Source organism: Schistosoma haematobium, chromosome 3 (assembly GCF_000699445.3).
Source record: "Schistosoma haematobium chromosome 3, whole genome shotgun sequence".
NCBI lineage: Eukaryota > Metazoa > Platyhelminthes > Trematoda > Strigeidida > Schistosomatidae > Schistosoma > Schistosoma haematobium.
The window spans coordinates 12,192,186-12,453,411 of NC_067198.1; the positions used below are offsets into that span (position 1 = coordinate 12,192,186).

The 261,226-nt window shown below is 32.8% G+C and overlaps 2 protein-coding genes across 3 annotated transcripts; one reads left to right on the plus strand and one right to left on the minus strand.

Annotated features, from left to right (window-relative positions):
- Positions 1–34,105: 34,105 nt before the first annotated feature.
- Positions 34,106–211,096, minus strand: PLEKHG7_1. 2 transcript variants are annotated; one of them, XM_051213018.1, is made up of 19 exons: positions 210,404–211,096; positions 162,597–163,024; positions 133,559–133,599; positions 96,912–97,157; positions 93,120–93,184; positions 87,624–87,772; positions 83,432–83,466; positions 81,051–81,143; positions 72,128–72,271; positions 69,837–69,932; positions 69,162–69,263; positions 66,555–66,671; positions 62,956–63,130; positions 60,357–60,566; positions 57,918–58,000; positions 49,970–50,096; positions 44,698–44,795; positions 40,937–41,943; positions 35,278–36,084 (listed from the first exon to the last, which is right to left on the minus strand). In XM_051213018.1, the coding sequence occupies exons 1-19, from the start codon at positions 210,808–210,810 to the stop codon at positions 36,024–36,026; spliced, it is 3,684 nt and encodes a 1,227-aa protein (XP_051068953.1). In that variant the 5' UTR covers positions 210,811–211,096; the 3' UTR covers positions 35,278–36,023. The 2 variants fall into 2 exon arrangements, with proteins under 2 accessions (XP_051068952.1, XP_051068953.1); XM_051213017.1 differs by lacking the exons at positions 133,559–133,599; positions 162,597–163,024; positions 210,404–211,096 and adding an exon at positions 120,584–122,056 and having other exon boundaries at positions 34,106–36,084.
- On the plus strand, positions 60,743–68,359 carry MS3_00005010 (uncharacterized protein; the record flags this gene model as incomplete). Its single annotated transcript, XM_035733339.1, has 6 exons — positions 60,743–60,747; positions 61,875–61,921; positions 63,958–64,285; positions 64,742–64,857; positions 65,094–65,252; positions 68,256–68,359. 6 exons carry the CDS (start codon positions 60,743–60,745, stop codon positions 68,357–68,359), a joined length of 759 nt encoding a protein of 252 aa, XP_035587264.1.
- Positions 211,097–261,226: the final 50,130 nt, after the last annotated feature.

The window sequence follows — 261,226 nt, forward strand, 5'->3', positions numbered from 1 at the left end:
AAACCATTTTAACTCTGCCCTGGGAGTTAGAAGGTCTTCATTTAGAAGAATTATGACGCTTCATGGTGAAAGCCGAGTTCCTTCGGAAGCCACGAGGCCGATGCCCCTTCTAACAACCAGAGCAAAAAATTTTATAGGTACATGGAACGTTCGAACAATGTGGGAAACCGGGAAGACCAGTCAAATAGCAATGGAAATGAGGAGATACAATTTAGCAGTACTGGGAATCAGCGAAACCCACTGGACCCAAGCTGGACAGAAAAGGCTAGCTACGGGAGAGATGCTGCTATACTCCGGTCACGAAGAGGACAATGCTCCACACACTCAGGGAGTCGCTTTTATGCTGTCCAAAGTAGCACGAAATGCACTTGTAGGATGGGAGTCTCACGGATCCAGAATCATCAAAGCATCATTCAAAACAAAGAAGGAGGGGATCTTAATGAATATTATCCAATGTTATGCACCCACCAATGATAGTAACGACGACACTAAAGATCAATTCTACGAGCGGCTGCAGTCAATCATAGAGAAATGCTCAAGAAAGGACCTCACCATTCTGATGGGAGATCTAAATGCCAAGGTCGGAATAGACAACACTGGATATGAAGATATTATGGGACGACATGGACTGGGAGAAAGAAACGAAAATGGAGAAAGATTTGCAAATCTATGTGCATTCAAAAAATTGGTCATAGGAGGCACAATATTTCCACACAAGCGTATACACAAGGCTACATGGATCTCACCGGACCACACCACAGAGAACCAAATAGATCATATTTGCATCAACAAAAAATTCCGAAGGACAATGGAAGATGTGAGAACCAGGAGAGGTGCTGACGTAGCTTCAGATCACCACCTAGTTATAGCCAATTTAAAACTGAAGCTAAAAAAGAACTGGACAAGTGGACAAACAGCAATACAAATGTTCAATACAGCCTTCCTTCGAGATACTGACAAACTCAATGAATTCAAGATAGCTCTCAACAACGGGTTCCAAGCCTTACAAGATCTACTGAAAGAAGAAGAAACTAGTATGGAGGACAACTGGAAAGGCATCAAGGAAGCATTAACTTCAACGTGTCAAGAGGTTCTCGGTGTAAAGAAATACCATCATAAGGAATGGATCTCTACAGAAACACTGGACAAGATCAAAGAAAGGAAGAACAAGAAGGCAGCAATAAACAACAGCCGAACACGAGCAGAGAAAGTCCAAGCACAAGCTGAATACATAGAAGCAAACAAACAAGTGAAGAAGAGCATTAGAGCCGACAAGAAGAAATACGTGGAAGAACTAGCGACGACGGCAGAAAAAGCTGCTAGAGAAGGAAATATGAAACAGCTTCACAATACAACGAAGAAACTAGCAGGGAAATACAGTAAACCAGAGAGGCCGGTCAAAGACAAAGAAGGCAAGCCAATCACCGAAATTCAACAACAGCGTAACAGATGGGTAGAATACTTCGAGGAACTCCTGAATAGGCCGGCTCCAATGAATCCACCGGACATCGAAGCAGCACACATAGATCTTCCTATAGATGTCAATCCACCAACTACGGAGGAAATTAGAATGGCCGTCAGACAAATCAAGAACGGGAAAGCAGCAGGATCCGACAACATACCAGCTGAAGCACTGAAATCAGACGTCGAAGCAACCACAAGCATGCTTTATCTTCTATTCGAAAAGATTTGGGAGGAGGAACAAGTGCCGATGGACTGGAAAGAAGGACACCTCATCAAGATTCCAAAGAAAGGAGACCTGAGCAATTGTGAAAACTACAGAGGAATCACACTATGTTGGTACCAGGAAAAGTCATTAACAGAGTTTTGCTAAACCGGATGAAAGATTCAGTAGACGCCCAACTTCGAGATCAACAATCTGGATTCCGTAAGGATCGATCGTGCACAGACCAAATTGCGACACTACGGATCATCGTCGAACAATCAAGTGGGCGGAACTCGTCACTGTACATCAACTTGATTGATTATGAAAGGGCATTTGACAGTGTAGATAGGAGGACATTATAGAAACTTCTTCGACACTACGGAGTTCCTGAGAAGATTGTCAATATTATCCGGAACTCATACGACGGACTACAGTGTAAAGTAGTGCATGGAGGACAGCTGACAGATGCATTCCAAGTAAGGACCGGAGTCAGACAAGGCTGTTTACTCTCTCCCTTCCTCTTTCATCTGGTGGTCGACTGGATTATGAAGACTTCGACATCCGAGGGAAAACACGGAATACAATGTACAGCTCAGAACCAATTAGACGATTTGCACTTCGCAGATGACCTAGCCCTCCTATCACGTACACACGAACAGATGCAGATGAAGACAGCCAGTGTAGCAGCAGGCTCTGCATCAGTTGGCCTCAGCATACACAAAGGGAAAACCAAGGTCCTCAAATTCAAAGCGGAGAACAGCAATCCAATCACCCTTGATGGCGAAACTCTGGAAGATGTAGAGTCCTTCACATACCTGGGAAGCATCATCGATGAACAAGGAGGATCCGATGCAGACGTAAAGGCGAGGATCGGCAAAGCAAGGGTCGCATTCCTACAATTGAAGAACATATGGAACTCAAAACAACTTTCAACCAATATCAAAGTGAGAATCTTCAATACGAACGTCAAGGCAGTTCTACTGTATGGAGCTGAAACTTGGAGAACTACAACAACCACAATCAAGAAAGTACAAGTATTTATAAATAACTGTCTACGCAAGATACTCAACATCCATTGGCCGGATAGCATCAGCAACAGCTTTTTGTGGAAGAGAACAAACCAGCTTCCAGCTGAAGAAGAAATTAGGAAAAGACGATGGAAATGGATAGGACATACATTACGGAAATCATCAAACTGCATCACGAGACAAGCCCTAACTTGGAATCCTGAAGGGAAGCAGAAAAGTGGAAGGCCAAAGAACACTACGTCGAGAATCGGAAGCAGACACGAAAAGCATGATTAGCAACTGAAAAGGATTGACTAGGACAGAATTAGATGGAGGGTGCTGGTGGGCAGGCTATGCTCCTCTACGAGGGATAACAGGCGTAATTAAGTAAGTACATATATATACATTTATTCCTTATTCTATAGTGTTCACGATTAACTAGTTAATTTCATAAAACACTTCCTGCTTAACAATATTTCAGAGATAATCCTTTTTTCTAAACTGGAAAAACATTTTCATGTTATCATTTATTGAAGTGTTTACAATATCAAACATCAAGTTTAATGATGTACATGTACATACATAGATGGATTGATTTTTTTAGAAGTAGATTCTTATGTCACGATAAGATAAGTTTGCATTGAATTTCCGAAAATTTTCACATAGAAAAATAACTTAATATAATTTGATTTTAACAGTTGAGATCGTGAGTCAATTAAAGCTAGACCATCATGGAAAACCTGCAAGCAAAAGATGGCCGTTTCGCCCTAGTATGGGACTCCTTGGCAGTGCAAATCCACGACACCGCCCTTGCGAGATTCTGATCCAGGAACTATCAGTCTCGCGCGTGAACGCTTAACCTCTAGACCACTGATTTGACTAGAATCCAACGGTCTTAATGTCTAACTTCAACTAATCCATGAAATTGAAAGACACATTCAACATTGTCATCAGTGAGTTACTATCTCACATCAAACCCGGTTGACCTCCACTGGTAACGGCTTTTCACTAGAACTCCAAGAAGTACCTCTCGGAGACTGTCACCAGTGATCATATGATGATTATTATCGGAGAGAATTTTGTGGATATTATAGTAATTTTAATTTTTGACTAAGTTAAATTGTTTGATATTTAGAAGAGTTTTGTGCTTTTGTTAAAAATAGTTTTACATCAAGTTACTATAAACAAATGGAAATGTAAAACACAATGATAAACTATATTGTAGTCTGATTATTATATAATAAAATTGTCAGTTAAGGCATAATAATAACAAAAAACACAGAAGGGAGAAACATTAAACGGAAGTATATTAACGGAAAAGCATGAAAAACATAATTTAAACTTGAAATCAGTTTAAAACATTTGACATGCCCACTTCGAATTAATTGAAGGAACTGATCTAGTCAAAATCAATATTTTTCTCTTCTTAAGATAATGCCTATGATGTGATTATGTTTTTAAATGAATTGCCATGCTATATATTCATCATTTTGATGATTAATATCAGAAGGGTTTTTGTGAATATTAATGTAATTTTAATAGTTGAGATCATGAGTCAATTGAAGCTAGACCACCATAGAAAACCTAGAGTCACTGGACGACCGTTTCGTCCATCACACACTGTTGAGGAGCCCCACAATAGGACGAAACGGTCATCCAGTGATTCCAGGTTTTCTATGGTGGTCTAGCTTCAATTGACTCATGATCTCAACTATTAAAATGTTCATGTATGTTTTTTTTAGACCTAACAATAAATCCTTTACTATTGTTACCACATTTTTGAACAATTAATATGTTATGAATAATCTGTCGATCCTGTTAAATCTTCTATCAAAACTGGAAAGGTTAAGGTAAGTGATCAAAATTAATTTATGATTTTGTTACATAACTCTTATGATTAAATATAAGTGAAATATAAGACAGCAAGTAACATACTCAAATTTTCGTTTTTATTAGCAATACTATATTACTGCAGTATATCATGAATAATAGTGATTACCAGGTCATCAGAAAATCATCATCAGTGAAAAAAGTTTAATATTGGGGTTTTATTAAGGTAATAGTCATTGTTAAAGTCTATCTAGCGTTAACATAATTCGTTTACTCTTTGAATTTGTTCATAATATTAAGATAACTAGTAGTAGTAGTAGTAGTAGTAGTAGTAGTAGTAGTAGTAGTAGTAGTAGTAGTAGTAGTAGTAGTAGTAGTAGTAGTAGTAGTAGTAGTAGTAGTAGTAGTAGTAGTAGTAGTAGTAGTAGTAGTAGTAGTAGTAGTAGTAGTAGTAGTAGTAGTAGTAGTAGTAGTAGTAGTAGTAGTAGTAGTAGTAGTAGTAGTAGTAGTAGTAGTAGTAGTAGTAGTAGTAGTAGTAGTAGTAGTAGTAGTAGTAGTAGTAGTAGTAGTAGTAGTAGTAGTAGTAGTAGTAGTAGTAGTAGTAGTAGTAGTAGTAGTAGTAGTAGTAGTAGTAGTAGTAGTAGTAGTAGTAGTAGTAGTAGTAGTAGTAGTAGTAGTAGTAGTAGTAGTAGTAGTAGTAGTAGTAGTAGTAGTAGTAGTAGTAGTAGTAGTAGTAGTAGTAGTAGTAGTAGTAGTAGTAGTAGTAGTAGTAGTAGTAGTAGTAGTAGTAGTAGTAGTAGTAGTAGTAGTAGTAGTAGTAGTAGTAGTAGTAGTAGTAGTAGTAGTAGTAGTAGTAGTAGTAGTAGTAGTAGTAGTAGTAGTAGTAGTAGTAGTAGTAGTAGTAGTAGTAGTAGTAGTAGTAGTAGTAGTAGTAGTAGTAGTAGTAGTAGTAGTAGTAGTAGTAGTAGTAGTAGTAGTAGTAGTAGTAGTAGTAGTAGTAGTAGTAGTAGTAGTAGTAGTAGTAGTAGTAGTAGTAGTAGTAGTAGTAGTAGTAGTAGTAGTAGTAGTAGTAGTAGTAGTAGTAGTAGTAGTAGTAGTAGTAGTAGTAGTAGTAGTAGTAGTAGTAGTAGTAGTAGTAGTAGTAGTAGTAGTAGTAGTAGTAGTAGTAGTAGTAGTAGTAGTAGTAGTAGTAGTAGTAGTAGTAGTAGTAGTAGTAGTAGTAGTAGTAGTAGTAGTAGTAGTAGTAGTAGTAGTAGTAGTAGTAGTAGTAGTAGTAGTAGTAGTAGTAGTAGTAGTAGTAGTAGTAGTAGTAGTAGTAGTAGTAGTAGTAGTAGTAGTAGTAGTAGTAGTAGTAGTAGTAGTAGTAGTAGTAGTAGTAGTAGTAGTAGTAGTAGTAGTAGTAGTAGTAGTAGTAGTAGTAGTAGTAGTAGTAGTAGTAGTAGTAGTAGTAGTAGTAGTAGTAGTAGTAGTAGTAGTAGTAGTAGTAGTAGTAGTAGTAGTAGTAGTAGTAGTAGTAGTAGTAGTAGTAGTAGTAGTAGTAGTAGTAGTAGTGTTAGAGACAATATCGAATTTGAGACATAAAATTATGAAGTTTTTAGTTGATAAGTATGTGATTTCTTATTTTAATGAAAGATGTTCAGTCTTTATTTTTAAAGATATATTCCAATGATGTTTGAAATTTGATTTAAGTATGCATTACAAAATATATATATTCAAGTTAGTACCCAGTAAACACATTAGACCATTTGGTTGTACAGAATTGTATTTCTTCTAGTCTTGTCTTCTCTAATATAGAATTCTCAATAGGTTTAGACCATTCGAAATTATTCATTATCATTTTGATTGTTATTATACAGCAGAAAATTTGTAGTTTTCTAGTCAAAATAGATTGTATCAATCGTGTCGGGTGTGAGAAAGGTATCTACCCCTCCCCCCAAAAAATTGAAGAAGGTTACTCAATATCGTAGATTGGTTGAAGCAAGTCTTAAATACCGTTGGATACCGGCTTAGTAGTCTAGAAACTATGTGTTCACAAACAAGAACGAAGGTGCTCATTGTTCAAAATTTCAATACTAAAATAAGACAGCTGTCTATTGTTTACAGGTTTCCAATGATTGTCTATCTTAAATTAATTCATAATTCCAATGAAATCCAATAACCTTTACAACCCATAGTGACAAAAAGAATAACTTTATTCGATTATTTTGATACTTTCTATGTTATTTAGAAAAAAAAGCAGTATTCAACAAGAGTACTCATTATTAATTTGGCTATCACGCAAATGGTAAAACTAAAGTTCTTAATGGATTGTTTCTCACTTTCTTTTTCAAAACATATTAGAATTCACTCAAGTATCAAAAGGGTCCAAGTATACTAGCAGATTTGATGAATTGTTCTCCTAGATAAAGTCGACAGATTTCTGTGAGGTAGCCAATTATAAACTTCAAAAAGAATGAATTGACTAATCAACTGATAACAGAGTGACAATGAACACTTTAATCATTCGATATTGACAATTCAATATTGTCAACTGGTTTAATAATTGGAAAAATGCTTGTACGTAAAATATGTATGAACAGGCTTTTTTAAACATTAAATTCACTTTGTATTGTTTACTTGAATCTTTCATTTGATGTTTAGGACTACAATTGATCTTATGTGCTCTTATTGATATATGTGCATCCTGTGTGGATTGCTTAGATATTGCCTTAAGTCACAAGTATTATAAGCATAGATGGATAGTGGCTAACAGTAGAATCTAGGACATGCGTTTCGTCCTATTTGAAACTCTTTAGCTCGCTGAACCTGTATCTCAGGATCGGTGTTCACTTCTGAACTCGAACGCAGTACCGTTCACTTTAAATACCCATATCTCATTGGTAAGTAATGACTATGAAGTTATCTGTTAGTTGTATGAACAAATAATACGTAACAACATCATAATTTAAAAAAACAAACATTTTAGCATTTTATATTTGTCATTTTCTTTGCATATTATCAACATTCATATGATTCTTCAACTATATTTGACATGGATAAGTCACTTAATGTCTACTTGTTATGGATGCAGAATAATGTGCCAATCATTATCATGTTAAGTCTAATGATGTCCTTGGACGTTAAATGGACATTTCCTATTGGCCGTTATTTATTTCACTCGTTAAATATTGTACAGATGTTGTTTTCTATTTTTATGGTACGATGTGGTCTGTTTGGTTAGTATATAAACAGAGCATGTTTGAAATATAACGATTCATAACTCAGAGGCTGTGACTTGCGTCCTAGGCTCAACTGGCTGGGCTAGACAGGGAAGCGGGACTAATCGGGACTCTGGGTCGTCCTTGCGTGTTTTCCGTGTCACTGAGTCGATCGATATAAACGCTGCTTATCAAAACCGTGAAATCCACCCGTTACAACACTACTTTATGATCTTTACTTTTGAAAATAAACCTGATGAATCGTGGAAAACTTCTTTACCAACAAGTGAATCTTTATTTTTTTGAAAGGAAATATAATTTTTTTTCTTTTTTAAAAGTAGTTGATGGCAACATATGGAAATTGGTGTCTATATCGAATCAATGATCTTTTTTATTTTATTTATTTACTCTAAAATTTCTTTTTCATTCATTTTCATTTAATGCATAGTTAGTATACATTGAATCTAAGCTTTTATCCGAGTAATTGTTTGATGCATTTTAATCGTCTTTATTGTTTTATGAAGAGATTTAATAAAGGAAAAGATTGAAGTTTAATTTAAGTGGATTAATATGTAAATATATGTATATCTACCGAGAATAGTGTCTATTTACTTGATAATTTCTTGGATATAATCCTTGATCTTTTTTATAAGGTAAAATGATGAAATAAGATTATGTCATTGAAATGAACATTTTCGATATCGTAGATGAGCACTGCTAAGATGTGTTATACTAGGATGAAACGGTTGTCCAGTGCTTTCAGGTTTTTAATGGTGATCTAACATCAATTAGTTCATGATCTCAGTCAAAAAGTTTGATAACTTGATGAAATCTCATTATGAGATGTATCTAGTTGATGGTTAATGAACAACTAGCTATTGTATAAAACGATATTCCAAAACACTTACTTACTTGCTTACTTACCCCTGTTACTCCTCGTGAAGGAGCATGGGCCGCTCACCGGCATTCGCCATCCAACCCTGTCCTGGGCAATCCTGTTCAGCTCCTTCCAGTTGTTATTCATCCTTTTCATATCTGCTGCTATTTCCCGACGTAGTGTTCTTTAGCCTTCCTCTTTTCCGCCTCCCTTCAGGATTCCAAGTTAGGGCTTGCCTCGTGATGCAGTTTGATGATTTCCGTAATGTATGTCCTATCCATTTCCATCGTCTTTTCCTAATTTCTTCTTCAGCTGGAAGCTGGTTTGTTCTCTTCCACAAAAAGCTGTTGCTGATGCTATCCGGCCAATGGATGTTGAGTATCTTGCGTAGACAGTTATTTATAAATACTTGTACTTTCTTGATTGTGGTTGTTGTAGTTCTCCAAGTTTCAGCTCCGTACAGTAGAACTGCCTTGACGTTCGTATTGAAGATTTTCACTTTGATATTGGTTGAAAGTTGTTTTGAGTTCCATATGTTCTTCAATTGTAGGAATGCGACCCTTGCTTTGCCGATCCTCGCCTTTACGTCTGCATCGGATCCTCCTTGTTCATCGATGATGCTTCCCAGGTATGTGAAGGACTCTACATCTTCCAGAGTTTCGCCATCAAGGGTGATTGGATTGCTGTTCTCCGCTTTGAATTTGAGGACCTTGGTTTTCCCTTTGTGTATGCTGAGGCCAACTGATGCAGAGCCTGCTGCTACACTGGCTGTCTTTGAAGTGAACAAGAACACGGGTGGTGACAATCGAACGTACTCAATAAAACCGCTACAGACTATCTCAATAAAATCTGAATACCATATAGTAAATTGTCAATTTGCAAAATATCAATGCATCATATCAAAGTGGACTGTTTCTGTTGCAAACACCAATCCATTGTCTCCCATTCCATTGTTCATGCGTTTTCTTACAAATTCCATTGTGTTCGCGCTCTTCCTTTCTTGATCTTCCCCATTTTCTGCAGCCAGACATCTTGTTCTTTTAACTCACGTTATATACTACTCATATCAATATAAGTAGCTCACACCACATCTTTATCTGCATTTGTTTGTGTGTGTGCGATAGGAGGGCTAGGTCATCTGCGAAGTCTAAATCGTCTAGTTGGTTCTGAGCTGTACACTGTATTCCGTGTTTTCCCTCAGATGTCGAGGTCTTCATAATCCAGTCGATCACCAGAAGATAGAGGAAGGGATAGAGTAGACAGCCTTGTCGAAGATGTTTCCATAATGTCCTCCTATCTACACTGTCAAATGCCTTTTCATAATCAATGAAGTTGATGTAAAGTGACGAGTTCCACTCAACTGATTGTTCGACGATGATCCGTAGTGTTGCAATTTGGTCTGTGCAGATCCTTACGGAATCCAGCTTGTTGATCTCGAAGTTGGGCGTCTACTGAATCTTTCATCCGGTTCAGCAAAACTCTGTTAATGACTTTTACTGGTACTGACAGTAGTATGATTCCTCTGTAGTTTTCACAATTGTTCAGGTCTCCTTTCTTTGGAATCTTGATGAGGTGTCCTTCTTTCCAGTCCATCGGCACTTGTTCCTCCTCCCAAATCTTTTTAAATAGAAGGTAGAGCATGTTTGTAGTTACTTCGATGTCTGACTTCAGTGCTTCAGCTGGTATATTGTCGGGCCCTGTTGCTTTCTCTCTCTTGATTTGTCTGATGGCCATTCTGATTTCTTCCGTCGTTGGTGGATTGACATCCAAAACAACTGTAGTTGTATGTATTATCCTTTTTTTTCTGGTTGGCGTTTTTTAGCAAATTAGTTTTCTACATGATGGGGTCGCTAACACTGTGTCCAACCCTTCTCCGGGCTTGGGACCGTCATTAGCTCAAAAGGGGCTCTAGGCGGAGTTATCAACTATTTGATTCTGACTAAATAAATCACAAGGATACTGTTGAGAATAAGATTCACATAGCCTGAGTTTAATTCAGTTTAATCTCATTGATGCTTAATGTTATGTTGTTGAGGTGAGATAATTTTCAAGTATTCGCTAGTTTTCAATGATACATCAGTTTTGTGTCATCCCTTGATGTAAACATTTTTCATATTTTAAGTTATGAAGTCAACTAATCCCACTTATTTTGATAAATTATTCCATTATTAAAAAAATTAGAAAATATTTGAACGTTGATTTATGTAAATAGCGCTTGAAATGACAAACTTCATTAGAAATTATTCACTCTTGATAATTATGGTTCGTGGTTGTTTCAACCTATCAAATCTTAATAACCGACGGATTCATGAGATCATACAAAGATGGTCATTCTCTGAAGTTGCTCAAATAAAAAGTCTAGTACATTTAGAAAGACATATATTGTATATTTATACTATATAAGTATAGTTTCACATATAACTTCGCTTTTATTAGATATCCATAATCTTCAAGAAAAATAGGTTTCAAGCAAAGATAGATAGTGGATAGCAGTGGAATCCAGGATGCGCGTTTCTTCCTATTTGGGACTCATCAGTTGAATGCACCTAAATCTCAGGATTGATGTTCACTCTGAGACTGGGACTGTTGAGGAGTCTCATGCTAGGACAAAACGATCATCCAGTCCTTCCCGGTTTTCCATGATGGTCTAGCTTAAATTGACTCATAAATTTAACTAATAAATTACTATAATCTCCTCAACCCTCCTCTGATTATAATTCGGTTTAGTTGAGTAATATTCATATAATCCATATAAGTTTTTCATGGTAGTTATGATTTTTTTAAAAATGAATTCATTGAAGTCCATATTTACTTATACCTGCCCTAAGAACTATCAAATAAATTGTATTCAGTAATCAGTTTTATTTTTGCTCTGATGAAACATAAAATGATCAATTGAGTAGAAAACACTTATAAAAAAAACTGAATTTTTGATTGAGATCATGAACCGATTGATGTTAGATGACCTTTGGAAATCTGGAAGAACTGGACGGCCGTTTCGTCCTATTGTGTGACTCCTCGGCAGTGCGCATCCACGATCCTGCTCTCGGAATTCGGACCCAGTGCCTTCAGTCTTGTGCGCGAACGCTAAACCTACTAGACCACTGATTTGGCATCCAATGGTGATAATATCTAACATCAACCAATCCACGATCGTGAATGAGCACTGCTGAGGTGTTCCAGAATAGGACGAAACGGCCGTCCAGTGCTTCCAGATTTCCAAAGGTGGTCTGACATCAATCGATTCATGATCTCAATCAAAAACGTAATAATCTCCACAACCCCAATACTCGTAAATTGATTTTTATTTGATAACTATTCCGTCTAACCATGTTTTCAGTGTTTCCTTTTTTCTTTCTTTTTTTGTTTTGTTTTGAAAAATGCGCTTTTCGAAATCAGTTAAACAAAATGAGCTTGTTATTAATATTATCAAATGAAATCAGAGAAAAACATAACAAAAAGGAAATAGAGCAGAAATCAACTAAGGTAATATGCATGAATAATGACATACAAATAGGTTTCATATAAATATTGTTAACATTCATTCTACTAAGCAATTTACTCATTTCATTGTTCTTTTGTTTTGTATTTTCTTTTTCAAAGGAATAATTTTGATGTAATGCCATATCTCATGAGAATTATTTAGTTTTATTTTTAGATTATAAGGATAGTTAAAATGATTGATTATTAAGTAATATGTTAATTATCTGATCTTTAATACTGATTAAATTTGTTGATTATTATTATCTTATGATAGAAGTTAGTTAATATTATGTGTATTCTGTCCTGGGCCTTCCTTACTAGTATTATCCAATTGTTGTTAATTCTTCTCATGTCTGTCTCCATTTCTCGGAGTAATGTGTTCTTTGGTATTCCTCTTCTCCTTCAGCCTTCAGGATTCCATGTAGTGACTTGCCTCGTGACACAGTTGAGTGCTTTCCTCAATATGTGTTCCATTCACTTCCAGCACTTCTTCCTGACTTCTTCCTCCAGTGGAATCTGCTTTGTTCTCTCCTACAATAGGTTGTTACTGATAGTGTCTGACCAACGAATTTGAAGTGTTTTGTGTAGACAGCTGTTTATAAACACTTGTATCTTCTGGATGATGGCTTTCGTAGTTCTCCAGATTTCCGCCCCATACAGTAAAACTGTCTTGATATTTGTATTGAAAATTGTGACTTTGGTGTTGGTTGACAGTTGCTTTGAGTTCCAGTTGTTGTTCAGTTGTAGATATGCTTCTCTTGCTTTGCCGATTCTCGCCTTCACATATGCATCAAATCCACTGTGTGCATCAATGATACTGCCGAGATATGTAGAGGTTTTTACATGTTACTATATAATATGAGTTATATTACTGCATAATTGTCTCTAAGGTTCTTGTCATTCAAAAAATAAAGTTTTTCTTGTTCATTATATAGTTGGTGTGGATTTCAATCTGTTATCATGAATCAAAGCAGCGATGTTTAATTTCGATTAGAATTCATTGTTTCATTTATAGATTTATTGGTAAAATTATTCTAAAATGTTTAGAATAATTATGAACACTTCAGGAAAACATACTTCTGCTAGCTAATGAAGTGGAAAACGGTGATGTACGTCAAAATTGTCTTGAGAATGGAAAATGGGATCATCTCGATTGTCTGAAAGTATCGCATGTACTACTGAATAGTCCCGAAATTGGACGAAACTCTTAGTTTTCTAACTGACATCAGTTTCCAACAAAATAACTATATATACATATATATTAGCTAGTCTCAATTTATTAGGATTACTTTACACTACATTTAAAACTGTTTTAATTGTGTTATTACTCCTAATTTGTTTTCAGACGTGACGACAAACTATCTATTTGCAAGTTATTACTTCACCAAATTCATTCATTGATAAATAATGTTTATTTAATCATAATTGTGTTATTTATGGACAGTGATAACATACTGTCGAAAGTATTTGGGATTTTAGAATTTATTGGTGTTTCTTTTATGTTTCTACGTCACTTATTTGAAATTTATTCCGACGATAAAATCATTTGTAACATTTGAGTTCTCAAGTCGATTTAAACTAAATCATCATTGAAATCGTGGAAGCGTTCGAGCATGAGACCGAAGGTCCTGGGTTCGAGTTTCAAGTGAGTTTATTTATTTAGTTAAACACATCAACATTGGTACAAAGATGAATCGAGTACATATGCTCCACACATGTCACTTGACTTGTGTGTGGGCTGTGATACTGCTCCGGTGCCCAGACCGAAGGTCTGATCTACAAGGCAGTAAAGCAACGTCAGAAGATGCAGTCCCACGATAGCCGGTGACCAACGATCGGTTCATACACCAATTGTTCCTTCTGGATGCTGTAGCCCATGTGCACCATTGGTTTGGAATGAGGGTTTTCCAACTCTCCTATATGGAATCTTCGTATCCGCCAACTCAGTTAAATTGCCGGACATTCGCGTTTTGTCCTTTCTATTTCGTAAACAACTCCCATGGTGCTGGAAGGTGGTGAGTAGGACTTCCCTGACAGTGTTGTATGCACGTGGCGACGTGAGGGTATTTGGAGACGGAGAGCTGACTCTCTTCACTTTTGACCGTACCAGGGCATTTGAGGAGTTCTATACTTATAGATGAACTAATTACTATTCGACACAAATGGTAAGAACTACAACACACAAAAAGAAACGGTTACCATCATTTTACACTAGTTTCTTTGAATAAACAAACCATAACTCAACTATAAAAAATTTATTTATGAATCATTTTAGTCAATACGATTTTTGAACTAATTCGAATAGTATTTATATTTACATGGAACAAACTTTCTAATTTACATTAATGTGATGATATTGTTTAACCGGAAAAAATGGAACAAAAAATCATTCATTAATTGAAGTTTCCATTATAAAAAACAACAAAACAAATAAATTCAGTGGTAGAAAGTGAAGTCAATTTTCGATTGATTTACTCCGGGAATTGGAGGCAGACATGAAAAGAATGAGGAGCAACTTGAAAGGACTTGATAGCAGTATCCAGCACAGATCTGGGTGGAGAATGCTGGTAGGTGGCTGATATGATGGAAAGAAAAGTCAATGTTCGATTGATTTACTCATTATGAGTTTTGTTCAAGATTACTTCCGTTTTGATTCAATGTAATGATTACTCAATGTAGTATTTGTTTTATTGTCTCGTATGATATCTTATTCTGCATAACATATGATATTCGTGTATTCAATTGATATGAACTATGTGGTTTGTCATAACTCTATATATGTGATTACATTCTAATTATTAATCAAAATGGGTGTACAACCAATGTATGAATGAGTGTATTTTCTACTAGAGTTGTTGTCGTCGTTGTGTTTTGAGGTTAATAAATCATCACATATGCCAGTCTTTGTGTTCTTACTTTTGCGTCGTGGGAATCGCAGAGGTCCCTCGTTCCGAGTATAAGTGATAAGCGTTTTCGACATAACAATGAGCGATGACCAGATACAAAAAGTAGCATTAAAACAGCCAAGACAATAAGCATTCAAAACGACAAATTATAACACTTAAACACCAAATTTTTCTCTGATCTCGTTTATCACGACAAATTTGTATAGAAGTTAAAGAAATTCTCACATCTATGAAACATTAACTATATACTATCTTTGTAAACGAATAGGAAGTATAATTAATGATTTACTAGTTAACTTTATTTCTAATAAGATTCAATAACAATATGATAAATAGTGAATAAGGATTAGTGTAAAACTAATTAAAATCACTAGAATTTAATACAAATGATTTATTGATTTCAGTAAGTGGTTTTGTGGAGATTATAGAAATTTCAGTAGTTGAAATCATAAGTCAATTGAAACTAGACCACCATAGAATACCTGGAAGCACTGCAGTGGTTGAAGTTAGAAATTAAAACCGTTGGATGCCGTCTCATTGGTTTAGCGGTTAAACGTTCGCGCGTGAGACTGATAGGTCCTGAGTCAGAATCTCTCAAGGGCGGGATCATTGGTGCGCACTGCTGAGGAGTCCCATACTGGGACGAAATGGCCGTCCAGTGAATCCAGGTTTTCCATGATGGTCTAGCTCATGATTTCAACTGTTGAAATTTCAGTAAGTATTATTCTATTAGTAGAGAACGAATTTGCTATGAAGCAATTAATAAGTATCTGATTAATCAAAAGATTAAATGAAGTTATAACTAATCAATGTAACCAAATTAAGAGAATTTCAGAATATATATACATAAACTAATTGGAGCATACTCCATTGGTAAATTAACCAAAAAAAAACATTAGTATATAACTCGGTTATTCAGGATTACATTGTTAAAGGAACTACTAGAGCTGCATATAGTTTTCATTGTATTTAACCGTTACATTTATGACTGATTTGAAATTACAAGTTCTGATGCTTCATGATATGATAGCTTGTTTAAAAATAAACAGTTAGTTAACTAAGTATATGATTTGTCTCATCAAAGTAAAATTTACTTTTTCAAAGTGTTTTGGGAGTATGAAACAGTCAAGAAATTGTATACCCAGTTAGTTTTGTGAGTGGTGATCACTATCTTTTCTTATCTATAAACCGAGCGGCTTATGTTATTCCCAGTCATTGTTGTCATTGTTTAGGAGTAAGTATGACCACAAAAGATTGAATGTACGAGGCTATTGTAAGAGCAGTTTTACTCTGCTCTGCTTGTAGAATGTAAACTCTTTGAGTTAATTATGCTGTTTCGCTCTTTATTTTTAAATAACATTTTCACTGAACAATCGCTTATATTTGTTTTCATCATCCAGTGAGTAATACTAAAGATCATTATTAAGTAAGTAGCAGTAACTTGAAAAGTAAACTTTAGTAGCCTGAACGTGAACCTCATATGCAGTATATTTCTTAATGTTAAATCGTAACAAGCAATTTTGTATCATATTGATAGAAATGAAATGACAGTATATACCGTAAGTGGTAATCTTATATTAAACTGTATATATTAATCAGAACAAGCCTATATTAACATAACAACAGAAAATCTAGATATTACTTGAAGTTGTATTTCCCCACGAATGTCAATTAGGGTATGATTAAAGTCCAGAGACTGCATGTACATCTATTCCATTTGAAAGTGAGGATACATTAGAAGTTGGTAATTACCAAGATATCAGAGTTACCGGTAAATTTCAATATTGTCGTTAAATAGTTCGTTATTTTATATAAACTCGGTTATGGTTGCATATTGTTCTTCTATCATGATTAGTAGAAAAATAGCTTACATGAACTAAGAGCTTACGTAGTTAATCATTAAACGATAGTATTGGTATTTGAAGCCTTCAAAAACCACTCGTACACATACCTTGATTGATTGAATAATTGTTAATCTTGTTCTCAATTTTAACGTGTACAATGAAGCTTCTAAAATCTCAAGGTGACACTTCGAATTATAAGTACTCTTGTTTTCTCTACTTAAACTGAAAATGAAAATAAATATTCCATTTATACTTTTCACCTTTTATCTTTATTTTGTCGTTTTAGAATAGAAAGTTCAAAGGATGATTAGGAAACAGTTTAAAAGTTGGTGTCAAGCATTGGTGACCTTCATGAACATCTGTGCTACTTGTTCAGGTGCGTTTCTCAAAAAGTCTACAACATTTCGTTGTACGAGTTAAAAATAAGCCCAATTAGAGCTATCGTGGTTGCTGGCATTATTCAACGAAAAGAATGTACATTTACCGGACTTCTAACCTCTAACTGACGATCACTCAATATTTATCGTCAGTATCGACCAATAAGTAAAAAACGGAAACTTGTTGAAATACTTTGTGTTGAGAATTCTATATTGTACCAAAAATAGAATATTGAATACAGCCAAAAACCAATTATAATAATAGTTTGTTTATTTTTTATGGTCTTCTCTCATCGTACACTTAATGCACTACATTATTGTTCCTTTGATAGAATATGAGAAACAAATTACATTCTTCATTGATAAAATGTTTATAGTCATTACAAGGCGTTCCCATGTTCTTAATCACTTCTTATTTCAGATCGTAATAACGGATGAGTAATTCAACCGTATGTCCATTACTTATCTTCCAATATTAAATCATACAATCAATTATTCATTATGTTATCTTACCCATTTTAGTGAGGTAGATTCAGGTGATAAATTTAAACTGAAATCGACATTTTATGTTAACTGAAATGCCATTGAATATCATGAAATGCTGGATTGCGGTTTCTTCCTAGTATGAAGCTGTTCGGCATACATTATCCAATGCTATTAGTGAAATTTCTTCTACGAAATCCAATAACTCTATAATTCTATTTAAAGACTGAGTACATGTGTTACTGTCAACTCTCGAATATGAAAGAAATTTATCCTTTAATAGTATATATTGAAATACATGAAGGCAAGCAGTCTCAGTAGGACGAGACACACGTTCTGTATTCTACTGCTAGCCATATTCCATACATTTTTATACTCAATTATGTTATAATCGCTGTATCTAAGCAATCCGCAGAGGGTAGACGTATGACAACCAAGACTGATGAAAATCCAGTCAAACTGTCAACAACGGGATAATTCGATCCACTTCAATTTGAATATTTTGAAATGGTTTTCCAAAGAAATCATTTTAATCTTCAATCAAACTTCTATTCGATCATAGTTAAACATTCATTAGAAAACCGGTGATGTTCTTATTATAATACATGAAATTTATTCATTCCCACAAACTTCCTACACTAATTTATTTAACTCTCGTTTGTTTATTCAGATTTTTTTCAAAATTTGAGGATAGTTTTCATCATGGAGTCACACTTATAATAATAATAATTCAAGCTGCAGATATATCAAGACGATATAATAAAGTAAATAATTCTTCACTGAACAAAATACTTTCATATTAATAAACTTTAGCCCAATATTCTACATTTATAATTCCGCTTAATTCAGTGGATGCACATTGTTGAGGTGTCCCATAATAGGACAAAACAGTTATTCATTACTTCCCGCTTTTCCATAATGGTCTAGCTTCAATTGACTCATAAACTCAACTATTAGAACTACTATAATATCCACACAAAAAAACCCTTTCCTAATATTAATACAATAATTCCCTTCCTTCAATAATTGAATTAAACCTATTGAAATACATTTATAAATAAGCTTATAATTACAATTTAATGACATTTATTATTATACAATAGCCTTATAATAACTATTTCTTCCTTGCATTAAAAACATAACATTCATTTCAATGTGTCATATTCCATTTCATTAATATTGATAATCATTCGTTGTTTATTTGTCCTTATATTATCATTATTATTACTACTACTATTATTACTACCAATACTAGTCTTATTACCATTACTATTATTATTACTATTACCATCATTAATGCTATTACTATTATCATTACTATTACTATTAGTATTATTATCATTATTGCCATTACTATTACGACTACTATTACTATTATTATTGCCAATACTAGTCTTATTACGATTGCTATTATTATTACTATGACCACTATTAGTATTACTATTAGGACTACCATTACTATTATTATTATTATTATTATTATTACTATTACAAATGTCAATATTATTCTAGATATGTTTTAACTATTTATATCTTATCAATATTCAATTAAAATTCATTCACTTAAAAGTACAAAAATGTCCAAAACAGAGAGAGAAAAAACAACAGAAAGAATAATTGACCTCATTTATTCATTTTTTATTATTATTTTTTTGTTGTTGATTATTTATTTTGAAAAAAACGAAAATAAATAGTTCATTTCACCATTATGTTTATTTTCTAAAATTTATTTTCTTTCCTTCCTTTTTTTTTCTTTCTTTTAAAGCGTTCATCATCATCATCATCATCATCATCATCATTGTAAATATCATATTAAATTAGTTTTTTTAGATTTTTTTCACTAAGGAAACAATTTTTTTTTTGATGATTTTGTTCATGATTTGTTTAAATCAGTTAATTGTCTTTCTTAACATAAAATAAAAATACAAATAAAAAAAAAGGAAGGTTAAATGTTTATCAACTGCAATAAATCTAAACCAGTTGTTGTTGTTGTTGCTGCTGTTGTTGTCTTGTCAATTCTTATTAACATTATGCTGTAAAGAGAGAAGAGAAAAATAATAATTGAACTTAGTCAATTAAAATTGGGAATTTATATTTATTTCTTTAGCGGAATAAAATGGACAATGAATGTATATTCAGTTCAGTGGGTAATTTTTAAAAAAAATAATAGGAAATTCTGACAGATTTTGAAAACAGTATTCCTCAAGCATATAATATATTAAAATCAACTTCAAAATATGTATGGTGGTTATTAGTAGCGTTCAGGATTCGTCAGAAGGATGTATCTATATCTCATTCCATTGATAGTCACTATCTATTGTTGCTTATAATGCTTATGACTTCAAGAAATATCGATACAATCTACACAGAGTTTATATATGCCAATAAGAGACTGATCATTTGCAGTCGTAAACATCAATGTGAAGATAAAAACAAACAAAACAAAATTTAATAAATACTTTTTTTATGGAGTTTTGTTCTCTGAGCTGGATGGTTTGGTCGTGAAGTTTTCGTCATTCTTCTGAACAACATTATCAGCACAGACTTCAAGTAGAAGTGAACTGTTCGAATTTCTCCACATGTGGTTCACAGCTAGAAATCGGTTGCTAAATGCAATAAAAAAAACCACGGAAGATTATGAATGTTGCTTAGGTCTAACATGAAAATTATAAACAGTACTTTTCCATAATCATATCAAGAATAGAACACAAAAGCTTTTGGTCGAATAAAATAATATTAATGACCCTACATTATGAATTAGCTAGAATTATAAATGTAGAATATTTGGCTAAAGTTTATTAGTTTAGAAGTATCTTGTTAATTGAGAGAATATTTGCTTTATTACATCTACTTAATATATCTGGAGTTTGAATGCTTGACACTGACTTTCAAACCATTTCCTAGTTTTCGAATGCTTCAAATACCACTAGTGTCGTTTAGTGATTAGCTACGTAAGCTCTTAAGCAAGATTGTGTTTTGAAGAGTATCAGTTAACCAAACAGAATCAACAAACCAGTTGAATTCACTAAAAACATGAATATGCTTATCGAAAGGAATTTCAGAATATAACTTAAACAAATATACATTTTTAAAAATAATTTCTTACAAAGCTTTAGAATTTTAAGTTGAATTCTATAGAGTTTTGTGAAAACTATATAGTTTGCAAAGTATGAATAACCAAATGATCATGTCTTGAACGCCACTGTTAACCCGAAAGTACTGGATCGTTTTTTCTCCTTGTATGGAACTCTTCATCAATACACATATATGACCTCACCATTAAAGATCAAATCCATGAACTTCGGTTTGATTCGCGAAAGCTTAACCTGTTGACAATTAAGCCGGGTGATAGTAATAATTTGTTCATCAATGGCTAGCTTCAATATGGGATTACTGAAGTTCTAATGAGAAAATTTGACCAATGGAGTTCAATCATGTTGAGTATGAAACATTTATCCATCACAGGCAAAAGAAGATACAAACTTAATATTCTGAAATTGATTAGAGTTAAATATATATACATCATTGCATTTCGTGTCACTGGTCTAGTCCTTAAACGTTTACGAATGATACCGAGAATTCTGAGTTTAATCCTCAATGATGAGATCCCTATTGTGCACTTCTGAAGAGTCATATACTTTGGACAAACAGCTATTCATTACTTCTTAGTCTATATTGATAGTCAAGTCAAGATTCTTTCACGAATTAAACACGATGAATATAATTCCATTTAAAAAATCGTCTAACAGTTGATACAGTTTGTTGCATTTCTGTATTTACATGTAAGATAATGAAATTATAACATGATTGGACAATTAATGTGTTAAATAAATTATGAATGAATTGAGACATAGAATAACAATGATGAGAATAAAATAATAAAAATGTATATAAAATGAATGTTCATTCGTGCTCAAAGTAACCAGAGGAAAGAAAAGGAATTTTTTCTAAATCCACTGACAGAGAAAGAAACATACAAAAACACTTTAAGGACTATTAGTTCTGTGATATTTGGTAAACAGTAACATACAAACCCTGAATACTTTACTGTTAATCATTAGATAATGATGAATGCTGAGTTTCGATTGCTTTTTTTTGGGGGGGGAGGGGGGTGTCTTTATTCACTAGTTAATACAATATTAGGTTTTTAATGGATGTATACAATTTTTTGCCTATTCACAATAGACACTTTTCTTTTGTAAAAGCAACTGTTAGCTTGCATAAATATTTCTGATTATGTAACTATGTTTCTACAGACAGATTAATAAATAAGTATATATTCGATTAATCGAAACTAAATTACAGATTTAACTTGGTTCAAACTAATCATCGGTTACAAAGTGAAAGTACACTACTATTGAAATAATTATCTTTTAAATAGTGTTAAAGTTTGAAAACATTTTTCTAAGATATTAGCTTTTTTAACCAATATTTGATTGATTGTATTTCAGAAGGGGTTTTGTAGAGATTTTAGTAATTTCAATAGTTGAGATCATGAGTCATTGAAGCGAGATCATCATGGAAAACATGCAAGCACTGGATGGAAAACTCTTCCTAGTATGGGACTCATCAACAGTGCGCATCCACAATCACATCTCACGAGATTCGAAACTACGAACTATCGGTCTCACTCGCGAACACTTAACCTCTAGACTACTGATCTGACCGACATTCAACGATGTTAATGTCTAACTTTATTTAATCCACGAAATTACGTGAACATCCACCATTGTCATTAGTGAGTTACTATCTCCACTGGTCACTGCTGAGGAGTCCCATAGTAGAACGAGGCGGCCATTCAGTGCTTCCAGGTTTTGCATGGTGGTCTAGCTTCAAATGACTCATGATCTCAACTATTGATTGTATTTCATCAGTATACATCTAGTCATGCCTTTTACAATGATGGTAACATAACAATGATATAACAGTTTACTAAATGGAAATTAATGCTCTATTTGATCAATAAATGAATGATTCAATAGTTTAGAATAAATCACATTATTCTATTCAAGCAAATTTATTTCTAGATTAGTTTTTCAATGTTTAGTTATTCAACTTGAATAAATATTCAATTAATTGAGGAATAAATATCAAATGACCTTAACATTGCTTGATTGCCTTCATTTGGTTAATTGAGATTTCAATGGAAAACTATTTGAAACATTCCTATTAAACTAATCAACTAGAGGAGAACAACAATGTTAAAAGGTAGAAAGAGAGAGAGAGAGAGAGAGAGTGAAAGAGATGTTCTATACTGTTCATTTGAGATGATTAAATTAAAACCTTACACTGATCATGATATTCTCTTCAATAATAGTAATAATAACAATAGTGATGATGATGAAGACGAGGATAATGACCTTAGGGTTATAAGTGGTGTTAATTTTTTTGAATTAAATTTATTTGTCACAATTAAATTGAAACTGGATTCTTGTTCATTGATGCTTATTTATAGTTGAGGTAGAAATGGTGCATGTGAGTTTGTTTGTTTTTTTATTTGTGTGTATGTGTGTGTGTGTGTGGTGAGGAGAGAGATAGATGATAGGGGTTTTCATAAAGTTATTGGTGTTGGTTATTATTATTTTGTTTTAAATTTCTGTCTTAACAATTGTTTGAGATTCAGGTCAATTATCTTCATGCATCCTAATAGATTGTGAACGAAAGAAGCAGAAGTTGAATTCCCGAATAAATCTCATAGCTTATGTAATGAATTTGAGTTTATTTTTATTCTTTGATTGAAAACCATGTGATTACATAACTTTTTGGATACTAGTATATATTACCTATTTCCATATGAAAGCTACCTAGCTAATAGAGTATAATATTATGAATATGAATGAACTTATCGGTTTAAACAGTCCTTATCAAATGACTACCTTCAATATAGAATAATTTAAGCCATATTCGTTAGTGAGAATAGTGATTATATGAAATAAGCTTAATGTTCGTAAGATTTCATAGAAGGTATACAATTACAAATTTAATAATTCATAGATATGTTACCTCAACTTGTTTGCTAACAAATAAATATAAATATGTATCGAAATGATTGTAGTTTATAATATACTGATATTTGCGCATAGAAAGAAACTATGGAATAATTGATTTACTGACATTTCGAAGAATATTCTCGATCATTTGTTATTATATATCATTTTTTCACCATCATCCTATATTACTGAGCTTCTGTATTAATGTCGTTGGAAACGAACAATATTATCTAGCTAAATGTAATCTCTTTATTCGCACTAAAAAAGCAAAACTATTCGAATATAGTTTGTAAGTTTATAGATTTTTGTTTTATCTTGTAACCGCCGATTAGAGGGCAGTGACTTGTCGATCGGACCAATGACGCGCAAAACACGCGCGAGCAGTCTACAGTCCTGATTGGTCCTGCTTTCCGCCTAGCCCAGCCAGTTAAGTCCAGAACATTAATCCGAGCCTCTGCGATATGTATCATTATATTTCAAACATACTGAGTTTATATACCAATCAGACAGACCACAACGTACCATAAAACAGAAAATAACATTTGTACAATATTTGGCCAAATGTGGCTGTGAATGTGGGAGGTAGTGATTAATAGAAAGGGAATAATTCAAGAATGGAAAATCGTATAATAACAGTTCATAGATTAAAATAAAGCTTATGATAAGAGAGATATGAATATGAATAGTTTAGTTAATTAACAAATATACGATAAAAATATACGTATAGTATTGGTCCACAAATAGATCCCCAAAATTACCACTCACTATTCTTATCGAGGCATAACAATTTTAAATCCTGAAATGATTTTAGAACACTATTGAAGACTGGGAAACTGAATAACCGTTTCGTCCTAGTATGAGTTTTCTCAGTAGTCCACATCCAGGAACTAAATTCAGGACCTTCGGTCTCACGTGTTAATGCTTAACCTCTGGATCATTGAGCTAGCATTACTTACTTACTTACTTACTTACTTACGCCTGTTACTCCCAATGGAGCATAGGCCGCTGACCAGCATTCTCCAACCCATTCTGTCCTGGGCCTTCTTTTCTAGTTCCATCCAATTCTTGTTCATTTTTCTCATGTCTATCTCCATTTCTCGGCGTAATGTGTTCTTTGGTCTTCCACTTTTCCTTTGACCTTCAGGATTCCATGTGAGGGCTTGTCTTGTGACGCAGTTGGGTGCCTTCCTCAATGTGTGTCCTATCCACTTCCAGCGCTTCTTCCTGATTTCTTCCTCCGCTGGGATCTGGTTTGTTCCCTCCCACAGTACGTTGTTGCTAATAGTGTCCGGCCAATGGATCCGAAGTATTTTGCGTAGACAATTGTTAATAAACACCTGTATTTTCTGCACGATGGCTTTCGTAGTTCTCCAGGTTTCTGCCCCATACAGTAGAACTGTCTTGACATTTATATTGAAAATCCTGACCTTGGTGTTGGTTGATAGTTGCTTTGAGTTCCAGATGTTCCTCAGTTGTAAATATGCTGCTCTTGCTTTGCCGATCCGCGCCTTCACATCTGCATCAGATCCACCCTATTCATCAATGATGCTGCCCAAATATGTAAAGGTTTTTACATCTTCCAAATCTCCGTCAATTTTGATTGGATTGGTGCATTCTGTGTTGTATCGGAGAATCCTGCTTTTCCCTTTGTGCATATTGAAACCTACTGCTGCTGAGGCTGCTGCCACACTGTTCGTCTTATCCTGCATCTGTTGTTGCGTTTGGGATAGAAGGGCCAGATCGTCTGAGAAGTCTAGATCATCCAACTGCATCTTAGATGTCCATTGTATCCCGCGTTTCCCTTCAGACGTTGACGTCTTCATGATCCAGTCGATCACCAGGAGAAAGAGAAAGGGTGAGAGTAAGCAACCTTGCCTAACGCCGGTCTTCACTTCGAACGACTTTGTCAACTGTCCTCCATGCACAATTTTGCAGTGTAATCCATCATATGAGTTCTGTATGATATTGACTATCTTCTGAGGCACGCCGTAGTGTCGAAGAAGTTTCCATAGTGTTGTTCTGTCCACGCTATCAAATGCCTTTTCGTAGTCAATGAAGTTGATGTAGAGTGATGAATTCCATTCAATTGATTGTTCCACAATGATCTGTAGAGTTACGATTTGGTCTTTACACGATCTATCCTTACGTAATCCTGCCTGTTGGTCACGAAGTTGGGCGTCTACGCAGTCCTTCATCCTGTTTAACAATACCATGTTGAAGACTTTTCCCGGTATTGAGAGAAGAGTGATGCCCCTGTAGTTATCACACTTGCTGAGATTGCCTTTCTTCGGTATTTTGACCAGAAGTCCTTCTTTCCAGTCTGTTGGTACTTGTTCCTCATCCCAAATCTTATTGAAGAGAATGTGGAGTATCCTTGCAGTTGCCGCTACGTCTGCTTTTAGTGCCTCTGCTGGAATGTTGTCCGGTCCTGCTGCTTTGACACTCTTGATTTGTCTGATGGCCATGCTGATTTCTTCAATTGTTGGTGGGCCAACATTGATTGGGAGGTCCGTGGGTGCTGCTTCAATGTTGGGTGGGTTCAGTGGAGCTGGTCGATTCAAGAGTTCTTTGAAGTGTTCTACCCACCTGTTTTGTTGCTCTTCAATGTTGGTGATTACCTTGCCTTCTTTGCTTTTCACTGGTCGTTCTGGTTTGCGGCGATGTCCAGAGAGTTTCTTTGTCGTGTCATACAATTGTCTCATGAGCTAGCATCCAACTGTGTTAATCTCTTCAGTCACTTCATAATATTGCACTATCACCTTCCATTGTGTGCTCTCAGTTATTCAATGTCGATCTAACTAAGATTAGTTTGTGATTTTAAATCTATGAAAAATTTTCCAATTTCTACATAACCTTATGCTGATATTTATAATAATTTGGCTTGTTATAACATATTTCGTTACTATGTGAAACGAGTAGTCATTGCTACTTTTTCGAATACTCAGATCTTTAACTTTATGTTACAAAATTTTAATTATTAGTTACAGAAAACGAATGAAGGCCTCATTAATCTGAGATTGATTTTCAATAGTTGTCTGGATTTTATTAAATATTTGTTGATAATCACCTTGATATTTACTAAAACACTTTCCCTCTTTCTTTCTCTTGCATTCATAAATTACTCAGCAATCAAATAAAGTCTACCTAAAGTCTTGAGGAAATGGATGCTCCTTGTTGATGAGTGTCAAATAGCATAAAACCTAGGTCCACAGTTTCCTGTTGACTACTTCTAATCATTACCTTACATCTCATTATAGTACACGAGATGTCGAGTCACTTAGACTAGTGGTTACTTTGCAACCTGATACATAGAATTCGATCTGTACTAAGGAGGATCAGATACACGGCATTGATTACTACCCAGTGATCAATTATTTAAGAAGACATTCAGCGTTTAAAAAGATAAGTGGTGGGTCCGTGTCCTATCGTGAAGTTCAACACTCGGTATACACACATTTCCAAAAGTTGATAATCTTGACTGATATGTTTGAATATCAGAAGGGGTTTTGTGGATATTACAATAATTTTACTAGTTAAGATTATGAGTCATTTGAAGCTAGACAACCATGGAAAACCTAGAAGCACTGGATGACCGCCACGTCCTAGTATGGGACTCCTCAGCAGTGCGCTTCCACGATCCTACCTCATGAACTTCAAACACAGGACCGATCAGTCTCAATTGACTTATGATATCGACTACTAAAAATATTATAGTATCCATAAAACCCCTTCTGATATTAATTAACATGTGCTCAATAGTGACTGACTTCAGGATATATATCCTGGAGTTCTAGTGAGAAGCAGTGACCAGTAGAGTTCAATCGTGTTTGTTGTGAGATAGTAACTCACACACTGAAGACAATGGTAGATGTATCGCTTGATTTCGTGAATTAGGTAAAGTTAGACATTAACATCGTTGAATGTCGGTCAGATCAGTGGTCTAGAGGTTAATCGTTCGTGGGTGAGACCGATAGTTCGTAGTTTCGAATCTCGTGAGGTGTGATTGTGGATGCGCACTGTTGATGAGTCCCATACTAGGACGAGTTGGCCATCCAGTGCTTGCAGGTTTACCATGATGATCTCGCTTCAATGACTCATGATCTCAACTATTGAAATAAATTCAATGTTTAAGGGAAATTGAGTAGGTAAAATCTGTAATATCATGATAAAAGTATATTTTCATTAGAAACCAGATTGTGTTATTTATTCATTTTTTTAATAACGGTCATACTGTAGTGAACGCGAACTTACGTAGGGAAGACCAATATATTGTTTAATTCAAAATGACATAAAAGTTTAATTAAATATGAAAACCATACGTTAAATATATAAATTGCCCATTTTCTATCATTTGTCCTTTACAAACTTTGTGGTTCTTTCAATTCTGTTGTTATTTTAGTTACTCTTTAATTTTCTTTTTGTTCTCTTCAATTTAATCTTTTGCTACCAGGCATTCCATATTCAATCACGAATACATACTACTTATATATATCGACTCAAGTAACATACATCACAATATTATGGATCTTAAATATTCACAATTGATTGATCACTGGGTGATGACCAATGTCATGTGTGTCAAGTTCTTCTTGGTGTATATCGAATGCTATCGACCAAGTTGCATTTTGGTCACTAGTCTAGGTAAACCAACATTACGTGCACTATGTTGAGATTAGATGGTGCACCACGTCTCTCGAGATTACAGGTACACCTTGTTGACGAGTGCCAAGTACCACTAAACACGGATCCAGGGTTTCCTATTGACTACCTCCAGCCACCATTTAATCTTAAATATTCCTCAATCAGATTATATAATTGAACTATTGCAATATTTAACGCTTAATTAATCATGTTTAAATATTCTATTGCATGATATAATGATTAAAGTTAATTCAAGGTAAAAAAAATACTCAAATGACCCCGAATATCTATTCAATGTCCTTCTTTGTATTCCTACGGGAAACATACTTTCAAAAAACCATCATAATACAGAAAAAAAAAATAAAAGAAAGAGAAAAATTATTTTTAATGGTGTTGTAAAAAACAAGCGACTAATTAAAATTTCGTTTCTTCTTTTCTTTCTTTTTTGTTTTTGTTTTAATGATGATGACCCCGAATTTATTACTGATAAAAACTGTATCCATTGATATAGTTATTAAGAGATGTAATATTTAATTAGAATCAGCTCTGGATACCGGCTCAATGGATTGGAGGTTAAGCGTTAGTGGGTGAGACTGATAGTCCCTGGTTTCGAATCTCGCGGCGTGGGATTGTGGATGCGCACTGTTGATGAGTCCCATATTAGGACGAGTTGGCCATCCACTGCTTGCAGGTTTTCCATGATGGTTTAACTTCAATTGACTCATGATTTCAACTATTGAAATCACTAAAATTTCCACAAAACCCCTTCTGATTTTTTTTTAAAGAACCATACATAATGTTACATGGAACATTTGCATAGAAGTATATTATGTTTATATAAGATTATTATTATAAGAGAATCAGACGTAATGGTACATTTGTTCTTTTGTTTTAAAACGTTAACATTAGGTAAACAATCATCTTATGAATAGAATAAGGAAAAATAAAACATTCAATATACTATCAGAATGGGTTTTGTGGAGATTTTTTAGAAATTTCACAGATTGAAATCATGAGTCAGTTGAAGCTAGACCACCATTGAAAACCTGGAAGCACTGGACGGCCGTTTCGTCCTAGTATGGGACTCCTCAGCAGTGCGCATCCACGATCCCGCACCACGTGGGGCTCGAACCCAGGACCTACTGGCTTCGCGCGCGAGCACTTAACCACTAGACCACTGAGCCGGCATCCAACGGTGTTAATGTCTAACTTCAACCAATCCACGAAGTTGCGCCACCGTACACCATTGTCTTCAGTGAGTTCCTATCTCACAACAGACCTAGTGGTCTAGTGGTTAAGTGCTCGCGCGCGAAGCCAGTAGGTCCTGGGTTCGAGCCCCACGTGGTGCGGGATCGTGGATGCGCACTGCTGAGGAGTCCCATACTAGGACGAAACGGCCGTCCAGTGCTTCCAGGTTTTCAATGGTGGTCTAGCTTCAACTGACTCATGATTTCAATCTGTGAAATTTCTAAAAATCTCCACAAAACCCATTCTGATAATAATCAACTGCTCACTAGTGACTGACTTCAGGAAAAACTCCCGAAGTTCTAGTGAGAAGCCGTTACCAGTGGAGTTCAACCAGGTCTGTTGTGAGATAGGAACTCACTGAAGACAATGGTGTACGGTGGCGCAACTTCGTGGATTGGTTGAAGTTAGACATTAACACCGTTGGATGCCGGCTCAGTGGTCTAGTGGTTAAGTGCTCGCGCGCGAAGCCAGTAGGTCCTGGGTTCGAGCCCCACGTGGTGCGGGATCGTGGATGCGCACTGCTGAGGAGTCCCATACTAGGACGAAACGGCCGTCCAGTGCTTCCAGGTTTTCAATGGTGGTCTAGCTTCAACTGACTCATGATTTCAATCTGTGAAATTTCTAAAAATCTCCACAAAACCCATTCTGATAATAATCAACTGCTCACTAGTGACTGACTTCAGGAAAAACTCCCGAAGTTCTAGTGAGAAGCCGTTACCAGTGGAGTTCAACCAGGTCTGTTGTGAGATAGGAACTCACTGAAGACAATGGTGTACGGTGGCGCAACTTCGTGGATTGGTTGAAGTTAGACATTAACACCGTTGGATGCCGGCTCAGTGGTCTAGTGGTTAAGTGCTCGCGCGCGAAGCCAGTAGGTCCTGGGTTCGAGCCCCACGTGGTGCGGGATCGTGGATGCGCACTGCTGAGGAGTCCCATACTAGGACGAAACGGCCGTCCAGTGCTTCCAGGTTTTCAATGGTGGTCTAGCTTCAACTGACTCATGATTTCAATCTGTGAAATTTCTAAAAATCTCCACAAAACCCATTCTGATAATAATCAACTGCTCACTAGTGACTGACTTCAGGAAAAACTCCCGAAGTTCTAGTGAGAAGCCGTTACCAGTGGAGTTCAACCAGGTCTGTTGTGAGATAGGAACTCACTGAAGACAATGGTGTACGGTGGCGCAACTTCGTGGATTGGTTGAAGTTAGACATTAACACCGTTGGATGCCGGCTCAGTGGTCTAGTGGTTAAGTGCTCGCGCGCGAAGCCAGTAGGTCCTGGGTTCGAGCCCCACGTGGTGCGGGATCGTGGATGCGCACTGCTGAGGAGTCCCATACTAGGACGAAACGGCCGTCCAGTGCTTCCAGGTTTTCAATGGTGGTCTAGCTTCAACTGACTCATGATTTCAATCTGTGAAATTTCTAAAAATCTCCACAAAACCCATTCTGATAATAATCAACTGCTCACTAGTGACTGACTTCAGGAAAAACTCCCGAAGTTCTAGTGAGAAGCCGTTACCAGTGGAGTTCAACCAGGTCTGTTGTGAGATAGGAACTCACTGAAGACAATGGTGTACGGTGGCGCAACTTCGTGGATTGGTTGAAGTTAGACATTAACACCGTTGGATGCCGGCTCAGTGGTCTAGTGGTTAAGTGCTCGCGCGCGAAGCCAGTAGGTCCTGGGTTCGAGCCCCACGTGGTGCGGGATCGTGGATGCGCACTGCTGAGGAGTCCCATACTAGGACGAAACGGCCGTCCAGTGCTTCCAGGTTTTCAATGGTGGTCTAGCTTCAACTGACTCATGATTTCAATCTGTGAAATTTCTAAAAATCTCCACAAAACCCATTCTGATAATAATCAACTGCTCACTAGTGACTGACTTCAGGAAAACTCCCGAAGTTCTAGTGAGAAGCCGTTACCAGTGGAGTTCAACCAGGTCTGTTGTGAGATAGGAACTCACTGAAGACAATGGTGTACGGTGGCGCAACTTCGTGGATTGGTTGAAGTTAGACATTAACACCGTTGGATGCCGGCTCAGTGGTCTAGTGGTTAAGTGCTCGCGCGCGAAGCCAGTAGGTCCTGGGTTCGAGCCCCACGTGGTGCGGGATCGTGGATGCGCACTGCTGAGGAGTCCCATACTAGGACGAAACGGCCGTCCAGTGCTTCCAGGTTTTCAATGGTGGTCTAGCTTCAACTGACTCATGATTTCAATCTGTGAAATTTCTAAAAATCTCCACAAAACCCATTCTGATAATAATCAACTGCTCACTAGTGACTGACTTCAGGAAAAACTCCCGAAGTTCTAGTGAGAAGCCGTTACCAGTGGAGTTCAACCAGGTCTGTTGTGAGATAGGAACTCACTGAAGACAATGGTGTACGGTGGCGCAACTTCGTGGATTGGTTGAAGTTAGACATTAACACCGTTGGATGCCGGCTCAGTGGTCTAGTGGTTAAGTGCTCGCGCGCGAAGCCAGTAGGTCCTGGGTTCGAGCCCCACGTGGTGCGGGATCGTGGATGCGCACTGCTGAGGAGTCCCATACTAGGACGAAACGGCCGTCCAGTGCTTCCAGGTTTTCAATGGTGGTCTAGCTTCAACTGACTCATGATTTCAATCTGTGAAATTTCTAAAAATCTCCACAAAACCCATTCTGATAATAATCAACTGCTCACTAGTGACTGACTTCAGGAAAAACTCCCGAAGTTCTAGTGAGAAGCCGTTACCAGTGGAGTTCAACCAGGTCTGTTGTGAGATAGGAACTCACTGAAGACAATGGTGTACGGTGGCGCAACTTCGTGGATTGGTTGAAGTTAGACATTAACACCGTTGGATGCCGGCTCAGTGGTCTAGTGGTTAAGTGCTCGCGCGCGAAGCCAGTAGGTCCTGGGTTCGAGCCCCACGTGGTGCGGGATCGTGGATGCGCACTGCTGAGGAGTCCCATACTAGGACGAAACGGCCGTCCAGTGCTTCCAGGTTTTCAATGGTGGTCTAGCTTCAACTGACTCATGATTTCAATCTGTGAAATTTCTAAAAATCTCCACAAAACCCATTCTGATAATAATCAACTGCTCACTAGTGACTGACTTCAGGAAAAACTCCCGAAGTTCTAGTGAGAAGCCGTTACCAGTGGAGTTCAACCAGGTCTGTTGTGAGATAGGAACTCACTGAAGACAATGGTGTACGGTGGCGCAACTTCGTGGATTGGTTGAAGTTAGACATTAACACCGTTGGATGCCGGCTCAGTGGTCTAGTGGTTAAGTGCTCGCGCGCGAAGCCAGTAGGTCCTGGGTTCGAGCCCCACGTGGTGCGGGATCGTGGATGCGCACTGCTGAGGAGTCCCATACTAGGACGAAACGGCCGTCCAGTGCTTCCAGGTTTTCAATGGTGGTCTAGCTTCAACTGACTCATGATTTCAATCTGTGAAATTTCTAAAAATCTCCACAAAACCCATTCTGATAATAATCAACTGCTCACTAGTGACTGACTTCAGGAAAAACTCCCGAAGTTCTAGTGAGAAGCCGTTACAAGTGGAGTTCAACCAGGTCTGTTGTGAGATAGGAACTCACTGAAGACAATGGTGTACGGTGGCGCAACTTCGTGGATTGGTTGAAGTTAGACATTAACACCGTTGGATGCCGGCTCAGTGGTCTAGTGGTTAAGTGCTCGCGCGCGAAGCCAGTAGGTCCTGGGTTCGAGCCCCACGTGGTGCGGGATCGTGGATGCGCACTGCTGAGGAGTCCCATACTAGGACGAAACGGCCGTCCAGTGCTTCCAGGTTTTCAATGGTGGTCTAGCTTCAACTGACTCATGATTTCAATCTGTGAAATTTCTAAAAATCTCCACAAAACCCATTCTGATAATAATCAACTGCTCACTAGTGACTGACTTCAGGAAAAACTCCCGAAGTTCTAGTGAGAAGCCGTTACCAGTGGAGTTCAACCAGGTCTGTTGTGAGATAGGAACTCACTGAAGACAATGGTGTACGGTGGCGCAACTTCGTGGATTGGTTGAAGTTAGACATTAACACCGTTGGATGCCGGCTCAGTGGTCTAGTGGTTAAGTGCTCGCGCGCGAAGCCAGTAGGTCCTGGGTTCGAGCCCCACGTGGTGCGGGATCGTGGATGCGCACTGCTGAGGAGTCCCATACTAGGACGAAACGGCCGTCCAGTGCTTCCAGGTTTTCAATGGTGGTCTAGCTTCAACTGACTCATGATTTCAATCTGTGAAATTTCTAAAAATCTCCACAAAACCCATTCTGATAATAATCAACTGCTCACTAGTGACTGACTTCAGGAAAAACTCCCGAAGTTCTAGTGAGAAGCCGTTACCAGTGGAGTTCAACCAGGTCTGTTGTGAGATAGGAACTCACTGAAGACAATGGTGTACGGTGGCGCAACTTCGTGGATTGGTTGAAGTTAGACATTAACACCGTTGGATGCCGGCTCAGTGGTCTAGTGGTTAAGTGCTCGCGCGCGAAGCCAGTAGGTCCTGGGTTCGAGCCCCACGTGGTGCGGGATCGTGGATGCGCACTGCTGAGGAGTCCCATACTAGGACGAAACGGCCGTCCAGTGCTTCCAGGTTTTCAATGGTGGTCTAGCTTCAACTGACTCATGATTTCAATCTGTGAAAATTCAATATACTACTTTTGTTTATTTATAAGGAAGATATGGTATTGTATTGTAAAGAGATGGATTGAAAGAGAATAACAGATGATTATGTAAAAACATATAATTAGTTGAATTAACGATGTGGATAATGATTTGATATTTCTTATTGTACATATTCTTCAGTTTGGATGTAAATATATATTCATTTATGTATGAACATTAAGTATGGGATATGGCAGATTCATTCAACTGATGAGCTGCAAATAAAATAAGAGGCATGTCTTAGATTCTACAGTCACGTACATTATATACATTATATCGCCTGTTACTCCCACCCGATTAAACTCCACTGGTCACTGCTTCTCACTAGAACTCCAGGATATATACCTTGAAGTCAGTCACTAATGAGCATATGTTGATTAGTATCAAAAATAGTTTTGTGGAGATTTTAGTTATTTCAACAGTTAAAATTATAAGTCAATTGAAACTTTTCCATAGTGGTCTAGTTTCAATTGATTCATGATCTCAACTATTAAAATGACTAAACTCTCCACAAAACCCCTACTGATATTGTTAAGACCCGAGTTATACCCAGTAGATTAATTATTGCTTGATATGATGGAAAGAAACGTCAATTTTCGATGGAATTACTCATTATTATGAGTTTTATTGAATATTACATCCATTTTGATTCAACATGAGGATCATTTAGTTGTTTTTCCAGTATGATATTTTCTTTCTTATAATATACGATATTCTTGCATTCACTTGACATGAACTATGCTCAGTAAGTGATTTGTTATAACTGAGTATGTGATCTAATCCTAATTATTAATCAGCATGGGTGTACATTCAATATATAAACCAGTGTATTTTAGACTATATTCGATTCATTGTCGTCATAGTGTTTGGGGCTAATAAATCTTCACTTATACTAGTCTTGTGTCCTTAATTTCACATCGCGGGAATTGCCATGGTCCCTCGTTCCGAATATGAATGACCAGCGCTTTTTTCCGGCATAGCAATCAGCGACGACCAAACACAACAGATACTTACAGTGTTATATGAATTCAATTGAGTGTCAACAAAAGAAGAAAAAAAAGAAAAGAAAAGAAAGAATGAGCATAACTTCATTTCATAAACAGATTTACTTTCAGAAAAATATCCTTAAAAAAAAACACAATTTCAAAATAATAACAAAGAATTTCTTTCTTTCTTGTCTAATATTGTTATATGAGTATGTTTTAATGTATATACCACCATTATGTATGATAATGTATGTATATAACCATAAATGCATCTGTTTGTGATTTCATATCCATATAATGATGACCATAATCATAAGACAGAATTGAATATTACATAATAGATCATTAGAAATGACAAATAATATGATATAACAACAAGTATTATAACAGTTAAATGAACACAGATACACACACACACAAATAAACACTTAAGAGATTGTCATATGTAATCATCCAGTTGTATAGGAACAAGGAATTATGTCATCATCATCATCGTCATCATGTGTATATATATAGATCTGGAGGTAGAAAAATTCAATGATTAAGTTATCAAATTACACTGATCTATTAAACAATTATACATAAATGCATATTCAATTAAGTTTTGTACATAAATTGGTTCATGATTTCAATAATTTATTGAAATGAATTTTCATAATAGATCTTCTTTAAAACTGGATCTTAATGTACAATAATAGAAAAGAAAAGAAAGTATTTATACGTTTCATTGAAATATTCTTCATCCAAATTCAATGTGATATTCCTTGTATATCTTCTTGATAAAGTGTTTAACTTCTGTATTAAAAAAATGCCAACATCAGATTACATAATTGATCATTTGTTAATTTGATTCATCGTTTTTACGATTCACTGGAGGAGATGCTGAATAACCTTTAATAGGTCTGTTAAAAGAAATGATGTAAAAACAAAAATAAAAGAGGAAATATCTTTTTTAGCAATATCCTTTTCCAGTCATTTAGTAAAGAAAGAAAGAAGCAATATGCATTTAATTTTAATAGTTGAGATCATGTGTCAGTGAGAAGCACTGACCAGTGGAGTTCAATCGCCTTTGTTGTGAGATAGTAACATACTGAAAACAATGGAGGATGTGTCGCTTAATTTCGTGGAGTAGTTGAAGTAAGACATTAAGATCATTGGATGCCGGCCGACTCAGTGGTCTAATGGTTAAGCTCTCGCTCACGAGACTGATAGGACCTGGGTTCGGATCCCGCAAGACGAGATCATTTATGCGTACTGTTGAGCAGTCTCACAATAGGATGAAACGGTCGTCCAGTGCTTGCAGGTTTTCCATGATGTTCTAGCTTCAATTGGCTCATGATCTCAATCATTGAAATTACTATAATGTTCACAAGACCCCTTCTAATATGTATTTAGTTAGTTTATTAGATAGTTCGGCGAGACTATAATTTACGGATGAACTAATCAGATATAAGATAACGAGTCAAGAACTTTGGCGCAAAATTCTTCCATGCATTTGGTTAAAGAGTTTTGTTATCGTAGCTGATGTCAGTTCGTGATAAAAACCCTAGATCTAATTTTTAACCTTAACCATCAACTGTAGATGAGAATTCTAACCGCTTTATAACCCTCATTTAGTCCTAATCAGTAGGTCTCCATTCTCAAGGTCACTTTAGCGCCGCTAAAAGGTCGTTCATAAATTAAAGTCGCGCCGTTAGTTCAAACCAGAAAATTTACCAGTTTTATTAAATAATTATTGCATGAAATGTAAGTATTATCTTTTGATATTGTTGTTAATAAGTTATAAGAATTTTGTAAATATATCAAGCATAATTATAAATATTTGTAGAGGTAATTGAGATCACGAGATCTGCTTATTTAATAGATCGTTTTATCCACCACTAGATGCAGGCATGCGCGAGATCATGGATCAATTGGAGTTAGACATTAATGCAGTTGGGTGCCAGCTCACTGGTCTACAGGTTAAGGCATCTACGGGAGGGACCGAAGGTTCGAGTCACTCATGAGTGATCGTGGATGCATACTGCTGAGTAGTCCCATACTAGTACGAAACGTCCGTCCAGTACTACCAGGTTTTCAATGGTGGTGTAGCTTAGATCGACCCGTGAATTCAAAATGAAAATACTACAAACTCCACAAATTCCCATACTGATCATCATTTTTTTACGATTACAATCCATAACTTGAATTTTTGTTATGTTATCAAAAGAGGTCAATGGAAGATTAAATGAAGAGTTGACAACCAGTGATTTGTCATAACTCAAAGAAAGTAACTCGATTAAAAAATTATTTATTAAGAGATTATACTACTGAAAGTTATCTATAAAATTCTTGGATCATTTACATATAAGATCAAGTGATCGATACTCAATGAAAAGTAAACAATAATAATAATAATAATAGTAATAATAATAGACACCAGTACACTATCAGTGGAACGAAATAGTAACAAGTACATGAACAAGATGACACAGAAGTAGTTACTAGTCATGAATGGTGAACAAATGCTCAGTCTCGTAAAGCTTCTGTGTAAGGATTATCAGTGTTACGGTAACTTCGTAGGACATTTTAAACAGTGTGAAAGAGATATGTTTTGGACTTTATATTTCATATGTGTGAAATATATCGTAAAATGTTGCATTCATGAAGATAGTCCTAAGGACGATGACATACTATTATATTTATTTTGAAATTAATTTAGTCACAAGCTTTTCAAAACTCTTCTACGACAGGAGATTAAAACGCTGAAACCTTTACTTTTCATTTTATATTAGAATCCGAGGTGAAGTTACATTGCCACTCTGTATCTTAGATAATGATTAAGCTATATTAATATTTCTCATATTTTCATTCTATTTCATCTCTGAAACAAAATGGTTTGAAAACTGTGATTAAATGAATTCAGGGTGAGATCAAGTTTATCTCATTGAGTAATGAACGATTGGGACACTTTACACAAACATCTACTATCAGCTCCATAGGTGAACACATTCAAAGAGAAGCCGGATCTTTACTATAAAAATTAGTTCACATCAAAGGACTTATTTATCTTTATTATCTTTATTTATTCATCTAGATTATTTGAGGAAAGTCAGTTTTAAAGTGGTAATATTCCTTAGAGGTAGTCTTTCTTATTTAGAAATGACAACAGTACTACTGTTTTCACGTCTTTATCTAGATCCTTTCATGACAGTTAACATTGTCTATTTAAAAAATGTAAGAAACGGTGACTTACTCATAAATTTAAACTTGAATTAACAACAAATTAATATAAATAAAACCAAAACGAACATTGATGCAGAATAGTATGAATTGATTATATTTGGTAGTTACTCATCAGCTGCTTACAACCAAATATATATTAGAAGTTTACATTGAGGTAAGATATAGTTTGGAACAATTGACATAAGTGAATATAAAGAATTGAAGGGCCGGAGCCTTTGACTTAAAGGTCTGATCCACAAGGCAGTGAAGCGACGTCAGGAGATGCAGTCTCGTGGTAGCTGATGACCAGCGATTGGTTCATACACCAATTGTTCCTTTAGGATACTGGAGCCCATGTACACCATTGGTTTGGAATTAGGGTTTTCCAACTCCCCTAGGTGGATCCTCCATATCCACCAACCCAGTTAAATTGCCGGACATTCGCTTTTTGTCCTTTTTATTTTGTAAACAACACACGTGGTACTGGAAGACGGTGAGTAGGATTTACTTGGCAGTGGTTGTATGCACGTGGCAATGTGAGGACATTTCGAGAGGGAGAGCTGATTCTCCTCACTCTCGGTTGTACCAGGGCATTCGGACGCAATTCTTTACATTTACTTATGTCAATTATTTCACACTATATCTTATCTCAATGTAAGATTCTAATATATATTTGGTTGTAAGCAGTTGATGAGAAACCAGCAGGTATAATCAATTCATATTATTCTGCATCAATGTTCGTTCTGGCTTTATTTCAATTCATAAAGGGAACTAATTGCATGAAATTAATAACTATTCATTACTTTCTATATGATCCTATAATCTGATTCATTTAAGAACTATACAGCATATCGTACTAGATTCTTTCTTATTCTACTTTTCTGATTTATCAATGTGTTAATATTTTAACTTTTCAGCATAATAAGGGTAATAATAATGATAATTGATCATTGGAATTTTTCAATTATGAACATTATCAAAATTACGAAATAGCATGGATACTATTAATGGTGTAGGCTGAATACAAGCAACTATAATAAATCATTACACCGATACTGATATGTGAAACCAATATCATACAATCGAATTATTCAATACTAGTCCGTTAACAAATCCTGTTTTAAATACAACTGTTATATCTAGAGCTTAGATTCTTAATATATTGTGTATAACTTGAGCACCAGGATTCTAGAATACTCACAAGTCGTAAATGAGAAGACAGAGAACAATTGAAAGGAATGCTATTCCTAGCAGTGTCAATTATGGTACAAAACTGTCAGGTATTTATAGTTTTTAGTAGAAACGAAATCATTATCATAGCCCTCTAATCCGCATACAGGGGGTTATTGACATTTGTCCAAAAGGGAAGCTACATTTAGGGATTCTGAAATATTCTTTCAAAAAACGATTGGATAGAATATCTTCAGCTGTTTCTGAGCTTCTTAGCGTTGATCAGTGCACCGTCCTCACAACAATATGAAAAATGTGTCTAACCTTTAGTCAGATATACCAATCTCTTGCTATTTGGAAATATTAATCATTTCAGGTAAATCATTTTTAGTACTTAAGCATGGTATTTATATACATATATCTGCTTAGCAACCAATAACGAACCGTTGGTTAAGTTTAATGTTCAACGTTTTACAAACACATGTTAATTGACTGTTATTTTAAAACTGTTATAAGTAGTGTAAACCTTTAACAGTTTAAACATAGAAGTTATTAATTAGTTCCTACTTATTTATGAATAATTGTTTTTGCTCAAAATAATAAGATTATTTTTGTTCTCTTATTTCTACCATTTGGTTTTAGATTTTCTAAATGAAGACTAGGAAATGGACAGGAAACTTATAGGATAAGTTCTATACAGGTTTAACACTTGTCAGTTAGGTTTTAGCATTATTGAGGAAACTTCTACTAGATATCAGGATCAGATAAGATAATGTTACATTATCGCTTTGCGATTAAATGTTGTAATTATCTCTAGTGTACAAGCGATTAATTGAAACATCTCTAGTGGTGAGACGAAATGAAGTATGATTTTATCTCACAGAAAGTATTAGATTTCTCTGGATTATTGATATATCTTCCTGAAATGTGTAAGCTTAATCTCTTGTTTGTTGTCAGTCAGTTTAACGACTTAACATCAAATAGCGAACCTCCTTATTATGTCACATAGTCTAGTGACTATATTACTACTAGATCGACAAAATTCATCCTCATGAAAGTGGATTAAACAATGTGATATTATAAGCAAAGATGGATAGTGGCTAGCAGTGGAATCCAGGACACGCGTTTCGTCCTGTTTGGGACTCGTCATCTGGATGTACCTGCATCTCCGAGTTGATGTTCACTCTGGGACTCGAACTCAGTACCGTTCGCTTTAAACGCCATCGCGTTATCCACTTAGCTACTAAGTTCTGATAGCCACTTACTTGTGCAAAGGGGTGAAGTGAATGTGACATTAGTTACTTGAATAATTTCTAAGTTGCATTCATTCTTTTTAAAAAGAACTGACTTGTTAAATAAGGAGATATATGACATACTAACCTTTTATTAATCAAATTATTTAATTTAGAAGAATCGTCACTAATATTCATGTTTGACAATAATCGATCTGATAAATCATAAGCACTTTCTGCTGTTATATCTAATGGTAAACTTGCACAAGGAGGATGTAATATTGGTGATAATGGTGGAGAAAATTGTACTTGTCTTGTCATTTCATAAGGAAATTCATTATGTTGTGTAACACGATCAAATAATAATAAACTAGGTGGTGAAAATATTGGTGCTACAATTTGTTTCTCTGTTATTGATGTCATTTGTATATTTGTATTTGATGAATTCATTGTTACAGAGGATGAATTAGTTATATCAATAGAATCAGAATATTTATTATTCGATATGTTTAATGTAGCAAAATTTGGATCAAGACTATGCCTATTACGAATGATATAATCTGGATTTTTATTATGCAATGATAAAATATCATTTGATCTTATTTTATTATTATTATTATTGGAAATCGATTCATCCGATGAATAATCAATATTACCAGATAAGGTATTACATGGTTCCGAATTCTTAATATTCACATTACTATCTGGTGTATTAACAATAACAGTATTATTATTTACTGTTGCATCATTTGCTTCAATATTAGTTATCTGTGATGTAACCATGGTATTGATGATTTCATTTGAATGATCATCTTCTTGTGAATGATTATCACCTTGTTCTTGATCTTGTTGTTCTAATTGAATTGTTTTAGATTTAGTTAATTTTTTCAATGATTGTTCTACTATATTCTTTTTATCAATCATATTTGTTTCATAGAAATTAGTTGATTTATCATTTGTATCTTTGATACTTAATGTTAAACTAGTATTTATATAATCATCAGCTATAGATGTTTGATTAGGTAATTTATTTTTAGCATTAATTAATTTACTATGCTTATTTGTATGTTGATCCATATCAATACCGTATAATTTCCGTTTTAATTTCTCTTGAAATGCTTGTTGACTATTACGTAATTTTTCAATCCATCTTTGCTATAAGAATTAAATAATAAGAATAATAGTAAAGTCTAAAAAAGAAAGTATTTGGTTAACGACATCATATAAACTGAAATAGATAGTGTAATGGCTGGTACATATCAATCCCATTTAGGTTATTCTAGACCCTGGACAGATTAATCTCTTCATCTTTTTAAACAATATTACGAACTTGTTGAATATTCGCTTACTAGGCATGACTTTTTTTAATGATCGTATGTTGGATGCCGGCTCAGTGGTCTAGTGGTTAAGTGCTCGCGCGCGAAACCAGTAGGTCCTGGGTAAGATTCTCGCAGGGGGCGAGGTCGTGGATGCGCGCTGCTGAGGAGTCCCATACTAGGACGAAACGGCCGTCCAGTGCTTGGAGGTTTTCCATAGTGGTCTAGTTTCAATTGACTCATGATTTCAACCAGTGAAATTTCTAAAAATCTCCATAAAGCTCATTCTGGTCGTATGTATGTTAATTACCTGCTCTATTCATGATATTTCTGTAATTTAATTTTGTTTGAATATAAATATTAGGTCACGCTTGATTAAAACAAGTTGGCTTATTCGTCTTCTCTATTGCGCATTACTATGTCTTGTTTTGTTTCGTTCTCTTCACTTGGTTTCTTTTAATCTCTAGTTGGATCAATAAGTGTATGAAATATACGTATTCAAAATGTGATCTTCTATTCGACTTACTTTATTCCATTATTCTCTAATATGAATGAAGTTGATAAAAATATACAAGGATTGTCGATATGTATATATATCATGTCACTAAAATGGTCTACAATCGATAATGAAGATGATATGATCGAAAAAGTTATGATTATACTTATACTGAAAACGTTTTGGATTATTCATGTGTCGTTGTTGTTGTTGTTGTTGCTGTGTTAGACTGAGTTATCACACCTAATACTTTAATATTCATTTCTGCTACAAACATACCTCAATGTACATATCTCTTTCATCTTCACATCTTTACAAATTAAATTTACGAATTTACATTAGTTTGGCCGTATATATATTTATTTATCTAGTGTTATGTCCCGATGAGTATAATGAATGGTAACTGTTGGGATCCTTTTATGGACTAATACTATATGTATATTTTATCGTATAGTTTATAAGTAACTAAACTATTCATTTTCCAGTTCCTCTGATTATACGATTTATTTTGACTTATGAACTATTATTATACGATTTACTATTCTTGAGTTCTGCTCAGTCTATTAATAACAGTCTCCCATATTCACAGTCACTTTTGGCTCGATGTTGTACAAATGGTATTTTCTATTTTATGGTGTGATATGGTCTATTTGATTTGTATATAAACGTAGTATGTTTGAAATAGCTGATTTATATCGTAGAGGCTGAGATTGGTGTTCTGGATATAACAGGCAGAGCTAGGCAGGAAGAAGGACCGATAAAGACTCAAGTCTGCTCGTATGAGTTTTATGCGTCATTGGTCCGGTCGATAATTCACTGTTCTCTAATTGACGATATCATTTTAAAAAAAGCTACATAAACAAACTAGAGTTAAATAAATTAGTGTAGGAAGTTTGTGGGAATGAATAAATCTCATGTATTATAATAAGAACATCACCGGTTTTCTAATGAATGTTTAACTATGATCGAATAGAAGTTTGATTGAAGATTAAAATGATTTCTTTGGAAAACCATTTCAAAATATTCAAATTGAAGTGGATCGAATTATCCCGTTGTTGACAGTTTGACTGGATTTTCATCAGTCTTGGTTGTCATACGTCTACCCTCTGCGGATTGCTTAGATACAGCGATTATAACATAATTGAGTATAAAAATGTATGGAATATGGCTAGCAGTAGAATACAGAACGTGTGTCTCGTCCTACTGAGACTGCTTGCCTTCATGTATTTCAATATATACTATTAAAGGATAAATTTCTTTCATATTCGAGAGTTGACAGTAACACATGTACTCAGTCTTTAAATAGAATTATAGAGTTATTGGATTTCGTAGAAGAAATTTCACTAATAGCATTGGATAATGTATGCCGAACAGCTTCATACTAGGAAGAAACCGCAATCCAGCATTTCATGATATTCAATGGCATTTCAGTTAACATAAAATGTCGATTTCAGTTTAAATTTATCACCTGAATCTACCTCACTAAAATGGGTAAGATAACATAATGAATAATTGATTGTATGATTTAATATTGGAAGATAAGTAATGGACATACGGTTGAATTACTCATCCGTTATTACGATCTGAAATAAGAAGTGATTAAGAACATGGGAACGCTTTGTAATGACTTTAAGCATTTTATCAATGAAGAATGTAATTTGTTTCTCATATTCTATCAAAGTAACGATAATGTAGTGCATTAAGTGTACGATGAGAGAAGACCATAAAAAATAAACAAACTAATATTAGTATAATTGGCTTTATTCAATATTCTACTTTTTGTACAATATAGTATTCCCAGCACAAAGTATTTCAACAAGTTTCCTGACAATAAATAGTGGGTGGTCAACAGTTGGATATTTGTAGTTCAGGAATCAACATCTGAATAATGCACATTGTTTTCGCGGAATATTGCCATCAACTTGTTGAAATATCTAGATAACAGGTAAAGGGGGCCCAGATATCCAAACATCCTAATTACACATCATCAGGTTAGCAACTAAGCTTCTGTCTAATTGTTAACAAACAAGACAAATCATTCTGATAAATATTCTTACAGAGAAAAAACATAAGCATTCTATGAAAATGCTTACTTACCTTATCTAATTCATTTGCTGCTTGTAGGGTGTAAACACCTGTAATCTGTTGAAATCGTGTTATCAGAACAAGTACAATAGCATTTCGTAATCCATTAGCTATATATATTACAATGTGTAATGGAAAAAACAAAACAGATTTTTCAATGGATTAAAACTTAATAGTTAATTATATATTATATAGAGGATACTTGTCAACATAAGTTTAATTATCAAGTATGTCATTGCAATGAATATTATACATTAGCATACATAGACAAACTACGGTAGAAAAAGTTCATATGGAATTGAATAGTATAATAATAATAAACACTTGGTGATCGTAATTGGGATTACATAAATTAAGTGTAAAAAAAACGTGTGCTTTGTCGGCATGCTTGTGTAGGCGTCAGTAACAAAATATAACAAACACAGAAATAACCATTTAAATCATCATCATTTTTTTTTAATGGGGAGGAATAAAGTATTGCAATAAAGAGAGTTGGGCTAAAAGTGGAGAAAAAGAAATGTTTGAGTTTAAAACAAACTGAATTGATAATATAAAGTTATGATAGATAAATAGAAAGGAAACAAATTAGTATCTTTCATATTTCCTTTCATATATAATTGATAAAGAATCATCTCAATGTTTTGCAAAAGCTTTACTTATAGATCATGTAAAACTCCAAATGACTGGTGTGTTGGGTAGAAACAGATAGAAACAGGTGTCTACCACAGTACAATGGAAGATGGTCGCGCGATTTCGTGGATTAGTTGAGCTTAGACATTAACACCAATGGATGCCGGGTCAGTGGTTCAGTAGGTTAAGCGTTCGTGCGCGAAACTGAAGGCCCTGGGTTCGAATTCCGATAGCGGGATCGTGGGCGTGCACTGCTGAGGAGTCCCATACTAGGATGAAACGGCCGTCCAGTGCTTCCAGGTTTTCAGTGGTGGTCTAACATCAATCGGTTCATGATCTCAATCAAAAATCTTATTTCTTCATTTGATTGTCAAAAGTGTTTTATAATGCACAGATATTACAATACAATCTTCCAAGATTATTCTAATATTCAATTCATCAATTAAAACAAATATTGGGTAATTTACATTGAGTTCTGCATTTGTCCTACATTTTATGTTTTAAATTTTACATTACTATTATTTCGCAATATGTAGCTGATTAATACATTTATCTAATCTTTCTAATTTAAGCTAACAGACAAACTAATAGAATGGTGGTTAACAGTGAAATCCACGACGCATGTTTTGTCCTATTTGAGACTCGTCAGCTGAATGTACCCGTATCGCAGAGTCGATATTCACTCAGGAACTCAAACCCAGTACCGTTCCTTTCAAATGCCATCTCATCATCCACTTAGCTACTGAGTCTTGATAGCCGCTAGCTTTTGTAATGAGGTTTGTTTGAATCTTAAAACAATACAAAATTAGTTTAAAGTAATAGGCTTTAAACTGAATAGGCAAACACCTAATGATAATTTCATTCAATATCTTTATAAAAACTGTTACACGATGACGTACAGTTCAATTTGAGGGTAAATGTATGTTTATGATTAGACAGATCCATGTTCACTGGATTAGTAGTCTTACATTTATCCTTTGTTGGTGAAGAAGATTTGTAGCTCAGGTGGATGATTTTGATGGAGTTTTGTTCTCTGAGCTAGATGATTTAATCCATAAAAAGTATAATGTATGGTTTAGTAAAATGTTCTTTTTTATAAATTTGTACTTGGCGGTATAATGTTTAGTTATTTTATTATTATTTGAACACATAAATATTGGTACGAGAGGGCACCAAATATATATGCGCCACACAAAACAATGAGAATTCGAAGAGAAGGAAAAAAAGGTGAGTAGCATAAAAGAAGAACAATAACGAACAGACTAGTGTAAGGTAGTGTAATAATAATAATAATGGGGGAGACGGAAAGGTACAATCAGAAGAGATCTTTCAGTTAAGGGAGAAGCAACCACTTTTTATCAAGAAAGTAAAAGAAGGTTACAGCATGATCGCCATTGGCTTCTATTCTGACCCATATCTGATAACGTCTCTAGCCACTGTGTTGCACCATCTCTCGGTTCCCAGCCAGGGAGTCGTGAAGGACCATTTCAATTGAACATAAGTTTTAATATTTAATAGCAAAACAACTTTTAAAATATTAATAAAATCTAAAGCAAGTAACTTGTTATATTTAACTTATCTGTGGATTATTTTAGCGATTATTTATTATAATTATCAAGCTTAACATTATTATCATCAATAATTAGATCAAATATAGATGCTTAACTCAAAAAGAATCAGTATAATGACATGGATCAATTGTACAGTATAAGGGGTTTTTACAGATTATTAGATCTGATCATTAACACCATGAACTATCCTTAGTTAAGTAGTAATAAAAAATCAGGAAGTATTGAACTTATGTGTATCTTTTCAGTATGGAAGTTCTCAATAGTATCCATCTAAAACCTCACTATGTATTGAACTTAATATCCTAAGTTCTTGTTATCAAACAAAAACGAAATATCTGTCCAATATTTTCTGGTTTTTGACGATTGTGTAACTAAAGATATAACCATGAGTTTAACATAGAAATGAGATAAAGAATAGCTTGGGAAAATCAGTTCGAAGATTATTCATTAACTATCCATGTGAGTTTTTTCATCATTTTTAATTGTATATGAAAGTAATAAACTGTTCCCAAATATATGTGAGTAAACAGTGGTGTAAATTGACATCTAATCAACCAATCTTTGAACGTTAGCACTTTATAACAAACCATACCCCAGCCCATGTATCTCTGTTTTATTGATATAACCTTGAAATAAGTTATGAATATTACTGACAAACATTATACTTCCATAAAGTTGTTAAAAGTAAGCACTTCAGTAATAATTCCATTATCAACAACTAACTAAAGAAGGCTATAATTTGATTTGAAATAGTATGGATTATCCTGTTGTTGATATTTTTGACTGAAATTCTATCAATCTTAGGTTGCATATGGGGATCCTGTGCCGATTGTTTCGACATAGTTATTATCAAGTTGATTTAAATTAGATTGATCAAACCGAATTTAAAAGTATTAGTAACCGAACAATGCAAACATTTCAAACTGAATTAAATCTCATACCCACTGTACAAGCGAGTCGTTTGAGTTCGAGTGCCAGAGTGAGAATCAACTCTTTGATTTGGTAGATACATCTAGCTAAGGAATCTTAAATTAGACAAGTAAGAATTAGTGGATTCTAATGCAAAGTACATTCTATCCATTCTATAAATAAGCTGTGGTAAATGTAAAATGGCATGCCGAAAATCCTAAGCCACTGAGGGCTTCCCACATATCGTCACACATATATAGGCGTCTTAAAGAGTTCCTATGATTCATACAATGATAAAAAAAGAATAATGATTAATACAACTTATGTATCTAATACACATAAGTTTTCATCATTTGAACAATATCTAATTAAAGAAACAAGACCCTAGAAATATGTTTTAAATGAATGTTTCTTTAAATGAACTACTCAAAAGTCGTATGGGAAATTGTTATCTGATAGATTCAATTAATGAAGATAACTTTCAATCAGTATAGATTCATACAGTTATTCATTATGCATCCATGTTATCCATTCAACATCTCAACATATGCATTATTAATGTTTTCTTACAACTATTGATTATGTAGTATTTTTTAGACACTCAAGATGGAATCACACACACTTTTAGGTTACTCAATTATAATGGAAAGATATCATACTTACTTAATTATTTTTTTTGGTTAGCGTTTTTTAGCGAGTTAGTTTTCTACGGGATGAGGTCACTAACCGCACGCCCAATCTTTCTCCTTTATCCGGGCTTAGGATCGGCAGTAGCCCAAGATGGGCTCCAGGCGGAAAGATATCATAACTATAAACTAACTTTATTTCATTCTATGGAAAGGTGAATCACGCAATTATCTTTTTATTTAATCTAAGCGTTGGTGACATTTTACTTCTATTCTTCGAAATAACAATAAAATCCATTTCATACAATATAGTTTCAACCATCTTTTCATTTAATCCGTTGTTTATTGATGGTGTGATTTATCAGTATATGGTTGTGAAGATTATTACGTTTTTGATTGAGATCATGAACCGATTGATGTTAGACCACCATTGGAAACCTGAAAGCACCGGACGGTTGTTTCGTCCTATTGTGGAACTCCTCAGCAGTGTGCATCCACGTCCCCGATCACGGGATTCGAACCCGGGGCCTTCAGACTAACGCGTAAACACTTAACCTCTAGATCACTGAGTCGGCATCCAACGGTGTTCATGTCTAACCTGGTTTATATGTGATGTTTTCTAAATCACAATGAAATTCTTATCACATCATAAATGCTTTTTATTTTGATATAATCTTACCATTGTCTATCTATAAATTTATGGACATTTATTATCATATGACCTAAAATAGAACAAAACAACACTTTATCGCTCTTAGGTTTACAAAAGTTCTACATTGCTTATCAGTTTATGATAAACAGGAAACTTTCATTGGTGAGAGATTTTCTAACTGTCATTATCAGGTGATTAGATTAGTAGCGTTTCATATTATCATAAGTTTACAATAATGATATAGGACGTAACGTGAGTTAACACGGCATATTTTATGAAAAGCCGAACATAAAGAGAAGTGAGAGAATGAAATATACAACACAAATTTAATTAAAGAATAAGATGTTTATCTAAAAAGGTAAATTTTAATCATATACCGTGAGGTGATGTGACTTCCTCTTTGTCATATCTTTAGTTTATCTAGATCTGTTTCTTTAATGATAGAAAGAGTTTCATAGGTTACCATAAATTGGGGTACCATATCATAAAAATCTATATTGCTACATGACATTATTTATGATCATGCTAATCGTATTATTGATTAAATATAAATTCCAAGTGTTTTTCTAATTTACAGATACGTTTATAGACTTGGTAATAGACTCTAGCATTAAAGTACAGTAAGATGGTGACCTAGTCACTGGAAACTAGGAAGCGCATCTACCCCTATTCGTATCTCGTTAGCTGAATGTGTCTGTCACATTCCAGAGGTGATGTTCACTCCAGGACTTGAAGTCATTACTATTTTATTTCAAATACCATTGCATGATCCATTAAACTGCTGAGTCTAAATAGCCACTACCTTGTGGACTTAAATAAAAACAACTTATTATACAAATCTGTAGTTTACAAAAAAGGATTAATTTAATTTATAAAAGGAGACAACACTAACTTACCGGTTGCTTCAACAATTCCTAAATCATGAATTGTAAAACGATCAAGCGCTATCACTTGTCTATAAACAACAAATACTCCACCTTCTGTTAGACTACGACCAGTTAAAGGATTCTCTGAAAATGATTTCTAAAATAATACAAAGATCTATTCAATTTATAATTATGTTAAAAACTTCATTGGAATATTTCATCTTATGTTTATTACGGTATTTAATATTAACAAATGTTTAAGTGAATATCAATTTTGGTTTAAATCAACATATACTACTTTATAATCAGTATACTACTTTCATAATGAAAACTTTATATAAATAATAGTATTCTACCAAATGTATATAGCTTTTATTGGCTTAAGATCTGACTCCAGTTAGATCAGACAAATGATTATTATCGAAATATACATTCTGATTATTCTTGTATATGATCATCAATTTAAATCGGGCTGGTGAATGACGGGATTTAATAAATTAAATATGAGAATGTATGTTTCAATACGTATAGTTTGTACACTCATTACTTTGGACAGATAATCAGAGTGAAGAAAAGAGTGCGAAGCAAAATGATGCATAGTGAAGATTGTATGTAAGCTAAATCTATTTGACCAGGCGTTAATCAATATTTATAGCCAGATAAAATAAGTTACAGACATCTGATGAATGGGATAAGAAGTGTACACATATACGCTCATATATAAAGTCAAGGTTGATAAGTGGATAATTACCAAGATCAAAACGTGACTCAAGAAGGATGGATAAATTGACATGTTCAGAAGTGAGAATATGTTATATGGGCTTAACACAATAACCGACACCACAAACTAAGTAAGCTATTGCCTGATAGTGAGTCTATTAACTAAATAACAGTAATGATCTGAACGAGAACATTTTTATTTGTTTATATTTTAACTTAAAACAGTCAAGTATAGTGACAGTATAAGAATGGGCTACTTCTTATTAGGAACCTAGTGAAGGTTATGATACATAGAAATGAAACATGTGCTTTAAGGGGTTTGATGTATAAATGACCTAAATGTAAATGGATGCCAATACAGTGATTACTACGACTAAGTATTCCTAGGTATACCTAAAGGTATTGGGTTCGATCTCTAGAGGGTATGTGACTGCATACTACTGGAGAGTTCTGTGCCATCAGGAAATTGCTGTCCAGTGATTCCTGGTTTTCAATGCTACCTCAGCTGAAATCAATCTTTGACAAATATAGCCTATAAATAAAAACAAAATTAAGTTTGTGTTTTTAGTGCGAAATCATCTCCAACTTTTTATTTTTTTTCTAAAGATGACAATCAAGAACTGTAAGAGAAATTCTTTCGTGAATACTAAATACATATCAGGGTGGAATCTAAATACTAAAACAGAAATGTTAAGTTTAAATAACGTGTTATCCTCTCTAGCTATGATATGTACTTCAGATTTGAACTTTTGATATTTAATCTCAGGCCGATGACATTTACATATGCAGACTACAATGACTAAGCGTAACTTACGAAGCATTATATATTATCAGGATAGATTGTGTCCTATGAGTGGAAAAGTGATAACTTGGAAACTTACAAAACAACAGTTCATAAAGGTTATTGTGAATAGTTCTAAGAATATTTGACATTTTCTCATATTTTATTCAATGTCTTATTAGTTTAATTAAAATAAACAATTCTTAGCATCAAATATAAGATAATACAACAACTTCCTATTTTATCAATAGAAGATAAGTTTAACTAAGATATAAGATGGCGGTTGGAAGTAGTCAACTGGAAACCCTGTTGGTTACCTCTAACCACCATCTTATCTCAATATAGTGCACGCAATATCGAGTCACTTAAACTGGTGGCCATATTGCAACTTGGTCGATAGCGTTCGATCTGAACTAAGAAGGACCTGACATACATGACATTCATCACCTCCGAGTGTTCAATCAAATGTAAATTAACTAAGATACGATATCACTCAGTTATCATAATGAATATTTCTCACCAGTTTTACATTTAATACATTTTCTAAAAAAAAGTAATGTACTCGATGTACAAATTCCATTGTGAGTGACTATTGAATTTTCAAGGGACAGACTTGAAGAGAAAATATGTCTACAACCGTATTAGTTTAACTTAAATTCATGATAGACTGTAAGCGAACTATAAAATGATACGGTTGCAACCGGTTGTTATACAATTTATTCACTTTAAAAGAAAATATAAAATAAAGGAAACTTTATTGAGATATTTATATAGTTAAAAAATAAGAGGCCCACGATTTCTAATGGGTTACCTTTTTAAATCCTACAACATCAGTTGTAAATTATTGAAATAAATAAAATATTGGACTCCTCGGCGGTGCGTACGCACGATCCCGCATTCGGGACTCAAACCTAGGACTGTTGAGTAGACCCATACTAGGACGAAACGGTCGTCCAATGCTTCCAGATTTCCAATGGTAGTCTAGCTTAGTGATAAGTCGTGTAGGTTGAACGCTATAAACGATTCCTAAGCTATTTCGGTAACCCGCAGTCTAGAACTACACAGCGACTTGAACTCCAGAGAGAAGACACAAGAGTGAGAGAAAACACTTTATTCCAAGGTTCATTCTAGTACAGAAAATCAAGGGTATTTATAGATGTTGGCGTCTGTTAAATCAGCATCACATTTCAGCCAATCCGTTAACGTCATATTATGCTACCGACCAATGGTTGCACGCCACGCTGGAATTCTCGAACGTTCCATCATACTCTGATTGGCTAGGCCCTTCGGCTCCTTTTTGGGCCTCTGGAGGCTCCGTTGAAGTTCTCCGGAAGCCGACCCAACACCTCCCCCGAATAAGATTTCTTTCTGGGATCTACTTGTAGTTTGATAACTGGATTGCGACGGCGTCCCATTATTCTTGTCGTCTTCCTTGTCCAAGGCTTCTTTTCAGTGTTCCCGGGCATTTGTGGCATTGGTGCGTCTAAGATTAAATCTAACGGGAAAATCGGCCGGTTACTTCGAGTCTGCACCGTTCTTTTGTCCTTAAGCGTTTGATTTGTGTGACGTATACATGTCCCAAAAGCTCCTCGAACTCTGTACAGTACTCTTCCCAGTTTTTGCATAACTTCGCCCGGCTCCCATCGGTTCTTCCCGATGTAGGATTTGATGTAAACTTTGTCGTCAACACTGAAGTTTCGGATACTTGGACCGTGACTGCGCTGATCCACTAATTTGGATGGCAACATGGCATCGAAGACGGTTCGAATGCGCCTTCCAAACATGGCTTCCGCGGGAGATTTGCCGTCTTGAACATTTGGGTTCGGGGTGGATCTGTATGATGTTAAAAATTTTGTGATCACCTGCCCAGTTGTCCCTTCTCCTCCCCCTTTCAGTAATGCTTGTTTAAAAGTGTCCACAAAGCGCTCTGCTTGTCCGTTTGATTGTGGATGATAGGGTGGAGAACGAAGATGAGTTATTCCGTTTGTTCGACAGAAATGTTTAAACGATTCTGCGGCAAACTGCGAGCCGTTATCTGTCACTAAGGTCTCTGGTACTCCGAAACAACTAAATAGGGTAGACAACTTGTGGATCGTTTCTGACGTTGTACAATTTGGCATGATATATACTTCCGGCCATTTAGTGAATGCATCTACGATAATTAGAAACATTTTCCCTTGGATTGGACCGGCAAAATCTGCGTGAAGTCTTACCCAGGGTCCTGCAGGCGTAGGCCAATGCTGAGGTTCGCATTTCAAAGGATTTTTAGCTGCTTGAATGCATGACGAACAGTTACGACATTTATTCTCGATATCTTTGTCCATTGACGGCCAATAAGCGTAACTACGAGCCAAAGATTTCATTTTATTGATTCCAGGATGACCACTGTGAAACTGCTTGAGAACCTTGTGACGTAATAGCTTCGGAATAACAATTCGATCACCGAACATAATACAGGAGTCAACAACCATTAGTGAGTCCCGTCGACGAAAATATCGCAAAAGTTCTCCGTCAAGGCGATTGTTTGGCCATTTGGTCGAGAGATAGCATTTAACTGTGCTCAGTATCTTATCACTTTCAGTGATCTTCTTGATAGTTTCAAAGGTTACTGGGAGTCCATTAACTGCGTCATCCAACACGCGATGAACTTCTTCCTCGGCTTTTATATTTGCTACAAGGGTCTCCTCTGGGGCATTTGATTGGGAGCCTATTAATCTCGACAATGCGTCAGCTTGCCCGAAAGCGGTAGTAGACTGATACTTGATCTTGAAGTCGTAACCCAGAAGTGTGGTTGCCCATCGTTGGAGTCGGTTAGCTGTATGAACAGGAATTCCTTTCTTCGACCCAAAAACTGCAAGTAGTGGCTTATGGTCTGTTATTAGGGTAAAATGTCGACCATATATCATCTTGTGGAACTTTTTCACTGCAAAGATAATTGATAGGGCTTCTTTCTCGATTTGGCTATAGTTCCTTTCAGTCGTTGTCAAAGATCTGGCAGCGTGTGAGATAGCTTTTTCAGACCCATCAGGAAAAATGTGAGAGATAACTACGCCCACTCCATAGTTAGAAGCATCTGAAGCGACGACTATCGGTAGAGAAGGATCATAATGTGTCTTCCATCTTTATCTATTATGAACCCAAGGTACCGTACTTGCTGCATATAGAAGTCACACTTTTCCGCTCGGAGGCGAAAACCATAATCGGCTATGCGTTCTAGTACCTGGTCCAGTTTCTTCTGCAGGTCCGTTTTATCTACTGCCGTAATTATGATGTCGTCTAAGTAAGCTGCTGCCCCTGGAATACCTTGTAACATGGTGTCCATAATTTGCTGGAAAATAGAGGGCGCTGTCTTCACCCCAAAAGGTAGTCGGTTATACCGGAACAGACCTTTGTGTGTGTTGATCGTTAAGAGATCTTTGCTTTCATCAGATACAGGGATTTGTAGGTATGCGTCTGATAAGTCCAATTTTGCAAAATATCTGCCACCGTTCAGCTTTGCGAAAAGATCTTCTGGTAAAGGTAACGGATACTGGTGAGACTCTAGAGCTTCATTTAATCCCGTAGAGTAGTCTGCACATAGACGAACGCTTCCATTCGACTTCTTGACCACCACTATTGGTGCAGCCCAATTCGAGAAGTTCACAGGCTCGATAACACCCATTTGCTGAAGTCGTTGTAATTCTTGTTCAACTATTGGAAGAGCAGCATAGGGTACAGGTCTTTTAGGTCGAAAAACGGGAGCAGCTCCAGGTTTTAGAGTTAACAGTGCTTTGGCTTTCGTACATTCTCCCAATCCTTCTCTAAACACGTTTTGATGTCTTTGTAGCATGGCGTTTTTCTGATTCCATTCTGGGGTGTTGTCTGTACTTACTCGTCTGCAGATACTGTTGATAGAATCATCTGCTAGTTTAAGTGTTTCTATAAGGTCCAACCCCATTAAGTCTAGTGCTGGCTTCTTAGTAAGATACAATGTTGCATTTGTTGTTACCGTACCTTTAGAAACAGTGCATGGCACTTCTCCAACAATATTCAACTTCCCCCCAGATGCACTGTGTGCCAGCTGTGTTGTTGGGAGAACTGTGGGTATCCCAATGTTCTTCCACGTTTCTGGGCTGATTAAAGTAATATCAGAAGCTGTGTCCAGCTGAAGGCGGGTACGGTGTTTATTAATATTCAAGGTCACATACTTTCTTTGGTGGCAACTTCGTGCTCTGTTATGTGATACCAATATCTTGTTGGTTGGAGCACTATATCTGTATTTCTTTGAGTAAGATTTCAAGGAACGTTGTCTATAGTCTCTTCTCCTGCATAAGTTTTCTTTATGCCCCTTCCGATGACATTTGCTGCAACGATGTTCTTTATATAGGCAAAACCTCTTATAGTGCCAACCTCCACATGCCCAGCATGGAGATGATGGTTTGTCGCTGTTATTTTGAAAATTATGGGTACTGGAACCTTGAGAGACTTTTCTCTTGACTGCATTGACGTTATGGAAACAGTTACCGTTTTCTACCATTGAGGTATCATGCTTTAAGTTTACTAACCTTTGGCACTCAGTAGTCACTTCTTGCAGGGTCATGTTAGGGCAGTGTTCGAGTTTGCTTAGGATTCTGGTTCGGATATCGGCATCTTCGGGTGAACGCAGGCTGCAGATAAATACTAAGCATTTAAACTGATCTTCAGACATGGACGACAATCTAAACCTCTCACATTCTCGGTTCACAGTTCCTGCATGCTTCACCCAATCATCTCCTGGTTCTTTCGTTAACTTTAAGCACTGGTAACGGATATTAAATAGAGATGATTGTTCTCCGAAGATTTGGGATAGGGTTTTGACTGTATCATCAAAACTAAAATCTCGTGGGTTCTTCGGAAGAATGAAGTTGCTATAGCGTTCATGTTCCATAGTCCCAAGTTTTCTAAGAAGTATTCTGACTTTTGAAGCATCATCCAGTTTGCAAAGATCAATATAAAACAAATCTTCATACTTCTTAAACCACGACTCGAAAGTTACACCTGCTACACCATCAAAATTAAATTCATGGATGGCATTAATGACTGAATCAGTATGTGATACTTGAGATTCACTAGAAGCAGGGTTTTTCTCGGACAGGCAGAATTTCTGCATCAGGGTTTCCATGATTCTAATTTGGGACTCTTCAAACCTCTTTTCTTGACGCACCATATAAGCTTCTAATTGCTCCAAGGAAATATTCATTGAAGTTTTCATCCCCGTCGCCACTGATAAGTCGTGTAGGTTGAACGCTATAAACGATTCCTAAGCTATTTCGGTAACCCGCAGTCTAGAACTACACAGCGACTTGAACTCCAGAGAGAAGACACAAGAGTGAGAGAAAACACTTTATTCCAAGGTTCATTCTAGTACAGAAAATCAAGGGTATTTATAGATGTTGGCGTCTGTTAAATCAGCATCACATTTCAGCCAATCCGTTAACGTCATATTATGCTACCGACCAATGGTTGCACGCCACGCTGGAATTCTCGAACGTTCCATCATACTCTGATTGGCTAGGCCCTTCGGCTCCTTTTTGGGCCTCTGGAGGCTCCGTTGAAGTTCTCCGGAAGCCGACCCAACACTTAGATCGGCTGGTAAATTGAAATGTGAAAATGCTACAATCTCCACAAATCTCCATACTGTCAATAAAATATACTTAAAGCTTTAAGTATATCTATACTGAATATTAAAATAACTGCAAATATTTTATAACATTTTACCGATAGCTTATCATCAAAATAATATCCAGTTCTTAACAAAATCATTCACATACTAAGCATTGAATAGTAATTTCTTCCTAAGCAAAAATGAATGATAGTGGCTAGCAGTGGGACTCAAAACGTGCGTTTCATCCTACTTGGGGCTTGTCAGCTAATATATACCTGCAACCCGAAATTAAGGTTCTTCATTGATTCCATTCAAAAGTTTTAAAGTATTTAAACACTCAGTGCAGAATATTACCGTCTATATTCACTAGTTGTTAATTTACTTGTATCTTCCCATTGTTATTTAGGAGTGCAATTAATCAGTCTCATATTAGCATATGTGAATTTAAACTTTACCCCATTTCACAAGCAGGTGGCTATCAGAACGCAGGAGCTAAGTGGACAACGCTATGGCATTTGAAGCGAACGGTACTGTGTTCGAGTCCCAGAGTGAACATCAACTCTGGGATGCAGGCACATCCAGCTGACGAGTCCCAAATAGGATAAAACACACATCCTAGATTCCACTGCTAGCCACTATCCATCTATGCTTATTACTGTCTATGTTTTGATAATAGTTTTTTATTCTATCTCTTATTCTATTCAAGTCATTGAATGTTATTCAATACTTCTACTGGTTTACGTGACAATATACATTATTCTGTCTTTCACATAGTAAATAACTCATATTCATAATCAATTGTATATTCATAAAAATTCATTTTCTATAAATAAAATATTGATTCGATTATTTACCTTTTTCGGTGGCTTTTTGATTCGTGTAACCAGGAGAAAATCATCAAATAAAAAAGCAAATATTTCAATAGTTTTGGTTCCATCTAAAATTAATTAAAATAAATTCAATGTTACTTTCTCATACATTCAAACAAAATGGTGCATTCAAAGTATCGATTAACTACGGTATCATTTAGTTGAGTAGGTTAAACTGGTCAAAAAATTCAACACCATATGAGTGTGGTTGAAAAATCAATAACTCAATACTGTCTAATTGTAATCTTGTTTTCGTCAGTTCATAATTTAAAGTACTTGTAGGTAGAACAAAACTATCTTTGAAACTGTGTTACTAGTATGATGTGTGTTGCTTATATCGACATGAGTATTATATAACGATAGTTAGGAATAGAATGTTTGGAAGCAGAAGGTTAAGAAGATAAAGCAGGAAAGAATGGGAACAGAAAGTAATTGGTATGGAAATGCAGGAACAATGAAGTCTGAAATGATTGACTGATGTTTGCAAAAAGATCAGTCAAGTTTGAGACAATTGATTGACATTTTGTAAATTAAGTATTTACTATATGATTCTCAGATTTTACTAAGCGGTTCTGTAAGTTTGTGTTCAAATGCATTCGATTGTCTCTACATGTGTTTTCGTTCACTACACTAGTATGAAAATATATGTTATGTCCGGGTGAAGGATGAGTGAATAATAATTGCTAGGGTCTGCTTGTGAGTTATCATTATATATATTCTTATTGTATGATGATTAAACAACTATATTACATGCATATTCATATTCCTTTTATTATGAACTTTTATTTGACCTATTGACTATTATTATACGACTTACTATTCTTAAGATATTCTCAATTTATTAGTAACAGTCTCTCACAGTCACGGCCACTTTTTGACTCGATCTTGTTTAACTGTTATTTTCTATTTTATGGTATGATGCGGTCTGATTTGTCTATATACAAACTGCGTATGTCTGAAATATATGATTCGTATAACGGAGGCTGATATTAGTATTCTGGACTAAGCTGGCTGGGTTAGGAGAGAAGTTATTATCTTTGTGGACCACTAAGAACCTAGAGTTGACTCTGGAATGCTCTTACTGGTTTATGCGTCATTGGTCTGGTAAGTCGATTTTCTAATTGGCGATCGTATCATGTAACATATTATCTTCAACCAAAGGATATAACAATATTTCTTAAGTGTAGAGTGTAAATAAAATCGTCTGATACAGTGAAAATGTTGATGGTCTATGAGTAAATTCAACCAGAATGTATTTGTTAAATCTCACCGAATGAATTTTGAAGTAAAACCAAAGTTTCGCCTGGCAATCTGTTCCAAGCTTTTTTAAGGAAATATAATCAAACATCAAAATTATCGAATATAAATAGATGAATGGTTCTCCGGTTTACTGTATACTATATAAGTCATCCAATCAACGTTAACAATGTTTAAAGTAGGTATTTACATTAATATGTAAGAGATGATTGATTGGATGACTTATTCAGTATACAGTAAACCGGAGAACCATTCACCTATTTATATTCGATAATTTTGATGTTTGATTATATTTCCTTGAAAAAGCTTAGAACAGATTGCCAGGCGAAACTTTGGATTTACTTCAAAATTCATTGTTTCACATTAACTCGGCGCCCAAGTACTGTGAAACTATTCGATCAAATTTAGACGAAAGTTCAGAATAGTCAGTGTTTTGAAGAATTCAACTGTCATTTATTCCGAAATAGTTTCTCTGTCCAGTGATCTTCAGCGACTTCATCCTAGTAAATATTTTCTTCAGATTCTATTATTCATGAAATATTCTGTTTTGTCATTGTTTGTGAAAATTAATAAGAAAACACTAACAGTCATTGTATTGGAAAAGAGTAATTCTCTATCATTCTGATTTTGGTATTTGTTTAGTGCATTCCTGTTAATGAAACTACATTAAAACGGTTAAACCAGTAATATTTTAAATTAATGTTGATGAGCGAAATATAAGATTAACAAAGCTTCATTCAATTTCTTCATAACCACTTCCAACTGTCTAACGTCTGAACATAGTGATGTATATGATGTCGAGTCACTTCGACTAGTAGTCGATAGAATTCAATCGTCACTAAATAAGTAGACAGACATAAGATAAGTCATTACTCTGTGATTTGTTTTGTTGCTAAACTGTACGTAAAGCATAGAACGATACCATAAAACGATCTAAATTCATTTGGATGAATCTATTACGTTAATGGTAATTAATTGAATGAGAATATTCGGAATAGCATGACTATGAACTATATATACATAATTCCCCTTATTTCTATTGTACACAATATAACTTGGAAGATGACTTGGTTAAACATTGACCAATAATATTGTATATAATAATAATAATATAACTATTACATAGTATATGATTCGAAATTACCAATATTATATCTTTCAACTTACCATTTAATGTTAAAAAACCTTCATGTAATAATTGTCTTTTAGGATTTGCAATCAATCGTTCACATGGTTGACGTATTAAACTTTGACGTAAAAATTCCGGAATAAATACTCTTGGTTCTAATTCTGAAACTGATGGCCATATAAGTTGAGATTGAATTTCTTGAAGTCGTTCAAAGTTTTTTAACCAACGCATTTTATCTTCCAGTGATTCTGATGTTATTAGTAACACAATAGAAAAAAAGTGTAACACAGATATTTCAATATGTGTTGTAATTCAAAAAAAAAAAACCCGCTGAAACGTGACTCTAATGAGCATGTTCAAGTTTGTTTACTAAAGCATATATCGGATTTCTGATGAAAGTTAAGATTTCATTTGTTCAGTATAAATGAGGTGATTTTTCTCAAAGAAACTTTCTTAAATCTACGGTTCTAAATCCGAAACAAAAACTTTCATATAATCAGTCATAAGGTGAGTGTAGGCAAATGACATAAAAATTCGTAAAGAAATAAACAAATTGCCTTAGGAAAAGTTGGATGATGAATAACAGTAGAATCCAAGACGAGTGTTTCGTCCTGTACGAGATTCATCAGGAGGATGCACTTAGACTGCGGGTTGATGCCTAATCGGGACTCAAACTTATTACCTTTCGTTTCAGGTTGCACAGAATTTGTGTATGCTGAAAGAGAATGGTCAGTCTTAATCCTTTAAATCAATCACAAGAAGATTCAAACGATCCGTATAAATGAATAAAAATATATTATTAATTTACAATTATAAGATGGGAAGATTCGGAAATGAAAGAAATTAGTTTTAGGAAGTACTGAAAATTACATACACCTCAAGACTCATTTCAGACTGCATTACGAGGTAAGCGCTTACTTGGAATCTTGAATGGAAGCGGAAAAGAGGAAAACCAAAAACAAAACACTGCGTCGAGAGTTGTAAACAGATATCAAAAGGATGAATTGGAATTGGAATCACCTGTAAAGAATTGACCGGGACAGAATTAGATGGAGAATACTGGTAGTCGTCCTATGCCCCTCTGCGAGAAGTAACAGGCGTAAGTACGTGACTAAGTCAAGACTCATTTTTTTTTTTTCAATACCTTTGGAGGTATGGTGTTTTTGTTTATTTAGGTTATTTGAAGGAAACATATTCAGTTTAAAGATGATTTTTTCTAACTTTCCATCGTTGCTCAAATCCCAATTGATTTATGATAAACTTAACATAAATTTTAGAGTTCTACATTATCTCTTATCATTTTATCATTGGTAATACACGCAGTATGTTGGAGAAGTAACGTAACTTCCGAAGTATCAGTGATGTCTTGAATTACTATGCTTGATGTATTCAAGTTCTTTCAGTCACAGATATTTTTTTCACTTTGTTTAATTGATACTGAAGATAAATTTAGATCGCTTATCTGAGAAATGGTGCTTTACAGTAATGAATTAAAATTTCCGAAAATATTGATTTTAATCTAAACGGATTAACATAATACATCTTATTATTTTAAGTATCTATGGTGACACGTTAAGAACACGATTCACAGGATTAGATGGTGGTTAGAGGTAGTCGACAGGAAATTCTGTACCTTGGTTTCGCGCTACTTGACACTCGTCAATAAGGTGTACCTGTAATCTCGAGGGAAGTGGTGCACCATTTCATCTCAACATAGTGCACACAATTTTGAGTCACCTAGACTAGTAGCCGCACTGCAACATGGTCGATAGCATTCGATATCCACTAAGAAAGCCTTGACATACATGACATTGATCACCACCCAGTGGTCAATCAATTATGATTCACAAGAATTTAGTTTATTCCTAAATTAACACTTGAATCAAATTTATATACTTTGTTGGAGAAGTAATTCTAAAAAAATCTAAAATAGAAGTGGCATGAAAGTGAAAATATATTGTTAGTATTGTTATTTATTAAAATTTCTTAAAACAGTTTACTACTTATATACTACTTATATATGTTCATCTAATGAAAGTTTATAAATCTGAAGGTATAATAAAATAAATTTGATCAATATGTGATGAAAAGTGTAGCACTCATTGCATCGATTTTTCATGTATGTACTATGTATGATGTTGTAATTAGAAACGATTATTTAAAGCATTACATTAAGCAGCAGCAACAACAACAAGGTAATCAATTTTGGTTAACTTAAATAATATCAGTCGTTTGATTTCACAGTTACATATAAGCTGTAAACAGCGTAAAATTACATGAAGTAATATGATTAGAAAGAAAGTACTTATCCAAAATCTTACACTAAGGACTTGAACCCAGGACCTTAGGTCTTATGAGTGAACAGTCGTTCAGTGCTTCCCTCAATTACATCCATAAAGTGAATTAACAATTCTGGAAGTTTTCGTTTGTTTATATTTTAACCATTAATCTTAACTTTATTAAATAAAGTCTATTAAGCCCTTTTTATTCTTACTATAACATCTGTTTGATTATAGGGTGTTTATAACTGATGATAAGCCATAAACATAGAATGAATTCATTTTATTCTATCTATTTCATATTTTACATTTATCAAGAAGAAAAAAAAAGATATTTCATTCTATAGAATACACTTACTTAATGAGTTTTCCACTTTAGTTAAACATGCTGTTAACATTTCTTGTTCAGCACTACATGCTGTATAACGTCGAATACTACTTAATAATAATGGTATTTTCATATAATGTTGCATTGGTGCTACCAATAAATCTGTTAATTGTAATCTTCGACAACGAGTATCTTGTTCACACCACTAGATTTAACAACAAATTAAAAGAAAAGAAAAGAGTTTAATAGAGGCAATTAAGGTTTTTAAACAATAATTTATATATTCTGAAAATAATAATTACAGAATTCACGCCAGTTTACAAGCATGATCAATTTGACATACGTAGTAACATTAGACGTAGCAAACAAACATGTGATAGAAGAAAGTTTTAAATATACTAGTTCAGTAATTGTTTAGGTAGTACATGTGTTAGAACATTCAATGTATTTTCAGAGGAGCAGTATGCATCGATGCAGCGAACAAATAATGGGAGTGATTTTATCGTACGGATAGATTGCTGTAGGTTACTCCAGAGTCTACAAAACTTACAGGTAAAGTAATTCATATAAAGAGATGAATTAGAATAAGTTTGTTTCACTAGTGACAAAGAATTACGGATGTCATAATGAGATGTTTCTGCATATTGAATCACGTGATTGGATGTAAAGGATAGTTTATTAAGTAGTTTGAAGATAAGATTTAGTTTGAGTCTCCTCTTCCATAAAGGGTCTAGCCCAAGTTTATTACATCTAGAATTATAAGTTAAGGTACAATCAACTGCAAGAATACGAAGTGTAGATCGTCTCTGTTCTGATTCCAGTCATAACTTATCTTTTATGCGCGCACTGCTAACAATAAACGTGCGATATTCTAGATGTGGTGGAATACAAACTTTGTACATTAAAATACATGACACATTGTTGTAAAGGTTTCGAGTTATGTAACCTACAAGGTCTGTTTCAATATCTGTTCTGTAAACGCTAAGTCTTGGGAGTACCTAAGTCCTAAGTTTATTACTGTATGTAACCTAGATAACACTTCACCATTTATGGTAAGATATAAGTTGAGTGATGTATCGCCGAAGCATATCCATCCACATTTAGCTGTTTTAAGCTCCAGTTGCCATGTTAAGCACCACTGTACTACCTTGTTAAGCTCCATGCTGATGCAATTTTGCATATTTTTCAGCTCATGTAGAGAAAATGAATATACTACTTTAAGATCATCTGCATATAGAAGGGGCTTACCCACACGAAAACTTTCACAAATTTCATTGATAAACACTAAAAAGAGAAAAGGGCCTAAGACACTATCTTGTATTACACCACTTCTAACAGGGACAGCGTTAGACAACGAAGAGTTAATTTTAACTATTTGATGTCGATTACTGATAATGGAATCAAACCAAGCTAGCAAAGGATTTTGAACCCCATAAGATGTGAGTTTACCTATAAGAAGTTTGTAGCTAACTATGTCGAAGGCTCTAGAAATGTCCAAATAGTTTGTTCAACTATTCCATATGGTAAAGATATGATGTTGTGTTATTCAACTGATAATAATAGAAAAACTATTGATTAGAATTTAAGTAGTTTTTTGAGTGATGTAATAACCGACACTTATTTTCCATTAAAACAGAAAAAGAATATAGTTTATAAACAAAGATGGATGATGGCTAGTAGTGAAATCCAGGATGAATTAAATGTAGCTTAGTTGTAACGGATATAAAATGTGCTATAAGCAGTTGTTCTACAGTTACAGTAGATGGTTAGATGAATCTTCTCAAAAATCTTTATAATTTTGAATCTTTTGCTTAAGTTTTCAACATTCCAGAAATAGTTTCTGTGAAGTATTATTATTCGTTCATGCAGTTTACGTAGATGAAATTCCCTTTTTTTCAATTTATCGAACATTGCTACTTCACAAAACTCAAAGTAGGTTGCTTGAATCTAATCATTAATATCTATGACTACGATTGGTCAGTCTCTTGGTGACATATGTACATCATGTACGCATTGCTTCGATATTACCATATATTACAAGCATCGTCGGTAGAGATGAATGATGACTAACAATGGAATACATAACACATGTTTTGTCCTATTTAAGACTTGTCAGATAGATGTAATTGCATCCCAGAACTGATGTTCACTTCGGAACTCGAATCAAGTTGATTCATTCTCTCAATTTCTTAAACAACAATGCTATCACGAGAAGGCATTGAGTAAAACTTTCTTGCCAGTGACTGTATACGCGTGGTTATGTGAGAGCATTTCGAGAGGGAGAGCGGACTCGCCCCATCCTCGACCGAAAAAAATACCAAATAAAAGTTTATACTTGAGAAAGAGTGAAATAGATCAAAAATGATTGACAAGAAATGACACTGAAAAGCTGTAAAATAATTTATATGGATTGTATAAATTCTTTTTTTACATACTTTAGATCTCATATATACGCATTAAAGCTTAAACATAAAATCTTTCACAAAAGTTTTTTTAAATATACTTACTTATTTACCCTTGTTACCCCTCATGAAGGAGTATAGGTCACTCATCAAGATTCTCCAGATTTTATACATAATATACATAAAATAACTCAATATACTATCCTATTGAAAAATGTTCACTATTGATGAGTATTGAATTGTTCAGTGCTTCACATACAATTGAGTTTGTTTACACTTAATTCGGTTAAGTAATTTTGTTAACTTATTAACGAACTGAGTCATCCGTACAACAAATTATCTGTATTATCAGAATGGGTTTTGTGGAGATTTTGAGAAATTTCACTGGTTGAAATCATGAATTAATTGAAGCTAGACCATCATGGAAAACCTGGAAGCACTGGACGGCCGTTCCGTCCTAGTATGGGACTCCTCAGCAGTGCGCATTCAAGATCCCGCCCTTTGCGAGATACGAACCCAGGACCTATCAGTCTCGCGCCAGGCACTTAACAAACTAGACCACTGAGCCAGCAGGCATCCAACGGTGTTAATGTCTAACTTCAACTAATCCACGAAGTTGCGCCACCGTGCACCATTGTCTTCTATATCATTGTATCTTTATTGTTGTTGCGAATGTATGAACAAGTATTCTTGAGCATTGCTTACTGCCTACGAATTTATTCACGCTGCTAGCCTTACTACTAACCCCTTAATTGATTCGATAATTCATTCATTTCACTATGTATATATATGCCCACGTTATTCATATTGGCTGCTCTCTCTCTTAATTGTACTCGCTTACTCGTACTTATATTCGCTGACTCACTCGCTCGCTTGCCTGCTTGCCTTTCGGCACAACTCTTTCATGCTTGTTTAACGCACTTGTGATTTTGGATATCTGTGAGTGTGGTCTCATAATAAACGTAATCAACACTTTGTATTCGCCTTTTAATTAAGATACCGTAGAAGCGTTATCCAGTGATAGTTATCAAGACGAACTGTATACGAAGTTTAAGGATTATATCGAATAACGACCACCACACAGTACCCAATTTAATAAATTAACTTTATATAAACAAAACAACTTCATTAAATACCAATTCCTTAACTTTAATCTACTCTTTCATCTCAATAATTCAATCAATCATTATGTTATAATTGAATACATTAAAGAATAATGAGACTAACCTTTTCAAATTCATTAAAATGTTCAAGTTTTCTTAAACTATCTAAATAATTTAAAGCTGAATCATAATTTAAACAATAATTATGATAAATTTCTCCATCTTTTGAATGTTCAGACCACTTAACATATGTGAAATTGGATAGAAGAGAATGAAATCATTAAAAATGAAAGTAAAAAAAAAAGAAAAAAAGAATGTAAACAAATTATGAGTATATAGTTTGTGTTATTTTTGGTTAGTGATTATTAAGTTTTGATTGAGATCATGAATCAACTGATGTTAGACCATCGTTGGAAACCTGAAAGCACTAGACGGTCGTTTTGTTCTATTGTGGGACTCCTTAACAGTGCGCATCCATGATTCCGCTCGTTCGGTTTGAACTCAAGGCCTTGGGTCTTACGCACGGACGCGTATTTAATAATCATTTTCAATTTCATTTATTTATATCCACTTAGTATTGCATGTTTGAGTCTTTCTATTGATGTTTAAAATTGAAATTGATCAGTCACTTATTGATATATTTGTATACCGTACAATACAAAGTGAATTTAAACTTCACTCCATTGTACAAGCTAGTAACTATCAGGACTCAGTAGCTAAGTGGATGACGAGATGGCGTCTAGTGCTTCCAGGTTTCCAACGGTGATCTAACATCAATCGGTTCATGATCTCAAACAAAATAAATCATCTATTGAGATCATAAGCTGAACTAAATTAACCAACCATTGATAATGAAGAAACATTCAATAACTATTTTGTCCTGGCATTGAATTCTTCAGGAATGTGAATTTCAGTTGAGACTAGTATAGTTCAAAAATATTGAGTGTTTAAGGACAGAACGTTTCATTATTTGCTAGTACTCTCATATTAAACTGTAAAAACACACCTTCCGATTTTAGAAAGACGTTCAAACTTTGAGTATAAGTTTCAGCTTTTGATGTGATCTACCCATAGCAAACTGGATAGATTAGTGGAAATAAAATTCTTGTTAAGAAGATTCTTTGAAAGTCAATCCATGCTTACCTAATTAAAAGTTTTATAAAGTATTAGTTGTAACTAGTGTTCTGTATTTTCATCAATGAAACAAAAGACATTTTAAGATTAACATACGAATTATCTTCACTAATTTACTGAGAATTTATATAAACAAACTACTCATTAATCAACGAAATTCTTACAATAAATTTGTATGTATTTTCAATGGTTAAGATCATGAGTCAGTTGAAGCTAGACCACCATGGAAAACTTGAAAGCACTGGACGGTCGTTTCGTCCTATTGTGGGACTCCTCAGCGGTGCGCATCCACAACCTCGCCCCCTTCAAGATTCGAACCCAGGACCTACTGTATGTATTCATTAGAAATTCCCATAATATTACTCACAATTAGTCATAGTTTAAATAATCGATATGTCTCGATGAGAATAATGGATGCTAACTGTTGGGATCCTTTTATGGACAAATATTATATGTATATTTTTTATTGCATAATTGTTAAGTAACTAAACTATTCATATTCCCGTTACTCTGATTATACGCTTTATTTTCACTCATGAACTATTATTATACGATTTACCATTCTTGAGTTCTGCTCAGTCCATTAATGACAGTCTCCCATATTCACAGTCACTTTTGGCTAGATGTTATACAAATGTTATTTTCTATTTAATGGTGTGATGTGGTCTATTTGGTTTGTATATAAACTTAGTATGGTTGAAATACCTGATGTATATTGCAGAGGCTGAGATTGGTGTTCTGGATATAACAGGCAGGGCTAGGCAGGAAGCAGGACTGATAAGGAATCTAAACTGACAATCCCTATTTAAAATAATTAGAATCAGCACAACTGATCTCTAAATAGGGTTACTTGAGTAGGATTACTATTCTTATTCATAGAGGTCTCTAAAAATCACTGTCAATGTTCACAAAAACTGGCTCCGCAACACCTAGTCATAAGAAGTAATATCTATTTAAGTGACTAATAAGACAGACAGCTTAAGTAAACAAGCTAATAAAAATATTAAATAACTTAAATTGTTATTTGCGGTGGAATCTAGAAGAAGCGTATTGTTTTGTTTGGGACTGACCGCCTAGATGTAACTGAATCACAACGTTGATGTTACAGCTAAGATTTCATGGAGGTACCTTTTAATTCAAATATTAAGGTGTTGTTCACCGAGCTACTGGGTTCATATGACTATAAACCTGTTTAGTTAGTTTGATGTTATCTTGAAATAATACTAATCATTACCCATACCGTCACAGCTGATATCTAGTTCAGTTTATGGGCATACTTACAACAACTAAGTAGAGCGGTCATACCAAAGACTGGTTAAAGTCAAGTACTATGATACAAAAATGTATTTCCTTAGAAAGCTCTTTATAAATGCTGGTGATAAAATGCATATATCCAATCTTTACACGAAGCAACATTAGTATTTTAAAAATTCATCCGATCAGTAGTATTTCGGTGAAATCAGATTGAACATGAATCGTAACGAACGTAACCATCACTTTGTCAGCAATTCAATATTTGTCACTGTTTTTACTCCTTCTTACCCGGAAAAATGACATAAATGTATATACTTTTTAAAAACTTCACTTGTAAACATACCCTTTTTAACGGACGAAGTAATACATCAGTACTACCAAATTCATTAGATACTGATTCTTGGCTTAAATTACTGATAAGTTCACGGCAGAATGTATGACTAACCTATTAAAGTAAATGAATAAATGTATAATTAATTTCCATAAAACAACTAAAAGAAGAAGTTTATCTGGAAGATGTGATATATTTGCTCTGTAATCAACCTTATTTAATTTTTGAGTTATTTGCTCCAAAACAATCCAATCCAATGTAATATCAATCTGTTAAGCTAATTAGTCACATTTATAATTGATTGATCATTACCTAGTGAATAGCCAACTGTATATACATCTCAGTCCTACAGGTCAGTTGCGGCTCGGATAACTCAGTGATAACGTCTCTGACTGTAAAGCTGGGTGACATGGGATCGAATCTGTCAGGGAGCATCAGTTCTCTCAAGATTACAGTTACATCTTGCTGACGATTGCCAAGTAGCGCGAAACCAAGGTACAGGGTTTCCTGTTGACAACCTCCAACCACTATCTTAGTCACATTTAATTAGCGCGTAATATTACACTATAGTAATAGTTACATTCAGTAAAAATTCACATGATTGTCTATAAAAAGTCACCTTACACAACTTCAGATATATCTATTATAATATTTAGAAAATTAAGATGAACAAAAAGACAAACTTACGTAACATAAATCATCCAAATTTCCAAATAAATGCATTGGTTCAACAAACATAAGATATCCGTCCACTTGCAGTTTTTTCAATGGTTCCATAAAGCACTGAAGTTATAAAACATTTATAAACAATGGTTATATATATAGTTTGTAGGCCAAAAGTGAAACGAACAACATGAACATACATAAAACTACTTGATAGCATTATTGAATCTTTTCTGGTTTGGTGAAGAACAACATTTGATTGAATTCCTTTAATCAATCGCTTAAAAAGAGTTTTCTGTAATGTTTCATGTGAGTTAGGAACAGAATAAACCAAGTTTACCACAAAAAAGCGAGTTTTCATAATCGTATTACAATTTCTATAACCAAATATCTTAGATGTGTATGACGTTTGAATAATGAAGAACATACACATATTTAAATGAACAATTCAATAAGTAGGAGTAGAAGTTAACTTATTCAGACCAATCGCTGATTCGGACAATTGAAAGACTCGTTCGACGTAAATACCGGTGTTGGGCAAGGTTGCTTACTCTCACCCTTTCTCTTTCTCATGGTGATCGACTGGATCATGAAGACGTCAACATCTGTAGGGAAACATGGGATACAGTGGACAGATAGGATGCAGCTGGACGATCTAGACTTCGTAAATGATCTGGCTGTTCTGTCACACACTCAATAACAAATGCAGGAGAAGACGACTAGTGTAGCAGCAGCCTCAGTAGCAGTAGGTCTCAACATACACATAGAGAAAAGTAGGATTCTCCGATACAACACAGCATGCAACAATCGAATCACACTTGACGGAGAAGATTTGGAAGATGTAAAAACCTTTACACATCTGGGCAGCATCATTGATGAACACGGTGGATCTGATGTATATGTGAAGGCGCGGATCGGCAAAGCGAGAGCGGCATATCTGCAACTGGAGAACATCTGGAACTCAACCAACGCCAAGGTCACAATTTTCAATACAAATGTCAAGACTATTCTACTGTATGGGGCGGAAACCTGGAGAATTATGAAAGTATGATGGTTAGAAGTATTTGAATTATAGTACGAACTAAGAATCCCAGAAATAGCGTAATCGGATCAAGAAGTACTAGATAAGCACAAACGAATGTACTGTATTTAGAATTCGAAATCAGGTATTGAACAAGTACAAAGAAATCATTAGTTCATTCAAACACCACAGAAAGGCATCTTCCCAAAGATACAAGTGTTTATAAACAGCTGTCTATGCAAAATACTTCGGATCCGTTGGCCAGACGCTATCAGCAACAACCTATTGTGAGAGAGAACAAACCAGATTCCAATGGAGGAAGAAATCAGGAAGAAGTGCTGGAAATGGATATGACACACATTGAGGAGTGCACTCAACTGCGTCACAAGGCATGCCCTCACATAGAATCCTGAAGGCCAAAGGAGGAGAGGAAGACCAAAGAACACATTACTCCGAGAAATGTAGATAGACATGAGAAAAATGAACAAACGTTGGACAGAACTGGAAAGGAACGCCCAGGACAAAATGGGTTGGAGAATGCTGGTCGGTGGCCTATACTCCATTGAGAATAACAGGCGTAAGTAAGTAAGTAACCGCCAATTCATCTATATATGTCAAACATGTTTTGATGCTTGTTGATTACTTCAATGCATTATGAGAAGTGATGAACTGTAGCTAACAGTGGAATTCAAGACGCGTGTTTCATCTTAGTTGGGACTTGTCATTTGTATGTACCTGCATCACAGCTAAACTCGACAAATAGGTGGACAATTGATTCGAGTCGTAGAGTAAACATTAATTCTGTTATTCAGGCACATTCATCTGATGAATCCCGAATGGGACGAAACGTGTGTCGTGGATTCCACTGTTATCCATCATCCATTTCTGCCTATAATGTAAGTGGTAATATCGAGGTAATCCGTAAATGATGAACATATGTCAATAAGAAACTGATCATTTGTAGTCCTAAACATCAATGTGAAGATTCAAATAACCACTACAAAAATGAATAAAATACTTTATCGGTTTGCTGAGATAATTTCAATTAGAAGGTAATCATGGTCACACTATGAAATCATTAGTTATAGTCATTACAAAATAATGAAGATTCCGTATTTAAAAAAACGAAAGCAGTTGTTTAGATTCTGTATCGTTATAATTTATAACCCTTGACAGCTTTCCAAACTAAAAAGATGTAGTAAATAATACTGGTTACGAAGGCCTTAAAAGTCACCAATGTAGATAATGATAAAATGAATATTTATTTTTGAATATATAATTAATAATCACTAACATTTTTAAGCACCATAAGATGATCAGTGAAAAATGTTAGTTCACTTTTGAATAATTCCCAAACTGCTTCACATCGACGAACTTCACGATCAGTCATCGTATTTTCCGAATTTCCACTTTTATCTAATTGTGACCAATGAGAATCCTGAATAAAATAGTAGTGAGCATTAAGAAAAGAGAAAAAAAGTACGCTTAAGTAAATATTCAGGAAAAAACACAAATGAAGATATTTTTCTATTTCAATGGCTTTTCATTATGTCACTATTACGTCACTATTTACATAGATTTACATATGAGAATGAAATTAATACTAACCAAATAATGAAAATTTTGTTTACACTGTTACATGCTCCTGAAGATTATAATAAATTAGTGATGCCTTCTCACGGTGAGGGTGTATTTGTACGAAACTGAGAGGACAAAACTGGGTTGGTAGACGCGGAGAGTCTACATAGGGGAATCGGAAAACCCTGATTCCAAACTAGTGGTGCACATGGGCTACAGTATCCTGAAGGAAAAAACAGAGTATGAACCAATCGTTGGGACTGTATTTCCTGGCGTTGCTCCACTTTCCTGTGGATTAGACTATTAGGTCAAAGGCTCTGGTTGTGGTCCCCTAAGAAAACCACTTGCGTCGGTTCTGGCATCCGGGCAGTATCCTAGCCCTCACACAAATCGAATGATTTATGTGACGCATATCTATTTGGTGCCTCCTTGTACCAATGTTTATTTGTTTGAATAAATAAAAAATATATGAGAAAACTGAATAGATTGGGTACAGTGTTTAGAAACATGATTTTGAATGAATACTATTGGAATAGGTTGTTAGATTAAGAAAGTTTAAAGAAAATCAGATGTCCTATACCTTATTGATAGGCAAATGATATCAATTTAATATGAATTCACATACTTAAGTGGTTATATGTAAAATTAATTTGACAACATAGATCATGTAAGTGCATATTAGATTCAGCTTAGTAAATGGAATCATTGTTTTCCGATGAAGTTTATAAATTCGCTACTATTCCATTCTATGTTTTGTAACACCGTATTTAGTAGAACAAACGGAATAAAAGATTGTCTCTACTACAGTATTGCAATTTTCGTCTGTTCATCGATATACAAATGTTATTGGCATTTAACTACTGAATAAGGTTTTGATTATCTGCCTATGAATCCTAACAAAGTGTGTTTTATTAAAAAAAACTCTTTAAACATTATTCTTATTGCAATACATGAGATTTGGCGCAACAAAGTGATCAATTAATTGTAAATACTTGTCATCCCTACATTAAGTCAGTCGTTGTTCGAATAGCTCAATAGTAGAGTTTCAAACTGCGAATCTGGATGATGCAACATCGAGTCCGTCAACGAGTATCAGGCCCCTAGAGATTACAGACATAACCTTCCGATGAGTACCAAATTGTAAGAAACCTAGAATTTCTGTCGACTACCTCCAATAAGCGTTTTACATCTAAATATAATGCTCTCGATGTCAAGTGTCATAGACTAGTGACCAGAATGCCATTTGATCAGTGGAATTCTATTAGCACCAAAAATGACTTGACCTACTCTATATTGGTCATAACCCAATTGTCTTTTTCTATTAATTAGTGTATTTAATCATTTATTTTTTTAATTTCATAAAAATAGTCCATTTTTGCTACCATTAACTAACTAGAATTTGATTTGTATCTTTAATATTATTAAGTTTACTGATCTTCACCATCTTATAACGAGTTTAAATGAAAACAATATAATTCAGTGGTACACAATTTGGGTTACTACACAAAAGAAAACATTATAATAATGTCAACAGAAAGGAAAAGTATAATAGAGGAAGTGATTATAGGGTAGAATGAGTAATTATCTGTATGAATAAAAAAATGTCGGTTAGAGATTTTGAGAAAATCTACTTCGAAATGTTCTAAGCCAAATACTTCCAAACTTCATTTGTATGATCATGGAATATGTTTCAGTAGATACAAACTTATATATTGCCAACTAAATAGCGTACGGGGGAGGCATTTAAAGTTATAGATAAGATGGTTACATTCGTTATTGATCAATGTTCGCATATCAGTTATTTAATATGTAAGGAGGAAAAAATGTTGAGATAGTATAGACACCACTGTAAAGTTATCCACGTCCCAATAAAGATTTGATTTGAAGCCACATGTATAAGTTCGAATATAATGCTTTCATAAATTTACTAATCATATATAAGGTGTACATACTTTTTAATTATCTTCCATTTTCTATACATTTTTTGAATTGAATTATGCAGAAGGTTTAAGGTCCTTTAACACTTGCCCAAGTTTGTAACCATAGTACGGTTGTATCACTTTTTGGAAAGATTCATACTTTTGCTTCAAAGTTAAACAGTTACTCATTGGAAGAATTTCAGTAAAAATCATTCAGGATTTGTAAACTTTTCAAATGAATAACAGTCTATCAACATTATATATGCCTATTATTAAAGCACATTTATTCCAATTGATGTCTTAGCTTCAACCAATCTAAGGTATTTCGCGACAGTCTCCCATTGTTTGAGGTGAATAACTGCCTCACATCCAACACAGATTAGCTATATTGGTCACAGCTTCTAGTTTTTCAATGGTGATCTAACATTGATTAATTCATGATCTCAATCAAAACTCAACAAACTTTATAACCCTATACTGATGATGATATAGCTATTTAGAGAATCCTCAATAAATCTGTCTGTCAACTGAATAAAGATCATTCTAAATCGCAACATATTTCAGTCTGACATATTTATATCTGGTTATCAAAACCCTTGAATGGATCTGTAAAACTCTTTATTTCATAACATTAAAAATCAGTAAGAAACTGTCCTGATGAATTTATTTGATATGTAATAATAATAATATTAATAATAATAATAATAATAGTTAATTATCAGTATAAAGGTTTACCGATACTATTTAATGCTATTGATATTAACAACTGATTCATTTTACACAATGATTGAAAACAAACAGGCATTAAATATCTGTTTCATCTCAATATATTGAACTTCCCAACTGTACACAGTTATAACCTAACTATGGGTCGAACCAAGGACCATCAGCTCACTAATTATCTTTAATTTATTGTAGCTAAACATGTACACCAATCAGTGTCTGCTTAATAGTTTAGAGCTTTAGAATTCACTGAGAAACTGGAGGCTCTAGGTTGATACCCAATAAAGTTAACCATGTTCATTGAGGAAAACAAACAAAGTCCTATACTAGGAAGAAACAACTGTCTAGCGTTCCCAGATTTTCAATGAATTACTAACTCAGGTCATTTCATGATAATAATAATAATAATAATAATAATAATAATAATAATAATTTAACCTAACTAATGAATCTTATTTTAACCAACTTTATTATTGTTCCCATTTAAATATTAACATGACATGATAATATAAGTACAAAATGAATAGGAACATTTTTATTCCAATCTTATTTCATTACATATTCAGGGTATTTTAGTTTATTATTATTTTTTGTTTTTTTTTCTTAAAAAAAAAGAATTTTTATAATGAGAAAATATTTGTTGTTAAATGAAATTATTAAATTAACCTACAACGAAATTAAAGTTGAAAGGAAGGTCATCTGTAAATTGATCTGAACACATACACACACATAGTTACACATACACGCACGCATGCATGCACGCACACAGCCATAGTGATAAGGGAGAGAGAGAGAGAGAGTATAGAATATATCAAAAGGAAATCATATTGAGTATAAGTGAAGGGAGAGAAAGAAAAAAAAAACAATAACTATGTTTTGTTCGTTATATTATTACAAGAGAAAAAAATGAGGTCAATTTATTTATGGGTGGGTGTTGTTTTTTTTTTTAGTTTTTTCATCGATTGCTACGTTTGTACTTTTAATAATTGATATCTACTAGGAGAATATTTTGAAACGACACAAGAATGGAAATATTTTGTTTCTATTTTTTATGAGGTATATACAAAATAATTGAATAAGATAACATTGTCATTATCATGTATTATGTTTTAATATGGTAGGTGAATTATTGTTAGTTTTTGGTGGAGTTTTGTTCTCTGAGCTGGATGGTTTGGTCGTGTATTTCTCTTCATTTTTTCGTGCTGCCAGTGTGCTACAGTGTGTCCTCGCCCTCTTGAACAAAGTGTGTACGCAGTTGATTTTGTGGGCTCTTGGGTTGTTGCTATTGTAGTTGAGGATTTGATCTGTATGGGTCGGTTTCCTATATACTTGAGTTTCCAGTTTTCCTGTGTCGGTTCTAGTGACCAATATATCCAAGAATGATAGTTTGTTGTTTGACTCCTGTTCCATCGTGAACTTGATATCATCGAAAACGTTGTTGATCAGTTTGTAAGTATTTTCCAGCTCATTCTTTTTGATGATGACGAAAGTGTCGTCTACATAGCGAATCCAAATTTTTGGCTTGATCACTGGTAGTATCGCGGCTTCTAGTCTTTGCATCACTGCCTCTGCGATCAGTCCTGATATTGGTGATCCGATTGGTGTCCCTTTTGTTTGTTCGTAGATTTTGTTGTTGAATTGAAAATATGTTGTTAGACATAAATCGATGAGTTCCAGTAGACTTTGAATTTGAAGCTTCGTGTATTTAGTGAGATTTGTGTCGTTCTTGAGCAGCAGGGATATAGTTTCTTTTGCTAATTTTGGTTCAATTGAGGTGAATAGTGCTCTTACGTCGAAGGATATCATTAGTTCTTCGTTGTTGATTTGAATGTCCTTAATTTAGTCCAGGAATTGTGTGGGGGATTTGATGGAGTGGTTGGCTGAATCTACTAAATGTCTCAGTATTCGTGAAATTTCTTTTGACAGGTTGTACGTTGGAGTTCCGGGGAGTGCTACAACTGGGCGTAGTGGAATGTTTGGTTTGTGTATTTTGGGTCTGCCGTAGAATCGAGGGAGTACTGGTCCATTGAATTTCATTCTCCATTGGTCTTGTTTTGTTATTTCTCCTGCTTTGATTAGCTTGTTTAAAGTCCTTGACATCTGGTTGTCTAATTTTTTGACGGGATTCGTATCCATCACGACCAAACATCCAGCTCAGAGAACAAAACTCCACCAAAACCATCCACCTGAGCTACAAATCTTCTCCACCATCTCGATACCAGTTAGTATAGTTGTTCGATTGTTGTTCCATAGAAATATTAAAGAATCTGGTATAAATAATCAAATCACAGGTGTAATATTGAAGGATATAATAAAATTAAATGTTAAGCGTTTGCACGCGAAACCGAAGGTCTTAAGTTTGGATCCCGCGAGCGGGATCATGGATGCGCACTGCTGAGGAGTCCCATACTAGGTTAAAACAGCCATCCAGTGCTTGCAGTTTTTCCATGGTGGTCTAGCTTTGATTGACTCATGAATTCAACTATACTCATGAAGATATTCTGCACACTATGAGCTGAATAATCATTAGGATGATTACAATTATAAACCTGAATGATGTAATAGCAACAACTTGTATCTAACATCATCACATTGTTTGCTGAATTCAACTACGTACTTATTCTTGCTATTTTATGCATGAATTTTTCGATTAACTGTCACAATCTACATATTATAAACTGTTAAGTTCTGTCTATTAATGTCATAATAATCCAATATCAGTTCAATGATTCGAAAAAAAACAAGTAACTTTTGAGTATTACATAAATAATATGAATATGAACTTTTTATAAACGAAAACTAGCATTTTACATATATCAATTCATAACACAAAATTAACTTAATTTATGCATCAGTAGTTTTGTATCTTTTATGAAATGGTGAAAACAATATTATGTCAATCTTAAATCATCAATTCCAAAGATATTGAACACTGGACGGTCGATTCATCTTAGTATGGTCTCGCGTGAGACCGACAGACCACTGGGCCGGAGTTCGCACGAACGACCGAAATTCCTGGGTTCGGACCCCCAGTGTGGTATCGTGGGTGAGTACTGTTAAGGATTCCCATACTAAGACGAAACGGCCGTTCATTGCTTTCAGGTTTTCCATAATGGTCTAGTTTCAATCGACTCATGAATTCAACCATTACTTTACTACAATCTCCATAAAATCCCTTTTTGAAAATATTAAACATTGAAATAAACATTTGTTTTTAGTAACTTCATTATTATGATTTACAGTTATTATATTCTGTTAATAAACGATACAATAAGATATGTTTATGAATTAGGCAATATCGTGTTAAAAACGATGTACTTTTGTATTTATTACTTTAACAATGTGTGTCATTTGTAAAATAGGAAATTAATTTAAATAAGGTCAAAATGATTCGTTGAAAGATATCAAGTTACAATCAAAATGATAATAAAATATATCGTCTGAACAAAATGCATAGTAGGAGAAGTTTATTGATGTAATAGAGGTTATAATAATATCATATAAACATATTATAAATAAGTGAGGTATTGGCATGGTAACTATGATAGGAAATTCATGAATGAATGTATAAGTTAAGAATGGAACAGGTGAGAAGTAAACATAAAGGGGTTTACAAAGTTTATTTTATGTATACAGTGATCCAGCGGTGGACCGAGACAAATATAGAGTTTGAGTTGATCCCGGTGGTTTCAGCTACGTAGAGAATTCGTATTCGTGTTCCTTTAGATAGATTGTTTGGGATTTGATATAAAACAAAGTTTCCTCCATTTTAATACGATGCTTACTATTTACCAAATGAGGACGGATGGCGCTGTTAATAGACTTATTAATACCATTCCCCAACCCTTCTGGTATATACACCCGAGCACTCAAGGATAAAGCCCTTTGAGTACGGCCTATGTAACTAGCTCCAGTGGATTAGTTAAGACTGTATACGCACATGAAGAAGCCCGTCATCATTAACCTATCTTTGATACGTTGTATATGTACTGCGAAGATCGCATGTAACTCAGGGACGCTAAAGGTTCTTCAATAAATCTTTTAATTAAATGTGTTTAGATGTTACCTGCTTTTTCCTTTTTAAAATCAAGTTCAAGATAAAGGGCTTTCTTCCTGACCGCCTGACAGTTTGCCCCATTTTCCTGTCCCGACAAATATTTTTTGACGGAATTATATAGTGTATTCTTTAGTTTATTCGCTTCACCATTTTCAGTATCTTGAGGACACAATAGTCTGTTCTATGACTGAGATACCAAATCAGATTTAGTTTGTGCTGAAGATGTGTAAATCAGTGAAAATAGGTGGAATAACCAATACACTTTCCTAAATAAATTTCCATTAATGAAACGGTCTATCTGTTAGGAAAAGAGGATATCAATGGGAGATATATTTTTATCAAGTCTGTGATGTAAACCATTTCCAATAATGTTGTCAATGAGCGTCTCTACAGTTCTTATTCTAATATACAGTAACGTAAATGTTAGAAAAAAACTGTCTTTCAAGTAGACCATTGAAAACCAAGAATTATTGAATGAGAGTTTCTTTCAAAATAGAAGTATCTTGAAAGTTTACATTTAGGAGGCTTATATTAAGTTAAAGTAAAGCCTTTAGGTCTTCTTTTAACTGTTCTATTATTCAATAACAAATTTAACGATTTTTGATATAACTAAAATAAATGATACTTCAAACGTGAAAAAAGAAACCAGATTTAGAGGATGTGAAAAAGACAATAAAAGATGATGACCTCCAAAAACAAGATAAAGACTTATTAATTATTTTTTTGATTGAGATCACGAATCGATTAACGTTAGACCAGCATTGAAAACCTGGAAGCACTGGACAGCCGTTTCGTCCTATTGTGGAACTCCACAGAAGTGCGCATCCACGATCCCACTGGTGGGATTCGAACACAGAACCTCCTGTCATGCTTGCGAACGCTTGACATCTAGACCACTGAACTGGTCGGCATCCAACAGTGTTAATGTCTAACTTCAACGAATCCACGAGATTACGCGATCATCTGCTATTGTAATGAGGCAGATACCTGTCTCTACCCGACACGGATTAGCTTTACTGGTCACGGCTTCTTAATAGAGCTCCTAGAATTTATGGATTGATTGAAGCTAAACACTAACACCGTTTGATGTCGATTAGCTCAGTGGTCTAAAGGTTAAGCGTTCGCGCGCAAGACATGAGGCTCTGGGTTCGAATCCCGCCAGTGGTATTTTAGATGCGCGCTGTTGAGGAGACCCATAATAGGACGAAACGGCCGTCCAGTACTTCCAGGTTTTCAATGCTGGTCTAACATAAATCAGTTCATGATCTCAATCAAAAACGTAATAATCTCCACAAACCCATATTGATACTCACGAATTAAGTACACCTACTAATATAAAGAATTTATTGTTTTTTGTTTGTGTACTGAGGAGTCTCACAATGGGACGAAACGGCCGTCCGGTGCTTCCAGGTTTTCCATGGTGGTCTAGCTTCAATTGACTCATGATCTCAACTGTTAAAATTATTATTGTATAATTGAAGTGGTATAAATAAATCTGTATTTTACATTGGAATTATGTAAATCAATGTTACATTGAATGAATGTTTCATTGACTTACGACAATAAATTATTGAATATAATTAGTAATGAAGAAGAATTGTGATGATTGAAAAAAACACACAGAATGAATAAATAATCGCTACTTTCATTTAATTTAGCTATTAGTTTGATCATAATACAATCTGATTTGTAAATATGTAATCTACCAAAGATCATGTATACTAGAACAATCATCTTGCAATACCCTCCATGCACTCCCCACGAGGATATTCACTTTAAAGCGTTAAATATTTCATTTAATAATGTAGTATATAAATTATTGTTTCCGGATAACTGGTTGGATAATAATGAGCCATTCTATAACTCATTTATCAGGCTATATAAACTTGAATACATTTATGATATATCAAGTATTCTAAAGAAAAATATTATTCACTTACTCTAAATGATTCTAGATATTGATCATGAAAATATGATGGTTTAAGTGATTGTAATGCCTCGTTTAAATCTTTGGAACGTGTACCTCGTTCAATCTGAAAATTAAAAAAAATAATTTGTTTCCGTTAGAGACCGAAACCTTCTTTTTTTTTGCCTGAAAGTTGTTGAATTCAAACATTTTTTTCAACGAAAACATATTTGTGTCAAAAAGATCATTATAATTAATGTTTGTTTCAGTGTACGAATGGTATTTGATCATTTTGAGATGGTTGAGAAAATGTTTAGCTCAAATGAATGATTTAGATATTTTCTTCTATGAACTGGATGATTTGGTCGTGAAGCTTCCATTGTTCAGAAGAACGAAATCTATAGATGGTCAGATAATTGCGATAGATGTAATCAAGTTCATTGATAGATTCTCTAGAAGGTTGTAAGTAAAATGGACAAAAATCTAACGGGGATTTACCGTTCAACTCACACTTTATTGTGATAATTAATTGCAGCTCAGGTTTGTTAAACATTTGTACCAAGATAGTGAAACTTCATACAGTTTAGATAGTCTAGTATTTGTATATCTAGTATTCTCAACAAGATATTTTATCAGTGAGGAATATTTGTCTTTGTGAATACATCGAGAACAGTTATATTCAGGTAACAATCGACTACTCTGATTACATTTACAATCACATAGTTAATATTTCTACCGTATCATTTAGAAAAATTCTCAGGACAAATATTTGTTGTTGGTTTCTCTAAAGTAATCTAGCTTCCAATATGTATCGTATACAGGTATCTATTTAGAAATATCCATGAAGCAATATGTACATTGGAGTTGTAAATTTCATATCGCGAAAAGTCTACTACAGTTTACATAGACTATCAGCTACTAATATTGTTATAACATATCAATTGAATGCTACTTGTTATAACTGGTCATCGCTGATTGTTATGTCGAAAACGCTTATCACTTATACTCGAAACGAGGGACCTTTGCAGTTCTTACGATGCGAAAGTAAGAACACAAAGACTGGTATAAGTGATGATTTATGAACCCCCAAAACACGACGATGACGACGACGACCACAAAACAGATATAGAAGTCAATGATATAAGGCATCCACATATTTGCATCGGTAGTATTTTTTCGCCTAGATGCGTAGCGGTGTTCATTTGTTATGTAGTACCAATTAAAAGTGTATACTGAGAATAAGTGTCGTAGAGTCACAAGATCAAGACATCGTTCAATTATCTTGTGTATAGATAACCTCCCTTTAACAATTGATCAGTAAAAGTGCAATATCTAGCATTTTTTAAATAGTTTTACGTTTATTTGATAGGTGACTGAAGGATATAAGAGCATGATTTTCAATCTTCTAAAGTTGTCAACATATCATCCATGAACACAACACTGTGGTATATCTCAACTTGACGAATTTAGTGAGTATATAATGCAAAAAGATTTGAAATGAAATCTCTATTGATGATATACCTTAATATCCAAGATTCAGTCACTAAATGAACAGAAAAATGCTAGATATTGTACGCTTATTGAACATTGAAATGTAGATATCCTGCAAGATTACGGACATGTACCCTCTCTTTATAAATTAAAATCAAAATGATTCTTACTTCACCGATATCCAATACATTATCTTCAGTCATTTTGATAATGGATTAATTAAGCTTTATTTGTTACATCAAGTTGAATAAACTAAGGAAGAACTGTTTAAGCTTTGACAAATATTGTACATATTTGCCATGAACGGATGAATATGATAATAATCATTTGATTTAATACTATACAACTAGAACATTAGCCACTTCTCAGCATAAAGATAAATGGTTTAAAATAAATAGAATGGTTTTAGGTTACTAAAGTGTACACGAGATCTTTTGAAACTTTCATTTTCAAGTATTTCTATAATAAATTCATTTTCAGTTCATTATTAATAATAACATTACTCTTTAGTAAGCAAAGATAGATAGTGGTAGGCAATGAACTCCAGGACACGTGTTACGTCCTATTTGGATCTATTTTCATCTCAGTGTCGATGTACACTCTAGGACACGAACCCACTACCGTTCGCTACAAACGTCATCGCTTTATCCACCTAGTTACTGAGTTCTGATAACCAATTGTTTGTACAATGGGGTGAAGTTTAAATTCACTTTGCATTGTTTACATCAATCTTCACATTGATGTTTAGTACTACAATGGATCAGTCTGTTATTAGCATATGTGCATCCTGTGCGTATTCCCTTTAACTACTTACGTTTTTCGACATCATTTTATAAGAACAAAAATGTTTTTTTCGTCATTATTCAAAATCAAATTGAATTATGTGAATAAGGTTGTTTTGTTTTTGTATGTTTGCAAACTTACCAGTTTCATAAAAACATTAGCTCTTCTTTTCAATTCTATGAAGAAACAAACAAACAAATAAGGAAAGATTATATTATTAATGAATGAAAGATAATGAATAGATATTGTATAATAATGAATAACTAATGAAAACCATAAGAATATTACATTGAAGTAACCATTTGTAATGCTTATTAAAGTAAGTCAATTAATTAGGTATAGTATTCAACTAGTTAATCAATGTTATAAGAGAATGTGTTCATCATTGATTAACAGAAGAAAGAAAGAAATGAAGTTAATGAATGATAAACTTGATTCATTCATTATACACTTATAAAACAATTGGTATCATGGATTGAGTTAGAACAGTAAAGCGTAAAAAATCACTTATAAAAGTATATGTATATATAAGATCTATTATATTCAGTATTCACATCAGTATTGTTCTAATAGGAAATGCTGAAATTCAAGTAAAAAGTAGTATACAATAATTAATAATAACAATCAATGACAAGTTGTTATGCAATTGAATAAGCTAAAGTATTTGAATATGATAAATTGAGTTGACACTATCAGCTTTGGAATTTAAAAATTACTCAACTTGTAGTGAACGAGAACGAACAAGTAGGGACATCAAAATTACAAAATGCTCTACTTAAATTTGCTGACCATACAGTAAATACTCCATTTGCAAAAAAACGAATATCAATCAATCAATCGTCTCAGACTTCACTATTCCTTTATTTCCACAGAAATCATTCTTTATTCTCATTCACTTTTCTTTAATTATTTTAATCTTCTACTTTCAAGTATTTTACTTCCAACGGATAATACATACTACTTATATCTGTTGACATCAGTAGTATACACCACAAACTAATTGTAATCAACGCTAAAATTAGTGTTATATATATTGGACTATATGTAATTAAAGAAATAATTAATTTCTAACAAATTGAGGAACAATACAAAATGCAAAAATCATCCTTATGATCATTTTTTTTATTTAGAAAAGAAAAAGAAATAAGAAGCCGGAATTGTTACCATGGTAATAATGATAAAAGATAACAAACAAAAATCATACTGTGAAATGTTCTAACGTCAATCAACTAGCCAAGCAACTTGATATAGGTAATTTAATGAAATAATAGATTATTATTTATTATTTAATGCAAATAAGATTGAATGAATTTCCATTTTATAATTAATGAATGAGTGTTATATATAATAAATCTACATAAGATAATTGTAATTACAATTTTATAATTAAATAATTGGAATATTAGATATAACTATTATATTGAGTATACTATTCAATTTCAAGCTGTGAACAGATATTTATAGATAGTGTCAAAAATTTATGTCAGTCACTTATAACATTGGACCAGGCATATATATGTATCGGTTCAACTTGCCATTACCTCATTAGCACAACAAGATGAACAATGGATTCATAGAAGTAGTTAATTCAATGGTGATAATATATAAAAGAAAGAAAGAATTAGGAAGAAAGTAATTTTGATCTCATAGTTTAAGGGAAGACAAAGAGTGTATATTTAGTAACCCGTGGATCTGACTCCTATTTAGATCGTATAAATGATTGTTATCGCCTTTTCTCGTATATCATCGTCGACTTAAATCACGTTAGTCAATAACGAAACTAAATAAGTCAAATAACGAGAATTAACCTACCTGTGCATACACATATTTTGTATATGAAGCGAATGAAACAGAGCAAAGCAAAACGACACGCACGGAAGATGGCTGAGAAGCCAACACCGTTTTAGTCAACCGTTACTCAATATTTATAGTCAGACAAAATAAAGCTACAGACATGTGATTAGTGGGATAAGAAGGGCACACACATATACGCTCATATAAAAACAGTCTAGATTGATAAGCGAATAAATAACAAGGTCAAAGTATGGCTCAAGTAGAATGAATAGAATGGGATGTCCGAAAACTAGAATAAGGTATATGGGCTTAGCATAATAACTGACACTACATATACACCTATGTCATTGTGATTGAATCTGAGCTATGTCACTCAGACTCTCCAAACATTGGTTAGGATAGTCACGGGGACCTTAACCAAGTTGTATGTATCTACTAATATGACCCAGGCTAGAAGTTAGTGTCTTCAATGTCTGATGACAAGTTTTGGTTTGGCCAATCCTAACTTTCTTCTAGCCGTCTACAACATAGTCATATCATGAAGATATTTATCAAAGCGATGATGATAATACTTAGTTTACTGTCCTTTAGAGATATGAATTTTTAAAAAAAAAGAACAAAGAGATGAATGAAAACATTTAAAGTGTTGATTGAACACTTGATGGATGCCGTTTGTTGAAGTTTCCAGGTAAATTTAGCGAAATGTTATTGTTAATTAAAATATAGATTACAGCGATAATAGTAAGCAAATAGTTTTTTAGATTCAGGTAACAGTTATTCAGTTTCATAAATGTTCATATATTCCTATCGAAAACTCTGATAAGAGAATAATAATATTCAGTTTCATCTATACAAACCAAACTTTTGTTAAACATTAAAAAAATGGGTCAAGCTATTTATCCATATTTTTCGGAGATCAGTAAGCGTATAGGGATCTGGCATTTTAGGACATTTTTCCGTTCATTTATTATGTGGTTCATAGAAGAGTTTAATTTTATATCATGCTCTATTTTTTTTTCAGCCAGCATATTGGGCTGTGCCACGTTAACGAATTCATAATAGACAGATATGGATAACTTTATAGTTGGATTCATGAGTCAATTAAAGCTAGACCAACATTGAAAACCTGGAAGCACTGGACAACCGTTTTGTCCTAGTATGGAACTCAGTATCAACTCAGTAGTCTAGAGGTTAAGCGTCCGCGCACGAGACTGATAGATCCTGGGTTCGAATCTCACGGGGCGGGATCGTGGATGCGCACTATTGATGAGCTCCAAACTAGGATAAAACAGTCATCCAGTGCTTCCAGGTTTTCCATGATGGTCTAGCTTTAACTGACTCATGAATTCAACTATAAAATTACTAAAATCTCCACAAAACCCCTTTCTGATAATAGATATGGATAACGTAAGATAGATTAAGTGAAATCTTAAGTAGAAGTAGTACACCTTTTTTACGTAAAATGAATGAATGACCTTACACAAAACTAGTTTAATCAATTATAATTTCTGATTTATAGTAAATCTTCATTTATCGTTTACTGGTTTCTACTTTGGTCGTGGTATTTACAGTTTTCAGTAGTAAACTTCACTTTTCTGTCGCTATATGAAACATTTTTGTCTTCATATCTACACTAACAATATGATTGATTATGTTTCGTCGATATAAATTTTTTCTAAGTTAAAGTGATTTAAACGATAAGCTTTTAGTTTGTGATTAGGATCTCATTTTACTCAGTTGGTGCAACTCCAATATTGATATTAGATTTTATTTATTTAAACATATAAACATTGGTACATAGAAGCACCAAATATATGTACGCAACATAAATTATTCGATTTGTGTGAGGAGTGGGATACTGCACGGGTGCCTTGATCAAAGCCGTTGGCTTTCTCAAGGAGCCACTCCCTGAGCCTTTGATCTGAAAGTTTAATCCACAAGACAATGAAGGAATGTAAAGAGATGTCATCTCATATGTGCCGGTTACTAACAATGGGTTCATATTCAATTAGTTTCCTCTGGATCTTGGAGCCCATGTGGACTACTGGTTTGGAAACAGGATTTTCCAACTCCCTAGGTGAATCCTTTATATCCATTCGTGAACAACACCCCCACCACAAGAAGGCAGTGAGTAGGACTTCCCTGACAGTGATTGTATGCACGTGATCATATGAAATCATTTCGGCAAGGAAAGCTAACTCTCCCCACTCTCAGTCGAACTAGGGCATTTGGGTGTATCAATATTAGAAATCAAATATGTCAAGGGAAAATGATTGTATTCAATTGTTAATAATCAAATAACAATGCTCATTAAATAAATGAACAGTCTTTTGGATATTTATAATCAAACATATACCTATATACTAGTTAATCAATAATATAAATTATAACTGAGTCTAACAACAACTGTTTCTTTTTAATTTCCTTAATCCAATAGATTGTTGGTTGGTTGTTGGTTTTCTTTTGTCTTCATTAAGTTATAATAAATATTTAAATTATAATAATTAAAATGACTAAATTAATTATAATATAAGTTTACCATAATCTTGATTTGTATTGGTGATTTGATTACGACAACTTAAATCGGATATAGTATTCTGTTTACGTAATATTCTTTTTTGTCGTTCACGAAATGAATTCACTGATGATGTAATTGGTGGACGTTCTTGTCCAGTTTCATTTAAATTCCTAAAAAAATGATGCAATAAATACAGAGGAAAAAATAGATGATACTCTTCTTGAAGTTATAATTTTAAAAAAAGTGAACAAACATTGAAATATCAACTTGAAAATCAAGAAAAAGTGCTTGAAAAATAACTTTGCCTGGAGCCCCTCGGGGGATACTGCCGGTCTCGAGCCCGGATAAAGGAGGAGTGTTGGATATGGGGTTAGCGACCCCATCCTGTATAAAACTAACTCACCAAAAACAAAACGCTAACCAGAAAACGCTTGAAAAATATTCATCGCAGTCAAATTGAATGCTGTTCTTATAATTATCCTACATTGTAAGTTGTCAGGAAAGACTGTCTGAATTCATCACACTGATGTATGTTTATCAATTTACTTTCTCTTTCGATATCAGTTATATACGGAGTATAATTCGGCAAGATAGTCATTATATTGTAGAAAACCATCCAGACAGGTTAAACGAAGGATGAACGAAGGGTGAACAAAATGAATGAAATGAAAGCTAATCCATATACTTCACATAAATTTTCTAAGAAAACTGATATTCAGTTCATTTAGACATATTATAGTGTTTTGTCTTAATAAATAGTATATTAATCCCAATGGCTGAGATCATGAGTCAGTTGAAGCTAAACAACCATGGAAAACCTGGAAGCACTGGATGGCCGTTTCGTCCTATTGTGGGACTCATCAGCAGTGCGCGTCCACGATTCCGCCCCCCTCTGAGATTTGGACCCAGGACTTATCAGTCTATTAATTAAATATGGTATTTAGATATGTCAGTGTCAATTGACTTATTACATTGTGACTTATCCTTAGAAGTTAATGTAACTTATTGCCATTAGGTTGTTGCTGTGTATATGAATGAAAATGAAAGCTACTTCCAAATTAAACAGCTTTACCATTTTTTTTACACTTTATGAAAAATAATACTAGTATTAACCATACTATTTTATCTAATAAGTGAATGTTATGTCAATTTAGTTATTTTTTTAGTTATTTGAGTATGTCTATTGTAAATAATGAATAAGTTTCCTAGTATAATCATCTTTAAGAGTGACATAAATTGTTTCCATTTCTGTATAAATAGCTAAATTAAAAACAAACTACTAAGTAAACTAGAAAGGGGTTTTGTGGATATTATAGTAATTTAATAGTTGAATTCATGAGTCAATTAAACCCAGACCATCATGGAAAACCTGGAAGCACTGGATGGCCATTTCGTCCTATTGTAGGATTCCCCAGTAGTGCGCATTCATGATCCCGCCCAGCGCGATTCGAATCTAGGACTTATCAGTCTCGTGCGCGAACGCTTAACTTCTTGGCCGTTGAACCGGCATCTAACGGTATTAATTTCTAACTTCAACCAATCCACAAAATTGCTCCACAGTCCACCATTGTTTTCAATGAGTTACTATCTCACAACAGACTCGATTGAACTCCACTGATCACGTCTTCTTACTAAACAAATGTCTTGTCGTTTACTTTAGTTGTCTAACGTGATTTGATAGAAAAAACCTCATCTCGATTGAACGCTCACTAAACCACTATTCTGTGATAGTAATCTAAAATTGGCAAAAATGTTGATTTTTGCCATTACATACACAATACCAGGTGCATACACCTATGTTTATTCAGTTTAACGAAGATGATAAATTTTAAGGGAAAAAATATCTGTAAAAGCTTTATCTCTCTGTTTTTTTCTCTTCTACAACATTCAGTAATTATCTAGTTCTAGTGATAATGTTCTTATTTTGTTTTGAATTTGTCGAATGAAAGTACTTTTTTCAGTTTATTTTTTCTTCGCATTCAAATCTTCAGTTCTATAAATAAAACAACTTGGTTATTTAAGATAAATTCAGTCACTCAGCTAAAACGTAGGATCAGGCACATATATGCATAGGTCCAAGTTGCCATACCACATTAGCACAGCAAGTTGAACACCGGATTCGTAAAAGTAGTTAATTCAGAGGTGGTAACATATAAAAGAAAGATTTCATATAAGGATATAGTACAGAAAGAAAGAATTAGTTCGTAGAAAGAAAGATAGAAAGCGATTTTAATCTCAGAGTTCAAGGGAAAAAATAGAGTGTATACATCTATACCATTGTGATTGATTCTGAGCCATGTCACCCACAGTCTCCAAACATTGGTTACGATAGTCACGCGGACCACAACTAAGTAGTCTGCATCTACCAACATGGCTCAGACTAGAAGTTAGTGACTTCAATGACTGATGCCACGTTTTGGTTTGACCGCCCTTAACTTTCTTCCAACCACATCCAACACTAGTCAGCATTGCGCGTCGTGGCAATCGGTGTTCGGGCATAGGTAACACGTGACCCAACTATCTCAGTCGATGAAGATTCACAACCTCATCAACTGATTTACCATCATTCCTTAATACTCCGCGTCTAACCTCTCTGTTACTTACCCGGTGATCCCAGAAGATGCGAGCAATATTTCTAAGGCATCTGTGGTCAAATACTAGTAGCTTACGAGTGTCTTCAACTCTTAATGGCCATGTTTCGCCGCCGTAAAGTGGAACGGAACGAACTGCCGCGCAGCATACTCGTCCCTTAATTGATAGACGGATATCTTGCCTTCGCCATAGGTGACGTAAGTTGGAAAAGCTAGACGAGCTTTTCGAATCCGTGCTGAGATTTCGTCAGACACCGACCCATTAGGGCTGACCAGACTTCCAAGATAAGTGGAGTTGTCAACGCGTTCGACTACTCCACTCCCTATCCTTAGTTCCGGTGTTGACCAGTAAATTAATGACTTACCAATAATTGAAGATGTTACACTTTAACGAATAATCACTAGGTCTCATGTGTACAAACAATTTTTTCATGTACATTATTAAGATTATTGTTAATATGGATTACGGATATTGTAAAATTTAATTAAAATCACGAACTGATCCATGTAGGACAGCCTATGTAAACCTAGAAGTACTGGATGCCTGTTTCAGCTTAGTAAATGGGCATCCACGACTGTATGATGATTACGTTACTATGATTATTAATATTATTATTATTACTTTCATATAAACTATCGATCTGAATCAGTTTTTAAATGTTCCAACTCTATCATACTACTCATCATAAATTTCAAAAGCTTTTATATTCATTCAAATAGTAAATGATCAAGGATTTATCATCAGTCATTTTAATACACATGAACCATTAACTGATGTATTAACATAAACTTGGTATTGTTTTTACTTATTTCTTCCCATTGTTATTTAGGACTGCAATTGATCAGTCTCATGTTGGCACATGTGCATCCTGTGCGGATTGCCTCGATATTGCCTTAATTCACAAGCTTTTTAAGCAAAGATGGATGGTGGCTAGAAGTGGATTCCACATACAATTAATCAATAAAGAAAAGAAAAAAACAACAACTGGAAACTGGAAATGACTGAAACAGATTGATTATAAACACTATATGGACAATATAAGAGCACAATAAATTTACTGAAACATAAACAATCGTGTATAAGGTAGACAATTTACATTTTATCTATTATGTCAAATGTTTGCTTCAAAATCTCCCGTTATTATTATTATACATATGTAAACTAGTACAGGAAATGTATCCATTATATTGTTTTTGTTGTTTAATAGAAACGTTTGTTTTCAATGAAATATATGCATTATTTTCAGAAGGGGTTTTGTGGAGATTTTAGAAATTTCACTGGTTGAAATCATGAGTCAATTGGAGCTAGACCACTATGGAAAACCTAGGGAAACTGGACGGACAACTTGTTCTACTATGAGACTCCTCAACAGTGCACATCCGCGATTCCCAACGCAGGACTCAAACCCAGAACCTTCGATCGCGTGCGCGAATGCTTAATCTGCAGACCTCTGAGCTCACATCCAACGGTAATAATGTTTAACTTGATCAATCCATGATCATGCGCAATCCTTCATCCATTGTCTGAAGTGGATAACTGCCTTCACCCAACATGGATTTGTAGTGTCAGTCATTATTTTAAGCCCATATATCTTATATTCTAGTTTTCGGACATTCCATTTTATTCATTCTACTTGAGTCATATTTTGACCTTGTCAATTATTCACTTATCAGTCTTGACTGTTTTTATATATGAGCGTATATGTGTGTACACTTCATGTCCCATGACTCATCACATGTTTGTAGTTTATTTTTGTCTGACTATAAATACTGAGTAACGCTTGATTAAAATGGAGTTGGCTTCCCAGCCATCTTCCATACGTGTCATTTTGCTTTGCTGTGCTTCATTCACTTCATGTACGAAATATATGTATTCTCAAGTCAATTCTCGTTATTCGACTTATTTAATTCCGTTATTGGATAACGCGATTTAAGTCGACGATTATATACGAGAATCAGCGATAACAATCATTCGTACATCCTAAATTGGAGTCAGATTAATGGGCCACCAAAGATTCAACTCGATTGATTACGGCTTCTCACTAGAACTCCAATAAATCCATCTTGAAGTTAGTCACTAGTGAACATATGAATATTATCAGAATGTGGATTTGTAAAGATTGTATTTCATCGTATATTATTGTTTTCTCTACAATTCCGTGGATCAGTTGAAGTTAGAGATTAACACGATTGGATGCCGGCTCAGTAGTCTAGTGGTTAAGCGTTTGCACGCGAGATTAATAGATTTTTGGTTCGAATCTCACCGGGGGCGGTATCGTGGATGCGCATTTCCGAGGTGTCCCACACTAGGACGAAACGGTCGTTCAGTGCTTCCAGGTTTCCCATGGTTGTCTAGCTTTAATTGACCCATGATTTCAACCAGTGATATATATTATTTGTTAGTAAGATATGTATTGGTGGTCTGATATCTGACTTCAATTGGATCGTATGAATGTTATTGATTACTATTGAAATATATATCCCATCTAGCGTTGTATAATAATTATCGACTTAAATCACGTTAGTGAATAACGGAATTAAATAAGTTAAATATGAGAATGGATGTTTGAATACGTATATTTTGTACACTCATTGATCTGGACAGACAATTAGAGGAATCAAGCGAAGAAAAAAGAATGAAGCGAAATGACTGGCAGTTGAGAATCAAATGAGCTAACTCGATTTAATCAAGCATGAATTGATATTTATAGTCAGATAAAAACAAGCTATAGACACGTGATGAATAAGATAAGAAGTGTACCTACATACGCTTATATAAAAAGTAGTCAAGTTTGATAAGTGAAAAATCAACAAGGTCAAAACGTGACTCAAGAAGGATGGATAAATTAGCCTGTCCATAAGCTAGAATATGTTATATGGGCTTAACATACTAACTAATACTGTATATTCAATTCATTATACTTACTTGTTGACATTTTGTGAAATGGTTGTAGTGTCTTGATTTTCAACTTCTGTTTCACCGATCAAATTCTGTTAAAGAAAATAGAAATGAAGTGAAGTATAGTAAAGAGAAAGAAAATCAGAATCAATTTTTATTTTAGTTAGAACTTATTAGAAATATTCATAAAAATATTAATGAAACGCATGTAGTGGCTTGGCTTCTAGATAATTCCTTAGGTTTCATTTATCAATCACCTTGATAACTGTCATTAAATAAATCCCAACAGTGTTTGAATTTAGAATGCAATACAAAGTGACGATTACAGTTTATTATTGGATAGCACATATAGCAAAGTTACATGCACATCGAGCGACTTAGAATAGAGAGTTTAATGTGCGCAAGCAAGTGAATATAGAGGCGGATTCACAGTCAAATCAAATTGATTTGAACTGACATGAAGTATAGGAAAGAAAATGATTCAAGGAGTGATATTTAAGTAGGATTTAAGGTAAATTGAGGCATATGTATGTAGGCTTTTACATGTGATTGAGAATATACGTTTATAGAAACATAATAATAATAAAAAGAAATAGACAAATTATTACTATTCGAATAACATTATCTGTTAAATAATTAAAGGGTTTAACAAAATTAATTATAAATAAAATGAATTATAAAACAGTTGCTATAGGCACGTTTAAATAATCGTTCAGTATTAAGGATGAATTCTTAATATTAAAACAAAGTATCTGGATATCATTTATAGCTTATCACAATAGTGATAGCTAGGATTATAACTGGTATAACTGTGACTGCAGATTAGACGGCAGCAAATTATCGATCGGATCAATGACACGTAAAACCGTACGAGCAGTCTAGAGTTCGGATTGGTCCTGCTTCCTCTCTAGCCCAGCCAGTTGAGTTCAGAACACAAGTCTCAGCCTCTGAGATATAAATCATTATATTTCAAGCATACTGAGTTTTTATATACCAGTCAAACCGACCACAACGTACCACTAAAATATGAAACAACATTTGTACAAGAATTAGTCAGATGTGGCTGTGAATGAGAGAGGTAGCGATTAACAGACAGGGAATAATTCATGAATGGTAAATCGTATAATAATAATTCATAGGTCAAAATAAAGCTCATAATAAGCAGGGCATGAATATGAACAGTTTAGTTACATAACAATTATACGATAAATATATACTAATAATATTGGTCCACAAATGGATCCCAAAAGTTACCATTCATTATTCTTATCGGGATACAACAATAACCTAGTACATTAATATATATTGATTTATTTAGTTTTTCATTTAGATTATTCCTGAATTTAATTAATACAAGTGTAATTGATTCAATGAATGAACCATCGTAAATTATAATCATATTATGGCGCAACTTCGTGGATTGGTTGAAGTTAGACGTTAACACCGTTGGATGCCGGCTCAGTGGTCTAGTGGTTAAGTGCTCGCGCGCAAAGCCAGTAGGTCCTGGGTTCGAGCCCCGCGTGGTGCGGGATCGTGGATGTGCACTGCTGAGGAGTCCCGTACCAGGACGAAACGGCCGTCCAGTGCTCCCAGGTTTTCAATGGTGGTTTAGCCTCAACTGACTCATGATTTCAATCTGTGAAAATACTATTATGACAATACCATGTGCTCGCTAGTGACTAGTTTCGTGAGAAAATTCTCGGAGTTCTGGTGAGAAGCCGTGACCAGTGGAACTAATCCGTGTCGGGTAGAAACAGGTGTCTACCTCAGTACAGGGGAAGATGGTCACGCAATCTTGTGGATTGGTTGATGTTAGACACTATCACCATTGGATGCCGGCTCAATGGTCCAGTAAATTTATCGTTCACGCGCGAGACTGAAGGCCCTGTGTTTGAATCCCGAGAGCGGGATCGTGGGTGCGCACTGTTTAGGAGTCCCAGATTTTCAATGATGGTCTAACACCAATCGATTCATGATCTCAATGAAACTTATAATTCCGAATCTTTATACAGGTTTATAACGCTCATTTGGTATTGGTTATTAGGGTGGATACACTCAAGGTTAGTCTGGCGTCGCTCATAGTTTGTCGATAAATTACAGTCTCACCATATGTATATATATATATATATATATATATATATATATATAAAGAAGTAAAATTATCATTTAATTGACAATTAGTACAATTTGGTAAGATATATAAAGTAAGTTAGTACATTTCATTAAATGAACTCCTTCACTTATGAATATGATATTAAGAAAAATACAACCTGTGATTTTCTTATTCTATTAACAATAAACGACAATTATTTTAAAGGATAATATTATTTCTCTCTTTTTTTCTAGGTTTTGGTTTTATGTCTTTTTTAATCATTTTCTCTCAATTTTCTAGGTCATTTAAGGTGAAAAAAATGGGAGAGAAGAGAGAGAGAGAGAGAGAGAAAGAAAGAAGAACAGGATACAATATGCATTAAAGAATAAAATGATTTCATTTCGGGTTTACTGATAAAAAGAAAACAATTATATGGGAAAAAAGTACACAACCAAATATCAAAGTATGATTCTTTGTTTTTTTTTCAAGTGTAGAGTAAAGTTTTAAAATGCGTAACAAAACAATTTAACATGTATGAATGATATCGACTAAACTAGATTTATAATTATATATATTTATCAGTATGGGGTTGTGAAGTATATTAAGTTTTTGATTGAGATCAAGAATCGATTGATGTTAGACCACTACTGAAAACCTGGAAGCACTGGATGTTCGTTTCGTCCTAGTATGGGACTCCTCAGTAGCAAGCATTCACGATCCCGCACATGAGGTTCGAACCCAGGTCCTTCGATCCCACGTGAGAACGCTTAAACTATAAACCATTGAACTGGTAGGTATCTAATGGTGTTAATGTCTAACGCCTACCAATCAACGGAATTGTGTGACCATCATCGATTATCTGAGGTGATTAACTACTTCACATCCAACACGGATTGGAATCCACTGGTTATGGTTTCACATTTTCATAACTCAACATTTGAATGGAAGAGTAACTGTTATTTCTAACAAATTAAAATGTAAAATTTAAAATGATTTATATAATTTTATATAACCTGATATAAACAATATAATTCTGCTTATACAAGGAATGATACTTCGAATTTGGCATGTTTAAATCAGGTTGTAGTTTTATATCTAATATACAAGAAATTAAATTAATTCATCACATAATTTAGTACGATGGATCATAATATCTAATTGATATTTTGACGTTATTTATAGTGAACGAGAACACAAGTGGGGGACAATCGAATGTATTTGTGCACAAAACTACAGAATATCTTAGTAAAATCTGTGAACCGTACAGTAAATACTTTATATGCAAGATGTCAATCAATTGTTTCAAACTTCACTGTTCCTTTTTCAAATATCAGACAATCGTCTCAGACTTTATTTTTCTTTTATTTCCACATCATACATCCTCTGTTCTCGTTCTCTTTTCATTGATCTTCTTAACCCTCTGCCTCCAGACATATCACTTTCGACTGATGATACATACTACTTATATCTGTCGACATCAGTAACACATACCACATATTAACTAAATGATTCTACTTATATCAAGTCAACATTACTGTACACAATAATATATCTATCACTTGACACACAGAAATAGATATCATTTTATTACTGAATTCGTAGCATATTTTAATTAAAACTTATGTTTAATTCAATATTTATCAATATCATTCTCATTAATTTACTTCCATCTGTTATTTATATGTTTGAATAGAAATAAAACTATTGTACAGTTTTAGTTAGCTTACTTTTTTATCAATTATAGCTGATCTTCGACCACGTCTACTTGCCAAATCTATTTGTTCATTATCTTGCCCGTCTTGATTATTAATTATAAATTCTGTATTGTTTTCATTTGTTATGTTTTTTGTTGTTGTTGTTGGAGTTGTAGTTATGACTGTTTTAGTAGACAATGATTCTACTTCCCCTGTTCCTGATGATGAAGGTACTGTATCCAATTCTAAACTTTGCCAACTTTCATGTCTTTGTAAATTCTTAACGAAATAACAATAATGATAATAATAATGAAAATAATTTGTAAATACTAATGAATAATCAATTTCCTAGAGTACTTTATTATAAATAAAATGAAGAGGTATTTTTCTACTTTACTTTATGAATTACGTTAAATAGATATGTCTTCATAGCGATGTCATTCTATGACGAACATCATCTTCATACATTATATGACTTTATTTTGTTTTGGTATTTGTTAATATTTTTAACGCACACACACAGATACGTACACAAAATGTTACTAATCAGAGTACTTTTATTCATAATTTTCATACATTTACTTCAAAACACATATCAGGACTTAGTAGCTAACTGGATAACGCCTATGTCGTTTGAAGCGAATAGTAATGATTTCGATTCCCGGAAGGATTGTCAACTTTGAGGCCTAGGTATGTTCAGCAGACGAGTCCCAAATAGGACGAAATGCGGGTCGTGAATTCCACTGCTAACCACTACCACATTGAGTAATATGTATTCAAAATCAAGAACCAAAAAAGACATTGCACTAGTCTAGATTATCATTTTGTTGATATTTTTGGATCACATTTTGATCAGTCTTAATTGGGATAATGTGTATTGTGTACTAATTGTATCGATATAGCCATCATATCACAACGTTCTATCAAATAAGTGGAATGTGGCCAACAATGATTGTTATATTCGAACGAAAAATAAATTACGGGTAACTTCCGAGGACTATTAATGGACTAATATTCTATAAATATTCTTATTGCATAATTATTCAATAATTACATTATGAGCATTTATATTCCTCTTATTATAAGCTTTATTTTGACCTATATTGTATTATTGTACGATTTATGGTTCTTAAGCTATGTTGAGTTTATTGACTTACTGCCTCCCACGTTCACAGCCACTTTTTGGCTTTACTGTGTACACATGTTATTTTCTATTTTATGGTACGCTGTGGTCTGTCTGGTTGATATATGAACCGAGTATGTTTGAAATAAATGATTCGAATCGATTCATATTGCAGAAGCTGGTATTGTGTTCTGGACTGAAGTGGACGGGCTAGGAGTAAATAGGACCAATTAAGACGCTAGACTGCTCATACCGGTCGAACATCATTGTTTTGGCACAGTGTTAAGATTTTATATGTCATATTTTGATTGGTGGATAAATCACGTGATAAAAGCCGGACATAAAATCATGACAATGATGTCTAAGATGCTAGCTTCATTTTATTTATGACTTTAAGTGGAAGTATCTTCATCTTGAAATTGATGTTCAAATCGAAATTCGAACCCCATATTTTCACTTCGAATACTCAATGCATTATCTATTTATTTATTGAGTTAAGATAGTTATTTACGTCTACAATCATTTCATTTAATTTGTAATGGTTTTTTTGCTATTAGGTTATTAATAATTCTGAAATTCATCAATATCACACTTAAACGTAGTGAATAATCCAACATAATAATAGCCAAAATAAACATCCATCAGTAGTGTTACTGGAAGGTTGTTGACCTACATGTTGATTTAAATGCAGATCTAAATGATTAAAGTATGTTGCGGCCTCAGTGGTGTACAACTTATATTGCTCATCATAAGAATTCAAAATTCACATATTGTTTATATTTAGTAATACGTACAGGAATTATTAAGACGACAGAATCTAATACAAAACGACAATCTAATACCTACTGGTTTCAACTGTTATTCAGACAGTGTTGTCCTGTGATAACATATTTATCAATAAAAGTACTATATTTTGTAGTTGTATTTATAATGTTTTGTTAGACTACAAAGTGGTCACAGTCACTACAATTGTAATGGATAACAAGTAATTGCATTTTAAGCTAATTATTTTCAGTTACATTCAAATACACCATGTAAAATGATTCATTTGATAAAAAAAGTATTCTTTTGTATCAATGATATCTATATCAGTTGATTATATAAAATTCTCTTTAATGAAATACAAAGTTTAAATACTACTTATATTTGAATAATTATCAGATCAAATATTGTTTAAAAGAATTGTCGTGATTATAAGCAAAGATGATTAGTGGCTAGCAGTGGAGTCCATGATGTGCGTTTCGTCTTATTTGGGACTTACTTACATCTCGGAGTTGATGTTCACTCTGAGACACGAATTCAGTACTATTCGCTTCAAATGTCATCGCGTTATTTACTTAGTGACTGGGTCCTTATGGCCACTTGTTTGTATAATGGGGTGAAGTCTAAATTCACATGGTATTGTTTACTTGAAACATCGCATAGAAGTTTAGTGCTTCAATTAGTCAATCTTTTATTGACATATCGAAGCAATATTCACAATATCCACATATACCAATAAGAGACTGATCAATTTCAGTCTTAATCATTAATGTAAATATTTAAGTAACCAATATCAAGTGGATTGAGTTATCGTAATTATTACAGCGAAAATAATATACCTACCCATTTTATCATATGACATTAAATAAAATACCTATGGTACATTAAGCTTTCCTGGTATCATTCAATTTGAATAAGAAATTATTAATCTGTAACAATCAATGTCACTTTTCATCAATTTCGACAAAATTTAAAATGTTGACATTTCAAGAAAAAAAAAAGAAGAAAATTAAAAACAAAACGGAACATTTCAATTTTCAATTGTGTTTTGTTGTTTATTTGTGTCATGATACTATTTTTGTTTTGTTTTTGTATCCACTCTATGATATATGAAATATAACCCATTGATTATGAAGTTAGTTATTTTTTTGTTTTGTTTCATTATTTGTTATATAATGAAAGGTCGTGGACTTTTCAAAACACATGAATAGGTAATACAATTATTATTGGCATAATGATCTATTGAAATAAACAACTAGGTCTGTTGTGAGATATCAAATCACTAAAGACAATGGTGTACGGTGGTGTAATTTCGTTGGATGTCGGCCATTTCAGTGGTCTAATGGTTAAGCGCTTGCGCGCGAGACTGATAAATCCTGGGTTCGAATCTCGCGGGGGCGGGCGGGATCGTGGATGCGCACTGCTGAGGAGTCTCATACTTGGACAAAGCGGCCATCCAGTGCTTTCAGATTTTTTATAGTGATCTAGCTTTAATTGACTCATGAGTTCAACTATTGTAAAGACAAATGACTTATTGAAATATCTGTGTGTCAGGAACAAGTAGCTCAGATATACAAATAAACCGCTAGTTCAGGTAAATAAATTAAAATGTGAAAGTTTTTGATTGTTTTGCATCGTAAAATTTCTCAATTAATTATCAGTTTTAACTCCAGAAAGGATAACACATTGTATTACTTACACCTTTGGTATTTAAAAATCATAATTACAAAATGGATTCAAGTTACTTACATGAAAGTGTTTAGTTGAAGACAAAAACCCTGACAACAAGATAAAGAAAGACTCTAAATAGCGCAATCACCAAACATCTATTGGATACACGACATTAGTAACTAGCTAAAATCCAGTTTTCTGAAGGTTGATGAAGTTGTCGCTATCAGGCGTCAAAAACTTGACTTATGTTTTCAAAAGGATATGGTTATTAATCTTTCTTTGCCTTAGTGACAAATATTCCTTCGTTGCATCTTAAACGTTTTTTCTTTAAAATTCTTTCTTGCATTTATTACATCATTGAGTTTTTATTTCAACTATCTTCCAGATTAGTAATTTTGTTTTATTAGCTGAGCTTTACTCATTTTATTCCTATCACTGCTTAATCATTGTGTAATCACTTGTTTCTAACTGTTTAAACTGTTTTCACAATCAATGTTGTAGAATATTCTTTCACATTAGGTATAAATTTACAATAGTCGGTGTATTAATTTCACTTACACCCATGATATACTTTACGAATATGTCTTCAATATAACTTCCAACCAAACCCTCTCATGTAAGCAATTTAAGCCCATTATGTAATTATGATTTTTAAATATCACAGGTTATAAGCAACTGACAGAGAGCCAACGAAATAATATGAATTCATGTCATTCTACTGGAATCTTTGTTCTTGCTCTTTTCATTAATGAATTACTGATAGTTTAATTGATGCTTTGATGAACATAATAAATATTTCTGGATAAGTCATATATTTTTCTATGAAAGAAATATCAGAATTATTTCGATGTTTAGCTACAGATACCAAAATGGAATCGGTTAACCTACAGATTTCATCAGTAAATATAAATAAATTTAATATAATCGACTATTAAGTAGTCTCTTAAGGGAATGAAACAACTATTCAATGTTTCCTAATTTTTAGTAGTTGTTTATTAAACTTTATTATTTATTAATGCATTCTTGTATTAATTGTTTAAATCTTTTCATTGGTGGTTAAGGCTATAATTGCTCAGTCTCATATTGATCTATGTGTATTCTATGCGGATTGACTCAATATTCATCTCTGTTTATTATTTATTGTTGAATAAATTATATTAACTATACAAATTAGTCAAAATTAACTTATATTTGTTTTAATAGTTGAGATCATGAGTCAATTGAAGCTAGACAATCATGTGAAAAACCTAGACTCACTGGACAGTCGTTTCGTCCTACTCTGTGACTCCTCAGAAGTGCGCATCCACGAACCCGCTCGCGAGATTTGAACCCAGAATTTATTAGTCTTGCGCGCGAACGCTTAACCACTAGACCACTCAGCCGGCATCCAATCGTGTTAATCTCTAACTTCAACTGATCCACGGAATTGTAGAGAAAACAATAATATACGACGAAATGCAATCTTTACATATCCCCATTCTGGTAATAATCATGTGCTCACTAGTGACTAACTTCAAGATGGATTTATTGGAGTTCTAGTGAGAAGCCGTAACCAATCGAGATCGATCCATGTTGGGTGAAGGCAGTTATCCACTTCAGACAATGGATGAAGGGTTGCGCATGATCATGGGTCGATTAAAGTTAAACATTATTACCGTTGGATGTGAGCTCAGAGGTCTGCAGATTAAGCATTCGCGCACGCGATCGAAGGTTCTGGGTTTGAGTCCTGCGTTGGGAATCGCGGATGTGCACTGTTGAGGAGTCTCATAGTAGAACAAGTTGTCCGTCCAGTTTCCCTAGGTTTTCCATAGTGGTCTAGTCTCAATTGACTCATGATCTCAACCACTAAAATAACTGTAATATCCATATAACCCCTTCTGATACTAAATTGTTTGATGTATTTTTTATTATAGAATATTTCAAGTAAATTATTTATCATATCCCACTGATAAACAAGATTGAATAACTATTGTTCGGTATTTGTTTATCAAGTATTGTTATAGTAGAAGTTTATAATATTTTAACGGGTGGTAGCTCTTATCACAAGTAATTTCCAAGTAAACACTATGTAGTAAAACATTATAGGGTTTTGTTAAATAAATAAAACATGTAATTGCACTTTGATTGACTGTATATCAGTCATATGATGATTAGATACATCAGAAGTTAATGGATTTTATCCCCATAAAAATGTACGAAAGATTCAGATATGGTAAGAAGTAAAGAAGCGGACAACAAAATTCGCAAGCTAAAGGTGAACACAACTAATCACACGTCAGTAAAGGTCATTAAGGAAATGTTTAATTTTATCACGGTTTTCCTTATACATAAGGACTATCATTTATCAACAAACAAACTAGGTAAACAGAGGACCTTCTAGTTTAAACCCATTAAAGCAAATTAATTCAATGCTTGTGCAAAATAGACAAAAGAGTTATTTTTTGTATCTGATACTTTCATTAATGATATCATTTCGAATAAAAAGGAAAAGAATTATAGCGTGACAAAATTTTGTACTACAGGAGCGTAGTAAGAGTAAAATCGTAATATATATATATATATTTATCAATGTCCAACATTTAGGGACTATAGCTTATTTATTATGGATTGACAAAGCAAGGACAGCATTCTTACAGTTGAACAACATATAAAACTCAAAACAATTGTCAATCAATATCCAAGCCAGAATCTTCAATACCAACATCAAGATAGTTCTATTTTATGGAGCTCAAACATGGAGAACTACTGCAACCATCGTCGAAAAAGTACAAGTATTTATAAACAATTGTCAATGTAAGATTCTAAATGTTCGTTGGTCGGATACCACTAGTAATAGCTTATTGTGGGAGAGAACAAACCAGTTTACATCTGAAGAGGAAATTAGAGAAAGACGTTGGAAGTAGATTAAACATGCATTTAGGCTATCATCAAACTACATCATAAGGCAAGCACTAACTTAGAATGTTGAATCGAAATAGAAAAGACGAAGGACAAAATACACATTACGTTGGGAATTGAAAGCAGACATGTAAAAGATCAATAGTAACTGGAAACAACCGGAAAAGATTACTGAAAACTGAATCGAATAGAGAATCCTGGTGAACGAACTTTGCTTCTTCATGAAGAGTACATCATGAATAAATAAGTAGTTTGTAGTGAACAAGAACACGTATGAGGACAACCAAATGTAGCACAAGAATTCCAGACTATCTCAGTAAAATTTGAAAACCATATAATAGATCGTCAATTTGCAAAATATTAATGCATCATATCAAACTGGACTGTTCCTGTTGCAAACACCAATCCATTGTCTCCCGTTCCATTGTTCATGTATTTTCTTACAAATTCCATTGTGTTCTCGCTCTTTCTTCCTTGATTTTCCCCCTCTTCTGGTACCAGACGTTCTTTTAACTCACGTTATATACTACTTATATAAATAAAAGTAGCACGCACCATAGTATGAATATTGAAAGTTTAAGAATATTATACAAATATATTAACTTTAAGTTATGTTTATAAAATATTTAGCTAAAATGACAGTTTAAATAACAAGAATAATGAATTATACTTGATAAAAACTCATACTATTCTAAATATCCATGTAAGCTATAAACTTCAAATTTACTCTTCTCACTTAAATATATATCAATTTATTCAATTAAATAAGATTTATGTTTTAGTGTTCATCTTAAATTGAGTCCAATCAATCAATATTCTGTTCCATTCAATGTAAATGAGTCCCAAACAAAAAAGCATCTGAAAGATACAGTTCCTTTTTGTGTATGTGTGTGTGTTTGTGTGCGTGCGTGTATTTTTCAGTTGTTTTCCAAGTTGAACAAAATTTTATAGAAAAAATAATAAAACAAACAAAAACTTGATAAAAATTCCATCATTCCTTTTATGTATACTAATAATACTTTGCTTATTTATCTAGGAAAAACAACACCCCCCCACACACACACAATAATAAATGTAATAAAAATAAATAACTTTTTTTAACCCCCATTTAAGTAAATTTAATTCAGTTATTGTCAATTAAAAGTTTAACTCTCAATTATGTTCTTTATACAAAAATAGAAAAAAAAGTTAAAAAAATAAAAAAAAAAAATAAAAAAGACTCATTTTGAAAAAAAACAATATTTAAGTCATTCCATTATTTACATTGATTTAGTTAGTTACAATAATGTTTATTATGATGTTAGTAGACTTGGAACATTTTTTGAATAAGTTTTTAAGCATAAGAATTCGAAGTTATGGATGAATAATTTTCTATGGAAAAAAAAATTGTTTTTCAAGATTTATCTATCCGTTTTTTTCAATAAATAAAGTATTTTTTTAAATTCTTTTTTGTTTAGAAAATAAAAGAAAAAAGTAGACCAAATTTAGTTACCTAAGAAATGAACTATCTATCATTTTATTAGACAGTTGTGATGCTAAATAAATCAAATTAATGCTTAACTGAAAATTCTTCACGACTCAGTGATCTAGTGGTTAGGCGTTAGTGCGCGAGACCGATATGTTTTGGGTTCGAATCTTGCAAGGGGCGGAATCGTGGACGTGCACTATTGAGGAGTCTCACAATAGAACGACACGGTCATCCAGTGCTTCAATTGACTCATGATCTCAATTGTTGAAATATCAACTCACTGAAGACAGTGGTGTACGGTGGCACAACTTCGTGGTTTGGTTGAAGTTAGACATTAACACCATTGGATGCCGGCCAGTTCAACGGTTTAATGGTTAGGCGCTCACGCGCGAGACTGATAGGTCCTGAGTTCCAATCCCGTGGTGGGCAGGATCGTGGATGCGCACTGCTGAGGAGTCCCATACTAAGAGAAACGGCTATCCACTGCGTGCAGATTTTCCATGGTGATCTAGCTCCAATTGACTAATGATTTCAACTATTGAAATGACTGAAATCTCCACAAAACCCCTTCTGATAACAATCATAATTCAAACCATATATATATATATACTGCAACGCAGTTATGGACATATATTTTGAAGGTACTACTCTTTCAAGATGGAATAAATGTTCACTTTCATATTCTATCATATCAATTCCATGTGATATTTGAAAGTGATCTTTAAAATATTAATAAAGAGCTACATAAGTACTCTAAACATTTTAAAACTACATTTAATTATTGTAAATTACATGTTTGTATTTCATTAAAGTAAAACATATCGGGTAACAATTGTAATTTTTGTAATATTTCTCATAAAAAACTGACTTCTAATTCAATTAAACAAAGAATATTACCACGACGCGCAATGCTGACTAGTGTTGGAGGTGGTTGGAAGAAAGTTAGGGGCAGTCAAACCAAAACGTGGCATCAGTGCGTGAAGTCACTAACTTCTAGTCTGACCCATGTCGGTCGACGCAAACTACCTAGTTGGGGTCCGCGTGACTATCGTAACCAATCGTTAGAAACTCTGAGTGACATGGCTCAGAATCGATCACAATGGCATAGGTGTATATACTCTCTGTCTTCCCTTGAACTCTGAGATTAAAATCACTTCATATCTTTCTTTCTACGAACTAATTCTTTCTTCCTGTACTATATTATTATATGCAATCTTTCTCTTATATATATTACCATCATTGACTTAACCACTTCTACGAATATGGTGTTCATCTTACTGTGCTAATGTGGTATGGCAAGTTGGACCGATGCATATATGTGCCTGGTCCTACTTTGTAGCTGACTGACTGACTGATAATCTTTACTTCATTACTTGTGCATATATGTTAATATACATGCATCATATGAAAATATCCTAATCATTTAATATAACAAAACTACTGAACAGTTTACAATCTTTTATCTTGATATATTTCATTAATACAAATATATAATCATTGTTATCCGTTCAAGTGTTTGATGGAATTCCTTGTTATTATTTCTAGGTATTTTTAGAAAAAATGGAATGGATCATAAATGAAACAATAATAACAATAATAATCTCTCGCTACTTTGGAAATTTAATAATTTATCATATTATCGTTCTGAGGTTGTGGAAATTGTTAAGTTTATGATTGAAACCAAAGGACCTGTGTTCGTGCCCTATGTGCTGGATTATAGATGCACGCAAATGAAGAGCCTCGTACTAGAACGAAACGACCTTCCAGTACTTTCAAGTTTTCAATGGTGGACTAACATCAATAAATTCATGATCTCAATCAAGAACTTAATCTCCACAACTCTATACTGATAATTACAATGTGCTCACTAGTAACTAGCTTGTTGAGGGAGTTCTTGGATTTCTAGTGAGAAGCCATGGCCAGTGAAGCCCAATCCGTGTCAGGTAGAGACAGATATCTACCTCAGACAATAAAAGATGGTCACGCAATTTCGTAGATTAGTTGGATTTACACATTAACAACGTTAGATGACGGCTCAGTGGTCTACAGTTCAAACGTCCTGGCTTCGAATCCTGTTTGTGGGATCGTGAATGAGCACTACTGAGGAGCCCCATACTAAAAAATAACCGTCCATTGCTTCCAGGTTTCCAATTGTGGTTTAACATTCATCAATCCATGTTTTCAATCAAAAATTTATCATATTATTAGATGACATGAATTGTTTTTATTACCAATCACTTTATGTGGTGTTATGCACAACTGATCAAAATAATCAATTGTGTACTCTATCAGCTAGGCTTAAACCCAATAGCTTTCATATATTTTCAGTTTGTTTGTCTTATATTTATTAACTGAAGTTTGTCAATTGGAAAGCTATTAGTAATTTGTCACTAATGACAGTTTCTTTTATGAGATGTAAACCATTCAAGATTGTATTTATCTTAAGCCATGACAACAATGATTACAATAAACTTATCAGTTGAAGTTTTGATTAATTCAATAAACCACACGAGTAGAGATGGATGATGTTTAGCAGTGAAATTCAAGCATTCCTCACAAGATGCACATACGCTAATAAGAGATTGATTAATTGCAGTTCTAAACGCCAATGAAATCATTCAAACGATCAGTACAAATGTATTAAACTTTATCATATTGCACAAACTAGTAACTATCTAAACTCATTAGCTAAGTGGATAACGCAATCGTGTTTGAAATGAGCGGTTTAGGTTTCGTTTCCCGAGGCAAAGGTCAAACTCAAGGTCGAGGTACATATAAGTGATGTGTACTATATAGGACGAAACGCGCGTCCTGTATTCCATTACTAACAACCATACAACTCTGTTTGGAATATTTGTGACTTGATACGATCTCGAGGTAATTCTCACAGGATGTACATATGCTAATAAGAGACTGATCAGTTGCAGTCCTTAACGTCAGTTGGAATATTGGAACAACCAATATAAAGTGGATTTTATTTTCAATACTCGCTGCCACATATTAGTGAACAATCTTGTTTTCAGCTAAATACCCTTCAATTTTAAATTCATTATGCAATTATGCTCATAATTTAATGTAAAAATAAATAAATAAAATTAAGTACACCAAAGTGTTTTGCAAATCAATTATCTAAATTACACAGTTAATTATAAATATATAATATCAATATAATTATAGGATACTATAGATCAACTATAATACAATATGTCGATTTAGTTTGAATCAGAGAAAAGAGATGCTAACCAAATGATTGACCAATTTATCGGATAGTATACTAGATATATTTATCTCCATGGAAACGGTGAAGCCGACAAATGGATTCTAAGATGAAAAAATTAGGGGCTTATTTTTTTAATTAGCTATTTGAAATGGACATGCTGAACAGTTATAAAATTACCATTTTTATAATTTTACGAGATCGACATTAGTAGAAGTAATTTTTAATGAGGTATGGAAACTTGGATCGATGAATATAAATGTGCCTGGTCCTATGTTGTAGCTAACTGATTGACTAACCGAATCTTTAGTGATTAAGAGATTTAAAAAGGGGGAGCTCCCTACAAAACATTGAATGTCTTTGATTTCTTGATGGATAGACTCTAAAATGTATCGATAGAAAGAATGGATGTGCACTGCTATGTTCACATAACAAATGATCTTCACTTACTTATTTTATTTATTTTAACACATAGATATTGGCACAAGGAGGCACCAAATAAATATACGCCCCACAGATTTCATTTGATATGTGTGAGGGCTGTGATACTGCCCGGGTGCCCAAACCAAAGCAGGTGGTTTTCTTAGGTGGCCACATCCGGAGCCTTCGACCTGGAGGTCTGATCCACAAGGTAGTGGAGAATCGTAAGGAGATGCAGTCCCATGGTAGCTGTTTGCCAACGATTGGTTCATACGCCATTCGTTCTCTCAGGATCCTGGAGCCCATGTGTACCATTGGTTTGGAATGAGGGTTTTCCAACTCCTCTAGGTGAACCCTCCATATCCACCAACCCGTTTAAAGTGCCGGACATTCTCTTTTCGTCCTCTCAATTTCGTAAACAACACCCCCGCCACGAGAAGGCAGTGAGTAGGACTTCACTGGCAGAGGCTATATATGCGTGTCCATGTGAGAACATTTCGAGAGGGAACGCGAACTCTCCCCACTGTCGGCCGTACCAGGACATTTGGGGGCTAACAACTAATCACTTCATGTTATCCATTTAATAAAATTGTAACAAAATCAAATCTATTATCACATAAAAGTTTTCATAAGATACATAAAAATCTAAAAAGAAAAATTCATAAATTATCTCTTATTCATTACTTTTTCATCCATGCTAATTAACAGAGATTGATTATAGTTAGATTTGGCTTCAATAAATTTAATCGATCCTCGATGAAGTCCATAACATTATAAGTGATTCAACATCTGTCCATCTATTCAATGAACAGTTTAGGGTGCGTTTTTTTTAATATGAAACAAACAATTAGTCATTAAATGAAATCCTTGCAGTCTGCAGTGAAATTGATATAGATTACCAAATTAGATATTATTTACCGATTATTTATTAGTATAATTTAATCTAACACTAACTGTTAACTCCCTACTATTTTCGATGGAGATTATGAATCGATTGATGTTAGACTACCATTGAAGACCTGGATGGTTGTTTCGTTTTATTATGGGACTCCTCAGCAATGTGCACTTACAATCTCGCTTGCGTGATTCGAAACCAGATGTTTTGGTCTCACGCGCAAACATTTAACCTTAGACCACTGAGCCAGAATCCCTACTATTTGTCTAATCATTACATAAACTTAATCAAAACAAATTCAACAAACGGAATCCGACAAGTGTTCAATAAGCGATCTAAATGTGCTTATTCATTTCTTTGTTTGTTTGTTTTTCAAGATTTTAATTAGATCAGTTCATAACGCTAAAAGACAGTAGCCTAGATATCATTATTGCTTTATTAAATAGCTTCATGATATGAATATCATTTAAATGATAAACATGTAAAGAGATCTGTTATTCTCATACATTATTATGCCCAAAATAAAATTGAATATTACATTTAGTAGAAATGTTTGATTTCCCAAGGGTATTATGTAATACGTAATTGTAATTATTTTGTGTGAAACATCTAATTAATTTTAATTTATATATACATAAGTACATGTGAATGATGAAGTAATTCACGTTTGTAAGTTCAATAAAGACACAAACACTGTTTGTTTAAGATAGTTATATCTTGTAGTGATTTCAGCTAATATATTATAGCAGCTCATAAACATTTGAGTTTGTTCACATTTACTTAGGTTAAGCTCTTTTTATTAACAGGTGATCATTCGTATAATAACAACTTATCTATGCACTTGTAACTTTATCTGGTTACGCTTGTATGAACATGTATGCTTGAGCATTGTTTACCGCCAACGCATATATTCATTTTGCTAGCTTTAGTGTTAGTCGCTTAAATCATTCAATGATTCATTCATATATGGACATTTTAATCCTATTCATCAATTCACTCACTCACTCGCTCGCTCGCTCGCTTGTTAGCTCTTTGGGACTCGCATATCATTCTTTCTTCGTGTGCCTATGGTTTTGACAATCTGTGTGTGATGTGATAATAAACGTAATCAATGCTTTGTATTCATCTTCTGATTTTATGCACCGTATACTAAGTTTAAGAATCATATCGAATACCGACCGCCATCATATATATTCACATGCTAAATGGATAAATTTCTAGAATACAAAGCAAAGGATATTGTTTTATATGGTTAACATGAAAAAACAAAACAACAACAAAACAATATGAAATCATTTTGTCGCAAACATTCTATTCAACCGCTTATAACCAAAAATGCAATTGTAGTCGTCAATGGTTATACTATCTTCATGTTGATAAGTGTAAATAACTCCAACAGTTGAGATCATGAATCAACTAATGCTAGATCACCGTGGAAAACATGGAAGCACTGGACGGTCGTTTCTTCCTATTGTGGGACTCCTCAGCAGTGCGCATTCAAGATCCTACCCCCCGCGAGATTCGAACCAAGTACTTATCAGTCTCGCGCGTGAGCGCTTAACCATTACACCAACGGTGTTAATGTCTAACTCCAACTAATCCATGAAATTGAGCGACACATCCACCATTGTCATCAGTGAGCGCCTATCTCACAACTAACCCGGCCGAACTCCACTGGTCACTGCTTCTCACTAGAATTCCAGAGTATACCTCTTGAAGCCAGTCACTAGTGAGCATATGAAGTTTTTTCAAGTAAATATTATTCAAGGAAAGTTTTTATTAAATATAAAAGACTAATTTGAACAGTTTTCGTTTCAGTGAACTTTACATTATGCTTCAGGAACTCATTGAACACCTTCAATGTAATAGGTTGTTCACAACATTTTAATCGTATAAAGATCCTCACCATATTAAAAGACTTAATATGATGAGGATGTTTAAATTATAAAATATAATTTTTTTAATTGGACACAATTATCAATTTATCTGACTTATATTAATGATATTATTAAAATTATTAACAGTACTACAATTCCTACTACTAATACTACTGATATACTATTGATTAACTATTAAGCATCATTTGAGTGTATTTGGTTCTATTAATACTCAATTAAATAGATATAATGTTTAATCAGGTTGTGTTGTATGCTACTGATGTCGACAGATATAATTAGTATGTATCATCAATCGAAAGTGACATGTTTAGCGGTAAAAGGTTAAGATGATCAAAGAAAAGAGAACGAGAACAAAGAATGATTATTGTGAAAATGCGGGAACAATGAGACGATTGACTGATATTTGCAAAAGGAACAGTGAAGTTTGAAACAATTGATTGACATTTTGTAATTGAGGTATTTATTGTATGGTTCTATAATTTTTTGTGTACAAATACATTCGATTATCCCCCATTCGTGTTCTCGTTTACTACAAAATCATATTACTTATTCTATTCATACTTCAAAATCGTCTCATGTTTTCTTAAATGATAATGTTGAATATCTGACTAAATGAATGAATTCTACGTAACACATTCATGATTAGGGAAAAAGTACATTATGATTATTGACAATATAGTTAGCAACTATTTCGTTATTTTCAATAACTTAACAAAAACGCATTTCACTGGTTGAAATCATGAGTCAATTGAAGCTAGATCACAATGGAAAACCTGGAAGCACTGGATGGCCGTTTGGTAATAGTATAGGACTCCTCAGCAGTGTGCATCCACGACCCCGCATCACACGAGATTCGAACTCAGGACCTATCAGTCTCGCGACAGGCGCTCAAACAACTAGACCACCGAAATGGACGGCATCCAACGGTGTTAATGTCTAACTTCAACCAACCAGGTCTCTTGTGAGATATCAACTCACTGAAGACAATGGTGGACGGTGACGCAATATCGTGGATTGGTTGAAGTTAGACATTAACACCATTGGATGCCGGCCAGTTCAGTGGTCTAGTGGTTAAGCGCTCACGCGCAAGACTAATAGATCGTGAGTTCGAATCTCGTGGGGTGCGGGATCGTGGATGCGCACTGCTGGAGAGTCCCATACTTGGACGAAACGGCCATCCACTGCCTGCATATTTTCCATGGTGATCTAGCTCCAATTGACTAATGATTTCAACTATTGAAATGACTAAAATCTCCACAAAACCCTTTCTGATAAAAACTCATTTGTATGAATATACCTTGAAATAATTAAATGTAAAATAAAACATATTTGAAACATTGAATTCAATGAATTCTATTGTAATGCTTAATCTAGTTTAACCAAAATCAATACTAAATTTGAACTGAATTGAACATTTAATTATATAGTGTGTTACAGTGGTGAATTTTAAGAGTTAAGGCTTATAAATAAGATAATTAATAGGATACAAGTCTAAATTCAATGTAACTATCTGAAACTACTCAGTATAATTATATCATTAATTTTTGTCTCATAAATATTGGATGGGTTTTGTGAATATTATAGTAATTTCAATGGTTAAGATCATAAGTCAGTTGAAGAACGGCCGTCCAGCGCTTCCAGGTTTTCCATGGTGGTCTAGCTTCAACTGACTCACGATCATAAATATTGATTGATAGACATTAAAGAGCAAGAATGTATTTATAGAATCTCAGCGAATGAATTTTAAAGTAAATTCAACGTTTCACCTGGCAATCTTGTCCAAGCTTTTTCAAAGAAACTCAGCACCCAAATACTGTGAAACTATTCGATCAAATGTAGACGAACGTTCTTATTTATTGATTGATAGATTGAAATACTGAAATTCAGTCGGTTGGTTCATTACATGTTTAATGATTTTCATGTTATATGTTTGTTAACAGATTTTTTACTATTTCCACAGTTTAATATGAAGAGCGAATATTTCGAATAATTTACTTATTGAAGTATTTTTGAATTGTGCAGTATTTACTTACCCCTGTTACCTCTCGTCGCGGAGCATAAGTCACCCACCAGTATTCACCATCGGACTCTGTCCTGGTCAATCCTTTCCAAATGTTATTCTCTTTTTTATGTTTACTTCCGATTTTCGACATAGTGTGTTCGTTTGCCTTCCTCTTTTGTATTCCCTTCAGGATTGCAAGTTAGTGCTCGCTTCGTGATGCATTCCTCAAAGTATATCCTACTCACTTCCAACGTCTTTCTCTAATTTCCTCTTCAGATGTAAACTGGTTTGTTCTCTCCCACAGAAGGCTGTTGCTGATCGTATCCGGCCGATTGGACATTGAGTATCTTGCATAGACGACTATTTATAAATACTTGTACCATTTTGATGGTGGTTGTAGTAGTTCTCCACATTTGAGATCTGTACAGTGAGTTTGTCTTGACGTTCGTATTGAAGATTGTGACTTTGATATTGGTTGGCAGTTGTTTTGAATTCTATATGTTGTTCAACTTTAGATATACTGCCCTTATTTTCTCAATCCTTTCCTTTACGTCTGCATCAGATCCTCTTTGTTAGTCGATGATAATTTCCAGGTACGTGAAAGATTTCACATTTTCCAAAGCTACTCCATCAAGTGTGATTGTGTTGGTGTCCTTCGTGTTGTGTTTGAGGATCTTGCTTTTTCTATGGTGTATGTTGAGGCCTAATGATGCAGAGGTTTCTTCTACACTGGTTATGTTAACGTGCATTTGCTAGTGTGTTTTGGATAAAAGAGCTAGATCAATTTAGAAATCCAAATCGTCTAGCTGCATCCAAGCTATCCATTGTATTCCTTGTTTCCCCTTTAGATATGCAGGTCTTCATAATCCAGTAAACCATCAGGAGAAGCAACAAATCACCCATCAGAAGCGAGTTATGTTATGTTATTCAACATATTGACAGGTAACCTTATTAACATATTCATTCAGTGAGAATTGTTACTGGAACCTATTCAACAACCTAATTGTCTCTTCAGAAAAACCACTGAATACTTCAATTTCATATATAATTCAAATGCCTTCATTAACATTTATATTATTGATTAATAATACGATATTGATGACACATGTTTACTGAATGCAAATAATTTGGTTGGATACACAGTAACACAGAATTAGCAACAGCAAGACATAAGGATAATTACAATCATATTCTAAACAATTTTATCCCTTATTCAGTATTTATACAAAGAAATTCCATTTTAATTAAGCAAAAATGATATGAACATGTGGCGGAAAATATATTATCTTTTATGTAAATAATATCACATCTGTTCTTCATTATTAATTAGCATTGTACACTTTCATTTTGTATTCATACAGTAGTGAAGGAGAACACAAATGGGGACCAATCGAATGTATTTGAACATAAAATTATAGAACTACTTAGGGAAATCTAAGGATCAAATAGTGAATACTTCATTTGCAAAATGTCAATCAATTGTCTCAAACTTCACTGTTTCTTTTGCAAATATCAAACAATCGTCTCAGAATTCATTGTTCTTTCGTTTCCACATCAACCATTCTCTGTTCTCTTTTCTTTGGTCTTCTTAACCCTTTGCTTCCAGATATTTCACTTTCGACTGATAATACATACTACTTTTATCTGTGGACATCAATAACACACACTACAATACTAAAGGTAAATGTCAAAAAATATTTTAAAGGCAACTTTATATTCAAATTATTGTGTACAAATTTCGGTTTGGTAAAATTTATCCATATATTGTTAGTGGCTTCGCTTCGTTAATCAATCCCTTTGATAACCGTTCTTATATAAATCCTAATGGTGTTTGGTATCAGAAGGCAATAAAAAGCGGCAACTACAGTTTATTTGCGGATAGTACGGATAACAAGCATATCGAGCAAATTTCAAACAGAGAGGCGAATATGTGTATGCGAGTATATACAGAGGCGAATTTATAGTCAAATCGAATAAGGCATAGTTAGACAAGGCAAAGGCTAATAAAAGGATTCAAGTACATATATACGTGCATACAGAGAATCAATCATCGAGTGATGTTTAAACGATTTACATTTAAGCTATAGAGAGACATGTGCGTAGGCTGTCATTTGATCAAGAGTACACGTTTATGCAGATAATATAATGATCATAATAGTACAAAGAAATAGACGAATTGAGCATAATCAAAATTTAACCATAATCAAAATGGATTGTAAGAGAGTTACTATAATATATATACCTCTTTCATTGTTATTCATGTTAAATGATTGAACTAAACAGAGGTAAATCTGGTCATTATAATAATAATTTCATATAATGTCATATTTTCTAATAGCTTGTAAAATTATATTATATTCAGTGAACTGGTAAACAAACTATTTTTATTACTATTATTACTATTATTATTACCATTACCATTATTGTTATTCATTATATGTGAAATTTATATTTGGAATAATCTCAGCGATTGAAATTTAAAATAATTCCAGCATTTCGTCCAGCTAACTTGTCTGGACATCTTCAGGGTAATAAGCAAAATCAAAATCATCAAAGAAATATATAGCTTTTTAATAATCATAACTTAAAAAGCTATATATTTCTTTGATGATTTTGATTTTGCTTATTACCCTGAAGATGTCCAGACAAGTTAGCTGGACGAAATGCTGGAATTATTTTAAATTTCAATCGCTGAGATTATTCCAAATATAAATTTCACACATAATGGCTTCTCTTTACTCGGCGCCTGATTTTTGTCAAACTATTCGTTCTAATCTTGACGAATATTCGTATATATTATTATTATGAGATCAAAATGTCTTTAAAAATCATTATCATCAGATTGTACATTAGAAAAATATATTTAAGAAAGAACATATTTCTGAGTAGCTAAAGTCTAGAATCGAAAAATATCTAAGGTAATGACATAATTTATTTAATGTGATTTAGATAGGTTGTATTAGAAAAAATAACCGACTAAAATACTGATTTCAAATGGCATATTTAAAGTAATGTAGTGTTTATATGTAGATTTGAAGAACCTAACTTTAATCCCATAATTAATCATAGGTGAGCTATACTCATAATAATAACGAATTAGATCGAGAAACCTGTTCAATCCCAGCTAATTTTACTCATGGTTTTTCTAGTTCGTTTCTATGATCTGACCAAAGAACACATATCTTTATATTGTCGGTAGGCATTCATATGACAACAAGCCAATAGCTACTTTTATGAATTACATTACGTGTAACGTTATTTAATCAGCGAAGTAAGAACTAAGCTATAATGATATACATATATGGGACTAATGCGAAACTCCTTAGAAGTGTGCATCTACAAACCCGGTCACGGGATTCGAACCCAGGTTCTATCGGTCTTGCGCGAACGCTTAACTTCTAGAGGAGTCTCATACTAGGACGAAACGGTCTTCCAGTGCTTCCAGGTTTTTCATGGTGATTTAGATTTTATTGACTGAAATTCAACTATTAAAAAGATGGTTTTTGATTCAAATATGAATTTATGTAAATTCAATCATTGATATTTACTGTACTCTAATCAATATCAACTTCAATCTGCTTACATAATAATAACTTATTTTGATTATTTTTCGGCGTATTACAGTATGATTTTTATGAAATATTAATTCACATAAAACTATTACTGACAATCTAATTTTAAAGATTTAAATAGGACCTTGTCTTTTAGAGATAAGAATTTATTAATTCTTTGACAGCTGCCACTGGAACATGTGCTACGTATGGTCAACCACTGCTCATCTAAACGGGTAAGTTTGTCTGATGTAGGAGTACACTGGGAAGAAACTAAGAACGGTCAAATCAAAACATGGAACCAGTCTATAAAGTTATTGAACATTGAACTGAATCATCTGTTAGTAGATGTAGATTATCTGGAGGGGTCTGTGTGATTATCGTAACCAATGGTTGGAGACGTTCAATGACATGGCTCAAAATCGTTTGCAATTAAGCAGGTGTATCCATCCTTTGTCGTCCTTTAAATAATAAGCCATTGAATCTCTCAGAAGATTTATTAAAAGTTTTTATTTAATTAAGTTATATTTTCTGGAATTGCATCTTTGACTCTTAATCTTTGTGATCATCACTGATGTTGTTACTGCCTCTACTGTTCTGGCATTTTACCGGAGAATTTCATCTCTCTGTGCTAATGGAGTATGACAACTTGAACAGATGTACATACGCAACAGGTTCTATGTTGAGATTGATTGACTAGTTTCAATCGTAACCGTAGTAGTTCCATACTGATACGTATTATGATAGGAATTCTAGAACAGAACAACAACTTCAAAATATTCAAAGTGTTTTAAGAAAGGAGTTTTTGTGTTTTACACAGGTCAATTCAATAACACAGATGCGATCAGACAAATCTTCTCCTTATCTAGTCACACGTCAAAATAATAAATAAAATCAGTTGTCAGTATATTTAAATTCACTTGATGTTGTTTGCTTGTATCTGCCCATTGTTGTCTAGGACTGAAATCGATCAGTCTCTTATTATCATCTATGCATGCTGTGAGGATTGCCTCCATATTGCCTTAAGTCACAAGCTTTATAAGCAAAGATGGATAGTGGTTAGCAATGGAATCCATGACGCACGTTACTTCCTATTTGGCACTCGTAGCTAAATGGATAATGCAATGGCGTTTGAAACGAACAGTATTAGGTTTAATTCCCGGTGTGAACATCAACTCTGGGATGCAGGCACACCCAGTTGACGAGTCCCGAATAGGACGAAACGCGCGTTGTAGATTCTACTGCTAGCCACCGTCCATTTTTGCTTATATTGGTATATTTCCTAAGAGTTCATAAGATATTTTACTGTGTTCAAATATATTATTCGCTATAATTTACAATTCGTCTGAATCATTATTTTTTATTTATTATTATTAGCTTTATTCAATATTATATCTTTGGTACAATATAGAATTCTCAGCGCAAAGTATTTCAACAAATTTCCGATTGTTATTTCTTTATCGATGCTGATAATAAATATTGAGTGATCGCTAATTAGATGTTAGCAGTTCAGTAAATTGACATCAAAATAATGTACATTCTTTTCTTTGAATATTGCCATCAACCACAATATCTCTCATTTGACCTTTTATAACTTATACAATGAAAGGATGTACACTTTTTCACAAACGCACCTGAATAGATCATACAATGAATTACCATAATGATCTATCAAAACAAACAAGCAAACAGATAAATTGGTAAAATATTTCGATGGTAGGAACAAGTAGCCCAGATATTTAAGCAATTCGCTTTATTTTTACACATAATTCCATTATTTGGATTTATGTTCATTAAAGTATACAATGAGAAACTCTAACTCATTCATTTATATATAAATACAAATGATCCTCAATTCTTCATTAGGGAAATTGTATTTTTAACTCTAAACATCTACATTTTTTTGTAAGATTCATTCAAATCATTAATCGTTACAAATTTCTTTTGTCTTATTATGAAACGTATTAGAATTCAATAGAACTTACATGGTTACAATGTATTTCTTTAGAGAGGATATAAGATCATAATGACTAATAACTACAAATATGAACAATCTCTATCTGTTATGACTGTTATGATAACATTGGAATAATTGAGTTCATTATGGAAAAACCTGAATGTACTAGACTTTGTAATAACAAAGTTCTTAGTACATTTGTAAGAAAAAAGGTGGTTTAAAATTGTTTGAAAGTGATCTTCCCATCTAATTTGTATACTTTAATAATTCTTAACTATATGTTTAATTATACAGTTCAATCGGATTTCAATGTGGTTATGTGATTATATTAAACAGAAAACTGAGATAAAGAAATTAAAATCTCACAGGTTGAAATCATGAGTCGATTGAAGTTAGACCATAATGGAAGACCTGGAAGCATTGGATGGCCGTTTCGTTCTAGTATGGGACTCCTCAACAGTGCGCATCCACTAGGACGAAACGGCTGTCCAGTGCTTCCAGGTTTTCCATGGTGGTCTAGCTTCAATCGACTCATGATTTCAACCTGTGAAATTTCTAAAACTCTCCACAAAACCCATTCTGAAATTAAAATCTGCCATGTCATACTACTCATTAACATATATATATATATATATATATATATATATATATATATATATATATATATATACTGATGAAAATGATTGAGGAAAAAATCGATAAAAACAATAAAGGAAACTATTAGTTACTTATATAAATTCATAAGTATGTTAAAACAATGTAAACTTCGAAAAAAATTAGTTCTATGTATTATGTACTTATGATGATTTTGTTTATAATAAAAGAATAAAGGAAAAAGATCTATCATCTAGATGAATAGAGTTATGGCTATACTATTAGGCTATTATTGAGCTAATAGTTAGTAATTTCATAAATGACTGCAAAACCATTCATTCATTGTCTGAAATAGATATCTGCCTCTATCCGACACGGATTGAACTCCACTGGTCACAGCTTCTCACTAGAACTCCAAGAAATCATCTTGGAGTCAGTCACTAGTCAGTATATAATGGTTATTATTAGTATGTGGTTGTGAAGATTGTTAAGTTTTTTGATTGAAATTATAAATCAATTTATATTAGTCCACCATTAAAATCTGAAAAGCACTAGACGATCCTGCTCACAGGATTCGAATCTAGGCCCCTCTGTATCAATTAAAAACTTAACAGTCTCCACAACTCCATACTGATAGTAATTTCATAAATGAAAATCACTGTTAAAATTATTTTATATAAAAATTGTAATGTTATATAGTAAATAAAGAACAAGATAACTTTTCAATGAAAATATAATTTACCCATTCATTATTTCAACTTTTACAATAAGATGCTATACAGTTTCTTATATTTTATAATGAAAAAAACAAAAACAATAGGGGTATATTTTCCTTGTTTTCATCATCTACTTACATTTCATATACTATAGAATGATGAATAGATTGTAATCATGGTATTAGTTACGAAAAGATAACTTAAATCATCGATAAAAAAGTGATCAATATTTATAGCTCTTTAGATAATAAACGGAATACACCCATTAAAACATTAAATAAGAAAGATTAGTTCAGTGAAGAGTTCTCTTTTCGGCGAATTCATTTTCAAATCTGTACAATCGCAAACATATATATATACTTATTTTTACAGGATGATAATAATACAGCTTTGAAAATGAATTCGCCGAAAAGAGGTCTCTTCGCTGAACTAATCTTTCTTTAGATAATAATCACTATTATTACGTAATCAGATCAAATATTATATATACATATATATATATAATAATAACTATGGAAATAAAATCAGCTTACAGATGGTTCATCCATTGGTCCAGTATATCCAACATGCATTGTATGCGTACGTTTCAACATACGAAATTTACTACGTACAAATACTGATTTACCTTGTTTCATAGTCATTTAATTAAAAGGAATCATTTAATAGGAAGTTCACATTTATGTATTGTTTTAATGAAAAATAAATATAAATGATGATAATATTTTTTTTAATATATTTTTTTCCTTTAATGATCTATAATGTTTTTCACTTTTGAAAAAAATCCGCTTTATTTTTGTTGTTGAATGGATGCACAATGTAGGGAGAAATATGTTGTCATAGATACAAACACATATATATATATAAATATTATACTGAACACGATCAATATAATCACAGTAACCTAATAAAATTACAATGTTTGTTTTTTGAAAAATAAAATGTAATTTATAATTAAAGATAAATGAATTATCCACACACAGTAACTAAGTGAATATAAAAATATTTAATAATCAAGTGTTAAATAGTTGTTAAATCATAATGATAATGATAATAATAATAATAATAATAATTTTTGTTTTCAAGTCTGTTATCTATTCGTCTGTCTGTATAAACACATGGACGCATACACACACACACATACATACATACATACATGCATAGAAATTGATAGATTGATAGATTTGTGAATCTATGTTAATCATTCGCATAGATACATAAAAGATAAAACAATTCAAGTCATCTATGAAACTTTATATATATTAACCAATCAAATTATTTTTATACAAAATGAACAATTCTCATTATCAGGATGGGTTTTGTGGAGAGTTTTAGAAATTTTCCCAATGAAATTCAATAGAATTTCACCTATGAATTAATCTTTGTAATATAAAATCAAAATGAATATGAAAAATAATTATAAATATCACCGATTAATATCATGAGTCAATTGAAGCTAGACCATCATGGAAAACTTGGAAAATCTCCACAAAACCCTTTCTGATAATAATCATCTGCTCACTAGTGAATGACTTCAAGAGATAGTCCTGGAGTTCTAATGAGAAGCCGTAACCAGTGGAGTTCAACCAGCTCTGTAATGAGATATCAGCTCACTGAAGACAATGGTGTACGGTGGCGCAACTTCGTGGATTGGTTGGAGATAGGCATTAACGCCGTTCGATGACAGCTAGTTCAGCGGTCTAATGATTAAGCGCCTGGCGCGAGACTGATGGATCCTGGTTTCGAATCTCGCGGGGTGCGGGATCGTGGATGCGCACTGCTGAGGAGTCCCACACGGCCGCCCAGTGCTTCTAGATTTTCCATGGTGGTTTAGCTTCAATTGACTCATGATTTCAATTAATGGAATTTCTAAAATCTCCACAAACCCCTTCTGATAATCATAAATATCTTAATATTATATGAAAGAAATACCTTATAAATTTGTGAGTATAATCATATAATATAATACAAAGTGACATAGTTAAGTTCATGAGTCAATGAAAGCTAGACCACCATGAAAATTCTAGATGCCGAATGCTCTGCTATGGTCGAGGGTGGAGAGGGAGAGTTATCTCTTCCTCTCGAAATGCTCAATGCCTTCTCGTGACGAGGGTATATTTTACGACATTGAGAGGATGGAAAGCGAATGTCAGACGCTTTAACCAGGTTGGTGGGTATGAAAAATTGACCTAGGGGAGTTGGAAAACCCTCATTCCAAATCAATGGTGCATATGAGCTTCAGTATCCTGAGGAAACAAATGGCATATGAACCAATCGTTGGTCACCAGCTACCATGGGACTGCATCTCCTAACGTTGTTCCACGGCCTTGTGAATCAGACCTAAGAAAACCACGTGCTTTGGTTTGGGCACCCGGGCAGTATCACAGCCCACACACAAATCAAGTGATTTGTGTGGCATATTTGTAGTCGGTGCCTCTTTGTACCAATATTTATTTCTACAAATGGAATGAAGCACTGGACGGCCGTTTCGTTATAGTATGGGACTCCTCAGCAATGAGCATCCACGATCCCCATGTGGGATTCGAACCCAGGACCTATCGGCCTCGCGTACTAACGCTCACGTTGTAGACCACTGAGCTGGCATCCAATGGTCCTGGGTTCGAATCCGACGGTCAAGAAGTCTCATACTGTGACAAAACCGCCGTCTAGTGCTTCCATGTTTCCCATAGTGATCTAGCTTTAATTGATTCATGAACTCACTGATGAAATGACTAAAGTCTCCACAAACTCCCTTTTGATAACATAGGATGTTTTAAGAAAACAAAATAAGAACAGCCCTTAAAATATCTGTTAAGTTACAATTTTATTCTTAAGTTTGTTAGATTATAAGATAAATTACAAAGATTACGATTACTTTCATTGTTAGATCTTTCATAAAAAAAAACAACAACTAGATATTTATACTTTAAATAGTCTTGATCACTTAGTTTACATCTATCTGGGAATAGGGTTGTCAAATAGATCGAGGATTGTAAAAATCAATCATAGAATAATGAATATAAATAGAATATGGATAATCCTATTTCAATAATTTCCCTTATCTTACATAATAATATGAAACAATACTAAGTCATAAACATCAAATATCCTCATTAATTCAAATATGTTATATCAAATGAATTTCATAAACATCCTGTCTATAATTTTTATTCACAGATTATAGTTCCTTTTAATTCAGGATCTGTTCATAGTCGATTACAAATCTAACAAAATGTGAACAGAATATCACCAAGATATTCACTGGTGACAACATGATATTTTCTAGAAGGAAAGTTTACGTAAATTCTAGAGTATTTCACAACCTCAGCCATTATAAAGGTTATCTATATCAGTAAATTATCCTCAAATTATTATCAGAAAAGCAGAACAGTTGGAACTTATTATTTAACAAAGAAACGATTGGTGGATATTTATTATACTTTATTCCAACGTCAATACATAATATCTCACACTTACTTAATATTTTAAAATGAATAATCATTGAAAACTAATAAAAGTCTTAGTATAAATATCAACAATAGAATCCAAATTTTAGCTAGGTATCGTACCATTTTAGCACTTGTCATCTGGGTGCACCGGACAAGGGACAGAATAATCTGGGGATCATCATTTCCCAAAACATAACACGTAATCCCTGCTTACAAGTATTAAATGACATTAAACCAAGGATTCCTGTTGACTACCTCTATCCACGACTATACATCTCAACGAATTTCACACGAACTTGAAACACCTAAACCAGTGGCCACAATGCGGCTCGATCGATAGAATTCGATCTGCTTTAAAACTGACCTGAAACACACTGTATGGATCATGAATAAATGATCTAAACGCTAGGCAGATGTCAAAAATTCTTCATTTTGTGGAAAATATGTTTCATTGTCCTTCAAATTTTTTGATTGTTCCAATTATCACAGGGAAAAGCATTCAAATTCATATCAGTTACTAATTGCATCAGTTCACTGAGCCTAGATTTAGTAGTTGTTCACATAGGAAAATCAGTGTTCAGCAACGTTCACCAACTTGGATATTCAAAATGGAAATAAGATGGTTTTTATGTCAAACTGTGATTGACTTTAACCATGAGTAGGAAACAACATACATACTTCAACAAGACACTCATTTAAAACCATTTAATGTTTAATAACTGACCGATGGGCGACATAGTAAATTATTCACATGGTAAACAAAATCGGTCATACCAATCGAAACTAGATACAGCAAACAACATTCGACTATTCCACATACAAAGAGGAAGTCTTAACTTATTATCACACGTAGCTATGACAACAACTGTGGAAACTAAAGTTGAGAAAACCATCTCACTAATATATTCATATTTTTATGCATGAGAAAATCTCTGCAATCAAACACATATTTAGAAGCATCAACTAGTAGACGTATCATATCATCAGGGGAATATTCATTTATTATAAATATGTTCATTGGAAGAAGACAACAATTGAATGTCACCAGTGGAGTGTTCACATACATACACCCATACACAGACCACTGAACTAAACAACGAAACTACAAACGTCTTATACTTTGACGTTAACCAGTAGTTGATTGTAAACATAGAAATGAGTAAATTTATCTAATTATATCTAATCACTCGACTGAAAAGATGTCTTCTTACTATGTAAACTTTTCCACTAAGTTTACTGATAAGGAATAACTTCAATGTACATTGATAATAAATATCATAGATATTACTGTTTTCTTCATAAATTCATCTTACTATTTTCAAAAGAATTAAAGAAATATAAACCTCTGAAATGCTTTATTCTTGTCATTGGTGAAGTGTTTTCCTTGAATTCAATGTCAGTTTTTGTTGACAACTCAAAATGTTTCATTACTGTTATCATTTTTGAATTAAGTTTTAGAAAACATGATGACAGTAATGATGATGGTGATAATAATAATAATAATAATAATAATAATAATAATAATGGCAATTATAAACACTTTTTGTGTTCTTCACCCTGTGTTACTGTCCAAACAGACATATTTTGATGAATTCTCGATGTTCCAATAGGATGCTATGACCTCCAGAACTTAGGAATTTTTAATAACAATCATTATAAGTCGTGTATTCTGATAATCAAAGTTAAAACCTCTAATAATTTAATTCCAACTCAATATTCAAATAGAACCTTATCACCAGGATGTCAACACAGTTTTAAGCCTAATGGCTCAAATGTTATTTTATTATTACTACTAAACTCAAGTAGTTTATCGATTTCAAATCAACTCGCGATCTATGCTAATTTCATAGATACACATTCTCTATATTCTTCATTATGTTTATGTTGTTTGTTTGTTTTTGCTTGTTTGTTTTTGTTGTCATACTACAAATAAAGCACAGATTACTTTTAACCGAATTTCCTATATTTAGGTTACTTCCTGTGTTTACTAAAATAAATATCATTATATGAATTAAATGATAATAAATATTTCAATTAAATAAACTACACATTACATTCAATTGATGATGATGATGATGATGATAATAATTTGTAAGTAAAACACTTTAGATGATCAGAAGATATTTTGTTTTGTTTATTTTTATTTTGCGTTTTTTTTCTTTTCCCCACTTCGTTACTTAGATCTGAAGATCATTTTAAGTGAATATAATAAACATAGAACTTTTCAAATGAAATCGTAATGATACAGAAGAGGTTTTGTGGAGATCTTAGAAATGTCACTGATTGAAATCATGAGTCAATTGAGGCTAGACCATCATAGAAAACTTGGAAGTACTGGAAGCACATACTTTTTCTCTTTTTGATTACTTCTTATGCGCTGATAGACATTTAACACATTTATCCTTGTTGTTGTTGCGTGCAACATTAATTTTAAAAGATTGTTTTCATACTGTCCATCTGTTTATTTGTTACTTCTTATCACTTTTACTCATTTTTTTTTAAAACAATTTTTCGGTGGGACTATGAATTATGGAAAAACCAATCAAATTTACGATAACAGGTTATAAATTTTGGCGTGATAATCATTCACCCATTTGGTTAAATAGAGTTTTTGGTATTATAGCTGATGTCAGTTCGTGATGAAAACTCTAAATCTAACCATGTCTGTTGTGAGATAGTAACTCACTGAAGACAACGTTGGATGTGTCACTCAATTTTGTGGATTAGTTGAAGTTAGATATTAACACTGTTGGATGGCGGCTGAGTGGTCTACTGGTTAAGTGCTCGCGCGCGAAACCAGTAGGTCATGAGTTCGAACCTCACAGGGGGCGAGGTCGTGGATGCGCACTGGTGAGGAGTCCTACAATAGGACGGAACGGCCGTCCAGTGCTTCCAGGTTTTCTGTGGTGGCCTGGCTTCAACTGACTCATCATCTTAACCACTTAAATTACTAGATCTAATTCTTAACCCTAATCATCAACTATAAATTATAATCCTTATTCTTTAAACTGATTTAGAACTCGCATTTAAACCTAGTAAGTACGTAGATACTCTCAAAGTCAATTGAGTGTTGCTCAAAGGTCATCCATAAATTACAGTCTCAGCTAATTCTTTAAATGATATTTATTTGATCCATCTAGGAAATATACTTTTGTTTTTCTCTTATTAGTTGCTGAATAATGTTTTAATGTAATCATATAATATAAACAACAAACTGAGCTAGATCCATATATTGTTTTATTCAAGTTTTTTTCCTTATTTCATTCTATCATTCTTTGAATACATTCAATAAAATAGTTCTTTCTCAAAGAGCAATCGACTTTAAAATGGACATATTTATGAAAAGTTTTAAATATTCATAAAAACTAAGAATAGATTTAAATATAACATCAAATGTAGAATTATGTAATTCACCATTATTGTTCTATTTACATATAGTGTGGGCTACTTATACCCACATAAGTAGTATATAACGATGGTAAAGAATAGAATGTATTTCAGTAGAAGATCGAGAAGGAAAGAACGAAAACGAAAGGCATTTGGTATGGAAATGCATAAACAATGAAATCTGAGACTATGGACTGATACAGGTACAGTGAAATTTGAGACAATTGTTTGATGTTATACAAATTAATTATTTACTGTATGGTTCTCAGATTTAAGTGAGATGTACTGTAATTTTGTGCTCATATCACATTCGGTTGTCCTCATCTGTGCTTTCCTTCATTACAACGTATATTTAAGCTTAATTAATAGATTTCAACTTCATAGTGTCAATTATATAATAAAAATGATAGATGGTTTCGTTTGGTAAATAAAATAGATAAAATAGGATACAGGATAAGTAATTAAATAAAATAGATTATGTAACCAATATTCCAGTAATGGACATTAAACTTTATTAATTTAATGGGATGGATAAAAAAAAAAAAATAATAATAATAATAATCAGTAATATGATTATATTCCGTTTAATTAATTTTTCATTAAGCCTTATTGATCAGTTTCTATTAAATCATTTCCATGATGTCACAGTAGTGTATGACGCCAGTATTCATTAATAATATATATATAAATGGGCAACATACCAATGATTTTGAATGTTTAGTCCTACAGACTAAAATGGAATTAGAATGAAATGTATAAAGAAAAATTGATTACAAATTGTCTTTTTATGTACTGTTTATTATGAGTAGTTGTTATAAGGCAAATATTTTTGATAGTTGAGTTCATGAGTCAATTAAAGCTAGACCACCTTGGAAAACATGAAAGCGCTGGGCAGCCGTTTCGTCCTAGTAAGCATCCATGATCCCACCTTCAGGATTCGAACTCAGGACGTTCGATCTTACGCGCGAACGCTTAAACTTTAGACTACTGATATGACCAGCATTCAACCGTGTTCATGTCTAACTTGAACCAATCCACCAAATTGTGCCACTGTCCATCATTGTCTTCAGTGAGTTACTATCTCACAGTAGACCCGGTTGAACTTCACTGGTTACGGCTTCTCACTAGAACTCCAGGAAGTACATCTCAGAGACTGTTACTAGTGAGCACATAATTATGATTATCAGAAAGGGTTTGTAGTAATTTAATTGTTGAGTTGGTGGAGGGTGGTGCGATTTCGTGGATTAGTTGAAGTTAGCTTTAATTGAATCATGAACTCAACTATTAGATTAATACAATCTTCACCCCCTTCTGAAAATATTTCCGATTTGTAATCTAAAATGAGTATTGTTCGGTATGCCATGGTTACATGCATGATATTAATTTTTAAAATAAGTTTAATAAAATGTCATATGATGTAATCATTCACAATATACACAAAAAAAGAAATACTATAATTTCCTAAATGTATGTATATATATATATGTATTGCCCGCCTTTCGCACTACGTTTTGTACTGGTAATCAAAAATTCAATCGAACACCAAACTTTGTTTTTGCCTGCTCTATGATAATTAAATGTTTATGCATAAGAAAACCATGACTCATGGAAATGAAAATGACTATAATGATTTCATTCCATAAATTTAATCTAAACAATCAATCTGGAGACCAACTCAGCTAGTTGAAATTGATGTATGCACTATTAGAGATTAAGTACTCATGTTCAATCTTGAGTGAGTTATAGGGAACTCAAAATAATTAAGTCTTAGTTTACAAGGTAATTAAACAAATAATCCCTACAGTGGTATATTAATAAAAAGTGATGTGTTCAATGCTCTCTTGTATTTAATAGTTTATCAATTCATGATAAGAAACCGTTTTCATATTAGAATAATCTCCGCTAATCACTCAACTACATAAATTCTGAGAAACGATTGCATCATAGTCATTTACAGTTTGTAAGATTAGACATGTATGATTATAGCAGCATCTGTTCAGGGTTATAAACCTCAGGTGAAATTCTATAGAAATTAACAAATTGTTCATCGGTTGTCAATTTAAGAGCATAATTAAAAATATAATCGTGAATTATGTTATATCATCGAATGAACTCCATAAACCTTATAATCTGACTGTAATGGAGTTTAAAAGATTCAACGATAAATGATTAAATGATAACTGTTAGTCAAACAAATAACTTACCAAAACTCTGTGGTCGAAATGGTACATTATTTCTACTGTTTAAAACATTTACCGCTTGGAAATCTTATTATAAAAGCACTAAACAGAATAGAACGACGAATAGACAGAATAACAGACAATCATCTTCGAATAGATACAGAAAACTCAAGTAATAGGAGAATGTTAACATATTGAGTTATACCTTAAAGATAGATGATAAATTTACTTAATTTTGAAGCTACATGTAAATTGTATTATCAACCCTAACAAGCTAAGAAATCTAACATTTAAACAATGAACTCCTATATTCAATTTGAATGATCGAATGATATTACTAGGCGTTCAAATTTGGGAATAGCTCTAAGTCAAATAGATGAATTTGTACCTATTAAGAAAATGAGTCGAAACTAGATCTCTTAACAGCAAAATTATTATATGTTTATCACTAACAAGCTTCTAAATAAAATTTTAGACACTTATTTAAACAATTGAGTGGAAAAAAGGAGTTTTACAGTGTTATTAATTAGTCAGTTATCATGGATAGTTGAAATGTATCATAATGTAACTGATTTGCAATATGTAGTTCAATAGATCCGAATTATGTGTTTCCTATGAAGATTGTTAAGGCGAGATATCCGTCTATCAATAAAAATACGAGTATACTGTCTGGCGGTCCGTTCTGTTTTAATTTACGGCAACGAAACCTGGACATTAAGAGCAGAAGACACTTGTAAGCTATCAGTATTTGACCACAGATGCCTTAGAAATATTGCTGGAGTCTGCTGGGATCACCGGGTAAGTAATAGTGAGGACAAAGGCGGGGTATTTGGGAATGATGGTAAATCAGTTGACGAGGTCGTGAATCTTCATCTACTGAGATGGTTGGGTCACGTGTTACGTATGCCCGAACACCGTTTACCATGACGTACAGTGCTAACCGGTGTTTGAGATGGTTGTCAGAAAGTTAAGAGTGGCCAAACCAAAACGTGACATCAGTTTCTGAAGTCACTAACTTCTAGTCTGAGCCATTTTGGTCGATGCAGACTACCTGGTTGGGGTCCGCGTGACTATCGTAACCAATGGTTAGAAACTGTGGGTGACATGGCTCAGAATCGATCACAATAGCATAGGTGTATACACTCTCTGTCTTCCTTTATACTGTGGTATTAAAATCGCTTTCCATCTTTCTTTCTATGAACTAATTCTTTCTTCTTGTACTATATCCTTATATGCGATCTTTCTCTTATATATCACCACATCTGAATTAACTACATTTATGAATCTGGTGTCCATTTTGTTGTATTAATGAGGTATGGCAATTTGGACCGATGCATATTTGTGCTTGATCCTACGTTGTAGCTGACTGACTGATGAACATTGTTAATAAATCAATCAAATATCTATTCACTTATCAACTTTAAATATCTTTGCATAATTTTATTTAGTTTTTTTTTGTTATCCACTTGTGTATCGTTTAACTGTCAGTTTCTACTGTTGATAAGCTTCAACAAACATTGATCATAAAATACTAGTTCCTTTTCTATTCTTTTCAGTCATTTACAATTAATATAGTTTTAAAACAGTTTATAACCTCCCTATATTTATGCATCATACACCTTAGAATAATAATGTCATATAACCATTACATAAAATCTATTCAATTTCGGAATATCATTATGAAAAACAAACGAACAAACAAACAACAACTTGTTTTTCCCTAGCACTTCAATAGAAGACAGATTTGTTTCTGGATATATATATATATATATTCTAATTATTATGTTACATTCTGACAGAAATTTAGACGACAGCTTTTTGTTGTTTTTTTCAACAACTGATACCGATTCACAAATGATAACACCATGGTGAGCGCATTATTATTATCAATGCAAAGTGGGAGGTATTTAAACGAAGTTAACCCTTTCATTGATTTAATTTATAGCACAAGTTTAATTTATGAAAATAAAAAGCTACTGGTTGATCTTTTAGAATTACATAACAAATGTTAATGTTGTTGAATTGTTATAGACCAGTGGTTTAAAGTTTCAGAATCTATAGTACAAATTAAACGAGTCAGCCTTGATATTCTGTTCAGTGTGGTGAAGTTTCATTAAAGGATGAAATAGTTATTCAATAGTTGTTTCATTAAAGTCAATCTTTATGATGAAATTTAAATCGAATTTTAGTTACCTAGTGAATGATTAAGTGTGAAATGTGATCAGATCACTATAACTGTAGTTAAATGAGTTCACAAAGAGAACTTATCCTATTTTGAATCATACAAATTTCATTTTTCACTAATTTTATTTTTGTATTGTTTGTTGGTATCTTGTCATTGATGTTTAGAACTGTAGTTGATCAGTCACTTATTGAATATCTGGATACTGCCTTAACTCAAAAGTATTATAAGCAGAGATGGATAATTAAATCTAGTTGACAAATTCTAACTAAGACAAAACACGCATCTAGAATTCCATCACTAGTCACCATCTATCTCCGCTTATCATGCTTATTTTTCACTGTTATTTTGTTGACATCTTTTCAGCTTTTCAACTAGATATATTATCTAATCACTATCTGATCATTTCAGTTCTTTTATATCTAGCAAAATAAAGTTGTACTTTAACATAGATACACAACTATAAACCTAATAGAATTATCTTTTTATTTAATTGAATTTATTTATTGTATATACCATAAATGAAAGTAGGCCAATAATGATGGCAACAGATATGAATAAATAATCATTTGTTACATGAGAAAAAAAACAATATTTTTTGTACAACAAAAACGACGGCGACAACAACAACAACAACGACACTTGTAAAGGCTCAGAAGAAATTGTCTTTAAAATGTTACTTTTTTTTCTTTTATATACAGTCTATTCTAAAATTGTATCATGAATTAAGATCTTAAAAAATAAACAAACAAACTTAATGAGATAGACGTAAACGAGGTAAAAAAAAGGAAAAGAATAGTGGTAAACATAAATAAACAATCGACCATTACGTTTGATAGATTCTACAAGGAATATAATCATATTTGGATTGATGTTATAATTTTAATACTTTCAATAATACATGTTCACTTTCGTTTGTTCAATGTTCAATAATGAACACGTTATGAATATATGTTTGTTTAGTTATGGCGTCTATGTGGTTGCGTGTCATTTTCTTGGGTTTATTCACGGATAGAATATAAAATAGACTAAATTATATTAAATCACGCTTCATATAATAATCATAATGGTAATAATAGTACTAAACTAACTGTAGTAAAAATTTTTATTAGGGACAAAGAGAAAAATAAACGAAACATGGAATTAAAAAGAATACTGTATTTAAATGAATATGTCTCAGTGAGAAAGTTTGTACCACGAATTGATATCAACTAGTAGAGACATATTAAAACTATTCAGTACTGTGCATTTACAAGTGAAACAAATAGTTGAATTCATGAGTCAATTAAAGCTAGATTACTATGAAAGCACTGAACAGCTGTTTCGTCCTAGTTTGGGACTTTTCACCAGTGTGCATCCATGATCTCGCCTTGTGAGATTTGAAATAAGGACATATCGGTCTCGCGCTCGTGTGCACTCAGTTTAATTAAATTTTAAGACACAAACTTTATAATTTCAACTTAATGGTATGAAGATAACATAACTATTATGTGACAAGAAAGTTTTATGTTTTGCACCGTTGATTTAAGGCTATGATTGCACATTACTATGAGTAGTCATAATTTTAATGGAATTAACTTCAAGATGGAGGAGAATATTTGTAGCTCAGATGGATGATTTTGATGGAGAGAACGAAACTTCGAAATTAATTTCATTATTTTCACTTATTCTCTAGATGATATTGCTGGGGACGTTAGATCCCCAATACTCATATTTTGTAATTTTATCTTTGTGGAGCTTGTATGCAGATGTATACCTGGGCATTTCTTACCACCCATGCACATAGTCGATTGACGAACTTATCGACTAAATGTTTAAAAACTTCCATGGCAATATCGATTATATGTATTTGTATAAATACGCTTGATTTGTGTGCTTGAGAGACCTGGTATCTTCTGGTTGTCTGTAGAATACACTTTCTATATCTTACCAAGACTTCTGGATCGAGTTAGTTGAGTCGAGGACAACGGATCAGTATAGTCTATCAAGTCTCTGAATCCTTGATTGTTCGTTCCGTTCCGAGTAAGACGAATCAGTAGTAGCATTCAAGTTTAACGAACGTAATAGATATCTATTATACTTGTAGAACTCATAAGTGAATTCTACTTGGTACTGAAACTTCTAATCTGACAACACATGGTAAGAACACAAAAACTGTGGATATGGATTTATTTGAACCTGGAAATAAATCATATTGACTTGTACGATATATTCACAGTTAGATTTGTACAAAACTGAGTTGAGTAATGGGCAATATCAATTCACCAATGAAAACATATGATAATGAAAATATACTTCAATTGGATTGCTTACCTTATCATCATTGGTTAGTTCTGTGTCAAGAATGAAATGATCTAAAACAAAAATTAAATAAATCAACAAAAATAAATTATTATCATAAAGGGGTTTTGTAGAGATTATGGTAAATTTAATAGTTGAATTGATCAGTCGATTAAAGCTAGACCACTGAGGAAAAAGCTGGAAGCACTAGATGACCGTTTTGTCCTAGGATGAGACTCGTCAATAATGCGTATCTATGATCTCACTCACGAGAGTCATTCCCAGAACCTTCGATCTCGCACGCGAACGTTTAACCCCTAAACCAGTGAGTCATCATAATATTTCAAAGAATAAAAGTAATTATTACTTAATAAACATTTTTCTGATAAATTTTATATAAGGGATTACTATGACTAAATAAAATCATTCTTATCATTGTTAAGAATCTTAATGTTTCTCTTTTAGGTTGTCACATTTTAAAGACGATATAATGCTTGAATTACCAATGAAAGTGTGCACTGTGTTAAGTTTATTTAAATAAACACTTTAAGTTAAATAGTGATTTATGAACGCTAATCTAGATTAGTGTACATACTTCCTTACATTTAAACATCTCCCATACTGTTTATCTAAATGACCATGAATTAATGAAACTATGGAGATTTCTATATTCGAAAGTCTATTTACTTAGCTTACCTTCAGTGTTGTACGGACATCACAAATTAGTCATTATAAGATAAAATTAGCATTCGGTACCGATATATATAGTGTCTGTGAAATACTTAATTGATTCAATACTTGTTACTGGAAATCATGAATTAGACTAAGCAAGTAACAACTCTAAAATATCAGATAAGGGTTCATTTAATACCTAAAATAGAACAACATAATGTCCGACTACAGTAGTTTTTCAATGATTTGTATTAGTTAACATTAGCCGATAAACTATTCACTAAATTTACAATAACTGACTATGATTGACAGTCATACTAATGTGGTTACTCTTTAACATGTGATTACTTATTATAAAGGATTGAAGAAAGGAACCACAATTGCATGTCAATCGCACTTAAATCAGTTTAGTCCTCTTTAACTATATCATTATAGACTATCAGAAATATATACGATATAACTATTCAAAATACAAGTTGAAACAAACGGAATCTATTATCCTAAAGGTTTATTAACCGCTTGTTTCGTCAAAATATCAATGAAAAATAAGGTTTATATATATAGGAAATTGATTTTGAAATGTGCTGCCTAAAATTATTTAGTCATAAAAGACAAACACAGTTTGATGATACACTGAATGAAAACCAATTCTATACCTACTGTAGACACATTATACACAACTACTAGAGTGAAGTTTGGTAAACCTAATAAATTAACCCATTCAGTTGTTATAACCGATTATCAAATCATGAATTAACTTTCCGGTCAATCAGCTATCGAAATCAATATTAATTTATTCTTCAAAGTTACTATAGTTTGTAAAATATGTAGCTCGACAATGTACATGTTGAATTGCATTTCACAGTATATTATTACAGTACGGTTGGATAAACATCTTAATCATTGGATATTTGATATTGATTACCCCATATCAATCGAAAGGAAACAGACCTTTTAAAGTAAATAATGCTCTGGGGGTCATTGAGCTTAGATATTAAGTATGGACATCAAAGTTGACGTTTTCCTTAGCATTTATACGCGGTTAAATAAACATAAATTCAAACAGAATACCTATTACTTAATTAATAAAATATTTGGCCATATATTAGTTGATATCTTAAACTGTCTAAGATTATATAAAATACAGTATCAACGAACTGTATTAATGTTTTTTTTTTGAATTTTAGTTTGTCAGAAACACTCAAACATGTTCTTTTCAATAATTATTATCTAACCATAACGTACTAACATAAAACTTTCTTCTATGATCCTATTTATAATCGGTTAATAAGTAACCATGGTATAGTTCTAAAATCTTTAAATAAATAATTATGAAAATTAAATTCACTTGGTATTGTTTAATTGAAACTTCCTTTACGACGTTTAGGACTGCAATCAATCGGTCTCTTATTAACATATATGTATTCTGTGCAGATTGTCTCGATATTGCCTTAAGTCATAAGCGTTATGAACAAAAATCAATGGTGGCTAGCAGTGGAATACAGTCCTAAACATCAATGAGAAGATTCAAACAAACCATACAAAATGAATTTAAACTTCACTGCGTTGCACAAGCAAGTGCCTATCAAGACTCAATATCTATATGGATAACGTAATGGTGTTTGAAGAGAGCGGTACTGCGTTCGGGTCCCAGAATGAACATCAACTCTAAGATATAAGTACATCCGGCTGACAGGTCCAAGATAGGACAAAACATGCATCCTGGTTTCCACTGTTAGCCACTATCCATCTTTATATATAAAAATTGCTGTATATATTATTAGACGATAAATCTCAGAGAGTTAAATTCTAACAAGACCAAAAAACAGAACAAATCAAACTGTTCACTAAATACATTTCATATCTCCATATTCATTATTTTTAAACAAACATCTGGACACTAAATAAATATTCGTAACAGCTTTCAATTACTATAACATTAAAGCAAATCATTTTGCCAAATTTTTTTTTAAAAAAACAACAATAATATAAATGGTACATAAGATTAATTATTTTATATATAGGAATAATCAAACAAATGGTAACTAATAAAAAATCAATTAAATGAAAGATACCATGGCAACAAATTTTCATTCAAATAATAAAAAAATACAAAAAAAAAATGAAACTATCCATCTTATTCCGGTTACATAACTGACGCCAAAATAAGATTTGCTTTATTTGTTCAAATATTACAAATAGTGTGAATTTAAGAATTTCCCTTAATTATACAATTACCTTTATATAAAAAATTAAAAAAATAATTCTATTATTATGTAATCATGGAATGATCATATTGTAATTACCCATTTGTTCCATATTGAAATAAATAGGAATCCAAGAGTAAGTCATGATTGTTTCTTTTTTTCTCTTCTTATCACATTTCTTTTTTTTGTATTTTCTGTTACCAAGACATTTCTATTGTATTATAAGTGAATTTTAACAAAGAAAGTGTAACTAATATAGATACAACGACAACAACTACTACTACTAATAATAATAATATGACGTAACACGTATGTAAATGTGAATAATCAGCTGATTAGAAGTCTGAGAGAGATATTACAATAAAACATTCTAATTTTATAATTAGCAGAGGATAATTATTCTGGTATGTTTCCACTTTGAATGGTAATTGGAATTAAAGTAAAGAATAATAAGTATAACAGTTGTTGAGGTATTATTGGATAGTTAGATTTTAACAGATGATATTCTAGCTCTTCTTATTCTATACAAGTCAAGATAATCAGTGTAGCAGAAACCTCTTCAGCATTAGGCCTCAACATACAGAAAAGAAAAAGCAAGATCCCCAAGTACAACACGAAGAACACTAACCCAATCACACTTGATGGAGAACTCTGGAAGAGATGGAAACTTCTACGTACCTGGACAGCAACATCGATAAATAAGGAACATCCGATGCAGATGTAAAGGCAACGATTAGCAATGCAAGGGCAACAATCCTACAGTTAAGGAATATATAGAACTCAAAACAACTGTCAATCGATATTAAAGTCAGAATCTTCAATAAGAACGTCAAGACAGTTCTACCGTATGGTACTGAAACGTGGAGCACTACCACAACCATCATTACAATGTAGAAGTATTTGTAAACAATTGTCTATGTAAGATATTGAATGTTCGTTGATCGAATACCACCAGCAATAGTGTACCATGTGAGAGAACAAACTAGTTTCCAACGGAAGAGACAATTAGAGAAAGATGTTGGAAGTGGAAAGGATATACTTAGAGGAAATTTTCAAAAAGCATCATGAAGCGAGCGCTGATTGGGAATCCTGAAACGAAACGGAAAAGAGGAAGGCCGAATAACACACTAAGTCGAGATCTGGAAGTAGACACCAAAAGAATGGATAGCAATTAGAAACAATTGTAAAGGACTGATCAGGACAGAGTATTCGATGACGAATACTGGTGGGTGGCCTATTCTCTTCCATGAAGGATAACAAGTGTAAGTAAGTAAGTAAGTTATCAAGTTCAACCATGACACTGATATATATACTTTCATAATTATGAAAATTTATTGTTATGGAATATGAGCTAATTTAGTTAGTAAAAATGACCGAAACGTTATATAAGTTGAAAGTTAAGATAAATATAAAAAGAGCATTTGAGAAATGAATTTGAAAATGTTTATGTAAAAAATAATTACTACATATTTCATGTTCTTGACCATACTGAAATTTAGTTCCAGGCATTTAAGAACTTGACTAAAATTAATGCTCTTAATGTAACTTCACCTGTAGCTCTTCTAGAGTTATAGCTGGTTTTAAACTCGAGTGAATAATCAAGTTTGAGCATGAGGTTAGTAACATTAGTAACGTTAGTAGCTTTAACGTAATCATACTATAAAAACACTGAATTAAACCTTGAAGCCATGAAATCATTCTCATGTTTCAAGCGTGATTGTAATCTGATTTCATTGCATGGAAACATACTAAATATATATGTTTTATTGCCACAAAATGAATTCTACATAAAGTTTAATAACACTGATCAATAATCTAGTTTAAAACTCAATCAAAGTATATATGAAAAATATCCCACGAAATTCATTCTTGAATCATTAGGTCTCAAACCAAACAAAACATCATCATAACATTTTGGCAAAACTTAAACTGTGTAACAGTTTAAATGAAGTAAAATTTTAATTACACATGGTTTTTAAGCGATATGGTTATACACTTGACCTACTTAACTAAAATGATGACACTGCATCATGGAATCAAGACTATATGCTCTGTGGATACGATTGAAGATGAAACAGAGTCATTATACGTAACCCTGAAGGAAAATGGATATCCTGAGAAATTTATAAATAGAAACATAGTTAATAAAAGACGGCATAGAGAATACTCAACTGCAAATAAAAAGCCTCTGTATGTACGCTTACAATTCAGAGGCGATGCACCGAGTGAAATGCTAAGACTTAAGTTAAGCAGATCAATTCAAAGGACGTTTAATGCGGCTAAACTACAACTAATGTTCTCCACACGACCAATAATCACTCCGAGGTTGAAAGATAAATTACCTAGACTAGCCGCCTCCTTCTGTATGTATCAATTCAACTGCTCCTGTGGAGCAAGTTATATTAGCAGATATTCTAGGAATTTGTACATTCGGGCTCGTGAGCACCTCCCCGTGTGGTTAAGCAAAGGTGTTGTCAAAACTGTTAACAGTTCTATCTTAGACATCTAGTTCAAACAGGACATACAACCAACATGGAGCAATCTTTTGCAATAATCTATCGTGTTAACAGCAGTCTACCTAATTCCGTCAGACTGTGAATCCTACAGACGGCTGAAGCAATTGCTATTCGGATCAAAAAGCCAGAGCTTTGCATCCAAAAGAAGTATGTTTAGCCACTCCTTTTACCCTGGCCAGCTTTGGGGTCAACTAGTTAATAATTAATTTTATAATATGCTGATTTAATCTGATTAATGTTCATTTTATGCCCCAAACGTATTATTATTATTATTATTATTATTATTATTACACTTGATAACCTTTTTGAGAACTTTATTCAATGTCCACCCCTAAATCTACTATATCTGACCTAAATCATATTATTCTGTATATTACGTAATTCCTGATTTTTATCCCATTATTCTCTCATCCCAAATTGACCATATTTATTCTGATCATTTCACTCGCAATTTCATTTCGCTTATAAACTGGTTCAAGTTAACACTTTATATTAATCAGTCCCAACATTAACGATCTGATTTGATTTCACATGACAAACAACAATTCTTGATTCACATATTACAATTTCCAAATGATGTACTCTGTCTTAAATCTGACCAATTTTATAGATTATTAATTTGGATTTATAATTGTAGAACCTGATGAGAAATTATTGAAAAGAATATTCCTCATTCATATAATTGTGCTTGATTATAATGGGAATTTTACAGCGATCACATTTTCAATGGTTCATCAAATGGCTATTTTTAAAAGCTATACAATGTACTTAAACAAATGATAAGGATAAACAAAATCAATGTAATGCTTATCAATTAGTAAACATATAGTCTATAAATTATGTTCATATTTAAGCAATATCAAAACATAAAATAAGTAGTATTCATTTCTAATTGATGTGAAATATTTCAATATAGAAACAAGGATATATGGACTTCTATATGTGTTTCAGCGTTATATTACTTGTTTATTAATTATGAATGAAATTCTCTTCATCTCTATGCAATAGACATATGCAATCCATTGACTCGTGGGCACATAATGGGAAACGTTATTGATTAGTTTATGATAACATTAAAAAAAAATAATTAAAAAACAAATTACGTCTATTAGTTGCATCTGCCTACTCAACAAGCATCAAGAACGGATTCATAAATACACATATACAAATGTATATTGAATCTCCTAGGAAATGTTGTTTAATTTTTCATTCTAGTGAATAAGAATAAATAATATTCATAATCAGTAGTATATTTATTTTGTCCGTAAATAATGAATATTCAAAATGTTATTTATGAATTATGAATAATTATAAATTACATATTATACAATGAAATAGAAATTATGTGAAATCTAATATCTGTGACAGTTTAATATATCTAGGATTTGTTTTGATGAAACTCTGATAACATTTATTGAAATGTACTTGATATTGTTTAAATGAATCTTCTCATTGATGTTTGAGACTGTAAATGATCAGTCTGTTATTGGAATATGTGCATCCTGTATGGATTGGATCGATATTGCCTTAATTTACAAGTATAATGAGCAAAGACATAGTGTGGCTAGTAGTGAAATTCAGGATACGAGTTTCATCTCATTCGGCTTTCATCAAGTAAATAATACTGTGTGAATTTAAATTTCACCACATTTCACAATCAAATAGCTGTTAGAAATCAGTAGCTAAGTGATAACGAGATGGCATTTAAAGCAAACAGTGCTTGGTTCTCATCCCAAAGTGAACATCAGCTCAGAAATGCAGATACATCTAGCTGACGATTTCCAAATAGAAAGAAATGAGCATCCTGGTATTCGCTGCTGGACACACTCCATCTTTGCTCATTCATTGAGATGTTTGAAATATAAAGTGTACTTGATGATTACATAAATGTTCTCGGTTTTTGGTATTGAAATTCTCTGTTTTATTTAAAAATTCATCAAAAAAATCCAGAGTGTCTTAATGTAATTTTAATACTCAAGTAAAGATTTATATTATCTTCAAGTGTATTGTGTTATGAAGCGATGTTAGCTAGAAAATGAACACTGCTATGGGACGAGTTACTTCATTAGGAATCGTTATCAGGATCATGAGGTTTACAAGGTGAATGATATTAGTAAGTCTTTGGTGTATGTATTAATGATTTTGTAAGTTATACAGTAGTAATCACAAAAAAAGATGAATTTTTTAAAAAGCAAAGTTTAAATCAAGACTATCAAATCGGGATTTGTCGTAGTGTATTTTTCCGTGAGATTTCTTCACTTTTGGTTTCTGACTGCAATATTATATTTTAGTTCAACTTCAAAAATAATTAGGAATCCCTTGTCCATCTGATAAATCTTCTGACAGAACTCTTGATTCGATTTCCTAAGCTCTTCTAGTCACTCACAGGATGAGCGGACACGTCAACTTGAAATGTGAGGAAAGGCGCAAAATATGGGAAGAACGCTTTACTAAAAGGTTATTTTATGTACAAAAAATTTAGGGTACTCATAGCATTTCAGACGATCTTGGGCTTATGGGAATTTCTGGAACCCTTCTAAATATTGTGCCAGGATAGGTCATCATCCAGTCGGAAGTGTGACATGTGACTCTTCACTTTCTAGATCTTTTTGAGAAGCGTGTATTGAATTCTGATTAGATAAATTATTTCTCAGCGTTTTCAGGGCCCCTTTGGGTTTTTCTCGAAGGTCTTCTTGGGTTTCCCAACACCATCTGCTTTAAATATGGTGAATCCGAATTTCTATTACATCTTCTGGAAGCATTCACTCTCACACTGGAGACAGGTATTTTAAACTGTAAATCTACATGCATTAGGCCTGGACTTAATCCTTGATGTGAGAGTACTCTATAATTAAATTTAGTGTTCACCTTCAAAATATTAAATAAACTATTTTTCACATCCACAGTCGCAATAACATATACAGAAACGCCCACCTTAGCATTTATAACTTTAAATCGAGACTGATAGTTCTTGGGTTCGAATCTTGCGAGGCGGGATCGTGGATGCGCACTGCTGAGGAGTCCCACAATAGGACGAGTTGGTCGTCCAGTGCTTCTAGGTTTTCCATAGTGGTTTAGCTTCAATCGACCTATGATCTCAACTTTTAAAAATAGATATGTCCTATCCTAAATCTTTTTTTTTATGTGAATTATTTTGCAATTGATTTTTTGAAACTGAAACTATTTGCTTCAATATGTCCGTAAATAGAATCATTACTATTGTTTGTTTGGTAAGTCGATGGTTACACCTGTGACTATATTCCATTCCACTAGTGTAATTAAACCGAGAATAAATGATTAATCATTTGTTTTTGCTGAGCATAGTTACTAAATATTTCTTCTTTTAGACATTTTACACTAACACTGTACTTCGTTTATCTAATTAATTTTAGTAATATCTATCTAAATCAGTAGATCATAAAACGACTTAGTATTTGCATAACAGTAAACTGATCAAAGTAATTTTTATTACTGTCTTTCTTTGCTTTCAGATTTCATTCTTTTCCATATTTGCTAGAAACTGAAACTACTCTGTATTGACACTGAAAATGATCTTAGTTCATTTATTAAGAACTAATAGTTTTCCACTGATATCACACCATTGTAAGAATAGTTTTAATGACTTCATGCTATTCACGTGAAAATCCAGTATAATTAGAAGACTGAAAAAGCTGCTCATCAACATTTCTTTCACGTATACAGTGTCTGTTGTACACACTGTATCGCTTCAACCGTATATCAAGTATTCGTTTGTTGTGTTCAAACTTCAGAAGACGATTATTCTTATAATCAGTGTAATGTAATAATTACAACCAATTGGTTACAAACCCAGTACTATTCACTATGAATATCCCTCAAACCTGATAATTCTATTTAACGTAGATGATAATTAACTAAAAAGCCCTTAATGGTATAAATAATAAAGTGTAAGTGACTATGTTTTACATTATAATAAAGCTTTATGAAGTTAAGAACATTCTTTTCACTGTGTTAACTGAAGTAGACTAGGAATTAAATAGTTACAACCATGAATATTAATATTCTTGGTAGATGAAGGAAAAACAAAAAGAGAAAATCAATTTGACTTAATATTACATAACACATATTCTGGCTTTAAATATAATGAACTATGTATAATAACATAGTCATTGAAGTGAACTTACTGCATACAGCTTTTCACACAAGACAATAACTTTCTCAATGTCTTACACTTGACTTAACTACATAATTATAAAAGGTAAAATTAGATTAAAGCTTGAAAAGTGAATTCTAATATGTTGAGAGACAAGAAATTATTAGGTTTATTTGACTTATAGCAAAACAATATGATCAAATGGAAATCATGAATCGATTGATGTTAGATTACCATTGAAAACCTGGAAGCATTGAACCGTGTGAAAGTGAAGGAACAACAGAGTATGAGACAATTGATTGATGGTTTGCAAGGTATTTACTGTATAATTCTTAGATTTTATCAAGATATTCTGTAATGTTGTCAAAGTACATTTGGCTGCTCCCGTTTGTGATCTCGTTCACTAAAGTATATGTATGTCATTATGATATACAATTCATTGTTAAGTTGTCATTATAGCTAAGCTATCGTAAAATAAAAACCTGATCATATTCATATTACCCATTCACCTTTATATTTTTTTCATCTAACTGTCAATTTCCTCTAGTTTCTCTGGGTTGAATGATGACATTTCAATGAACACAGTTGAGAAGTGATCCTGTCAGTCGATCATTTCTACTCAACTCACCTTGATCAGTCATACATTATTGTTTGAAACAAATGGTTGCTTAATTAAATCGTTTGAAGTATATTATTCAAGAGACAATTAATAGAATAAATTGATGCTCAAAACTTCATTTATTTTTGAATTTCTTTTGTTCTAGAATTCTCACTGAAAAGGTTTATGTTTTGAATGAATATCCAAAACATTTATATTTGAGATTATGAGTCAATTGAAGGTAGACCAACATGGAAAACGTGGAAGCACTGGATGACGAACTCGTCTTATTTTGAGACTTATCAGCAGTGCACATCTAAGATCCCGCCCCCGCAAGGTTCGAATCAAGGATCTGTCAGTCTCGCACGCGAACGCTTAACATCCAGACCACCGGGTTGTTCGGCATTCAACGGTGTTAATGTTTAACCTCAACCAATCAAGGAAATCGAGCAACATAACCACCATTATCTTCAGTGAGATACTATCTCACAACACTTTGAAACATCCAATTAACTTTTGAATGTTTCATCAATTTTAGAATATTGTAAATATAACTGGGATCTATAATCATTCATTTATATAATAAAAAACATTTCAAGTCTTATTTTGACCATCGTTTGTATTTCGTAAGCATAAAATTAAAGTCAAATTTTATTAATTCTAGTGATTCATTAGGATTTGGAAGCTACTCAAATACTGTTTATATATTGATCTTGTAATTCATGAATCATTCAAAACGAAAAAAATCTCCCGAGAATGAATAAAATCATTACCAAATCATCAAAACTATAAGGGACGTTGAAAACACTGCTGAAGAGTCCCATACTAGAACGAAACAGTTGTCCAATGCTTCCAGGTTTTTTATGGTGGTTTAGCTTTAATCGACTTATGAAGTCAGCTATTCAAACGGATATTATTTATTATCAATGTGTTGAAACATGATTACTGAAAAAATATTATTCTTAGATGATATAGTAATTTACTTGTTTTGTATATAAGTAAATTTGGACATAATCTAACTTTGGTTTATTTTCCTTTGTATACAGTTATATACTACTGTTTAACTACTGATTATTTAGATCATATTGTGTAATTGAACTAATCTTCTCAAGAATAGTTCATTCCTATTTAACCTAGTAGTATTTATTTCTATAAATACACCTGTGCAATATCCGTAACTAAGTCACCATGGAAACAGAAGATGAATAGAATCTGAAAAATAAATACACTACCGGTGAACTGTTTATTTATCGTTCTAATTAAATGAAAAAATAAGTTTTTTTCTAATAAACATTTCAAAAAAGTCCATTTACTTGATTAGTGAATCAATAAAACAGTTGATACCATATGTTTAAATTATGTCATGTTTTAGCTTGTTGATATTTTCACACTTGATTTCACGAGTCGATTTAAGTTAGATCAACATTGAAAATCTGAAATCACTGTATCCTAGTATGGGACTCCTCAACAGTGAGCATTACAATCGCGCATAAAGGATTCAAATCTGGGACTTTCGGTCTCGATTACGAACACTTAACCTCTTGACCACTAAGCTGGTATTCAATGGAGTTAATGTCCATGATCTTACTCAACTCATCCTTTATTGTATGAGGTGAATAACTATCTCATACTCGACACGGATTGTATTTCGCTGGTCACGGCTTCTCATTAGAACTCTAGAAAATCCACCTTCAAGCTATTCACTAGTGAGTATATGATTGATATCAATATAGGGATATATTAAACATAAAAAGACATCTCAGCTATCAGTATTTTCTGAAGAAATATTTAACTATTCAAACCTCAAAGCAATCACAAAAAAATAACTCAACAATAATAAACAGGTTATAGTGACTTCTACAGCCAAAGTTGGTCTCAAATTCACTTGATGTTGGTTTACTTGTATCTTCCCATTGTTGCTTAGGATTGCAGTCGATCTGTCTCTTAACGGCATATGTGCATCTTGTGCGAATCGCCTCGATATAACCTTAAGTCACAAGCTTTTTAAGCAAAAGTGAATAGTGGCTAGCAGTGGAATCCATGACGTGCGTTTCATCCTACTCGATCTCAGTTCATTTTTTAAATATCATCTAGCTACTATGAAAGATTCTAAATTTTAACTAACTTAATTTGACCCATAAGCAAAATAGAGTCTGCTTGAAAAGAACCAAACTATCAGACTTCAAAATAAAATTACCAAAACTCACTGGCAATGACATTCAAATACATTAACGAATGAAATGACTTAAGAGAGACGATGTTAAATGAGTAAATAATTCATTCTCTCATTTCAAACCTTCCATCAAGAAGCTTTGAACACATAGTGTCATGTATTTGATTCCATTTTATATATCATCTTGACATACATATTACATTCAATTAAATAAATAAATAAAATATCAGATTTTCTTCGTTTTTCTGACTTAAAATGATGATAATGATTTTTTAAAATGTATAACTGCAAGTCCATTGCAGTGCACACCGATGATTTCCCCCCAGACGGAATTCGAACTCAAGACCTCCTGTCTCACGTGCTAACACTTAACCTTCAGATTACTAAGACAGCATCTAACGGTGTTAATGTTTAACTTCTATTTTCATTTTTTTCTATTTTTTTCATAATTGCTTGTTAGTAGCAATTAACTGAACATTGCTTTATTTCCTTACTGATAACTTATACATGATTGAAATAGATTTTTTATGTTTTTGTTTGCTTGTTTTTGTTTAAAAAAGATTGTTAGATGATTGTAGATGGATGAGAAACGAACTGAACTAAACTTATTTTATTGATAAAAATGAAGGTGGATTATTATTTGGAAAAAATGTATTCTAACTTTTATATTATTTAATAGAAAGATTTTTATTGTCATAATAGTATTTTCACAGATTGAAATCATGGGTCAGTTGAAGCTAAACCACCATTAAAAACCTGGAAGCACTAGACGGCCGTTTCGTCCTGGTATGGGACTCCTCAGCAGTGCGCATCCACGATCCCACACCACGCGGGGCTCGAACCCAGGACCTACTGGCTTCGCGTGCGAGCACTTAACGATTAGACCATTGGGCCGGCATCTAACGGTGTTAATGTCTAACTTCAACCAATCCACGAAGTTGCGCCACCATACACCATTGTCTTCAGTGAGCTGATATCTTACAACAGACCTGGTTGTACTCCACTGGTAACGGCTTCCCACTAGAACTCCATGAATTTCTCTTGAAGTCAGTCACTAGTGAGCAGATGATTATTATCAGAAGGGGTTTTCAATGGTGGTCTAGCTTCAACTGACTCATGATTTTAATCTGTGAAAATTTCTAAAAATCTCCACAAACCCCTTCTGATCATAATAGTATTGTTGTGTGAGCTACTTGTATCCATATAAGTAGTATATAACGATAGTCAGGAATAGAATGTTTTTCAGAGGAAAATCAAGAGGGAATGAACGGGAACGGAAAGAAATCGGTATAAAAATGCATAAACAATGAAATCTGAGACGATGGACTGATATTTACAAAAGGAACAGTCAAATTTGCGACAATTGATTGAGATTATGCAAATTAATTATTTACTGTATGGTTCTCAGATTTTTAGTAAGATGTTCTGTAATTTTGTGCTTGAAAACATTCGGTCGTCCCCATTCCTGTTCTTAATCATTACAGCATATTCTTGCGTTTTTCCGTTTAAGTATTTAGACCTGGAATAATTTTGACTTGATCATTTGTTTATTCTCTGAAAAGTAGCTTAGACTAAGTCACGAAACGTCAGAAAATTTAATTTTCCTACTCATTAAAACATTATAAATATATTAATTTATTTATTACAATCCAATACATGCTCAATTTATTCGAAATTATCAATTCAAATCTTGATAATGATACCTAAAAACGAAAGACAGTTATCATGTCAACAAATACAACCATCTACCTGTGTGTGACAATGTCCAAACACACGATTGAAGAGGCAAATCAGTAATTAGCCAATCTTGGTCATGATACCTATGTTATAATAGTAGTTTAAAGAAGCTACAATAATTATGATCATCTCTTAGATGGATTATTTTCATATTTTCAAACAAAACAAACAAATCAACAAAAATCCGAATTATAATTTCATATCAGGCTAGAAATTCTATTGAAAGATAAATCAATAATTTCATTTTTAAAGGATCATTGAATAGATTGTTATGGATAGATTAGTGTAGGTCCATATAACAATGGATAGATATAATTGTTGCTTGGCAATTTTCTGTCTAACTTTGTTTGAATCTGTTACTATGTTAATCTATTCGTTAATTTTGCAGTTGACAACTGCTAATACTCTAAATGATAATTTCAACTTAAAAAAGAACCTGAAATTAAGCCATTTTCTTTTTTTTTCAAATGCATCAATATTCCTCCCACGAAAAATAAGATAAACCTTTTCTCATTTCAACAATCTTCCTTGTTTTCATAACAAATGTATTGTTATTATCAGAAAAGGGTTTTTGTGGACATAATAGTAATTTAATAGTTGAATTCATGAGTCGATTGAAGCAAGACCACCATAAGTAACCTGAATGCACTAGATAGCTGTTTCGCTATAGTATGGAAATCTTTAGCAGTGAGTATCCACGATCTCACCTCACGAGTGTTTAAGCACTAGACCACTGAGCTGGCCGGTATCCAATGATGTTAATATATAACTTAAACCAATCCACGAAGTTGCGCCACCGTCTATCATATGATGATTATAATCAGAGAAGTGTTTTTGTGGATATCATAGTAATTTAATAGTTGAATTCATTAGCCAATTAATGTTAGACTACCATAGAAAACCTGGAAGCACTGTTTTTGCCGTTTATTTAGTAGTTTTCAGTTCTTAATTCTGCACTTCCTAAGTCGACGAATGCTTCTTGTAGTAGTGTCTAATTTCCTAACAGTTTTCCAACTCATAGTTGCTTGAAATGAAACATCTACCTATTATTCTAATAATCAGAAATTGATTTGTGGAAATTATAGTAATTTCAATGGTTGAGATCATGATTTCAAGTTTTCCATAGTGGTCTAGCTTCAATTAACTCGTGAATTCTATTATCAAATTATTATACTAAGTTGTAATTTCAGATTTATCAATGTTCGAATGGAAAACTATGCCTTTCCTATCCATATATATATTAAATTTAATAGAATACTTCATGTTGTATAATTTCTTTGTACTTGAGTCTTGCATTTCCTGTAAATAGATTACGTAACTTTATTTAAACAAAACATATTCTTAATTATGTTAAAGTATATCATATAAGTAATTAAGTAGATGCTAAAATGTTTCTATTCAATAAACGTCTATTTCGGTATTTTAAATTGTGTAATGTTAATATGTTTGTAACTGCGCAAATAGATTGAATAAAGAGTCTGTTTCTAAAGTATACTAGAATGGGAGGGGGAACAATACACTTTATATAAAATTTAATAACGTTGATTGTTTAACAACAGACTTATTATTGAGTGAATATATTTCATTATAACTCCGCCTGGAGTCCCTCTGTGGCTACTACCAGTCTAATGCCCGGCTAAAGGAGGAGGGTTGGGCATGGAGTTAGCAACCCTATCCCGTAGAATACTAACTCGGTAAAAAATGCTAACCGGAAAAATTAATATTTCATTGTATTGATATTAATTTTATTGTTTTAAAATCATACACTATAACTACTATTAGATGTAATAGTAGTATAAATCCACTTAAAGTATATTTTATATTGAATTATAAGGAAACATTTGTGATCAAATGAAAGCTTAATACTAGTTTGATTAATAAATATTGTCTAGTTAAGTGAATTAACATCATATTTACAAAAAAAACTGAAGTTTCTTGAAGATAAATGAAATTCCCGAAGTTCTGCAAAATGTCGATTGTATGGTACCATCGCTTTGGAATGATATAAACGTATCAAATTATTTTAGTGACTGGCTATTAAAAGGGTTAATTACTGAAATTCCACACAATAGTATAAACATAATTAGTGTGTTACGAGACTTGGTTATTCAGTCTCTTATATAATGCTATATGGTAAGTTTGAAATGTCGATTTTTAAAAACAACTGTATTAATTATAAGCAAAGATGGATAGTGGCTAGTAGTCGAATCCCAGAGTGAACATTAACTCTGAGATGAAGATACACCTAACTGATCAGTCCCAAATAAGACGAAACACGAATCATGGATTCCACTGCTAGCCATTATCCATCTTTGCCTATAATGCTTGTGAATTAAGGTAATATCGTGGCAATACGTACATTATTCACATATGTCAATAAGGGACTGATCAAATGCAGTCCTAAACATCAATGGGAAGATTCAAGTAAACAATATCAAGTGAATTTAAATTGTATTAATTGCCTTATCACATCTAAGGTGAATTTAAATAGATTTAATTCTAGCACAAAAACCAAGTATTCACGTTCTTGCTTCTTTGGTTCTTACTAAATCTTTGCACTCATATCTACATTCACTAATGTTTATTGTTAGTGAAGATAGATATGGTTGTAGATGGCTATTATTCAGTCATGTTTGTCCGTCTTGCTCAAATACATTTTTGTTACGAAAACATAAAAAAATGTATGTATATTATCTCAATTAGTAATTTGATAGTAATTATCATTATCATCACTATAACTGTGATGTATGTTACTTATGTCTGTCGACATAAGTAGTATTTAACATCAGTCAGAAGTGGAAACCTTGATATCAGAAGGCTAAAATGATCAATTTGAAGAGAACAGAACCACAAATCGATACGAATTGTGAATAGGAAGAAGCATACAGAATATGAAGGACAAACGATGGAAATTTGAAAAATGAAGTATTCAGTGTATAGTTCTCATATTTTAACAATACATTCTGTAATTTTGTATTGGTTGTCCCCACCTGTGTTCTTGTTTACAACATAATGACCATCACTCAATTTTAACACGTAATTTAATTAATCTATTATCTATTTTCTATGTGTTTTTCTCATTCTTATTTTGTTCATTCATATATCTTCGATCATGTTCCATGTTTCCTATTGCACAATTAAACACGTTCACTGCCTTCGTCTACTGTAATAAACATAATTTTTTCATCATCATTTTCTTTTCACCTTATCATTTAATAGGTCCGCGATGTGCACAATTAAGTCCGTATATTCAGTACAGTAAAACGTATATATTTACAGTTCTATTCAATAAAATGTTATGTTGACTTTGATTTTCTAATTTTAACTTTCAACCGGGTCAGTTGTGAGATAGTAGCTCACTGGTGACAATGGTGGATGTTTCGCTCAATTTCGTGGATTAGTTGATGTTAGACATTAACACCGTTGGATGCCAGTCAGCTCAGCAGTCTAGGTGTTAAGCGCTCGCGTGCGAGACTGATAGTTCCTTGATTCGAATCTTGCGAGGCGGGATCGTCAATGCGCAGTGATGAGGAGTCCCATACTAGGACGAGTTGGTCATTCAGGACTTCCAAGTTTTCCATGATGGTCTAGCTTCAATTGACTCATTATCTCAACTATTGAAACTATATAACACTATATGACTACCTATATTATACCTTACTGGTCGAAGATTGAATCAGCAACCAAATTGTTACGAAATTGAATATTTAAATCAATAAGGCATTTTCTACGGTAACAGTAGTAAACATCGTAAAATAAAGTGAATACATTTTATTTCTTTTGCTGTAAATGTTACATAAACACATTTATATTAATGGTGACCATAATAGTGATAATGTAAGTGTGAGAAAATACAGTTAATTACATGATTAAATTGATAAGGAATTGGATATTTCTTGAATGATATTAAATATAAAGACTACATATAATAGCTATAACTAGGAAATGAGAATTTTACTAAAGTGAACAATAGTGTTGTTATGGTTTGTCGTCACATATTCTACCATGCTAGGACTAAGCCCTATTAATAATAGTTTTATAAAACCTTATCAGTGAATATCATTTGTTAGTTTAATGTGCTTCATAGAAAAGTTTATGTGATAATTATTGTCAACAAAGTTTCGTTGATTAATTTCCAATGAGCTATCAAGTGAATATTCAGAACATCGTCTGTTTACATTCAAAAAGCAGTATTTCATTAAGACTTCTTGGTAATGATATTAAATGAATGCTAATGAAATGAATATACTATTCTTATGGTAAACGCAGCATAAAACTAAGTCATCTATGATTAATTCATTTTTTGCTAGATCTAAGAAATTTATCCTATTTAGTATTTCATGCTCATAAGTAAATTTCAGGTGTTTTTGTAAATATTATAGCAAATTTAATAGTTAAGATCATGAGTCAATGGGAGCTAGACCACCATGGAAAACATGGAAGTACTGGATAGCCGTCTCGTCCTATTTTGTGACTCCTTAGCAGTGTACATCCACGATCCCGCACCCCCGCGAGATCCGAACCCAAGATCTATCGGTTTCGCGCGCAAACGCATAACCTCTAGATCACTGAGCCGGCCGACATCCAATAGTGTGAATGTTTAAATTCAACTTATCATCAGTAAATGTAAAATTCAAGTGAATTGAACTGATCTAAATGATGACTGTTATTATATATTATGAAATTATAATCAGACTTTATTTAATACACTAACTTTTTTTTAACTCATTTTTAAATTGGTATTTTATAGTTAACTCATAAAAATAACAGTAAATATAGACTAATTATAATTGTACATGCTGTTTATCAGTAACATTTTCCTTAAATTTCGTATCACTTTTAATGTGACCACAGGAACACTATTAGTGAGTTGACAAATATCAATACCGTGGTGGGACTTGAATGTTTCAAATAAATTGAGCATTTACTAGAAAGTTAATAATAAATACTCTTTTCTGTTGTATCCGAATCAATAGAAAAATTGTATTTCTAAGGTTTCGTCACTTAATGTAAGCCACTTCTTCAGTGTAACTCAATAATAATAACAATCACCTCTAAATGGTAAGGTGATGTAGACACGTTTTTTCTCTGATAAAGTTATAGTAGGTTTCACTGTACCATGAACTTTCCATCTATTTATAAATTTAAGAGGATAGCCATTTTCCATTGATGTTTTATTTAGCAACTTAACATCATCATCATCATCATCATCATCATCAATGGCGTACAAATACGATCAAGCCTGTTAAATAGGCACCTTATTAAATCCCGTATTTATTGCACGGAGCAATAACTATAATAACTAAAGTATTTGAGCTGTCCACGTTGGTTTTCTAAAAATGGATCATTTGATTGAACCATCTTCTCGTCTACTCAGAATTATATCTACAAAGTGAAGCTAATCGCTCTCCTCTTTGCATGACAGATCGATGTGGTTAAGTTTATTCGATAAATAGTTCATATCCACCTTTCTTTCACAAACAGTTAAGATATCGTCCACATATCTTTTATATGTTTTTGTTATATCCCAATGAATAGAAAAATTATAATTCTAACATTTCGTGACTTAATTTAAGCTGCTTCTTCAGAGTAAATATAAAAATAACTTGGTTTACATTATGTCACGTAATGTTAGAAATACAACGTTTTCTTCTACTCATTAACATTATTCATAAGAACACTACTGTTCAGTTTAGTAAAATTCTCATTTCTTAATTATGGTTATTTAATATCATTTAAAAAATAATTGTTTCCTTATTAATTCAACCATCTAAGTAACTGTGTTTTCTCACACTTACTTTATCATTATTATTATTACTACTATTACTATTATCATTATTAATATTACTATCATTACTATTACTATTATTATTCTTACTACTATTGTGGAAAATGTTTAGCACGTGGAATAATCATTATTGTTCTTCATCCCACAATGTTTGTTCTGCTTGTTTAAGAGAACTAGGTAAATGCAATAAGTCATGTTATTATTATCTTATACATAAACGTAAACATTTTTATTATCTTATTCATTTGAGGAAAAATTCAATGAAATATGACGTAATTCATAAAGATTTTTGATGAATATTTTAATTCCTTGAAAATAAGCCATCGCCAGATAAAACAAGGGGAATCTTCAACACTATTTATATACATATTAGTTAGTATTGAATCATTGAATTCTTTAGTATTGACTAAGCTTTGTAATGTGAACGGAGAAATAAGATTTGATCAACTACGGGAGCTATTTTTTTCGGGACGTTATTCCATTTAATTCAAAGCTTGTAAGATATTAACATTTATTTTTGTTCCTAGTCTATTCTATAGATCACAAGCATTCGTTTGGTGTATGATTCACTGCCATAGCCTTTTTTGTTCCAAAGCTATTGTAATTTAAAAGTATTATTTTGTTTTGGATTGAGATTATGAGCCGATTGATGTTAGACCACCATTGAAAACCTGGAAGCACTGGACGGCCGTTTCATTCTATTGTGGGACTCTTCAGCAGTGCGCATCCACGATCCCGACCCCGCAAGATTCGAACCCAGGGCTTTCATTCGCGCGCGAACGTGAAACCTACTGGATCACTGAGCCGGCATAAATGGTGTTAATGTCTACCCTCAACATCAATCGGTTCATGATCTCAATCAAAAACTTAACAATCTCCACAACCCTTAAACTGGTATTATTTTGTATTCTATTTTCTACGCTAATCTCCAGTTTTGGACATAATTGTATTTTCCTAATTATTGTACATTGTGGTCGGGTTAGTCATCTATTTATTCATGCATCTTTTTATACTGATCTGAAATCGGGAAAACGGGAACCAGATCGGAATTGAGAATAAGTCGAGTAGGGCTCCAGTAGACTTGTCTTCTCTCGCTAGCGTGCTTGCCAGCCAATCAGGTGATAGAATAGTTTTCTTCTCTCTATCCCACTTCGAATACACGCCTACTAGACTCAAAGTTAAGCCAGTCAGCCTGTTGCATCTAGATTAGACAAGTTATCCTCAGCATTAAAAGTGGGTAGACAGATCAAGGACATAACACTTTTTCAACTTGGCTCACAATGCAATACTATCTTCTGACTGAGATCCTAATTAGTTTTTTTCCTGTTGAAGATTTAATTTCTAATGAGATTAAGTACGATTCTATTCGATGTCAAACATATAACTTCTCATAGATGACATTCATCTATCTGATGCCAATTACGAAAAATTTGATCAATTATATATATACATCGCAATATTTTTAGGATAATGAATAGCCAACAAATAATAAATAATGGTTATATAATATAAAAACATATTCGACTTGATACACCTATTACTTTTAATACTTAATGATTGATCCGCTGAACTACTTAGAACTTCATTGCATTAGTTATGTCGAAAGTATTTTCAACCATATAATGTAAAGAAATGTTTGCGAAACGCTTTCAGAGTGCCAATCATTTGTCATTTTAGACATATATATATATATATTTCATGGATTAGTTGAAGTTAAACATTAACACTATTGGATCCCGGCCGGCTCAGTGGTCTAGAGGTTAAGCGTTCACTCACGAAACCGAAGGTTCTGCATGCGAGATCATGGTTGCAACCATCCAGTGCTTCTAAGTTTAAAATGGTGGTCTAACACTGATCTATTCATTGTAAACAATTTAAGTTCGTTTCGAATGAGTTGATCCGATAAATTTTTTATTACAGTATTATAACTTTATGATTATTCTAACGATTTAGATAATAAAATGATTTAGTAATTAAATATAATTGAAGCAACTTTTAAATATTCACTAACATTTGATATGGATAATCCTTTAATCTTTATCCTCTAGCTAATAAAATGATTCTCTAGTGTCTTGAATAATTTAGTTTACTTGGTTTTAACAAACAACTTAATCCACATTTTTCTAGATTATGAATATCAGTAAAGATCCTGAATGGTTCATTTTTGTGGTATTTTAAGATCTGTTGAATTAATCTACCTTCATTGTAGTGTCCATAATAAGATTCGAATCAATTATCTTTGACTTCTAACACGATCTCGATATCTATAGTGTACTGAACGAGAACACAAATGAGGATAATTGAGTATATTTGAATGCAAAATTACTGAACTGTTGGGGACGATAGATCCCCAAAACTCATATTTTGTAATTTTATCTTATCGATTAAATGTTTTAATATTTGAATGGCAGTCAGTTGATGAACTTATTGATTAATGTTTAAAAAATTTTACCATGGCAATATCGATTATATGTATTTGTATAAATACGCTTGATTTGTGTGTCTGATTGACCTGGTATCTGCTGGTTGCTTGTAGAATACACTTCTACGTTTTACCAAGACTTCTTGATCGAGTTAGCTGAGTCGGGGACAACAGACCAGAATAGCCTATCGAGTCTGTGAATCCTTGATTGTTCGTTCCGTTTTGAATAAGCCAAATCAGTAGTAGCATTCAGGCTTAACGAACCTAACATGAACGTCTTAGTAAAATCTGAGAACCATAAAGTAAATATTTCACTTATAATATATGTCAATCAATCGTCTCAAACTTGACTGTTTCTTCTGCAAATGTTAATCAATCGTCTCAGACTTCATTTTTCCTTCATTTCCAAACCAATCATTCTTTGTTCTTGTTCTCTTTACTTTGGTCTTCTTAATCTTCTGCCTCCAGGCATTTCACATTCGACTGGCGATACATATACTACTTATATCTGTCGACATCAGTAGCACACATCAAAACAAGACTATGAAATATATTTAACCAATAACATTTTTAACGGTTCAAATACAAACTCTTTATAAATAACTAAATATGTCAACATTCAATTCACTGAATGATTAAATATTTACTGTATTTACTTTGTAAATTATTTAGGATCATAATACTGTTACACTAATTTTTTTCTGAACAGGTGAGAATGTAGCCTGATTGTATGAATTATTCTTTATACTAGGACGGAACGGCCGTCCTGTACTTCTAGATGTTCTATGGTGGTCCTGTTTCAATTGACTCATGAATTCAACTATTGAAATTATTCTTCAAATAAATTTTATTGAAAAAAAAACAAGATTTGGGGATTTCTACTGAAAATATCAAATCAAACTCAGATCGATACGATTTCACTTCAGTAAATAATGTTTTTCAATCAGTCAGGCAAAGATCAATTATTGTTAGGACTCGAGTTCTACCCAGTAGATTAATTATTGCTTGATATGATGGAAAGAAAAGCCAATTTTCGATTGAATTACTCATTATTATGAGTTTTATTGAATATTACATCCATTTTGATTCAACATGAGGATCATTTGATTGTTTTTCCAGTATGATATTTTCTTTTTTATAATATGCGGTATTCTTGCATTCACTTGACATAAACTATGCTCAGTAAATGATTTGTTATAACTGAGTATGTGATCTAATCCTAATTATTAATCAGCATGGGTGTACATTCAATATATGAACCAGTGTATTTTAGACTATATTCGATTCATTGTCGTCATAGTGTTCGAGGCTAATAAATCTTCACTTATACTAGTCTTTGTATTCTTACTTTCGAATCGTGGGTATTGCCGGGGTTCCTCGTTCCGAGTATAAGTGATCAGCATTTTTTTTCTTTTTTTGCTGCACAACAATTATATCGTGAGATTAGTCAAAGAACAAAAAACGAAGCAAAAACATATTTAAGCAAAAATCTTAAAAACTGAAGTGTAAGATAGTGAGATACTTTTGGTATACTTGTGAACATTATTACTTTCATTCGGAAATTTTGATAATAGTCAATATCTTCACTTTAATAACTGAAATTATACATCTTAGTAACCTCATGATGTTTAAAGATAGAGTCATGTTTAGATTTTATTATAATAGTGGTAACATACATGGAAATGATAGATCGATTTCGTAAATTTTCTAAGTTACATGTAATTTTCTGGGCTGAAGCTTGAAATACATTTATCCTTTAGGTTACTTCTGATTAACACTGATTGATCTTCTTATCAGACATTCTGATTGACTCACTATCTCAGTTTATAGCACTCTTATCAATGTATTTTTCAAAAGAAAATATGCATCCCAAACTGACATCAACTTGAAAAACATTTATTACTAGATTACTATTTTTCGATAAGTAAGCGAACTTAACATACCTGTTCGTTGTAAGCTTAGAAATAAATTCCGCAAGACTATAATTTATGGACGAACCAATCATGTATAAAAAAACAGGTTTCGGATTTTGGCACGAAATCCATTCACAGTTTTGGCATTAAAGCTGATGTCAGTTTGTGATAATCTAATTCTTAACCCTAATCATCAACTGTGAATCATAATCATTATTCTTCAAACTGCTTTATAACACTCATTTGGTCCTAGCTGTTAAGTGGATACTCTCAAGCTCAGTATAACGTCGCTCAAAGGTCGTCCATAAATTATAGTCTCACCATAAATTCTTTGACAGTAGGGTTTGAAGTACTGTTAAACGGGCTAAAGAAGTTAAATGGCTGTTACCAATATAACTGAATGTTGGAGATATTCTATAACCAGTCGATTGGAGTCCTAAACTATAGATTTCGATTGAATGGCTCAATAATAATAATGATATCGCTCTCCGTTAGATTTTATGGCCTATAATTGCTAATGAATCCCGAATTCTAACAATTATATGAATAGTGTTATAGACTTTTAATGGTCGTTTACTTATTATTGCTCATTGACTAACTAGTAATACTTTTGTCCTTCGAATAGTTCACTGATATAAGAAATAGCTGACAGGTAGACAGCATCAACACAGAGTCTAGCAAAAAGATGTATTAGAAGATTAAACCACATATGATTAGCATGAAGAGATGCAAAAATAGCAGGACAAAGTGAACTAACGTAGTAGCAATGATGAAAATAAAGATTGAACCTTGGAGATATGGTTTGAAACGACAGATTGGAAAGGTATACATGATGGAATACGGTAATTCAGGAACACGTGTGAGATAAAGGGTGGATAGTTTTACTCTGTTGTGGACTGTTATGATTCATTCAACCTAAAAGTATTTTAAAAACTATCCTGATAGTCTAATTATTTATTCTATAAATTAAAGTCAACATGATTTTGAAACCGATGGTAAGGCACTTGTTAATGAAGAAAAAATCACATAACTGAATAATTAGATATTAAACGGAGATAAATGGTGACTAGAAGTGAAATCCAGGACACATTCCTCGTCCCATTTACGACTCGTCAGCTATATGTACCTTCATCACAGTGTTGATTTTTGCTCTGGGACTTGGAAACAGTAACTTTCTCTCCAAACACCATCGTGTTGTCCACTTAACTACTGAGCATAGATAACTACCAGCTTGTGCGATGGTTGAATTTTTAATTAGTATATAAATTCTCTGTTCATTATGGAATTATTCACCTCTATGCATTATGCAATGATCAATAGAAAATCTTTAAAAATTCCTGTTCATTCATTTTTGAGCAGGTATTGCTGTGACATTTTATCAGTTGACATAAAATCGATCATAATTTGAAAGTGGTGGAACAATACCCTTGATACAATATGTCTGTTTAAGCAACATCACAGGGTGAAGAATACATAGATGTATGTTATCACCATTATTATTATTATCGTCACCATCATCATTACTGTCATCATGTTTTCTAAAACTTAATTCAAAAATGATAACAGTAACTGATGATAACAATTTGAGTAAGCAACAAAAACTGACATTGAATTCAAGGAAAACACTTCACCAATGACAAGAATGAAGCATTTCAGAGGTTTTTATGTCTTAAATTCTTTTGAAAATAGTAAGATGAATTGATATAGAAGACAGTATTAGCTATGATATTTATTATCAATGTACATTGAAGTTACTCCTTATCGGTAAACTTAATGGAAAAGTTTACATAGTGAGAAGACATCATTTCAGTCGAGTGATTAGATATAATTAGATAAATTTACTCATTTCTATGTTTACAATCAACTACTGGTTAACGTCAAAGTATAAGACGTTTGTAGTTTCGTTGTTTAGTTCAGTGGTCTGTGTATGGGTGTATGTATGTGAACACTCCACTGGTGACATTCAATTGTTGTCTTCTTCCAATGAACATATTTATAATAAATGAATATTCCCCTGATGATATGATACGTCTACTAGTTGATGCTTCTAAATATGTGTTTGATTGCAGAGATTTTCTCATGCATAAAAATATGAATATATTAGTGAGATGGTTTTCTCAACTTTAGTTTCCACAGTTGTTGTCATAGCTACGTGTGATAATAAGTTAAGACTTCCTCTTTGTATGTGGAATAGTCGAATGTTGTTTGCTGTATCTAGTTTCGATTGGTATGACCGATTTTGTTTACCATGTGAATAATTTACTATGTCGCCCATCGGTCAGTTATTAAACATTAAATGGTTTTAAATGAGTGTCTTGTTGAAGTATGTATGTTGTTTCCTACTCATGGTTAAAGTCAATCACAGTTTGACATAAAAACCATCTTATTTCCATTTTGAATATCCAAGTTGGTGAACGTTGCTGAACACTGATTTTCCTATGTGAACAACTACTAAATCTAGGCTCAGTGAACTGATGCAATTAGTAACTGATATGAATTTGAATGCTTTTCCCTGTGATAATTGGAACAATCAAAAAAATCGAAGGACAATGAAACATATTTTCCACAAAATGCAGAATATTTGAAATTTGACTAGCAGTTAGATCAGTTAATTATAATTCGTACTATTTGTGGCTCATTAACAAAATAGACTTACATTGCGTTGTTTAAGCTCTACACTATTTACATAGATTAAAATATTTTGAGACATATCTGATGACAAGTTGGTTACTTGACTGCACATTGTACAGTCAAATTCATTAATCAATCTAAGTTAGACAACCACTGAAATCTTGGAAGCACTGGATAACCGTTTTGTTCTAGTATGGGACTCCTCAGCAGTGCACATCCACGCATGAATTTTATCGGCTGTATAAGTTTTAAAATTACATGGTTTTGAACTAACCTATTTAACTGAAGATTCAGTTCCATTTTTTTGAAGTTGCTGTGAAGTATTTAAGGCTTTTAAGGACGTATTTTTTTCAGTAGTCGTTACGACGCAACATTTGAAATGTCAGGTACAACGTTTCTGCCCTATTGTGAACATTAACAGTGATATAGCTTCATCTAAATGATCATTTCCACACCGGATAAATCAATCATTCTGAAATTCGACACTAACAGCCATCGTCGACTTTAAGCAATATTCATTATCCGATCTTATGCTTAATGGGCCTGAACTCCGAAAGAGATTGATTAAACGATGCTTTGAGTGTTGAAATTATAGTCATTTATAATACAATTTTAGGTTATTTCAGATTATCGCAATCAACCAGTTGTCAAGATTATATATATATATATATATATATATATATATATAATTGGTAAATGAATATTGTTAATCATCATGTGCTCACTAGTGACTGAATTCAAGAGGCATTTCCAGGAGTTCGAGTGATAAACCGTGATCACTATAGTTCAACCAAGTCTTTTGTGAGATTGTAACTCACTGAAGACAATGGTGGCCAGTGGCGCAACTTCGTAGATTGGTTGAAGTTAGACATTAACACCGTTTGATGCCGGCCCACTCGGTGGTTTAGAGTTTAAGCGTTCTCAAGCTAGACCGGAGGTCCTGAGTTCGAGTCCTGGGTGCATGTTCGTGGACGTGTAGCGCTGAGTAGTCCCATACTATAACGAAATGGCTGTCCAGTGCTCCCGAGTTTTCCATGGTGGTCTAGTTTAAATTGACTATTGGTATGTTTTATGCATAAGATGATGGACAGCAGGTTGTCTTCCATAAAATGCATTAATCACTTTGATAAAAAACAATCAAGTATATGTATTTTGAGATGGTACAGAAGATTTATAACTCGGGCAGATGATTTTGATGGAGTTTTGTACTCTGAGCTGGATGGTTTGGTTCAAAACATATACATATGTGTGTAACCGACATTAAATTACAATAAAATTGAAATTAAATAGTCTAAAAATAAATACTGTGAATAATACATTGTAATCAGAATTTTGAAAAAAAAATTGGGTGAGACTATGATTCGTGGACGATCTTTGAGCGATGCTAAGAAGATTTTGAGAAAAACCATGTGCATACTACGGCCAAATAACAGTTATAAACCAGTATGAGGAATTAGGATTAATATTTACAGTTGATAGTTAGAGTTATGAATTAGATTTAGGGTTTTCATCACGAACTGATATAAGCTATAATGCCATAATTTTTATTATCTTAATTAGTTACTAGTTAGTATAATTTTGAATGATCAGTTTGGGTTTGTCAGGATTTTTAAATTTCATTGAAATCATGAATCGATCAATGTTAGACTGTCTTTGAAAATCTGGATGTACTGGAAGGTCGTTTCGTCCTATGATGAGATTCCTCAGGGTAGTTGTCATTACTGTAATCAGTTTATTTTGTCATCGAGAGAAGGCAGAAATGAACATGAAGCCATTCACATAAATTTCACCCATTAACTACAAAACACATTTAATTGTAATGAACGGATAAGAAGCATGGGTTATTCATACTATTTGTCACTCTTTGTTTAGCAAATGAAAATAGCTCATTTTATAAAATGAGTAAACGGTAGGTTACATAATATTATACCCAGATAAATTGAAACATATATACAACAATATACTTATAAAGGGTGTTCAAAGATGTGCTAATTTAATGGTTACATAGTATGACTATCTCATATATGTAATATCATAAAGTACCACTAATGGCTATATACTGTACTAGGGACATATATTCCTCCTAACTACACTAGTTTTTCTGCTAAAAGATATTTTAATAAATTGTTGTCTGAACGTTTATATATCTTCTAGAATTGAACTGGTTCCTCTGAATGCATTTATATGTTTCCTTGGCTTATTTATCGGAACAACATTAATTCATATAAGGTGAATGAAATGAAGCATAATCAATAAATAATTTATCAAATAAAATCACATACTGTCATTTAAATCAGAGTCTAAGATAGATATATCCGGTGATGGTAAAGGTGAATATGGATTGCCTGGCCAAAATCCATTTGTTATTGATATTTTCATCATATTCTCAGATGAATCATTATGAACTGAATCTTTTCTATTAATAGTGCTGTTATTCTCATTGCAATTGGTTTTATGAGTAATTATGTTAACTACTTGTTTATTGTTAGTAGTATCAGTATTATTATTAATTTCATCGGTATTCACTGAGTTCCGTTTACTAGAATCTTCACATATAAAACGTACTTCTTTGAAATCTTTATTACTTTCATATATCGATGATTGAAATCTTGATGAAAATAAAAGTGGACTCTTTGATAAATCATTAGAAGACTCAAAATCATTTGACTTTAAAGTGATTGTGTTCACATTTATGGATGATGAGAATGTTCTACAAAGGAGAATAAATCAAATGAATGAAAAATTCACTTATTATTACTACCAAGTAATACATGAAAAAGTTAGAATTCGCAAGTAAGCAATTAAATATCAAAAGGTATTTAACATTATTGAAGAGCAATATAGTAAACTAAAACATGATCGTTATCAGCTTTTAGTTTTAGCCATTTTCGTTTTAATACCAAGTTACTGAATTCGATGATCTCTGGAAACTTGTCAACGGCATTGTTACACACCGACGGATAATAATTGCTATGTTCCATGACATCACTTAATAAAATAACTCCCATTTCAATTTTCCCACACATTTCCGAAGTCAACAATAAATATAATGTTTGAGAGATGATGGAATATGATTACACTACCTAGAGCAACATTTTAGAATTTTATTTCCTATTCGATTTAAATCTCAACTCTACTCAGGTACATGATCCCAGATCTGAAGACTGTTTTAATAATGAACTGACATTGACTAAAATAATCATAATGAACTGTGCAATAATTACACACAGATTATTACATTAGAAATGAACTAAAACTGATGAAAATAAGTTTCTCTGAGTTCTGAAATGATCGTACTTCTTGCAGAACTCAAAATGTGTTAATGTCTAAATTCAATCAATCCACGAAGTTGCGCCATCGTCCACCATTGTAATCAGTAAGTTACTATCTCATAATAGACCCAGTTGAACTCTACTAGTCACAGCTTCTCACTAGAACTCCAGGAAATACCTTTCGAAGTTAGTCACTATTGAGCATATGACTAAGATCAGAATGGGATATGTAGAGATTATAGTGATTTTAATAGTTAGACATCAACAATTTTGAATGCTAGATGAGTGACCTAGAGGCTAAGCTTTTGCGTGCGAGTCCTGAGGTCCTGGGTTCGAACACCACGAGCGGGGTTGTGGACGCTTATTGCCTATGAAGTTCCATACTAGGACCAAACGGTTGCCCAGTGCTTCCTGTTTTTCAATAAGGTTCTAGCTTATATCGACTGATGAATTTAACTTGTCATTCTCTCTCGACTGGAAAAATGTCTTGGCTCCATGAAAATTAGGTATCACGACTAGATGAACACTGATATCTGTACCAAACCACATATTTGCAACTCACTAAAATAACATCAAAATATAAAATAAACTGTGTCATTAAAGTATCCAGTCAATAATTAAATTTGAATGCATCAAATGAAGTGTATTTTTATCAATGAATTAATAATCTAATGTACTTAATGCACAAAACAAATCATTCAAATCACTTTAAGTAACGTTTTTTTAACTGAAATACCAAGTCCGCATAAGTACCATTGTTAACTGAATGGTATTGAAACATGATATACACTAAAAGAAACAGGAAAATTTAACCATCAAACTTTAAATCTCGTTTACAACAATAATTATCGTATCTGAACAGTAATCTTAATCCAATTGTTACCTACATATGATATGATTCAGTACATAAAGTATAGTTTAAAGATCAAAGTGTTAATTTAACGATTGTAATACAATGTAACATAAATCAGTCGCTGATGAACTTATTTGTTTGGACTAAAGAAGCATCTACAATCTTTAGCTTCAAACATTGTAAATGACAATATGAACAAAGAAAACAGTGTCGAAGGTCAATTATCTTGGTATCACCTTTTCTTCTGATCTCTCTTGGTCTTCTCACGTTTCATTGCTATCGGAGAAGGTTTTCCGTCTGACTTACTACATAAAGAGATTGCATGCTCTTGGGATTACTCGTCATTTACTCTTACAATTTGTCAATTCTTGCATATTACCTATTATTCTTTACTGTTCTCCATTATTCTTTCTCGGAGTTATGAGAAAAGACTTTGCTGTATTGCGGAGAGTGCTGAAGGCAGTTAGCAAGATGTGTAGTGAATCTTTCGAGGTCATAATTAATATGGTTGTGGATAAACATCTAAAGTCATGCAAACTCCTGGCAGCTGTTATTTTATCAGATACTAACCATCCGCTTCACTCTTATCTTTCTCTTTGTATATCTTCTGGTAGAACGAGACGTAATTACATTAAAATCCATGCACGTAAGCAAAAGCATAAAAGTTCTATAATACCTTACCTAGCAAATATACTCTGTGACGAACAGGTTGTTAGAGTTAACCTAGTCAATAACCTGCATTCTTAAAATGTCTCTAATTTGAAAAGTTGTAGTTTTTCAGATATTTTTTAAACCTTTTTTCCCTTTTGTTTGCCTTTGTTTCTGTTTTTTGTGTGTGTAAGAAACTTTTTGAAATACCCTATGCTGAGAGTTCTATATTGTACCAAAATATAATAATAAATAAAGCCATTATATTATTATTATTATTACTAATAATGTTCTGCTTGTAAAATTTCATTCCGAAATTTTCATTGAAATCAATATATTACTAATAAGTAACATAGTGATAAAGTACAAATTATTCTAGAACCTAACATAAATGGGATACTCGTGTAGTTTTGACATTTTCAAAAAAAAATATAAATAAATAAAAACAAGAAAAAGAAAAGCCGATATATATGTCACAAAATCACTTAAAAAATACAATCAAGATAAAACTGAAGAAATGTAATCTCATATCTAATGATGTACAAACTAATATGAAGTTGAAGTTAGAAATTAACACCATTGGATGCCTGCCAACTCAGTGGTCTAGCGGTTAAGTGCTCGCGCGGGAAATCAGTAGGTCCTTGGCTCGAATCTCGCAGGGGTCAACGCCGTGGATGCGCACTGCTGAGGATTCCCACAATGGGACGAAACGGCCATCCAGTGATTGCAGGTTACCATGGTGGTCTAGCTTCAACTGATTCATGATCATAACCATTGAAATTACTGTAATATGTACAAAACATATCTGATATTAAACTAATATGAATGTTTCCCAATAATACTTATTTTTGACATAATACAAACTTGTTAAATATCATCGTATTGATAAAAGAATAAACTAAGCATTTCTTTCCTTATCTTTTTCTTTTGTCTTTATTGTTTCTTTACATAAAACTCAGTATTAATGAATTAAATCAAATCAATTTTTATAGATCAGAAAAATTAAAAGAAAGAAAATGTAAAATATAATTTATATTTAAACCACAATTTATTTCGGTAATTCATTCAATGATATTAAAGTAAAACAATATTTTACTCGGTTAGTAACTGGCAATACTAACAATAGTAATATTAATAACCATAATACTAATAATAATAATAATAATAATAACAATAGTAGGCATAGTCAATGTGAATTACTAGGTGACTTGACATTTAACAAATAAACCACTGTTTATTAGAACAAGAATTATTGATTATTGCACATATTGTGTTACATAAAGAATGTGTAACTTTGTTTTGTTTGTTTCCGCTTTTATTCATCTTAAATTTATTTATTTCTATTTGAAAAAAATATCATTTCCAAAAACAGAAAAACAAACAAACATGTAAACATTTTCTTTTATTGAGTTCTTGTTTACAATTTGATTTCAGTAAAACAAAAAGGTTTACTTGATTATGATAAAAGTATTATATCATATTCTATTTCAATATTTAATTCATTAATTAATGTTCATCTATATATTGATGCTATATGTTACTAAGTTAATGAATAAAGAAATGAGTGTTAGTTCTTTTTGATATTGTTTGCTTGTATCTTTCGATTGTTATTTAAGAATTGCAAATGATCAGTTTCTTGTTGGTATATGTACATTATGTAAGGAATGCATCGATATTGCCTTAATTCATAAACATTGCAAACAAAGATGGATAGTGGCCAGCAATGGAATACAGAACATGTGTTTCGTCTTATTTAGGACTCGTCAGAGTTAATGTTCACTCTGGAACTGAAAAATAGTACCCAATTAAAGTAATATCAAGGCAAAACGCAAAAGTATGCACATATGCCAATAGGAGGTTCATCAATTGAAGTACTATGTATCAATGGGAAGATTCAAGTAAACAATATCAAGTAAATTTAAAATTAGCCCGATTGCATAATCAGGTTGCTATCAGGACGTTTAAAAAGAATGATTTCAAATCTCCATGTAAAAATCAACTCTGAGATGCAGGTATAGCCAACTGATATGTCCTAAATAGGACGAAACGCGCGTCCTAGATATCATCGCTAGCAACTATCTGTCTTTACTTATACGTTAATCTTTCAAACATTTAATATATTACTGCTCAATATACCCAGCACCAATTTCTCATCCAGATCATCAAATCTGAAAAAGGATAGACTTATTTTTCAAGCTTGTTGGGAGTATATTCATAAACAACATTTGTGTTATGTAGTTATGATGAGTGATAAATTCTATTTATAAAGTATATGTGTACATAATTAACAATGTTCCAGTTATCATTATTACTAGTGACTCTCAAAATAAAATGTAAATATGCACTGTGAAAAATAACTAATTGAATTATCTGTCTATCGGTGGTTGATAAATTATAGAAATATTGTGCTCCATCGAATTGTTCACACAAATTGTCACCATCTCATATTAATCTACAGTAGACAAATAGACTGGAGTCAAATTACTCCGAGTTGTTTTATTTTTCAATGTGTCATATATTAATGATAGACATGTTAATGAATCTATAGTAGGCTCTCATATGATGCCTCCTTCTCTACTTCAACAATTTGTCTGAATTAACTGAACACTTGAATTAGTCTACATCATTAATTAAAAGGTGCCGATTAGTTATAAAAATGATTTATTCATTGATGTGTAGCAGCATTTGATGTTTATTTACAATGAACTAAGTAAACCGTTTGTTCACAATAGTTTGTGTTAGACAGATGATCAGTTATGCAAGTCCCAATTGCCTGTTGTTCTTTTGTTATGTTTTCCATCGCATATTGTTAGACTCTTATGTAGATGATTTATATCATGGATTCATGTTTATTATGTATTTATGCCTAATGTTTATTCAAAATATTCTTTTTCTATTTTGTGTATTCTCATTAGTTTAGATTAAATAATATTTATTATGTGTATCTCTATTTTTATAATACGATTGTATCCTATGTGGAGCCTATTTTGTTTTGACAAACTATTGATGGTTATCTTTAATGAAATAGTGAAAAGAATAGCAAAGTTTCACTTTGAAACTAACAATATACGAGACATATAATATTCATCCAACATCAAAACATTCATATGAATAGTCACTGTATTAAGTCCTAATGGTAATCATTATTTTGAAGCGGACGGTTCTGGGTTCGAGTCCCGGAGTGAACATCAACTGTGAGATGCACGTACATCCAGCTAACCAATCCCTAATAGGACGAAGTGTGTGTCCTGAATCCCACTGATAGTCACTATGTATCTTTACATAAAATTATACGACATGAAATCATAATGCAGGCATTTCATCTATAGACCAGATTTTTGATTGTTATAATAGTCTTCTTATCAATTCCCATAAATCCATCGATATATTCTAGTAGATTTCCAAAATGGCGTAATTATCAGAGAATTTATTGAAGAATAATTAACTTACTACTAATTAAAAAAGGTTTTCTTCATAACAATTATAATAGTTGTATTCTTATTTAATGATAATCATGTTATGAAAGCACTGAATTACTAAAAGTCATAAATTAAGTTCTCTATATATCTTTTATATCTTAATAACGAATTATATAAATGATTAACATATTAATGACATTTATCTTTAAATAAAAACTTTCCCGCGAGGCGGGATCGTGGACGCACACTGCTGAGGAGTCCCACAACAGGGCGAAACAGCCATTCAGTGCTTCCTGGTTTTCCATAGTGGTCTAGTGTCAATTGACTCATGATCTCAATGTGGTTATTGAGATTTTAGTTAATAATAAAATATATTTCGAATATATCTGTTACCAATGAACACATAGATAACTAGTATTTGTCTTTAAGAATAACAGGAAAATGTGCTTTGTTTAATGATCTGAAATTACGTTATGAATTAATACATTATACAAGAATTTTTCTTTTTTTATTCACTAATGAATTATCAGAATAAAATACTATTGTGATATGTACTACTTATCTGAACAGATATAAGTAGTATGTTTCATCGATCGAAAGTGAAATACATGATGGCAGAAGATTAAGAAGATCAAAGAAAAGAAAACGAGATCAATGAATGATCACTGTAAAAATGAAGGTACATTGAAGTCTGAGACGACTAATTGACATTTTACAAATGAAATATTTACTGTATGATTATCAGATTTTATTAAGATGTTCAATACTTTTGTGTTCAGAAACATATCAGTGTCCCCCATTTGTGTTTTCGTCTATTAAACTATTAGGCATTAAATGTCTAAAACCAATAAGACAATAAACAAACTCAATATTAACCTTTTCATAAAGATTACTTACAATCATACAAGATCCAAATTGAGTTCATTTTACCTATGATATAAACTATTTAAGCTTCAGCGTCCGACAATGGTGGTCTTTCTTGACTTAAAAGCAGCATTTGACTAGGTAGACCGCGAGATTCTGTGACAGTGTCTGTCATTGAAAGGCGTACCTCAGAAGTACATAAACCTTGTGAAGGCTCTCTACTCGAACACTACTAGTCGAGTCAGACCCTATGGCGAACTGTCATCTACTTTTGCAACCTCAAGTGGTGTCCGTCAAGGCTGACCACTTTCTCCATTTATGTTTAACTTCATCATAGACACATTGATGGAAATAACATTCTCGTGTACTGAATTCTCGGGTATTGATCTCCTTCCAGGAGGTCCACTTATCGACTTAGAATACGCAGATGACATAGTCCTGTTTGGTGAAGACGCTGATAAAATGCAGAGTCTTTTGGTAGCACTGAGCAACAATGCCAGAATGTTTGGAATGCGCTTCTCTCCCTCTAAATGCAAGTTGTTGCTTCAGGACTGGCCTGTGTCAACACCTGAACTAAGGATAGGGAGCGAAGTAGTCGAACGCGTTGACAACTTCACTTATCTTGGAAGTCTGATCACCCATAATGGGTTGGTGTCTGACGAAATCTCAGCACGGACTCGGAAAGCTCGTTTGGCTTTTGCCAACTTAATTCACCTTTGGAGAAGGCGAGATATCCATCTATCAATAAAAGAACGAGTATACTGTGCGGCAGTCTGTTCTGTTTTAATTTACGGCAGCGAAATATGGCCATTAAGAGTAGAAGACACTCGTAAGCTATTAGTATTTGACCACAGATGCCTTAGAAATATTGCTGGAGTCTGCTGGGATCACCGGGTAAGTAATAGTGAGGACAAAGGCAGGGTATCAGGGAATGATGGTAAATCAGTTGATGATGTTGTGAATCTTCATCGACTGAGATAGTTGGGTCACGTGTTACGTGTGCCCGAACACTGATTACCACGACGTGCAATGCTAACCGGTGTTGGGAAAGGTTGAAAGAAAGTTAGGGGTGACCAAACCAAAACGTGACATCAGTGCTCGAAGTCACCAACTTCTAGTCAGAGCCATATTGGGAGATGCAGACTACTTGGTTGGGGTCCGTGTGACTATCGTAACCAATGGTTGGAGACTGTGGGTGACATGGCTGAGAATCGATCACAATGACGTAGGTGTATACATCCTCTGTCTTCCCTCAAACTATGATATTAAAATCGCTTCATATCTTTCTTTCTATAAACTATTTCTTTCTTCCTGTACTATATCCTTATTGCAACCTTTCTTTTATATATTACCACCTCTGAATTAACTACATTTATGAATCTAGTGTTCATCTTGTTGTGCTAATGCGGTATGACAATTTGGACTGATGCATATATGTGCCTGATCCTACATTGTAGCTGACTGACTGACTGACTCACTGATTTAAGCTTCAATAGTGGATCTTCAAATATGTTCTATGAATTTAAATTACAATTGCTACAATTGCTATACTATACCTTGATTTGACTTTTTAACACACTTTAGTTTATATTAACCATACTATGTCTTGATCTATTCATTCTGGAAAGCATACAATGTTTCTTTGTTGCTTAATACTATAAAACAAGTGTAAAGTACAAAACGAATAGAGAAAATTAATTCACTACATTAATCGTTTTAAAGAAGATACATAATACATTAAAGTCTACAGATGTAAAATATAATGTAAATGTTAGGTTAGTAGTACATTTCCTCGTTTTGAATAAATAATATATTTATTATATCCCAATGAGTAAAAAAATTAGATTGTCTGACGTTTCGTGACTTAGTGTAAATCACTTCTTCAGAGAATAAAATAATCAAATCAAAATGAAAATTAATTCAAGTTTAACTAGTAAACCAGAAGAACAAGAATATTATGTTATAATATTCTTGCGTTGTTTCTTTGTACTATTTAAACTTGGTCGTTTGCTTATTCACTGAAGAAGTGGCTTACATTGAGTTACGAAACATCAGAAAATTTAATTTCTCTGCTCATTGGGATATTTCAATTTCTATTGATTTATTTATAACACTCTATCCAATGCTCAATTTATTCGAAGTTATCAATTCAAACTTTGGTAATGATACCTAATTTTTTGTTTTTGTTTTCTTAGTGAATGTCATTGTTATATTATTGAACATAATTTTATTATTGTTGTCATAAATAGTATCTCTTAAAAACAATCATAAATTAGTATAATAGACAATAATAACAACAATCCATTTTAAATTCACTTGGTGTTGTTTTACTTGTATCTTCTCATTGTTATTTAGGACTACAATTGATCAATAACATGTTGGCATCTGTGCATCCTTTGCGGATTGCCTCGATAAAGCTTTAAGTCACAATCCATTTTCTTTGAAGTAATAGATTAGGGATCAAAATAATCTATTTCGGTGTCATATGATCAGATTCTTTAAGGTTAATTGGAATTCTAGTATCCATACAGATAAACAGTCAAATAAATGATCATTGATACGTATGAAATGAATTAAGTTTAAAAAAAGATTAGTAAACAAGTATATTTCGATTGATATCTTTAATAGTATGGTGTTGAATTAAGGATATATACTTTGAATAATAACTTGTTAGAAAAGATTTTATTGACTAGCTGAACGATGCTGTTTATGTTGATACATATAAGTAGTATGTAACACCAGAAAGAAGTGGAATGTTTGTTGAAAAAAAATTTTGAAGATTGAATTGAAAAGAATAGAAAAAGAAAATGAGATGAAAACACAATTGAATGTAAAAGATAACTGAAAGAAAATGTACAAATGATGTATTTGATGTGTGATTTACACATTCTACTACAACCTCATGTGATTGTATATTAAATTGGTTTTTCCCCACCTGAGTTATTGTTCACTACACTATGATAGTTAAGAGTAGCACTAATCATAGAAATAATATTAGTTAAAAAGATAACAACCATAAGAGATTACTGTTAAACTGAATTTTCTATCCAGTGTTCCGTAGCTGAAATGAAACTTAAATAATATTTAAGAGGTAGATAGATTAGTTTACAAGACGTATTACTAGAAATACTACACTGAATTTATTTTTACGCCAACGATGAGCTTTTTCTTCAAAGCTTTCATAATGAAGTTATTGGCGAGACTCTAACTTATGGACGAGCCATTCGGAGACGTTTTAGAGATTTCAAGGTTATGGCGCCAACTTCAGTGCTTAATGCTAACGTACGATCGGTTCACAGGGAATTTTGTACAAAACGTGATAATTGAGCGGCTATAACAAATAAAACGGCGGGACAATGATTTGTGGACGAATCAATCAGCTATAAGATAGTAGATCTCAGATTTCGATGCAAAAGCCTTTCATCCGTTTGGCTAAATGAATTTCTGGCATTATAGCTGATGTCGGTTCGTGATGAAAACCCCATATATAATTCCTAACTAAAGTAAATTACGACAATTATTGCGAACTGGATAATAAAAGCACCAGTAACACTGGCTGCAGACAGGTAGTACAATATATACGGATGTTTGGATAGCGTACAGACTCCTACGTATGCTTGGTTATGTTCATCGTGTCATTATACACAAGTAGCATTTTGTGTACTCAACAACTGGAGTGCACATAAACAATATTGAAGCTATGTGGTCGAGGTTGGAAGAGTTTTTGAGACTTTATCATGGCTCCAGAGGCCGACTATTCTGTAACCGTATGGATGATTTTTTCTACTGTATGCATTACGATTTTAAAACCTCTGAACCTCTTTCTAACCTTGACAAGTTTTTGAACCACGTACAATAAGTGTATCCACTTTATTTCCTTAGTTTTGTGTAAAATATTTTTACTCTATACTCACAAGGTCGCTTAAGATTCGTTCAAAGATCGTCCATAAATTAGAGTCTCTCCAAGTTATCATATGATAAAGTTTCCTACATGATCACTTAATTATATCCTAAAGTGTTTAAGTAGATCACTACTCGAATTGTACATTGGTTTTATTTCATTACATAATGACAAGTCATATTCTTGCATATTTAAAACCCTGTGGACAGGCTCTAACTTATACAAGATCTTAATAAAACGAACTTGACAACTGAACTGTTTGTTCAACAAACACTGATTTCCTGTAGAAAACAAATATCCCATGTTAACTTTCGTGTTAGTATACTAATGGCTGTATTAATGGATATTTATTTGCCATCTAGATGATTAAAAGTGACTGAGACCTAAAACTGTAAAGCTTATCCTACAATTTGATTCATATTGTCAAAGAGCGTGCTTTGAGTTCTGTAAAACAATAAATTGGGAATATAACGTATTCTTATTAAAAAAAATAATAAATAATTAGATCATTTTTGTAAACTCGTTAACCGATTGTGTATACGAATTTCTTAATGTAGGTATAATGAAAAACTGAAGGTGTATAGCAACTCAAGTGCAATTGAGCTTGTTCTCATTTAATTCGGTTAAGCTCTTTTATCAACTTATTTAGCGGACAAAGTCATCCGTACTATAACAACTTATTATACCTTTATTGTTGTTGTGCTTGTATGAAATATTTATGCTCGAACATTGCTTACCGCCTACGCATATATTCATTCTGCTAGCTTTACTGTTAGCTGCTTAATTGATTCGACGATCCATTCATTTCCCTATATATATACATGTACATTTACTTTCTACACTTTCTACCCTCTCGGTTCACCGACTCACTCATTCGCCTCTCTGTCTGAGTTATCTGCTAATAAAACTGTAGTCTTTGCTTCGCTTTGCCTTCTGATTTTAAACACCGTTGAGGATTATATGATAACGGTTTCGAGGGTGATTGGTCAACGAAGCACAGCCACTACAGGTGCAACCAATATACGAGTCTCCATTTTGGACTTCATCAATAACCACATTCTAAATCCATATTAAATCAAAATTCCAGGTCACTTTAGACATCTTTTTATGGAGGCAATATGACTGAATAAATTCAGTTCTAAATGTTTATCATAAGAAAACACAACACACGATTTCAGAATATATATTCAGTAATTATCTGTTCAGTTTACTTTAATAAGGATATAGAACATATTGAAAACATATCAAGAATGTACAATATATTATAAGTAGAGATGGGTGGTGGATATCAATGGAATCTAGGACACGTGTTTCGTCCTGTTTTGGACTCAGCAGCCACCATCTGTATTTATAATGCTTATAACTTAAGGCAATATCAAGGCAATCTACACATAATGCACATATGCCAATAGGAGACTGACTAATTCCAGTCCTATAGGAAGATTCGAACAACCAATTCAACAATGAATTAGGACAATATATTAGTTTCTTTTTAAATGAATTACAATAACACTAAACAAATAAATAAAAATAAAATCTGTTTTTTAAAATTGGTTATATAATGATAAGACTAGCTGGTTAAAACACCATTACGCAAATCATTTTCCCTGTTTCCAAGACAAAAATAACTATCTATCATTAGTTTATAAGATGTATGTCATAGTTAGGGTAGTCTCTAACAAGTAACAATTCGACATAACATATAAATCAAGAAATTATGATCATTCAATTGGTTTATTAAGATTCCCCATTTTCTCCACATTTTTTTAATTTCAAATGTTCCATATGAAACCAAGAAAAAAAAACAATTTCATGAGACTTATTTACTGAATAATTGGATTAAAATGATATCACTCTCAATATAATTCCTAACATTAATATTATGACGTAATAATCATCTTCACAAAGTTTTGAGACCACCATTGAAAACCTAGAAGCTTTGGATGTCCGTTTTGTCCTAGTATGGGAATCTTCAAAAGTTCTTATCCAGAACCCATCACCACCACCACCACCACCAAAGAGAATTGAATCCAAAATCTACGGTCTCGCACGAATCTTTAAGTTTTAGACCACAGAATTGGCATTCAACAATTTTATGTATTTAAGCTATCATGTGCTCACTAATGACTAGTTTTGAGAGGAAATTTTCAAAGTTATAGAGAAAAGCCGTGACCAGTGGTGTTCACCCATGTCTGATGTGAGGCAGTTACCCACCAAAGACAATAGTAGATGGTCGCACAATGTTATGAGTTGACTTAAGTAAGACATTAACACCGATAAATGGCAGTTCAAAGATCTGAAAATTAAGTGTTCGCAAGCAAAACCATGCATTATTGATTTGATCTCCGATTGAAAAGTCATGTTTTCCCATTGCTTAAGAGTCCAATACTACGACAAAATAGGTGTCCATTGCTTTCAAGTTTTATATGATAGTCTAATTTAGATCGGTTAACCATTTCAATAAAACAAAACTAATCAATTATATACAGCAAAATCACTTTATATTTTGGTTTTATTCTGATCAATAATAATTTAGATGTTTTTAATGAAACCATTATTTTTCCACCGTATTATATCTTCATTATCTAGAGGTATTGTTTATAAACACTTTGAAATTTCCGTATTATCTTATCTGACTTTTTCCACTACCATATAGAGATAAATGTCAACTTATGTTGTTTTTCCATCGGTTAAATTATCATTCATTTCGTTGGTGTTTTGTCATCGGTGAAATTACGTAATTCACATATATATATATATATGTCTGAGAAAAACATTCCTAGTTATCTTCACCTACACTTTTAGTAACGTGGAAAAATGTTCTCCTCCTTGACATAGTTAACGATGAAACATTTGAATTTCTTAGTATTCGATAAAAATAACACTTTCCAATTTGTTTTTGTTAATAAAAGTAAAACATTGACTTTTAAAACGAGTCTATGGAAAAGAAAAGAAAAGAAAAAAACATTTTCTTGTGATAATTGTAGTCTTTTAGTAACTATGCATTAAAAATACTTGGATGTTTCACTAGAGAATAAGTAGTATAATGTTTGCTTTTTTCAGTATGATGATTTCATAAATATTTCCATTTACCACATATAAATATCAGACAAGTTTGTTTTGTTTGTCTTGAAGGGGGTAGGGAGCTTATAAATTTGTTTAGAATTTAACGATTGATGGAAGGAAAATCGATAATTTTTTCTGACTTAAAATTCTGTTGGTTAATTTTAATAGTCGATTCCATGAGTCAATTGAAGCTAGATCACTATGGGAAACCTGAGAGAAATTGAACTTTTTAACAGGGCGCACCCACGATCCCACCAACAGGATTCAAACCCAGGACCTGTTGGTCATGCGAGCGAACGCTTAACCTTTAGACCACTGAGCTGATCGGCACCCAACGCTATTAATGTCTATGTTTAACTAATCTACAAGCTTAAGTGTTCACGCACGAGATCGTAGGTGCACACTGCTGAGGAGATCCATACTAGGAAGACATTGTCGTCTAGTGCTTCCATGTTTTCCATGGTGGTCTAGATTTAATTGACTCATGAATTCAACTATTAAAATTACTAGTCTCCACAAAACCCCTTTCTGATGATAATTTGATTAAGTTTAGATAAAAAAACTTAAAATGAAATAAAAATTCTAGTAATTTACGGTTTTCCAAGGATTATTCACTTCGTTGTTGCTTTCGGTAAGACAAACGTGATCTTTTATTAACATTCTTATACTCAGTTGTCATTAAATTCTACATTAACGTTTTATATTCCCACGAAAATCCTTAACTAAAATAACGAGGGAAATTTATCGATGCATTAAAAATAATTAAGACTTTTCAAAGGTGAAAATGTTCTTTATAATTATATCATTTTCTTAAATTGTACACTTTTTTTCCAATCTTAGAATACTTCAAATTCAGTCAATTGTAATATCGTTGATGAATATTTCTGAAGATGTTCATCTTGAAAAAAAAACGTTTGTCTATATTTTCGTGGTTTTAATGATTATTTATTTACCTGTAGTTTGTAAAGTACCTGAAATCTTTAGTTAAAATATTCAAAAACAAGCATCACTAATCGACAAACAACTTTTTTGAAATATACAGTGAAAGTAAGTACCAAATGAAAACAATTAACTTTGATCAGTATAAGTTTGTGAAAATTTTTAATGTTTCATTTGATATCCGGAATAGATCTATGTTAGACCATCATTGAAAACATGGAAGAACTGGACGGCCGTTTCGTTGTAGAATGGAACTTATCAACAGTGCGCTTTCACAAAATCTGCACTGAGGACTCGAACCCAGGATCTTTGACTTTGCTTGTGAACACTTAATCTCTAAACCGCTGAGCTGGCATTTAACAGTGTTAATGTCTAACTTCAATCAATAAACTTTGAATCAGATAGTTTAAATTATAAGTTATAAAGTGACTTTACAAGTGGCTATATTACAATGCTTTCCAATGATTATATGCCAAATATTTTTAAATATCGTTAGGATCTAAACCTAAAGTTCATTTATCTATTCTTTGAATTAGTTTTCGTCAGAAAGTACATTATAATCATTGCTTACAAAAAAAGCTTGTAAATTAAGGCAATATCGAAGCATACTCACAGTATGCACATATGCCAATACGCACTGATCAATTGCAGTCTTAAACCTCAATGGGAAGATACAAGCCAAACAATATCAAGTGAATTTAAATTCACCCCATTGTACAAACAAGTGGCTATCAGGACTCAGTAGCTGAGTGGATAAAGCGATGTCGTTTGAAGCGAATGGTACTGGGTTCGAGTCCTAGAGTGAACATCAATTCTGAGATGCAGGTACATCCAGCTGACGAGTCCCAAATAGGACAAAACGTGCGTCCTGGATTCCACTGCTAGCCACTACCCATCATTGCTTACAAAAAGCTTATGAATTAAGACAATATCGAGGCATACGCACAGTATGCACGTATGTCGATAACAGACTGATCAATTGCAGTCTTAAACCTCAATGGGAAGATATAAGCCAAACAATACCAAGAGAAAGTACATTAACTTATAAATGCAAACTTTCATTTAACATTTCGTCATACTCAAAGAATATTCTTCTAAAATTCATTATTAACTTATAATTTACAAATATAACCACTGAATTATTTATATACCGTCATATAACTTCTGTAATAAAAACACCTAACGAACACATTTGTACAGATCAATAACTTTAACTGTTCTTGAATGTCTTAAGTATTTATTGTTTAGACTATACAAGTCAAGTTCACCCTGAGATCGTTTCAAATCACTGTCTAAAATAGAATTACTTGTTTGTCAATTACGTTTCCTTTATAGTATAATGCACAATTGAGTAGTAACACTGAAATTTTCTAATAAAGTAACATATAACAAACAATCCAAAAAAAGAATATTGAATATGAATAACCCAATGAATCTACTATATATATACACTAATTTACGACCAAACAGTAATAGATATCAAGCTTCTCTAGTACTTAGAGATGATTTCATTCAATTAATAAAGTTGTAAATTAGTCCACTTAACTTATGACGATGTTGTGTATGCTTTGATGAATGTTTTGTTTTTGCTTGGAGTCAATTGGCCAAAAAACATAATCCGTATATTATAACTTGACAGACAGAACTCCACTAGTATTAAAGACTGAACTTCTAGCTGAGAAACTGATTCTTTTTTTTAATATCTCTACTCTACAGTATTCAATCGTATCAAAATAGCTTAATCGTACTATCTCTAATATATTGAATGATTTAGATTTGAATTTCACTATTATCATTAGGTCCTTCATAAATGAAGTAATGATAATTGAACAAAAGCTAATATCTCTTTACAATTAATTTAAAATGATTCCACTATATATTCATTATTAGCACAAAATTATTATTTGATAATGACTTGTTTTTTTTGCATAGAACTAGAAAGGAAGGGTCAGGTAAAAGTGGGTTGGAGAATGCTAGTCGGCGGCCTATGCTCCATTGGGAGTAACAGGCGTAAGTAAGTCATGTGATGGAAAGAAAAGTCAATTTTCGATTGATTTACTCATTATGAGTTTAGTTCAAGATTACTTCCGTTTTGATTCAATGTAATGATTACTCAATGTAGTATTTGTTTTCTTTTTCTCGTATGATATTTTATTCTGTATAATATACGATATTCTTGTATTCCATTGACATGTACTATGCTCAGTAAGTGATTTGTTATAACTCTAGGTATTTTTTATATTTGTGATTTCATCCTAATTAATAATCAAAATCGGTGTACAATCAATATATAAATGAGTGTATTTTCGACTAGAGTTGTTGTCGTCGTTGTGTTTTGGGGTTAATAAATCATCACTTATACCAGTCTTTCTGTTCTTACTTCCGTGTCGTGGGGATTGCAGAGGTCCCTCGTTCCGAATATAAGTGATAAGCGTTTTCGACATAACAATGAGCGACGGCCAGATACAAAAAGTAGCATTAAAAGAGCCAAGACATTAAGCATTCAAAACGACAAGTTATAACAGTAAGTAAGTAATGACTTATTTTAGTCAATATTTCGCCTGTTATATATATGATATGATGGACATTGGGTAATTTTCATAATAATATTGATCAGTTCATCTTTACTGATTACATAACAACAAAATATCTATGTATGTTTCTATGTCATATAATTCAAATAGATAGATAGATACTATTAATAGGGTATAAATTCTTTTTATAGCATAAATATTATTTATAGGTCAAATATGATTATGTCAATGTATACATGGAATATTTATGTAATATCAAATACCTATTCAGAATATACTGATCTAATCAATGGAGTATAATATAAATATCTAGATATAATATGTATCCATCTAAAGTATTCTATACAGATTCTCATTTTCTTTTTGTATAGAAATAATTAAAAAAGAAAACCGAATCGTTTCATGATGTTATATGTTTTCTTTACAAACAGCATGATAACTTGTTCTTTTCTTTCAGTTGGATACTATTATTATTACGATTATTCTTATTATTGTCCTACACACAACTTTCATTTCACCTACTTTGAATCTTTTAGTTTGTTTAGTTTAGTTTTTCAAAGTTAAATATGAATGATAAAATAAATGGAAATAAGAAGATCCAGTGTGTTCTATTGTTTTTTTCTTTATCGAATCAAAAGATTAGTTAAGTGTGATTGTGTTTTCAAGCAAAGATGGATAATGGCTAAAAGTGGAATCCAGAACACACGTTTCGTCCTATTTGGGACTTGTCAGTTGGATGGCATTTGAAGCGAGTGGTACTGGGTTCGAGCCCTAGAGTGAACATCAGTTCTGAGATGCAGGTAAATCAAGCTGACGAGTCCCAAATAGGACAAAACGTGCGTCCTGGATTCTATTGCTAGCCACTATCCATCCATGTTTGCTTATAAAGCTTGTGAATTAAGCCAATATCGAGGCAATATGCACAGTATGCATATATACCAAAAGCAGACTGATCAATTTCAGTCTCAAACCTCAATGGGAAGATTCAAGCAAAACAATACTAAATGATTGATTTTTCGTTATTGATTTTCTTAAGAAAATCTTTACTTTTCTTCCTTTTTTCACTTTTGTTTTTCTATATTTTGTATAAAGCCGGTGAACTATTAATTTGCACATGTAAATGACATAGCCTTTTTTTCTTAAACGGAATTTCAAGTCATTGGAAGATCAATTCCAAATGGTAACTATTTTTACAGATGAAATGATCAAGATATTGTGTATGAAATTAATTTGACTTTTTAAAACAAAGGATAACAATTATAATTAGGTGGACGTTAGTTTAGTGGTTTCTAAGTTAGGCATTTGCTCCTGAGATTAAAGGGTATGAGTTCGATTCTCATGCGTGAAGTCATGGATGAGCACTGTAGGGGAATATTGAAATAGGACGAAACGTACGTCTAGTGATTTCAGTTCTGTAATCATGGTCTAATATTGGTCTGTTTATGATTTTAATGAATATAACAGTTACATTACACAGTATATTTTATATTCATTAGTAGTTTAGTCATTACTTCCTTAAAATGCAAGCTGTATTCAATGAAAGTTAGGTGAGAAGGTAACCAGTAAATTTTCCAAAAAAATAAATACTATCAGTATGGAGTTGTAGAGAGTGTTAACTTTGTGATTGAGATCATGAAGCAATTGATGCTACACAACCATCGAAAACCTGGAAGCACTGGACGTGACCAGTGGAGCTTATCAGTGTCAGGTAGAGACCGGTATCTTCCTTAGTATAATAGAAGACGTCGCGCAGTTTCGTCGATTGGTTGAGGCTAGACATTAACATCGTTGGATACCGGCCAGCTCATTGGTCTAGAGGTTAGGCGTTCTCGCGAGACCGAAGGCTTTGAGTTCGGAGCCCGGACCGTGGATGCACACTGCTGAGGAATCCAAAAGTAGGATGAAACGGTTATCCAGTGCTTTCAAGCTTTCAACGGTAGTCTAACATCAATCAGTTCATGACCTCAATCAAAATGATTGTAAGAATAAAGTTTAATTACTGTATAGTTATGTAAAGATCTATGATCATACAGTTTAGAACCAATAAATGATATATCATAGAGTAATTTCGACAAGACTTTCTCAATCTGAAACCAAGGATTATCAAGCATATGAAATTTAATTCATCCTAGGATAATTATGGTTTTTTTTATCTATTTCAATCGTTTCACTAAAATAAGTATTAACTTAAATGGACCTGCCAATTTTGAAATCATTAATCTTGACTAAATTTACTATGAAAATAGACTATGATTTATGGAATTCCAAATGATATCGGCATAACGTCTATGTATTCACATTGGTTAACATTTGTTCATTGTATATTTATGAAATTCAAATGTATTAAATGTATAATATAAGTTGTTTCTAGTGTTTCTAAGATCATATGAGGCTTAAAGTATAAATTTGAATTGTCCATAGAAATACGTTCATTTATTATCTATTGTTTTTCACTTGGTTACATTCATTTTCTAATGTTCTTTAATCCCAAAAAAAAACAATGTTCCATTAGAAACGCCTACCAAGTGATGTAATGAAATAAAGAAAACAGGAATAACTTGTTTTTATACTGATCATTTTGCATGTTTGCTAAACTAGAACTCTTAGTAACTATTTAGTTAACGTTTAATGTTTCAATATAAACAGCTGTTTATAAATGTTGTCCAAATAGAATACAAATTCACGTGAAGTTCAGTATAAATTAATTGAAAGAAATATTTACAATGTCATGTTAACAGTATTGTAGACTATGTTAGATATCCATGGAAATTATAACGCATCTTAAGTATTCTATGAAAGTGAACTACCATTTATTGTTTATTGATTTTATAGAATTGATTAACATTGATAATTAAAAAAACAGTTTGGTTGATTCATAAAATGACACTTTAAAATCCAACATTATCAACATATTTATTACTTACGCCTGCATAAGCCACCCATCACCACTCTACAACCAACAATGTCCTTGGCGTTTCTCTCAAGTTCTTTCTAGTTGCTATTCATTCTTTCCATGTCTACTTCCAGTTCTCGATGTAATGTGTTCTCCGACATCCTTCTATTCCACTTCACTTCAGAATTACAACTTCGAGCTTGTCTCGTGATGCAGTTTGATGATTTCCGAAATGTATGTATTATCCATTCCGAACGTCCTTTCCTAATTTCCTCATCACATGGAACCTGATTTGTTCTCTCCCACAATAGGTTGTTGCTGATTTTATCCATCCAACAGATATTGAGTGTCTCGTGTAGACAACTATTTATAAATACTTGTACATTTTTGATGATAGTTGTTGTAGTTCTCGAAATTTCAGCTGCGTACAGTAGAACTGTGTTGACGTTCGTATTGAAGATTATGGCTTTGATATTTGTTGACATTTGTTTCTAGTTCCATATGTTCTTCAGTTGTAGAAATGTGGCTCTTGCTTTGTAAATGCTCGCCTTTGTGTTTTCATCAAATCCTTCTTGTTCATCGATGATTCTACCCAGATAAGTGAAACTCTCCATATCTTCCATAGTTTCGCGACTATGTATGATTGGGTTAGTGTTTTGCTTGTTGTATTTCATCATCTTGCTTTTTCCCTTCCGTATGTTGAGGCCTACTAATGCAGAGGCTGATGCTACAATAGTTATCTTCATCTGCATTTGTTCGTGTGTATGGGATAGGAGGGCTAGGTCATCTGTCAAGTCCAAATCGTCTAATTGGTTCTGACCTATCCATTGTGTTCCGTGTCTTCCCTCACATGTCCAGGTCTTCATAATCCAGACGACCACTCCGCCTATAGCTCTTCTAGAGTGACTGAAGGTCACAAGCTCTGATACATGATGAGGATTTGGCATGTGGTTAACAACCACATCTCGTAGAAAATCAACTCGCTAGAAAAATGCTAACCAAAACTGAGGAAAACTGAGTAAAAACCGTATAGTTCGTCAATGCAAACATACTGTAGTCAATGAAGAGACTAGTTATGTCATTGAAGAAGAATGAATTGACAATTTGATTCACTTAATCTATACAATTGTATTTATAATTAATTTTGTTCGTTAAACTAATGGTCTGTAGTAAATTAGAATAATGTTCAATAATTGTCACAAGTTGATGGAAGAAATTCACGTGAAAAGAACTAATAGTGAAGATAATTGTCAACTTGATAGCTATACAGAAAAAACAACAAAATAATCAAAATAAGTATCAATACCAAAAGTTGGACTTGATTGTTTCAAATGAATTGTGTATTAGAAAGAGAATTAATAATAAATATATTTTTGTTATATCCCAACGTTTCGTAACTTAATGTAAACCACCTCTTCAGAGTTAACAAATAACCGATAAGTTTGAATAGTACTGATTAAACTTGCATTGACTTCATTTCGGTTATTTGTTCACTCTGAAGAAGTGGCTTACATTAGATCAAGAAATGTTAGAAATACAATTTTTCTACTCATTGCGATATAACAAAAATATATTTAGAATATAATGAAAGAGGAAGTTTTTGTCCATATTATAGTAAATTTAATAACTGAATTCATGAGTCAATCGAAGCTAGACCACTATGGAAATTCTGGAAGTACTGGACGACCGTTTCGTTCTAGTATGGAACTCCTCAACAGTGCAAATCCACGATCCCGTCTAGCAAGATTCAAACACAAGACCTATCAAAAGTTGTAATAATAGCTAATTAATACATCTGGAAATAATTAAAACGGAGTAGAAAGAAAAATAATAGATTATAAAAGATAGAAATACGAGTGAAAACCATGGAAAAACAAAGGATTGAAGTAACAAAATACACAATATCATATTATCCGGCTGACGAGTTCAAAATAGGAGGAAACACGGGCCCTGGAATCTACTGTTAACCATTATCCCTGTTTCGTGAATAATTATTCATCAAGAAAGCATCATCTCTGATTTTAAATGTGTTCATCATAAGTCATTAGTTTAGAAGCAATATGGGACAGTAGTAGACTGTATCTGAAATGTAATAATACAAACTTTATCTATCACTGAAATGTTTCATTTTATACATAATGTGGGCTTGAAACCTATATGAATAGCTTCATTTCACTGTCACACATCTACCGAGCAATTTAATTCGTATAAGTAAAACTAAATAATAATAAATGAGGAATGAAATAATGTGATGGGATATATATATATGAAGATATCATACTATTTCAAAATATTTAATATACGGAACAAATATCTTTATCGACAAATTAACTGTATTTATGATATATCCCAACGAGAATTACGAATGTTAACTTTTGACAACTATTTATGGACAAATAATACACGTATATTCATATTGTATAACAATTCAGTAACTAGATTATATTTATCTATACTCCTCTTATTAAAAGCTTTATTTTGATCTATAGACTATTACGATACGATTGACTATTCCTAAATTATACCCAGTCCCCCATGATCACAGCCACTTTTGGCTAGATCTTGTACAAATGTTATTTTCTATTTTATGGTACGATGTGGTCTCTTTAGCTTGTATATAAACTCAGTATTGATTGATCACTGGGTGATGATCAATGTCATGTGTGTCAAGTCCTTATTTAGTGTAGATCGAATGCTATCGACCATGTTGCAATTTGGCCACCAGTCTAGGTGACTCGACACCGCCTGCACTATATATTGAGATTAGATGGTAGTTGGAGGTTATCAACAGGAAACCCTGGACCCGGGTTTCGTGCTACTTGGAACTTGTCAACAAGGTATACCTGTAATCTCGAGCGAACTGGTGCTCCCTGGCGGATCCGATCCCGTGTCAACCAGCTTCACAGTCAGAGACATTGCCACTGAGCTATCCGGGCCGCGACCGACCTCCTGTAGGACTGAGATGTAATCACAACCCCGGTTCACGGTTTCCTGTCGACTACCTCCAACCACCATCTAATCTCAATAAACCCAGTATGTTTGAAATACGTGATTTAATATCGCAGAGTCTGAGATTGGTTTTCCGCGCTCAACGGGCAGGATTAAGCAAGAAGAAGGACCGATAAAGACTCAGGTCTGCTCGTACGAGTTTTATGCGTCATTCGTCCGGTCGATAAATAACTGTTCTCTAATTGACGATATCATTACGTTATATATTAATAGGGCATAAGGCCACAACTTATAATAATTTACAACTACACTTATACTTACACTGAAATTTTATAGGAAAAACGAACAGCAGAATACTTAATTCCTAAAATGGCATAACAAATTCAATATGACAACATTTTCAAGTGCCTAAATATTTTTATTTAGATCAATAAATTGTCCACCCAACATTTCAATGGTTACAAACAAGATACTAATGCTATTTTTCCTTTTGATACGAACGAAAAACAGAATAGAAATAAACATGATCAACATACAAAATCATATTGATAATTTGTAACTAGAGAGAAATATGAAATGATATGTTAGAACTTGTTTTTTCCCATTGTTACTTAGGACTACAATTGGTCAGTTTCTTGTTGGTATATATGCATCTTGTGCGAATTGCCTCGATATTGTCTTAAGTCACAAGTTTCTTAAGTAAAGATGGATGGATAGTGGCTAGCAGTGGAATCCATGACGCGTGTTTCATACATCCCAGGGTTGTAAGTACATCCAGTTGACGAGTCCCAAATAGGACGAAACGCATGTCCTGGATCTCACTACTAGCTACTATCCATTTTTGCTTAAAAAGTCATATTTCTGTACTGTTTTATAAAAAGTAACCGGTAGACTAACTTGATTAGTGAAAATTTCATCCGATTAGTGTTTAGTTCTTAAAAATGGTTATTGTTTAAGAGTTTGTTCAATATCAAGAATGGTTTGATAGCTGTTATAATGTAGATCCAAAGGCATCAACAAGTATATACTAAATGATTTTTATACATGAGGCAGAACTAAAAATCCCTGAATGACAAATTTGTTTGGTTAGCAAAACGTATTGATCAATAATAGACTTGTATACTATTGGATACTGACTCAGTGATCTGGAAGTCAAGCGTTTGTACGCAGGATCTTGGATTTAGTCTCCGGTATCAGTCTCGTGGATGCGTACTTGCAAGGGGCCTTGGATAAAAACAAAACAACTGTCCATTGTTTCTGAGTTTTTAATGGTTTATTAGTTCTAGTAATCATTCAAGAAAGTTATAGAATGTAAGCCATTACGGACCATGGTTTACGTCATTTTCATTTAATAGTGCACTATTTACTTGGATTATTCTTTTTATAAATTTTTTCGAAAATAATTTGAGATATTTCGGCTAAGGAAGTGAACACTTTCCATATATTGTCTTCTAGAGATACTATGAAAATGGTAGATTATCTTTCTAACATACCTATTGACTACTTGATATTGCACCTTTGCTTATCTCCAATGATTAAATACAGTAAAATAATTTTTATTTCTAAACCTTATTCAAGAATTCAAGATCCAAATGTGATTCTGACTTGATAATGTTTCTGCGGCTTTACGAAAATGAAACCGTTTTTCAACTGGCTTTATAATTTGGTGGTGTTTTTCTCCACGATTGTAGGTTTCCAACTACCTATTACACAATTCTTAGGTTTTGGTAAACTACGCACAGTGATATTTGTGAACTGATCTAAGAGAAAATAAAGAACCCTCCACCAGAAACGTAGATTTTGACAATAGTTTGTGTTACAACTGATTTGTCAATAAATTCCCGTAGGAAACCATTGTTGTAAGATGTGAATATGTCTCAGCCAACAAAACAAACTAACTAACTAGTTGACTTTACTCTGTCAAAGAACTGTTTCCCTCTAAATATTATGTATGATACCCTAAGTAATTATCGTTAAACTTTACCAATATATATCACTATATTATACTCATGTTTTCCATACGTTTGCCGGATAATCATTTGTGCGTATATAATCAAATTATTAATTACTTTGGGAGCTCTCCAATAAGCAAGAATAGGACTTACTAGAAACATTTTTGTATTTACCCTGTATGATTGTTTAATATAATAAGCAATGAATGAGCTTGCGTCAAACTTATCATAATGTATAAACAGTAAAACAAAACTGAATATGGCAACCTAAACATAGCTCTACCTTAAAGGACCGATTACAGAACGTTGAATTATTTACCAAACATTGTCAAGATTACAGATAATCAACACACGTTGAAATAGGCACATAAGACACTGTTCACATTGTATGAATTATCTCTCTCTAATCTTTTCTGTTAAATGTAAACGATTCTTTCTAGCAACTCTTTATATGTTTTTCAAATTATCTAATGAAGCAGGATAGGGTAGTCAACAAATCAAAGTGAGTCAAAGATGACTGACACGTACAACTGACATAAGTTAAAAAATCATTTCGTTCAGTTTTAACTTTATTTCATACCGATAAGTCCTTAGTTCGAGACCGTAGATGAGCACTGCGGAGGAGTTCCATACTAGGATGAAAAAGACGTCCAGTGCTTCAAGGTTTTCAATGATAATCTAAATTTAATTGGCTCATGAATTCAACAATTAAAATTACTATAATATCCACAAAACCCATCTCTGATTTCTTATTTTGTTTTGTATTTTGTTAATTTAGACCTCATCCAAAAAACTAAAACGCAAATTATATCTATTTTCATATTATGTCACAATGTCCATTATTTAGTTAAATACAAGAAAAATAATCTAACATCATAACCATGTCAATCAATTAATTTAAATAGTCATGAGATCTAGTTATCTTTTTTAAGGAAAAGAAAAATGTATCACTGTACAATGTGACACAGTAAATTAAAGAAGAATGTTCATAAATCATTCAATAAAAGAAAAGCTTTCAACATTTTTCATTTCATGTAAATGTCAACAAATATCAAAGTCACAATCTTCAATACGAACGTCAACACAGTTCTACTGTACGCAGCTGAAATTTCGAGAACTACAACAACTATCATCAAAAATGTACAAGTATTTATAAATAGTTGTCTACACGAGACACTCAATATCTGTTGGATGGATAAAATCAGCAACAACCTATTGTGGGAGAGAACAAATCAGGTTCCATGTGATGAGGAAATTAGGAAAGGACGTTCGGAATGGATAATACATACATTTCGGAAATCATCAAACCGCATCACGAAACAACCCTTAACTTGTAATCCTGAAATGATGCGGAATAGAAGGATATCGAAGTACACATTATGTCGAGAACTGGAAGTAGACATGAAAAGGATGAATAATAAACTGGTATGACTTGGAGAGAAATGCCCAGTACAATGTTGGTTGTAGAGTGGTGATGGGTTGCCTATGCTTCTCCACGTTGGTTACCAGGCCTAAGTAAGTAAGTAAATTACGCAAGTTAACCTATTCTATATTATTTTAGTAAGTAGTTAAATGACCAAAATCTAAGTAATATAATGTACAATACAAAGTCTTTATAATTGATTGATTGCTGGGTAATGAAAAATGTCATGTATTTCAAGTTCTTCTTAATGCTGATCAAATGCCATCGATCAAGTTATAGTTTGACCACTAGCTTAAGTGAGTCAACATCGCGTGCACAATGTTGAGACTCAGGGTAGTGGTTGATGGTGGTCGACAGGGAACATCTTAGTAATGTGAGTCGAATAACTCTAGATCATCAGGTTGGAATGTAAGAATGTACAATTCTCTTCTCTTAATTGTCATAGAACCTTAAAATCAGAATCCTCAGTACAAACGTTAAAATAGTTCTGTTGTACAGAGTTACCAGTAAAAACAGAAAGGTTTCCGTTAAACTGAACTAACTATTTTTAACTGTGAGATATTTATGTTTAATTCATAAAACGTTTGCGCTAATCAAAACCAGGCATTCACGTATATCCGTAAAGTTTAATTACCAGAACTTTAGGCTCAAACTGACTAGTTGAAAAATTATTTTGCAAAAATGAAAAGAGACTCTTTTGACTATAGAAAATATGCGATACAACTAACAGTATAACAATACTTAATTAAAACACATCAATGTACAGAATTATAGAATTAACAAAAATGCCCTTAACAAGTTACTAAATAAGGGAACCAACAGTGATTCAAATAACAATTTTTAATGACCAGGCAACCTATTGCTGGAATCACAGTGACTTTAATAAACTAAACCTACATAGTCAAATTTTATAACCTGCGTGACTAAGATGTTAACTTACTTACTTATTTATATCTATTACCCCTCGTGGAGAAGCACAGGTCTCCCACTAGCATTCTCTATGCAACTCTGTCTTGTGATTTCCTTCCCAGTTGTTTCCAGTTCTTATTAATCCTTTTAATGTCTACTTCCAATTCCCGACATACTGTGTTCTTTGGCCTTCCTCTTTTCTGTTTTCTTTTTAGGATTCCAGGTAAGCTCTTACCTTGTGATGCAGTTTGATGATTTTCGTAATGTATGTTCTATCCTACATAATTTTAGTTTAGTCCTCGCTTTCTTTCTCTTTCTCTCTCCTTCTTTGTATGCATATATGTATATAAGGTGACTATACAACAGATTGTTAAGTGATCCCGTCAATTCCTCCCTTCATGTCAAGTCATATTAATATGATTTTCATGTAACTAGTTTAGTTTTTATTATTAATAATCTTAATGTATCTCAATTAGAAACATGAAGTTATCAGTTATTATTCGTGCAAATATAATTGTATCCATGTACTATTTAAACTTCAGCTCGAAAAATCAATCAATCTGATGAATTTCTCTTCAGAATAAAAAGAAAAAGAAAATGAGTTTTTGTTTTGTTTTTTGAAAGCTAAAAAGAAAAAAATTGTATTTTTGTAATTGCTTTAAGATATTGTTAATGGATATAGAAGCGCTATTTGTTTCTATGTGATTACCAGAGGAAGAAGGAGGAGGGGGAGGAGAAAATAAATAGTCCTAAATGATATTAAGCTATTACTTAATTCATTGAAATATTATGGATCATATTGATATTCAATTGAACATTATGAACAGATAACGAATTATTGACAATTCAGTTGTTTTATAAAATGTTTAATAGTTCATTTTCTAAAATATTATAATTTATGGTTTTCAGTTTGATAAGTATGTGCCAAGTGTTTTGACATATTGAATAGTTATTACCGATATTGATAATATGATATTGTATATTTTATCACTTCAATCCTTTGTTCTTCCATGGTTTTAACTTATCTTTCTATCTTTTATAATCTATTGTTTTTCTTTCTACTCCTTTTTAATTATTTTCAGATCAATTAATCAGCTGTTATTACAACTTTTGATAGGTGTTGGGTGTGAATCTCGCTAGACAGAATAGTGGATGTGCACTGTTGAGGAGTCCCACAATAGGACGAAACAGCCGTCCAGTGCTTCCAGGTTTCCAACGGTGATCTAATACCAATCGGCCCGTGATCTCAATCAAAAAGATTGTAGAATTACTAAAATGTTTAAAGTTTCATAAATTAGAGGCCAAAACCTCTTGCCTGAAGTCTGTGCTGACAATGAAAACATCTTAAATAAAGCATATAATTCATAGAATATAGCAAAACTACAAGTGAAATACAACATTAATTCTATATTCTTTTCCTAATTAATATTACCGTTTACGTTATTAATTAATTTTCTTGAAATATTTTCAGGATAAATGTATCTGAATCAAATATTGATCCGAACCACCTTCGATCCAGTTCCTTTGACTCTGTAAACTATTTTAAACGAAGAGTCTTTTGGAGCGCATCTCGGAACATTATCCGGCTTGGCTCTTGAAAGGGGAACGAAAAACAATCACGAGTTCTATACAGGAGCACTTAATCAACTGTGGACATATCGCTTCAAAAGACTCTTCGTTTAAAATAGTTTACAGAGTCAAAGGAACTGGATCGAAGGGGGTTTGAATCAATATTTTATGCACCGCATAGGCATTGGCAATCCGCAAATTAAAGCTTGAACTTTGCATATCTGAATCAGTTATTATGAAATGTTTACAAACTAGTATCAAGATTGATAAAGTTTTGGATGAAGTAACGGATCATTCGATAGAAAATAGCTTATTGCTCTTTTTGTTTTATTTCATTTAATAACCTCATTTTTGATAGTACAATTGCTCAATGTATAACACATTGTTTGTTTGAAGTGAAACACAGTAATTTCGAGTTTGTTTGTTTTTTTTCATTTGAAAACAAGCACTGTAATATGGGTAGATTCAATACAAAATGAAATGAAACAACTATCTCGAATCTCATTGCTAGCCAATATTGAAGTTTATTAAAATATATGACCTAATAGTAATATTTAACACAATTTCAGTGTGTACTACTGATATCCACAGATGTAAGTAGTATGCATCATCAATTGAAAATAAAATGTTTGGAGGTAGAAGGTTAAGATCTAAGTAAATAAAATGACAATAGAGATGTATTGGTGTGGGAACAAAGAAATAATTCAGTTTGAGACAATTGATAAACATATTGCAAATGGAGTATTTACTGTATAGTTATCAAGATTTCACTAAGTGATTCTATAAGTTGTTGTATTCAAATACATTTGATTGTTCCCATTTATGTTCTCGTTCACTACACAATTCGTTTAAGAAGCACATATTCTGAAAAACTACTGATCAATTCTAATCTTGAAAATCAGGAACAAGAAGATAGAAATCTTTCCACAAGTAAATATCATCCTTGATAATAATAATAATAACAAAATCAAAGCTATTCAACAGAATAATGGGGGGAAAACTAAGCAAAGATCTTAGAAAAAACATTTATTATATGAATTATCTTTTGGTTAAAGATACTAATAAAATCTCAGTATATACCCAAGTGAACAACTGGAATAGTTGATCTCATGAGAATAGAAGAATTTCAATAAACTTGATAGATAATCAAATATGTTGGGTTTTAAAGTTGGCTTTATACAATGTTAATTAAATAAGCTATAAAACATATATATGAATCATAGTAAGATAAATGATACTTTCAATCTATGTAATAAAATGTTTTATTGCTTTACTTATGTAAAAGAGAAAAACAACAATTCAATATATCATAATGAAAAAGTAACCTTATATGAATCTCCACAAAACCCACCTTTTGATGATAATCAGCATATACTCACTAATGACTGGCTTCAACATGTATTCCCTGGAGTTCTAGTGAGAAGCAGTGATCAATGGAGTTCAACCAGGTTTGTTGTGAGATAGTAACTCACTGAAGACAATGACGAACGGTAGCGCAATTTCATGGATTAGTTGAAGTTAGATATTAACATTGTTGGATGCCGGTCAGCTCAGTGGTTTAGAGGTTAAGCGTTCGCGCGCTCAACCGGTAGGTCCTGAGTTCAAATTCTGCTGGCAGGGTCGTGGATACGAAATTCTGAGGAGTCCCACAATAGAACGAATTGGTTGTTCAATGCTTCTAGGTTTTCCATGGTGGTCTAGCATTAATTGACTCATGAATTCAACTATTGAATTGATAAAATCTCCACAAAGCCCCCTTCTGATCATGTGATTTAGTTAATTTTAAGATATTTATTCTTTCAATATCAAGCATTTACATTGCTCTCTTTAAAAAAATTTTGAGTTCGCTTAAATCGGCGAACGGAACGATGACTCAGCAACATTATGACAAGACAGCTAACTATTCCAATGCGTCCCAACCCCTCTGACTAGAGGGATAAGCCAAGGTTTAGATGAGAAAAACTAAATTTCACAAGCAGCCAAAAGCACCAACAATAACAAGCATAACTCAAACCTTTATATGTATAACATAAAAATATCTTTGGGGAACGTCAAAATACGGCATACTGAAAGAGACAACGAACCAGTGACATTTAGGGTCCTTCTAGATCAGAATTACAATCTGAAGGTAGAAATAGGCGCTTGTGATGCGATAACGCGAAATTCAAATTTCAAAGATAAATTACTAAAATAAGACATTTATCAAGTGAGTTCTGGGGATCTAGCATCACCACTATACACTGTTACATCAATAGACTAAATTGACGTATGACGATGAAATGAGAAAGTTGTTTACTTGAACGAATTCAGATGTTTACTTTTGAAATATTTACGAATTGATATTAATGGTAATAATGAAATATAATAGTTAAAAAATTACAATAATAATAATATTTAGGCATAATAAACTATTTGTATGTTAAATAAAGATTAAGGAGAATTTGAACTGCCTCTTACTTCAGGATTTGGATGAAATTCCGAAAAAATCTTCATAATAAAGAACCCATTATGAATCAGTATGGTTCAGTATTGAAAACTGCAATCTAAATAATTCTAAGTGACTTAGCTTAATTTGACAAATAGTTCATATAACTATTTTTCTGTCAGTCAGTAGTCAGTAACAACGTATAACTTCGTACGTACGTACATCAGTTCGAGTTGTCAAACCACATTGGCACAGAGATGCAGTGGTCGATTCAAATCCCGTAGTGGTAGAGGTAATAAGATTATAAGCAGTAATCAGACAGATTAGGGTTTGTAGATGTTATTCAAGGAATATAATACAGTGAAATAAACTTGGGAAGAAAAAAAAGAGACAAGGAGGAATCAGGAGATCAAAATTTGGGAGAACACAAACAGTGGATGCACCTGCGCCATTGCAAACGATTTTGAGACATGTCATTCAGGGTCTCTAATCATCGGTTCCTATCATCTCGCAGTCCCCAACCAGGTAGTCTACACCTATCAAAATGACTCAGTCTACTTGTCAGTGGCTTCATGGACTTGTGCCATGTTTTGGTCCGGCCGCCCCTAGCTTTCTTCCAACCTACTCCTATACTACTGAACATCGCACGTCGAGGCAGTCGGTAGTTGGGCATACGTAACACATGTCCCAGCCATCTCAACTGATGAAGTTTCACTCCGTCGTCAATCGATTTGCCCTCCTAACCTGGTACCCGTTTCCTAACAACTGTGTTACTTACTCGATGGTCCCAGGATATACGAGCAATATTTCGAAAACACCTATGATCAAATACTAGTAACCTACAAATATTTTCTACTCTTACCGGCCATGTTTCACTGCCATAAAGTAGGATGGAACGAACTGCTGCGCAGTAAACCCGTCTTTTGGTTGGTAGACGGATATCTCGCCTACGCCATAAATGATGCAAGTTGGTAAAAGCTAGTCGAGCCTTCTGTACCCGTGCTGAGATTTCGTCACACACCAGACCAAAAGGGATGATGAGACTCCCAATATAAGTGGAGCCGCCGACACACTTAATTACTTCACTCGCTATCATTAGTTCAGGTGTCGATGCAACCCAATCCTGAAGCAACATTTTACATTTCGAAGGGGAGAATCGCATCCCGAACATGCTTGCATTGTTGCTCAGAATGATCAGAAAACTCTGCATTTTGTCAGCGTCTTCACCAAATAGAACTATGTCATCGGCATATTCCAAGTCAACGAGTGAATTTCCTAGCAGAAGTTCAACCCCTGGAAATTTAGGTGAGGAAAGTGTTATCTCCAAAAGTACGTCAATGACAAAGTTGAACAAGAATGGAGAGAGTGGACAGCCCTGACGAACACCACTTGAGGTAATCAATTCTGATGACAGTTCGCCATAAGCTCTCACTCTACCAGTTGTGTTCGAGTAGAGAGCCTTTATAAGGTTAATGTACTTCTTTGGTACTCCTTTCAGTGACAAACACTGCCATAAAACCTCACGATCAACAGAGTCGAATGCTCCCATAAGGTCGAGAAATACTACGATTGTGGGGCGTCTGAACGATTGGGAACTATTTTTTTTGTGAACGACTTTCGAATGGTTTACAAAACGATAGATTGAGAAATAGCTCCTTATGTCATTGTTACTGAAAAGCATTACTTATGCTGTTAGGGAGTCACGTTCACTTTGAATAGACTGTTTATCCTTTGAGGTTTATTTGTTCAAGAACCTTTCAAACTGAATTCTTTCGAATTCTGTCCAATAGTTTTATCAGTAAGTGCTACTACTAGCTTGATAGTTTAATCATAGTTAATAGTTAAAATCTATAGGTAAGCGTCATGTTTTTACACCTTCTTAGTAAATAGAACTTTTAATTGCATAGACTTCTGTACAATTTATTCTATCTATCCGACAACATCCATAGTCATTTAGTTCCTTTCATTTAATTTTAGCAGAAGCAATTGAACGTTGTTCGCCTAATTGTACTTTAGACTATTATAAATTCATGAAACAAGAATACATTTCATCTGTAAAAGTATATTAAAATGTGTCAAAACAAATCACTTTAATGAGTTCACAGTTCAGCAACGAGCTAAACACTCAAAAATGTTTAGTTGTAACTTGGCCTAAAATCGCCAAACGCGACACATGTTTTCTACGACATAATGAAGTCAACTAATCAGCCTTATAACTAATGTGTAGCCACCAATATAATGTTCAAATCGCAACTGCTTATAAGCACAAATTACCAAAAATTATTTGGAATTCACGAACCTACCTAAGTTAGACAATTAATGGACACCAGAAAGAGCAACAAGGCAGCACTACCCTAGTATTAGATTGGTAAAGGGTAGATGATCATGACCTGAAATCCGGGGATTGAATCCAGAACCTTCTATGTGAATAATTGACCTGCAGACCACTGAGCGAAGATTCACTAGTGTTAAGGTTCAAATTCAATCAGTTCACGAAATTGTATAACACTCAGCAGTTGCCTGTGGTGGGTATCTTCCTCACACCCAATATAGTTGAACTCCACTGGTCATGGCTTCTTACTAAACCTCCGGAAATTTTATCTCGAAGCTAGTAGCTAGGGTGCACATGATAATTGTTAATATGAGATTTATATTAATAATCTTTGTCGAATGTTAGAATAAACTGCTGTTGCATAACTTTTTTGCTAGATCGGAATTGTCACATAATTCTGAAACTATCAGTAAAATTACAAGTACATAAATAAGTGTACAATGATTCTTATCTTTTGAAAATACTCCTTAAAATTATATAAACTAAAGAAAATTCAACACAGATATATCAGCTGATAAACCATAGTTATTGATATGATGGACAGTAAGTGCATTCGATTGTTACATCTCATTACTATTGAATATTAATTCATATCAGATGGGTTTTGTTGATATTATAGTGATTTCAATGATTAAGATCATGAGTTAGTTGAAGCTAGACCACCATGGAAAACCTGGAAGCACTGGACAGCCGTTTCGTCCCATCGTGGGACTCCTCAGCAGTGCGCATCCACGACCTTGCCCCCAGCGAAATTCGAACCCAGGACCTACTGGTTTCGCGCGTGGTTAAGTTCGCATTGAAATTATTACATCATACACAAAATCACTATTCTATGTTATATAATCAATGAATTTCTTTCAATTTTCGTTTCATGTTTAATATATTCAACATAAGTAGTATTCCATTCAATTAAAAGTGATTACGAGTTTTGTTAATCAGTTGTTCTATATTTTCTTCATATTCGTTCACAATTATATTTAGGTTTATATTTTAGATTACGTAAGTAACTATCAGCCGGTCAAACTAATTACTATTCAGTTAACTCATGATCTCAACTACTACAATCTCCACAAAACACCCTTCTAATACTAATCAACATATGCTCACTAGTGACTGGCTTCAAGATGTATATCCTGGAGTTCTAGTGAGAAGCAGTGACCAGTGGAGTTCAACGGAGTCCGTTATGAGATAGTAACTCATTGATGATAATGGTGGATATGTCGTTCAATTTCGTGGATTAAGTAAAGTTAGACATTAACACCGTTGGATGCCGGCCACCTCAGTGGTCTAGTGGTTAAGCGCTCGCGCGCAAGACTGATAGAGCATGGGATCGTGGATGCACACTGCTGAGGAGTCTCATACTAGGATGTGTTGCCCATCCAGTGCTTTCAGGTTTTTCATGGTGGTCTAACTTCAATTGCCTCATGATCTCAACTATTGTAATTACTATGATTCAACAGATTAACTGTACATATAAACAACAATAGCAACTACATAAAATTTTTTATTTACGAATTTCATTTATTAACCGCATGAATGTACATTTGTGTTTATTGTATTAAGTGTGTTTCTTCTTTTTGTTTTAAAATTGTACTGATATGATTTAAACAAGTGATAGTTTGACAAGATAATCAATGATTGATTTTCATATATGTCATTAAACTAGATGTATTGAACTTTGTAAAATTAACTAATCCGTTTTTATTGTTTGTTTGTTTTTATTTTGTTTTATGAATACAGTAACAAAAAAAAAATGAAAATCAATATCTCTATGATGTATTACGTTCATTTTATATTTGGTTAAATAGTTGCTAGGTGTGTAATTGTAAAATGTTAAGAAAACATTAGTGATACTAATTTGTAAATGTTGATTCATATTTAATTGTGTGTTGTTCAAATGCCTAGGCTTCTTGTTTTCTGATTGTTGAATTCATTGAGACAATTGAAGCTACACTATTATGGAAAACCTGGAAGTACTGGATGGTCGTTTCGTCCTAGTATGGGATTCCTTAAAAGTGCGTATCCACGATCCCGCCTCGCGAGATTCGAAACCAGGAACTATAAGTCTCGCGCGGGAACGCTTAATCTTTAGGTTTCCCATGGTGGTCTAGCTTTAAGTGACTCATGAATTCAACTATAAAATTACTGAAATCTCCACCTAAACCCCTTCTGATAATAAGCATATTAATAAGTGAACAAATGAGAATCATGGAATATTTTAAAGATGTGAAAAAATCTATAGAACAATCCTCAGTTTATGGGAGGTTTTAATTACGATATACTGAAAACACCATCTTGAGAGTTCAGTTCAAAACATTTAGTGCTATAAATCCTCACATAAAGTACTTTTCTCACCTCTTTTTGTAACTTTATCCTAGAGATGAGTTGGCAATTCAATCTAGATATATGGTGTGTGCTACTTATATTGACATAAGTAGTATATGATGTTAGTCGTGAACAGAAGGTCTGGCAGCAGACAGTCAAGAGAATCGAACAGTAAAGAATGGAAACAGAATGCAATTTGTATGAAAATGCAAGAACAATGAAGTCTGAGTCATTTTGAGACAATTGGTGGATATTTTGCAAATTAAGCATTTACTTTATGATTGCTAGATTTGATTAACAAGTTCTGTAATTTTGTGTTAAATACATACTATTGTCCCCACCCATGTTCTGTTCACTACAGATATACCAGTCGACTTGCTTTAGTGAAGTTAGGTATGTATTTTTGTTGAGGTCAGTTCCCCTCATTTAACAGCAACTAATACTATATCTTGGTAGGGGACATCAAAAGAGACTTAAATTGTCTTTAATGTACCACATAATAAATGAAGTAAACTTAACTTTGGATTACTACCATTTATAACCGAATATGAGATAATAGAAATGCTGGTCAATATAAGTCAGTCAAATAATAAGACTTATATTTCTTTACATTGCTTGTTAATAATGAATGAAATTTGCAATAATTATAACCGGTTTCTACATAAACTTATTAAGTAGGTGTGATTAAGATGAATTCGGTAACATTCATCTGTTTATTTGAATACTAATAAGTGATTCAAATAAGATAACTATCTTTAAATCTTGATCCTTATTTTCAACATATTAGTTGATTATTTGTCAATTTTTTTATTTGATTGTCGACTGACAACAAAATGTCATGAGAACAAACTTTAAACAGATGAGACTTTGACATTCTTCCTTTTTTTCTGAAAGTGTGTAATTTACTTAACACAAATACAATTTGTTTTACATATACTGAAGATCTTCAATATGAGCATCTTGTTGCCATATACATAACAAATCAAATACATTACTTTGGTTCTTATTATCATTGGTGGGTTAGATTCGAAAAATAGACATTCAACAGACAGTTTGGAAACAATTGACGAATAATACTCATATCCTATTTATGTTAATTAATATTAACCTATTTGTTCTCATTCAGTTAATTTCATAAGATATATTTACGATTCTAGTCTATAGGTGTTGAGCATTTTGATAGTTCAATAATGTTCATAATGCTAATGATCGAGTAATGGAAATATAGCTGATAAAGATATCATTACCACAAGATGTTTTACCCAGCTAAAACAAGTTAGATGAAACATTAGAAAAACAAATTTTCTAGTCCAATTGGTGTTGCTTGCCTGTATCTTCCCATTGTTATTTAGGATTGCAATTGACCATACGTGCATCTTTTGTGAATTGCCTCGATATTGCCAACAAAAGACTGATCAAATGCAGGACTTAGTAGTTAAGTGGATAACAAAATGGCGTTCGAAGCAGACAGTACTGGGTTCAAGTCCCGGAGTGGACATCAACTCAGATGCGGGTACATCCAGCTGACAAGTCCTAAATAGGACTTAGCATGCTTCCTGGATTCCACTGCTAGCGACCATCCGTCTTTGCTCATAAATTTTCTAGTCGTTTAGCATACACATAAAAAATCGTATACTGTGTTTTACATATTTGTGTTATCAGATTAACTATTAATTCATGTCCGTTTTGAATAAAAACATGTACATATACACAGTCTTTTTATCATCAAATGAAGTTCCCTGATTATGGGTTACTTCCACTTTTATTTTGTTTAACATTAAAATATCACACAATAACGTCTTATTGAAAAGTGTGAGGTGATTATCAAATACTAGTTATTGAGAGTGTAAACAAACCTAAGTTAGACAACTATTAATTACCAGGAAACATTGAATGACTATTTTATTCACTTTAAATTGAATGTGTCCATTTGTAACTCCATAGACTATCAAATTCCAAATCTTCAGGTTTTGCAGTTACAGCTTAACTTTTAGTCATGACCTTCAGTAATCTCTGTGAATCTTCATACTATTTTACGTAAAACTGATGATAAACACAATCTGATGAGTTTTAATTACATTGAGTTGAATAATGTTAACTGAGAATTATAGACAATTAAAGGAAATAGTACATTATTATCATTCTACCTTGAAATATATGACCTGTATTTACATTTGATGGGATTAAATCGATTAAAAATTACACTTATGTATGTTTATTTGATAAATAGTTACCATAGTTATAAAAAAGATTCATCTAAAATGATAAGATATTTAATCAACTTCCGAAACATTCAATTTGTTTATTCATTTTTTATTTATTCAGAAAACTTGTATGACAATCAACCAATAAACACTTCTTATCGTGACTACTGAAAGTGATATAAGTAGGAGATTTCACTGGTTGAAATCATGAGTCAATAGAAGCTAGACCACCACGGAAAACCTGGAAGCACTGGACGGCCGTTTCGTCCTAGTAAGTAAGCAGTGCGCATCCACGATCCCGCCTCGCGAGATTCGAACCCAAGATCTATGAGTTTCGCGCCAGGCGCTTAACCAACTAAACCACTGAGCCGGCATTCAATTGACTCATGATTTCAACCAGTGAAATTTCTATTAATCTCCACAAAACCCATTCTGATAAAGTAGGGGATTGTTATGAATATGGTATAAATCGGAAACTAGACAAAAATATGAAAGACTAAATAATGATTATGAATTCATAAACTTTAACAATTTCTATAAATGATTATAATATACATTTCCTCTAATATTGAGATCATGAATTAACCTAAACTAGAAATTCATTACGAACTAGAGAAGCATTAGACATTGACTTCATCTTATTAAGGAACACTAACTTAGGGTAGAATAGCTGTTCAATGTTTTTTTATTTTATTTACAACAGTTATCATCTAAAAACGTTTAATGCATAAATTCTGTAAAAACTGAAATTCTTCCCAACCTACCGTATTTATTACTTTCATGCTATATAATTATAATAATACAAATAAATTGAAACTATTTATTGATTCATATTGTGTTTTTTTTACTATAACATTTTAGTGGTTAAGCGCTGGCGAGCAATACTGATAGGTCCTAGTTGCGAATCTCGCACGGGATTGTTGATGAGCACTGCTGAAGAGTCCAATACTGGGACGAAACAGCCATCCAGTGCTTCGAGGATTTCCATAGTGGTCTAACTTCATGAATTCAACTGTTAAATTACTATAATATCCATAAAAAACCTCAAATGTTTGTTGTTTTTGTTGTTAAAAAAATGTTTATTCTTTTTTTGTATAGATATAAAAATTTTAATAAATTTCCTGTTTGATACAGGATATAAGATTTAGTTATTCATTATGTAACGGAATAGTAAAATTTGCTATAGTTAAACATTTCACTTTATTTCTTAAGTGTTATTTTGATATCCCTTTATATATATATATACCTTTCCCATTAGAATAGCAGTTATCAAAAGTAAACTGAAACAAGCCATTTAACTATTTTATTAATATTGATTCTATAAGTAAATTATAATAAATGATATTCCATCGAATGAAAATTTATCAGTGCAAGGTTGCGGAACGATGTGTGCAAGATTGTTTATGCTCACTACTGAATAGTTCTATACTAAGATGAAACTGCTGTTTAGTGCTTCCAAGTTTTTCATTGTCGTTTTTACATTGATCAATTCATGATTTCAATGAAAATAGAAAGTTGATATTACTAACGTTTACTTAGAATAGATGAATTACAGCTAACATTAGAGCTTAAGATGAGCATTTTGGTCTTGGATGTACAAACTTTTTTGTGCCAATATTCACAGTCATACTCATACACTCTACTTTTACTTCAAATACTCAACGCATTATCTACCGAGCTATTCAGTGCAGAGAGATTTGTACCGGATTCCATTGTTAACTACACTCTACCTATATTATAAAAAAAGTCTTGTGATATCAAGAGAACTCACTTAAGGTGAAAATATGCTGATTAGAATTACTCATCATTGAAAGTGTGTTGATTTGATCTATTTTAATAGGAAATAATTTAAAATTAAGCCATTTGGATCAATTAGATTCATCTGTTCAATAAAGATTCATGTCATATTAAATAACAATCAACTATTTTTTTTAATACACTTGGTATTGTTTTACTTGAATCTTCCCATTGATGTTTTAGGACTGAAATTGATCAGTCTCTTATTGGCATATGTGCATACTGTGCGAATGCCTCGATATTGCCTTAATATACAAGCATTATAAGGAAAGATGGATAGTGGCTAGCAGTGGAATCCAGCATACGCGTTTCGTCCTATTTGGGACTCGTCAGCTGGATCTACCTGCATCTCAGAGTTGATGTTCACTCAATCAATTATACTACTCATTAACAAAAGGGAAAGAAATTCTTAAAAAAAAATAATTTAATAAGTATTGGAGGTTATTCTCTTTCATATATTGAACCTTGTACTAAATTGTACAACTCACAATATTAATAATCAATAATGTTCAAAATCATTTAAAATTCTGCCGCTAACTTTAAACCGTTTAGTTACAAACGAAATAATTCAAATTTTTAAATTATCTTCAAGATTGATTACAATAATCATTTGATAGTATCCATGGTTAATTAATTTACTTTAGTGATATTATTTCTGTCTTTGTTTCTTCAATAAAACAAAACAAAACGAAAAAAAGAAACGAAAAGAAACCTCAGTCAAGTAAGTTAGAAACGAATAATGAAAAACAAAAAAAGAGTAAATGAAAGTACCAATTTTATTTGAATTTTGTATCTATTCAATAGTTGACATTTTCTAATGATTCATTTAAATAGAATATAAGAAAGAAATGAATTAAGATTAGTCATTTTCTTTTTAGTCATCCCATTGTTGGTATGAAATAGACTAAAAGATAAAATCTTTAATGAATAGAAGTTCAGTTTAATTCTTGATTTAATCTAATAAAACAAAGGTATTCACCGAATGGGTTTTGTTTTAAATTAGACTACAACAACAACAACTACTACTACTACTAAATCTTATTGTATCTATTTCTTCAAAATGAGTTATTTGGTTATTTTACCTCAGACAATGAATAAATGATTGTGCAGTCATTTATGAATCAATGGAAGCTAGATATTAACACTGTAGAATTCCGACTAGCTCAAGTGTTCATACTCGAGACCAAAGGTTCTGGCTTTGAATCCCGCGTTCATAATTGTGGATACTCACTGCTGAAAAGTCCCATACTAGTATGAAACGATCGTCAAATGTTATCAGGTTTTCAATGGTTGTCTAGCTTACATTGACATATGAATTTATTTATTAAAATTACTATGATCTTCACAAACACACCATTCTGTTCATATATACCAGTAAATAGTAAACATTAATTTACTTTATAAAAAATCATATATGCGTTAAATCAAATACTTAATGCATAAGAAATTGGAAGTAAATAAAATTATAGTTTATGTTCATGTTTCAATGGGTTACATGCTGAATATCCGACAATATTAGTGAATAAGTATGTAATATTAGGTTTACATAAGTGCCAATGAAAAGGATTTAAAACTGGTCATTACCAATGACTGACTAAAAAACATTAAACAGCGGTTTCATATTCATATAAAATCCCCTATTTATTGGAAGCTACAGACTAAGCAAACCTAGTCTATTTACAAGTTACGATAAGTATTTTATCATTAAAAAACTTAGTTGATATTTATTCGTCTAAATTTTTAACTTCTAATTGAAATTATGGTTGGAGATTATTTAATCCTGGTGGTTGTGTTATTGTTTATTTTCCCAATTTGAATAGTGTTCAACAATTATATAATCAGAATGGGTTTTCTGGAGATTTTAGAAAGTTCACCGGTTGAAATCATGAGTCAATTAAAGATAGACCACTATGAAAAACCTGGAAGCATTGCACGGCCGTTTCGCCCTAGTATGGGACTCAGCAGTGTGCATCCACGATCCCGCATCACGCGTAATTCGAACCCAGGACCTGTCAGTCTCACTTCAGGCGCTTAACCAACTAGACTTCTGAACTGGCCGGTATCCAACGGTGTTAATGTCTAACTTCAACCAATCCATGAAATTGCGCCACCGTATACCATTGTCTTCGGTGAGTTCCTATCTCACAACAGACACGGTTGAACTCCACTGGTAACAGCTCACTAGAACACCAGGAGTATCTCTTGACGAGTCCCATGCTAGGACGAAACGGCCGTTCAGTGCTTTCTGGTCTAGCTTCAAATGACTGATAATTTCAACCAGTGACATTATGTAATCATATTAGAATATTAGGACTTCATTTTTAAGACAGCCACTAATGTAATACTTACATGTCTATGAATTAATTTCATCTAAAGGGGATTCCTAGTTTTGAATTAACCTCAACCACTAATCGTTAATGTCCAATTTTTTAACTGTTTATGAAGAAGAAAAATGTATAAATTTATCAAACATTTTACTATCGTTTAATATCAGTATTACGTTTTAGAATGCGAGGGTTATAAAATGGCATTCAGGTAAACTGTAATTCATCCATATTCATAAACAACGTATGCTAGGCAACTATTCTGTAAGATAACAATGAGAACTATGTTCATACACTCACTTGTGATCAACTACATAGTCATGTTCAAGACATTATATTTAACAAGTGTAACTTATAAAGTTAATTGGTTCAAACATTACAGTGAAAGATTATCAGCGAAATAAATGAAGTTTGAAAAAAATGAATAGTGAATATTGTTTACTTAAAAGTGTGCTATCCTGTTCATCATAAGAATCAACATTTTCCCGTGTAGTATCGTGTGAAAGCAAGTCTCGTGTGTACTACTGATGTCCACAGATATAAGTAGCATGTATCATCATTTGGGAGTGAAATGTCTGAAGGCAGAAGGTTAAGAAGATCAAAGTAAAGAGTATGAAAATAGTGATGTATTGGCGTAGGAACAAAGGAGTAATTAAGTTTGAGACAATTGATAAACATATTGCAAATGAAGTAATTACTGTATAGTTATCAAGCTTTTACTGAGAGATTCTATAAGTTGTATTCAAATACATTTGGTTGTCCGTATTTGTGTTCGCGTTCACTACAGTAACTTTTCACTGCTTCATGTAAATAAATGACATTATTTCCAAAAATACAACTAATCAGACAGTTTCTTTATAAACATTTATAGTGAGAAATGAATTTAATTTAAGGTTCATTGATATTATCACAAAAGATAGAAAGTATGTATTCACTAGCAATCAGTGTATAGGTTACCAACTTCATTGAGGACAGTTAGGGGGGGGGGAAATGTACATTTATACTGTTAACTTGTAAGAATGAACAGAATCTAAATTTAAAAACTTGCCATACAATAAAAGTAAGCTCTCAATAACTTACAATTAGATATTCACCATCAAAGAGTTAAGACTATACAAATATGTTTTAACGTACAAATAAATATTCAAAAAGGGGATATAAATTGAAAGTAATAAAATAATATTACTCATAGTTCAAAATGAGTTGATTTTATTGAGTTCACATTATTTCCATGCGAAACCGTTTGATAGTTACACTAAACTAATTCATATCATTACTCAATACATAAATGAAGATGTGCTTCAGTAATATTAATTACTGATAATACCTTTAATTCCTTAATTTTGAGGTGAGTTTAAATTTCATTTATTTAGATCCAAAGAACTTCCGATAACTGAAACAGTTGCTTTTCAAGATTATGGGTATTTCATTATAGTAAATATTTGTTTATCTACACGAGTATAGTAACTTGATATAATTTTCCTCGGTCATATGAACATAGTATGGAACTCATTCAGAACTAGTATACTTTATGCTGATAGAAAATTCATTTCCTGTGAGTTAATAATTGTAAACGTAAATTATTGATGGATAGTGGCTAGCAATGAAAGTCAGGACGGGCTTTTCGTCCAGTTTGGGACTCGTCAGCTTGATGTTCATTCCGGGATTCAGACCTGCTACTGTTCACTCCATTAGGCTATTGAGTCCAGACAGAAAAAAGTTGTGCAACCGGGTGCGGTTTAAATTCATTTTTGTATTGGTTGTTTGAGTATTCTCATTTATGTTTAAGACTGCAATTGATCAAACTTATATCGAGATATTCCGTACAGGATGTACATATGCTAATATAAGACTGACTGGTTACATTCCAAAACATTAACAGGAAGACCCAAACAACCAACACAAAAACGAATTAAACTATTGACCATATAGAATAACGTATGACGTCTACATTTATTCAGTTTACTCTAACTCTGTATATTAGTTATACGTTAATATGTTGGAACGAAACAAGTACATATATTATTCATAATTTAAAATGAATATTAAATTTGTCATAGAACTTTCTTGGGACACAATTAAATACGAAATAATTCAATGTTCAAATTATGATGTGTTCCTATTTTTCAGTCTTCGATTGTAGTTGGACATTAACATCTTTGGATACCAGCTCAGTGGTTTAGTGTTTAAGCGCTCGCGCGCGAGACTAATAGGTCCTGGGTTCGAATCTCGCGGGGGGGGACGGGATGGTAGGTGCGCACTGCTGTGAAGTCCCACAATAGGAAGAGTTGGTCATCCAGTGGTTCCAGGTTTTCCATGATAGTCTAGCTTCAAGTTCAACCATTGAAATTCAAATATTATCATCTCAAACCACACTAAAGTACTTTTCACTTAGATGTTCAATTATTTTCTTAACTTATGAGTATGTTTAAAAGATAATATATGTAATAAAAGAGAATTTGATAGCAGTTACACTTCAAAACTCTTGACCTATTTAACTGAAAGTTCTAGTATGAAAATATGAATGGACATATAAAGGTAAGCGGAGTGTTGATACTTCTAAACGATTTTATTCTAGATCAATGATTAGGTAAACAAAACATTTTACACAATTACAAATTCAAATACTTTTTTTATTTTGACTATTAAGTTAAATCTTTTTGTTAAATTTAATCTAACTAACTATTAATCTGATAAACTGATGAACATAAAGATACATCAGGGAATGGTTACTGTTGAATAACTTCAAAAGGTCATTTATAGATTCATCCATCAATTTTAAACTATTCGCTTTCAAATCACTTTTGATGATAAAATAGTCAGTAATAGCACAATAGGTTTTCAATCATATAAACACTTTCAGTGGATCATATTTCATAATGTCGTTCACATTAATAATAAACACTTCAACTTAGAGATTATATTATCACCAAATATACATTTCGTCATTTATTCATAAAATAGTTTAATATTACACCTGTAAATTTCATAGTATTGACGCAAAATGTAAAACGTCACTATTGTGCAATGTATATAGAGAGTTATGTTCCATATCAGCAATAACAAAATAGATCTGTTCATTTTTCCAAATAAACACTGTCACAATGTTGTCTGGTAACTAATTTCTTTTCTCTTATTGCACCAAAGAAGATTTAAATTTTGTAACTATGCTATTAGAATTTTATAATAATAAACCGTTGATTGATATTATTTTATCTGGATCCATTAGATTTATTCCATGTTCAATTACTTTTTTTGTTGTTTACTTTTTCAACAAGTTTCCGTTTCGTAATTCTTAGTCGATCTTGACGACAAGTATTAACTGATTACCAGTTAGAAGTTAATAGTCCAGTTAATCGATATCTAAATAATGTAATTCTTTTTCATTGCATCTTACCAAGCAACCATGTTATCTCTGATTGAGCCTTTTGTAACTTGTATAACGAAAACTTATACACATTTTTCAGAAATGCACATAAATAGGTTCTACGATCAATAGCCATAATGATGTGTTAAAACAAATAGAAACAGTTGACCTGTTGGGTAGAAACAGTTAGCTCAGATTTTCAAGTAGGCCAACAGTAAAGTATATATTTACAACTATATATATATATATATATATATATATATATATATATATCAATAATTAAGTATAGTGTTGCTTTTGTCTTATTAAATAAATACATTGTTTTGTATTGTTTGTATATAAAGTATATAGCATATACCATTTGTTCTTTTGTTCAAGTGATTATACCATATTCCAACAAAACAGTCATGCATAATGAAATCACTCTGCTGATATATATATACATTTATATATTAAAGCAATTTCTTTTCCTTCTAAATAGGGTATCTCAATTTGATAAACAATAATCATGAAAACAAGTGTAACCACCTGTGCAAATGTTACACTGATTACATATTACTATTCTATTATTTGTTTATTTCTAATCAAAATATAATATAAGCTACTCAATAATTAATAGTAATATGTTGCTAAGTAACACTGATTGATGATGTACATATTTAAATGTCCTAAACATGTAGCCTTTATTATTTTAAAATTATATTAAAATTTATACAATATAATCAAGATTTGAATTGATAACTATTTTTAAAATAAAAATAACTTTAGTCTTTATGTAGAAAGTTCCTAGTAAACTAATGGTGATATATTTATGATAGTTTAATGAGTACATATTTGGAATCATGATGTTTCGTATCTTAGTGTAAACCACTTCTTCAGAGTTTCATAAAGAGAAGTTTGTTTGAGATTAGTTTATGGCAGTCTAATGAAGTAGATAGACTAATTGACATATTCAACACAATATTAGCTAAAATAATCATATGAAACAATGTCATTGAATGAAAAGTCTTCAAAAGTGACAATAATTGATTTATTCAATTCATGAAGTTTGTTTAGTAAACTTCTGAAAATAAAATACTCTATAGATTATTTTAAAATGAATTATTCTTCATTTTAAAACTATGATTGGGATCATGAACCAAACGATGATAAAGCACCGTGGAAAACCAACTCGTTCTAGTATAAGACTCCTCAGCAGTGCACATCCACGATCCCGCTCGCGAGACTCGAACCCAGTGTCATCAGTGTCGCGCGCGAACGCTTAACCTAATTGGCCACTGAGTCGGCATCCAACTGGATTTTGCTAGCGGGATTGTGAATGCACACTGCTGAGGAGTCCCACAATAGGACGAAACAGCCGGTCCAGTGCTGCCATGTGTCCAATGGTGGTCTAACATTAATCGGTTCATGATCTCAATCAAAAACTTAATAATCTCCACAACCCCTATACTGTTAAAACTATGGTTTATCCCCTCATACAATATGCTGTTGTTGATGGTAACCGGCCAACGGTTATTGAGCATCCTACGTAGAAAATTGTTTATAAATACTTCTACATTTTGATGATAGTTGTGGTAGTTCACCAAGTTTCAGTTCCATACAGTAGAACTGTTTTGACATTCGTATTGAAGATTCTGACTTTGATGTTAGTTGACAGTTGTTTTGAGCTCTATATGTTCTTCAGTTGTAAGAATGAGGCTTTGGTTTTGCCAATCCTCATCTTTACGTCTGCATCCGATCCCCCTTGTCCGTCAATGATGCTGTACAGGTACATATGTGTTTCCGCTCCTCCCAGAGTTTTATCATCAAGTGTGATCGTGTTGGTGTTCTCCATGTTATATTTCAGGATCTTGCTTTTTCTCTTGTGTATGTTGGGGTCTGTTGCTACGGAGGCTGTTGATATACTGGTTTTCCTAACTTGCATCGGTTACTGTGTATTAAATGGATCAGCTAAGTCTCCGTGAAGTCAAAATCGTCTAGTTGCATTTAATGTTAGAAAGATATCGCTTAATTGCCATAACTTCAAACAACTTATCAATGAGATTATCTAATATACTGGTAATTACGATCAAGATAATTCAATCATATATATATACACACACAAAAAAAAATGCTCTTACTTACTTTGCTAGACGTTTAGCAGATGAACAATGTTTAATCACTGTATTTCGTTTCTGTAATTTATCAATGTAATCATAATCTTTGTCATTCAATTTCGTTATACTTGACAGAGTTCGTTGTGGTGTATAATTATATGTAGTTACATTAATATTACTACTACTATTATTACAATTACTATTATTATTAATATTACTATCTTCAACAATAGAATTTTGATTGGAGAAACTACAATTATAACTTCTATTATTGAATTGAGTATATGTCATATCGGTAGATTTTGTATTCTTCACAGATTTTAAACGTTGAGCCCATAAAACCCCTGTACGTAGTACATTCCATTTTTTATGTAATAAATGAAATGTAGATGGTTTATGCATAGAATCCGATTCATAATTCGATTGTTTCGACATATTTTGTTGTATGTTTTTTTATTCTGTTCAAAATAAATCAAACCATTAACAAAAAAACCCAAGTAGGATTGTGTATTTAATACAGTTTCCCGGTAATAAATAGTTTAATTTATATCATTAAAATTAGGATTTAATTCCAGATAGATGTATAATATGTTTCCCATAATATTTTTTAAAAAAAAAAATACAACTATAGTTCTATTCAATGATTATTACATGATATGCACAGATATTCATTCAACTGTTCAGAAACAAATACACTATCATTTGGGTGCTACTAAGTATTATGTGTCCGTATACATATATATATATATATATATATATTAATGTGCAAATCAGTTCATATTCTAGACATGCATACAATATATATGTGTGCAGTACTTTTAGCCTGTTATAGTTATTCATTAACTACTATATATATATATATATATATATATATATATATATATATCTGACTGTGAACTAGTTTAATCACTTTCAAAATAGGCAATACAATTTCTTTATGTACCTATCAGGGTTTCTTTTTTAATCTTTCCCGTGTGTAGTCAATGAATATTGTAAAACGTATATACAAACAGCAACAGAAAAAAACACAGAAAGAAAAAAAATCGATGTATTATATCAAAAAAACAAAAAAAATTTTTTTAATTATCTGGTAGATAACTTAAAATAAATTTGTTTATCTCATATTTTACAAAAGGAAAAAACTATTTAGTTGCTAAGGTATTATTAGTTATTCTATAAATTGATTTATGTCATAAACAATATTCCATTATTATTTTTTTGTTTTAATATCAAAACATGCTAAATTAGTCTTCATTATGACACGTGTATAAATATGTCAATCAAAAAAAAACAACAAGAAACCAACACAACACAAAAGTTTTATTGTGTACATGTTTAACAAACACAAATTAGATACATTTATAACTGTCATATAACCTCTTGCTAACTAAAGTTTATACATTGACATAATAAATGACTTGAATTTGTTCAGTCTTTAAGTTAAATTTTCCCTTCAGTTATTCTGATAATTAAATAATAAATAGAAACTAAACTGTTTATGTAACAAAGTATACTATTTTGAATAAGTTCTTAAACAATATCCCAAATAAACCCATATAACATCAAATGGCATAAGTTATAATTCTCTCTTTTATTACAATCCAGTTATTCTTATTGCTTAGTATTCTCGAACACCAATTCACTTGACAAGTCCACCAAATCAGAACACGGTTGAACAGGAAAATAGATCATATTTCAAATAACAAGGTTAGATGGAATAAGAAGCACAATAGGGAAAACGTTAGTATATTTATAGTTTTCACCTGAGATTTCTAGAGTGTTCACTGAGTATTGGCTGACATTGATTGGCTCATTCTTATCCAATCAGCGTGCGCCAACGTAAGAGTGCATTGAGCATGATTTAATCCAATCTATGTCCTGCTAACACATATGAATATGCTAATCATTCATCAAGTCGAGAAATTTATGATCAGTACAATTAAAGTCTCAACATTTATTCATTTAGACAAAAAACGATGTAATACTGTGGTATATGCTACTTATACTAACAGATATGAATAGTAACAGTATAGGATTGTGGAGAAGATTAAGTTTATGATTGAGATCATGAACCGATTGATGTTAGACTACCATTAAAAACCTAGAAGCACTGGATAGCGGTTTCATCTTATTGTGGGACTTCTCAGGAGTGCGCATCCACGATCTCACTCGCCAGATGTATGTAGCAGTAGAATGCTTGTGAGCAGTAGATTGAGAAGATTGAAAATAAGAGAAGAGAGTAGAAAACTGAAAGCAATAACATTATCAACAGGAATGAAAAGACGATCAAGTTTGGAAGATGTGTAAATGATATATTTAATGTATGGTTTTCATATTTTATGAAGACTCTGTGTTTTTACATTAAACAATAAACTGGTCTAGCCAATTTGAGGGTCCGTTCACCACAATCCTTTGCAAATGTTACTTATCAAAGATTGATAAATCCAGAAAAAGATATTCAAGGTGAGACTAGAATTTGTGGAAAACATTTGAGCGACGTTAAAGTGACCTTCATAATGTCCACCTACAAACTAGGACTAAATAGCCGTTATAACGAAGTATGAGGAATTAGAATTATGATTTACAGTTGATGGCTAGGGTTAAGAACTAAATCTAGAGTTTTCACCATGATCTAATATCAGCTAAAAAGCCAAGACGCTATTTATCAAAATGGTAAACCAATTTCGCACCAAAATCCATGACCTGTTATCTTACATCTGATTGATTCGTCCATAAATTGTAATATTCGGGAGAAAAATGAAAATATATGACAGAAGTTAAAATAACAATTCGTAGAGATATTGTACATATTCTGTTAACATAAAAACAAATCAACAAAGTATTTAAAATACTGTCATGTATTCATTTAACATAATAAGTAATACCGTTAAGTGATTGTTATGAGAATCATAGATGTCTCATAGAATAACTAAATAATCATTGTAGTTATCGTCTATCACATGAAACTGTGGAGAACGAGAAAACAAGTGGGGAAAATAGCACTTATATGAACACACAAATTACAGAATTCATTAGTAAAGTATGAGGACCATACAGAACCATACTTCATTTGCAAAATATCAATCAGTTATCTCAGACTTGACTGTCCCTTCTGCAAAATATCAATCAACCGTCTCAGACTTCATTGTTCTTTCTCTTCCAAATCAATCATTGTTTGTTCTTGTTCCCTTTCTTTCGAAATTCTTAATCTTCTGCTGCTAGTCATATCACTTTTGAATAATGATACATACTACTCATATATGCAAACATCAGTAACACACACCATGAAATTATAAAATGAAAATCTTATGATTATCATTCATTTTTAGGTATTAGTTGTTTTTTCTTTAAATTTCCTTATTACTAATGCACTGAATTCATCAAATAACCCAATGAGAAAAATAATGTTCTACCTGTGGAATCCAATGAACTGTATGAAATATAAAATGTTTTGATAATGCAGTGAAGTCAAATGTAACAACAAAAGAATGTCCAGTAAATAATATGGAAATGAATTGTAATTTTCTTGTTTTTAGAATAAAGTACAAAACTGGCTTCAAACATATGAATATTTTGTATAATCTTTATATGTCATGTAAAAATGTTAAATACAGGAACCCTATTCACTCAGATGAATTCAGTAGAAATTCAAACCTTCCTCATTAACTCGTACTGAAGTGAATGAGAACACCAATGAGGATAGGAATAACTTTCTGGTTATCGTTTTTTAGCGAGTTAGTTTTTTATGGAATGGGGTCGCTAACGCCATACCTATCCCTCCTCTTTTATTCGGGCTTGGGACCGACAATAGCCCTAAAGGGGCTCTAAGCGGAGTTATCAATGGGGATAATTGTTATGTCCTTGATCTGTCTACCCACTTTCGGTGCTGGGGATACTTATCTGATCCAGATTAAGACCTTGGCGCCATAGGCTGACCGACCTAGCCTTGAGGCTAGTACGCGTGAGTTCGAAGTGAGGTAGAGAGAAGAAAACTATTCTATCACCTGATTGGTTGACAAGCACGAAAGTGGGAGACAAGACAACTGGAACACTACTTGATCTATTCCCGATATCCTGATTTCTGATTTCCGGATTAGTGTGAAAAGATACATGAATAAATGGATGACTAAGCCGACCACAAAGTACAATAATTAGGAAAAATACAATTATGTCCAGTGTTGGGAATTAGAGTAGAAAATAGGGTGCAAAATATTATGTTTAAATTACAATAGCTTCGGAATAGAAAATGGTATGCCAGTGAGTCATATATCGAACGAAAGCTTATGTTCTGTAGAATAGATTAGGGACAAAATAAATGTTAGTGTTTTACAAGCTTTGCATAAAATGAAATAACGTCTCGAAAAAATAGCTTTCGTAGTTTGTCAGGGCTTCTTGTTTCCCTGTTCACATCAATAACCAAATGTATTTGAACACAAATTACAGAATCTCTTAGTCAAATCTGAGAATCATACAGTAAACACTACATTTCCACAATGTTAATCAATTTTCTCAAGCTTCATTGTTCTTTCGCTTCCACACTAATCACTCACTGTTGTAGTTCTTTTTCCTTTGATCTTCTTAACCTTCTGCCTCCAGACATTTCACTTCAATTGATGATACATACTACTTTTATCTACAAACATCAATAGCACACACTACAATTGTTCATCTGTTCTTAAAATTACTGAATTATCACACATTATAGTATCCGAAACAATAGAATGCCTATTTCTTAATATCACTTAGGTATGCGAGTATTTCATTGACTATAGTTTAATTTATTGTAAACGTTTCATGTACTGAATTAATTACTTCTAATGTCATACTGAGTTGAACAGAATTAATTATTCCTATTTTTTTTTCTAACAGAATTTTATACACAGTTACAATTCCAATCATTTGATGTACATATGTCAAGATAAAAGAAAAGTTAATCAGCTTCTATTTTGATCTGTGATAAAGAGATAAACTGATATTTCCAACTGTTATTTATCATTTATGCATAGAAACTATTTACTTATTTTAAGAAATAATTAACTTAATTAACATAATTGATTGTATTCATCTTGATAATTTTTTTTACACAGAGTGAGTTTTATTAAATATATTTGGTGTGACTATAATTTATGGATGGGAACACTAAAGGGGTGGATTTGCATGCATATAGCATACAATAGCATACAAAAGTTACGAAAACACCATCAGGGCATACGACAGGGTAGGTACCCCGACCAAGTAAATAATAACCACTGGAGCCTAGGGTAATAACCATCAAGCCAGGGTACATGCAGTCCACATTCTCTTCAATTAGATTTGAGATGAGGAACAAGTACCAACAGACTGGAAAGGACTTCTGATCGAAATACCAAAGAAAGCCGATCTCAGCAACTGTGATAACTACAGGGGCATCACTCTTCTCTCAATACCAACAAAAGTCTTCAACAGGGTATTGTTAAACAGGATGAAGGACTGCGTAGACGCCTTCGAGACCAACAGGCAGGATTCCTTAAGGAAAGATCGTGTGTAGACCAAATCGCAACACTGCGGATCATTGTGGAACAATTAATTGGATGGAATTCATCACTCCACATCAACTTCATTGACTACAAAAAAGCATTTAATGGTGTGGACAGAGCAACTCTATGGAAACTTCTTCGACACTACTGCGTGCCTCAGAAGATAGTCAATATCATACAGAATTCCCATGATGGATTAAGCTCCAAAATTGTGCATAGAGGACAGCTGACAGACTCGTTCGAAGTAAAGACCAGTGTCAGGCAAGGTTGCTTACTCTCACCCTTTCTCTTTCTCCTGGTGATCGACAGGATCATGAAGACGTCAACATCTGAAGGGAAGCATGGGATACAGTGGACATCTAGGATGCAGCTGGACGATCTAGACTTCGCAGATTATCTGGTACTACTATCGCATTCGCAACAACAAATGCAGGAGAAAACGACCAGTGTAGCAGCAGTCTCAGCAGCAGTAGGTCTCAACATACACAAAGGGAAAAGTAAGATCCTCCGATACAACACAACACGCAACAATCGAATCACAATTGACGGAGAAGATTTGGAAGATGTAAAAACCTTTACATATTTGGGCAGCATCATTGATAAACATGGTGGGTCCGACGCAGATGTGAAAGCGCGGATCGGTAAAGCAAGAGCAGCATATTTACAACTGAAGAACATTTGGAACTCAAAATAACTATCAACCAACACCAAGGTCAGGATTTTCAATATAAATGTCAAGACAGTTCTACTATATGGGACGGAAACCTGGAGAACTACGAAAGCCATCATCCAGAAAATACAGGTGTTTATTGACAGTTGTCTATGCAAAATACTTCAGATTCGTTGGCCGGACACTATTAGCAACAACGTACTGTGGGAGAGAACAAACCAGATCATAGTGGAGGAAGAAACCAGGAAGAAGTGCTGGAAGTGGATAGAACACACATTGAGGAAAGCCCCCAACTGCGTCACAGGGCAAACCCACACATGGAATCCTGAAGGCCAAAGGAAAAGAGGAAGATCAAAGAACACATTATGCCGAGAAATGGAGATAGATATGAGAAAAATGAACAAGAATTGTATGGAACTAGAAAAGAAGGCCCAGGACAGAGTGGGTTGAAAAATGCTGATCGGCGGCCTATGCTCCATTAGGAGTAACAGGCGTAAGTAATTAAGTAAGTAAGTAATTATTTATGGATGAGATATAAGATAACAATGTCATGGATTTTAAAGGGAAATTCATTCAACTATTTGATTGAATAACGTCTTGATATCTTAGTTGATGTCAGTTTGTGATGAAAAAAACTTTAAATCTAGTTCTTAACCCTAACTATTAAATGTAAATGCTAATCATAATTCATCACATTGGTTTATAACCCTCATTTAGCCGTGGTATGTAAGTGGACATTCTCAAAGTCATTAAGGCATCACTCAAAAGTCATCCATAAATTATAGTCTCATCACATATTTTTCATATATCTGTTTCCAACATGATTTAATTAAAATGAGGGTTTTTTGATCACTTTTGTTTTAAAAACAAAATTGTGGAATTAGGTACATAGGAACGTGAAACTTTAGGAAAATAAAGGATTAAGTCATAAAAAATGTAATTAACTTTCCTCTTCTTTTTTACGTTGATCAGTGTTTTATTACAATTCTGAATGGAGTTGTTATTGCCTCAATGGCTGGTGATATTTCATTACTTTTGACTGTACAATATGACTGTGAAATTATTTCAGATTTCACATTGTTTAAAACAACTAGATAGCCACCTTGAATGCAACTGACTAAAATTATAGTATTTTTAAATAATCTACAATATGCACGAATCAGGTGAATTTCACTGAAATTAGTAACTATTCTAAGTTAGACAACCATTGAAAACCTGATTACACTGGATGGTCTAGTATGGCACTATTCAGCAATGCGTATCCACAACCACGTAGTCAGAGGTTGAACCCAGGAACTTCGGTTTCTTGTGAGAATGTGTAACGTTTTAGCTCCTGGATTCCGCTTCAATGATGATAATACAAATGTTTAAAATAAATAAATGAGGTCATATTTTTTCCTGAAAATCCCTTTATATGTTACTCAAAGAACATTCGTAGAAACGACAGTCAAAACGAAATAATGTTTACACACTAAAATTTAGATTTTTCGAACAAAAGTAAGGAGATTTAAATTTAAGTTAGCACTCAACTGGTTACATTTAGTAATAAAGATACTTGTAGATTATATATTCAGATTTTATCATTTATATCCTTGATTAGTTCGCATTAATTTGATTTTCATTTTCTTTATGAATAAAGGTAGATATTTTTGACTCCATAAAATGTCAAAGGTTTATTCCTCATCTATGTATATGGTAAGACGCGGTAAGACTATAATTTATAGACGACCTTTGAGCGATGCTAGACTAACCTTGAGCGTTATCCACTCAGCTACTAAGTCGATGGCGTTTGAAGTGAATGGTACTGGGTTCGGATCTCAGAGTGAACATCAACTCTGAGATGCAGGTACATCCAGCTGACGAGTTCCAAATAGGACGAAACGCGCGTCCTGGATTCCATTGCTAGCCAATATCCATCATTGCTTACAAATAGCTTTTGAATTAAGGTAATATCGAGGCATACGCACAGTATGCACATATGCCAATAACAGACTGATCAATTGCAGTCTTAAACCTCAGTGGGAAGATACAAGTCAAACAATACCAGGTGAATTAACATGCATGTATTGCACTTTCGAACTGGATGAAATTCAGTAGTATATAACATATTCAGTAATGTTGTGCAAACAAAATTGCATAAAAAAAAGAAGTTTGATTTATTCTAAACAATGAATTATCACTTTATTAAGACTTGTAACATTTACAATTGAATGATCACTGGATAGTTATCAATTTCAAATGTATCATGTAGATAATATTTTATCAGCCAGTCAAGGAGCATCATTTCCGTCAAGATTGTAGGTAAACATTGTTAACGGGGGCCAAATAGCTCGAAATCTAAGTCCAGGGTTTCCAGTCGACTAACTTCAACCATCATCTAATCTCAACACTTGTGTAATATACTCGTGACAACAAAACATCTAACAGTTCCAACATTGAATAGATATCAATTATCTTCACTATACAAACCCATCGTAAATGCTACAAGTGTATTCAAAATATAAAAACAAATAAAATGTTTCTTCCCTATTACAGTTAACTTACAGCATGATATTAATTACCTAAAACGTCAACTAGAAAACTGACGGATTTTCTGATCAGCTAAGGTTTTGTATGACTGTAGCAGGAAAATATAGAAGCTTCTTAGATGGTTGATATCTAGATATGTGAATATACGGTAAGACTTGTTTTCCTGCGTGTGTAGTTACAACTGAAGATTCTGTGAAGCAACCATGCATTATAATCATTATTTGTATACCGTACATTTTGTTAGAATTTTAAAAGTAAAATAATATATTACTACAATGATACTTGTTTGGTATACCATTGCTCGTGGATTTTCACCTGTCTAAATAATTACTGAGACATCAGCTTTACATATCTTTATTTGAAGGACTTTACACTATTCTCAATAACAGTGGATAATCACAATATGATATTGCTAATCTAGTGAAGTCGAAAATGTTAGATACTGAACATTAACTAAGTGACCCAATAATAAATCGTTATTGGCAAGTTCTAAGGCTTCTTAATTCTCCCATTTATGGTGTCTTCGGTTCTAACTAGTGACAAGTTTAACAGGAAACAGTTATCTAGTCAATAAACAATGGTGCTTAATTTAAAAATTTAATTATTTGGGAATATAAATTGATTACAAAAGACAACTATTGATTACTGTTGGTTTCGTTTTCGAGTGGGTTGTCTTTAGAGTTTATATCTCCTTGCTATAACTTCAAAAACATGATTTAAAAGTCGTTCATCACTCTACATTCGATGTCGAACTGATGTAACACAAACGATCTTATTTAAGATTTAGATTTATTATCTATATATGTATATAAATATAAAAATCAATTTCATTTATTGTTTATATTTCCTTCTAGTATAGACGTTTTCAGTGGTCCGCTTTTGAGTTACACTTTGTTGTAGATACAGTGATGTCATCCAGCAACTTAAAATGAAGCTCAGCAATTTACATTCAAGCTTATAACTTACAAGTGGATTATTGGGTAAATCAATAAGTAATCTATCATTTCAGCTTACTTTTATAATGAAAACGACAATTAATTTTGTCTCAAATCTATTAAACATAGTTCTTATTCTAAAACAACTTGATGTCACGCTTAGTAATCCCAATGACTGTCTTGTTAGATAAACAAATAAAATAGTTTGAAGAAATGATAAATCTTTTCTTCTTGGTTAAGTTTTAATGTATACTAAGCTTCATATGTTACAGTTGATTTGGTTTTCGATAGTGATATCAAATTTATCAATAGTTTATAAGAATAATTAGACAAGATACATTAAATCATTGTTCCCTACATAATAATCATATTGATTTTTTTTGTTCTGCTTCCTATTTGACTAATGTTATGCAACAAAACACTGTGACATATGTATTTTATTAGTTTCTTTTGTCCTTAGTTTATTACAATACTGGGAATTCAATAGAATTTGTCAAAAGTACAGTACATCAGAATGAATGAATCGCAGTACATTTTAGAACATTCGATTCTTGGAAATGTATATACGAGAAAAAAGGGAAGATTGATATACTTCCGTTTCTTATATTGTCTATATCATAGAAGTTAGACTGTGAATGGTTATTAGTTGAAATAGATTAATAGTAAAAAAATTGAAACGAAGACTATTATCATTCAATTAAATTAAACAATGACGAATTTTAGTCAATTAAAAAGGGAAATGCCATTTTTAACCATCATACAAATATACATGGTTGGTGTAAAACAATTAACTAACTTCATACAAATAATTCCCTTTATTATCTTAAGGAGAGCAAGAACAAATATTGGTGCAGAATAATATGAATTCATTTTATTTCGTTAGGTTCTTACAACCTAAAATATTTGAAAATCAATGATATTACAGATATTGACATAATTATACATAAGAGGGTGATTAAGGATGAATATATGCATTATGATGTAGCGAAGATTCCGATAGAGTTCAAAAGGGTCATACGATTTTGTTTCGAATAAATAATGTTTTGGAGGGAACATTGAAATAGTGATTAGAACTCATGGAGTTAACAAACATTAGATGTTTTTGATTGAAATCATGAGTCGATTGAAGCTAGACCACCATGGAAAACCTAGATTGGTGGAGGTTAGACAATAACACCATTGGATGCCGGCCAGTTCAGTGGTCTAGTTGGTTAAGCGCCTGGCGCGAGACTGATAGGTCCTGAGTTCGAATGTCGAGGGGAGCGGGATCGTGGATGCGCACTGCTGAGGAGTCCCATAGTAGGACGAAATGGCCGTCCAGTGCTTCCAAGTTTTCCATGGTGGTTTAGCTTCAATTGACTCATGATTTCAATCAAAAACCTAACAATCTCCACAACCCCTAAACTGATAAACATTAGATGGTTGTGTAATTAAGTACCTTAAAATAGATGGTGATAAAGAAAGATATGATTTGAAACCAGTCAGCTATAAATAATATAATTTTAAACTTCAGAAAGAGTTGGAATAATGAATGAGTAATAAATAAAAAAAATTTAAGAATTAAAAAGGTAGGTTTAATGTTACTAGGGCGAAGAAAGATTTATTACTATCTCTTTTTGTATACATAGATCTGGTTTTAGACGTTTGATTGCTAATGCTTCAGCAAATTTCAGAAGGTTGGAGCTTGATTGTTTTTTAATCATTTTAAAGGACTTCAGTGTCCTGTGTCAAAAAGATGTCTTGCGATAGTACTGCTGAATACTTTTAATTTATTTGATCTTAAACTCTTCGGAATATGTTGTTTGAATCGGACGTAGGCTCTTCTTTCTATTCTACCAATGTGGCTGCTTTAGTAGATCCATGTAAATTTGTATACAAATAAATTCATATTATTCTGCACCAATCTTTGTTCTTGCTCTCTTTATTAAGTAACTATTTGTAATTGGTTAAACAAATATCAACTGAATGAAGAAAACTTATTTTAAACAATGAATTTTGATCATAATTAAAGTTTCTTGATGATTCTTATTTCGATGATTTCATTCTTCTCAAGTATTTAGATGACTTAACATTTTGTCACATTTAAACTAAGTAATATGTGATAGTTTAGTTTAGTAGTATTGATTACCACTACCTGAAATGTTTTTAGCATTGTTTTGTTAGATAAACATCAAGATGTTTCTTCTGAAAGATCAAACGTCAGCGTGACAATAATAACAATAATAATAAAAGTAGTAAACGAAATAGTAATATCAACAGAAATAATCAATAGTTGACATCTAAATCGAAAAAAAAAACACTTACCAATAAATAATAATAGGAGTAATGATGTTTTGCATGTTTTCATTAAAAACCTATATTTTTCCCAATGCAGACAAAGTGTTTACGTGGTAAGTTTATTGGCTTAATTTGATATGTAACTAATTTATTATTACTGTCTTATTGTAGCGAACGAGAATACAACTGGGGACAACCAAATGTATTTGAACATAAATTACTGAATCACTTAGTAAAATCTGAGAACCATACAGTAAATACTGTATTTGCAAAATATTTATCAATTGTCTCATGCTCCAATTGTTCATTTGTTCACACACCAATCCTTCTCTATTATCGTTCTATTTTTCTTTGATCTTCTTAACCTTCTGCCTCTAGATATGTCACTTTCGAATGATGATATATCTGTCGACATCAGTAGCACATACCACATAACATATGGAAAACACTGTTTAGTTATAATTTTTATAACATAAGCCAACAATTTAAGGTTGATAATAAATAAATTTCCGTGGTAACTTAATGAGTAGAAAATTGTTTTTATTGACATTTAGTGATTTCATGTAAGTCGCTTCTTTAAAGTAAATATTTAACTGGAATATAAAATTAACACAAGTACACTAAATGCTCAATTTAATTAAAACTGTCAAGTTCGACTTTGCCATTGATACCTACAAATTTACGGTTTGTTTCAAAGTATGTTGATTGATATGTATATGATGTTTTTTGTTTGAATTATAAAACATACTGCCTTGATTAATAATTTCATGATCTTAACCATTGAAATTACCGTAATATTCACAAAACCCATCTGATATTAATCAACATATGCTCACTAGTGACTGGCTTCAAGATATATATCCTGGAGTTCTAGTAAGAATGAATGACCAGTGGAGTTCGACCGGGTCAGTTGTGAAGTAGTGACTCACTGATGACAATGGTGGATGTGTCGCTCAATTTCGTGGATTAGTTGAAGTTAGACATTAACACCGTTGGATGCCGGCCACCTCAGTGGTCTAGTGGTCAAGTGCTCCTACGCGAAGCCAGTAGGTCCTGGGTTCGAATCTCACAGGGGGCGAGGTCGTGGACGCGCACTGCTGAGGAGTCCTACGATAGGACGAAACGACCATCCAGTGTTTCCAGGTTTTCCATGGTGTTCTAGCTCCAAATGACTCATGATCTTAACCACTGAAATTTCAGTTATCACAACAAATACGGTATCATTGAATTATACAAACTTTGTATACAATGATCTATTTATTTAGATTAAGTCAATTTGTAATTGATCAACTTTAAAGTTAATATCTATTTTACTTCGATGTGTTTACATCTTGATAATCACTTTTTATAGTTCTGCAAGAATAATGGTTATTCATCACAAACAAAACATCATTCTAACTTACAGACGTATAAAACTAATTTTTTACGGGGGATGGCGTCGTGTGGTGTGATGGAGGGATTTGAATTGATAATCATTTGATGTTATATATATTCTCTTATTTTAAACGATTAATCTCTAAGTATCTCTGAATTACTCTTATAGTGGATTTGATAGACTAAACATTTATGTAACACCATTCTGTAATACTAATATAAATTATAAGAACAAAAACATGAACATCAAACTGACAGATGATTCTCATTTAAACAATAAAAACACGAAGTTCATCAAAGAGATCTCTTTTCAACGAATTTATTATCAAGCTGTACAATCGTATATATATATGAAAAAAATGTTTGTTGTTGAAGTAATAATTCTGTGAGGAAATGTGAACACAATTAACCAGGATGATGTAATCGAAAGATTATAATACTAGATTACGTAATACGAGTACTAATATTGGTTTTAATGAATATAATAAGATGAATAAAATGTTTTTCATTGTTACAGTAGTTACAGGTCATCGAGATGTAAAAATAAATAAAGTGTTATCATGAGTATTTGTGAATAAAATAATGAGAATATAAGACGTAAGTAAAGAGGAATACAGTAATAATAATAATAATAATTTTTATTAAGGCCAAGGTAACGATAACGATAGGACGTACTTCTTTTGTATGCATAGATGCGGTTTGAGCTCATGGACGATAAGAACGTCGGCTAATTTTTAGGAGTTGGATACGAAGAAATCTAGTTAGATTTAAACGAATCACATTATAGCAACTCATGTGTAATTGAGTTTGTTCGCATTTAATTTGGTTAAATCATTTTAACGGACTGAGTAATTCGTACAACAACTTATCTTTATCATTGTATCTTTATTATAGTTTCGAATGTATGAACATGTATGTTTGAGCATTGACGACGCATATATTCACTCTGTTAGCCTTACTATTAGTCGCTTAATTGATTCGATGGTTCATTCATTTCACTATATATATATATCGCTAGCTTGCCTACTTGCTTTTCGGCACAACTCTTTCATGTTTGTTTAGCGCACCTGTAATTTTGGATATCTGTGTGTGGTCCCATAATAAACGTAATCAACACTTCGTATTCGCCTTATAATTAATATACCGTCGGGGCGTTATCTAGTGACAGTTATCAAGACAAACTGTCTACGAATTTTAAGGTTTATATAGAATACCAACCACCACAACATATACAACCATATAAAATCAAACTGTCGATTCATAGAATGATTATAATCGGTTAGGTGTTCAAGTATGCTTTTCAATTACATAAATAATATGCGAATGTACAAGTATCTGAAGCAATATATATATATTGATATAACTCACATATTTCTATATTTAGGATAATAATCATTTTCCGAATGAAAAAAACTAATAGATCTTGACAGTTATATTGTATAAGCATGTTAAAGTCATTTAAATGACCTGCTAATCCGACCAATTAAATGTTAAAAGAATTTTTAAAAATAACATACTTAAACTTCCAGATTCCTACTTCTTTTCTTCTCTTTTCTTCTCTTTTTTTCTTTTGTCTCTATATAATATTCCAATGAACTTTTCTTATTTATTAATGAATCTATACAGTAATCATATAATAAACTAATAAACATCAATGAAACGCCTATGCAATCTATTTTATAAACCTGAATATTGATGATGTAAATAGATTTCACTAAATAGTTGGCAGATTCTTTTTTCTTCACTTTATTCATTCTGTGGTGTTATGTTACGGTATGATATTGCAATGTATTCACCAAAATGTAAATGTCATTCCATAAACATTGATTATAGTATCATTTATATTAACAATAAAAGGATAGAATGAATTCAATTTGTATTGTTTGCTTGTAATGTAATTGATCAGTCTCTTATTAGTGTATGTACATACTCTGCGTATTACTTCAATATTGAATTAATTCATAAGCATTATAACCAAAAATGGATAGTAGCTAACAGTTTCTTCCTAGTTGGGACTCGTCAGTTGGATGTACTTGCATTTCAGAGTTGATGTTCACTCCGGGACTCGAACCCAACAGTGTCCGCCCCAAAAAGAATGATTATCATTATGACTTAATACAGTGACTAATGTATTAATTTATAATGTAATTTCAGACCATTAAATAAAGTATTGGACTTCCGTTAAAACTGTAATGAAGATTACGCTGACCTAAACTTAAAAAAAGCACATTTCCCAGTTATCTTTAAAGACAAATAATAGTTATCTATATGTTCATTGGTAACAGATTTATTCGAAATATTTTTTATTATTAACTAAAATCTCAATAACCACATTCAAATTGTTGCTATCAGATTCAAAATTAGTCCAAACATATTAAGTTCAACAATTCATCTGTAACTAGGAAAGATGTCGGTAGTGACAGAATTTCAGAAGTAGGTTTTGTGGAGATTTTTAGTAATTTCAATTGTGGAGATCATGAGTCAATTGACACTAAACCACTATGACAAACCTGGAAGCACTGGACGCCCGTTTCATCCTATTGTGGGACTCCTCAGCAGTGTGCGTCCACGATCCCGCCTCGCGGGAAAGTTTATTTAAAGATAAATGTCATTAATATGTTAATCATTTATATAATTCGTTATTAAGATATAAAAGATATATAGAGAACTTAATTTATGACTTTTAGTAATTCAGTGCTTTCATAACATGATTATCATTAAATAAGAATACAACTATTATAATTGTTATGAAGAAAACCTTTTTTAATTAGTAGTAAGTTAATTATTCTTCAATAAATTCTCTGATAATTACGCCATTTTGGAAATCTACTAGAATATATCGATGGATTTATGGGAATTGATAAGAAGACTATTATAACAATAAAAAAACTGGTCTATAGATGAAATGCCTGCATTATGATTTCATGTCGTATAATTTTATGTAAAGATACATAGTGACTATCAGTGGGATACAGGATACACGTTACGTCCTATTTAGTATTGGTTAGCTGGATGTACGTGCATCTCAAAGTTGATGTTCACTCCGGGACTCGAACCCAGAACCGTCCGCTTCAAAATAATGATTACCATTAGGACTTAATACAGTGACTATTCATATGAATGTTTTGATGTTGGATGAATATTATATGTCTCGTATATTGTTAGTTTCAAAGTGAAACTTTGCTATTCTTTTCACTATTTCATTAAAGATAACCATCAACAGTTTATCAAAACAAAATAGGCTCTACATAGGATACAATCGTATTATAAAAATAGAGATACACATAATAAATATTATTTAATCTAAACTAATGAGAATACACAAAATAGAAAAAGAATATTTTGAATAAACATTAGGCATAAGTACATAATAAACATGAATCCATGATATAAATCATCTACATAAGAGTCTAACAATATGCGATGGAAAACATAACAAAAGAACAACAGACAATAGGGACTTGCATAACTGATCATCTGTCTAACACAAAATATTGTGAACAAACAGTTTACTTAGTTCATTGTAAATAAACATCAAATGCTGCTACACACCAATGAATAAATCATTTTTATAACTAATCGGCACCTTTTACTTAATGATGTAGACTAATTCAAGTGTTCAGTTAATTCAGACAAATTGTTGAAGTAGAGAAGGAGGCATCATATGAGAGCCTACTATAGATTCATTAACATGTCTATCAATAATATATGACACATTGAAAAATAAAACAACTCGGAGTAATTTGACTCCAGTCTATTTGTCTACTGTAGATTAATATGAGATGGTGACAATTTCTGTGAACAATTCAATGGAACTCAGTATTTCTATAATTCATCAGTCACCGTTAGATAGATAGTTCAATTAGTTATTTTTCACAGTGTATATTTACATTTTATTTTGAGTCACTAGTAATAATGATAACTGGAACATTGTTAATTATGTACACATATACTTTATAAATAGAGTTTATCACTCATCATAACTACATAACACAAATGTTATTTATGAATATACTCCCAACAAGCTTGAAAAATATATCTATCCTTCTTCAGATTTGATGCTCTGGATGAGAAATTGGTGCTGGGTATATTGATCAGGAATATATTAAATGTTTGAAAGACTACCCTATAAGTAAAGACAGATAGTTGCTAGCGATGAAATCTAGGACGCGCGTTCCTTCCTATTTAGGACTCATCAGTTGGATATGCCTGCATTTCAGAGTTGATCTTCACATTGAGATTTTAATCCATAACCATTCACTTCAAACGCAATTCAACAATGAAATAATTCAATTCATTTCGAATTGAATTAAAACTCCTGGTTGTTGCACAAGTGAGTGTCTATCTGGACTCAGTAGCTAAGTGAACATCTCGTTGGGCATTTGAAAAGAAAGGTACTAGATTAGAATCCAGAAGTGAAAATCAGCTTAGAAATTCAGGCACATCCAGATGGTGAGTCCCAAATTAGACAAAATCCTAGATTCCGATGCTAGTCGCTATCCATGTTTGCTCAAAATTCTTGAGACTTAAGGCAATATTGAGTCAATCCACAAAGGATGCACATATGCCAATAAAAGACTGATCAAATAGAGTCTTAAACATCAATGTGAGGACTCATATCATCAATATCAAGTGAATTTATCCCATAAGCTTCAGAGGATATAACATCTTATCATAATTCAATAATGGTAAATTATTGATTATCTTAACTGAATTCTCTTTTAATATCGATAATGGTCATTTTGAAATCATTTTTATAACATTTAGTCCAGAATATGTATTACATTGAATTAACCCTATAGTTACATTTGTTAGTAAGAGCTAAAAACTCAAAAGAGAATATGGTTTTCTATGGAGTTTTATTCAATACAAATCATATTACGAACGCATTCTATTAAGTTAACTAACAGAAATCATATGTTCGAGTTTTAAGTCAACAATGCATTGTTATAACCACATTTATGATAATCATTGCTACTTGACATAGTTAAAGTCATCATCTGTAAATATTGTTTGTTTTTTATTCCGCATAAAATATAACTACTCAAAATCTCTATTCAACTGACTTTATAAAATAATACTCTTTACTTTTATCATGTTAAGTAGGGTAAGACTATGTAGGGATTGTTTCCATTGAGTGATCTTTTCATTAGTGTTATTTTAAGGTCGTTAAATTGAAATATCAAGATATTTGTGTTATAACTTGCGAACCTGTGTGCCCCTGAATATTGGATAACGCGACGACACCGCCCATCAGAGAGCAGCGAACTATCGATCGGACCAGTGACGCATAAAACACGTGCGAGCCGCCTAGAGTCCTGACTGGTCCTTCTATCCGCCTAGCCCAGCCAGTTGAGTCCAGAATACCAATCTCAGTCTTTGCAATATAAATCATTTATTTCAAACATACTGGGTTTATATACCAATCAAACAGACCACATCGTACCATAAAATAGGAAACAACATTTGTACAAGAATTAGCCAAATGTGGCTGTGAAAGAGAGAGATAGTAATTAATAGACATGCCATAACTCAAGAAAGGTAAATCGTATAATAATAGTCTATGGGTCAAATTAAAGCTTATAATAAGAGCGACAGGAATATAAACAGTTTAGTCACATAACAATTACAATTAGTATTGGTCCATAAATGGATTCCAAAAGTTACCATTCATTATTCTTATCGGGATATAACAATTTTTTATGGATACTACATTTGATATTCACGTGAACAGATATAAAATACATATTATAAATATAAATATATATAATATCCATGATTTAGCATAGCAATGGAACTTCTTTTGTTATCTGAAAGATACTACAGTCTTTGCATATCCCCACACTGATGATAACTTCCAATTATTAAGTTGAACTATCTTCCATTTCTACTAAGTCTAATCACGTGCCGTGACTGTGGTGTAATAATAATTCAATAATCCCGGATAACTGACTTACAAGAAGATAGTTTGCATCACAACAAGTTTTCAGCATTTATCGTCGGGATGATTTGCGCGATACGAAGAGGTGTGGTAGCAGTGTAGTCACATTTATCGATCAATGTTTGCATGTTTCAAGATTTCAGAGAACTCTATCGACTGTTCAGTATTGCAATGCCATCCAAACACTTGAACAAATACAATTATGTTTGTGTTACCAAGATCTAGGTGATTCCGGGTTGCACATCATCTATACTATCTATTTTCGTTTACAAAGTCACTGAATTTCTTCTGCTACCTTCAATAGTTCACTTTCAATTGTATATGGTGATTTTAACTCATATGACTATACCTTTCTTTCACCACTAGGTCACCGAAATGTAATATAATTTCTGACTCGTTTGAATGTCCATTTAGACTTAGTTTTTGTTAATAATGTAAGAACATATGTGACCCGTAAACCTGCTCAATTGTCTAGTAAATCCTAATATCTAAGAAAGTATCTGGCGGTAAGAATTTGAAATTTAGATCCATAGCAATAACGTAACCTGTTCTTAAAACAAAGAAAAAACTATTTCTACCTACGCATCAACCTGAACTAAAAGAGCAAATTGATCCATATTAGTTTGCCTAAAATTGCAGAAGAAGCACCTTAGATAATGCTGTTGTTCTGCATCATAATATAGTGTTCAGCTTGGAAACAAATAAGACACACGTTCGATGTGCATTTCTAGACTGTACTTCTGCCTTAAACTCTATTCCAAGACAACTACTACTTATGAAGTGGTGTACTGAAATGAGTATTATGTAATGTCATCTTATTCGTATTTCATTGAATATACCTTATCCACGGTATACCAACATTTGTTTATGTCCTTCAACATAAGTTGGATTGGCTTAATACAACGTCGACTTACAACCAGTTAAAATTTGTTCGTAGTATTCGAACAAAATATTTATCCTAGGTAGGTACATTAAAGTTTACAGGCCGCTGATAGACCAAACAATTAATTATCAACGCTTTTCTTATTACAGAATTCAGTCTTTATTACTGACCGACACAGATTAACAATCTCGGAACATATCATGGTAGAAGGAGTTTGGCGCAGGTTTACAGACGTCTAAATGAAAGTGTTACTATTCTCTAAAGATCAACGCACTCAAATCAATGAAAAGACTCATAGCTGTTGAAATAGACTGAATATAATGAAGTAGTACTTTTTTGAGTTAACAAGAAAAGTATCTTTATAATAGTTAAATCTATATCCCATCTTTTAGACAATAACTCAAGTACAAAATTTTCTATAATCATTTATGTTTTCAAAAGATTTTATTCTGTTACTTTGTGTTTACAATTGTGTGTTGTTCAAATACCTAGTCTATTTGTGTTCTAGTAGTTGAATTCATAAGTCAACTGAAGCTAGATCACCGTGGAAAACTTGGAAGCACTGCTGAGGAGTCCCATAATAGGACGAGACAACCGTCCAGTGTTTCCAGGTTTTCTATGGTGGTCTAGCTTTAATTGACTCATGATCTCAACTACTGAAATAAAATTAAAGTTTGAGACCTTTTATTTTTTATCTGAAATGTTAATATACATTTCTTATGCAAATGGAGGATGTTTTTTTCTTACTAAAGAAATAAAACTATTTATGGGTAAAATTAAGTAAGATGTTGTGAAGAAACAAATGCTTCTTTCTAAAATAGGGATTTTACTATGAATACATTGGGTATAGAATAGTCAATAGTATAATCTATTCATTGTTTTGTTAATTTAACTTACTATTTGAACAAACGACACTGCTATTAGAATACCAAACATCTAATAATTTATAGTCTGAATTCAGAATTCTATCATAAATGTCAATTCATAAATGGCAAGAAATAAGTTAGTGTCCTACTGAAGAAAATTTTGTTTTAAAACACGAGTGTTCAACTGTTTATTATGTGATGTGCTGTAGGCTACTTAAATAAAAGTATTTAGTGTACTGGCTTTTATATGAAACTGAAGAATTGATATGATGTCACATTATGCAAGTCAATAGAACTCAGAAGAATTGACTTATTGATAAGATAGTTCCAGTCAAAAATAAACCAGAAAACAAATATTATAATCAGACAGGGGTTTTGTGAATATTCTAGTAATTTATTAGTTGAGTATGGGACTTTTCAGCAATGCGCATCCACGATCCTAACTCGTAAGATACGAAGGCAGGACGAAACAGCCATCCAGTGCTTCCAGGTTTTCTATGTTGGTTTAGCTTCAATTGACTCATGATCTCAACTATTATAATTAATATTTGTTGAGACAAAAATGATTGTGTTACTTTCAACACAATTTACATTTAATTTTATTAAACTTCCATTAAAATATAATGAAATCTCTTGCTAACGTAGTTATCAGTTTACTCATACAACTATTTTGTTTATTTTAACACATCAGTATATCAAATAATCGCATAAACTATTCAGGCGCGTTTATGAAAAGTTTACTAACTTTCACTGTACAAATTACAGAGAAATGTACAATCGGAGACATTATGATGGCTGGCAATATGCATTGAAAAGAATGAACATTATTTAGATATCGATTCTTGAACGATTAATGTCCAAATGGAGATCACTCAAGGATTGATTAAGAAATAAGAAAAGGAGAATGCTATGTGGTATCGAAAATATAAAATTGAGTAAATCCATTAATAACAATAATAATAAAAGAATTAAATTATCACACTGAATCGATCAACCAAAGCAAATTTCAGAAGAGACGTTTACCATTATTTTGTTATCAATAAAATGAGCCTACTATAAATTCAGATAAAGTTCTGAAGGTACTCCAACTGTTTCATGTTATCAACTAGTAACAGCTTTACTGACCATATATTATCCTACAATAAGTTATATTCATCATCAACTCTTTACGGAATAATATATTAATACAAATGTTGGCCAAATAGAGTTTATCTATAAACCAGTAATGGTTAAAATACTTAATTTACTTTAATTTTAAGAAAAAATAAACTCTCTCTGCTATTCAACTTAACTAACACAATACCTATTGAGACGTAAAATGACATTTATCATTTATGCTTCATATTTTCCGGTTCGAGTATAAATTACATTGATTATTAACTATTTCAATAAATGAAAATTACTGCTTTCATCTAATCTACATTCTTTTCTTCTTAATTCGTGAACATTTCAACTAGGAACATCTTGTAAAATTAACATAATTTGTATTTCGATAATGCAATGAGAAGACGTAGTTTATCAGAATAATGTGATATATTTGCGCAATACATTTGTATTACTTTTATGTTTCAATTGATACCATGAATGGATGAATGTTAGATCACTAATAAAAACCTGGAAGGACTAGACGAATGTTTCGTTACAGTATGGAACTGTTTAGCAGCGCCCATCCACGATCTTGCACATAGGACTTGAATCCATGAGCTTCGGTCTCACGCATGAACGCTTAACCTCTAGACCACTGAGTCGGTATCCAGCGATGTTAATGTCTAAATTCAACCAATCCACCATAGACACGGTTGAACCCATTGGTCACGGCTTCTCATTAGAACTCCAGGAAATTCATCATGAAGCCAGTCAATAGTAAGTATATGATAATGTTTTGAAATGAATCAAAGTTGCCAAAACCAACTTCAACATACACAAATTTATACATGTATACTATATAAGTGTACATCTAATCAGAACTGGGAAAAAGATAATTCTTTTGTCAAAGATTTTATTTCATAAATAAATTGTCTTCGTTTATAGATATCACTATTGTAAAATGAACTAAGACATTGTATGATCTATACTGAACGTGAACTGTCAATATTTAAGGTTGGAAACATAGTTGAAATTTAAAAGGATGAAAATACTAACCATAACTAAATATCTGCTTGTTGTTCTTGATACATATATTCAGAACTTGTTCATTGGAATAGCTAATTAACAAATGCCTCATTATTTCAATTTTTGAAATTATTGAAATTTCTAAAAAACCACTTCTGATAATAATCATCTGCTTACTAGTGACTGATTTCAAGATTCTTTTCCTGGATTTCTAGTGAGAAGGCGTGACCAGTGGAGTTCAACCAGGTCTTTTGTGAGATATAAGCCCACTGAAGACAGTGGTGGATGGTGGCGTAATTTCGTTGATTAATTGAAGCTGAATGGTTTAGATGTTAAGCGCTCACGCGCGAGGCTGACAGGTCCTGGGTTCGAATCTCGCGGGGGGCGGGATCGTGGATGGGCACCGCTGAAGAGTCCCATACTAGGACGAAACGACCGTCCAATGATTTCAGGTTTTCCATGATGGTCTAACTTTAATCGACTCATGATTTCAATTATTGAAATCATTAAAATCTCCACAAAACTCCTTCTGATAGTTAACAATATGTTCATATTTTACATCTCAATAAAGCTATCTAATCATTTCGTTAATATATTTACATTTTAAGTCCATCCCTTAAAATGGGTTACAAATTTTATCAGTTATTCTCTTACAAATTGTAAAGAAACAAAGAAAGAAAGAAAGAAACAAGTAATTAAAACCAATGATTTATGTATGTTAAATCTCTAGTATACTTATATTACCTTCTATTTAGTAGTATTACTAAGATTCCCATACTATTGTATTAATCCAAATAACACAGTATACATTTTCACCTGTTTATGTTGATTATCTACAAACATGTAAACAATCGTTTGTATTTTTCATCAACACAAAGTTATGTTTTTCTAATTATTCTCATTGTATATGAGATTTAATAATAGTAATAATAATAAAACAGATTATCAATTAGAATCTTTAGTAAAAAGAAAGTTTCAATCAGATATATGTTTTCACTTTTAGAAGTGAACAATTGATTGTAAGCAATAGTATACACGATTTCCACATTAGAAATTTGCTTTTCCGAATTAACTAGTTTTCACTTACAAGGTAAATTGTCATCCATATCTACTAACATTTTATGTGCTGGGATCATTGAAAGAGTAATGCTGACATTTGTCTTTGGATACATTGATTGAGATGGTAGTGAATTTTCATCGACTAAGGATATTGAAACGTGTATTACGTACACTCCAGTCACCGCCTACCTAAATGAACGATGATGGCTGATTAACGAGTAAGCTGGAAGAAAATTAATCTATGAAGTCACTAGTTACTAAACTAAACCATGTAAACAAGTTCAGACTATCTAGTTGGTCTCCGCAAGATTGTCGTGACTAGTGGTAACAAACTTTGTTTGACAAGGCTTAAAACCATTCTCAATGGTCTAAATGCATTCATATTTTATCATCCCTTAGATCTTGTATTTTTTAAATCATCTTGAAAACTTTTCTGTTCTACGAATCGATATTTTCTTTTCAAATCATAACTTCCATATGTAGTCTTTTGTACTATGAATAATATTGTGAACACTTATACTACTATGGTGTGTGCTACATATATCGACATAAGTAGTGCATAACGCTAGTCAGGAGTAGAATGTCTGGCAGAGGAAGGTAGAGAAGATCTAGGAGGAAAGAACGGGAACAGAAAACAAATGGTATGGAAATGCAGGAACAATGAGTTCTGAGACAATTAATGAACATTTCGCATATGAAGTATTTATTGTATTATAATGTTGTTAATATTTATTGTATCGTTCTTAAATCTCACTGAGATATTCTGTAATGTTTTATTAATACACATTCGATTGTTGCCATTTGTGTACTCGTTCATGATACCACTCTAACATATTACTGTTCTGATGTAGTTGGGGAAACTGGAATTGATACATATATATGGTATGTTCAACGTTGTGTATGAATGACTGAATGTTACTATTATTATTACTGAGTTGATTTCAGCAATGAAATGTAAGTGTACCACAATGGGGTGACAACATAGTGTGTTTAAAAAATAAATCTAATAAGCCTAAACCTTTCCGATTTTATACGTTGGTTTATCGTCATACAGCATCATAGAATATTTGCTACCCTGAAAAAAACTCATGAAATCTAGATAATTTTAAGTAGTAATGCTTAGTGCTTTAATCAAATACTTAGCCCCTAACATGATTGTAACGCCATTGACTTCTATCCAGACAATGATATCGATATTCAATCACTACCTGATCAATGTGAATACCATTTCATTCATTTCATTATGAACAACTATGTTGTATTTTTAACCTTCACAAATAAATGAGTCTATAAGCCGAATACATGTAAATTTGTACATGGTTACTATTTTATAATAGTTCAAAGGAACTAGTAATAATTCATTCAGTTTTATTTGTTGTTTGCTGTCATACAAAACGTTTTTTTCTCTTCTTTTCATTATTACAATCAAAATCCACATAATATATATATATGTGTTGATATGGAAGTACACTAAATTTCTTTTAGTTTCAGTAGAAATGACACATACCATGTTTTTGGAAAACAAAACATACCGTCTTCAACACAACTTAACTATTTGATGAAAAAAATAACTATCTTTTCAATATAAACGTGTTACAATTGACTTACATACTGAATATGGAGATATTTATCTAAAGTATCACATTTTCACTGAATAGAAATACCTTGATCATCAGAGAGAGGTTTTTTGGATATTATAGTCATTTCAATAATTGAATTCATAAATTAATTGAAGCTAGACTATCATGGAAAACCTAGAAGTACCGGACGGCCATTTCATCCTAGTATGAGACTCTTGAGCAGTGCTCATTCTCATGATCCTACCTCATGAGATTCGAACCCGAGACCTATCGGTCTTTATAATAGTATAATTTATTATTATTTGTGTTGTCATAAATATAATAAACGCCAAAAATGTATTTCATCTGAATGGAATATCTGTAATTCAAAATTAAATGTTCCATGTTGAGCAACTTGGTGACCTACATGTACATATGGGCTATCTGTTTCTGCCATCTAGATATTTCAATAAGTTATCTTATTTTTTTTGTTTTAATATATCATTATGGCTATTAGTTGCATAACCTATTCGGGTGCGTTTCTGAAAAGTGTGCAACCTTTCGTTGTACAAGTTACTTAAGGCCAAATCAGAGATATTGTGGTTGGTGGAAATATTCAGCGAAAAGAATATCCATTATTTCGATGTCGATTTACTGAACTGTTACCAACCAACTGGCGATCAGTCAATATTTATGATCAGGATCGACTACGAAGTAAGACTTGTTGAAATACATTGTGCTATGAATTATATATTGTACCAAAAACAAAATATTGAATAAAGCTACTAATAATCAATTAATGTTACTATTATCATGATTTTAAAGTTTTCTAAGATTTTCAATGGTTAAGATCATGAGCCAGTTGAAGCTAGACCACCATGGAAAACCTGGAAGCACTGAGCGTTCGTTTCGTCCTATTGTGGGACTCCACAGCAGTGCGCATCCACGACCTCGCCCCACGCGAGATTCGAACCCAGGACCTACTGGTTTCGCGCACGAGCACTTACCCACAAGACCACTGAACTAGCTGGCATTTAACGGTGTTAATGTCTAACTTCAATTAATCCACGGTTGTTCATTATCAACATTTGTATTTAACAACCATTCAGTATTTGCACGATGAATTATAATCCAATTAACATAATCATGGATTTGAGTTCATTTGAGTTTCTTTGACAAAAAGCTGTTTTCATTGAAATGACAGTTTCCTTTTGAATGAGTTTAATCTACATGTGAAAATTTTTATTCTTTTTAACAGGCCTGTAGCGAAGAACCGTTAGAATGAAAAATGAGATTATGAATATATAACTTAATGTCTTCGAATTACTTATTTGGATGTCTGTTCAATTCCTTTCATTGACATTCATCAAAATTTACAGTGTATATATATTTGTCAATACAAGAGGTGATGGAAAAATGACCATTGGTAAACATATACAGATAAATATGAATCACAATTTATTACTACTTAAAAACGTTTTATATGCAGTTCTCTAATATTCTTAGCTTAAATGTTTACTAAACGAGGATTTCGCCTCAACATTGTATATTTCGTGCAGGGAATTTATCAGTCTACTCATGTATTTGACAATGGATAAATCCAGTATTTGGAAAGATTGTTGATAGTGTATTCTAGGTGTTTTGTTTACTTTTACCAATAACACAACATTTTACACTTCATTGTTGAGTCAATTGTGATGATATTTAGAGTTATAGGAATAGTTATATGTAAGTAACATCTCCTTACATCGATTGATGAGTTACAATTTTTCTACAAAGGTTAAAACTTTGACAACGAAAAGTCGGCTAGGAATATACTTAAAAAGGTAACTGCAACTAACTGTCTAGCATAAAATCAGTTATGTGGAAGACAGAATTTAGCTGGTTAATGAAACTCGAATTTTAAATCAATCCCTTTCAATCATACTGTTTTTTTACCTTTTCAACTCAATGAGTACTCCAAAATGTCTCTCTATATATGACATAAATCATATGTTTGGTTAATAATGTCAAGACACATAAGTTCAGTCTGTTGGAAATCAGCTACTGAAAGCTGATTGTTTTAAAACCATTTAAACAATGACTGTAATCAGTGACGTTGGCTAGTAGTCGACAATTAATTTTAGAAGGCTTGTTTTGTTCTGCGATGAAATCTTCAGTTGAATGTACTTACATCAATGTTTTTGATCACACTGAGATTTGAACTCCGACTATTTAGTTGAACATGTTCAACGAGATACTCACTGTGAAAATGGATCCGAATAGCTACTACCTTATGCAATATATATAAATTTCACTTGTGAAAGTTCGTATCTTTCAATCACTAATATTGACTTGTTTTAGTCGTAAAACTAAGATGAAACAACCTAATATTTCACTTTTTTATGTTATCCACTCAAATAATCATTATATTCTGCTAAATTCTCGTTTAGTCTAACCTTTAGTGTAAACAAGAATATTGATAATTTACATCACACACACCACCTATGTCAAATTTATCAGTATTTGGGAATATAAACCTATCAAATAATTTCAGTATCCCATTTTCATTGTATTCAATTTTCAAGAACAAAAAGGAAAAACAAACTGAATATGAATATATAAAACTTTTAGCCTAAATTGAAGAACTTGAAATTACTCAGAAATATTAGCGGTTAATAATCATAATGAAAAGTGTATAGTGACTAGCATTGATATCCAGGACATGGGTTTCATTCTATTCGGGACTCGTCAACTGCACGTGCTTGCATCTCATAGTTGATGTTCACTCCGGAACTCTAAAACGTGCGTTTTGTTAGTTAATAATCATGTTCTATAAATAAATTACAGCATAGTGTTTTCTAATCACTATATAGTTACTAACAATTTTTTGATAAGGTTTACTTTTTCATAATTGAAATAGATATTTGAATTAGGTGCATAATAGTTTCATACATACATACCCTTTCACCTATTATTTTGTTTGATTTTCTACTTAGTAATGACACTGAATTTCGCCTGTGCTTGTGAAAAAACTTTAATTATTATGTACAGGTTTAATCTGAATAATAAAATATGATTTGATCATCATATCTATTGGCTATATTAGAATCGTTCGTATTTGTTGATAAACTGAACTGACTTCTTACTTACGCCTGTTACTCCTCGTGAAGGAGCATAGGCCGTTCACCAGCATTCTCCATCCAACGCTGTCCTGGGCAATCCTTTCTAGCTCCTTCCAGTTGTTATTCATCCTTTTCATATCTGCTTCCGATTACCGACGTAATGTGTTTTTTGGCCTTCCTCTTTTCCACTTGCCTTCAGGAGAGGTCGGAACGGATTCATCTGAAATCAGCTTTTGATGCCAACTGAAGTGTTTAATCCTTCAAATTGATTTAAAGCAAAGTGCTGTATTGGCGTTTAGCATTATAGATTGAATACTGTAATTGTTTCTTTATTTAAACTTATTTTTACATATTGCATAATAAACGAAATTCCATGCTTCTTTCTGATAAAAAACCCAGAAATAACATTAAATTCGCTTGATGTTGTTTGCTTGTATTTTCCTATTGGTGTTTAGGACTGCAATTGATCAGCCTCATGTTGACATATGTGTATCCTGTGCAGATTGCCTCGATATTGCCTTAAGTCAAAAGCTTTGTAAACAATGATGGGTAATGGCTAGCAGTTGAATCCAGGACGCTTATAATGCTTGTATACGACTCACGTGCAAATGGGTTTATTCTCATTTAACTCAGTTAAGCCCTTTTGCTAACTTATTTAGCGGACAAAGCCATCCGCACTATAACAATTTATTGTACCCTTATTATTATTTTGTGCTTGTATGAAATACGCATGCTTGAATATTGCTTACGGCCTACGCATTTATTCACTCTGCTAGTCTCACTACTAACCGCTTATTTGATTCGATTACTCATTAATTTCACATGCTATATATATGTCCATGTTATTCATATGGCTGACTCTGCTTTCTCGCTCGCTTGATTGTATTCGATTACTTACATTCGCTCAGTCGCTCGCTTGCCTGTTTGCCGTTCGACACAACTCTTAATGCTCGTTTAATGCATCTGTAATTTTGGACATCTGTGTGTGTGGTCTCGAAATAAACGTAATCAACGCTTCGTATTCGCCTTCTGAATAATATACCGTTGGGGTTAAATAGGACGGTTATCAAGACGAATTGTATACGAAGTTTAAGGGATATATCGAATACCGACCACCACACTTGTGAATTAAAGTACTATCGATGTAATATGCACAATATGAACATATGTGAATAACAGACTGATCGATTGCGGTCCTAAACATCAGTGTGAAAATGTAGGTAAACAATATCAAGTGAATTTAAACTTCACCCTATTGCAGAAACAAGTAGTTATCACGACTCAGTAGCTAAGTGGATAAAGCGACGGCGTTTATAACAGAAAGTACAGCCTTCGATCTCCAGAGAGAACATTAACTCTGAAATGCAGGTACATTCAGTTGACGAGTACGAAATAGGACGAAACGCATGCCCTAGATTTCACTGCTAGTCGTTATCCATCTTTGTCAGTTTAATTGTTTAACTATCATTATATTAGTGTCATATTTGTTAACCTTATTTTAAAAATGGCTTCACGACGATGACCTATTGAAAAACATCTGTAGTTAAACTCTTGCTGAACAATCATTTAACTTATTACTAGAATAATATCCTTTTATACTTGACATTAAACTATATTGCATTATCATAAACTATTTTTCTATTGACGGTCGAAACTATACATCCTTAGAAACATATTGAAATGTAGTAACAAGTTTGGAAATACTGTGGTGCGTGCTACTTATATTGATATAAGTGTAGTATATGACGCGAGTCAGGAATGTAATGTCTGGCAGCAGAAGATGGGAAAGATCAAGAAAAGAAGAGTGGGAATAGAAAGCAATTAGTATAGAAATGCAAGAACGACGAAGTTCGAGACAATTATTGAACATTTTGCAAATTAGGTATTATAGTATGGTTTTTCTATTTTACCAAGTAACTGTAATTTTGTGCTAAATATAATTCGATTGTTAGATGGTGGTTGGAGGTAGTCGACAGGAGACCCTGGACCCGGGTTTCGTGCTTTTTGGCACTTGTCAGCAAGGTTTACCTGTAATCTTGAGGGAACTGGTGCTCCCTGGCGGACTCGATCCCGTGTCACCCAGCTCGGCAGTCAGAGACGGTACCACTGAGCAAGCCGGGCCGCGACCGACCTCCTGTAGGACTGAGATGTAATCACAACTGTTTGATCACTGGGTGCCAAGTAGCACGAAACCCGGGTCCTGGGTTTCCTGTCGACTACCTCCAATCACCACCTAATCTCAGTATATAGTGCCCGCAGCGGCCACATTGCAACATGATCGATAGCATTCGACCTGCACTATTAAGGACTAGATACGCATGACATTGATCGCCACCCAGTGATCAATCAATTGTGGTAATTCGATTGTTCCCACCCATGTTCTGCTTCACTACAATACTATCAAATACCATAGAGAATACTTTTTTTTTCTTTAAAATTTATTTAAAGGTTACAAATTTTCTTTTCTTTATTTGAAATGATGAAATAAATAAATATAATTAGTTAATGATAAATGATGAATTATTGATTGATTATTTCCCTAATAGTCCACCATACATTCCACCTCGTTTATAATGTTGTGATCTATGACGTTGAATATATCTTGGATACATATTTTCATATGTATTCACTTGTGGTATTTCATCATTCATATAATATTCAGCCATTTGTCCATTTACCAATAGACTATTTGTGATGAATACACAAATGATAATCAATGCAAATGTTGAAATTGAATGTATCCGCATCTTGACAGTTATATATATATATATACTTTTTCCTTCTGTAAAATAAATCAAGGATTAGAGTTATGGAAAAAAAGTAATAAATAGATACATGTTTTAATGTAAACTTGTCTAATTTGTGAGATTCACATATCGATGAGACCATAATGTATGGACGATCTTTGAGTGACTCTTAGACTGACCTTGAAAGTATCCACCTAATAATTAGGATTAAATGTGGGTTATCAACATGTGTGTGTGAAATTAGAATTATAATTTACAATTGATGATTGAGGTTAAGAATTAAATTTAAGGTTTTCATCACGAATTGACATCAGCTATAATGTTAAAACTCTGTTTATCTAAATAGATAATTGAATTTCGCGCTCAAATCCAACATCTGTTATATTATACGTCTATATATTGTCATGAGAAGGTTGACCATAGAGATATATGTTATTTCTTATCAGCTATTTCAATTTCATATCAATAATAGTTGAATAAGATTTTTCTTTTCATCTTGTTTTGCTTTTTAAATTCTGACCAATGATAAATAAACATCACATGTTCTGTAGTTAAATATTATGTAATTGTATATTGAAAAGATAACTCCGCCTGGAGACCCTCCAAGGGCTACTGCCGGTCCCAAGCTCAGATAAAGAAGGAGGGTTGGGCATGGGTTTAGCGACCCCATCCCGTAGAAAACTAACTCGCCTAAAAATCGCTAGCCAGTAATATGGAAATGATCATTAGTCAAATAATTGAAACTAATCATTTGTAACTCTGATTATCAAAAAAGACATAAAATCTTTTGTAATTAATAATCTGAACTATTATTAAAGTGAATTATGAATTTCGGTCCATTTAGTTATGATGTAACCATGGAGATTGAGAAGTAAATTAATAATGAAGAAAAATTAATAGACAAATATGTTTATTGAAAATGTTAGTAAAATATTTATACAGTGAATAAATTACGTAACTTCAAAGAAGCAGACACATATTTTGAACCTATCTCACAACTCTTAATCAATATAGTTAATATTCTATAAGGAAAAAGATCTCTGTATAAGTTTTACATTTGCCTTATGTTACATAATAAAATGAGAATAATATATTTTAATGGTCAAGATAAAAACATAGTTGTAATTAAAACTTTAGCCTTATGTTAAGTTCGCTACTTGAATAAGGCAGAACACAGTTTACGACTACGACACCTGAACGTTGAACCGTCACAAATCAGAAGAAAAGCTGGGGAGGTGTTTATTTGGTAAGAATCAAAATGCACAGAATATCATGGGTTGTAGTTCTCGACCCAACACCTTATAATAATCATCTTAATCAAATTCATAACACACATACACAAATTCACTAGGTGATTAGCCAACAGTTGTTTGATCACAACTTGTGATATCAATGACCACCTGCTTGAAAATCTGGGCTACCTATTCCTGTACTCTAGACATTTCAACACGTACTCTGTTTCCCTGTTTGTTTTAACAAATAATTACGTCAATTATTTGTATAACTTATTCAGGTGAGTTTATGAAAAGTTTACGATCTTTCGTTGTACAAATTACAAAAATATGTACAATCGGAGACATCATGACGGCTGGCAATATGCATTGAAAAGAATAGAGATTATTCAGATATTGATGCCTGAACTGTTAACATCTAACTGACGATCACTCAATTTTATCGTCAGGGTCGATCAAGAAATAAGGAAAAGAAAACTTATTGAAATACTTTGTGCTAAGAATTCTATATTGTACCAAAAATTGAATATTGAATAAAGCTAATAATAATATATATTGGTTATGTATAAACCTTATAGGATGCACAAAATAAACGATTTTCCTTATTCCATAGGCGGTAAACGTTATTGAAATACGCTTAGATTGATTTTTATCGATTCACTGAGTAGATATTTTCATATATCAAGTAAACAAACTATGCTACTAGTTAACAGTGTTGAACAGTTGATTGAATTATAACTATATAATATATTGAAAACTTCACAGTTAAATGTTTTAATACACACAGTAATAGCATAATTTCATCAACTATCAATCAGCTATCTAAACTCTTCTAAGTAAAAAAATTTTTTCCATCAATGTTCAAAACAACAGATCATGAATATTTTACAAGTATGATCATAAATTACCTTGGTTGGTTTAATAATTTCATATATGCATATAAATATTACTGTATATTAGAGTAAATTCTGATGACGATCTAATCGAAAATAATATTGCTCGTTCATATATGTTATTCTAGAGTAAGCACTTATCAACAATTCTCTTCACAGTTACAAATTTACCTCAGTAAATTAATTAACCTATTCTCCTAAATTATAATTACACATTTTTGGCAAAGCAACGGCCGCATTCCTACAATTGAAGAACATATGGAACTCAAAACAACTTTCAACCAATATCAAAGTTACAATCTTCAATACCAACGTCAAGGCAGTCAGTCCTACTGTACGGAGCTGAAACTTGGAGAACTACTACAAATATCATCAAACATGTACAAGTATTTATAAACAGTTGTCTACGCAAGATATTCAACATTCATTGACCGGATACCATCAGCAACAGCCAACTGTGGAAGAGAACAAACCAGCTTCCAGTTGAAGAGGAAATTAGGAAATGACGATGGAAATGGATAGGACATACATTGCGCAAACCGTCAAACTGCATCACGAGGCAAGCGCTAACTTGTTATCCTGAAGGGAAGCGGAAAAGAGGAAGGCCAAAGAACACATTACGTCGGGAAATAGAAGCAGATATGAAAAGGATGACGAACAATTGGAAGGAGCTGAAAAGATTTGCCCAGGACAGCGTTGTATGGCGAATGCTGATGAGCGGCCTATACTCCTACACAAGGAGTAACAGGCGTAAGTAAGTGATTAAGTAAATATTTTGTACACTTGATTACATGGATCATTAAAAAAATTGATTTACAATAGAACAACCGGTTACATTTTGATATCAACGATATACATTAATTGAGTAATTTGAATAGTTACTTAAATTTTTAGTAAAAAAAAGTAAAAACAGTTTATTAATGAATACTGAAATATGAATTTCATAGGAAGTTCTGATACGTGATATCGAAAGTCCTGGGTTCGAATCCGTCGAGGCGAGATCGTAGATATGCACTGTTGAAGAGTACCATACTGAGACACAACAAGCGTTCAATGCTTCCAGATTTTTCATGATGAATCTATCTTTACTCAACTACTAAAATTACTATAATCTCCACGAAAATCCCCCTCTTCTGAGAATACAAATCTTCATAAGTTTTTGATTGAGAGCATGAACTAATTGATGTTTGATCAACATTAAAAACCTGAAAGCACTGGACGGTTGTTTTCAATGGTGATCTAACATCAATCAATTCATGATTTCAATCAAAAATTTAATAAACTCCACAACCCCTATTCATAAGTTATTAATGCAACTAACTATTTCCAATTATCAAAATAAGTAATAAGTCAATGAAAATAAATCGATATCCTATCAATATTTAATCAATCAAATAACACAAATAAAAGAATTTGTTTTGAAAAATAAACAATAATTTCTTCATTCACAAAATGAAATGTCCATGGATACAAACGAATAAAATAAAAATAGTAAGTAATATACTGAGATTATTGTTATTTTGTTGAAAAGGTTAACATTATGAAACACTATTGAAATATTTTTATATTAACCTAAACTATTTCAGATTATTTATGGTTATGATTATCATTAATCATTCTTCTTCTTCTTCTTCATTTTTCTCCCTTTTTAATCCATTTTACCAAGTTTTGTATTTGACCTATTTATGAATTATACGATTAGTGAAATTATTAAATGTTCAAAGGTTGACCTTTCTATCGTTCTACATTTACATGCATATTTGAAGGTGTAAATTAATAAAGATTTGAATGTAGTAAACAAATTTTAACATCAACAACTTCCGGTTATTTATTTACTTACTTACTTACTTACACATATTTCCCCTAATGGAGGGCCATGGGCCGGCCACCATCACTCTCAATCCAACACTGTACTGAGCAATCCTTTTCAGTTCTTTTTAGTTGCTATTCATCCTTTTCATGTCTACTTCCGATTCCCGACGTAATGTGTTATTCAGCCTTCCTCTTTCCCGTTTCCCTTCAGGATAACAAGTTAGCGCTTGCCTTGTGATGCAGTTTGACGACTTTCGTAATTTATGTCCTATCCACTTCCAAGGTATTTTCCTAATTTTCTCTTCAACTGGGAGCTGGTTTGTTCTCTTCCACAGTAGGCTATTGCTGATGGTATCCGGTCAATGAATGTTGAGTATCTTGCGTAGACAACTGTTTATAAATACTTGTATACTTTTGATGATGGTTGTGGTGGTTTCCCAAGTTTCAAGTTCGTAAAGTGAAACTGTTTTGACGTTTGTATTGAAGATTATGACTTTGATGTTCGCTGACAGTTGTTTTGAATTACATATATATTCTACAACTATAGGAATGTGTCCATTGCTTTGCCAATCTATTCATTCCTTCACATTTCATCAGAACCTCCTTGTTTATGGATGATGCTGTACAGGTACAAGAAAGATTCCACATCATCCAGAGCTTCTCCATTAAGTGTGATTGTGTTGGTGATCACCATGTTGTATTTGAAGATCTTGCTTTTACCTTTGTGTATGTTGATGCCTACTGATGCAGAGGCTGGTGCTACATCAGTTGTCTCCATCTGCATATATTCGTATGTATGGAATAGAAGGGCCAGGTCATCTGAGAAGTCCAACTTCCGGTTACTTACTTATAATTGAAAGAATATTTTACTCACTGAAAGAAATTCACTAAAGATGGCCTAAAGTTCAAACACCGTTTTCCCGGTAGACTACTTATCGATAGAATATTGTCAACAGTCATTCCAAAACATGTAAGTACCATTAAATCTTAGTAAGAGAATTAATGTTAGTTAAAAAAATATAACTTAAACTTAAAAAGGCTGTGGTCATCAAGCGTTCTATTTTTCTTTGATTTCTGAATTTTTTTTCCTTGGTTTTTGAATTATCACACCATAACTTGATATCGGTCTTAGTATGTGGAGTTTGGTATACATATGCCAGATTCTCTAATGGTATATTTGATCAATATGTAATAGTTCTGTTTCATTATTATTCTTTCAATGGACAAGTGATAACCAGTTTTTTTAGTAGATCATTAGTTTAAATCAAGTTAATGTATCATCATACCAATGTTGAATATGATCAGACAATTTTTTTAACACGACTCTTCTGCCCTATGAGTAATACCTAGTAGTTCCATTCTGAACCCCTTGATTTTTAACACTTACAATTTCTATAAATGATGATAAACATTCTTATTCACAATGAAACTGACATTCATCAAACATAAATCTAAACTCAATAATATTACCCATCAAACCAATAGAAATATACAACTTTCTATAAGATAATTCTCACTAAGAATACTTCTACTCTGTATCTACTTATTAGACTTTATATAAAACATAGATCAAATTATTTTAATCACTATGATAATAAATCAGTATCATTTAAATAATAAACTTAATCATGTGTCCAACTCACTTACTACAAAGTGTTTACTAAATCAAGTTTAGTTATTAAATAAATTCATTCAAACGAATTCACTCTATTTATCCTAATTCATATCCTATTTCATTATGCTCTTATTGGTTAAAGTTCATCATCCTCATCAATAATAATAATAATAATACTCAAATAATATAGTTCTCAGTGTATATCAGATATATACGGAAAATTTAAAAGATGTACCAATCACAATAGTAGTTCACAAAACAAACTATGGATGTCACTATTATAAATCAAAGTTCATTTATGATATTCAGAATAGATTTATGCAGTTTTTCATAGGTGTATAATTTTTTTGAATAACTGAATTCATGAATCAATTAAAGATAGACCAGTATAGAAAACCTGAAAGCATGAGACTCTTCAGCAATGCGTATGCACGATCTTCCCTCATGGGATTCGAATCCAGAATGTATCGATCTTGTGTGCAAACACTTAACCTCCAGAACACTGAACCTAACTTCGACCAATTTAATTTTTGAATAAAAGTCTCTTTATATACAATTTAAATAGTGTTTACTTACTTACTTACTTACGCCTGTTAACCCCAATGGAGCATAGGCCACCAAACACCACTCTCCAAACCACTCTGTCCTGGACCTGCCTTTCTAGTTCCATACAATTCTTTTCATTTTTCTCATGTCTCTCTCCATTTTCCGGTGTAATGTGTTCTTTGTTCTTCCTATTTTTCTTTAGCCTTGAGGATTTCATGTGAGGGCTTGTCTTGTGACGCTGTTGGGTGCTTCCTAATTGTATATCCTATCCACTTCCAGCGCTTCTTCCTGATTTCTTCCTCCTCTGGGATCTGGTTTTTTCTCTCCCACAGTTGGTTGTTGCTAATAGGGTCTGGCCAACGGATCCGAAGTATTTTGCATAGACAACTGTGTTTACTACTAAAGTTTATAAAGCACTTAACTCATTCAGTTTGTTACTTGTTAGCTAGATGTTATTACATAGCATGTTGTTTTTGTTCTTATTGATTCACAAACTTAATATGAATTATTTCAAAATTCAAGATGATATAGAATTATGATAAGCAATAATTATAAATTATTAGATTGTCGGATAATTTTCTAATGGTTGGTGACTGCTGAAATAATCTCAGTAGTAATATTAACTTGTTAATCGATTATTAACATTACAAATTACAGATCTAATGAGTAAACGTCATTGTATTTTTCACAAGAAATTATCATGAACCATTGGAAATGGATGTACATACTTCAAGTTATAATAAATAAAGAACTTAATGAAACCTATATCCATGTATACATCTTTATTAGAAATGCTTTGTATTGTCTTAAATTAAAATTCACCCCATTGCACAAGCAAGTGGCTGTCAGGACTCAGCAGCTAAGTGGATAACGCGATGGCGTTTGAAACGAACGGTACTGAGCCAGAGTCCCAGAGTGAACATCAACTCTGAGATGCAGGTACATCCAGCTGACGAGTCCCAAACAGGACGAAACGCGCGTCCTGGATTCCAATGCTAGCCACTATCTATCTTTGCTTTATTAGAAATGGTTTAAATTACCCTGTTTGTTAATACTGATGATCAAAATTCCGACCTAGTTTTAATGACTCATTTGCATCATGTTAAAATGACTTTCAAATAACCATTTTGTTATAAGCCTTTTATATAATTCAATGGATAATTGTTCTTAGTTAAATCTATATCATTTCGTTTCATTGAGAACATTCAGCTGAACAGTTTCATGAAGGATGAAGCATGAGACTTTGACTACTTTGATAACAATAATTCATCTGTTTTGATTAAAACTATCTCCATATATTTTAAAACCATTTTTTTCTCTAGATTGTTTACTTCAATCACAGTGTAAACATCTAAGGAAATTAGCATCTAATTTAATTTTCTTTGATTTATTTCCACCGTTTCTTTTTTTTGGGAAATTTTCATTGATAAAGATCTCTTTAGTTAATATGGCAAAATGGTATCAGCTTCCGGTCATTGATTTTCAATAATTAAGTATTTTAGAGATAAACCATTCAATTTACATAATCCTCTTGCAAAACGTTTAATCTACCGACTACAAATAGCTCATTCTTTTAAATCATGAAACTGATCATAACGTTACATTTAGCTTCCTAAACTTTAATACACTTGGATACTAACTACTTAATAACTTAGCAAAAACAAAAAAATCATTGTTACTTTTTATGTTTACATTCAAACAAAACATTTAGTATTTTAAATGATGCAGACGAAAGTTCTACTGATATTTACTATCGTATATGTGCTCTACATGAGGTGATCTGTCAGTTGCATTATGTGATGATCAGTTAAGAACGCTCAGATATTTTGTTATATGTTTAGCAAATTATTAACCCTGAAACCAATGTACAAAAATTCTCCGTATTTAAGTATTTTGAAGTGGATAGACAAACTTTAATTTTTATTTCAAATATATTGTACATAGTAACTCAATGAAGCCAATAGTCGACGGTGGCTCAATTTCGTGGATTGGTTGAAGTTAAACATTAACACTGCTGGATGCCAACTAACTCAGTGGTCTAGAGGCTAAGCATTCGCGCACGAGACCGATAGGTCTTGTTTTCGAATCGTGCTAGTGGGATCGTGGTTGCTCATTGCTCAGGAGTCCCACAATAGGACGAGTTGGCGAGCCAGTAATTCTAGGTTTTTCATGGTGATCTAGCTTCAAATGATTCATGAACTCAACTATTAAAACTATTGCACATTTGTTTAAACAGTTTAAAGTTAAAATGTACATTTGTAGACGTTTTAGACAGAACAATCAGTTTATGTCTGTTGTGGGTATATGATGAAATTTCATGGTCTACATCGTATTCAGCGATTTGTCGGCTTGTTATTCTACATGACAGTATTATACATGTATCCCATTGTCCATTAATAAAGTTTTCATTAAGACATAGAAAACTATTTTGATGAACATGGCTAAACGTGACAACTAAATTATTTATTTGTAATGCAATCTATCATCAAATTACCTATCGCTTTTTCTCTTTTTCGAAATATTCAATAATATGACACAGTCTATGATCTATATTATGTATACTATTTATAAACACCGGTTCACATGTAGTATATACATTAACTGGAAAAAGTAAATGATAAAAGAATTCGTTCAAAGAGTTGTCAGTGTTGTTATTGAAACCTTATATTTGTGGCCTGAAATTTGTTTGAACTTTATACTGTATACATATCATGTTTTGAATGAAATTCATCTAAAGTAATAATTTCTCAGAATAATATCTAATGTTTTTCCAAATTATAAAACCATCTTTTATGCAAATAAATGTTGGCTAGCAATGGAATCCAGGACACGTGTTTTTTCCTATTTGAGACTCGTCAGTTGAATGTACCCGCACCCCATAACTGATGTTCGCTTCGGGACTCAAATCAAGTACCATCGGCTTCAAAAGTCATCACGTTATTTACTTACCTACTGAGTCCTGATGTTTGCTTGTATCTTCCCATGAATAACTTTATTCTTAAAAGAGAGGTAATATTCACCAAGTTGTTTTGTTTACATTATGAAATATAAAACATGAAAATTTGTATTAAAAAAAAAGTAAGCGCTAATAGGTATAAATTAAAAGACAATATTCACAGTTATATATATATGAACTTATGTAGGGAAGAATAATTGACGTTTTTAAGATGAATAATCTCTCATTTTCTTCCATTATTATTAATCAAGTTGATATTGATGAAAGATTGTTTTCAATGTAACAAATAGATTAAATAAATTTATAGTATGTATTCAAACCTCTTTGAAAAACCTTCCACAGACGTAGTTCTAAATGAATGAAGGGACAGTTCCTTTTTTCAAACTTTGAATTACGTAACATATATATATATATATATATATATATATATATATATATATATATATACGTTAGTTTATAACAACGATCAGTTCAATTACAGACTAATTTCCACAGAATCCATAATGTTTGAGTATGTAGTTGTATAGATATCTATTCACTAATAAGTAATATGAACCTAACAGTTTTCAAATAATCATACTACGATTTGTGACAAGATATTAGGTAAATAATTCTGAAGTCCTGAAACTCAAGGTACTGTAGTGAACAAGAATACAATTGAGGACAATTGAATGTATTCGAACATAAAATTACCGAACCCCTCAGTAAAATCTGAGAACCATATTGTAAATACTTCATTTGCAAAATGTCAATCAATCGTCTCAAACTTCATTGTTCTTTCGTTTTCACACCAATCATTCTTTGTTCTCGTTCTCTTTTCTTTGATCTCCTTAACTTTTTGCCACCACACATTTCACTTTCTATTGATGATACATACTACTTATATCTGTAAAAATCAGTAGCACATACCATAGCACAGTAAATCACTGGGCAGAATAGCACAATTGTTACTATAAGTAAATTGGTATAAACAGGAAAAATCTAGACATCTCATAGTTTAGTTCAAAGAACTTAATTTAAATTGCGTTTAGAATGAATAACTTAGCATATTGATAAATATGCGACAGCAGTACATTTTTAATGTTTTTACTATATGGTGATGGTTATCCTTCTATTAATTTTCTACCTTTCATATGCATAAATCAGCCAATGTATAACTTGAAACCTTGAATCCACTACATATGAACTACCTTTCAGAAGAGTTCATCTTACCAGTTTATTCATGAATAGTTTATCTTAAATTGTCAGTTCTAATGATTGACATTACTTACACTTAATGAATAAATTTGAAAGATTCAGTCTGTAAGAATATGATTCAAAGTTGCATTTCTGTTATATGACGAATAACCTTATCATATAAACAAAATGTTTTTTTCTCCTGAATCTACTTCATCTGTAAATAACGTGCAATAATACTGATTCATCAAACTGAAGCATAAATGGGAAATTTGTCACCTTCAACTATTTCTCATATAATAAATTATTTATTAAGAATCATCAGTCTATCAATCATTTTCGGTAAGGTGAGTTAAGTAATTGTTTCCTGCACACTTCAATAAATAAATACTTTACACATTTAGTTTGCAAAATCTTACATATTTCACGAAAGAAAAACAAATCTATATTTAGCAGATCCACATATCTGGTTAACGTTTTTTATAGCGAGTTAGTTTTCTACGTAATGTGGTCGTTAACCCCATACATAACCCTTATCCTTTATCTGGGATTGGGATCGGCAGTAGTCTCAGAATCTAGGTGGAGTAGATAGAACACACATTTAGGAAAGAACCCAACTGTGTAACAAAGCAAGCCATCACTTGGAATCCTAAAGACCAAAAGAAAAGAGGAAGACTAAAGAACACAATACGCCGAGATACGGAGACGAACATAAGAAGAATGAAGAACCATTCGATAGAACTACAAATGAAGGCCCAGAACACAGCTGTTTGGCGGCCTTTGGGGTTAACAGGCGTAAGTAAATAAGTAAGATCCACATATATAAACGAGAAATTTATATCAAACCTACTGTACAATACTATTAAGTAAATACGAATAAAATATTGTATAAGAATAACCTGGTTGCTATTATATTGTTCATTTTAAGTGAAATACAAATTCAAACTATGAAGGTAAAACTTAATATTGGATTGTTATCAATTAGACAATTGCTTACATCTTGAAAGTATTGAATAGCTGTTCTGTTATAGTTTTGAACTTCTCATTAGTATATACTCATAATTTCAAAATAAATCAGTGATCAGTTTAAACTAATGTAAAATCAAAGTTATCACTTAGATTATGTTCATTAATTAACATTATATAGACTGTTATCGAATTACAAACTTTATTTCAGCTTTACTAATAATATTAAGATTTAATAGTTGAATTCGTGAGTCAGTTAGAGCTAGACCATCATGGACGGCCATTAAACGTTGGCGCGCAAGACCAATAGGTCCTGGGTTCGAATACCGCGAGCGGGATCGTGGATGTGCCGTCCATTTATTTCAGGTTTTGCATGGTGGTCTAACTTTGAATGACTTATGAATTCAACTGTTAAATTACTGTAATATCCACATCACTTAATTCTGATATTGTGATTATTTCCGTATTTTTTGAGTACATTGTCATCTACACAAAACGATGTTGCTACTAAGTTTATGTTTGATTCATGTTTCACTTCTATAATTCAAATGTGAACGTAATATTAACACTTTTTCAAGTTGTTCAAACTTTTCCTCTATACCATCATTCACAATCTATATATTTAATAAAACAAATAGTGTTATTCCACTTTGTATTCATCATAAAAGTACAGTTTTTATCCATAACAATGAACTTTACTAGTGATTCTGCTATAAATAATACATTAGAATAAACATCATCCACCATAAACGCCATCACTTTGATGATAGTATTGTGGTGTGTGCTACTTATATTGACATAAGTAGTAGATGGTGTTAGTCGTGAACAGAAAGTCTGACAGCAGAAAGACAAAAGGATCGAACAGTAAAGAATGAAAACAGAATGCAATTTGTATGAAAATGCAAGAACAATGAAGTCTGAGTCATTTTGAGACAATTGGTGGATATTTTGCAGATTAAGCATTTACTATATGACTGTTAGATTTTATTATCAAGTCCTGTAATTTTGTGTTAAATACATTCGATTGTCCCCACCCATTTTCTGTTCACTACAGTATTATTACTCTTCGTTAGTGTACATACTCGAACATACAAGGAATGAAGTCTACATTCGGAAAGCCTTTTGATTCATGGGTTACTTTAAAATCACTTAGTTTACACCCAATGAATCACTATTTAGTTTCTAATATTGTGCCTTTATCATCCCTTACCATTATTGAAAAATGTATCAACTTCAAGATAATTGAACTGACCAAAACTACTTACAACAAGCCCAGCCATGCGTTTTTATAGTTAGTAACTAGTATCCTCGTGAGAGATTTAAGGAGGTTATTTATGTTGAAGAGTTATTCTATCTTGTATAAATGAATTACAGATCGTCGAAACAATATTATACCTGTAAAAGAATGAAATAATTATGTTTTAGATTTATGTATATATGAGGGAGTGTATAAAACAATTATGAATTCACAATAGGCATAAAAAACATTCTACGAATTTTAAATACCCTAATATATATATGCAGTATGATTGATTTCACTACATCATACATTGGTTGTTTTGCAGATGAAATAAAATGTCAGAAAATGAGATCTTTTGCCAACTTATTTAAATGATAACTGTAATTGCTAATTAATGTCTAGGTAATATGAAATCGTAAATTAGCATAAAGCCAATAAACTTACTATGGTGGTTCTGCTAAGATCAACTTATGACTTTAAGAAAATTCAACAATCTCTACATGCCTATACTGATAAATATCATATGCTTACTAGTGGCTAACATCAAGGAGAAACTACTTGAGTTCAAGTGAGAAGCTGTGATCAGTGACGTTTAATAGTCACAGATATGAAGCACTTATCCAGCAAAAACAGTGGATGATGGTTGCGCAATTTTATAGATTTGACACTCACAATATTCGGTCTCGGCTCAGTATTCTACAGTTTACGCCTTCGCACGTGAGATCAAAGATGTTTCGTTCGATTCCCTCATGTGAAGTCATGGATAAGCACCACTGAGGAGTGTGTTTGCGAACTTGTTTAAGGTGAACACAGTCAATTTGCTCTCAAGGATCATATATACCAATAGACATGTATAAAGCTAATCAAACGAAGCAAACTATCTGTGACGTGAAGTAAAGATATCATATATATTTAAAGCTAAAATGTACTTGCAAAAATGCTCAAATACGTTCATTTATCAATAGATTTAGAATATTATAAGCAAACGACTTCAATAAACATTCTATTGACTGAAAAGTTGTCAACTAGACCTATGGGGTAACACTTAGTGTTCATCACATGCTGTCACATAGTCATGAATCTAATATTGTGAAACAAACTGAGATTATTAATCTGTGATATTTTAAAACTTGTTTGAAAAACTAATTTAAATAGTAAAATAATGAATGGAATTGGAAAGATTTCTACATTATTGAAAGTTGTATTAAAAGCCATCATATGTGTTAGCAATTCCAATTCAGTATAATCCAAATGTTAAATGTGGATTAAGTACACTCAACTTACTATAGTTGATCTTAAGAAATTTATGCTTCTAATTACCATTAAACAAATTACAGACTAAATCAGTTACTAATTTCACCAAGGCAATCAATAATTGTAAGTTTCAATGGTAAAATACTCTTCATGAAAACAACATCAATTTTCTTCTAAAATAATATTGCTAACTTAATAGGCACATACACAGTTCAGAAATTGCTGTTGTGTGATGGTGCCATTTTGTAATACATTAGAAACCACGTATTTATATATATATATATATATATATATATATATATACAATTCATTCACTCGATAAATGTTGGTTAGTGTTCCGTTTTAGATCCTGCGAATTAATGACTGATTACTTGAATGATACTGTTTAGTTTATGATTCCATTTATCAATTGATACAATCTCGGAATTGAATAGTTGAGTTGACGAGTCAATTGGAGCTAGATCACCATGAAAGATCTGGAAGCACTGGACGGCCGTTTCGTCCTATTGTGGGACTCCTGAGTAATGAGCATCCACGATTCCACACCAAGGATTCGAACCCAAGGCATATCGGTCTTGCGCACGAACGCTTAACCTGTAGATCATTGAGCTGTCCGGCATCCAACGGTGTTAATGTCCAATTTCAATTAATCCATGAAGTTGAACCACCGTCCATCATTGTCTTCGGTGAGTAACTATTTGACAACAGACCCGGTTGAACTCCACTGGTTAGGGCTTCCAGTGTGATCTAGCTTCAATTGGTTCATGGATTTAACTATCGAATTATTATTATATCCAATGAACCTGGACGAGAGTTCCGTACTGATGTGAGACTTCTGAGTGATGCGCATCCACGATCCCGCTCGTTGGATTCGAACCCAAGACCTATCGGTATATATATATATATATATATATATCCGAACATTATATATGAACAATTTCTACAGACTGTTATCCATTGATTGTTACAAAATAAGAGAAAGAAAGAAAGAACATTCTCAAGAAAGAAAAATGGTTTATAATGCCAAAATATACGAGATGTTCAAATCATAAATGAAGTCACATATAATAATGATAATAATAATTTATTCTTTTCATAATCATAAAAATTATATTATTCTATATGATTATTTCTTTCATTTTATTAGGTTTCATATCAAGATTTCACTATATATATATATACATATTATTGCCTTCTATTATGATGTAATTATAGTTTCGTTATTTTGTTCATAGACTATTTTATTATTTTCTTGTCTGATATGGGATCAATTCCTTTGATGAAGTAGATGAATTTTATTATATGACTGATTATTATTATTATTATTACGTAACAAAACTAATTATTAATATATTAAGATTTGGAAAGACAAGTATTTCATTTGATGTTTAATGTAGTTTTACATAATTAATCAGATTGTATTACTTACAAATATGAAAAGTTAGAGATTAATATCAGAAAGGAGTTTTGTGGATATGATAGTATTTTCTTTGGTTGAGATCATGCGTTAGTTGAAGCTAGACCACTATGGAAAATTTGGAAGCATTGAACAGACAATTCGTCCTTTTGTAGGACTCCTGAACAGTGTGCATTTACGATCCCACCACACGATGTTCGAATCCAAGACCTATCGGTCTCGTGCGCCAACGCTTAGCCTCTAGACTATTGAGTTGAGCAGGATCCAATAGTGTTAATATCTAACTTCAACTAATCCACGAAATCGAGCAACACATCCATTATTGTCTTTAGTGAGTTACTATCTCACAACAGACGCGGTTGAACTCCACTGGTCGCGGCTATTCACTAGAACTCCAAGAAATACCGTTTGAAGCCAGTCACCAGTCAGTATACGTTGATTAGTAGCCGAAAGGAGTTTTGTGGATATAATAGTAATTCGATAGTTAAATCCATGAACCAATTGAAGCTAGATCACACTGGAAGCCCTAACCAGTGGAGTTCAACCGGGTCTGTTGTCAAATAGTTACTCACCGAAGACAATGATGGACGGTGGTTTCACTTCCTGGATTGGTTGAAGTTAGATATTAACACTGCTGGATGCCGGACAGCTCAATGATCTACAGGTTAAGCGTTCGTACGCAAGACCGATATGCCTTGGGTTCGAATCCTTGGTGTGGAATCGTGGATGCTCATTACTCAGGAGTCCCACAATAGGACGAAACGGCCGTCCAGTGCTTCCAGATCTTTCATGGTGATCTAGCTCCAATTGACTCGTCAACTCAACTATTCAATTCCGAGATTGTATCAATTGATAAATGGAATCATAAACTAAACAGTATCATTCAAGTAATCAGTCATTAATTCGCAGGATCTAAAACGGAACACTAACCAACATTTATCGAGTGAATGAATTGTATATATATATATATATATATATATATAAATACGTGGTTTCTAATGTATTACAAAATGGCACCATCACACAACAGCAATTTCTGAACTGTGTATGTGCCTATTAAGTTAGCAATATTATTTTAGAAGAAAATTGATGTTGTTTTCATGAAGAGTATTTTACCATTGAAACTTACAATTATTGATTGCCTTGGTGAAATTAGTAACTGATTTAGTCTGTAATTTGTTTAATGGTAATTAGAAGCATAAATTTCTTATGATCACTTACAATAAGTTGGGCGTAGTTAATCTTTTTGCATGAAGGCTACATGTTATGTCTGGTCGTGTCTGATTGTTGTGTCTCAAACGCTTATCACTTATACTTGAAACGAAGGGACTCTGCAATTTTCACGACGCGAAAGTAAGAACACAAATACTAGTATAATTAAAGCATTATTAACCCCCGAAACACGATGATGACGACGACCCTAGTCGAAAATACACTCACTTATATATTGATTGTACACCCATTTTAATTATTAATTAGGATGAAATCACATATATGAAAAATAATTAGTTATGAGAAATCACAGACTGAGCATAGGCCATATCAACGGAATACAAGAATATCGCATATTATACAGAATAAAATATCATACGAGACAATAAAACAAATACTACATTGAGTAATCATTACATTGAATCAAAACGGAAGTAATCTTGAACTAAACTGATAATGAGTAAATCAATCGAATTTCGACTTTTCTTTCTATCATGTATATATATAAGGATCCTTATTGAACAACATAGCAATGAGATGCTAAGTGCAAAAGAAAGTGTATATCATTTCCTTTTTGTTGTAAGTAACGTATTGTTTTGACAATCTATTGAAATTCAGGAAGCGTAATTTTAAGAGATTTAATTGGAAGATCGACCATATCGAAAGTGGTATAAATATTACCAGTGGAAAAATGTTTACATCATGGGTCGACCTCAGCTAGACAAACAGTGAAAACCAGTAAGTATTGGACAGGTTTTTTGTTCAATTATAAGATTCCACGACTATCATCAAATATCGAACCCAGGGCTTTCGATCTCAAGCGCACATGTTTCCAATGAGAAGTAGTAACCAGTGAAGACTAAATATTTCAGGTATGAGACAGTTCTGCATCACATGCAATAGGGGATGGTAAGGCAATGTCCGAAATTAATCAAAATTAGACGTGTAGACTATTTGTGTCGTGCTAAATGATCGAAAATTTAACCTCTCGCCATCGAATTGAAATGTTCTGAGTTCGAACTCGTATGGGGTCTAAGATTCGCGCTATTGATAAATTCCATACTAGAGTAAAACAACTTTGAAGAGCTTAACGGTTACAACATCTGTCTTACTAACATCAATTCTTGATATAAGCTATAAAATATAGTTTTATTTCCTGAATTTATTATATGCGGTCAAAACTAAGAACAATTAAGGATAGCTCCTATTGAAATACATCTATAAGCAACTACCCATACTCAGAAATAATATTTTCCACTAAGAAGACATATTTCTTATTGTTTGAAGTCCTAGAATTCTGAACATCAAATAAAAAAGAAGCTGGTATAATTAGAAACTCCAAAATCTATTAGTCCATTTAAAAGTATCCTTAAACAAATGACAGCTGATGGAAAAAAATTTGGAATAAAATTGTATTTTTACTAGTTAAATTCATGAGTCAATTGAAGCTAGAATACCATGGAAAACCTGGAAGCATTGAGTGGCCGTTTTGTCCTAGTATTGTATACCTAGACGAAACAATCTTTTAGTGATTTTTGATTTTCATCACCAGTTACTTAATGAAATCCAACTGTTGCGTTAACATGAACACAATAATTGCTTTTCTGTTGTTTTGGATCTATTCTAACTAAGAATAAGTTCGTTTCAATTAAAGATGAATATATCTGTACTAGGATAGTGTAAAAGATTGTAATAATACAAGTAAACAAATGAAATGATTTATTAGTTAATAAATTCTCGAAACCTATACACATTGCTTCATTATCTATTTCATAATCTATTCCACGATGGTGTATCCAGGAATGACCAGTTGAATCTTTAAGCTTTAATATTAACACCATTGGATGACGGCCAGCTCAATGGTCTAGTTGGTTAAGCTCTCACGCGCGAGACTGATAGATCGTGAGTTCGAATCACGCGAGGTGGGGTCGTGGATGTGTACTGCTGAGGTGTCCCACAATAGGACGAAACGGCCGTCCAGTGTTTCCAAGTTTTCCATGGTGGTCTAGCTTCAATTGACTCATGATTTCAATCAGTGAAATTTCTAAGTGATGAATATTGTTTTAACCATATCAAATGGTAAAATGAGAAAGGGTGGGTGAAAGGTTGTAATTCAATATAGTTACCAACTTATTTCATTTTATAATTTCTATTATCATTAGTTTTTAAACAGATTGTTAATATGAATTTATTTAATGAATATAACATTGTATGAAGAACATAGAGTAATGCAATAAAATTTATTCAATTCATTATGCTTCAATTAATTTACATGCTGAATGATATAAATTATGTGTATATTATATGCTTCATTAATAATCCTTTGAATAGGTTCATTCCTAATAGTTCTTTTTTTCTTTCTTTGTATTTAGATTAATAAATAGTAATGATAAGGTCTCAACAGTTGAGATCATGAGTTAATTGAAGCTAGATCATCATGGAAAACCTGGAAGCACTGGACGGCTGTTTCGTTCTATTGTAATTCAAAATACTAAACATCTTAAAAGTAATTCACCAATTTTTCTATATGCTTTATATACATCATAATCATATTATGTCTATTTAACTTCTTACAGGTTTTCGTAAAATATATTTCATATTTAGTTTTACTACTCATGATCAATTTGTTCTTCCAAATAGTTAGGTTACAGTTATCCATGAAACATAATAATATATAACTCAATAATATCCTTTACATTTTACAATGAATAGTTTATTGAAATTACATAACCCTCCACGGTTGGATTCATGAGTGGATTTAAGTTGGACCACTCTGAAAAATCTGAAATCACTGGATGACTGTTTCGTTCTAGTATGAGAATCCTCAACAGTGCACATACAATAATCGACCACAGGTGATCTACCCTAATACTTTTGATTTTGCACCCAAATGTATAACCTCTAGACCACTGATCCACATGACCAGTAAAGTCAAACCGTGTCTGCTTTGAGGCAGTTAC

Bases quoted from the DNA above. Each gene is read 5' to 3' on its own strand.
- PLEKHG7_1 (XM_051213018.1), bottom strand. From the start codon at position 210,810: ATGTCGAAACAATCGAATTATGAATCGGATTCTATGCATAAACCATCT. The intron at 163,025-210,403 runs GTAAGTAAGAGC...TCTCCTTTGTAG, and splicing joins TCTGCTAAACGTCTAGCAAA to AACATTCTCATCATCCATAA. The intron at 63,131-66,554 runs GTTAGTCTCATT...TGTTAAATCTAG, and splicing joins ATTTTAATGAATTTGAAAAG to TGGTGTGAACAAGATACTCG.